Below are 288,358 nucleotides of genomic sequence, written 5' to 3' on the forward strand. Positions count from 1 at the left end.
CTATCTCACTCGTGTCAAGCAGTGTTGCTTAACTTGCTATTCAAGACATCACAAAACGGAAACCTTCCACCAGCAGATTGAGGAGCAGGGCATTTCCATGAACTAGAATCTTTATTAAGTTTCTACAGATAAGTAAATCCATGAACAACAAGGAAGCTGTGCAGCAGAGATTATTACGGACTCACTCTTACATACTTGTTGTTGAGTCAGTTTCTGGGAACCGATAACAACCAAAATGTAAGCCTCATGAACTACGTGCCGTGTCTTTCAAAACTATAAAAGAAATTGATGTTGAAAACAAGACGCACTATGCTGGCCTGGACACTTTACTATCACCCCGAGTAACAAAACGCTATATAAGGATAAGCATCTGCCATTTGACTGAGATTTTTGGAAATTTCACTACACTGAAAATCACATGTTTACAAAATGTATCTTATATTGAAATGAAATAAAAGTTATTCCATTTGTATATTATTTTCTATAGGAATAAGAATACTTCAAATAAAGATGTATTTTCTATGTTTTTTGAATAAGGATAGTTAATTAATAGGAATACATAATTGTTAGTATTTCTCTCGTTGTGCCCTCTCTGGGAGTTGAGTTTCAATATGTGCCAATGCTGTAAGTCCGTATCTCACCGCTGACCCGTCAAGGAAATATGTAGAAGAAACACGAATATTAGCTAATAACTGGGTAATTCATACAGTAGATCTAATAATATATCACAAGTTAATAACACAGATATCTCTACCATAATCTGTTATTTATATTGGGTGAGACATAGTCTTATTTTACGAAGAAAAATGTTAAATTTTATCTATCTGTAGTTTTAACCAATATATTTTTCACAATAAATAAAAAGTAACATTATTTCCTTTTCTAAGAAAGGAAAATGCTTATGGCACTAAAACAATGTGAGTGTGATTTTACACCCAGGACGTTCTTCACACTCAACAGTAAAGTTTTAACTAACGTGTTTATAGTAGATGCGAAGACTTCATAATATAAATAATATATGGGTTCTAGATACCTGCAATATAACATGTGTAATAACTTCGTTAGAAAAAAACAGTTAATAAGATGTTGGAAGTTTCCCTACAAAAGTAGCCTATAATCAACGGGAAGTCTTCCTACAAAAACAGCTAATACTCAGTTGAAAGTCTTTGTATAAAACGAATTAATGAGGTGCTGGAAGTCCTGATATTAAAACAACTAATAAACAACAATAGTGGAATTTCACCATCAATCTTATACACATTTGCGGCAACGAATCGAGACCATGTATTCTCGGGTTCACAGTCCGGACATGCCAACCACAGGACACATCTGGTCACCTATTTCTTTATATCTATACAAAGGCACTGATGTTGAATCAAATTACAACAATAAGATTGTAAAATTCCAAGCAAGTATCATTAGACTATGGAAGCAATATTTCATTAAGTTTATCTAGCTTAATGTTAGAAATCATTTAGTAGAAGTCAAATTATAACTAAAGTATACAAACGGTTTAATCATTTTAGTCATTATAAAGCTGCGACATTTCTAATTCCTATTTATTTTTTATCCAGAAATATCCAGAAAAGCGTTTCCGGATGCAGATAGATTCCACGCTAACAAAATTATTTTAACTTCACCAGTGGCTACCTTGTAAACTACACTAATTCAGATATTCATCAAACTTTATATGTGTTCAAATAAACACCGGTCTTATCAGTTTTTTGATACATCTGCAGAATAGTATTGAAGTAGTAACGCTGAACAACCAAGTCGTTCCATGGATCTCCCGCTATACCTAGAATTTCACTGGGACGATTGCTAAGCGAAAAACACACTGACAGACCCTAAACACTCCAACATTACTGTCGTCTTACCAGCGGTATCGACTTCTACGAGCAACCAACCGCGACCATGCCCGGAATTGTAGGCGACGTTTTGCCGGGACTTAGGCGCCAGCTTGCCCGACTTTGGCGAAAGTCCGAAGTCGACCCTCTGGCATGTGAAAAAAGAATGCATCACAACTAAAGGTTTTATTATTTTTTTGTACCGATGCGTCTCGTTGACTCTGGAGACAAGCGTACATCCTTACTAAAGAAAACACGTAACATAGGGTGTGCAGGGAATAGATTGAGCCTGTCGTTTTCTGTGACGATAGTCGCTTACCTGAAACCCGACTCTAACCAGCTAAAACCTCTTGGACGCCGACTGTCGGTCTTTCGTTAATCTATATCTTAATAAGGGGAGAGAAAACGTTTCCGTTGGAACATAGGGAGGAGGACGTATAAGACGTTCTTAGAAAAGCAGAGGGAGAAACGTAGATCAATGTTAAAAAATAATTATCTTGGAATACAACTAAACAAAAATATCAGAAACCGCCTTTTTCCATCTACTGTGTAGTTAGGAATGTTGTTAAAATTTAAATGTATAGGGTGTCTGTAGTCACTACACATTTATATGTATAGAGTGTTTGTAGTCACTACACATTTATATGTATAGAGTGCATCTAGTCATTAAGCATCTATATTACACAGTGTCTATAATCATTACACATATATATGTATAGAGTGCATCTAGTCATTAAGCATCTATATTACACAGTGTTTCTAATCATTACACATCTATAAGTACGAAGTGTCTCTAATCACTATACAACTATAAGTACAGGGGGTCTCTAGTCATTACACATCTATATGTACAGAGTATCTGTAGTCACCACACATCAATATGTACAGACTGTCTGTAGTCACTACACATTTATATTACACAGTATCTACAATCATTACACATCTATATGTTCAGAGAGTCTCTAATCATTACACATTTATATTACATATCACTAATTATTACACATTCATATGTGCAGAAAGTATTTAATCATTACAGATCAATATGTACACAGTGCCTCTAATCACTGTACACCTATGTGTACATAGTGTCTGTTATCATTATATATCTATATCACGCAGTGTCTCTAGTCATTACACAACTTTATATACAGATAATCTCTAGTTATTACACATCGATATGTACAGAGTGACTCTAATCACTAAACATCTATATATACAGTGTTTCTAATCATTAAACATCTGTATGTACAGCGTCATTAATCATTACACATCTGTAGTCACTACACATCAATATGTACAGAGTGTCTGTAGTCATTACACATCTATATGTAGAGAGTGTCTCTAACCATTACACATTTATAGGCAAAGAGTATCTCTAATCCTCATACACTTATATGTACAGAGTGTCTGTAATAATTAAACATCGACATCACAGAGTGTCTTTAGACACTATACTTCTATATCTACAGAGTTTCTCTAATCATTACACAACTGTATTTACAGAGTGTGTCCAATCATTACACAACTATATTATAAGGGTTCTCTAATCATTACACATTTATATGTACAGAGTGTCACAAGTCGTTAAACATCTATATTACAAATTGTCTCTAACCACCATAGATCTATGAGTGCCTCTAATCATTACACATCTATATGTACAGAGTTTCTCAATTCATTACACACCTGCATGTACAGAGTGTCTTTTATCATTACACATCTATATGTAGAGAGGGTGTCTAATTATTACACATTTATACGTACAGAGTGTCTTTAATCACAATACATCTATATATACAAAGTATCTCTAACCAATACACATCGATGTAAACAGAATGTCTCTAATTACTATACATCTATAGGTACAGAGTGTTTCTCGTAATTATGGATCTGTGTGTACAGAGTGTCGCTAATCATTACACATATATATTATAGTATGTCTAATCGCTATACATCTAGGTATGTATGTACAGAGTGTCGCTAATCATTACACATATATATTATAGTGTGTCTAATCGCTATACATCTAGGTATGTATGTACAGAGTGTCGCTAATCATTACACATATATATTATAGTGTGTCTAATCGCTATACATCTAGGTTTCCAGAGTGTCTCTAATCATTACACATCTCCTCTTCTGGCCAAAATCTTAAGGCCAATGAATATAAAAAAATATATGCATTTTGCGTTGTAAGACTCAACCACTTATTTGAGTAGAGCTTCGAAAGATGAAAATAATAAAAGAGAAATAAAAATAAAAAACTTTTTTAGCATTTGATAGGGAAAATGTGAACACTATGAAATTAGCTTGGATACCAGCTGGTCAAAAGTTTAAGACCATATTGAAACCATATTTTTTCTTTCTGTTCATTGGCTTTAAGATTTTGGCCAGAAGTGTATATGTACAGAGTGTCTCTAGTCATTACACATCCATATGTACAGAGTGTCTCTAATCACTACACATCTACATGTACAGAGTGTCTTTAATCATTACTCATTTATATGTACAAAGTGTCTTTAATCACTATACTTCTATGTGTATAGAGTGTCTAGAATTATTACATCTCTAAATTACAGAGTGTCTCTAATCACAATACATCTATATATACAGAGTGTCTCTAATCATTACACACCTATACCTTCGGAGTGTCTCTAATCATTATATACCTATACCTGCGGAGTGTCTCTAATCATTACCCATATATATGCATAGTGTGTCTCTAATCACTATACATTTATAATTACAAAGAGTCTCTAATCATTACACATCTATATATACAGAGTGTCTCTAGTCATTACACATATATATATGTACAGAGTGTCTCTAGTCATTACACATATATATGTACAGAGTGTCTCTCGTTATTATACATCTATAATGTGCAGAATGTGTCTAGGCATTACACATCTATACTACAGAGTGTATCTAATCGCTAACATTTATGTGTACAGTGTCTCTACGCATTACACGTCTATATGTACAGAGTGTCTATAATCATTATACATCTATGTGTAAAGTGTCTGGAATCATTACATTCCTATATTACAGTGCTCTAATATCTATATATTATTGTGTACAGAGTGTATCAAATAATTACACATCTATATGTTCAGAGTGTCTCTAATCATTACAAATATATATGTACGGGGTGTCTTTAATCAATAAACACCTATATGTGCAGTATCTCTAGTCATTACACATTTCAATGTGCAGAGTGTCTCTAATCATTTCACATCCATATGTTTAGAGTGTCTCTAATCATTACACATCTGTATTACAGATCATCTCTAATCATTACACATCTGTATTACAGATCATCTCTAATCATTGTACATCTGGGTGTACAGTGTGTCTGTAATCATTACACATTTATACGTACAAAGTGTCTCTAATTATTATAGATCTATATAAACAGAGTGTCTCTAATTATTACCTATCTATACATACAGAGTGTTTCTAGTCATTATATCTCCATTTGAACAGAGAGTCTCTAATCGTGTCATATCTATGTGTGCAGGATGTCTCTAATTATTACACATCTATATTACAGAGTGTCTTTAATCACTATACTTCTATATGTACAGAGTGTGTCTAATCATAACACATTTATATATGCGGAGTGTTTCTAATCACAATATCTCTCTAGGTACATAGATGTGTAATGATTAGAAACACTCTGCGCATATAGATTTATAATACATCTATATGTGCAGAGTGTTTTTAATCATTACACATCTATATGTACACAGTGTTTCCGATCATTATACAGTTCTATGTAAAGAGAAATTTGTCTCTTGTCATTACACATCTATATGTACAGAGTGTCTCCAGTCATTACACATCTATATTACATATTGTCTCTAATAACTCTACATTTGTATGTACAGAGTATCTCTAATTATTAAACATTTATATTACAGAGTGTCTCTAATCATTACACGTCTATATTAGAGTTCGTCTGTAATCACTCTACAACTATGTGTACGTTTTGTCTCTAATCATTTTATCATTATACATCAATATGTCCAGAGTGTCTCTAATCATTACATATATATATGTACAGAGTGTCTTTAGTCATTACACATCTACATTTGCTGAGTGTCTCTGATCATTACACATTTATATGTATAGTCTATCATCATTACACATCTTTATATGTAGAGTGTCTCTAATCATTACACATTTATATGTACAGTCTCTCATCATTACACATCTATATGTACAGAATGTTCCAAATATCGGTTAACTTTGAAATACTGAGAAAGTTTGTACTGCTTTTTACTTGTTTTCTCTCTGTGTGTTTGTTAGATAACGTTACTGAGTATTTAACTTGTATTAACTTGTACTGTAAAATTTGTATTGTGAAGTTCCCGCCTAGTTATTGCCAGTATTGTTACCAACTGAAATTTCGAGAAAGTCTCCAAATGATTATAAAAAATAACCATCGCAACATGTTAGTTTGCTATAATTGATATAGTATAAACCTTTATAATTCTAGCTGTCACAACCGCTTATTAATTGGAAAAAACTACAGATAATTGACCTGAAACGTTTATAGACTTAAACGTCACAAACCTTTTAACTTCCTTCAATTAGCTTCGGATGATAGCATTTCTATGAAGACATCGCATAAGTTCGGCTTTCAAAAACCCTCGTACAATCAGCGAGAGCTAGTTAGTGAGCTTTTATTGAACTGTACTAATATTATCTCGAAATTTAGTCACTTATCGTTAACCGTGGATAAAATATTCAGTTCCATACCAAATAGAAGACACAGTATTGTTTATAAGTTTGTAAAACTTTTTAATATAAATTGTTATTTGTAATATATATTTGTATGAACCGTTATTTTAAATTGTATTGTTGTTTGTACGTTAAAACATATTTGTATTAAGAAAGAAAACTGTTTGTATCAATCTTGTTGGCAAATATAATAAATTTAATACATATTAACATTTAATTAACTTTTAAATTTAAATTTAACTGGTTTTGTCCCGACATGCCCAGTTGGTTAGGGTGGCAGATTCGAATCCTTGTCACATCAAACATGCTTGCTCTTGCACCCGTCGGGGCATTATAATGCGACGATAAATCCCACTATTCGTTGGTAAAAGAGTAGCTCAAGAGTTGGTGTAGGGTGGTGATGACTAGGTGCCTTCCCTCTAGTCTTACACTGCTAAATTAAGGACGGCTAGCGCAGATAGCCCTCGAGTAGCTTTGCGCGAAAACTCGGTTTCAGGCTATTTCAAGTAGTATTATGTAGCATAATAAATCGAATACTCGTCCGACATAAATTATAGCACGTAACATATTGTTATAGTTTATCCACCAGTCAGCTTGAAACTGATAAATATTTACATGATAGTAACGGAAATGAATAGGTAAAATTGTTGCTTTGTATAAGGTTCAAGCGTGTGTATCTGGTAGTTATAGTTCGAAACAAGTAAAATTGTTGCACCGTGTCAGATTTAAATGTATGTGACAGTTATAAGAAGGAACAAGTAATACTATTTTGGTGGTGTCAGGTTCAAATATTTGTAACAGCTATGAAAAGGAAAGGTAAAACTGTTGCACCGTGTTCTCTAAGGAATAAAGAGGTTTGAGTTAAAAGTTAAGGTCAGTTAAAGGCGTTGCATTGTGTTCCCTAAAGAAGACACAGGTTTAAATTTTAAGATGCAACAGCCATGGTAAAGGAAATGTTAAAATGTTGCACCGTGTCAAGTTCAACTGTTTGAATACAACATCTACGGAAAGCAAAAGGCAAAAATATTACATGATGTCACTTAAAGAAGACAGGGTTATAAATTATTGTGTGAAACCGATATGGAAAGTAGCAGATGAAAATGTTGCACCATGTTTCCCTGAGAACGATACACCTTTTAATTATTGTCTGTAACAGTTAGGAAAAAAACATGTTAAATTGTTCCACGATTTCAGTTCTGGAAAGCTACAAGTTAAAACTATTGTATCGAAGTAGTTATAAAGGTAATGTTGCACAATAATTGTTATAGACGGTATGTACAAGTAAAAAAATATTACACCGAGTCGGTCAGCTAGTGGAAGTTGAAATTCTTTAGTGTTTTACAAAGCTCATAACACCCGAATGGACTATGTCAGTCATAATTTGAATAATGTACATTTTATTTAATACTAAACAAGAATACGTCTAACTACAGTGTATAATATATCGGAAAAAAACTATTTCCTTCCTTCTGATATAACTTGAAACTAATATCAACGCAGATCATTAAGTCTCCACATTTCATGTATTTGGTAAAAGTCATGAATACGTTTATAGGGTTACGATGTTTCCTGTTTTTACACAACACAAGTTCACAAAAGTTCATTTTGAAGTATTCCTATATGTTTATCCTCTTTGTTTGTCTTGTGGTTGGAAGTAAAGAGGAATGTATAACACTATATCAGCTATATCCACTGCTGAAGAGGCTTTTCCTGTAATACCGTCGTTGATTAGGTCGGTTGGAATGTGGCAGAAACAATAATATTGTTGTTTTCCTTACTGTGTAATTTCGTTCCAGCTTAGACAGCTGAGAGGCTGTTCCTTCTCTTCGGCAGAAAAAGATAGAAATGAACTAGTGTTTGAGATCCTATTCACCTTATGGAACTGCACGAACAACGGCTATTACAATGTGGATTAGTGGTAGTTGATGAAGTGTAATTTATACCAGTTTTATTTAAGCTTTTCATAAATCAGAATTAAAGTAAGCATTATAAACACAATAGAACTTATTTATTTACAACAAGGAAATTCTGATGTGACAATTTTAAGCTATTTTTCGTAATTATTAAATCTAAGTTAATGATTGGCCAAAAGATTATTTCGAGTTTAATTTCTTGGAGTCTAAGTTCCTTATTAATTACGGAAAACATTTTCCATACCACATGAAACCTTTATTTCTATCTTCCATTTTTCTATTTCGTGATTTTTCTTATTTCTGTGTTGTACTTTTCAACATTTATTGTTATTGAAACTCCAATCAAGTATCACTAATTAAGTATAATTTATAATTGCACTTTTACAACACGTGGTAATACAGTATTATCCCTACAGATATATCATGATATTGTGCTTATCCTATATCTTGCTGATGAACTTTTGTGAATTTCTAACTACTTTTCTCTCTTTTTTTTTTAAGCGATTCCAAGCCTGCGCAGTGCGGCCAACATTGAACTTATCTCCTGTTTCTTTGTTTTAAGGTTAACTGCTTTAAGTCAGTAATGATCGTTTGGTTTTAGCGTAATACTCAATTGAAATACTAATTAGTACACAATTGAAAAATTGTTTGAGTGAATAGAGGTTGATCGAAATCTTCGAACCTTTAATTAAAGTCGTTTGCACCGTTCTCAGTAGCGTCAATGATTGTAGGTTTCTGCTCAGCGCTAAAAAAGAAAATATAATTAATCAAGCTACTGAAGAGATTAAAGAAACAATATTACGATAAAATAGCCGATAATTAAGGGAAAATGGTAACAAAACTGTTTCCACTTTATTAAACAACAGTTTATTGTGTGTAACAAGTTCTCTTGTAACATGAGAGATTTATTGAATACACCATGTAACTCGCGGATTTTTTTTTTTTTTAGAAAATGCTTCGATGAGTTAAGTTCAAATTTAACCAGTTTAAATACGAAAAGTATTATTTCTGTGGTAAGGAAAATAATGTTGACAAAATTGAGAAAATACGTATTGATCTTTTAAACCTGGATGGTATCGGCTGAGAGGTTAAGTCAGAGACCCCTTGGATTCAAGTATTTCAGTTCCTAATACTTAGCTACTAACCAATGGAAAGAGCCAATTAGCGGTAAGCTCCACCACTCAATATGTTGGTCGTGTCGTGAACTTTGGACTTCATTCAACGCAGCTCGACACAATAACCACTAGACCACTCTCAGCCTAAAATATAGAAAATCTCTTGTTGCTTCATTACACTTAATTGTAAGCTTAACTTATCTCTTTTTCCTTGTAATTTAGTTCATTAATGTCACTGCTTACAATGTTTAAAACAGTCTTCAATATATTCATAAAAAAACAGTTCTGGCTTTGGATGTGGTCAAGACAACCTATGTCTTCTAATACGACCGAATGACCTTAAAACTTACTGGGATTACGTTAAAAAATGTTATTAATAACAAAGGTAACCAAACAAAGATTTAATGCAAGTCTAACCATTATAAGTTAAACATTGTTTTCCGAGTCACTGATTTACAACAGTCAGTATTATATGCAAAATTGTTGTTACGTATATATTATTTAATACTACCTTGGTTCTGATCGGTATAGTTCATTTACATGTATAATTAGTTAGCAGTCAGAATTTCTTCGATATAGACAATAAGCGTATAAGAAACAGCTTCTGTGTTTTGCAATTCTTTGTGCATAAAAAAAAGCGACTAATCTTTAATCTATGGTTTATTCTGTATGATTATTAACTATACAGTCAGGAATATATTTATATTCTTAATCTATGGTTTATTCTGTATAATTATTAACTATACAGTTAGGAATATATTTATATTCCTAATCTATGGTTTATTCTGTATAATTATTAACTATACAGTCAGGAATATATTTATATTCTTAATCTATGGTTTATTCTGTATAATTATTAACTTTACAGTCAGGAATATATTTATATTCTTAATCTATGGTTTATTCTGTATAATTATTAACTTTACAGTCAGGAATATATTTATATTCTTAATCTATGGTTTATTCTGTATGATTATTAACTATATAGTCAGGAATATATTTATATTCTTAATCTATGGTTTATTATGTATGATTATTAACTATATAGTCAGGAATATATTTATATTCTTAATCTATGGTTTATTATGTATGATTATTAACTATATAGTCAGGAATATATTTATATTTTTAAATAGTTTTCAAAACCATAGAGTTAAATAACATTAAGTCATACACTGAATACAATATACTCGAAACAGAAAACATCATAATTAAACGAAAGTGTCCGTTTGTCTTTAGCAAGTTTAGGATAGTATTCCCAATTCCAGAAGTCCCTTTGTCGTATACCGAACGAGGTTATCATCAGCGTGAATTCAATTGTAAAAGTATCATGTAGGCACTGTTTAAAGGATGATAATCAGTATCCTTAAATTTCAAGTGTTTAACTTTCCAGACTTGCATTATTATCCATTCTAATAATTTATACCATATATTAGTTTTCGGTCAAATAACCATTCGTTGTCCGTTCTTTATACGTATCAAAATGTTGTTTCATCGTAAGGCTGGATCAAAGAAATTCTGAAACAATTAACATAAAATCCCAGTTGTGCTCTATTTAAACTGTCGTAGTTGGTTAGCTGTGTATAAGTTAAGAAGCACGATTTGACAAAGGACACTGAATATTCTTAATCGTAAGTTATTCATTGCATCGAAAATGTACATTGCAAAACCTGTGCTGGTTTTTCAACCTTAACTGCACCTCATGTCATCCATGGGATAACAGGTCGAGTCAGAGGCTCCTAGTTTCACTTATAACTAGCCTCCGCTTTAACTTGTGACCAAAAGACAGGCAGCCAGTCACCAGCATCTACTGCTTCAAGGGCAAATTATGGCTCTGAGCCAAATAACGAGATTGATTATCCCTCTTATAATGTACCGACAGTTAAGAATACAGAGCATGTTCATAGCCACACAAATCTTAGACCTGCTAATCCACAGCTCGGTATGTTGACTAATATTCACGGACCAGCCTGAAATGCGCGTAAAAATCATAAGACCTTTTATGATCCCACATTGTAGTTTGTACCCTGGGATCTTTTCAGTTTATGCAGAGTTTTTGTTTGATTTGTTTTTGTTTCGGCTTGTTTCTGAAGTAAAATAACAAATTATATATAATATATATATATCTATACTGGTGGACATAAATATATATATATATATCCCTGTAAATATTTCTTTTCTGCATTACTCACCAGAATTGCTGAATAATCACTTGTGCAATAATAAATGTATCATAAAACACTTTTATTTCAAGAGAAAATTAAATTACTAGTGGTTGAACTAATTTTAGCTAAAGTGCTTAAAATCATGTAAATTGAAGCTTTAAATATTTATACCATATGGTTTCTGTGTAGTATTACTGGCATAACGATAATTTCATAAATGTTATAACTTGTTAGTCTATTAGTATTGATTACACAAGGAGTAGGCGATACAGATTAAATTGCATTGCTGTTGTAATTAAATGCGTGATACAAAGGCAGACAATGTAGTGAATGGGCTGAAAATGTGGTAAGTTTTTTAAAAAACTTATAAATCACTGTGGAAATCCGAATTATGTTCGTCTCCATCCGACCATCTTATTTAGTTAACAGGTTTTCAGTTAAAAATATAATATTCCAAAATTATCATATGATTTAAATGCTAATTTAAAAGTGTGTTTATTACAATAAGAAAACTATAAATGGATGTCAGTTACGTTACTACAATGTTCAAATGCTTGAACAATTAGAAAGATACAAGTGATTTCGAACTACAGAGGGTTAAGCCTAATGCACTGGTTTATGCTTGACGCCACACGTCTTGCTTAGTGCATGGTATCTCGAACATAGAGAATTCATAACCATTTTGCAGTGCATTCTCGTCAAGGATAATCTTATGGCTGGATTTTGTATGTCATAGACATCTTCAAGGAAGGACATTCGAATAACGATATTGTTAAATTGTGTAGAATACAACGACAGTTTTTTAACAAAGGAAACCTTCAGTAGTCTTCGTGGAAAAGTAAACTTTGCTCGGTTTGATATTTAGAACAACAAGAAGAGTCGGACCTCTTCTAAGGGAATCGAAGCTACACCAAAAGCAGAGTGAAAAACTATGCTGAAAAAATCAAATAATTTTCCTATGGTGAAGCGATGAAAATATCTTTTCGCCGGTAACATGACCTGGAAAAACACAAAATGAAAAGAACTAAGTTTTATAAGCGAAACGTTTGCAAGCTTCAAGACACGAGTCGTAATGAACGACTGTTTTAATGAAAAGCGGTAGAGACGATCGAAAAAAACTGGATTCACAGGAATATCACTCGACTAAACACCCATCAAGGCCTTCGACGTAGCTTCAGTGGGATTGTTTGCTTTAAGTCCGCTTAAAGTCCATGTTCATGTACAGTGGCGGAGCTGAAGAACATTTATCAAGATATATGGATAAGACTAGCCTCAATATTCTTCTCATTAGCATGTTACGATGGAAATTGCGTTACTGGGCAATAGTGGGTGACCATGTCCATCTGAATGACGATGAAAGACTTAGTTCCACGAACCTACAACACCTCTATAATAAAGTGAAACCAGCTTCAGTAAAAAATTATTCTAATAACATTTTTATGAATATTTCTTAAAACAATATTCAATACATTGAGAAGTTATGATAATTAGCATACAACATGAAGGGCAGAAAATATATAATAGATTAAGTTGAGTTTCTATTACAGTTAGATACACGACACACGGATCATACAATATAATTTAAATAAAGTTTTATTATAGTTAGATACTCGATAGGCCCGTGGGGGCGTTATAATGTGACGCTCAATCCCACTATTCGTTGGTAAAAGAATAGCCTAAGAGTTGGCGGTGGGTGGTGATGACTAGCTGCCTTCCCTCTAGTCTTACACTGCTGAATTAGGGACGTCTAGCGCAGATAGCCCTCGTGTAGCTTTGCGCGAAATTCAAAAACAAACATAGATACTCGACACAAGGGGCAGACAATATAAATTAAACTGATTTGTTGTTGTAGTTAGTATGCGACACAAGAAGTGGACAACACAGGTTTAATTATGTTGTTATAGCTGCGCTTTTTATCTAAAATGAATAAACAGCTATAAAGCAAGTTACGAAGATATATATCAAAATCACATATAAGCCTGTCTATCTAAACAGTTATTATTTATAGATGAACACTTGAATTAGACAAAAAAATGTTAAATTTACAAATACTGTTTAAACGTTATCAAAACAAATGCTTAGTGTGGATGGAAATCCGATTAACCACCATGCGAGCTAGTCGCATGCAGTACAAAAGTCACTCGCTCAAAGAATAAATTGAGAAATCGCCACACAATGTGTGAATTGTCAATAAATCCACTTTCCTTCCCACGGAGTTTTTGAATGGTCCATTGAAATGGAAAATTAATCTTGGGGATGTATTCATTGTTCGGAAATATTTTCTTTTTAAAAATCTCCATTTACTCCATTCACGCGCTTACAATAAGCGATAAAAAATACCTAAAGCTTAAAGTAAACATGAGTTTTAACGAAAGAGTTGTTATCACAGAAAACAGTGGGATTAGAAATTTGTGAAGCCTTTCTAAGGAATGAGGTAGACAGCAAAACAAATCAAAATGATGGAAACAGTAGGTACTGGTCAGAAATCAAACAAAATATATACGAGTTCAAAAATGTCCAGTTTTATTAAATAAAGGTGGGTAAAACTTAAATCGTACTTTTCTTTATGAACCTTTCATATTATCTTAGTTCTAGGGTATTACTACTACGTTAGGGTATGTAATTACTGAGGCTCACGTGTTCGAACTACTAATGTTTTTTACTTTTCATGGGAGGTTAAAGATTACCCTAAATTCCAGGATCTTCAAATCAACTATAATAACTATTTTTTAATAAAGAACGCCTGCATATATAAATGTCATTAGATTGTCAGTTCGAAAATCGAATAAGGTTATTTTAGTGATTCTGAGATGTAAATAACACAGTTTAACTAATTGTATCCATACAGCGATGTGAAGTTTATTCTCGTTGTTAGCAAAATAAATATTGTATTTTGTGTCGTAAAAAAGTGGATTTTTAACTTGAAGCAGTTTATTATTTTATGTAAATTTTAGAATCACGACATCAGTCTTAAGTTTCTTCAGAGTAAGTTTGATAATTTTACCTGGACGTGAGAACCACGTCACTGGTTTTACATTTTTTGGTTTCGTAATTTTGCGTAGACTTCGAAACCACGTAATCGATCTTATTTTTTTTAGTTAAAGAAACTGGCTTCACTATTCTATGTGGCTTTAAGGCCATGTCCATAGTTTCCAGTTTCTCCAGTTAAAAGAAAGGTTTCAACTTACTTAAGATTCTAATTAAAAGGTTACAATTTTCTGAGGTATGAACACGCGTAGAGTTATAATATTTTTACAAATAATATGTAAATGATGCACTATCTTATTTATTTTATTATATAACATCAGATAGGTAAACATGAAATATTGATGTGCATTCACCACGTTCAATAGCCAGAGACTCGACATGGCATGGTGGTTAAGGCCCTCGACTCGCAATCTGAGGGCTGTGAGTTCTGATCTCCGTCACACCAAACATGCGCGCTCTTTTAGCCGTGGGGGCGTTATAAAGCTACGTCAATCCCACTTTTCGTTGGTAAAACAGTAGCTCAAGAGTTGGCAGTGGGTAGTGATGACTAACTGCCTTCCCTCTAGCTATACACTGCTAAATTAGTGGCAGATAGTTCAAATAGACCTTGAATAGCTTTGCGCGTAATTCAAAACAAGCCAATAGAAGGCCAAGAAAGTGATTAATTCAAAATATTTTGCGTGTACGTTGATCAACTTTATGTTATTTATTGTACATTCAAACTAACTTATAGGATTAGTTTGTAATCATATCAATCAATCGAAAAGAGTCACGATAAAAAGTATGTTGAAATATATGTATTTGTGTGTTTTCTTATAGCAAAGTCACATCAGGGTTTCTACTGAGTCCACCGAGGGGAATCGAACCCCTGATTTAAGCGTTGCAAGTCAGTATACTTTAAATTGATACTGTAGTGTGTGAAAGTTTTGTTTATAGTTTGTTTTCAGTTACAAGTTTCCTGTGTTTTTTATTTACTAGTCAAACACTGTAAAACTCGTGACTAAAAAGTGATTTTGACTAGTGAATGACAAACAGAGAGAAAAATCTGTTGATCTGAAGATAACCTAAGAAGGTCGAAACGTTTGTTTGGTTCTTTATTTTAATTAAAGTGTTAATACCTACACCAACCGTCTGTAGAATATACACTGCTAGCCAAAATCTTGAGGCCAGTGAACATGAAGAAAAAAATATGCATTTTTCGTTGTTAGACTCGACTACTTATTTGAGTAGAGCTTCAAAAGATGAATATTTAATAGGGAAAATGTGAACACTATGAAATTAGCCTCAATATTAGCTGGTCAAAAGTTTAAGACCATACTGAAACGAAGTATTAGTCGGTAAACACGTAACGAAATTTAGTCATTTGTGTTTAAGCATTAGTGTTGTCAACATCTCCCACTGACATCTCCAATGTTACATCAGGTAAAAACATGGCAAAGGCTAAAAAGTTGACAGAGTTTGAGCGTGGCGGAATTGTCGAGCTGCAAAAGCAAGGCCTCTCTCAGTGTGCCATCGCTGGTGAGATTGGGCGTAGTAAAACTGCTGTTGTAAATTTGTCAAAAGACCCTGAGGGATATGGAACGAGATTTTTAAGTGGTCGGTCCAAAAAAATTTCACCGGCGTTGAGCAGGAGAATTCGAGGGGTTGTCCGGCAAGACACCAGTTGATCGTCGAACCAGTTTAAGGCACTTACGAACGCAGAATGCAGCTAAAAAACAATAAGACGGCATCTACGAGAGAAAGGGTTTAAAAACCGTAAACGTCTTCAAATGCCACGCCTCCTTCCACACCACGAAACAGCTCGGTTAAACTTTGCTGAGAAGCACCAAACATGAAATGTAGAAAAGTGGAAGAAGGTTTTGTTCTGTGATGAGAAAAAAATTAACCAGAATGGTCCAGATGGCTACCAACATTACTGGCACAATAAGTATATCCCACCGGAGACATTTTCTGCACGGCACAGTGGAGGAGGTTCCATCATGATCTGGGGTGCTTTCTCCTTCCATGGAACAATGGAGCTTCAATTTATACAGGGGCGTCAAACAGCAGCTGGCTGCATTGGCATGTTGGAGAGAGCATCCTTATTGACTGAAAGCTCTTGCTTGTGGGGAAATGATTGGATCTTCCAGCAGGACAACACTGCAATCCACAATGCCCGCAGGACAAAGGACTTTTTCATGGCGAATAACGTGATTATTTTGGACTATCCAGCGTGTTCGTCCAAACTGAACCCCATTGAAAATGTTTGGGGATGGATGGCAAGGGAAGTCTATAGAAATGGACGTCAATTCCAAACAGTGTATGATCTTTGTGAAGCCATCTTCACCACTTGGAATAACATTCCAGCCAGCCTTCTGCAAACGCTTATATCGACCATGCCAAAGCGAATGTTTGCAGTTATTCACAATAACGGCCGTGCAACTCACTACTGAGACCTCTTGTCTGGTATTTCCTACCTTGTTTAGGACTTCTTTTTGGTATTGTCTTAATTTATGACCAGCTAGTATTTAGGTTAATTTCATAATGTTCACATTTTCCCTATTAAATGCTAAAAAGTTTTTATTTTTATTTTTCCTTTTCTTATTTTCATCTTTCGAAGCTCTACTCAAGTAAGTGGTTGAGCCTAACAACTCAAAATGCATATTTTTCTTTATTGTCATTGGCCGTAAGATTTTGGCTAGCAGTGTATTTGCACTTCAAGTAGGATTTTCACCATCATGAATATATTAGAATGTTAGTATGATTGGTTTTTAAAATATTAGCTCAAGCAACAAATTCTGCAAATATGAAATAAGTGAAGTGTTAAACATTTGTATGCTATTTTTGTTTTGACTGGATGTTTTCATAGTTTTAAACTACTCCTATTAGAGGTGTCACTGTCTCAGTATATCTGAAGCAAACAGTGTATCTACTAATTGAGTGTTGTGTACTTTGATTCGTTGTCAACAAAATTTCATTTATCGGTTATTATTATAGTAATGATCTACTTCAGAAAACTCCACAAAAAGAGGTACAGCGGGTTAAATAAACTGTGAAATTATAACCAGTTTATTAATCTGTAGTGTGATAAATGTTATTCGAGAACTATGTGAACGAACCTGCGTCTATACTTAACTATTTGAATTAAGTATGTTTTCAAGGATGTTGAATTGTCCAACGTTTTACTTTGATAAACTGGTGAATAGTTGTCTTGGAATGGCTAAATTATCAACTTACTATTTACTAGCCTTTTAACAAAAGGGTTGAATTGTTCATTGTTTCACTTAGTTTAATTAGTTACGATATTAAATAACTTGATTTTTTCACTATTGTATTTAGTCAAGCTGATGAAGAAGTAGCTGGACTGTTCACTTGTTTTGCTTAGCTAGCCTGGTTAGGCTTGGATTGTATACTAATTTATTTCAGCTATACTTATGAAATCGTATGTAAAAATGATTGGATTGTTCACTTGTTTTATTAAATTATCCTGATTAGTTATTATGTAAAACAAGATGGATTTTTCAGTATTTTGTAAGCCTTGAATGTCCTCAGTAGAAGAGAAACACTTGTTTAGCAGAATATTTAGGACAATAAGGGATCTAGTCTTGAAACCACAACTAACGTAATTAATCAGGAGAAACAATTTCATCCGTTAAATGTATTGTGTGGTTAAAGAAGAAAACGTAGCACTGATCACAACATAATAAGAATTGGAAATTAATTAATGTTACAGATTCCAGGTGTCTGTTTTCATGTGAATTAGGGCTACAGTAACTGGAAACACACCAATTCTATTCGACCATATACCTGTCAAGTCACACATGCTACAATTGATTTTACGTTATGGAACGTTTCTTAAGATGGTGGTTTAAGATTGACCTTCCTTCTTTCACAGTAACTTATTATAACGGAAAATATAGCTATTGTGAATATTAGTTTGAGCATAATCAACAACTGAGGAAGTAACTTCAAGGACTGCAGAGACCGGAAACATCTTTCTTATAAAATGTGATTAAACTAATCATAAACACATGGAAACTGAAACTGTTGACTCTTTGCATTCACTAATAAAACCTAACAATTATACAAAATATGAATGTGTGTGTTTTCTTATAGCAAAGCCATATCGGGCTATCTCCTGAGTTCCCCGAGTGGAATCGAACCCCTGATTTTAGAGTTGTAAATCCATAGATTTACCGCTGTACCAGCGAGATACTACAAAATATGTTGCACCATGTAACCACGTGAAAAAAATATTAGAATCTGATAGAAAATAGTATCACGTATAAAATTGTCAAATTATATAACTAACTGATTTTTCGCCACTAAAATAAAATATCTTCAGAGTTATAAGAACACCATGGGCAAGACTTCACCCAAATGAAATGTAGACCAACAAAAGAATCCCTAAAGAAAGAACAAAACATCTCGGACAGGACTTTCACCCAAATGAAATGTAGACTAACAAAAGAATCCCTAAAGAAAGAACAAAACATCTCGGACAGGACTTTCACCCACATGAGATGTAAATTAAAAAGACAGTTTCTAGAAAGAGAAACTGCTTAGCAAGGATTTCAGATGAAATTGAGATGTACCTTAGTAACAGTATCAAAATTTGTAATGTGTGTTTTTATATTACCGCGTGTATAAATAAACCGGAATTCAATGTTTGAACCATCAAGCCGACATCTCCACTCGTTTACTGTTTGTATTATCTGCTTCTATTTTATATTATTTTAATATGTCTCAGCTGATGTTTTTAATGCTTTTACTCTTACCTCCGTTTTTATCTCCCTTTGTTTAACCTTCTATAATGCTTCGTTTTTGCCCTATAATTATTTTACATAGGTTACCCAAACATCACTACTTGGATAAGGTTATCGAAAATAAGCATTCCACTATATTTAAATTTCAAACCTTTAACGTTTATTAATCTGTCATTGTTCGTGTTGTTAAGTCAATCTTTCTTCTTACCTCTAATATTCACTTCAGACATGATGCGTCAAATTCATTATATTCATTGTCAGATCCTGCTCTCACCATAACTACCATTGCTGTATTGGCTTTTAGTTGTTGACATCTTTCGTTACCTCATATTTTTCTATGAGTTTTTCTAAGGCTAACAAAACTAACATAAGCATTAATTACAGAATGTTTTTGAATATTTCTTCCACGTAACTCAATCAACCAGTTTATTGTGTTAATCAACTTTCAAATTTACTTACAGATTAGGCCCGGCATGGCCAAGCGTGTTAAGGCGTTCGACTCGTAATCCGAAGGTTGCGGATTCGAATCCCGATCGCAACAAACATGCTTGCCCTTTCAGCCGTGGGGGCGTTATAACGTTACTGTCAATCCCACTATTCGTTGGTAAATGAGTAGCCCAAGAGTTGGCGGCGGGTGGTGATGACTAACTGCCTTCCCTCTAGTCTTACACTGCTAAATTAGGGACGGCTAGCGCAGATAACCCTCGAGTAGCTTTGCGCGAAATTCAAAACAAACAAACAAACAAAACTTACAGTTTATCATTATCCTGTTTTATAAACAGTAAGGCTCATCATGGCCAGGTGGGTTAAGGCGTTCGATTCGTAATCTGAGGGTCGTGGGTTCGAATCCCAGCCGCACCGAACATGCTCACCCTTTCAGCCGTGGGGGCGTTATAACGTGACGGTCAATCCCACTATTCTCGTCATCATTGATAAACGTTGCTCCTTCTGTTAAGAGACTTAACAATCGCAATATTAAATAAATGTATTCATTGCCGTTATATGATCTTACACACAGTGTATGACGTGTGTTAGTGTTATAAGATTTTACATATAATGGAGATTGACTTAAACTATATTTATTCTTCTGAGTTTTGAGTAATAGTCAATCGTCTATTCTTAAATATAAGATGTTGAACTACTAGCGCGTACTATCTGTGTGACTGAAACGTGTGTGTATGTGTTACAAATTAGCAAACAATACGTTCACATATAAATAGTGTTATAACTTGGAATGGAACGAACGTGCTATCACTGTTGAATGCTACGGCTCATAATAAACCAATTTGTTTTTAACTTCCAGGTTATTACTACACAGCATTTACTGTAAGAGCTAACATTTTTCACATGCATTTTCTGTTCCGAGCTATTTTTTATTGCTGTTGATAATTCTATGAGATAGCTCACATAAGTATCGGTGCAATGTGTTTCTTCGCGACATGTTATTTCTACGGTTTAGAGATGATACTTGAACATTACGTAGTGCTCACAGACCGAAACGTTTTCTCAAGCCGATACTTACTAAATAAACCTTTTCAGCATAAACGTCACTAGCATTTTTATTGAAAAAACAAAACTTTGGGCCACTTGCTTAGCTACCCATATTTAAAACGTGTAATTGTTACTGTTATAAGATCTTTCATATAGTGTAAAACGTGTATTTATTGCTGCTATATGATCTCAGATACAGTGCATATCGTGTATTTGTTACTGTTATAAGACCTCATACACGTTGTATAACGTATTTATTAGTGTTATAAGATATCATATATAGTGTATAACGTGTATTTGTTACTATTATAAGTCTCAGGTGTAGTGTGTATAAAGTGTATTTCTTACTATTATATGATATCAAACATTTGGTATAACCTCAAATAGTCATTATTTCTTGTCATTTCCTTCTTTCAGAAAATATTAAGGGAAATTGGTCCCTTAAGAAATGTATATAGAAAACCAAACAAATCATAAATATATAACAGCAACAACTCACGTGTTTTTAAAGAAATCGGAAGCTGACATGTGATTCCTACCCATCTAGGTGTACTCTGTGGATAAAGTAGATTTACAGCAGTCATAAAATAACATATTTTAATATTTCACAACTTTTAGCAGTTTATCAGCTGATACTTAGCAAAACATCCATCCGTAGATCAGTTAAAGGGAAATAAACCTCACACATATTTATTAAAGAACAAAAATCGAATAATAATGAAATAATCCTACATGTCAAGAACTTTAAATATAACATTCTGATTTAATGCATAAGAAGTATATACAAAAGCATCAATGGATACGTCGGGTATCACTAATCACGGTAGTACTTAGTAGGTAGTGATGAACCGATTAGAAAAATGTCTACAGTATTCAATTTATTATTCTATCATGGTTACAAATAACTGCTAAAGTGCTTGTTAAGCACCTTATTGCCATTATCGAGTGATTCGAACTTTGTGATACTTCCAATATTATTGAAAATTGTTGCTAAAGTGCAGAACTGAGAAATGATTACAGAACAAGAGTGTTCTTTGTTTTTTCTTTCATGCACTGGCTTCAGTTTAATAGAAAATCATAATTCTAGTGTAAACGATGGTGTAATTACCCCTTAAAGTTAGCTTTCTATAAGAAATCTGGTATTCCTTTAAAAAGCTGATGTACAGGGTGAAACAACAATTACCAGCTAGTTATAGATGAATATTATATTATTACAACATGTAGACACCCAGTGATTTATACAATTTATAATCGGTGTCTTTAATGTTTCAGTCCCTATAAAATGTAAGTGTAAAGGGGTTAAAGAGAATCAATACATATAACATTAAGTTTTATTATATAAATTCATTACCTCATAGTCAGGGGGGAAAACGTCATAGTACAAGTAATAAAAACATTTTGTAAATGTAAAATGATGTAGAGATGGCAGTGCCAAAATCAGTGCAAACAGTAAATATAAGGATGATATAGTTTTACATTTTTCACATGTTCTTTCTTACTGTAAGTTCGCCAGCTTTAAGTCCCACAAAGTCAAGATTATGACTAGTGATTACTGATAACACTATGTAACACAAATTTTGTTCATAGTATGTGTTATTTTTTAATTGTTTATGATGTAAGAGTACAGAAAATGACCATTATTCCCTTCAAACTTTGCTTTTGTGACCTGGATAATGAAATTTAGAAATTAACTTATTTTCTATGTAAAAACAGGCCAATTTGCACATTTTCATTTTCATAAGGTCTGAATAAAACAACATATGAATCAAGACTTACATGTATTTATACTAAAGTTATACAAAAATGTTTAGAAGTGAATAGTTTTTCGAAATTTGCAACTGTAATGTAAATCACTTTCAGGTATCAGCCCCTAAATATAGTATCCCATCATCTCAAACAAAAGCAAAGTCTGAAAAGAAAAATAGGTCTTTTCCATTTACTTTAGGCATAAGCAACTGGGAAATAACACTTTCTGCCCAGGAACAAGAAAAAGGGAGAATTGTGTTACATAGTGTAATCAATTGTAGCCACAGGTATAATATTATGGTATCTCTGGTCATTGTACAAGTGAAATGAAGAAACTGACAAAACAGATGTGATATTAACAATGTATTCATACAATCAAAGAATTATAAAAAATAAAAAAATGCTCACCCTTCGACTTACTTCAATTAAATTGTTTTTAAAAAAGATGAAAAACAAGTGATAAAAACGTTTTGCTAAAATTAACTATAATGTATGGAAAGCAATGTCAAAAAAAATACACATAATCATACAAAAACCACCACATAAGTAGCCACATTTTTTTAAGGATGACTTTCATCTACAACTAAACGTTGAATTTCTTTCAGCTGCGTGAATTCAGGTTTGAATAAAAGTATTTAAATGGAATTATGCTGTACATTGTTACCATGGCTAATTGTTTGTTTGTTTTGGAATTTCGCGCAAAGCTACTCGAGGTCTATCTGCGCTAGCCGTCCCTACTTTAGCAGTGTAAGACTAGAGGGAAGACAGCTAGTCATCCCCACACACCGCCAACTCTTGGGCTACTCATTTACCAACGAATAGTAGGATTAACCGTCACATTATAACGCCCCCGCGGCTGAAAGGGCGAGCATGTTTGGTAACCCACTACCCTCAGATTACGAGTCGAGCGTCTTAACCACCTAGCCATGCCGGGCTACAATGGCTAATAACCGTAAACTTTTAAGATTGACTCAGTGTTTAATGGCTACTTATCTAAGGACCTTGGTATTGACTTGTGTATTGAAACCTACTTTGTTTCTGTACGTTTTAACATTGCTATAAGTACATAATATTTAATTTTTGACACTTTATTACATGTTTTAACTATAATAGCAACAAACCCATACATTCTGGAGTAAAAACTAATTATTTATCTAAATATAAGTAGATTGTTTTATAAAACATGTAAAATTTATCAAAGAATCACATACATAAAGGTCATCAGTCGAAACCGTCTTCTTTAACTGATTTGCTAGAATTTTGAATTCGACTGTGAAAATACTCCACTTCCTTTCCACCTTATATGCGCTAGTTAGTTTCTTATAAAATAACAAAAGATAGGAACACTTATAACTTTTCTTAGAAAAAAACAACAGAAGTATTATTTACACAGTACACTATAAACAAAAGTTGAACAGAATTCATAATATCGTAATATCAGAAGAATTATATCAAAAATCGTAGCAGGTGACCTATGATAGCTGATAATTTAAATCCACAGTTAAGCCTACTTAATCCACTTCGGTGTTGTACACAGTTTTCAAGGAAGTTGCTCGTTGCCTTATAATTTTATTTCTTGCACTAGTAAAAAGGTCGAATAATGGTAGAATCTTGCCAGACATATAGTAGGTCACGAGCTGTCCAGCGTCAAGAAATGTTAGTTCCATTTTATAGCTACAGGTATAAACAGGTTAGCGCTTTTACACAGCTTGCCATTAAGCACCAGGGGTGGGACGGCCACGCCGTCATCTTGTTTTGTTAGTGACGTAAGCTGGGGTGCTTGATGATTGGACCAACGCTGCTCATGTACCGCCTGCTAATATACGGTCGTGACATCTGATCATGCGCACTCACTGATGTCTGAAGCCTCATTATTGGCAAGATGCAAGGTTGTGATATGACTGTCCGGTCGATCATGCTTTTAAAATATACTGATAAACATATTATATTTGCCTGTGGCGTATAAAACGTTGAGTCCGTATCTCACCCGCCCATTCTATTGGCAAGATTTACAGCTGCTTTCCCGACGGCTGCTTGAGTCAGGAGAAAACTGATAAGGAAAAGCAGCCCTGCTATCGAGGTAAGATTAGACTCTCTCTATCTCGCTAGATTTATTACGAATGCAACTTCTCCTATCTATCTTAGAGCACTTGCTGAGCCGTCTTGTGGGTTTCTTGTTTGGGAATGGAAGCTGCCAAACACTGATTAGCACCCCCGGCCTGGGGAGAAACTTGGTGGCTTTGATTAGCGCTTCCTCATTAGAAATTACTTCAAGCACGACAAATAAACAGCTTATCACTCCTGGGTAGGAGGGCTTTGCTCTCCTGACGGCTCAGTCAGCCAAGAAAAATATTTCTTTTCCTTTCACGCCTGATAACACGCGAAATTCACTTCTCGCTGTTGATATCGCGCAGTAATTTAACGACCAAATTTCATTTTATTCTTTTTTTTTTCGTCCATTCGAAACGCTTGACTTTGAAGGTGATTTCTTGGTTTCTTCAGTAGCAGCTCGGAATTCCAGTTGGTTTAAGTCTGCTTGGATCTCTTTACTAATAGATTTGTGCCACGACCTCCATTTCTTAGTAAATTCTATACTGAAATATTAGGTGAGGGCGAAACGAACAAGGCGTGTTCTCTTAATCTTTAGTCTCGAGTGACTGCTACCGGTAATAGTTTATTCTGTGCGCTGAGTCGAGCTTGTAAAACATCTTGCAGTAACTGTACAGTTAGAACGGTACACTTTAGGTGCAGCCCTCACAATAGTTTGGATGTTTTCTTTCTTGTTTTGCTGATCATATTGAAAATGTACTCAACACCACTTACTTGTATGCCCCTCTTTGGCCAGGTTTTAGCCCGTAAGGCGGCATCTTCGCGCGGAATGACTACTTGGCTTGCTGTATGCGGACTTCCTGCAGGCAAGCAAGGTTACACCTCAAGGTAAGTGACGGAAGGTAATCGTAACAGGCTGTACCTAAGGAAGGCGTAGCTGCTTTGTTCATACTGAATATGGCCTGAGCTTATACTACAACGGTGCACTTAGAATATATTCAATCTATACTTAAAGCGCAACCGTAAATATAAAATCGCGTGTGTTGATCTCAAACAGTGAAACAACAAACTAGGATAATATTAGTCTGTGATTACAACTGACAGTTTGCCTGTGAAAAGCACTTTGGTTATAAGGTGTGATATCTTGGCGTGAAGTTGATTTCTTTAAGCTACGACTTTTTCAAGATCGTGAATTGACAATGAAATAATACGCTTAGGATAATGTGTGTCCCTAGTACGATACTGAAGCGGTGAACGCTTCAGGGTAATCGGTGTTTATAACACGATCCGGGAGTGGACCGCTTGACATGACGCGTGTTTATATTTTCACACTCCAAATCAACAACGTTCATCTACTACAATTTTTCGAACCGTACATCACAGTTGTAAATAACCAAAACTAACGTTCTGGCGTTCGAATGTTCATTAAACCACAATCACTAAATGAATATAAATGAACATTATAAACAAAGACAGATCCGGTAATAGGGTAAATTGCTAGTACTTGAATATACAATATTATATCTTATAACAGGTTGAGATAGAAGGTCGTAACAAATGGAAAATATGAAAGGCAATGTTTAAAAAAATACGGAAGTATGTACGTGTAGCATGAGAAGCTTAGATAACTTGAACGTTGCGGGTGTTACTTGTTACATGATTAGTTAAGACTGGTAGAATTTACAGAGATATATTTGTAACAGGATAAATTTAGATTACTGGATTAAACGGGTATATAATTAAGACATGATTAATTTAGATTCATAGAATATACGGAGATATACTTGTGACATGACTAGTTAAAATTCCTTGAAAATACAGATAAATATATATATATATGTGCATTTTTCTGTCCTTTCACACAGAAGGTTGTATTAATAGATGGTTTAAATAATTACATTTCATTCTTAAAAATTACATTCCACTGTTAACTAAGAAGCTTTGAAATTCAAAAGGCTTATTACAGCTATCTTGAACACGGTCAACAACGCAATGACATTAGCCTAATATATGTATATATTCACTCTTTGGCAAATAAACATAATAAATAACCTTAAAGCGGTTTAGAACTCGCTTTTGCTCTGCCCAAGACAAATAACAACATCAAATTTTTCGCTTTTTCTAACCTATAGAGAGAATACTATATTATAATATTAAAACTTTGTGTGATTTATACGAACATAATAAGATAATAGAATTTAACTGATTTTGAGGCTTTCTACTCTAAAGTCTGAATCATTTTGTTGTTTTCAATGTAAAAAAAAATGCATCCTGGTTCTGACATGACTAATGCTAAGATACACATTCAGGACGTTTAAGGATATTTTTTTATATTCAGAGATTGAATACATTATTTCAAAACGATTTTTGAGCCTCCCCACGTCGCCATGTCGTTTTATTTCACGACCGTGCATCTTGACTATAGCCCTGAAGCATAATTTCTATTGCAAAAAAACTCCATCATAAGACATTTATGCCCAAAGCACACCCCTTCTTTCTGAAAGTATTTCATAATCCATCTAGTGTACCAGGATGAAGATTTTTCCAATGCCCGTTTCAACAGTTCAATTGCACAAAAACCATTTACGTTGTGTCTGACAACTTCATTGCTGTGTCTTCGTACGAAATAAATAGCATGAATAACCATTTCATTGTCCAGCTGCTTGACGTATACGACACTCGATCGGGAAATATAAATGAAAACCTTATATCTTTGAACTCATAACCTTCTGACCTCGTTTCTAAATAGAGATCCTTGATTCTTTTGAGTTCTGTTGCCTGGAACACGTGAATGGTTATCGTACTTACCACTGTATTCATAGATACACCTGTTATTATTGGTTGTTTTTAATATAACGTATTCAATACCGTATAATACTAGTACAATTTCGGTAATACTTCTCTTTCTATACACATAATTTCACATATTATCTCACAAAAAAAGATTATTTCACTTTTGTTCTTCTTACCTCTGTACATATTATTTTCTAGACGTTGTTAATGCTGATATATAAATTCTAGTTCATATCTCACAACTGAACCTGAAAGCTTTCTCATGGCACGAAAGTATTTTACAATTAAAACTAAATAGTTTACTTCCTTACACTGCTAATATGTAGTATTTTAACAGTGTACCACTTGGATGTCAGTATCTCTGTCTTCATCACATTCTAGATATTGTTTATCTATCAGTAGTATGTCGGTATCTCTATGTGTGGTATTACAGTATTCTATTCTTTGTTGATCTACAAGTAGTAGATCAGTATCTTTATTTCTATCATTACTATATATTCTCGACACTGTTAACCTACGATCTTTACTAGATTTCAGTCAACTGATCTATGGTCATAGTAGATCATAAGAACTTACTAGTGAAAATAAGGAAAAATGTAATAATACGTCAATAACTCTATGTGTGTTATCAGTGGTCTTGTTGGGCGTGTCTATACTATTATACCAGGCCTATATTTCAGATATTATTCAAGTACAATTTGTGGGTTAATATATCTGTGACTGGATGACTGTTACCCTTCAGTAAGACGCGTTGTGTATCTTTGCATAAAATCATTTTACCAGATTACAGGACGAATATAGAGTAAAGTAAGAGCACGCACTAACCTTAAATTCTTAAGAGTGAATGAATGGTTGAGTGAGATTAAACTTTCAGACAGTGGTAACGTTCTTAAGAGATTCCACCATTTTGTACTGGCACACGAGAATTGTTGTACATTATTATTTCTAACAGCAACGTATTCTTTGGATGTGCATGAAGTATTTTTACGTTATTTGATAGTTGCAGAAACTCGATATTATATTCAGACTTTAAACTCGACCAGAAAGCTGGTCTTTAAGTATTCTGAATAATATTTGATTTTTACCATAATTTTACCTGTAAACTGTTATGCCTTATCTGAATTTAACAAGCTATTTTATGCATGTTTTTAACCAAAAGGGGACGTAGTGTGATACATGGGTTGTGTGACCAGATTAAAAACCACAAGGTTATGACATAACTGTCCTTGAATTTGAACTACTGACCCGAGAGAGATAGCTTTTTGTCAACTGCATTTACCACCTACATACCCACTATTAACTGAATAGCGTGGTTGAATGTCACTTTTGTAACGCGAGTGCTGTTGAAAGTGCAAAGCATGTCAATGGCATATACCAGGCTTGAATCTTGAATATTTCAATCTGCAACGCGACACGAAACGTTAACCATGCACTGTAATCCACAACCGACCTGTTCTGTCATACAAGGTAGCCAGAAGTATGGGTTGTTCATTGGAGTCTTTGATTAATGAATTAATCTATTTGTAACATACTCGACTCCTTGTAACCTCTATCTATGAGTTAAACACCTCAGAATTCTAAACAGTTGGTGGAAAAGTACAATTTACCCGAATCTGTACGGTGATCAAAAAGTTTTAAGACTTCACTCATATTCTGAAGAGGCCCGGCATGGCCAAGCGTGTTAAGGCATGCGAATCATAATCTGAGGGTCGCGGGTTCGCATCTCCGTTGCGCCAAACATGCTCGCCCTTTCAGCCATGGGGACATTATAATGTGACGGTCAATCCTACTATTTGTTGGTAAAAGAGTAGCCCAAGAGTTGGCGGTGGGTGGTGATGACTAGCTGCCTTCCCTCTGGTCTTACACTGCTAAATCAGAGACGACTAGCACAGATAGCCCTCGAGTAGCTTTGTGCGAAAGTCAAAAAACAAACAAACAATATTCCGAAGAATAATGTACATACATCAGTATTATATGTTATCCCCTTTAAAGAAATATCCTCCAGCTGATACACATTTGTTCCAACGTTTTTTCCATTTACGGAAGCAATGCTGGAAGTCTTCAACTGTTTCCACATTATTATGGATGGTTGGAATGTTATCAACTCTCTTTTCTTTTTATAAATTTCGATTCTGGGGAACATATACGAAGCAAAATCGGGGGAATACGGGGTGTGTGTATTTTTTTCTGTCAAATATTCTTAAACAGACACAGCAATGTACGAATGCGCGTTGTCATGATGAAGAAACCAGTGACCATTCTCCCACACAGCTTGCGGCGATTTCTTCTATACTATTATACCAGGCCTATATTTCAGATATTATTCAAGTACAATTTGTGGGTTAATATATCTGTGACTGGATGACTGTTACCCTTCAGTAAGACGCGTTGTATATCTTTGCATAAAATCATTTTGACAGATTACATTTGATCGAGAATGTCGCGCATTTTCCGGACATGGTAATGATGGAGACTTTCACTGGGATGTCCGGCATGTCCAAGTGGGTTAAGGCCTTCGACTCGTAGTCTGAGGGTCGTGAGTTCGAATCCCCATCGCACCAAACATGTTCGTCATTTCAGCCGTGGGGGCGTTATAATGTGACGGTATATCTCACTATTCGTTGGAAAAAGAGTAGCCCAAGAGTTGGTGGTGGATGGTGCTGACTAGCTGCCTTTCCTCTCGTCTTACACTGCTAAATGAGGTACGACTAGCGCAGATAGCTTTCGTGTAGCTTTGCGCGAAATTCAAAAAACAAACAAAACAATTCATTGGGTAACTGAAGTTTCGTATCTGGGTCATAACCGTATACCCATGACTCATCACCAGTAATAATGACGTTCATGAAATTTGGATCAATTTCTAATCTTCTCTTCAAATCCTCACACATTTGTCAACGGTGAGACTTATGATCATCCGTCAACAGCCTTAGAATAAATTTTGCAGACACTCGACACGTGCAGAGTTTTTTAGTTAAACTCACCTGACATGATCCGCAGTAAATATCCAGTTCATCAGCAATTTCGCGGATAGTTAATCGTCAATCACTTCGAATGTTTTCTTTAACCTTAGCGACCATATCATCAGTGGACGATGTCGACGGTCGCCCAGAACGTGGGTCATCTTTGACCGATTCCTGGCCATCTTGGATGCGTGTTATCCACTGATAAACGACAGCTTTACTAAAGCAGTCATCACCAAAGACAGTTCTTAACATTTCGATGATTTCTGTTCCTTCTTTACCATTTTTCACACAAAACTTGATGCAAACAAGTTGCTCTTCTTTTCTGTCCATTTTTATTACGACAGGACCAAGAAATACGTCTGTCTTTGAACAAGTTTTTTGGAACATGGGTATAAGATCTAGAGAAATGGCTTGTTCGTGGGATAGCTCACTATTTGTACTTTGTACAAACCTCAGTGAAGCTCACTGTCTCTGTACTGGCACCTGTAACAGAAGAAGTCTTAGAACTTTTTGATCAGACTTCGTATATGTATTATATTCCAATGCTGTTGGAACCTTACCCAAAGTTATCTATATAACAGTTATCTCACTATAACAAGAAAAGACTCCCAGATGGCCACTTAGTGGAGACGACACGCGAACTATAGAGCGGGTTCAGGAATAGGTGACAGAGATGAGCCTGTGGATGCGACTAGTGTAAGACTTCCATCTGTCAGAGTGATGGCCATGTTTCTTCGGTTCAACGCCCGTCTGACAGTCTACACAGACGGAAACACGCGTGTTAAAAGTTATAACTGAAGTTTCCATGGTGATGAAGTAGCCATCGTGCTAGGTGCTATTTGGGCTAATAATACTACATGCTGAGCTTACATAATATTAACGACCACAAATAAAATTTCGCATTTAGCAGCACTAACTTTTCAAAACTTACCAAACAACACAGTTCATATAATTTTAAGAAAGATGACACAAAATACACCTCCTGTGTTAGACCACTTGCGTAGGTGCACATGATTAACCGCAGTTTATGGACGCTACTCTGTTTGTTTGTTTTTTGGATTTCACGCAAAGCTACTCGAGAGCTATCTGCGCTAGCCGTCCCTAATTTAGCAGTGTAAGACTAGAGGGACGGCAGGTAGTCATCATCACCCACGGTCAACTCTCGGGCTACTCTTTTACCAACGAATAGGGGGGATTGACCGTAACATTATAACGCCCCCACGGCTGAAAAGGTGAGCATGTTTGGTGCGACGGGGATGCGAACCCGCGACCCTCAGATTACGAGTCGACGCCTTAACCCACCTGGCCATGCCGGGCCTAGGACGCCCTCTACCTAAATCACTAAAGTATTTAATGTATTGACTGTCGAATGTAAGCTATGTTTCATTAACATATACTTGTGAATTTTGTCACCGAAGTCCTTAGTTTGTTATTTGGGAGACGCAAACATATTTGTATTAAATATATTATGTATATTTTCGGAGTTTCCGAATTGAAACTAACAAATTATTCTTCCATTTTGTTCAAGTATAAAACAGATGAAACGTTAGCTTCCATAATGCATAAACTACGGGAAATTTGATGTTGATCTTTTATCATATGCGCGTTCAGTTAAAGTTGTTGTTGATCATCTTGATTTAAATATTATTCCAACAGATGTTTTCGTATAACTTTTCAATTCAATTCTACGAATCAAAGTAATTAAATGCTCTAATTACCATGGGAAACAAACCTTGGTGATAACATTTAAACGAACAAAGGAAAGAGTAAACCGACAGATGTTAGTGTTAATATGTATGTACTTAGGTCACGTGCCACTCCACCAAAAGTCATCTTTGTTCTCAAATACTTGAACTCTATAACTTATCCTTCTGTTTCCTGAAGCTTTAAGATTTAAAGGCGGTTACCATTTCCAGGTATCTCTCAGGCTTTTCAGACAAGTCGTAAGAGACAATCTTTAGAACTAATTTCAAAATTTGGAAAAACAAAATGATTCATTTGATACCTAAATATAACATAATTTCTCCAAAAATCGTTTTGTAAAGAGTCGCAAAGTATGTCTCAAAGAAATCTTGTAACCTCTTTTGCAAAATAAGCAAAAGTAGGCTTGTGTTAAAAGTAGCGTGCAGTACATATATTAGTGGCACAAACGTAGAGGTTTGTAATTCTGTTTGAAAAATAAACAAAAGTAGGCTTGTGTTAGAATCAGCAAGCAGCACATGTTTTAACCACACAATTAAATGTACAGGTTTGTAACTACATCTGAAAAATAAGTAAAACAAGGCTTGTCAGAAACCCCAGCAGTACTATCTCAGTCACATAGTTACACGTACGGGTCTGTAACTGCTTTTGACAAATAAGCAAAACCAGATATTACATTAAAATCAACATTAGTACATAACTTAATCGCAGTTAGACGTGCAAGTTTGTAGCTGCTTTTGAAAAATAATCAAAACTGGACTTTACGTTAGATGCTGTATCAGTACATATCTTTATTACACAGTTACATAAATAAACATGAGTGACACTATTAGGCCACAGTTGGGGATCAGGACACGATGTTTGGTTTGAAGATGTAATGTTATACTAAAACCGTTAAGTGGTCTTTAACAAGTACAAGTGTCTCTCTGTGATCCTTCTTCTTAGTGGGTCATCTGCTGGTCATAAACAAGTCACCCTAACCCATCCTATTCCTGGCAATTTGCTAAATATCATCATATTTCAAACGTGCATAGAGACATAAGCCTTTTCCATCATTGTAAACGTTATATATGTAGAAACATGCTTGACAAACAGTAATTCGTGCGTGGGAATAGTAATCGAGGATTGAGGCTGTGAGTCAAAAATGGTGCACTTTCGTCTCATGGGGAATACCGATGTCACTCATACAAATGATTCAGGATAAAATATTCACGGGGATTACTATTGTATATTGTACTATTTGTTGATTGTTTCAGTTCTTATTTTGACGTTCTCGTCTGGATATGAAAAGGATTGTCCCACCATGGGACAGCAGTAAGTCTATGGACTTACAACTCTAAATTCAGAGGTTTGATTCCTCTCGGTGGACAAAAGAGATAACCCACTGTGGCATTTAAAGCCGTTAACGACTTTCGTTTAAAAACACTACACATTACACGTTTTGACGCACTTCGTCTTCACGATTGTCTTGTAAATCACTCCTGAAGACTATTTAGAAGTGCGTCGAAACGTGTAATAAGTAGAAGTCGTTGGGGGCTTCCATCAACAATTAATAATGCGAGTATAAAACGTTACATTTTTATTATTTATTCTACAACTATTCGTCTTTTCAACATATATTATTATCAATCTAAAATCAAATCGTTAGCTTCACTCACACACACACACATACGTATATAATTTGTAAGGATGTTACACTGTCTAGTGAAGTTAAAATATTACCATTTTGAAGAAACGACGTTGATATTTCAAGAGATAGGTACCGATTTACAAGAGGGTTTTTTATCCAATTAAGCTGCAAAATTTTGCTATTAATAATTAAATTTAGTACCTTTCTTAAGCTATGCAAAGTTATGGGTTTGAATCCTACTTTCCATTTTCCTCTTCTTAAAAAGATGGTTACATACATTTGAGGTCTTTGCGACAGCTCAAACCAATGTGTATTTCTCAATAATTTCTAATTAGAAGGTTAGTTAGTCTCTTATAAAAGTTATTTGGGCCTCATTTGAAGTTCTAAAATATGAAATGAATTTGCAGCTGATTCGTTTTTTAGATTACAATATCTTTCTTCTATTGTATCCGTTTAAAATTCACTTACATGAAAGTTTATCAGTATATAAATATATGTGCGTTATACATGAACGAAGAATATAATTTAAACTGATATTAAAATAGATGTGTGGATCACTTTATTAATTTTTGAAAATAGAATCCAAACACCACAGAACAGCAAAATCGGTGCGAATACTTAAAAACTTGAATGTACATTTAGTAATGATAATCAGCAGCACATTTCTCTTAAACTGGATATCACAGATTATTTTTGAACTTTCTGAATACAAGCTCCAATATTACAGATAAATGATTAACCAAATTTCAATTAATTTATGTGGCTATTTGCTTGAATAAGTGGTATAGTAGTGGACTTTCTCCCTGTTGTATGATTTACATGTTGTTAAAGCCTCCAAAATCTTTAATACGTTAATAATTAACCAAATATAACGCACACTTTTTCCACTCCATATACCTTCTGAAAAATTGACTGTGCACGTTCGATTTTGTTAGGCAGTTTTCTAGAAGTTACCACCGAAAATTATCAAAGCACCTTTAAAGATTTCTAAAAAAAAAAGTTTCATGTCCAAGACAACGAGTGGGACGGATGATGGCATGTTGAAAGAATGAAAATAGGATGAAGCAGAAATTCAAGGAAGCAAATCCTATAAATGTGGTGAATCTGATGATAGCGAAAATTCTAGTTGTGACGAAGATTTATATAAAGATGAATGATTAGCTTAGTGTGCTATCACGTATGAACTTATTCAATAATTAGAAAAAAACATTCACAGGCAAAAACATTCAATGAAAGAATTCCAAAAAAATAATTAATAAATCGATAGATGATTTCTGTATTTAGAAACAGTTCAATACATTGGATATAACTGAAGAGTAAAAAAAATTTCTTCAACTGACCTTTCAAAATGGGTGCGTGTTATACTCGGGAGCACATTATATTAGGGCAAATACAGTGAGTTGTAAAATCGAGTATTTGGTACTTTAGAAGCCAATATTCAAGTTCTAAAGAAACATTATTAGCCAATTGGCTAAAAAAAATTAATAAATATTTGCATATTTTGATACAGGATTGAAACAAATATCTTCAAAACCTCGCTTTCCCTGTTGTACAAATATAATATGAAAATAGTACACAATAGGGGTATAGTTCACATAAAGGACAGTAGATGGCAGCACTGTACCAAATGTGTTTGGGATTGATGAAAACAACAACTAAATTATCAGGTGGTAAGCTGAGCATTGAAAGCAGAAACAAAAATCCTAGTTCCAGAGATACTGTTTTAGTTCAAAAATAAAATTGTCAAAGTGAAGTGGAAAACATATTTATTTAAAAAAATCCAAATCTCACTTTTTCTGTCATCAGTACTCTGTAAAGAAACAAAAAGCATTTGCTCTGTAACTGATGCTGTACTTATGCTTTTGTTTTCTTATAGGATGGTGTTCACGAAATGTGTGGTAATTCCGAAACTATTAAAACTATTTTTCATCAAATATTAATTTTTATCTCTATTTTATTTCAAGTTTATGCTCACAAAGAGATTGCACTTATTTTCTTTTGGTTACCGTTTTTTTCATTTGAAGTATTATTTTTGGGGAGAAGTTGAAAAATTGCAATTTGCTTAGGTGTTTTAACCCTACAATTAAGAGCCTATCGCACTGAAACTAGTGCCTGAATTGGTCATCAGAGTATCAATCAAACAATAAAAAACACTAAAATTAGACCTTCGCCTCTGTGGTTCAGCTTGCAACTCTAAAACTTGGGTTTCGATATTCGAAGTGAACAGAACACAGATATCCAGTTATGTAGCTTTGTGCTTAATAGCAAACAAACTAATAAAGCGCTAAAATTCCCATTCAACGTTGATTTAGTATCAGAGCTTTCGAATAATGCAACTCATTGCTCGTCGGTTTTCTTACAATAGACTCATCAGATAGCCCGATGTGGCTTTGCTGTAAGAAAAACACACACACATCTCTTACGAAGAAAATCTTTATTCAAAAATGAATTAGTCTCTCCGTTTTTGTCAAGATTTTGGTAAGAGATCATTGTTCTTTTGCAAAGTAATCTCAGCCAAGGAAATTCTTAAGAAATAATCGAATAACATTTATTGTTCTTTCTACCCAATGCACTGTGTATCCTAGATGTCACGAACGTGATGTTGAAAAACCAATCTTATAGTACAAATCGAAACCTTATGAACAAAAGAATCCTTTTCATGGAATACTTTCCATTAACGCAAAAATAAAACTTTGGAACTTTCATTGCATTTTTACAAACAAGAGCATGAACCCTAAATCTATGTATGAGAAACTAGTGTAGTGGACATTCTGATGGCCAAAGCTGTTACCAAAACATGGTAATTTCTGCACCAACCACTTATAATTTTAAGATTTAAAATAAAAGAAATTCCATTTAAGAATACGAATTATACATAAATATAACATGACCGACAAATAGAAAAGAATCAAGTGATAAACCTCAAGCGTGTTTTGGCTGTCAAAGTCTTTTGACACCACCTATTTTTATTTGCTTGTGTGAGAATCGAATATATTGACTTATATTTCGCACTTGGTAAATATTTTTTCCCAGCATATCTCATAAAGACACTTCCCTATAGACACTAAATGTATTAAGGGCGATACAAATGTTTTTCTAAATTGGAAATTATATCTTGTATTTAAATAGTGAAGGCTATTTCTTTGTAGAATGGAGTCTTTAAATCTTCCACCTTTAACAAAAGAACTGCGATGTTTGTAGGTGTATTGTCAGTTTTAAGTACCCCCACCCCGTGGCACTGTGGTGTGTCTGCAGACTCACACCCATAGAAGCTGGGTTTCAATACCCGTGGTGGACAGAGCACAGATTGCCTATTGGGTAGCTTTGTGCTTGATTCCAAATACTCCCTTTCATTTGAAAGTAAATCTTGCACATCTGACTTCATAGTTTTAAGAAATTGTGAAAAGTCATCAGTGTTCATGTTAATTGTGCAAAGTTCTTGAAACAGCTGTTTGTGAGAATATTATATTTTATATGTACAACATTTCGTATCTATATAAAAGTTAGGATGATCAGCTATACTAAAGATGTCGTAACTTTACCAGTAGAGCTGTTAAATGTGTACCAAAATAATAAAAATTCGTAATAAATAGTCTCAATTATCAGTAACAGACAAACTACAAAAATCTTCTCTGACCGCACTGTTCTTGGCTATCAGTTTGGTATCCTCAAATTATGTAAATATCCAATCACGTTAAGTAATCAAGTTTTTTTGTTGTTTTTTTTACTGTCATGAATTTCTGTTTGTTTGTCATTGTTTTTTTAATTTCGCGCAAAGCTACACGAGGGCAATCTGCACTAGCCGTACCTAATTTAGCAGTGTAATACTACCGGGAAGGAAAATAGTCATCGCCACCTAAGGCCAACTCTTGGACTACTCTTTTATCACTGAATAGTGGGATTGACGGTCACATTATAACGCCCCCACAACTGAAAAGGGCGAGCATGTTTGCATGAATTTCTGAAAGAGAATAGTTTATTTCGAATGATTGTGAATAGTCATACACCTGACAAGTGTTCATGTAATATTTAAATTATTACTTGAGAAAACTGTTGGACCGATTATCACCGATCCTAGAACGTGCTCTTAGACCCCCTATGAGAGTTGATGTTTGTATCTGGTACCCTTGTGTCACTCTTAAGGGATTCTATATCTTCCTTATTCGTTGAACGGGTACGTCAGCTAGTTTGTAATACCAACAGAGAGGAAATAAAAATATCTCTCCTTAACAGCAGTTCGGGCACCGGTTGGCTCCGTGAAGAAAGTTTAGATTTTGGAGGGCGAGCAGGGCTAGAATCCGTGCGATACAATGCAACGTTCCCTTCAAGCTCTGGTGTATTATAAGACTGACGGTTAATTCCCTAGCACGGATGGTGGATGGTAGAGTGTTGCCGACTGGCTGGCTTCCCTCGTACCAGTTGTTTAAAAATAAGGGACGGTTCGATATTATGTTAAAAGTGTTGCCTTTAATACCAATACTAAGAGCGGAACATGTAATATAGGCTTAAATTAAATTTTAAAACCGATATATAAAGTATTTTCTTAACCAAAAATTTGAAAGGATTTAGAAACGATTTTCTAATGAGAAGGAAAAACAAACAAACTACATTAACCTGTTTTTACAACCGGTTATCTCTTTAAAATGACAATTATTCAAGCCCGAGGGGAATCCCCGATAAGTAAATGCCTAAACTAAACTCATTTGATTAAACACTGGATAGTACGTATCCTCTTTCCTTCATTTTCGTTTTCCATGATTTATATTTATTCTGGAAAACTGAAAGTAGCATCAGTCTTCATTTATTGTTTGCACAGAACCTGATTTGAAAAGCACATTAACGTTCTGAAATAAGGGGGGGTAATTTTCTGATTATTATTGTTTTTCTTATCTTTGTGCTTTAATTGAAGATGGGATCGAAACAGGTTCTTGACTTGGCTTTTCTCAAGTTGTGGGAGTCGCCGTTTGTCAAAGAAATCAATTAAAGCTCTCTAGAAGAAGCAAGTATAAGAAATTTTAAAATGTTGTTTGTACAATCATGAATTTTGTAACAAACATCTTCAGTGTTTGTTTGTTTGTTGTTTTCCTGAGACATGCTTAAGGTATGTTGTATCTGTTATCATGTTTATTACTCTATTCTAAATTACCTTAAACAATAAATATGATTTCGTTTAATAAATCGAGTGTTTATTTGTTTGTTATTTAGCGTAAAGCTACATAGCAGGCTATCTTTGCTGTGCCCAGCGTGAGTGTCAAAACCTAAAGTTTAGCATTAGAAACTATCAGAATTGCCGCTGAGCCACTGAAGGGGGGGGCATAAACCAAATGAACAATAGACAATGATTTTGATATGATGTTCAATTAACTTAGAGAATTAGCGAAGTGTAAGTAACCTATGTGATTGGATTATTGTTATAGATACGTGTCAGCTGTCAAGAGCTTACTGGTTCCAGGGAACAGTAAACAATTTAAAATTAAGAGTAGACACCTAGAATTCTTGGAGCTCCAAAAAACAATACGGGTGAATTAACTCTGCTAATTTACCACATCAAAGCCAATCTAGCCTTTAGCCATACAATAATTATTTGTGTCATACCAGACGAAGTAAAATTATATACATGAATGTGGCACAGATCAAACGTATATACTCCAGAACAACTTAATATTTAATTTGTAGATGCTATATCTTACTGGTTTCAATAACTGGACGGCTCGGTAGCTTTTCAACTCTCACATCCATAAACTTCATTCCATGTAGAGTTTATTATTTGGCGGGCCAACAGCTATGGCTGAATAATCCAATGGGAATCAGCCGGAACGCTCTTGATGTGTGTGTGTGTTTGCTCGTACATGAACCAACATGTTTTATTTATCTTTAGAAACATCCCTGCAGGTTTAATTGTGATAGAAAATATTAAGTTTGTTTGTAAAAAAAGGAAATAATGCTATACTCACTGCAGTTGTATACCAAGGTATATCTCAACAGTTTGTATCTTCAGTGATGACGAGAAAACCCACTTGTAGAGAAAAAAACATATGCAAAAACGGCTGGTTTGGGTTGAGAATTTTTTTTTATGTAGAGAAGCGAACAACGTTTCGACCTTCTTCGGTCATCGTCAGGTTCACCTGAAGAAGGTCGAAACGTTGTTCGCTCCTCTACATAAAACATTTTCTCAACCCAAACCAGCAGTTTGTATCTTGAATAATTGGAAAAGCTTCAGTCGAACCATTTCTGAAGCTTACTTTTTAGTACTGTGGTTTAAGTTATTTTTAAGGAACTTAATAAATATAACTGACACAGCTGAAAAAGTAAGCCTTGTTAAGAAAAAGTTAAATGGTAAATCCGAATCCAAAATGTCGTCATACTTCTAAAGACTTGGCTTTGAAGTAAGATAGATAAATCTTTTGTTTAAGTTTTCATATTGTTGAACACAGCATATTTTTATCTTTATACATTTGTCATTTAAGCAACAGAAGATTCTAGAAATGTTGTCCACGAAAGCGTATGTAAGCGCGAGATATGTGAATTGTTCAACAACGTCACCAACGTAAATCCTTGGACGACTCACAAGGAACAGAGGCTTATTATTTTAGTGATTCTGTCAAAGCAGTCACACCTTACTCGTCAGAGATAACAAACAACCTGATGTGAAATTCTAAAAATATAAAAATCAAAGTGTAATTGTTATTTACAGAATAAAACAAATCAGCTAGAAAAATAGAAAAGGTTTCAAAGCTCGGGTACTGTCGGGATAATCGTGATTCTACGACCTGGTCAAGCCACGACCGTATTGTAGAGATTATATATCTGCATAGAACCGACACCGCCAATTCTGCGCCTCGCGGCACGGTCTGCCTCGGCTCTCTAATTGTCTACTCTACATCCACGCCAGCTACACTTTGGGGAGGAAGTGAGCGGGGCGATAAGCTTGCTACCGGAGCTGGATGCATTTTAAGATCACGGGTACTTCTACCCCTTTCTCACGTCAAGGCTCTTAAATGAAGCAACAAGTCTTCTTTACGACGAAGGAGAAACACCGATGATAGTCAGTTTACCATAAAAACCGTTTGTCTGATATTTTAATTGGAACCGGACAAAAAAAACAAAACTGTCTGTACAGGTAAGGTGTTTCAGAACTCAGTATGTAAAACTATGACGGACCAGACGATACCTTACAAACTGTTGTGTTACCTTTCCTGACTGGAGTGAAGTTATGATCCATCCACGAGGTCAAAACTCGGCACGAGTTGAAAAGCTAAATGCCTTAGAGCTACCGAACAATGGTACTGTTAAAATAAAACCTACTTAACACACACTAGCTAAATATTGTCTACAGTTACTGTACATGTGTTACGTACTGTGTATCAGAACTGTATATTTGTCAATAGACATTTATAATGTGATAAACGAACTGGTGTTATCTGCTCATATAGGCGTGCCTGCAGCTATTGTACATGTATTTCATACTGTATACCAGAATGTATATTTGTCAATAGGCGTTTATAATGTGATAAACGAACTGGTGGTATCTACGAACTATTGGAAACCAGAAACAAAGGCGGCTTTCAGATAAATAGATGGAAATATGAGAGAATGAAATGATATTTGAAATTAGGGAGAAAGATAAACAAAATTAGAAGTGAGGGTAGACAGGCAGAAAGAGAAAATGCAAAAAAAACGTATATGCACAGGTGCTCGTGTGGGGGTGGTAAACAGCCAAGGGGTGGCTCCTACAAAGGTTTGGAATCTTCTAACAAAGATTCTAAATTTATCTCTCTAACAAAATAAAGAAATCCAAGGAACAGTCATGGAACAATAAACTGGAAAGGTAACTAGGTGTATAACGTAAAATATGAAAATGAACAACTTGTGTATAAAATTAAGATAAGATACCAAAACCAGAGTTAATTATAGTTACGTATACGTAACGAACAGGCAAATAAGTTACTTCTCATAATTCAAAACATAGTGAAATATGTATAATAAATGTAAACGGAAAAACAGATGATCGCAACTGTGTTTAGTTCACTCCTTTCCGTAAAGCGGAGGTGAGAAAGAACTATTGTATTTGTGTGCTGCAAGAAAAGCGTCTACAAAGAAGTAGTTCTCTACTGAACTAGGATACATTGGTATCCTTACACCATCACTCATCTTTAAACGTTTATTTCGGCATATAAGAAGAAATAGTGTAACGCAACTAAAAACTATGGCTACTGTAATACATACTACAAGTATAAGGCTGGAGATAAAAGATACTTGAACACTACTCTCACCTGGCGGCCAGTTACGATTTCTGGTAGGCCTGACTTATAATTCACAAATTATTCAGTCAAATAGAGAAATGTTTATGTATAGATATATATATAAGTAGGACTAAAATTAAATTTTATTCAAACAGAAATATTAATAAGAAAATTAATTTACACTTAATGTATTGGCTCGGCATGGCCAGGTGGGTTAAGGCGTTCGACTCGTAATCTAAAGGTCGCAGGTTCGAATTCCCCTAGCACCCAACATGCTCGTCCTTTCAGCGGTGAGGGCGTTATAATGTTATGGACAATCCCACTATTCGTTGCTAAAAGAGTAATCCAAGAGTTAGCGGTGGGTGATGATGACTAGCTGCCTTCCTTCTAGTCTTACACCGCCAAATTAGGGACGGCTAGCGCAGATAGCCCTCGAGTAGCTTTGCGCGAAATTCAAAACAAACTTAATGTTCTGTGTTTTTATCACAACAAAGGTTTATTATTTGAAAAAACAGTATCCAAATTCATATTGTAAAAATTGTGTGTGTGTTTGGAAGGGGGTACTTTAAAGTTATTTGCCTGTCTTTTAAAATATCAGCTCGTATCATTCACTGATTGAAACAATCCTATTTAAGGCTGTTTAATTTATGATTACGTGACATAAGATTTAAATCCTTGATACATTGTTGTGAAGCTGAAACGTGCTTTCACATAAGAAATCTTGTGTAACGTGACTTTAAATGTTTTTGAAACATCAAAACTGTATAGTAAATAAAAGCAACTTTTAACTTAGTATTGAATTACTGAAATATACATGGATGTGTTGTAGTTTCAGAGCTCACAACAAAAGAATTCTGGATACTATATCTGCAGCAACACAACTTAAATAGTCCATTGTGTAGTTTTTGGCTAAAAAGAAACTACATTTATTCACAATTTCGTTTTGAGTTTACTTACTGATGATAAGTATTTTCTTTTACAACTTTTACCACGAAACGTCTTACTTGTAGTCAAATACAAATCACAGTTGTTTTCTCAGGAAATCGATAAAATGGAAAATAAAAGTTCTGGTATATATTCGAAAGCAAACACTCTCTTCGTTTGGACGGTTTCTATTACGAGTCGCTTGGATGCGTTGATCCGAAACAGTGCGGTCGCTTTCACCACTCTTTTGTGGCTATGCACCGAGATAAGTAAAATAATAACTGTAAATAAAAATATGTAGAAAAAGAAATTATTTCATTTGTTAACCACTTACTGTAAAATGTGGTTTTACTTTTTAGATTTTGTGTGTAATTTATTCAATAAAGCAAAGCCCAGCACAGTCTCGCTGTCCAGTATAGTAATGCCCAGCACAGTCCCGCAATTTTAAGATTTCTCTGTGATGGAGAGCATCGGGTCCTCTTTGTACGAAGCGATTCCTATCTTAGTTTTGCATCTTCTGTTCATGCAGTCGTTCATTAAATCACGTGGTTGTAATGTTCACTCATACTCTACTGAGCCGCGTGGGATGCCTTCAGGTCTACGTTCCGGAAAGACGTTTAAAACAGTAATCAAAAGAAAGTCCTCTAACAGAGGCCGAAGCGAGGCTCGAGGTTATTGTACTGCTCTGTGTTTGCGTGGTTGGTTTTCAGAAGAATATTTAAATAAGATAAGGAGGTTCAACTTTCATCTGTTTATATTTTTTCTCCACAGTTTTAAGCCCCATACTTTGTACAGTCTACACTGATAACAGCAAGAGAAACACAGAGTGCTCTTTGTAAAAGTCCCAAACTTGTATGATGTTATTATTAGATGGCTGTTTTTATTAGCAGTATAAAACATTTTAAATGTAGACGACCAAATATATCATACATCTAGGAGCATTCATTCAGAAATAACTTATGTATATAAATATATGTATATAAATGTATAATGTTTCTGGTACTGTTCTCCGATATGGTGAAAATATATCTTACTGAGAATTTTAACTTTTTACATTTTAAATATGTAATGACATAAAATGTTTACAATACATAGAATATACGTATGCATATTTACTATAAACCTAACAGCGAAGACATCTAATTGATGACCTGAAGCAGAGTGGAAGTAAAGACTTTTTGGGGTTTGTCTGTCATCCGTAATTAAGACTAATTATTATCAATTATACTTTTACTAAATATTTTTAACATCTTTCTCTGGCATAATTTATTAAATGATTGTATTAATATATATATATATATATTCACATTATTACATAAAAAAACCATTGACTTTGTGTGGCAATACGATTAACCACAGTATTTATACACTTGTGATAAAAAAAAAGGTTTTTGTCAGTTTGTTGAATCTCATCCACAATTACACAAGGACTACCTGGGTTAACTGTCATTAATTTTGAATTCATAAATTAGAAAAAAAACAGATACTCGACACCATCCACCGCCAACTTCTTGGCTACTCGTTACCAACAAATGGCATGATTGGCCATCATATTATAAAAATCCCCACGGCAAAGAGAGCGAGCATATTCAGTGATGGGGATTCTAACACGAGGCTCACAAATTGCAAAGTCGAGTGCCCTAACCACTAGGTCATGTCAGGCCCTGATTTTAAATGTATGCAATATAGTATGGTAAAAATAATATTGATACACAAAAATTGGTTCTATTAATATTCCTAAAAGCCATGGCATGGTCTGGTGGTTAGGGCACTAGACTCACAATTTTTGGGGCATGGGTAGGAAGCTTTTCACCAAGCATGCTCGCCCTTTTAGCTGTGGAAACGTTGTAACTTAACAGCCAACCCCACTATTAAAAAAAGAAGTAGCCCAAGAGTTGTCGTTAGGTGGTGGTGACTAGTTATTTTTCACTTAATATATACCAGTGTGAAATTCAACAGAAACGAATAAATTAATGACAAATTAAAACAACAACCTAACAATAATTTTGTACAGGTTTGAGATTTCACAAAAACTGCTTTGTGATTGTTCTATGAACGTGAGACCCCCTTATGATATAGAAATCTTATTCTAAAACCTAACCATGCAAATATATAGCATTATAATTTAGGAAGCTTTTGAATCATATTATTTACGTCACGTTAGTTGCAACAGAATACAACGCCAAGCACAGTGTTCGATTGATATTATTGATTTATGCTATTGATTTTACCGTCTTGACATAACAAATAGTTATTTTAACGTTTCTAGACTAAAATTCAGTGTATTTCTTGCTGTTATTTCGATAAAAGTGAAGTACAATGCATTTCATTGGAACCATTTGTTCTTCATATCGAAACGCCTTCAAACATTAAACTTCACTCAAATTCCATTTCTCAAGAGAAGGCGTCTGCGCAGATGCTGTATGAAAGCCAGACATCTTGGTAGCTTCGCTTGATACAATCACACACAAACACGAAGAAGGAACATATTTTAGTCTGGCATATTTAAAGATTCTCCTTACGTGCCTGTAAAACGTTGCGTGAAAATATTTTGATATGGTTTCAAATCTAAAATTATATATTAATGAGTATTAGCGGTTACATAACCCTAACAGTGGCCATTGATGATTGGCTAATTCTTACACTGATTGTTCCTTTTGTTCGCGACTTCTCATTGACGATTATAGAAGGCCACGAATGTTAGGGTAAACCACTTCTTGGATTTTCAAGACTTTCTTTGTCAATTGAAGGAAACTGCTTTAATGTTCGGGATAAATTATCAAAATTTTTACCCTAGCCAATTAATAAGTGAAGGTTGCCATCGAAAAACGACTCTTAGATGTCGACATTTGTTTTCGTATTCATCATTATATTAATGAAACTTTATTTTTAAGTAACTGATGAAGATTTGTATGGAAGCAAACTTTCAGGTTTTTGGTAAAAAATAGAAATTTGATGTTGAATTTTAATTTATTGATAAAAGAAAGTTTCGAACGTTTCTTAAGTTAAAATATGTGTTTTTGGCAAGCCTTTCGACTCATTTGCTAGGTTTTGTCTGATATGGCTGTTACAACCAATAACAGAGGTGTATTTTACAAACGTTTCATCAACGACAGATCAAACAACATATTTCACTTTGTCTGCTTTTTGTTAAACACAAGGCTATACGGTGGGATATCTGAACTGTGTCCACAACGAGTATCAACATTATAAGCCTTCACGTACTGGTGTTTTTGATCTATGATCATAATAATATCCCAGTCTATTTAGTAATCGTTTTTACGAAAGTATATAGTCAGTACTGAAGCCTATGTGGTATGATTGTTTATGTCTCTTTGATGATTTATCATGCGTAAATTAGAGACGCTTTAATTCCCCGAGAAGTTATTGGTTTTTTCTCAGTACTTATTGTCTAGTTTGCAAATAACTGTTAGTTAGATTTACCATAATGCTTTTAGAACTTCTCTCTCATGTCAGGGTTATAAGGAAATATTGTTTTGGTCTAAATGTTCCCATTTAACTTTGTATATTGAAGTATATAACCAACTCTCAAATGTTGAAGTTTCCGTCAGTTGAAGATTGATATTTCCGTTTTTAGTAATAGTTGAAAATTTATACTTAGTCAAGTGAAGACTGTTTTATTAGTTAGTTGTCAGTTGTTAAAGAGCAGAAGGTTTTTATCAGTGGAAGGGTTCGCTTTTCAATCTGAAATACTTGACAGTCTGCACTTAGCTGATAAAGAATGTCATCACAGTAACTTCCGTTGAAAGTCCAAATTTAAATAAAGGAAAACACTATCATACAGAAATTTGTTATTTCCACTGGAAGCACCATGCAAGTAACCGTAAGATCTGAGCGTTGGTTTCTTGAAAAGTTGTTTGAGATGCGACCTACGAACTGTCATGACGCTACATCTTTATCTGATAAATAAACTTTTCTGTTATATCTAGATCTTAGTTACGACTTTAAACGTTCGTGCCTTTCATTACCAGCACAGCCTAAGGTGCCTACTGTTAATGAGACAAACACTAGTTTCGGAGTGTTGACCCTGTCATCTGACCTTACCTGTGGAACTATCGCTAGAGGGCGACTCTGAAACTGTCAAGCTCGGCAACTTGCTGTCAGAACGTTTCCTTGAAATAATTGCTGTCTTTACTTTCTCTAACAAACTCACTAGTAATTTATACGTCAGGTCGTCTCATATTACCAAAGATAAGAAAAACTATAGACATAAGATAATAAAAAATAATGCAACTTTGCTTTTCTTTCTTTATATTACGTGTTGTTTTTTTTTTATAATTCACCACACATTACAGTCTCTAACAAGATGAACAACTGAGACCTTAATGTTAGCTCATATTCATAGACACATGAATTCATGTGGCATTATTTACACTTTATGTCATCCTATTTCAAGCTATTTTTCTCAAAATAATGTTTTTCGCTTCATGAACTCGATTTGAAATCATGACTATACCCATTTTTCAGTGAGACAAATGTTATTTCTATAACACCTAATTCTGCGTTACATTTCATTAACTCACCTTGGCTACACACACACACCGAAGTATGACACATGTTACTTCATGTAACACCTAGTTATGTGTTACATTTCATTAACTCACCGTGGCGTGGTAGCTACACACACACATACCGAAGTATGACACATGTTACTTCTGTAACACCTAGTTATGTGTTACATTTCATTAACTCACCGTGGCGTGGTAACTACACACACACATACCGAAGTAGGACACATGTTACATCTGTAACACTTAATTATGTGCTACATTTCATTAACTCACCGCGGCGTGATAGCTACACACACGCTGAAGTAAGACACATACTACATCTGTAACACCTAATTCTGTGTCTTTTCATTCACTCACTCTTCAGACGATCGTTGTAAGTAAATTATTCACTATCCTTTGCATCTTTAATTGTAAATAGAACTTGAATATCTCTATTATAATAGAGTTTAATGTAAAGATTAATATTACAGCACGAGCTTTGGGCAACTTCGCATTTTGATCCTTTAACCAACCACAATTCCAGTGACTTGAAAAATATTTCTTTCTGATTGTGAGTTCAATTATCGGCGCCATTTTCCTCATACGTTGATACTGAGCCATGAATTACCAACAAAGATGTCCAAGAAATGATACCGGGATTATAATTTATTTATTCTTACACTTTTTATGAAAAATATTTTTAAGTAAGAGAAAACCATCAAGGACGATAAAAATTCGATAAATACTAATTATAATGGCTGTTTTATTATTGTACAGGAGATTATGTTCTATGTAACGTACCATCGTTTCAATGGTTTCATTAAAAATTCCACGCTCACCAGTTAGCTCAGCGGTTTATAACGCTAAAAATCAAGTTCAGATACTCGCGATGGCCACAGTACAGGTAGTCCATTTTCCAAATTTTACTTAAAAATAAACAAGTAATTCAAAAAAATCTTCTTGCATGTATAGGCCAATATTGCCTGAATAATTCCTTCCTTTTCAGTTTGGCTTCTGATCAAAACATTTTAAACAATGGATTTATACCCTTTTCAATCTTTGTCGTCTGCAATACAACGAAATCGTCTGTTGCTGTTGTTTTTTTAGGCCTTCGTACTGTTTGCAGGATATACTGAGTGTCACGTTGTCCAAAGTAAAATAAACTAGTATCAGAATATTGATAAAATAGCCAAAAATGTATAATTTTAAAATAAGCAAAAATGTATTTTTTTAAAAAGAAAAACAAAATCTAAAATAATATTTGCAACTCAGTGAATGTCTTTTTTATTATTATAATTAAATCATTAACGATTTTGAAGATGTTTATGTATCGAAAATGGTTTTGGTAATCCTCTGTTCACGTCTTTTTTTAACGCAACTTTTGAAAACTATATTCTATCGAATGACGATTTTTTTGCAACCGTCTATGGATATTTATTGATATTTCAGTTACGTGACAGACTTTTTTAAAGTTACAATGTATCTAAAGGATATATTTTATTTACATGTGTATATACTATTTCGATACTTTAGTTAAGTCTTAAAAATATCCTCCAAAAAAGAATGATCTTATTTTGAAAGTAATTAACGTTTATTTATGTAGGGTAAAGAATTATTTTGCATAGTGTACAAATTGAAAAATCACATTAATATATATAAAACGTTTTAAATAAAAAGTTAGAGTACTGGTTAACAGATGGCAGGACACTCAAACTAAGATATCCAACTTATCGCTGTTCGTGATTTTCTAATAGACGAGTTTGATTTATTTATAAGCTATTACTGAAGTGAAGAAAAAGAAACAATTGTAAATGAAAACACTATCACAAAATATTTATAAAGTGTTTTTTATTTCTATGTACTTTGTCCTAGTTAGTATTAACGAAGGAAAATGGTCAGTAATTTTCTTGTCAAGATCACGGAACTTGTACCAATATTTGTATTCCGCCCACATCTTAAAGTTGGGTGGCCGAAAATACTGTGGTTTCCCTCCATTCTTGAGCTGTGAGGGTTTTAAAATTTACCCTATTAGCTCAGGTATGGATGAAGAATTCGTGTCGGTTTCTCCGCCCCAGTCCCCATAAATCAAAACAATGGGGGCGTAGGGCACACGTCTATAAAACTAGCACCTAAGGCGGGCACTGTAGCTGGTTCGCACGTTCGCAATTAATCCAGCTCACGCGGAAAGCTTCAGTATGATTAGTAATGTGATGAATGAATGGTAGGGTCACAGAAAGGCTCTCCCTACGGTATAGTTAGAGGTCTCACGAGGAGGCGTAAACGCCGATGTTAGGCTTTAAAATAATATTACAAAATTTTACACATACGAGCTGAAAGTTGTTAAGATGAGATACTCTATCAGAATCTTCATTACCGGTAAAAATTTCACCGGCATCTACGCCTAATAGTAAATAAACCAATGTGGTTTCGATTTCAACACTGATGTTTATATTCTCGTGCTACGAAAGTTCCAGTAGCCTGGGAAAAAAAAAAGGGAAAAACGTGAGATAAGCAGGTTTTGATACATATATTGTTTTTAATAGTTTGCTCTATTAACAAAAACAATGCTCACGAAACTACTAAATGTTAAAAGTCTCTAAAAAACCCAACAAAAATGTTTCATAGTTGCTGTTGTTTTCTACTTATTTATTAAGTGTGTGATGTGTTCCGCAAAGAACTTACCATAAAATCCCCATTTTGTTTTTAAGATTTGTTTTTCTAATCTTAAAACAGTTCGTTGTGTAAATGTATTGTGTGTATGTGTTTTCTTACAGCAAAGCCACATTGGGCTATCTGCTAAGCCCACCGAGAGAAATCGAACCGCTGATTTTAGCGTTGTAAATCCGAAGACATACCGCTATACTAGCGAGGGGCAAATGTTTTGTGTCATCTACGGCAATGTTCTGTACAGAGCTAACTGTTGCTAAGGTACAAGCTGTCACTGTAATACTTATTTGCGCTTTTATAAATCAGGAGCACTGCTTCCTGTAACTAATCGCAAAAATAGAACATAAGAAAACAACCAGTTCAAAGGGAAATTGGATGAAATCCCTAAAGGTAGTTAACGCTTTCTTGCAAACATAGCGTTTTCTTTTATATGTAGGTTTCGGGTATTATGTTATTTTATTTCACTTTCCGAAATAAGAAATGCCTTTTTCTTCATTTAAACTTTGTCACTAGACACAATAAACAGTTCTATCAGTAGTTGTTAGTAATATGTAACTAGAGGTGGAAGGATAGTTACTAGAACAATATGAAACCCCTTCATCCATTAATAACTATGATTTGTTTATACATATATATATACAAATATAAAAATATATGGGGTTTTAGTAGTGTTATTGATCGAACTTACCAGGAGTTGAAACTGCTTGTTTCTTGTATAAGTAAAGCCATCTATTGACAAAAAATATCAATAAAGTGCAGTTGTGGAAATTTTAAAGTCTCTTTTTCTTGATGAAAGGCGGTCATGATATTGAGCAGTGAGTCGCGATGAAATATTTTAAACCATTTGTTTCTAACGTAACTTATATCTTTATTATTCACAATATAAATTAAGGTGTATTACTATATTGATAAACACATAAAAATAAAGAATGGTTAAAGCAAAGAAAATATTAAAAGCACTGGTCTGACGAAAATAAGACATGTTGACCAATACTGCCTACAGTGACGTGTTGAAATGTTTAAACCACATGCAACTCATTAAATTCAGTTTCGGTCACTATACTGACCAGATTTAATAAGAAGTCTAAACGGCACGCTATTATAATGTCGTTAGTCTATACTGACCATTATACTGAGCAGTGCAAGTTATCTTCCAACTAAGAATTGTACCCTGCAGAGAAAAAATCAACTGAACAATATTTCTTTTAGAGTTACTACACATTGATATGGTTTTAGAGTTACTACACATTGATATGGTTTTAGAGTTACTACACATTGATATGGTTTTAGAGTTACTGCACATTGATATGGTTTTAGAGTTACTACACATTGACATGGTTTTATAAATTATTAAAAAAGTAAGTTAAACCGGTTCTTTGTGCTTTAAACTCCAAAGTAATGTGTTATATCATCTGACACAAATACAGCTAATTAACGTATAAGGTAATATCTTCTTTACCATCGCATCTATGTTTTATTTAGAGTTGAATACAGAACCCAGTTATTATTTGGTAATTTTATCTAAATTCACTTCAAAAACATTATTTTTACAAGGGTTCATGTTGTAAAGAGAGCTCGTACGATACGTTCGTTTTAAACTAATTTTTTGTATGTGCAATTCCGTCTGTACGTAGCCTTTATTTACTGTATATCAACTATAATTTTGTGAGTCATTTACAGGGTGATATTTTTAGTGTGAATATAGTCCTTCCGTATCTTTATGATACATCAAAACGTGAACACGATTTGATAAGGTAAGAGTTGCTTACGGAATATGTAAACATTGCAAATTAGTCTGTGTCGGCCGGTAAGTAAAAACTGCAGTTAAAAAGTGTAGGTTGGCTAACGTAAAAACCGAGAGCCATCATGCACAGAGGCCTATTGGTAGTGAGATAAGGTAAAATGTTGATCATAGCTAAAATGTTCGTAAAATATGGAGATCAGTAGAGAAGTCAAAGCGACCTCGTACTATAAAGATAATCCATTATGTACACACATTATGTTTTAGTATCCAATACGCAGAATTGGTTGGTTCGAGTACCGTAATATCTTATATGGCAACTGAAACTATATGACAATGTACAAGGGGCACTTTGTTTTAGGATTTTTTGTCCGAAAGGGGAGAAGATATTGAAAACGCCACATTTTTAGTTTGTTTTCCGCTTCTGGCTTTCATCATTTACAGATGGCTTGCTGAATTACCTTAATGTTTGTGATAACTGGAAACAGTCCAACAGTGTATGTGGACAAAATTGTTTTAAAATTTGTCCTCGAAAAGTGAAATGAAAGACCTAATTTTACTAGTTGGTTTTGTCTAAGCTTCTATAATAATGTACTAAAATATAAATACGTATGTATATTATAGGCTTTTTCTCTTTAAATCTTTATCTTATAATGGTATTATGGCCTATATTTTATCCGCTGCGAAAAGTGACACCCACTAGTTTTTGCCGGATTGTTTTCATTAATTACATTGGATTTAATGAAAATTGCAAAATAACAGTAGTAATAAGAATTTGAGATTTTTAAAATAAACGGCACCTTATACGACCATAAGCTAGAACTTAGGTATAACCGCCTCTAACTTTGTTTTAGAGGGACGGCAGTGAGCGGCACTCGCCACCAAAAGAGTTCTTTTCAGCAATTTGGTATCAAGTTTGTTTTTGAATTTCGCACAAAGCTACTCGAGATCTACCTGTGCTAGCCGTCCCTAATTTAGTAGTGTAAGACTAGAAGGAAGGCAGCTAGTCATCACTACCCACCGCCAACTCTTGGGATACTCTTTTACCAACGAACAGTGGGATTGATCGTCACCTTATAACATCCCCACGGCTGGGAGGACGAGCATGTTTGGTGCGACTGGGATTCGAACCCGCGACCCTCGGATTAGGAGTCGAACGCCTTAACACGCTTGGCCATGCCGGGCCATTTGGTATCAAATAATAGGATTTAATTTTATAATAAACACACAGCTGAAGGTGCGGAGGATGTTCATAGGCATTCCGTCTCGAACCACGCATCTAATAGGAGAAGCTTACTAAATAGGTCGGCCCATAAAAGATGCAGTGACAAAGTTCATGGAAGTTTTCTAATATTTCAGTGGTAAAGAGAAGTATGTGTATATGTGTTTGGGAGAAAGGTAGAAATATGTGTAACCTACCCTCATGGGAATCGGCAATGTCCTTGATGAAGTGAAAAGATTGCTCTGTCTTCCGAGTAGTTTTATTAACAAAGAACCTCAAAAACCAGAAGAAGAAGAAGAAAAAAAAAAGAACTTCCGGCACAAGTTCATGTGTAAGTACGTTCGTCTCTTTTTGATATTTTGCACTATTCTCTCAGCAGGAGAATCATAGTTCTTAAGATGTTATCTATGGTGAGGGTGACTACTCTTTCAGCATCGCGTACAGTTTCTCTTGGGGACGTATGGTCCACAAAGAGACTGTTTCTTTACAGTTCAACATATGGAATGATTGTTTTCGTAATTTTAATTCATTTGCTCTGAACGGTCGTGTGATTTGCCCTCGACTTACAAAATGTTGTTTCAACAGCTGCAGTTATTAACAACCAATCAGAATGAAGTGGACGACAGTCGCCCTTTGCCTCAGCGCCCCCAAACGGAAAGAATCATTTTAGCCGGAGCAACGGAAATATTTTAATGATGCGTATGTTAGGAATTTCTACTGCTGGTTGTCTCTCGTGATCACGCGCAAAAGCGTGGCTAATTGCTTCACGACGGGCACAGCTGTGAACAGGTTTAATTACCTGCAGCCAGGTCACATGTAACAAACTTGTTTGTACACAGTATTTGGTATAATACCCTATAAAGAAGAAGCTGGCTAAACGACACCATAGTTTTATCATGATTAAAACATGTTACAGAGAATAACTTACAATAGTTCATTATAGTTTGAAGTCTCTCTCCACTTTTTAATCCACACAAATGTATGTAGTTGTTTAAAAACTCAACTGTTTCTTTATGTAGTTGTTTAAAAACTCAACTGTTTCTTTCGTTAAGTAACCTCAAACTCTAACTTATACATCAACATATATTTTAAAAATATACTTCATATTTGTTAGTATGAAATAGATTAAACTTTCAGAAATCATGTTTTCCAGAGCAGTTGTCTTGTGCCAAAAATTTGTAGATGAAGATAAATGACAACAGACAGACCGAATGAGAAAAGATCTTGCTGCTAATGAAGATAAAACTGTTGTTATAAAGTGCAATTTTAAGTACTTTTCTATGTGCAATAAAATTAATAACTGTTTTATTAGAATACTGAACATAGTAGAGAATAAATTCCATGTTACAAAATATTTATTTGAGAATAGTTGTCTATGCCTAGGGGTTTTTAATCTTGAATTGACAGACGAAAATGAAGTCAGCTAGACATCACCACTTATCACGATCTCTTGAGTTACGTGTGTCTGAACTGAATAATAGAAATTCGTAAAGAAATAGAAAAACTAGAGCTCTGTCCAGAACCACCATCTCTTGACCAAAGTGTATTAATTTAGTAAATATTACAAGTGACAGGTACATACGTAGACTGAAATCAGATAGACGTGTTCTAGAAGCTAAGTATGTGTTAATTTTACACCTAAACTTGTAATGGACATACGCTAGTATGTAGTACGTCTTGAACTCACTGTATTTATGTGAAAGTCATTTTGTAGACCTATGTGATAACACATGTATTAATCTATCGTTTAATGATTTAAAAGTGTTAGCACCAAAGTCTCTTCACTATCTATCGTTCAGTTTCTACAAAATTTTGTGTTATTGTTCGTGGCCCACTGTTAAAAGGTTAATATTTCGAAATTCAATAACCTTGATATATTTTAACGTTTGAAAATTATTCTGCAACCCTAAATGCTATAAATTAACTATTTTCTTATATCTAAAATTAAATTTTCGTTGATAAAAAAAAGAAATCTTTTAAAGGTTAATGAACAAAACGGTTAACTTATTTTGTTTCTACAGAAATTCAAGTAACATTATTCTGTCCTTTCTTTTCAGTGTAACCTAACCTGACTTTAGAGACAACAAAAAGAAGAAGCAAAAGACGTAAAGGTACTCATTATATTATATGAAATAAAACTGTATTTAAAGTCCTATAACATTTTATTCTATCTATGTATATACGTATGTTTGTCCAGTTCATTGAACCTCAAACATAATGTTTTTAATAAAGCCTAAAAGCTGATGAGTTGCATAAGTGCACGTAGCACAGATGTAAACAGTTAAAAGCGCCCTTATTCCGAGTAAGTCTCCCTTGTTTACTCTCCAGTTAAATGTCTGGCCCGAGATGAACAGGGGATTAAGGCACTCGATTTGAAATCTGAGGGTTTTGGGTTCGAACCTCCTTAACACCAAATATGTTCGCCCTTTCAGCCGTGGGGGCGTTATAAAGTCACAATCAGTCCCACTATTCGTTGGTAAAAGAGTAGCTGAAGAGTTGGCGGTGGGTAGTGATGACTAGCTGCCTTCCCTCTAGTCTTACACTGCTAAATTAGGGACGGCGAGCGCAGATAGCCCTCGTGTAGCTTTGCGCGAAACCGACAAATAAACAAACTAAACGTCTAAGAGCTGGTAAGTTAGAGAAACGTAAACAACACACGTCACAGGCAAAGTAAGATGTAACCAACACAAACGTCCTTATTCAAAGTAACTCTCCCACATTTAGTTTCAACTAAGATATATTTACACAGAAGTGAAAATATTAAGTCTTTAAAAACAAGGCCTAAATAGATAAAAAACAGGATTAACTGATCGGTTGTTTATACTTACTCAGTTTTTAAGTATAACATATTTATCACTTATCTGTTTTTTTTAATTTCGCGTAAAGTACTCGATTGTTATCAGCGCTATCCATCTCTAATTTAGCAATGTAAGACAAGAGGGAAGGCAGCTAGTCATCACCACCCACCGCCAACTCTTGGGCTACTCTTTTTCCAACGAATAGTAGGATTGACCATCACATTATAATGCCCCCACGGCTGAAAGGGCGATCATGTTGGGTGCGACGGAGATTCGAAAATGCGACCCTCGGATTACGAGTGGAATGCCTTAGCCACCTGGTTATGCCAAGCCACTTATCATTTATTTACTGTTGAAGTCTAATTTATGTTTCATGTTTTTCTGTTCCTTTTTTATTACTTTCAAATAAAATACAGTAAATTTTACTCCGGGTAACACATATACAACCTGTGCCTTTACCTTTACACGTAACTTAAAAACAATCCATTTTATTAGAATTTATTCCACTACGAAAAGATGGTCTTTTGCTAAATTGGATACATTTTAGCCATAACATTAAAGAGAAATAACGTATCGTCCAAGCTGCTTTTTGTGACAGTATAAGTACATTTATATTGATATTTACACTACAACCTTCAAGCATAAAGCTTGAAAAGATAATATATCTTTGCATAAAAGCAAATCTATCACTAGATCGATGGTCCCCCAATGGTGCTTTCTTGAATAGATTACACACTCAATTATTATTTTAAAATCCGCTGTAAAGTTTACTTATTATTTCTGAACTATGAAGTTTAATCTCCACACAAATCTTTCCAGTATACACTTTGATGAATTACTGTTGTGAATTGTGAACACTATGGTAGTTGTCCAGTATTCTCAAACTAACTAAAATCTAATGTCCATCTTTTTCTCCCACTAAAATTGGGAACTTTTGATTTTCACGTGAAAATATATTCGGGTTTTCTTACAACTGATATTTAACCCATATTTTTTATTGTTATAAGCCATAGATCTTACTAAAACTGCGTAAGATCTAAAACGTAATAAACGTTATTTTGAGTGTTTAACTGGTTTTATGAGTTCAATCCTTATAAGATAATAGCATTAAGCCTTTTTAATGTTACTGTATATTTATAGATGAATATATATATATAGTACTTTTATTTCGATATTCAAATAGAAAATCGAATATAATCATTATACAATAGTTTATACAAGACTTACGTAAAGGAATATTTGACAGCCTATTTTATGTTGGAATTCTCCACGTTTACATATGATATGATCATATTGAAAGAATAGAATTCATCAGTGTTTTATAACATCATATGATACCAAACAGCAAGTGCTAAGCCGATGTTTAATCTACGTGTATGGTCTGTTTCTCTGCTGATTCTCATCTTGTTTATTGTTTACTTTACTTTTCTAATCTTCAAACAGTTTTTCCTTCCACTGGATATTCTAATTTTTATTTTAATTTTTCTATTTACCTAAATTCCTCTGCCATTTATGTAAATTAATAGGTCTTCCATTCTTTTGCCTTCACCTACGGCCACGATTCTTCCATTCACCCTTCTGTTACTTGTTATAGACGTTTTTAATTACCTACTCAGCCTTTTCTTTTCTATTTACACAAATTCCTATTCGGCCGTTACATTCTAGGTTTACACAGTTACTCTACTCCAATTAGCCCTGTGTTCCTTACATCAGTCCTCCACATTATCAACTCCTATGTTTGGACTAAGAAAAGAGTTATGTTCCGTCTACATTGTAATCTTGGGCTTCACATTTAATTTGTCAACTTAATTCTTTTTCTACATAAACCAGCTTTTCACTATAAATTCGATTATTTACCCCAACACTGACTGTTCCATGCAGATTTTCTAATTTTTGTTTTCACTCATCACAGTGTTGTTATTAAGAAACAATTTTCGCTCACATCAGACATCAATTAATTTATAATTTTGCTAATATTGCTTTCCGTATGCCTCAATCTTTCACTTTTCTTACTTAATAGTTTCTGTTATTTATAATTCAAACTTAGTTGTTTTCTTTTATCGATTTCTCTTTTTCTTACTTTGATCTTATCTTATTCTAAACAATCCTTCTTCGTACATCGACTTCATTTTTTTTATCTTTATCGTAATGTCTTCTAATTGTTGTTGTTTTGATTCAAGCACAAAGCTACACAATGCGCTATCTGTGCTCTGCCCACCACGGGTATCGAAACCCGGTTTTTAGCGTTGTACATCCGCAGACATACCGCTGAGCCACTGAGAGACGTGTTCTTATTACCTTCTATGATCTTTTGTTAATTTTACAGCTCTTCTTATTTTTATTCTTACCCTGATTTTATCTTCTTCTTACTTTAACCTTTATACTTTGGTACGACATTTTTTTTTAGTTCGATTTTACTTTATTATTTTTTCAGTTTTATTTTTCGGACATTGAAAATAAATTTTACTAACTTTATCCTTTATTTTCTCTCCACTTTGACATGATTTCATGTTTCGTTTCATATCGTTATTAATTGCACTAATGTTAATTATAATTTGATGATTTTCTATGACTAACTAGTTTTAACGTTAATGTCCTAATGCACTGTACATTCATTCAAACTATGCTTACACTAGTGGTTAGTACATATCTGCACATCTCTACGTGATGTTGATGTGTATTTTGATATTTCTCATCTATTACATTGCCTTATCTTATTGTAAGACTAATTTTATGAGTTTTGTATATATTTAGTTGCCACTTCCCTATGTCTGCCTTATGTTTATATTGCCTGTCTTATAAAGATGTGATACTTTCCCTTCAGTTAACTAGACGTCATGACAAAAGAACGTGTACAGTCTCAAATAAAACAAAATTTCAATAAATTTAATCATGTCTGTTCAACACGAAATATAACCAATTTAATCATGGTTATCTGCTCTAGCCGTCCCTAATTTAGCAGTGTAAGACTAGAGGGAAGGCAGCTAGTCATCACTACCCACCGCCAGCTCTTCAGCTACTCTTTTACCAACGAATAGTGGGATTGACCGTCACATTATAACGCCCCTACGGCTGAAAGGGGAGCATGTTTGGCGCGACCGGGATGCGAACCCGCGACCCTCAGATTACGAGTCGCACGCCTTAACACGCTTGGCCATGCCGGGCCTACTTTTGATATACCATATAAAGTTTAAAGATATGGATTCTATAATATATTATTAAGACATATCAAAGTGAAATTTTCTAAGATCTTCAACAATTAAAGGAAATAAACGTGTTTTTATATCTTTAGATCTGGATCACAGGATATTTATGACTTTCGGACACTGGGCAAAACGCAACTCAGTTGCTGAGCCACTAGTAACGTCACATAAATCTAAATCTGTATCGTTCAAATTAAACCTTTTAACCCCATGATAATTTGTTACCTGGAATAAACGTTTTCCGTAGTTTAAGTGTCACAACAAATCTAAAATAACTAATGCACGCCGTAGATTGAGTGCTCTGATTAACCCAAGATAAATAATTTTCGCATATAGGCTATTTCTTTGTAATTTGAATGCCACAATTCACCCAAGATATCCAAGATTTTCACGCATGGGCAGTTTGATGTACTTTGAATTCCCCAGTTAAATACACCGACCTCTGAAAAATCTTCTGTGATTTACATATCTGATCAGTTGATCCTAGCAGTATTATGATCCGTATTTTTAAATCATTAAGTTTTATAAATACGTATTTGTATTTTGAATGTCGTGAAAACAGACATAAAAGAAACGTAATCAACTAAACTTCCTCCTTTAGTAACAGGTTCTATAACTTCCATGTCATCTTAAGAGCCAACAAACATTCAATTTATGTTGCATTTTTACTATATTCTATCTAGTAGGCTTTCTTTCAGTTAACAATAAGTTTAGTATAATTTCCGATTCAAACGTAACACTTTATTCAAACTTTTACCGTAAAGAAAGAAAAAACGAAACAATATTTGAACATTTTCATCCAATCCTATATTTGTTTGACTGTCTGTGGTGTTTTTTGTTAAACTTAAAAAAACTGTGTTTACGATGCGACATAGTTGCGGCTTATCAACTTAACGAGGCCACGCCTTCGTGTCTATAGCTTTTCTTTGATTGACATGGTATAAAAAAGTACGAGATTTTAGAAGTAATTACAGCCGTCATGGGCATGACAGTTCCTGGCAGGCTTATCGTTGCCCGGAATTTACATCTTGAATATGTGTGTTTATATGTATATATATATGGCTTCTAGTATACATTCATTATTTATAAGAGACATCTATTTACTTTTTGCACAACATTCCAGCCATTCGCAGAGAACATTAAATACATTTTTTGTTCTAGTCTTGAAAGCATAATGACGCAAGTTCTTGTTTTCTTTATGTTCACGTGATCTGGTGGGCTATTTTTTTTATTACCATTATATTTACCTGGAAAAAATTCTGTAAATATTTCAAAAGGTAATCTGAGTCTTAACAATATTTCGAATCAAAAATATTTCAGATGGCGTTGAATTCGTACTGATAAACGTGCGTGATGAAGAACGGGCGTTCTTAAAAGGGAGTTATTAACAACGGAGTTAGCTGCTCCACAAAGACAGAATAACGTGATCTCATAACGGTTATTCATTATTTAAACTCGTGTAATTCATCCAAACAGTTTTCCTTTTTAGCTTCGTGAAATTATAAAACAAACCGGACCCTTTAAGACAGGTAAAAGTAGTCCTTGTAATCTTTAGAACAACGACCTCTTTAGTGTTCAAACCTCAGATCATGGATATCAGGGCGTGCTTACTCGCATGGATATTTGTGGGTGACCCCCCACCGTGAAATTTCCATTAAAAGTGTGTAGCGTGGGGGCATTCGGTGCCTCGAAACTCTTTCTTTTCCTGGACTTCAGAGTGCTTTTCGCTTTCCTCCATTAATTAGTACCATAAACATAAATAATGGAGCCGAATGTTATAAGTCTTTCTTCTTACAAGCCAGATATGAATTGCACGATTTTCAAGAGTGAAAATGAAACTTAAGCTCGAGAAGAGCACGTTACCCTGCCACAAGAATGATGTATATTTGTAAGCTGGTAACAGCATCAATTTCTTTTATTGTTGAAACGTTTGTTTTTTTTATGCTGACGCTGGCACTTTCCAAACTGGGTCGACAAATGTAAGGCGGAAAAAAAATTGTTTCATCCCGATTACTAATGTGTTTCTTGAAATTATTTCTCAGAAACATTAACCACATAAACTCCTTCTTTAAGACATTTTGACCCAAATACACAGTACTTTTTGGTGTTGGAAAGATACACATGCGTTGAATGTCAATTAACTACACTCAATCTTCTGCCTATGCCAAGCAAAATACATTTGAAAATCTCATAGAAGATTTAAAAAATAAACAAGAAACAAAAAATACAAAATGCATTTATAATCTACATTAAGACTTGGTCTACAGACATAAACCTAAAACAACAGATAAGAGACTTTTAGCACCAAACTATGTTTGTTTGTTTTGCTAGTTTGTTTTTGAATTTTGTGCAAAGCTACACCAGGGCTACCTGAGCTAACCGTCCATAATTTAGCATTCTAAGACTAGAGGGAAAATAGTTAGTCTTTACCTCTCACCGCTAGCTCTTGGGCTACTCTTTTAACAACGAATAGTTGGACTGACCATCACATTATAAAGCTCCACGACTGAAAGGGCGAGCATGTTTGATTCGAACCCTTAACCCTCAAATTGCGAGTAGAGCGTATTAACTACCTGGCTATGCCACGCCACTAAACTACGACTGGAACACTTGATCAAAGTGATTTCTTTGATCAGTGGAAGAACACATAAACTAGTATAGATCAATAAGTGAATCAAACTTCGCTGTTTTCCTCACACACTCATAGAATTTCCAGAGATCTTCTACTCTATATGTCCCCTCCTACTATATGAGTTTGTAACCCGTACATACTCCAGGCATTATATCTAATTTCCGCAGACCTGATTTGAGGCCCTCTCTTAATACTTGAATGTACAATTTGTACATCCTCCAGGTATTATAACTAGTTTACATAGGACCAATTCGAAGTCCTCTCCTAATACTTGAATGTATAATTTGTACGTCCTCCAGGTATTGTAGTTAGTTTTTGCACGTGGGATTTGAGTTGAGTTTTCGGTTATCTGTTGCACGGTCTTTACGTTAGAGTTAGAATACATTTTAACGAAAGGATTTCAATCTCTACAGATCTACTTACATATTACTTCGTATGCAGTGGATATGAATGATAAGAAAGCAAACAAAAAATGAATTCCAAATAAACAACGGTGCGATTGAATACAAAATAATATTTACAGAATATCATTTTAAAATCATTTTACTTCTACAGGGTGTTCGGAAAGTCACTCTGCAGTTTTGTATGTTAATAAATATGTAAGTGCACAGTGACTTTCCGAACACCCTGTATAATTATGATATTTTCCCCAAAGCTTTGTGTGCATTTTGAATAATTTGTTCAGACGATAGTTTATTTTTATACGCGGGAGTTTACTTCTATCTACGAAATTAATTAATATAATTATTTTATTTCCTGTACGAAGAAGTGTTAGCAAGATTGTATTATGTTGCTCAAAACTTGATCTGTAGAGTGTAGAAACACTTCCAGCCGGTAGGCTGCTGTAGCTGGTTTTATAATCTTACCTTCTTCATGACGTATTTGTTCTTTTTAGTAAAATAATAGCTTGAGTTGTTAAAAAATCCTTATAGTGATGTAATTATCAGTGTGAAATACGTTCCGTCATCTGAGAAATCCTATACTTCTAGCCTCAACTGTTGTCTCATAAACAACTTTATAAACAGCGTTTCAACACAGACTATGTTATAACCCAACCGGTCCAGAGACGTATGGTTCTTGTCACTAGCAATACAAGACAGAAAGGTACAGTTAAATGTTTATGAAAACACATATTAGGCATGTAAAGAATGATTGATACAATTTTTATATTTACTAAATGTCTTACTAGAAGTTACCTTAACTCTTTAGGTCAATCTCTTGGCGTAAGAGAGGCAAAAGTTTCGCGCTTGTTAAAAATTAGTAGGTTGTTATTTTTGAATTAAGCACAAAGCTACACAAAGGGCTACCTCTGCTCTGTCTACCACGGGTATCAAGGCCTGGTTTTTAGCGTTGTAAGTCCGCAGACATACCGTTGTGCTACTAGGAGCAAAAATTACTAACAAAAATGTGCACTGTTTAAAAAACAGTAGGTTTTTAAAGGTTATTCTTCCTCAAAAACATGACGTTCATGAAATATAAAATGATGCAATCTATTTCGTAATTATATATATCAAGACTTGTTGGATATTTTCGTTTAAGTTTTAATGCTTGACATATTTTGATAATTTTCGACAGAGCTCTATAGTTCTTCATTTTGCCAAAAAGCGACTAGTATTGGTGTTATTATAGTATCTAATTGTTACATAACTTACGACTAGTATTGGTGTTATTATGGTATCTAATTGTTGCATAACTTACGAAATTTTAGAAACAAGAAGAATCTCAAATATGTTGGCTTTCAATTTTAAAAACTTATTGAACAGTGACTTGTTGCTTTTCTTATTAAACCTATGAAACACAAAAAGGAACAGCTGTTTGATTGTTTCTTGATGACGTGAAACCCACTTGAAATAAAAATGTATCTCAGAATGGCTGGTATGGGTATTAAAATCTTTATTGATAAAGAGAGAAGAACGTTTCAACCTTCCTAGGTCAACTTCAGGTTTTAGTTGCTGAATAAGTAGGGCTTCTTTGATTTTGCGTTTGATTATATTTGTTTCCTTACTTAATATCTGGGTGCTTTCTTTCTTAACCTGAAGATAAGCTAGGAAGATAGAAACGTTGTTCTCTCATTATCAGTATAAGTGTTAATACCCACACCAGCCGTTCTGAGTTACATTTTTGTTCGTTTGGTTTTTTAATTTCGAGCAAAGCTACACGAGGACTATCTGAACTAGCCGTCCCTAATTTTACAGTGTAAGACTAGAGGGAAGACAGCTAGTCATCACCACCCACGGCCAACTCTTGGACTACTCATTTGCCACCAAATAGTGGGATTGACCGTCACATTATAACGTCTCCACGGGTGAAAGGGTGAACATATTTAGTGTGACGGGGATACAAACCCGCGACTTTCAGATTACGAGTGGAGTGTCCTAACTATTAGGCCATGCTGGGCCTGAAACAATTGAGTGATCGTCTTAATTTAACATATATATGTGTGTATGTGTCCGTGTGTGTTTGTCCCTCATCTTTACTTTTCTATTATTTATATTATTCAGAAGTAAATAAAATAAATAAATTAAATTCCATCATCTTTTTAAACGCTCGGTGTTGTCCATCATAAGGCACAGTTCACGTTGTTTTCATAGTCCGGTGGGACAAGGATAAGTTTACGGAATTACAATGCTGAAATCGGGTGTTCGTTTACCTCCAATAGATACAGCAGATAGCCCAATATGGGTTTCCTCTGAAAGAAAGCAACAGGCAACACGATGAGCTATCTTCACTCTATCCAACATGGGGAATCAAATCTTATAGTCTTAAAAAGTAAATCCTTAACATACAGTCATCCACCGGATGACGTGACGTAATAAAAAATACACTAAATCACTTTTAAAGAAGTTAAGGTTTATACCGTAACTTTATTATAATTAAAGAGGTATTAGTTATTTCAAATAATGTTACATAACCAAAAGTTAGTGTTTTAATAATATTATATCTATATATATTATTAAATGGTGTAATAACAATAAGCTTATTGGAAGATATCGTAATTCTGTTATAATTTATTGTCAGGTATAATTGTCCTGTTGTCTATTAGGTTCCGATGTATAGTTATCTTAACTTTTCTGTATTATTAGTGTAGTTATGATTATTAATATATCTATCACAGCCGTTCTCAAACTGTCGTCCGCAGGAAACAAGACATAGTACAAAACAAACATACTTTTACCTTAAAGTTGTTTACAGGTACTTATTCTAAAGTATCTCTAAAATAGATAAAGCAATAGCACAAAATATACAAACCGTATTAGAGTTTACGAAAATACGTTAGAATAGTATTCCTCCCTCTTCCATTTAAACACGTGTTCCAGAACTTTGGTTAATACTCAGGTGAGTAAATATTTAGGGAATGTCGGGTATGGTTATTTTCATAATCTGTAACTTTCCGATTTAACCGACTTCACAGTTAGCTATAACATAGATTGATTTAGACTTTTAGGTCCTGTTGATTTGTTATTGCTAATTGTAACTTTCCATTATTGTTTAATTTTGAACCAAAGAACGATATGACTGACAACTATGAAACTACAAAAATCATTCTTGTTTGAGTTTTAACCAAAAAACGGCTCGATTTACTGCCATCCAATTACATCCTGCAGTCTTGCTTGATTTTGAACAGGAATGATATGATTTACTGTCGGGCAGCTACTATCATTCTTGTTTGATGTTGAACTAAAGAATGGTTTGATTTACAGCCATGTAAATACAGCCTTCATTTCTGTTTGATTTAGATCCAATGTATTTCTGTGCTCATGTTGATGTTTTGAGTAATGTTAATATATTTTCTATATTGATGTTAATGTTCTGATTAGGCCTATTGTATATCTACTTTCTCTCATGACTTTGTTCGTTATTTTGAGTGCAGTTGTTTTTTGATGTTGATCGTTTGATTTCTGTTCATGTATTTGATTAATTCCCAAGTATTTCCTATGTTGATATTACGAATATTATAAGGGTATTTTTTAATCTTATCTTGCTAGTTTTTCGTTATTGGTGCTCTTTCTGTCTCTTTTCTCATCATCTGTATAATTATTCCAGTTATTCTGGATTGCTACAAGCGTATTTTAACACCTTTACTGTTGTTGTGAGTTTGAACTTACTTGCCCATTAAAAGCTTTGTTAAATATTACATTTATCAAAATACCTATACACATTTTTCAGGCAATGTATTATCCTGTATAGTATTTCTAAATGTTAACTTCTTGCTAGTAGACTCTTTCGATATTCACATTAGCATTTGTGTCTATATATTAATGTGAAAATTGTGAAGAACATAAGCTGGTGATGTTAAGTTTAAGTTGTGGTTTCTGCAACATGGAAAACAAGAGTACTGTACTGTACTGAATTGTTCGTTTGGTTTTGAATTTCGCGCAAAGCAACACGAGGGCCACCTGTGCTAGCCGTCCCTAATTTAACAGTATAAGGTTAAAGGGAAGGCAGCTAGTCATCACCAGCCACCGCCAACTCTTGGGCTACTCTTTTACCAACGAATAGTGGGATTGACCGTCACTTTATAAAGCCTCCACGGCTAAAAGGGCGAGTATGTTTGATGCGACGAAGATTCGAATCCGCTACCCTCGGATTACGAGTCGAACGCCTTAACCCACCTGGCCATGCAAGGCCTTACTGAACTGATAAAATAAAGTTTGACAGAGAAGTACCTATGTAGCATGATATGTTTAATAGATAAAGTTTGACAGAGAAGTACCTATGTAGCATGATATGTTTAATAGATAAAGTTTGACAGAGAAGTACCTATGTAGCATGATATGTTTAATAGATAAAGTTTGACAGAGAAGTACCTATGTAGCATGATATGTTTAATAGATAAAGTTTGACAGAGATGTACCTATGTAGCATGATATGTTTAATAGATAAAGTTTGACAGAGAAGTACCTATGTAGCATGATATGTTTAATAGATAAAGTTTGACAGAGAAGTACCTATGTAGCATGATATGTTTAATAGATAAAGTTTGACAGAGAAGTACCTATGTAGTATGATATGTTTAATAGATAAAGTTTGACAGAGAAGTACCTATGTAGCATGATATGTTTAATAGATAAAGTTTGACAGAGAAGTACCTATGTAGCATGATATGTTTAATAGATAAAGTTTGACAGAGAAGTACCTATGTAGTATGATATGTTTAATAGATAAAGTTTGACAGAGAAGTACCTATGTAGTATGATATGTTTAATAGATAAAGTTTGACAGAGAAGTACCTATGTAGCATGATATGTTTAATAGATAAAGTTTGACAGAGAAGTACCTATGTAGCATGATATGTTTAATAGATAAAGTTTGACAGAGAAGTACCTATGTAGCATGATATGTTTAATAGATAAAGTTTGACAGAGAAGTACCTATGTAGCATGATATGTTTAATAGATAAAGTTTGACAGAGAAGTACCTATGTAGCATGATATGTTTAATAGATAAAGTTTGACAGAGAAGTACCTATGTAGCATGATATGTTTAATAGATAAAGTTTGACAGAGAAGTACCTATGTAGTATGATATGTTTAATAGATAAAGTTTGACAGAGAAGCACCTATGTAGCATGATATGTTTAATAGATAAAGTTTGACAGAGATGTACCTATGTAGCATGATATGTTTAATAGATAAAGTTTGACAGAGAAGTACCTATGTAGCATGATATGTTTAATAGATAAAGTTTGACAGAGAAGTACCTATGTAGCATGATATGTTTAATAGATAAAGTTTGACAGAGAAGTACCTATGTAGCATGATATGTTTAATAGATAAAGTTTGACAGAGAAGTACCTATGTAGCATGATATGTTTAATGGATAAAGTTTGACAGAGAAGTACCTATGTAGCATGATATGTTTAATAGATAAAGTTTGACAGAGAAGTACCTATGTAGCATGATATGTTTAATAGATAAAGTTTGACAGAGAAGTACCTATGTAGCATGATATGTTTAATAGATAAAGTTTGACAGAGAAGTACCTATGTAGCATGATATGTTTAATAGATAAAGTTTGACAGAGAAGTACCTATGTAGTATGATATGTTTAATAGATAAAGTTTGACAGAGAAGTACCTATGTAGCATGATATGTTTAATAGATAAAGTTTGACAGAGATGTACCTATGTAGCATGATATGTTTAATAGATAAAGTTTGACAGAGAAGCACCTATGTAGCATGATATGTTTAATAGATAAAGTTTGACAGAGAAGTACCTATGTAGCATGATATGTTTAATAGATAAAGTTTGACAGAGAAGTACCTATGTAGCATGATATGTTTAATAGATAAAGTTTGACAGAGAAGTACCTATGTAGCATGATATGTTTAATGGATAAAGTTTGACAGAGAAGTACCTATGTAGCATGATATGTTTAATAGATAAAGTTTGACAGAGAAGCACCTATGTAGCATGATATGTTTAATAGATAAAGTTTGACAGAGAAGTACCTATGTAGCATGATATGTTTAATAGATAAAGTTTGACAGAGAAGTACCTATGTAGCATGATATGTTTAATAGATAAAGTTTGACAGAGAAGCACCTATGTAGCATGATATGTTTAATAGATAAAGTTTGACAGAGAAGTACCTATGTAGCATGATATGTTTAATAGATAAAGTTTGACAGAGAAGTACCTATGTAGCATGATATGTTTAATAGATAAAGTTTGACAGAGAAGTACCTATGTAGCATGATATGTTTAATAGATAAAGTTTGACAGAGAAGTACCTATGTAGCATGATATGTTTAATAGATAAAGTTTGACAGAGAAGTACCTATGTAGTATGATATGTTTAATAGATAAAGTTTGACAGAGAAGTACCTATGTAGCATGATATGTTTAATAGAAAAATATCTACTGAGGTAATAAAATTTGACAGAAAAACTATCTATGTGATGCGATACAGGTTGGCAAAAAATTCAATAAATTCTCATATTTCTCCGGAGTTGATCCAATGATGTCCTTCAGTCGTTATGACACGAACTATATAGCCGTTGGTTGTAGGTATGCCTGGAGTTTTGTAGGCTATTCTCAACTTCAAGGCCTTGTTTATAAGATTGTAACAGTTGTCAGAGATATAGTCATCTTCATCTCAACAGGCATTTATGTCAGTAGTTATTAGTGTTTCAACTTTGCGGAAAAAACAACAAACGTTTATCCGGATTAATATGCTGTGTCATTTGGTTTCGGAATCCCTTGAGATACAATGTGATTTGTTTCGAGGTCCATTTTTGTTCTAAGCATACTGCTGTAGGACAATTATTTTTCCTTGGAAAACGTTTAAGTTTCTTTTATTCAAAATATTGTATCCTTTAATTTTACGTCGTTAAATAATTTGACTGTTAAATCATGAAAAGGGATGTGAGACTTAACTATTCAGTCATAAGACATCGTGAACGATTGGAGATTCGCCGTGAACCAAATATATAGATGCTGGACATGTCGTGTTTGATACCATGACTTGCATTTTAACCAATATATATACCGTTCTTATAAGTGATTTCACCTGAAGAACTAGAAATTTGAGAAATTTGGTTCGTGGAATTGCATTCAGGAACAAGTGGTGAAGAGATACACAGGTATGCGAAAACAAAACGAACTTTTATGTTTTTTTAGCGCAAATATATTACTGAAAGATTAAGGTTAAAAACTGAAATAAACAATGAAACAAAACCAACACAAGTAAATAAAAAAACATTGAAAGAAACAATGAAACAAAACCAACACAAGTAAATAAAAAACGTTTTGAGATATATATTAATATTGTAAACGTAAAATAATATTAATTGGCATGTTCCAAGGGATATTAAAATAATATCAATTGCTGCTTCCAGGTCAATCTGTCTCTCTGTTCACAAAGCTGTAACTAATTAAAGTAAAACACTAAAACCGAAATCAAAACACCATTCCCCTTGCGAGCTGACCTAACACGTGCTGACACCTATAATTTACGAAAGCTTTATTTTCCAGAGCGACTGTCGGTTTAGCAGCCTCACGAGGCCAGCTTGATAGCTACTTGACCTAACATACTAATCAGATGGCAGAGATTGTCTAGACAGGCAATGACTGTAAGGGTGGCAAACACCAGTAGCCCTCTCCCCCCAGCGGCATGTCTGCGGACTTATAACGCTAAAAACCGAGTTTTGATACCCGTAGTGGGCAGAGCACAGATAGCCTTTTGTGTAGCTTTGTGGTTAATTACAAACACCACTGTCATGTTTACGAAGCATTGATAACAGACTTACTAGTTTGTCCAGAACCATAGGAACAGAACTGATTTTTTGAAATAAAATTGTAATGTAAACCACAAGAAGGTACAGGTACTAATATATCACTGATGTCATTTTCTCAAGATGACTGTAACTGTCAAAATTAAAAATTCTCTTTTACAACATTATTTTATTGTCTACAATTAAAAATTTATACGAAAGTATGTCTTTCTGGTATTAACTGTCAACGTTATGCTTTTGGACAATATTCCTATACGTTGTTGACTGCGAAAGTTAGTTTTCTATTACTCAGGCAAATAAGAAGTGTTTAAAAGTTGGATGATACATATCGGAACTATTTGAGTGATAAGAATTATGAAAAGGTTTTAGTTTCGTTTCGTGACAACAGTCTTTCTCCGTGACTCTTGGCTCCACTTTGATAAGTTCTTGGTGAGAAACACTATTTCTCTACAAGAAAGAGCCGTGTCTAATTCAATAATCCTTTTTGTATGATGACGGCGAAGGAACTTCTATCAAGACCGTAGTTAGAAATTCATCATCTATGTAATCCCATTTTGTACGGCTAAGAGTTAACAGCTGTTCCATCCAGGCTCCCCTCTCTCTAGCACGAATTTTCCCTCTTTTGTGCTTTCATGGTTTTTAGTGTGTTTTTTCTTTCTTCAGACAGAGATCTGGGTGTGATCCTGTGGTAAGACTATCGGTATAGCAGCAACATCTTTAAGTTATCTGATATGAAGATGTGCTCCTTCTATAAGCCTTGGTCGTGTTCAAAGCGTTCTTCTACTCACAGGGGCATGACTCACATTATCTCTTCGTTAGAACAGATAACACTGATTATTGGCCGGGATTCTGGATTGAAACTTTCAAGATGTACACAACTAGTCACGCACAGGAACTTATATACTGAGGTTCGTGTACTTCTGTCACAAATCGGACTCTCTTTAATTTGAGATCACGACCACAAGATGGCGCATAAAGCTTCAATAATGTGTGTAAGTGTGTTTCCTTACAGCAAAGCCTCGTGAAGCTATCTGCTGTGCTTATCGAGGGGAACCAAACCCCTGGTTTCACCGTTGTAAATCCGAAGACTTACCGCTCTCCCACTGAGGGACCTTAGGTAGTGAAGTCACCATTTATTTACATTTTTCTAAATGCCCTCCAACATATTTGTACCTTATGATAAATATACATTTAGTTCCGTTTTGCCCAACTCCTTGTCGCTGAACTGACTTTACAAGCCTCAGTTCAGTTTAATTTCCAAGAGATTTTTAATTTACAACGTCACTGCCAGCACAATATGTTGTGAGTTACTATATGTCCCTCATTCTACCACATGATCGTTATTTTGTTTTGTTTGTTTGTAGCTAAACACAAAGCTACACAGTGGACTATCAGTGCTCTGTCCACCACGGGTATCGAAACCTGATTCATAACATTGTACAATGTCCGCAAACATGCCACTGGAGTGGGCGTCATTTTCTCTGGTATAATCTAACTAAGCTTCACAATAACACATTTTGATCAAAGACCTAGAGTTACTAGCCTTCTTGTTTTTATTTCTAATTTTCTTCCTGTGCATGGTTTTAATTTGTTTTTCTAGAAAATTCGTTAGTTTGTTTGAGTTTCGGTGTATTGTAAAGCGAAATTTTCCTTAAGATAATACACAAAAAATCTGTTGAGCTAAAATAGAAGATTACCGTTTGAGTTGTGCTAAATACAGACAAATCTCTTAAGCAAATTATTTAATTAAAAAAACTGAACGTTGTTCATTTCAGCTGTTTTCCCAAAATCCATAAGGATATATTAACTAGAGTATTGACTTACAGCTCTAACTACGGTTTAAAAACAAACTTTCACAGCGATAATTTGGTTTGAATAAAGTATATAGGTATTAATAGAAATTACTTATCAAAGAAAACTACCGGTACGGTTATAATTTAAAATTTCTAATAAGTATATTTAATTGAGCATACTGTTCTTATTTATACGATTAGTATACATTGTTCCAACAGTTTAATACTTTCACTGTAATCTTAAAAATATTTCACTCGATTCGACCAGATTAATAGATTCAAGTTAGCATCCACACACTAAAGTGACAGTGCAAAATCCTTTCCACCGTAATCCTGGAAACATCTCACGCGATTCGGCGAGATTAATAGATTCTGATTAGCATCCACCCAAAAAACTGCAGTGCTAAACGTAACATGTAAACATAGTTTAAACATACTAACCAATACTGCTAATGAAAGTAATATCAAAGAATTATTTCTTACATAGAAAACATTCACACGTGTTCGTCTCTTGAAACATAAAACGTTTTTCTTTTAATTACGTTATGTTCATATCACGTGTGTGCGAGTTTCAATTACTCTAATGCTGATAAGATAAAGATAACATGATAAGGACATCATTCTACTGTATTATGGCTTTAGAACAGTGTATCTGTTCAGAGGCTTACTTTAGAAGTGATTGAATTAGATCTTACCAGCTGTGGATATCCTTTTTACTTGAGCGTGTGAATAGCGTGATCTCTATTTAAATTTTCTCTATCAGAACACAGCTTTAATATACAATGTGTCTGAAAATTATGTTAACAAAGTTTTTACTTGTGTTAATGAGCTTCTTTCTTAACATATTTTCGGGACACTTTGTTTCTAAACACATTACTCTATTCAACCTCTCAAAAACTGTAAAACTTTTATCTTCAGCCTTACAAACTGCACGTTTTCTAATGTATTTTTAGAGGACACTGCATAATGATCCAAGTACCTGTAATGAATTATTTTAGCATGATCATTTCAGTTCGGTAGTGGCTGAATACTCCACAGAACACCTCGTGGCGATCAATTCTTCGTCACGGGAGATGGCGCTGTAGTAAATTTTCTTTCGATTGTCTGGGCTACTCCAGTTTCAGAAAAAAAACAACACTTGTATGCCTGATTTGCAGTCACTTTAACTTATCGCGAAATACTCTTTGAAGATATAGATTGCGATTTATTTATTCAAGATGCAAGTACTATTTCTTTAATCATAAGTAAAAAAGTTATGTCCAAAATATTTCATAGTGCGTCTATTTATTATAACTTGGTTGTTGCACACTTTGTTTTTAAGAAATGTTACAAAATCAATGACAAAGGTAAGATAGCTAGTAGTGTGAAACTAAAAAAAAATCATAAATAAAGTAACATGTTTCACTCTTTGTTTTACACTCGACACATGCAGATCAATACACACATATACATGAAACATAAAGTCAGATATCTTACTGTTAGTTTGACATTTGACAAGTGCCGAACAATATATGTATACACATACGTGAAACGTGAAGCCAGGCATTTTACTTAACAGTAAGCTTGATATTTGTGAAGTGAAGAAGTGTATGAACTAAGCGTTGACGTGTAACTTCAAGTTTCGAAGTATGAAACACTAGCTCTGTGGTGTATCCTATTGATGTAAGTAGAATACATCATGTATATTTCACTCAGCTCCTCAGTTTACTTAAATGGACGAGTTCTGTTTCGATAATATAACAGAAAATCAATCATTTGAGACATTTTCTTTATAAACATTATTAAAGTTATGTAACCAGTTTTCGGTTTTAGCCTAACGGTTGTCAAATTGTATATTTGTTGATCACAAGGTTCATAATAACATGTGAGTCATGGAAAAAATATACCTCAAATATTTCATTTAATACCACTAATTTCTCTGGTATACCCCCTATATATTTGAAATAAAAAAATAAGTGATTCCACCCACTTTGTTTTTAGGACGAAACAAAATGAATAATTTACATTCGTTTTCACAGAATTGAAGGCCTAATCCACAGTTTTTGCTCTTTCATAAGTTTAGTAATTTTGAAAATTCTCCGGATATTACGTACTCCGGACTTACAAGGTTATGGTTAAATCTTGATTTTAGGTTTAGGTATTGTTATTAACATATATTTGAGTTTACATACGGTTTCGTCTTTGCAGAACTCGTTTGTTGTTAAAACTGTAACTAACAACAATGATTGTTACGCTGACACAATTTCGAACCATCGGAATTATACAATGTTTTATATTCTGGAAAGTAATATAAATAACAAACAAACGAAAGCCAAAACGTCCGGATTGGAAATAATGTATTTTATGGTAAGCGGAACAAATAACAAATAAACTCAGCTGTAGCATGATCAAATTATGAAAATGTGAGGAATTATTTAACTTCACTCTGATTGAAGTGAAATCTGTAACCTTCATCCATACGTTAAACGTCAATTGACCAAACGTTGTTGACCATAAAGAGGGTGAGCTATAAAAAAACCATGTGTTTAAAAGAGTTAAATCATAAAAACTGTTTGTTATATATAGAAATAAAACGTCACTTATTAAACACCATCAATCTTATCCATGGTGTTTAAACGTTATTGTACGGTATTACTTCTTCTTTTTTAAACAATACGAGATTGGTCATTTGAATTAAATGCGTGTCAGTGCATTTGATACTGCGAGGACCAAGGAATACTATCCAAAACAGATGATACTTTCAGAAGCTGCATTTAGAGCTCAGGGCCCACGTGGAAAAAATCTGACACTTACGTACCTTTTAGAGCACATGCGAAAAAATCTATAGTATTTTGAGTCCTCCGAATTATTCTATGATACAACAATATGGCGTAGAAACTGAAATGCAAGCAAATGGTATTTTATGTTTCTGTATTTTATATTTCAGTGAGAAAAATTATTGTTAATTAACCCAAAGATAACGAAAACTGAAAGAATTATATTAAATATTCACACCGTGGCTCCCTCTATCACCATTTATAGATTTTTTCTGTTAAAGGTTTTCGTAAGCGTATTCATAAAGAATGAATTCCAACCCTACACTTCTACTACCCTATCATCCTTTTTCTGACTTCCAAAGCAGACACTGGTGTAGACACCCAAACAGTGCTATCTCCTGGCGGCGACAGAACCTCTGTTGTTCGGACGACAGTCGCGGCGACGGCCGACGAGTGAACCTCGCCACTTGGCTGGTTACGAAGAAAAGGCCGTCATCTCAGTTCAGAAATATATACATCGTGGCAGCTTACGGAGCTAAGGTTTGGTCTCGCTCGGCCTATAGTTGGACCTAAGTTTTGGGTCTGGGGAGATGGATTGTAGATAGAAACAACCCTAAGCAGAGAAAGATTGGTGCGATAAGGCTGGTTGTACTTCGACCAGGCAACATCCACAGCGCTGACAGCACTAACAAGCATTCGAGAAAACAGGAACAATAAGCACAAGCCTTGCTGTCGCCAGGGTAACAGTACTGTGCCTCGACCTTTCCCGCCTGATTTTTCACACAATAGCTCCCCGCTGAGATCATGCTCCCAACCTACTGCATTTAGTTTGTTATTTTTTCTTCAGATTATTGTGTCGACGTCTTTTTGGACTTCAAACACCTCACATAGTGGTCAGATGATCCATCGAATCTGCGGGTGACCAATATCGAGTTACTTTCGAGGAAATAATGACGGTTTTAACTAAGACAAGGCTTTAAAAAATGGTCAATATTTTTAGTCTGTTCTCTAAATACTAACGAGAGCGTACCTATATAATGGTTCTCGTTGTTGGTGACGCAATCCTTGTTATTTTTATTCTCAGGTGTTATAATTTTTCTGTTATTAAGCTCGCTATACTAAAAAAAAAACCTTTTAAGTTAACGATTTAAAGTTTCTCGTAATTTATACAAAAATATTTTAGTATTTTTAATTTTGATGCTATAAAAACACCACTCGAAAGAGTTTTTTGTGCAAAATGATCGTTTTAAAACTGACCATCGATATAAAAGTGTCTAGATATTAATGCATTCTAAGTAAACCCTACAGTATAATTTTATTTCTCATATCTAACTTTTGAAACTTATTCGAACCTATTAATGTTATCATAATGTCTTTTCTTCAACTTCTTTCTCTCCTGTAAGAAGGCCCGGCATGGCCAAGTGTGTTAAGGCGTGCGACTCGTAATCAGAGGGTCGCGGGTTCGCCTCCCCATCGCGCCAAACATGCTCGCTCTTTCAGCCGTGGGGGCGTTATAATGTGACGGTCAATATCACTATTCGTTGGTAAAAGAGTAGTCCAAGAGTTCGCGGTGGGTGATGATGGCTAGCTAAATTAGGGACGGCTAGCACAGATAGCCCTCGAATAGCTTGGTGGGAAAAACAAACCGTTTCGATATTTGTAGTAGGGAGCTCTTTGTATAGCTTTGTACTAAACAGTAAGGAATAATACAATATTATTTTACTTCCTATACTTAGTTTTTCAAAATTAATCATAACCCTGCAGTATTATTTTACTTTCTACACAGTTTCTCAGAACGCGTAAGAACGTTGCACGTTGTATCTCAGGTCGGATGGTATGGAAATTAACACTTTTACTAATACAGCAGAGAACAGCGTTTCGACCTTCTTAGGTCATCTTCAGGTTAACCTGAGTTACATTTTTACTTTAACTGGGTTTCTCCTCATCAGGAACCTCGCAAGCTGTTTCTGTTCTTTAAAACTAGCTTACATCAGCTATTTGTGCAGGAGTTAAACAGTGATATATTTTTAATCATAGATTTGTTTTCCATAACATTAAATGAAAAACTTTTGTCGTTTATCTTTCGTAAAATTGTTTCTTGAGGCACAGACTTTGATACTTAGAAACTATTTTGAGAAAGTTCAGTGAGTAAAAACACCTTGTTGTTTGTTTGTACGCTAGTGTATGTGTAGCATTTTCGTTCAGAGACGTTCAATGGGTAAGTTAGCTTTAGAAATAATAATAATAACACGATAAACAATTTAACCGTTGAACAAGTGTAATTATTAAAAAATACAGGTAAAAGTCGTTACTGTGACTGGACAATGTTTAAGTGAAGAGAACTGTGTAAAAACAACGCAAAGATCGCCATTGTGACTGGACAATGTTTAAGTGAAGAGAACTGTGTAAAAACAATGCGAAGCTCGCCATTGTGACTGGACAATGTTGAAGTTAAGAGAACTGTGTAAAAACAACGCAAAGATCACCATTGTGACTGGACAACGTTGAAGAGAACTGTGTAATAATGAGTGAGCTTCAATTAAATCAGTCTTACAGATGTCGGACATAAAGGAAGCATCTTTTTTCTTAGATTCACCAATCAGATAAAAGATATTACAAAATGACCACTCTGTACTTCCATTAGAACGAGTGATGAATAACCAAAGAAGGTCAGTTTCTAGGATGTTTTGGCTCAAGAGACCAATGACTTACAGAGACAATCTTAATTTGGTGGCTAAGTAGGAAAACGTTGCACTTATAAAATGCTAATTTGAAGTTATCGTGTGTGAAGGCTTACAGAGGACTGAAGTATGGAAATACCAAAGAATTTTGATCAATTGGAAATAAAGTTGAGAGCCAATAGGCTTTATACATATTAAGAACATTACAGTGTGATATCAAGAACTTAAGTACCTCCAACCTTATCTCTTATTATTAGTAGCACAATAAATATTACCGAAGTTACATGTATTAAGTTTTTCTTGATATTCGACAAGCGATCAAGTGTTTCTATTCAAGTCTTCATAATTAATTTTACGAAATTTTTGTGCAGTTATGATTCTTAATGAATCATTGATTACACTTATTAAACCGCGAGTCCAAGTTAATGTAATTTAGAGTAAAAAGAAAAACAAATTCGACAGAATACAAGTTACTTGAAGGTTTATGGTACAAACATTTATCAAGAATTATAAACAGTTTTGTATAGTGGCTCTATATAATTTTCGTAATCAAGTTCTTTGTTGGCATACATTGTTGACAAATATAAGTAAATATTCAACTTTCTTCTCTTTAGTTTTATGACCATACCATACTATTGATACACCTGGTGGCACGTTTTTCAAATAATTGGGACTAAATTATTTTTATTTCTTCACATGTATAAGAATCTAATGTTCATTTTGTGTCTCTATGTTTAATCACATATATATGTGTATGTATGCATATACGAATAGGTATTTATATATATTTCTTTCGTGCCCCCAGTGGCTCAGCGTTAAATCTAAGGACTTATAACGCTAAAACTATGGCTTCGATACTTGCTGTGAGCAAATAACGCTCAACAATAGATATTTAGTCCACCTAATTCAAAACAAATCTAGCTTAACCTGCTTGTAATATCTCTTGATTTAATCAGCTTATCACTTACCCATTTTTCGGTTCGTCTATCTGTTCAGTTTTTCTGTCAGTGTGTGACATTTTTCTCAGTCTTTTTTCACATCTGTATGTCTGTTAAGCTGATCGGTAACACACTCATAAAGGTACTTCAGCAGCGACACATATGCTTCATAAAATAATGTAGATAAGACTACAGCGTTGTTCTTGTTATTTATTCATACATTGCAAATTTTGCAAGGCTATATTAAACACTTTCCAAATTTCAGGAGACAAAAGAAACGCATTAAAGAAAACCGAATTAAATTTAATTTGTGGTCATGGAAGAAATCAGCTCACCTGAGACTGATGGTCTTGATAACAAGAATTAAAAGAAATATTACTCTGTTTTTCCGTCCGACAGTGATGGCTCTGTAAAACTAGTTAGTTGTCTTTGTCGGTACAAGGACAGAAACTACGTGACCAGTGTTGCCCGAAGCAGAATCTGATCGGATGTAAACAAAAATTTATTCTCCACGATTTTGCAAAGCTTAGTTTGTAGGTTAAGAATGTTTCACACTTTTAATTCTGGAGGCACTAGTCGGCCTGTGTGGGCCAATTATATGAAACGAATGAATTAAAGCGGCGTTTAACTGGAACATAAGTTTGGGTTTAAGATGAAGCTTTGTTATGTAATCAGAAGTCGAATCTTGTATCGTATTGATCAAGGTTGATAAAATTGTCGAAGAGTTCTCGTTTAAAACAAACTTTAAGGCATTCGAGTAATTTTCTAGAATCATGGAAGGTGAGATTGTAATCTGGCAACCAGCAATAAACTGTGAAATGAAATCAAACACTGACCACTGGGTAATCTTTCATTGATCAACAAAGTTTCAGAGTTCACTTGAGCTTGTACTCAACATGACCAGGTGGTTAAGGCCGGTTGGTATTTTCGTGACACCAAACATGCTCATCCTTTGAGCTGTGAGAGCGTTATAACGATAGGTCAATCCCACTATTCGTTGGTAAAAGAGTAGCTTAAGAGTTGGCGATGGGTTGTGATGACTAGCTGCCTTCCCTCTAGTCTTACACCGCTAAATTAGGGACGGCTAGCGCAGATAGCCCTCGTGTAGCTTTGCGCGAAATTAAAAAACAAACACTTGAACTTTTTGGAAAAATTTACCACAAATATTGCTTTGTTTTTTTTAATTTTCGTACTAAAAACTTTTTTTGCTATTCAAAGCGAAACCACTACTGACGTATAAGCACTTACAGCAATTTTATATAAGCCCCACCTAGTATCACAGCGGTATGCCTGCGGATTTACAACACTAGAAACCGGGTTTCAATACGCGTGGTGGGTAGAGAACAGATAGCCCATTGTGTACCTTTGTGCGTAACTTCAAATAACAAAACACATTTGTACACTTTTAACTGATCGCCTAAATAAAAAAAAAGCCTCATATTTTCAATGTTTAAGTATCTTATCAGACAGAGAAAAATGTTTTGCTCTGAATAATAGTTACACTCAATGTAACTACAAAAATGGATTTGGAAGGTTATGTTCGAGCGACCTAAATTAGGTGTATTTGTGAAGTGGAGTATTTGACAATTCATATGTTTTCGTGTTAATAGCATTTTGACTTATACCTAGTATGATAAAACAAAGTATAAACCAGAAGTAGAAAGTAAGTTCCAATGATATCAAGTACAGTTGAACTCAGCTTAAAGTGATATCAAGTACTATTGAAGTCAGCTTAAAGTGATATCAAGTACTATTGAAGTCAGCTTAAAGTGATATCAAGCACTATTGAAGTCAGCTTAAAGTTATATCAAGTACTATTGAAGTCAGCTTAAAGTGATATCAAGTACTATTGAAGTCAGCTTAAAGTTATATCAAGTACGGTTGAACTCAGTTTAAAGTGATATCAAGTACAGTTGAACTCAGCTTAAAGTGATATCAAGTACTATTGAAGTCAGCTTAAAGTTATATCAAGTACGGTTGAACTCAGCTTAAAGTGATATCAAGTACAGTTGTACTAAACTTCAAGTGATATTAAAAACTGTTAAACTCAATTTAAAGAGATATCAAATGATTTTAAACTCTACGCAAAGTGACATCAAGAACTGTTAAACTCAACTTCAGATGATATCAAGTACAGTTGTACCTCAACATCAAGTGATATCAAGTACTACTGAACTCAAAGTGATACCAATGTATCTCAAGAGGGCTGTTAAGTAAAACTTTTATTAAAATAGAGAATAGCCATTCGACCTTCGTGGGTCATCTTCAGGTTAACCAAAAGTGATACCAAGTACAGTTGCACTCAACATAAAGTGATATCAAGTACTGCTGAACTCAGTTCAACCGAACGCATATCCAAAGACCTCCAAGTCTAACAAAACACTTGGTAATAGCATCTTAATGAGTAGTATCTAAGACTTTTCACACAAAAGTTGTATAAAGGATGTTTTCGTACAGTTGACCCTAATTTAAAATTACTAGACAAGAGGGAAGGCAGCTACTAAACAGCACTTATCGACAAAACTTTGATTTCGTTTGTCTGGCCGACTATTAGCATTTAGCGCTAACTCTTACAGCGCACCCACGAAAAGTTTTTTTTTTTACAGCAACGGGGCGCAAACCATGAACTTTCAGATTCACAGTACAGAATATTTAATTCACTCTGATCATTAAAAGATTCATACAAGTTTCAAAAAAATGTCGCTTTCTTTAATTCGATTTGGATATTAAAGGACGCATATTGACTTAGATTCAAGATAATAATAATTGGACTCACTTTTACTATTAAAAGACGCACATCATGAACAATGTTTGATTGAACTTATTATCTTTATATAAAGTATTATCGATTATGCTCAAGTGATTAAGTTACGGTTTAACTCAAAGTTGTAATATAAAAAACTCAAATTGATCAAATGCTGCGCGCGATCTTTTGGAAACTATTTCATGTTTTATGATAAGCGACGTGTAAAGCTGATACGAAAGAATCAAAATCAGCAGATATGTAAGATTTGATGAACATCGTTAGAATACATACGTATAATATTCGTCTTTCACCTCAATACAACAAATGTTACACATTTGTAATTTCTAACAGGTGTTCTAAGCCTACTAGTATAATAGCATATTGTGCTCTTATACACAATTAAAGGCCAGATGGTTAAGGCACTCGAATCGTAATCTGAGGGTCACGGATTCGAATCCCCTTCACACCAAACATGCTCACTCTTTCAGCTGCTAGACCGTTATAATACTACAATCAATCCCACTTTTCATTGATAAAAGCGTTGCCCAAGATTTGGCGGTGGGTGGCGATGACTAGCTGCCTTCCCTCTAGTCTTACGCTGCTAAATTGGGGACGGCTGGCGCAGATAGCCCTCTTGTCGCTTTGCGCGAAATTCCAAAAAAACAAACAAACAACCCCAAGTAAAGATAGTTCATGTTGTTTCTGCAGCTTACGGTGTAACATGTTTAACAAACTGCCAGGTGTTACATCAATTTAATCTTTGATCTTTTTAAACCATTTCATTAAAATAAAAGTTGTCTGGTTAATCATCATGGTTTTTGTAGATTGTCTTGACAGTCTCTAGTGTACAAGATTTTATTTGGTATTTACCCAAACATTTTGAGGATTTGATATGGTAGTTGCTATGGGTATTAAAATATTTGACTTTGCGTTTAAGAGGAATGTCATAGAATTTCACTTGTTATTACCAGGGTCTTTAAAATTGTACTTGGTAGTTTTTTAAAATATTAAGAGGGTTATTTATTCTTGGTAGTTTCTAATATGATTAGAAAGTTCTACTTTATGGTTTATTAAGACCTGTAGAGGGTTTTTATTTGAAAGTTTCTAAGATCACTAGAAAGATCTATTTTATATTATAAAGATTTGTAGAGGGATTTATTTGGTAGTTTCTAAGATCACTAGAAGTTTCCATTTATAGTTTTCAAGATTTGTAGAGGGTTTTACTTGGTAGTTTCTAAGTTATCTAGGAGGTTCTACTTGATAGTTTTTAAGGTCGTTAGAAGGTCCTACCTAGCAGTTTGAGAATCTTTAGAGGGCGCTACTAGTATTTTTAATTTCTCAGCAAAATTTAGATGATATTTACTGAAATCTTTAGAAAATTCTACTCAATAATTACTGGTGTATTTAGACTTTGGTGTCGTCATTATGGTCAGTAAAGAACTTTACTTTGTTGCTATAAGAGAATTTTATTTATCAAAAGGGTTTCATTAGTGGAGAAAGTGTTTACATTTATAAATTGATTTCAAACAAGAAAATTGCAGAAAATCACGTCCTGATTTGTTGTTTCGTAAAACTCTTTCTGATGGACAAACTAAAAATACATTAGATTTAACAACACAATTTTCTATGATAAAAGTAACATAGAAAACAAAAAAGCCACAAAACTCACGAAACAAATAAAAAACGAAGGTTAATATTTAATGATAGAATAGAATTCGAACATTGTAAAATAAACATGCAGCTTCTAAAAATAATTCAGTTGACAATTGTTTATTTTAATGTTTGGTGTTTTTCAATCAGAACGACATCTTTGCAACACATGGACTATGCGGTTAGTTCAAAGACCCCATAGGTCAGAATTGCTGTCTCTTAGTTAGAATTGCTGACTATAAAAGGAGATAGGAACCAGTAAGTAGCCCTCACCACATACTCGGTTAGTTTCAACCAAATAACATGGTTGGCTGTAACAATTACAATATCTCATAGTTCAGAGTGGAAAGTAATTTCAGCGGTAGATTAAAACTCGAACCTTGAATCTTACTCTCCACATCTTGACATGTCAATTACTGAGCCTGTCAAGGTATATCAGTTGTTTTTTAGTTACAAAAATCTTTTAAATACTCATCATTGCATGGAATTGTAAAATTATGCATTGTTATGCTTTCGTCTGTTAAAAAGTAAATTAGAATTATGCTACTGTTAGAATAGACTAATACATCACAGTGGATGGGATTACTATATGTAACGTAGTGTATTTTATTCGTGTAAGCCAAATGTGATCTAATGGTTAGTCTCCTCTGATTGTGAAATAAAAGGTTCATGGTTTGCATCTCGTTGCCTCACAAAATGCGCTCCGTACTATAAGAGCGACGGTCAAATCCTTCTTTTCGGTTAGTAAAAGTAGTTCAAGAGTTAGTGGCGAACGCTAATGACTAGCTTTCTTTTTTCTACATTTTATCAGTTCAAGATTAGGGACGGTTACGCTCACGTAACCCTTGGGTAGCTTTTACTTCAAACTTTTAAAAAAATAAATAACCTATTCATATGCGCGTGAGCGCGTAATTTCCTTACGAAAAGTTTCAATCTTGAAATAAAAAGCATTGGCTTATTTAGTTGTTTCGTTCAAAAATTAAACCATGATATATTTGTTTGCTTGCTTTTAGATGTTAACGTAAAGTTCCTTAAGAGCTATTTACGCTAGTCGTTCCTAATTTGAAACTTTTACACTAAAAGGAAAAAAAAAAACTTGTTAAAACCATCCAGAGCTGTCTTTTAGATTAATTTTGTGTGATCGTCACTTTTATAACGCATTCATGGCCTCCAAATGTAGAGCGCCATTTAGTTATTTATTTACGGTAACAGGATACGAACACAGGTCTACAGTTCAGCATGTTTATCATTGTTTTACTTGATTTGCTGAAAAATAACACGAAAACGTTCAAACTTGAAAAGGAATAGAGCTAAATTAATATACAAAAAGTATTGTAGTCTTTCAATATTTTTTCTCAGTGTTAAAATATTCGATCGTTTATTTAAATATGGAATTGTTTCTCAAAATGAGTAGATAATTGTTAATAAAAAGAAGGCGAACATTATAAAGTTAGTCTTATTTCTGAAGTGTGGAAATAGCCTGAGTATAGAATGATATACACTATTCAAGTGGAATTGTTGAGCTTGTGAGGGAATATTATATATAAATTCAAGCCTTTCAGAATCATAGGTGTGTAAATACGCAGTTTCATAGGGCGCATACCAGCAAAGACAAATAATAATAGGTAAATAAAACACTTCTCATGACACAAAAAACGTACAGTTGCAGCTAGTCACGGAAAATATTGACCTGTAGCCTGTCAGTAGTCACCCTTACTACCAGTAGAGGGCGCGTGAGAGCCTCATCTCCTTTTATAAATCTGGATTAACTGTACGGGCAATTCTGCTTTATAAATATAAGTAATCAGAGACGGACATAGGAAAATGTAAACAAGCATCTCTATTCAGCGCAACTTGTCAAACTTTACACGTAAACTGAGCCTGACTAACGCATAATAAAAACACGATTTCAGTCAAATGAAATAAAACAGTACCTTCAAGAAAGGCAATCAAATTATGTGACGCAGTCCTTGAAAATAAATGCCTAATTTCACTCGAATTGTAAGTACTATTAAACCAAACTTTTCCAGAGTGTTGGATTGGTGAGGGAGAACCTTACCAATTCCGCTCGATTTAACCCCTTTAGGTCTACCATAACAAACCAAAATATTTTGAAATACTGAAATATCAGATACATGATATTATCTCATCCATCCCTACTGCTGTGTTGGATTGTATCAACGAGAGACATCAGGAGCATTTAGAAAGAAATCTACAACAAGCCACACCATAACAAGGTGGGGTGTCTGGTAACATGAGGGGATTCCTAAACGCAAAGTGCCTATGAATTTCTGTATGAAAGGATGTTGAAACAGGCACTGGAAGCTTTCATCATTATACATTAGATAGGTTATGGAAGACTGTTTGAAGAGGAGTTGTGTTCTGAACAACCACATAGCCTTTTTCAATAAAAAACTACAATGTTGGATATCCTTAAGATACGCTGTCATCAGGTAGGTCATGACTGGACATAACAACAGAGGTTGTAACGACGTTGTAAGGCTCTGAAATAATTTCGTATCACATACTCGACCTCTGTATTTTTCAACAAAAGTACATACGTGAAAGTGAGCTGGCGAAAGAGCCACAAGAATCAACTTATGGTGTAGCTGTCCCGATCTGATTATTTTTAGAAAGTTTAAAAACGGGACAGGTAAAGATACTCAGCTGATTAAGGGCTCAAGAGGTCTTGTCATCATGTAAACTCTTATGACAAATATTATTGTAAATTTAGCTTTTGTTTTAATTTGACTTATTTTTAATTTTGCGCGAAACTTGCACTAGCTGTCCCTGAATAAGCGGTGAAAGAGTAGAAGGAAGGTAGTTAGTCGTCACCACCCACCGCTAAATCTTGGACTACTCTTTTACCAACGAATAGTGGGGCTGAGCGGCACATTATAACAGCTCCACGGTTGAAAGGACAAGCACGTTTGATGAGACGAGAAGTCGAACCTGAGACACGCAGACTGCGAGTCGAGCGACATAATCACCTAGTTCCTTAATTTGTTGTAAAAATTAATTTTATATGCTGTTTCTTTACAGATTTACTGGTTTTAGGCTAAAAATTATTTAGGAGTAAAATTATTCGATAAATAAAATAAATTTTATGTCTTGTTTTCAACATTAAACGAACTATGCATAAATTTACAAAACAAAAGGTTTTGCGTGAATTTCGCGCAAAGCTACACGAGGGCTATCTGCGATAGCAGTCCCTAATTTAGCAGTGTAAGACTAGAAAGAAGGCAGCTAGTCATCACCCCCCCACTGCCAACTCTTGGGCTACTCTTTTACCAACGAATAGTGGGATTGACCGTCACGTTATAACGTCCTCACGGCTGAAAGGGCGAGCATGTTTGGTGCGATGGGGATTCGAACTCGCGACCCTCGGATTACGAGTCGAACGTCTTAACCCACCTGGCCATGCCGGGCCTAAACAAAAGGAAGGGAACACATAAGAAAGTAATAAAAGTAACTTACCTTATCAGCTGATGAAGAATTATTTGGTATTTGTAATTATTACAGAATTGAAAAACCACTTTGATGAGATGATTCGACTAATTGGTGAAAAGGATGTTTTTTATAGTTTTTCTGCTGGTTCTCAACAAATCAGTTTGTTTTTAACAGCCATCATAGTCATTTTTCGTACATTATTTCTTGGCCTTTATATATTTTAGGGTACTACATAATAAGAGTGTCATTAGATTTATTATTGGAACCCATTTTCGCACCGAGCAATTTCAAGTCGACAGATATGTGCTAGTGTATACTGTTCGCTTTTATTGAAGTGTTCTGTCACATAAAAAAAAAAACTAAAAGTCTTTCCTCCCTCTCTTGGAACTACTGAACAAAAAGGTTTGTTACTCTGACATTTGCGTTGAAATAACACAGCACTTTTAGTAATGACCAACTTAGTGTAGAAACAACTTCTACAGAACGTTTAGAATTTTAGAGCAATTTTCTTTATTTACAAATATTTTTGTAATTTGTTGTTGTTATTAATATTATTGGCGTAGCTAACTCTGCATGTTTGATAATTTTACTACATTTGTGTTGAGTGTATCTCGAACTGTACCACAACTGATATCTTTACTGGACCAAACTGTTTTTTTTCTTTGATTTTATTTTGTTGTACGGATGGATGGTTTTATTATTCAGCATTTTATATTATTTTAGAAGCCAGAAGTTCTTCAGTGGGTAAAGGTAAGTTACGAACGTAAATAGCTGATGAATAATAAACAAATTGGGACTCCTTTGATAGATAAAATAAAGCTTTATAATCAATAATAAAAATAATTCATTTTCTTTCATATTACATAATAGTTACTTTTTATTGTATTTGAGATATATATGAAATAGTTAGTATCATGTAATGAGAACAAGTCAGAAACAAAAGTTAGTTCAATTAAAACATGTTTCATTAGATGCAATAAAAATATTGAAGACACAAAGTGCTTGTTTCTTTGTTGAATTTCGGACAAAGCTACTCGAGGGCTATCCCTACTAGCCGTTCCTAATGTATCAGTGTAAGACTAGAGGGAAGGCAGTTAGTCATCACCACCCACCGCCAACTCTTAGGCTGCTCTTTTACCAACGAATAGTGGGATTGATCGTGACATTATTATTACGCCCCACGGCTGAAAGGAAGAGGCGTTTGGCGTGACGAGTATTCGAACCCGGACCCTCAGGTTACGAGTCGAGCGCCCAAACCACCTGATCATGTCGGGCCTGAGGCGCAGAACGAAAGATAGAATGATGCCCTACCTGTCGTCAAAGGGTAAAGTTATGGGCGATTTTCATTGCACAAACGGAACATGTTATATATCATTGTATACCTTTGTAAGCATTTCATACTTAAGATGTTTTTAAGGAAATGCCATTAAGTGTATGTTTTTAAAAGGAATTGTTAAATTTCGATAAGAAATTCAACATTATATACGTTTGCAAGTATATCTTTAAGAATAATTGTTATACTTTGTTAAGAAATTCAACATTGTATACGTTTGCAAGTATTACGTACATACGCTGGAGACCAACAAACGTACACAATACCAGTATATTTATATAAGCTTATTGATGTGAAATGTGTGGCCTAATTATTATCACAGTGGAATTAACCTACTAAGACTAAGCCATGGCCTCACTGTTATCCGTAAGTATATAAAAGTAACACAAAATTGTTGTTCATTATTCCAGTACAGATTGAGTAATTCTAAGAACATATGATTGAAACCAAAGAGAATGTGCTATAACATGCCAATCACGCTACTTCTGCGATATTTCAACGCCTACGAGTCCTCTCGCTCAATACCAAAACGTATTAGGGCGACTTGAATGTAACAAACATATAAGGCCTAAGTGCCATTCAGATCGTCAGTTTTAATGAACAAGAGCTGCTGTGGTGTGAAATAGTTTAATTAATTGACTTTTATTACGAATTTGTATTTAAGTTATTTATTAGGTCGTCAAGAAATTAATAGGGACCGGCATAACCAAGCGTGTTAAGGCGTTCGACTCGTAATTCGAGTGTCGCGAGTTCGAATCCCGATCGCACCAAACATGCTCGCCTTTTCAGCCGTGGGGGCGTTATAATGTGACGGTCAATTCCACTATTCGTTGGTAAAAGAGTAACCCAAGAGTTGGCGGTGGGTGGTGATAACTAGCTGCCTTCCCTCTAGTCTTACACTACTAAATTAGGGACGGCTAGTGCAGATATCCCTCGTGTAGCTTTGCACGAAATTCAAAAGAAACAAACAAACAAAAGAAATTAATGTCGTGTTTTGGAGCACTTTAATTAGCCCTTCTCCTAAAAAAAAAAAACACATCAATTATGATAATTAAATGAACAGCGTAAAATTCACATCAGTGTAACCTTTATAATGTTTAAAGTTTAGGAAACTCTAATGTCTTAAACTGATGATATACTACAAGATACACATTCTGCTTGTAATGCTGTTTGAACACAAGAGAGGAAACAACGCCTCTGTAGCTACAAAAATATCAACCAAGTTCACGGAAATGTTTTGAACGTTTGTAAGTGTCAACAATGGTTCAGAACATTTCTTTCAGGTGACTTTACTCTTATAAACTGTGATAGGAGGGGCCGACATATTGGGATTGATAATAATGCTCTGAAGACGCTTGATGAGTCTAATCCAAGGCCACACACACTCGTGAAATGGCCCTGAAGTTGCATGTCACTCACAAAACAATATGTAAACATCTAAGGTATATGTGAAAACACCATAAAGAAAATGTTTAGGTGCCTTACGAACCCTGTAATGATAGTCGTTTCTAACGTGCGAACGTTGCTTTGTCTCTTCTGGCACGTAATGCGCGTGAACCATTTTTTCGACATAATTGTCACCGGTGATGAAAAATAGATTTTCTATTCCAATATCAAATTCCAAAAAAACGACTCAATTCCAGATAAAAACCGATTAAAGCCTGGACTTAATCCGCGGAAAGTGATGCTTTGCATTTGATGGGAGCTCGGCATGGCCAAGTGGGTTAAGGCGTTCGACTCGTAATTTGAGGATCGGAGGTTCGAATCCCCGTCACATCAAACATGCTCGTCCTTTCAGCCGTGGGGACGTTATGATGTGACGGTCAATCCCACTATTTGTTGGTTAAAGAGTATCCCAAGAGTTGGCGGTGGGTAGTGATGACTAGCTGCCTTCCCTCTGGTCTTATACTGTTAAATTAGGTACGGCTAGCGCAGATAGCCCTTGAGTAGCTTTGCTCAAAATTAAAAATAAAACAAACAAACATTTGATGGGACACGAAAGGGATGATTCATTTCAAACGCTTCAATCCACAGCGAGCTGTCAATACAGATATCTATAGTCAGCAACTGAAACGTGTAAATCAAGTTGCTTCGTCAGAAATGTCCTTCACTCGTCAAACTGAAAGGTGTTATATTTTTCTCCACGACAACGCACGTTCACATGTGACACGTTTGACGCAACAAAACATTATGGAGTTGAGGCGGGAAATTCTCCCCCACCCACCATATTCTCCAGATATGGCACCATCAAATTACCTTTTTTTTTCATATTGTGGTCTATCTTTTACTATCCAAGTAGCCTAACGATTATACTAGAATGAACCAAGTAATACTAAACTGTAGTCTAATTATTATTATATTAGCACGGACCGAATAAAATGTAATGTCTGTCATCTAGGCTGTAGGAAGCTGTAAGGCCTGTTAGATCACGGTTTGACCACTTTTTCCTGGCACGTATACCTGCAACTTATGTATTAAAACTTGCTTTGTTTGAATTCAATACATTATGTTGTTTTTGTATCCAGTATACATAGTTACAATGGCTCAATATTCAGTCTCATGGCACTTTATTTTCAAAACTTTTCTGATGTGGCATGCTCCCAGACTGCCCTAGAAATGGAAGTGTGACAGTAGCCTGACTCCTCCAAAACTGCTTCCTATGCCAGTGGTTGTCATCTAAATATTAACCAAGTAATAATGTACTAAGCTGTGAACATTTATAATAGTAATGTGTGTGAATTTTCATCTCTTATCAACATAGGATATGAACAATGAAAAGGCACCTTGTGTTTTACATAGAGTGTGGGAAGTTCTCTACATTCTTGGAAAACACGAGGAAATCAGAACGTATGAAGCTTATTTCAAAAGGCTCTCTTTAAAAATGAAATGTAAAAATTACATGGGATTCATACATTATGAGACCAGGTGATTAAGGCACTTGACTTGTAATTTGAGGGTCGTGGGTTCGAATCTCCGTCACACCAAATATGCTCGCCCTTTCAGCCGTGGGGGTGTTATAATGTCACGTCAATCCCACTGTTCTTTGGTAAAAGAGTAGCCCAAGAGTTGGTGGTAAGTGGTTATGACTAGCTGCCTCTCCTCCAGTCTTACACTGCTAAATTAGGGACGGTTAGTGCAGATAGTCCTCTTGTAGCTTCGCGCGAATTTCGAAAACAAAAAAAAATAACAACAAACGTATACAACGTTTTACTTTTTCTGGTAGTTAAAAACTGTCGGAAAAATCACTTTTCGTATAGTTATAGTTTTATTGGAACAACATGGTTAATTTATTTATTAATTAATTTATTTCAAAATGTCCACTTAAAATGTTACTATTGAAGCGATATTCACACCAATAGTAACAATAATATGGCGTAAAGTTTGTTTTATGATTGATTTTGATCACATTCTAAACACCAATAATTACGTATGGAATTTCAACTTATTGTTTAAATACGAGATTATTTGAAGAATCATTACTGGAATTTTTTTTTTTTTTCGAAAATATCTCATTTTTATTGTCTAACTTAAAATATTCAATTACTGAATATTTTGTGTCAGATTGTACCAGGATTCGAATTAAGAATATGTATGTATCAATCTATTTCATGATGGGAACTAAATTTAAAGTATTCCAAAACGGATACCAGTTCTTATTGCCTTCTGAACGAAGTTGTTTTGATGTATAGGTGAAAATCATCGTTCATCTTTAATATCATATTAAATAATTGAGAGTGCTCCTGAAAGAATGGTTGGCAAAAGTAGGTGTAAACCACGTGATTTGAAAGATTTAGGTTCTATGTGATTCACCAAATGATGAGAGATAAAGGTTCCTAAGAGTATTTATGAAGTATTTCTCGTTTCGTATCATTGTCGCTCCGGCACGGTCACCAGCTGGTACAGCGATAAGTCTGCTGATTTACAACCCTAAAATCATGGGTTAGATTCCCCACGGTGGGCTCAACAGATAACCCGACGTGGCTTTGGTATAAGAAAACACACACGCCAGTGACATTTTTTCATTACAAATCCTTACGAAACCATAAAACTTTATTGTCATGAAATGACCTGCTAATTTTCTGATCGCTACGTTAGAGTTTTATAGACAATTTTGACAGGTGAGACATTTGTAAATTTCTTTTCCAACGTTCAGGTATGTGCAATGTGTTGATTTTCTGGTTTTTGTCCCTTCCAGAACAGTTTCTTTTCGATGATATTAAAAACCAAAAGCCCAGAGTAAGCAAAAACAATGTGACAGGTACTGTACATTGGAAACAAAAAGCCCAGAGTAAGCAAAAACAGTGTGACAGGTACTGTACATAAAGCCACTGAATCTAGTGTATTGATTCAACATTCTGGCGGGAATTGTTTCTGCTGGTGCCGACGCCCGATGATCACGTAGAGTTTTTTCCCTGTGAAGGGACGTGCCGTCAACAATAGAACAGAATCTATCATAAACGGACACTACTGGTTTATGTACAATCGTTTTCTGCCAGAGTATCTTGGGCACGAACAGTTAAGTTCAACAAAACAACTGTCTCGTTAGCCAAAAGGCCAGCTACTGCCCTGTGATGTCCCGATATAATAAACACGCAAGCACTCACTAACGGCGTTAATCTCCGAGAACTCCAGACCAGCGGATATCTTGTGTTATGGTAAGCAATGTCTTATTAATAACTGAAGAACATAAGTGCTTCTTTAATAGAAAATTAACTTTTTCGCATAAATAGTAGAAACTACAGCATTAAAAGAAAGGACCACTTAGCTGTCTCAATTCCTCAGTGTTTTTATAACAACCGTTTTCATGATCATGTATGATAGTTATACGAATATTTTTATATATCTTTAGATAAAGTTAAGTCTTACTATTGCCCTTATATTAGCATAATAATACGATAGCTTTTTCACTGCATAACTTGCAATTACGTTATATTTGTGGTGTCCGCTGTAAGGGACAACATACAATAACATCAAGTTGAGAACTACGATTACAGTATTTGTTTTACCCATCAAAGCTGCGTGTAATAACTAGAGCTACGTTGATTGAGGCATCGCAGAATATCGGGCTTAAGTTAATGTGGTCCAAAGGAACGAAGTTGTTTTCTGGAATTTCGCGCAAGGCTACACGAGGGCTATCTGTGCTAGCCGTCCTTAATTTAGTAGTGCAAGACTAGAGGAAAGGCAGCTAGTCATCACCACCCACCGCCAATTCTTAGGTTACTCTTTTACCAAAAAAATAGTGGGATTGACTGTCACATTATAACGCCTCCACGGCTGAAAGGACGAGCATGTTTGGTGCGACGGGGATTCGAACCCGCGACCCTCATATTACGAGTGCAACGCCTTAACCCACCTGACCTGGCCATGCCGGGCCCGCATCCAATGAAAAGGATGTGATACGTTTGTTGTGAACTACCCACATAATGTAACTTTAGCTTTTAAACATGGCGAGTTAATATTTATGGTGGTATGAAATGATTTGACAAGGCCCGGCATGGTCAAGTGGGTTAAGGCGTTCAACTCGTAATCTGAGGGTCGCGTGTTCGAATCCCCGTCGCATCAAACATGCCTGTCCCTTTTAGTCGTGGGGACATTATAATATGACGGTCAATCCCACTATTCGTTGATAAAAGAGGAGCCCAAGAGTTGGCGGTGGGTGGTGATGGCTAGCTGCCTTCCCTCTAGTCTTACACTGCTAAATTAGGTACGGCTAACGCAGATAACCCTCGAGTAGTTTTGCGTGAAATTAAAAAAAAAGTAAACAAACAAAACAATGACTTGACAATTATTAGGTCTTGTATAATGAAAAACATTATTATATATTTTGTTATTTTGCATACTATTAACAGGAAGTATTCTTAAGTGTGTTATTATTGGAAAGTATTACAAGACCTTCTCTTGAATTGCTTATGAAACACAAACGCACATTTTGTTGAACATATTATTATTTTATATCTCATTCCTGGGCTGTCTCTAACAGTACGTTTGTTTAGACTACTTAATTAAAGACAAGTTGTTTTACTATGTTCTCGAGGATTGTACTGAGCTAATTGTTATGTTCGTGTTTCTCATTTAATCAAAACAGATACTGAACCGATTACACACATACTTTAATATCTTTATCAGGTAATTAATAAAGCATTTCTAAGATAATCAGTTATGTTTTATTTTAATAACACATTTATAGTTCTTATTAAGTCTGTCGAAAATATAAGATTAGTAAGAGAATCATAACTTGTAAGATAGATGATTCAAAACCTTTAAGGTTGATGCTATAAAACCCTAATCATTAATGTTAATAGGTTTTTGAATCATAACATTTAAGGCTAATGCTATAAAACCCTAACCATTAGGATTGATACGTTATCTGATCATAATATTTAAAGTTTATTAAGTTGTTTTCAGAACATACTTCTGGTCATCTGTAACGAATATCTTGTTCTATAACCATTTACAAAGTTGGGACAGTTAGTGCTGGTAAGATTTTCGTCTATTGCATGTGCGTCTGAGAAACTTTTTCTATAATCACTTATGGACATTGTTTTAAATGTGAACGTATTGAACTCAAAAACCCACTAATACTGGATACATTTCTGGATCAAAATTTGCGTTACGAACTCTGAATATAAAGAAAAGAGAAATGTGATTAACATCCAGCTTTCTTACACGCGCACACACACACACACACATTATATATATACAAACCAAAAACAACACAATATAATTGAAATTCAAAAACACACCTCTGCTACTATTCCTTGCCATTGCACTTAAGTCATAAAGGATAATATCTGTGCCCACAGCACCCAAATGCGTTGAGGATATTCAATCTATCAGACAAAATTAAAACGCTGACGATAAACTTGCCAGCAGCTAAGGAGAATCAGTTAAGGATAAAGAGTTGAACACAACGGCTCGACTTTCTGTGTATACACATGTACATGTTCATACACATACAATACACACACAAGATGTACATTACGGGAACTTCTTTCTTTGACCATCATTAAAATCAGTTTGCCACTGAAGAAGAAAGGTCCACCTTTCGAAAGTGCTCCTGTTATTGGATTTTTATTCATTTCTATTAAAATCGAAAAGTGATCGTACATTATCTTTTATAGTTGTAGCACTTTGATGTCAGCATCCATAATATGATGGTAGTTTAGCTGCTGTATTCATTCAAAAAAAGACCAAATCCCTAAACTATACAACATATGGACAAAGCGGGCAAAACCACAATGTTTGTAACTTTTAAAGCTGACCTTTGGTTGTAAAATATTACGACCTTCAAATAATCTCCGAGACTTCCAAAGTCTACTCAAAATGTATTTATATTTGTATTTGAATGTTTTAATAAGTTCCTTATCTAATATTTTTCAGATATTATGGTGTAACGTTAGCAGATAATAGATACGACACTGCTCTTCTTATTGTAACGAGGATCACGAACATAGTAAAAGGTGCAGAATGCAGAACAGTTCGATTATGTTCCCTAATGTGCAGTTAAAAAATAAGTACGAGTAATGGCGAATCTCATAGGTACCTTGATTTTCTTTTGATCTTCGAACACTGCAAGGTGTGCCTTTTCGGATGCGTGGAGTATGTAACATGTGGCAACCACAAACCACTAGAACGAACCCATAACAATCAAAGTAAGCATGCGCATACGCAGCGAGGATGCGACCGATGCGGTCGCCCCACTTAAATTGCTCACATGTGTGTATAAAACATTTTCAGGGTGTTAAATTAGTCTTAAATACAATCACTTTTAAGTGACAAATGTGTTACGAGAAAGCATGTCGTCGGACACCCAAGTGGGAGGTTCGTCACTCATTTCCTTTTTCGTCTAAAAGTAGCACTCTCGACTTCGTAGATTTTTACCTACGCCCCTTGTAACTGTGATAACTAGTAGCACTCTCGACTTCGTAGATTTTTGCCTACGCCCCTTGTAACTGTGATAACTAGTTGGATAGTTGGATTTGACCGTAATTCTTATACTGCTTGCCCACTTTCGAGTTTAATTTGTATGCCATAAAAATACATAAGCCGTATTAACAGTTTTTGCTTTTCTGAGACTGAACAGAACTTTATGTAATGCATAGTGTATAAAGGTCAGGTCAGAGACCCTTAGAGCTCAAGCACAGCCAGCCTTATATTTGGCCTAGTGACCAGTCAGTACGCAGCACTCATCATCATGAGAACTTTGTAGAAATTTGAACCGAATAATGGAATTGACTGCCACTATTATAATGTACCCACAGCTTAAAGTGCCAAGTGGACTTTTAAACACTGCATGCTGACCATAACTGACGTCCAATTTAAGCCATATTTAATAATAGCATTATAATTTCAGATCAAAAACTTTGTCAGTGTTCTATGTTCCTGTTAGTTCCAAACATAACAACAGCATCGTTTGATGTTGTGAGCTCTAAGCCATTGTAGGTTTCAAAGTAAGTGGGAGAGAGCATCGTAAACCTCCTCAAATTCCCCACTTCGTGAGAATATTCTAGATCACTGGAAGTTACAAACTTAGTGATCGTATCGTGTGTTTCTTTAAATTTCTCCTCTTGAATGATTGCACCAGTGATCGACACTATTTTTAAAGTATTTCTCCTTACTGTAGAAGCTATATAACTCGTAATAAAATAATACTTTCAATAACTAAGTAAACTTAAAACTTAATTCTATGCAAACGTAAACTGTAAACTTGGTGAGAATGTTGTATTCCGCGGCATAAATTATGCTTAGAACATAATGAAACTACGGAATCCCAATGTCGTTATTTCTTGTTTTCGTAATTAATTGCTATTATTGGAAGTGGGCTTACACTATTGAAGAATAGTGTATTAATGGGGAATACGTTTCAAAAGTATCAGTGGTATCTCTCAAAACCCTACATAAATACAACGAAATATTATTTTATAATAAATTGTTTCATCGGTTTCGCATATAATAATCTCTCGGAAATTACAGATACTTCTAACTAGTTATTATCGATCAAAATAACAATTGGTAAAAAATCCATATGGCCATAGATTCTAATTTTGTATTAAACTATTTTTATGTAGTTGTTACAAAATTTAAACTTCGTTTCTCAACAACATTTAACAAGGATGTTAATGCCCTAAGACTCTAACAGCATCGAACTTTCGTATTCTAGGCAAAAAGAGCTTTTTATTTGTATATCCTTTTCTCGTTCTGTTAACTTAAGTTTTGTTTTGCATAGTATTCTGAGATTTAAAAAAAAAAAGCAACTAGCGTCAGTTAAATAAACTAATCATAGATGGCGCCAGATAAATTGTTTTTGTTTTTGAATTTTTCGTAAAGGCTACTCGAAGGCTATCTGCTCTAGCTGTCCCTAATTTAGCAGTGTAAGACTAGAGGGAAAGCAGCTAATCATCACCACCCACCGCCAACTCTTGGACTACTCTTTTACTAACGAATAGTGGGATTGACCGTCACATTATAACGCCCCCACGGATGGGAGGGTGAGCATGTTTGGTGCGACTGGGATTCGAACCCGCGACTCTCAGATTACGAGTCGAACGCCTTAGCTCACCTGGCCATGCCGGTGCCTAAACGCCACATAAATAGAATACTTTCAAATTTTGTATTTTCAAGATGGTTAGTATAGGTATTAAGAAACTTTAAAATAAAGTACAAAATAACGTTTCAACCTTTTTAGGTTATCTGTTTGCAAACAGTTGCACACTCTCTTTGTTAACTTGAAGATAACTTAAAAAGGTCGAACATTGTTCTATACTTTATTTTAATTAAAGTTTTAATACCCATACCAGCCGCCTTGAGAATACATTTTTACTTCAAGTGGGTTTCTCGTCATCATTAGTTTCAAATTTTGTGTTTCAATCACTGGGCAGATCAGAGACAGACCATTGTGTAGCTTTATGTTTTATAATAAAACAAAAATATTTCATATCTTTACGATAGAGTACAGCATTCGATTTTAAACTCTGATCACAAAGTTTCTAAATATATGTTGTACGTAAAACGGGTACAAAAAATTTAACTCATATTCCAAATTAGGTGATAGTAATTGTAAACGACACACTTATAAATAGGATAATAAATTCCAACCCCTAAGAATGGAGTAAATACTCAAACCCTTGTGTTAAAATGTTCTTTCTTTAGAAACAGTAATCTTTTTAATTCTTTAATATGAAACCCTTGGAAAACGGTATATTTTTCAAATCTCTAACACGAAACCCTCTCACTTTTTAAGGTAAGGTAAATGTGTAATTCTTTGATATATAACATTTAAGTGTGAATGTTGAGCAAAAACGTGTAATACATCCCAAAAATAGAAAACATTTTCGAGTTATTATATATTCTAACACCATGTTTTTTTCGTATTGTTATGAGCATTGATTATTAAATTTCCAGTCACTCCGGATTAAGATTTTAATTGTATTATGGCATATGTTCATACTGTAGTAGCGAAATTCTCACAAACATTTCAGATCTTTTCCTGACCAATAAAACTGTGGTTTTGAAAGTCTGACAAAGTAAAAATGCGTTTTAGTCAAAAACATAGCAAAATTAAGAACGTTTTGAAATCATTTATCAGTTGCATTTCTAAGGTACATATTTTGTAAGAGCGTTTCATTATACATTTGTTTCCATTTTACGAAAATATGTGATTTTGGCGCAAAAAAATATGTTAAAGACGTGTTGCATGAAACATTAAATGCACGTTGAAAAATTATTGATTATAACACACATTTAAAATCGAATTTTCTTTGACAAGCAATTGCACATGTAAATTATACGTTTCTGTTTTAGTTTCACAGGTAATTCAGCATCAATTTTATATATTTTTTCCTCACTAAATACTATTTCTTCATCCTAAATTAATTGGTAATGTTGAAATTAGTATAATCGTGTCTCAATAACAAAGACCCGATATGGCCAGGTGATTAAGGCACTCGACTTGTAATCCCGGGGTTGCGGGTTCGAATCCCCGTCAAGCAAAACATGCTCGCTCTTTCAACCTTGGGGGCGTTATAATGTTACGATCAATCCCACTATTCGTTGGTAAAAGAGCAGCCCAAGAGTTAGCGGTGGCTGGTGATGACTAGCTGTCTTCCCTCTAATCTTACACTACTAAATTAGGGACGGCTAGCGCAAATAGCCTTTGAGTAGCTTTGCGAAAAATTCAAAACAAACCAAACCTCGTAACAAAATTACACAACTTTTATGCAAATTTAATAAACGTAAGACTACATATTTTCCAAACAACTGAAATACTTTTATCACCTGCAAGTTACGCCCTTGCATGTCGTTGCAACCCTTAAGTAAAAGATAAAGATGAACCTACCTTGAAAACAGCTTCCTTTAATTTTTCTCTTAAGATTAAAAAGGTATAATTGTTTCATGATTTAGTGATGTAAAACCTCATACGTTTATTATTGCTTATATACTTACAACTAAAAATCGTGTTATTTTACTGCGCATTTCGCAATTGTTAAAAATTGTTAAAAAAGATTATTAAAAATTAGATTCTGAGTATTAGTTAACCCAATAGAATTATGGACGTATTTTATTATGGTCAATAGTTCTAGTGGCTTGGTAAAGAGGGATGATGGAATTCTCAATACATTTTCTATGGTTTGATCTGTATGAAACTAATCATATATTTTTACAAATTGTGTTATTTTTCTGCTGACTGATGTGTTATCATTTTTGTTTGATCAGAGAGGGTTTTGTTACAATAAATATTTAAGTGATGACTTTAGCTATTAAGTATTTCACATGCTGTTAAAACAACCACGATACTTAAGGTTGTTAGTGATGACTAAATGACTCCCTATCAAAACATATAGGTCGACAGTGTTGTGCACGTACGTTACAGTTAAAACTGAGTTTTAAAAAGTTGGAGTAACTGTTTGCTAGAAAAAAAACCCTTCAATATCACTAAGATAACTTATCCTCCACTGACACAGCGGTATGTTTACGGGCTTAACCTACTAGAAAGCGATACTCATAGTAGGCGAAGCACAGGTGTAACTTTGTGCTTAATACCAAACAACAACTAAGACTATTTTTGAGGCCTGCAGATTGCGAGTCGAATGCCCTAGCTATCAGGCCATGCCAAATTGACCTGTAAATTAACAACCTCTTAAAACATCCATAAGGTGAAATGTACAAGCAAATAATATCTCTACATGCGCATCGCCTATCTTAGAAATTGTTTCAAATAAAAATTATCCAGAATTTACCAGAAATTCGGAAAATTGTTCAATTTGTTTGTTTTGAATTACGCACAAAGCTACATGACGGGAATCTGTGTTAGCCGTCCCTACTTTAGTAGTGTAAGAATAAAGGAAAGGCAACTAGTCATTACGACGCACCGCCAACTCTTAGGCTTCTCTTGTATCAGCGAATAGTGGGATTGACTATGTATATTATGACGCCTTCACGACTGAAAGAGCGAACATGTTTGGTGTGATGTGGATCCGAACCCGCGACTCTGTCTTCTCATGTAAATGGTGCCAGAGATACATGATAAATGATGTGGCAGATACATTTATTTTAATGGTGTTTAAGGGAAAGCTCGATGAATATTTCAACGATAAGAGCTAGCTTTGAATATTTTCAGTTTGGTTTAATATAGTGAATAGGAAAGCCTAGATAGACAAAAGTCTTTTGTTGTTGTTCAATGTTATGTTATCAATGATTAAAAATATTACAAAAGAGGCACTATTATCACCAAATACTATGTATCAGATATTTATACTAATGAACTGTACTATCCTTTGTATTATCATCAAATACTATGTATCAGATATTTATACAAATGAACTGTACTATCCTTTGTATTATCATCAAATACTATGTATCAGATATTTATACTAATGAACTGTACTATCCTTTGTATTATCATCAAATACTATGTATCAGATATTTATACTAATGAACTGTACTATCCTCTGTAGTTTGAAAACCTATTAGAAAAAAATTGCACCATTTATGTTCGTTTGTTTTCAAAATTCTTGTACTTCGAAATTATGATGAAATGGCTTAAGTATTTCAAAACAAATGAACAATACTTTATAGTGTTAGGTATAATAATAAAGATATTTGTCTGCAGATCTTGCTAGGGGTATTACATAATTATACTCACTTTGATGCTTTCATTTCTCAATGTGAACATCATTAATTTTAACCTTATTGTGTACATATGGGCAGTTCTTTAATTTACAGGATAAACTTAGAGAGAAACTACGATACTGTTATTCTAACAACTTGGTTTTTTATAGGCTTTATTACCTTAGATATGGACATTTGGATTATCTATATGGACTTTCCTGTAATATTTCCTCCATTTTTAAGCTCGATGCAATTTTGTTTTCCTACCTTTCTTTGTTTACTAATGGCTTATTTATCGGCCTTTAGATTTTTAAATTCGTGTGTTACAAATATAGAAATATTTTATACATGCACATCTCACATAGGGATACAATAATATAAGTCGAACGAAAGTCTATGTTTATATTTTACCAAATACAGAGAACGAAACTGGAACAAATATCTCCTCTTCGAACAATAGTATGTAGTAACTAGGTTAAGTATGCCTCCAAAGTAAACACAATGCTGGTTTTATACCATTTATATAATACGGTAGAAATTAATTCATTATCGAGATATACTGTCTGTCGAAAATAAGACAAGGATTCGTTCAGTTGTGGAACTGGAACAACAGAAGGGTTTTATTGCTGTTTAATTTTGTGTTGGTTTACTCTAGGACTATTTGAGCTACACCTGATTTTAACTTGATAGACTAGAGGTGAAGCAGCTAATCAACATCACTCACTCGTTCATCACTCTAATCGAATAGTCACTATTACAATGCTATAAACCGAGTTTCGTTATCAGTAATGAGCAGAAGAAAGATTGTCCATTGCGTAAGTTTGTGCTTAATCATTAACAGACAAGCAATATCCTTCTCGGAACCTCAGATCCACCGTTCGGCACGTTAACATCTGGGCCGCTGTTTGTTTCTCACTCTTATCAACCTAATAGCCTATTGAGAAGTATCAAGTCAAGTCATGGCGAATCAGACGTCAAAGACAAAGTGTTTGTTTGTTTTTGAATTTCGCGCAGAGCTGCAGGAGAACTATCTGCGCTAGCCGTCCCTAATTTAGCCGCGTAGGGCTAGAGGGAAGGCAACTAGTCATCCCCACCCACCACCAACTCTTGTGCTACACTTTTACCAACGAATAGCGAGATTGGCCGTAACATAATATGTCCCCACAGTTGAAAGGCCGAACATATTCGTTGTGACGTATATTCGAACCCGTGACCCTGAAATTACGAGTCGATCGCCGTAACCATGCTGGGCCTGGGCCACTGTAGCGGAGTTAAGTTACTGGCTATATTTTGTGTTCATTAGGATTTAATGAAATCACGTTTTCTCAGAGGTTTGTGTTTCCAAATTAATTTGTGGGTAGAGTATTGAATAACACATAATTATCGGTACTTAAGATTAGATAAAAAAATAGATTTACATCTATGTATATGCATATATATATATATATATATATAGAGAGAGAGAGAGAGAGAAAGGGTGTGTGTGTGTGTGTGTTATTGAGCACAAAGTTTCACAATAGATTACCTGCGCTCTGCTCAGCACGGGTATTGAAACCCAATTTTTAACGCTATAAGGCCTTACAACATACTGCTGTGTCACTTGGGGGTTATATAAAAATAAATCAAGGTTATGTTAATGTGCAAATACACCATCACAAGGAAATATCTTTTTCTACAACCTTTGTTATAGAGTTCACTCATTATTCAGTAAATTTATGAAATTCGGATTTTTGTATCATAACGTCGCTTGAAATTTATATTTTTCTTTACTGTTTCAGAATACGAAGAAATTAACGTACGAAGGACGTACTTCACTTTCATTCAGGTAGGACTGTTCGTTTGATTTCATTATGTCTGCGGTATCACAGCTGGCTTGATGAGTCATTGTATTAGCAAAAGGTCTCATCAGCACTGGGTACAACAGATAAGAATGTGATTTATATATTGTCACATTAGTTTTTATTTTCATTTTATAAAAAACATATATGTTCTTATAATTGGCACTAATACATTACACAGAACAATTAAACGGTTGTTGGAATTTATAATATTTTACGTATGACAAGACAAACCCTCTATTACAAAAAAACAACCTACACTAAGACACACTATATTTGATATACATTAACTCTTGTAGAGGTAAACTTAATTATTTGTTCTACGTTTCCAGGACAACGTGTAACTAAAATATATATTAATAATTAGATCAATTTCCAATAGCTTAATTCATTGTTGAAAATGAACAAGCTTTATCAAATTGTTGCTGAGCTTCTGATACTGAGTAGAATTCAATCCAACGTCCCCAATATTTGTGGAGGTTCTCTAAGTTCGTTGAGTATAATGGCTCTAAACAAAACGTTCATCTGCTTTTGAAAATCAGTGTATTGCCTTGAAAATTGTATTAGTTTTCGTACTAATAGTTTTATGAAATGAAAAGTAGAAAACTGAGCATTCAAGTTCCATATTGTTATATCATTTACACAACAAATAACAGTACGGATTATAATCCTGTTCTTCCCAATTTAGCAAAACTGAGGGTTCGAATCCTACTTATTTGTAATTTAGAGTCTATGTTTCGAATTATAGTCAGTCTATAACAGTTAGATCCAGATGTGGGGTTTAATAGAAATTAGTAAAATTAATGCAGATAGTGTAATATTAAATGCATGCTATCTAGAAAAGAGAATGGTTTAACATTTTTATGTCCAGGAGAGATGCATCTGAATGTAATCACTAAAAATAGGCGTTTTAGGATATAATTTATTTTATTTTTTACTTGTAAGAATATTAAATGTGGAATGATACTCCTCAAAGCATTTCTTTTATAGGATTGTTTCTTTGTTTCCTACCAAATGGGAAAAAGGAATAATGAGTGATACCATTCATCGCATTCTCAACTGTTGTTAATAATGATTGATGACAAGACAATTCCACGTTCGTTAGAAGTACTTTCCTGTTCACGAGACTTCTATATTCAAATTGAACTTGGCTGATGAATTTAGGCTAAATACAAGACCCAAGTACAAGCACGCTTAATTTTTTTACTCAAATACGGGATATTAATATACATATTAAAGGGAATAGACTACGGTTAAGGAGTTAACAAACGTCGACCGTCTAATTAAGAAGTAAAGATAGCTCTTAATATTAAAGTCACGTGTGTACCTGTAGCAATTCTAGTTGACAAGACACTGACTGTACTCGTCCCAATATTTTTGTCTTTTTGTTTCTCAGGGCTTGCAAGTCTAGAATATTAACAAGGCTGTTTTCTTGGCGTCTAAATAGCTGATAACCAGGTCAGACTTGACAATGCGTGGAGGCGCTGCTTGGACGCCTAGCGGAAATGACGGAATTAAGTAAAATTCGCATTCACGGCCATTTGTTAATTGTTTCTGACAGTGTGGAGCTGTCCTTGGTGGGAGACAATATTCCCATCTCATACCTAAAGAAATACATCACCTAGACGTGGAATTCAGTTCACGACTCCAGCGTCTCCAAGCGTCAAAAAAGCAAACACTGATAAAACATTGATAAAGTTTTCTACTTGATAAGACTAGTAATACATCCTGTGGGGGCTTGTATTAGAGTTAAAATGTTTCTTTAACAAACTGTAATTACTTAATGACGCTAGTCTAATTCTCTTCGAATTAAAAAAAAGCTAATAAAACAAACCATAATAAAATTTTTATCCTGTTCGTATAATATATATTATATAGAAATAGAAGGGGTAACAGTAGTTTGTTTGTTTGTTTTGGAATTTCGCACAAAGCTACTCGAGGGCTATCTGTGCTAGCCGTCCCTAATTTTGCAGTGTAAGACTAGAGGGAAGGCAGCTAGTCATCACCACCCACCGCCAACTCTTGGGCTACTCTTTTACCAACGAATAGTGGGATTGACCGTCACATTATACGCCCCCACGGCTGGGAGGGCGAGCATGTTTGGCGCGACGCGGGCGCGAACCCGCGCCCCTCGGATTACGAGTCGCGCGCCTTACGCGCTTGGCCATGCCGGGTCAGTAACAGTAGTAAAAATAAAGGTTAAAAAATAAACTGAAAAAACTTATAGGAACAAAACACATTTTCCAACTTCTGGTGTTCACCGCTGGTACAGAGGTAAGTCTACGAATTTACAATGCTAAGATCACGGGTTCGATTCCTTCTGTGGACTCGGCAGATAGCCCGCTGCGGCTTTGCTATGAGAAAAAAAAACACACACACACACCAACTTCTGGCACGTAAAGATAAAGTTGGTGAAGCCGCAACTAGCTTGTAGGCTTAGATGTCTTGCATGGCCTGGCATGGCCAAGCGTGTTAAGGCATGCGACTCGTAATCTGAGGGACGTGGATTCGCATCCCCGTCGCGCCAAATATGCTCGGCCTTTCAGCCATAGGGGCGTTATAATGTGACGGTCAATCCCACTATTCGTTGGTAAAAGAGTAGCCCAAGAGTTGGTGGTGGCTGGTGATGACTAGCTGCCTTCCCTCTAGTCTTACACTGCTAAATTAGGGACGGCTAGCACAGATAGCCCTCGAGTAGCTTCGTGCGAAATTCAAAAAACAAACAAGATGTCTTGCAAAGAATTGCAGAAAAATTGCTAATAATATCTTACACTTCATAACTAATTGGCCCAATATGTATTTCAAACTTGTTGTTTTAGGTCGGTGACAGCGTGGTCCTTCGCTCAATGTTAAAATTCATCGTTGTCACGTGAAGTGTATATAGAAAAGTATGATGTTTCTCATTCTCTTGTAGGCGCTGAAATGTGACGTTTTACTATTACGAATGTTTCTACAATTATATGACTAAAATGCCAAAGAAATTTTTAGCTTATTAATGACTTTAATTACTTAATTAGGTGGTTAGACACGACTCCAAACAACGCAATGATATCTAATATCTGGATCTAGCAAATATAGGTTCATGGCAAGTAACCAAAGAAATGTAACCACAATGCATAGGCCTTGTAGTAACGTTGGGAAATGTTTGATTTCCCACACCACTAACTTGAGAACAAATGGGTTTGTTTGTTTTTGGAATTACGTGCAAAACTACTCGAGGTCTATCTGCGCTAGCTGTCCCCAATTTAGCAGTGTAAGACTATAGGGAAGGCAGCTAGTCATCACCACCCTCCGCCAACTCTTGGGCTACTCTTTTTACCAACGAATAGTGGGAGTAACCGTCACATTAAAACTCCCATGCGGCAGAAAGGGCGAGCATGTTTGGTGCGACGGGGATTCGAATCCGCCACCCTCAGATTACGAGTCGAACACTTTAACCCACCTCTCCATGCTGGGCCAGAACAACTGGAAGTTGGTTATGAATTTCCAACTTTGTGGATGGGGACTATAGATAGAGAAATACTAAAGTATTAAGAAGAGGTAAAATAAATGTTTCTTAACTTCTACTTCTTTCAGATGAATGGGTTTATTTATGGGTTAACTTTTATGTTTCCTTCAATAAATAAAGACTTTATATTTTATATTATTAGTTTTAAGTTGATTGAGCAGAAAAAGAGGTAAAATATTTTATTTCAAAGTTAAAAACTGCGTACATTTTCAGATTACTGGCGCTATTCCGTTTTATCTTTAATTGTCGTTGTCATACGTAATACATAAAAAAATCACATATATGCTTTTTAATGTATTCATAAGATATGCATTTGCCAGATGTTTATTTTCATAAAGTTTAGGGCTTCTTACACTGCTTTTACAAAACATGCTAATTACGCTACTATTAGACGTAGTGAAAACTGTTCACTGTACACATTGCCTCAATGACATTAAAGTGGTCTTTTCATTAAGTATTTTACTCTGTGAATATCTCATTTTACGTCCCCAGCTGGAACAACGGTGAGTCTTCGGATTTACTACGCTAAAATCATGAGTTCGATTTCCCTCAGTGGACACAGCAGACAGCCCGATGTGTCTTTGCTATAAAAAAAACACACACTCTCATTTTACAGCCTTTAGCGTTTCTTGTAGGGCCTGGCATGGCCAAGTGTGTTAAGGCGTTCGACTCGTTATCCGAGGGTCGCGGGTTTGAATCCCGGTCACACCAAACATGCTCGCCCTTTCAGCCGTGGGGGCGTTATAATGTGACGGTCAATCCCACTATTCGTTGGTAAAAGAGTAGCCCAAGAGTTGGTGGTGGCTGGTGATGACTAGCTGCCTTCCCTCTAGTCTTACACTGCTAAATTAGGGACGGCTAGCGCAGATAGCCCTCGAGTAGCTTTGCGCAAAATTGAAAACAAACGTTTCTTGTAAAAGTTTGTTTATTTAAATCACAACCAATACATTTCCGTTGGTACAATAGTGAAAAATTCAGGATTAATTGTATCTCAATCATTTTAGCTAATCACAGCTTGCATTATCTCACTTATTATAATCATTTATCTAGCAGCAACCAAAAGGTATTGTTGCTTTTATCATGCAATCAAAAAAATTGAGAAATATATTTTATTCTCTATTGCCATTTAGGTTACGTTTTGGATGCAAGCACGTAAGTGAAAACGTGACCATTTCTTTGCACAATTAGAATCAGAAAATAAAACCTATTCGGGACACAAGATGTTTGATTGTTGGTGCTGGAAGACACATTGTTCTTTAGTTTATTTGTTATAAAATAGAGGTTTTTGTTCTACCATAAATCATTTCATACAAAAGACGGTTTCTACAATAGAATTAACATCTAAAACCAACCTGTTTTTCCTTGAAGATCTTTTGTATCTACTAAGCAGGTTTAAGCCTCGTCAAAGATACATGTATTGTACATTTCATGTGTTGTCTTTATTGTGGCTTGTTAATACCAGCCTGTGTTTGGTACTGTTGTTTTCCACTTAACCTACATTATATGGTTTGGAAGCCATCTTCACATTGGCTCTGGTACTTGGATGAGTTCCATGTCCCCTCTCCGATCTCCAGTCGATACGTGAAGAGGCACACTAATCAGCTTTATTGTTATTGTCATTTCTGAGAGATAATTAAATAGAACAAAGCAATTATTACAGTCACTGTTTGGTAAAATAAACCAATTTACACTGAGAAAAAGATCAATCTAGATTTCAATATAATTTATTTAGGTTTTTTAAACGTTTTTTTTCTTTTATCACACCAGTTGCAGTTAAGTTTTAGTTTTATAACTAACCAAGTACTTTACTGTAAAAAAAAAATTTAGTTTGTTATAATATCTGGACTGGCTTTACTTTGAGTTTTTAATAAACAATAATACAATACATTCCTTGAAAACCACAGATTTAACGATATAAAGAGTAACAGTGGCTTCAAAAATAAATTTATACGGCGAAGAATGATTTACAATTACATATACTACGTGGACAAGTGAACTAAGTGTTGGATGAAATTTAAGAACAGGATGATATCTTCTAGATAAGGAGGATCAGCTTGATAACTTTAGTTTGTGACAGAAGGATCAGTTCCCCCTCATTCCCGAAACTTTTATTTAAAAAAAATACTTGAATACGAAGAAAACCCTACAACTTAAATGTGAACATAATTTTGAATTAAGATATAATATGATAAAAGTTAACGTGGACGTATCCAACCAATAGGTGTTTCATTTGAATGCACTGTTTATTTTATAGCAAAACGAGAAATATTCGTGTATAATATATATATATATATATCATTAAGGATAAGCAATTGCGAAAAAATAGCCCTCCAGTATTTCAAACTTGTATATACCTTAATATTTAAGTTTAAAATGCACACGTTTATAGGGAGAATTTCTTTTCTTTTCTGTGGGAACTCAGTAACGAGCTGTTTCCTTGTGTGGTCGTCTGCTGTTATTGTTTCGATTGTCAGGATAGCACTAGTGAGGATTTACGGTTGGTTCTTCGTTACTGCTTGACAAACAAGACAATTTCCATAATGTCATGTGGTAAAGATGCTTCCAGCCCACTCTGTCACGAGAAAGACCAGGTTATTCATCATATGGCATCTTCTAAAGGTGGGGGATTCGACTGTAGTTTGTTGTTATAGTACCAAGCGTGGTGGTTAGGCTTAGCAAGCAAGTCAGGTGTCGCATTATTTCTTTCAAAGTACTTAAACGTCTTTCTCACGAACTAGCCAGCCGTTAGTTTCTTTTTAAGAATTGACTTTACCTGTCCTGAGGCTTGTTTTCTTCTTAGTTACGACTCATATATCTTAATGAAGTCCAATTTCGCACCCATCTATTCCAGCAATCATCTTAGCTTTTGCGGTTTTTATTGGCTTACCTAACACTGAAGTCATTAAATAGACTAAAGTATCTTGTGTCTGTGTGTATGTATGTGCCTTTAATATTTAATGAAGGTTAGCCATGCTAATATGGCGAAACGTGACGAGATTCTTAACGTTTCTACAATCAGATTTTACCAACCAGAAACAAAAAGTACAAACTAGATAATATGTAGGAATTTTGCATCAAGTATCAGAATAAACAACATTTTTGGATATTCCTTTTCAAGAGTATGTTTATTAATATATAAAATAAATTTTATTTGAAACCTTAGCTATTTACATAATATCTTAAATACAATTATCTTTATTTCTGAAGCTATATTTCTTTTTCGCAAAAGTGCAAGTTTCTAAAAGATATTCTGAGTTTGTATATTGAAAAGATTAACGTCACTTTAGTTTTGATTATATTATATGTTAAACACAAAGCTTCACAATGTCCACCTGCGCTTTACTCCCCGCCGGAATCGAACTCCAAATTTTATTATTAAAAGTATTCAAGCTTCTCGCTGAGCCATCGGGAAAGTCAATTCAGTTTTCCAAACACCACTTTTAAAGAGAACTCAAATTATGAAATGTCTGTATACCACAAGATGTTGCCTAGTATTAAGTATTTGTGCTCTGTCCAGCACAGGAATCAAAACCCGGTTTCTCGCTGTATAAGATCCTTAGACATATCGCTGTGACACTCTAAGCTGTGCCATAAGTTAAAATATTTAGTATTAAAATCAAAATAATGTTTCATTGTCACACCTGACCTAAAATGAAATTATGTTTATTACACGTTGAATATTCTATGTGGCAGTAGAAATGATATAGATATAGTTTATTTGAAGACGTTTTTGTGTCATATGACCATGATACTACTCTAGCAGTTTTTCTTCTTTGGTGAGCTCTTTTGGATTAGGGTCCGGCATGACCAAATGTGTAAAGGCGTTTGACTCGTAATCTGAAGGTCTCGGGTTCGATTCTCCGACACACCAAACATGCTCGCGCTTTCAGGCGTTATAATGTGACGGTCAATCCCACTATTCGTTAGTAAAAGATTATCCCAAGAGTTGGCGGTGGATGGTGATGACTAGCTGTCTTTCCTCTAGTCTTACACTGCTAAATTAGGGACGGCTAGCACAGATAGCCCTCGAGTAGCTTTGTGCGAAATTCAAAAACAAACAAACAAACATTAAGCTTCCCTGGTGTTCATTGATAGGGCTAATTTCACAATAAACGCAAATACAACAGCTTTCCTTAATTGCTATCTTCCCATGAATGTACGTCATTTTATCGCATCTATATTTATTCGTCAAGACACAAACTTAATATTCATGAAATTGAACCAACTTACTAAGTGGCTGACAATAGTGGACCAACTCGATAACTGCATAATAAATCATCATCCCTAACACTCTCACTAATTTATAATTATATACTCTAGAGTAATATTCATTTCAAACCGTTCAAATAATTTCCTAAACTTACAGGGAGATTCTAGTCATCTACACACGTGCTGATAATCATGTAATGTCAAATCTCCCTTTAATAAAACAACAATGCAAAAATAAAGTAACTGTTGGTTATTAACAACATTAATATTAATAACAAGCATTAAATCATTAATTAAATGCATGAAACAATGTACAATTAAATTTTTTATTAATAACACAAAATCTTCTTTCTTTAAGTTATTTACTGTCTATACGTTGTCTAGCCACCAAATATTTTTGGTGGTGTGATTTTCCATAACGTTTAGTTCAAATTTGGAATGACATCTTACCTTTTATAAACATTTGCTGTCTTATTACTGAAGGGGTTATCTTCAGGAAGATGATCGGAGAATCAGTCCACTGGTGGCTGCTCCATTTTGGTGATAATCTGGAAGTATTGACGACAGGAATATTTGTTTCCTCAGTAATTTGACATACTTTTATCGAGGTCTTCTCTAAACTAATCAGTTGCACTCTCTGACACTGACGTACTCTCAGAGACGATCATGTTCGACAACTTTTGGGTTGGATTATCCGACTTTCTGGATTTTGTTATATTACACTTTGGGTAGTTATATTCATTATATTGTGTTTCCATCTTTACTATAACTGGAAATTGCATCACTGATGATGTCATTGTTGTGTAGTACATAGGGATTTCCTGGTCACAAACAGAAAAACAAACACGTTTGGAGTAAGTCTAGCTTCACATACATTCATGTCACCACGTGAAGTATATTTCCACTATCCACTCTTCCTCGATATCAGTTATCCACACATCATGTAGTGAAGAGAAGCTTCAAGCAGTCAGAGTGGTTCCTATATTTTCACTTGCTGGAATGTTATGACTACTCGTTATTTTTGTCAGTCTTTCTTCTTCCTTCGTTTCTGTATGCAGTTTCCAACCTTAACTTACCTGATTAGGTTGAACAGTTGTAGCTGCAGAACCAGTATCGATAAACATATTACGGGGTTTCTTTACCATCAATGAATTCGCTAACTCTTGGACTAATTTCTTTATATAATGTACTCCATGGAGGAGATCAAATACTCTCATCTGTAGAACATCGTCTCCTTCGTTTAATATTATATAATGAACTCCATGGAGAAGATCAAATACTCTCATCTTTAGAACATCGTCTCCTTCGATTAATATTATATAATGTACTCCATGGAAGAGATCAAATACTCTCATCTTTAGAACATCGTCTCCTTCATTTAATATTATATAATGTACTCCATGGAGGAGATCAAATACTCTCATCTTTAGAACATCGTCTCCTTCATTTAATATTATATAATGTACTCCATGGAGGAGATGAAATACTCTCATCTTTAGAACATCGTCTCCTTCATTTAATATTAATGAGTGATTCTTCATACTTTCAGACTTAATGCTTTCTGTAGACTTCTGTCTATAATTTATAGCTATTTATACTTTCTAAAATTGTAGATGAAGTGCTTACTGTCCTGTGTTGTACATCATTCACTCCGTGTAAACATGCACCTGATTTATCCATTGGTTTCTTCTAGGCCTTTATCAGAAGGATTTGATATTTCCACTCTTGCTGATCTCACGAACCAATAATTTCTGCTTTTAGCTGTTATTCTGTAACCTTAACTGAACCGAGTTCCATTGGCAATGAACTGATTTCCTTAAAGAGATACACTTCTATAGACAGGTTTGTATTTGGCTTGAAAAAAAGAACGTTTGCTCGAAACGTCACGAACAATGAAAGTAACAATAAAACTACAGTTTTCAAAGTGATTTATTTCCAACAAACTAATTTCTTTATTTTGCTACTTTTCCATATTTTTCCTTCTTTATTTACTTACGTTACTTTACTATAATTCATTTTCATCCAATATGACACCTGTAAACTAGTCGTGTGCCAACAAATCCATCATTTCATGTGGTACATTTGAATAAGATAATTGGTTAAGCCTATTTACATCTTCAGCATGTTTAGCTAAGGTCTCCTCCTTCCTCCTTACGCTGGTCTTAAGCTTTGTTTTAAAACTTCCTTCTGTTATATCAAAGTATGTTTTCTGTAACGGCCACTTCTGATTGTAGTTGTTACGACTTTCAATTGGAAGATTGTTAAATGTTGCTAAAGCTTGTCCTATTAAATGTGTATCAAAATGAATAGCTTCGTGTTTACCACCCCATCCATTCACATTGGACATTATTTCGAATTACACGTGATATGCCTACCATAGTAATTTTCTTCACATTCTGTTTATTTATCATTTGGAAATGCTGTAGAAATTGCCCAAGAGATTTGTAACTTGAGAAAGTTACACAAAGTAACACAGAAAGTCATATGTGGAAAAACAGGGATGGTAACAGGTGTAGCCAATATGTGTTTTCTTATTACATATTTCTTAGTTAATGGTGATTGAGAATGAAAGTCTTAATGGACGCAGAGAAAGGTTTAACTGATTTTATCCTTGCAATTAACAATTCAGTTACCAGATGTTTTATAAAATAAGCCCACTCTTGATACCAGTATTGTAACGGTTTCAATTGTTAGGTTGTCTCTTTTAAATTTTTAAATCAAAAGAAGAATGGAAAGTTCTGTTCTCTTACTCATAAATAAAACGTTTTATTTGGCTACAAGTTCTGCAAGTTAGCTTAACTAATATTTACTTATAGCCCAAATTAATAGTATACACTAATACAGTTTACTTGCTAACTTAACATTTAAACACAACACTATCTTATCTATATTTCTTCGTTGAAACAAACTCAGTGTTCATAAAACTAAACTAATTCACAGTAACCGGAAAAATGACTAACGAACTCTATTATCTCAATAATAAAGCATAATTTACTCAGAAAAACTAGGCTTAATGTTGATTATATTTATTTATTGAAAAGCTACACATAAACTACTCTCAGAAACAGAAGGTTATCAGAGATTGTTGTTGCGTTTCCAAAGTTGCGCACTTATTGATGTTGAAAAAGAATTGAATTGTTTATGCTGGTCAAGAACAAGAAGGCTCATCAAAATAGGCTTTAGTGTCTCTAGTGTCAGTGTGCTCTACCTTTGTTCCAACAAACCATGTCACTGACCTAACCATTAAGTAAAACTCATAAAATCACACGCATGAAGTACCATAGTCGAACAACTATAAAAAGGAAAATGTAAATAACCAGAACTCAATATAAACTATTAATATAATAAGAAAGTGGGACATTTAAAACTGATTGGATAACATCTTTGCTTACTCATAAAATATCTGAATTTTTATATATTTAGAATATGATGTTTGAAACATTAATGTCACCTCATGGTCAGCAGTAAGTTTATCGACTTACAATGCAGATTCCAGGGTTAAGCTCCCCACGGTGAACACAGCCCAATGTGGCTTTGCGCTAAAACAAACATTGAAACGTTAATCACTCAAACCACAAAAAATGTGTTTCTAAGCGAATCTTGTTATTTAGTAAAGCACTTTCTTTCAAATACAGTTGTCTTAACTTCAGTTCATAGCATATAGACATGCAATTGTTTCTTGAATCATCAATTATTTTTGAGTCTGTAATTAGCAGCAGACTTGTCAAATTATAGTTCATTCATCCTTCCGAGTAAGTGGGGTAAAATAACCTCAACTTTAAACTTATCTCAATTTTTGTAGGTTGTCTCAGAAAACCTTTGTCTTATGAGATCTTTCCGGCAGTCGGTGCACGTGTATACCTCAATTGGCACCTCACGAGGTGGTCATTTCATTTATTTATGTCACGTTCAATGGAAATTATCGCTTGAAAAGTTCAAAAGAATGCTGCATAGGAGCTAACAGTTACTATCAACACACGCAGATCATTTTGTCGGTGAAATTCGTGATTTTATCAAAAAGGATCAAACATTATATTGAATTGCAACTAATCTGTATACTAAACATTCTGAAGAGAAAATGGTGAACAAGAAAGATGCCAGCATTCAATTCGTTCCTCATAATTCTGAAGATGTATTTTGATTCCTGATTCATTTGTTATTTTCATAGTAATGATACCGTTTGTGGATAAGACAGATGGCATATTTTCATAGTACATTTAAAACATCCATGATATACTTTTCTATGGCTATTCATAACAGTTCCTTTAAAGAGTACCAAATATTATTATGTGTCTAAGCTCGATGTGCATACTAAACACATATACAACGTATCAAGAACATACAGGTTACAACAGGAGATTGGGCAGTCGATCATATGATATCAATAAAATATTAATTGTAATTAGTTTAGTGATAAAACTAAAACTTGATAAGCTTTGTAACAATTATTATTCCAATGTATTTCATGTTCATGTTAAATTACCCAGAATATTTCAGCTTGTTGGTCAGGAAAGTGACATTCGATCTCTGAGTATTTACACAGCTTGGGACAGAGGGAAAAACTTCTGATAGATTCCTGCTACTACATTCACAATTACAGATGACTGTAATCGTTTTATTGCAACCTTTTTTTGTTTTGCTGTTTAAAAAAATCCAGAAACTTTGGCTATGACTACTGTTGTAAATTGTCTTGAATTTCGCGCAAAGCTACACCAGCGCTACCTGCGCTAGCCGTCCCTAATTTAGCAGTGTAAGACTAGAGGGAAGCAACTAGTCATCACCACCTACCGCCAATTCTTGGTCTACTCTTTTACCAACGAAAATTGATCATCACATTATAACGTCCCCACGGCTGAAAGGGCGAACATGTTTGGTGCGACAGGGATTCGAACCCGCGACCCTCAGATAACAAGTCGAGCGCCTTAACCCACCTGGCCATGCTGGGCCACTAGAATAAATATTAAAATGAATTACAGGAGCTGCTTCAAATTATTCATCACTAATCACCTAGTCTGAGTTTTCAGAAACATAGTAAATGTTACAGAATTATGATCACGTGGATAGATAGATTAGGTTTCATAGAAGCATATAAGCTCTGCATTGGTTTATAATAAAAAACATGAGGTTGCCAGGTTGCTAAGAAACTTTTAAATCCGTGGACACATGGTATACGCGTACTTTAATAAGTTATTTATTTGCAGAGGGTTCAGTGAGTTAGGTTAACACGATTTAGAACATGCATATCACAAGTCGTGTAACAACCACAGACCATATCACAGTCTCGGTGAAACGGCATGTATCAGAACTACATTTTGACATTGTTTAGCGTTTTGAAGGTATATTGATGCCACTGAAATTTGATCACGTTGAAGAAGGGTCAATAACAACCATTTCCGACGCAAGATATTCATACACTCAAATCATAAGGATATGATTAAAATAGTACACCGTCCTAAACACCACCTACACTTGCGTGTATTTTTATATCTTGTAACATCAATTGTATTAATCCATGTCTGTCAAGATTATCGTTTGTTTAGTTGATAACGCCGAACGCATTTTGCGAAGTAATATACGACTGTCATTGCAGTGAACTCATTTTGATTTGAGGTATATTTGTGAAGCTGGAATCAAGTTGACATACAATGAGTAACGTGATTCGAACTTTAAAATCACACCAAACTGATAATCCTTATAAATGGATCTAAGATGTGATGCATTATTTCTAAATAAGTTAGAGTATCTAATCAAATGGTGGAATAGCCATTATTGTTTATCTATGGTAATGCGACCGGTTTCTGTAGAACAAAGAATTTGAGTTTTATGGTTAATGTGTTTACTAGCGTAGCTATAAGATTGTCACAGCGGTACTTCTCTGTGTTTATACCAATAAAAACTGGGTTGCGATATACGTGGTGGGTAGAGCACAGATAGCCCATTGTATAACGTAGTGCTTAACTTCAAACAAACAAAGGATTTCACATAAATGATTTTTGTTTATTTTGGTTCATTTCGAGGAAATGGTTTGGAGAATGTGGCATAGATTCCTCAAAATGAAACTTTCGAAGTTCGTGGAATTTGCTCATCTTAATATAGGTACAAACAAAGGGTGTGCAATAAACGGTTTCTATTCCCTCTACTGTAGCTGCATAACGAAGTAATTGTAGTAAATGTTTTTGTTCGCCATGCTATAGCTACATAACAAAGGATTTCTAATAAACCGCTTTTTGTTTACCATATTACAGCTGCATAGTAAATAATTTGAGCTAAACTGTGTTTCTTCAGGCTAATATGGCTGCATAAAAAATAGTTTATGGTAAACAGTTTCTGTTTATCTTATTATAGTTACATAACAAAATATACGTGGTAAACAATTTCTATTTCATGCTGTAGCTGCATAACAAAAGAGTTAGGGTAAACGGTTTCTGTTCACCATGCTATCGATACCCAACAAAGGATTTCTGGTAAACGGTTTCTCTTCACCATGCTAAAGATACGTAACAAAGAGGTTGTGTTAAACGGTTTGAATTTACCATGCTACAGATACCTAAGAAAGGGTTTGTGGTAAACGGTTTCAATTTACCATGCTACGGATACCTAATAAAAGGTTTATGTTAAACGGTTTCAATTTACCATGCTACGGATACCTAATAAAAGGTTTATGTTAAACGGTTGCAATTCACGGTACTAGAGATACCTAACAAAGGGTTTGTGTTAAACGGTTTCTGTTCACCATCCTCTAAATACCTAACAAAGGTTTTGTGATTAATGGTTTTGATTTACAATGCTAAAAATACGTAACAATAATTTGGTGTTAAACAGTTCAATTCACCATGCTAAAGATACCTAACAAAGGTTTCTGTTCACCATGCTATAGATACCTACCAAAGGTTTCTGTTCACCATGCTATAGATACCTAACAAAGGTTTTGTGGTAAACGGTTTCTGTTCACCATGCTATAGATACGTGAAAAAGCGTTTGTGTTAAACGGTTTCAATGCATTATCTAATAGATACCTACCAAAGAGTTTTGTGTAAGCGGTTTCTGTTTACCAGGCTAGAGATACCTAACAAACGGTTTGTGTTAAACGGTCTCAATTCACCATGCTATAAATACATAAGAAAGGGCTTGTGGTAAATACTTTCTGTTTACCGTGCTGTATATACGTCACAAAAAGTTTGTGCAAATGGTTTAAATTTACCACACTATAGATATATAACAAAGGGTTTGTGTTGAACGGTTTCACTTCAACATGCTATAGGTATCTGACGAAGGGTTTCTGTTAAACTGTTTCTGTTCACCATGTTATTGATACCTAACAAAGAGTTTGTATTAATCGGTTTCTGTTCACCATGCGATAAATACCTACCAAAGGGCTTGTGGAAAACTGTTTCTGTTCACCATGCAATAAATACGTGACAAAGAGTTTGTGTTAAACGGTGACTGTTCACCATGCTCTAGATACCTCACGAAGGGTTTGTGATAAAGTTTCAATTCACCATACAAATGGTTTGTCGGAAACGGTTAAGGTTCACCATGCTATAGATGGGTAACAAAGGGTTTGTGTTAAACGGTTGCAATTCACCATGGTATAGATACCTAACAAACGGTTTGTGGTAAACGGTTTCTGTTCACCCTGCTATAGATACCTAACAAAGGGTTTGTGATAAACGGTCTCAATTCTCCATGCGATAGGTACTTAACAGAGGGTTTATGTTAAACTGTTGCAATTCACGATGCTATAGATGCGTAAAAAAGGTTTGTGGAAAATTGTTTTTGTTCACCATCGTAAAATACGTAACAAAGAGTTTGTGTTAAACGGTTTCAATTCACCATTCTATACATGCCTAACCAAGAGTTTGTGTTGAACAGTTTCAATACACCATCCTATAGACACCTACCAAGGGGTTTGTGGTAAACTTTTTCTGTTCTCCATGCTTTAGATAATGTAACAAAGGGTTTGTGGTAAAGGGTTTCAATTCATTATGCTATAGATACCTAACAAACGGTTTGTGATGAACGTTTTCAATGCACTCTGCTATAGATACCTAACAAAGGGTTTGTATTAAACGGTTTAAATACACCATGCTGTAAATACCTACTAACGGAATTGTGGTAAACGGTTTCTTTTCACCATGCTATATATACCTAACAAAGGATTTGTGTAAAGTGTATCTGTTCACCCTACTATAAATACATAACAAAGGATTTGTGCTAATCGGTTTCCGTTCACCATTCTATAGATATTTAGCAAAGGATTTGTCTTAGACGGTTTCAATACACCATCCTATAGATACCTTCCAAAGAGTTTGTTGCAAACGGTTTCTGTTCACCGTGCTATACATGTGTAACGAAGGGTTTGTGGTAAATGGTTTCAATTCACCTTGCTATAGATGTCTAACAAGGTGTTTTTGGTAAACAGTTTCTGTTCACCATGCTATCGACGTCTAGCCAAGACTTTGTATTAAACGGTTTCAATACACCATACTCTAGATACCTACCAAAGGGTTTGTGGTAAACAGTTTCTGTTCATCATGCTATCGACGCCTAGCCAAGACTTTGTATTAAACGGTTTCAATACACCATACTCTAGATACCTACCAAAGGGTTTGTGGTAAACAGTTTCTGTTCATCATGCTACAGATACGTAAGAAAAGATTTATGTTCAACTGTTTCAATTCTCCATGCTATAGATACCTAACAAAGGGGTTTGTGGTAAACGGTTTCTGTTCACCATGAGAAAGATACCTAACAAAGGGTTTGTGATAAACGGTTTCAGTTCACCATGCTCTAGATACCTAATAAAGGGTTTGTGGCAAACGGTTTCTGTTCATCATGTTATAGATACCTACCAAAGGGTTTGTGGTAAACAGTTTCTTTTCACCATGCTACAGATACGTAAGAAAAGATTTATGTTCAACTGTTTCAATTCTCCATGCTATAGATACCTAACAAAGGATTTGAAGTAAACGGCTTCTGTTCACCATGCTATAGATACGTAACAAAGCTTTTGTGTTAACCGGTTTCTGTTCACCTAGCTATCGATACCTAACAAAGGTTTATATTCAGCTTTCTGCTATTTCATAACAAAAGGTTTGTGTATTGAATGTCCATGGGTTTGAAGTATGCAGTTTACGCTTATCGTGACCTGGTTCCTAAGGATATGTGCATCTTATATATTGTCTTAACATTTCATTCCGTAGTAGGCATTAAGTATGGCCAGAATATCGAACATTTTTAGAGTCAAGTAATTCAATTTGTTTTACGATCAATATATTCAATCCATTTTTAAGAAACCAAGAACTTCGATTTTTCTTTTCAAGAATCAGTAAGTTGGTTAAACAATTGTCATCTTCAATTATTGTGATTACACTACAGTCACTAGCTGTAACGATGGTAAATGTGTTACAGAAACCACTCGGATTAAATATCTAATAAAGGTTTCATTTTTTAATGTGCCCAAAACAGTTGTTTTTTCCTTTTAATGTGATAACACAATGTGCTTAAATTATAAATTGATTGAACACCTTATTCACTTATGTAAGCCTAACATTGCAAAGTAACTGTGCCACTTTGTATTATATATACAATCGCTTAGTTTATTTAGTTATTTTACTGAACATTTCTTTAGAATTAAGCACAAACCTACACAATGAGCTGGCTGTCTGTGTTCTGTCTACCGCGGGTATCTAAATCCGGATTTTAGCGGATAAATCCGCAGATATTCCGCTGTGACACTGGAGGAGCTACTGATCATTAATCAAATATATTGTTAATCGTGCTTTTTTCTTATCATTTCGAGGATTTATTTGTTTATTGTAATCTAAAATTATGTAAGTGGGTATCTGCGCTGTGTTCACAGCGGGAAATCGAACCTCACTGAACCAATATGGGTAATAATTCAGAAGAAAACCCGAGTTAATTTCGGTTTAATATTATTTTTCATGATATAACCTTAAAATTTACTTCTAATCCTATGATTGGTTAGTTAAAAAACGGAGTGACCTTGTATGGGATTAATATTGTTAATTACGAGTTAGAATAATCAGATTCGACGACTGTCCTTGTTTGATTGTGACCTGATATGAACTGTTCGATAAGTTGTACTTCCGGTTTGGCTGCTACTTATTTCTAAACTGTGCAAAACCATAAAAACTCAAACTTACAATCGACAGTTTACTTTATTAAAATATCGTATTATATATGATATTTAATCATACTTCTATAACTGTTTGGGGTAAAGCTGTTGGAACTGGGCAACATCTGTTGTAATGGTTAGTAGTTTATGCCATAATCTAAGTCGAATTATTAATTAGTTATAAATTGTTAATTAGTTTGTTTTCAATGTTTCGTACCTCTCAGTGGCACAGCTGGTACATCTGCGGACTCACACCACTAAACACTGGGTTTCGATAACAGATAACCCATTGTGTAGCTTTGTATTTTAATTCCAAAGAATCCAATGTTCGTCTGCCACGGTGCTGCCATCTTCAGAAAAGTCGTAACAAGAACTGCATATGATAACTCTCACCGGGAGCTAAATTCTGTCCAGTGGTGAGCATGCCGGACAGTGAAGTTGGGATTCAATAATTCGCGTCCGAAATCCAAAATAAAGCAAACGAACTAACAAGCTTGGTCATTAAAAGCAAACCAATGTTCTTAAAATATTAGAAACTTTTTTTGTGTGTGCAAAAACACGCTAAGGCATGAAAGCTTCAAAATGTTGTTGTGGATCAGTTATCCAAGTCTGAGAAACAAAAACCATCAGCCCAGAGTTTATTAATCTGGGAAGTAATTTCATCAAGTAGAGGCGAAATTTTATATGTATATATATACTTCTGCGAAGACAACACTAAGATGGAAATACTTCGAAAGGAATTTATTTCTCGATTCCCAGGAGTAGCATTCTGATTTTATGTGAAATCTTAGCTAAGCAGAGTGTAGAAGATAACCATCTTTTCTCTTCTTTTTGTACAATTAACAATAAAAACAACAATAATTCAGGCATATCAACAAGTGCTTGTTAAAAAACTAAATCCATAAGAAAAATTTTAATTTGGTCACTTCAACCCGGTTTCTCCGTCAGACAGCTGTAAGTCCTCGTACTTACAACGCTAAAATCATGAGTTCGATTCACCTCGGCCCAGCAAGGCCAGGTGGGTTAAGGCGTTCGACTCATATTCCAAGGGTCGCGGGTTCGAGTCCCCGTCGTACCAAGCATGCTTGTCCTTTCAGCCCTGGAGGCGTTATAATGTGACGGTCAATCCTACAATTCGTTGGTAAAAGAGTAGCCCAAGAGTTGGCGGTGGGCGGTGATGAGTAGCTGCCTTCCCTCTAATCTTACACTGCTATATTAGGGACGGCTAAATTAGTATGTTAAAAGTTGCAATGGAAAATGTACAAAACTCTTACATTCAGAGATCTTTCACAACAACAGTGGTCCACTGTAACGCCGTACAGGGTAGAGTTTGTTCAGCACGTGCAACGTATTACTGAAAACACTGATTTTGACCTTGAACTCTTCTTCACACATTCCCACTAATATTTATCATAATTACTGATTTTCATCTTTTTTATATATAATTATTCTAAGATCTGTGGTAAACATAAATAACATGAAATTATGACAGCAGGTAGTATATAAATCTGTGCGCATCTGTATATATAGTTCGTTTTACACCGTAATATATTATCCACAACCATCAATAGAAATAGTATATATATACAGTCGAATTCCTCTAAAGCAGCCACCTGCGGGACTGAGACAAACTGGTCTGATTAGAGGGGTTCCACTGTACATAATTAGGGATTATGTAAACAAAAAAAGGGACTGTGATTAAATGACCGCTTTCAAGGGGTGACCGAATCTGAAGGGTGGCTGTTTAGAGGGGTTCCCATACATATATGTGTGTGTGTATGTATAACACACTTTTATAATGATAGGATTTGTGTTCTCTTGTTCACGTCACGCATCTTAACAGAATAATTCATGTCTTACAGCTAGTACAAATGTTCTGTGATCACATAAACTTATTTATGAAGCCATATAACATATTTTATCAAATGTACTATCATTTCAACATTCAAAACACTCTACGTTCATTTCCAGTTGAGCGTGGGAAAGGACACGATTTAAAATAATCTATTTCCTTTTCCTTGAGGTAGAGTACTTCCAGCATTGTTCCCTCCAACTGTATGTCTGCGGACTTACAACGCAAAATTCGGATTTCGATACCCGTGGTGAGCAGAGCACAAATCGCCCATTGCATACCTTTGAGCTTAACTTCAAACAACTTCCTACATTATATGGAAAAGAGAAACTTCCTTCCGTTGGTGGTGGACGATCTGTCGTTCGCTCCTTTAGGAGTCAAATAGTGCTTTGATTATTATATGAAACTTATACTAAGATGTAGTGCGTAACGTGTAGTGCGTTGATTAATATATGAAACTAAATCTAACGTATAATGCGTTGATAAGTACATAAAACGAAATCTAACGTATAGTGCATTGATTAATATATGAAACTTAATCTAACGTATAGAGCGTTGATTAATATATGAAACTAAATGTAGCGTGCAAACAGGACTGGAAAACCTCAATATGTTTGGTAGATGAACTGTGAGTCCTTGAAACAACTTATTTGGAGATATATGTGTGATATCAAGCCATAGAGCATAGAAAGATTCAGTTGGCGGAGAGGGGCATTTAGGAGTAAAACGTACTAAGTTATTCTAGTTTAGTTGCACATGCAATATGTTACAGAAATAAATAATACCAAAGATATCAGCATCTCGTTCAACTCTATAGGAAAGACCTCTCTCTCAGTGATGTCGAGAAACCCCTTGTTGAGAAATTTATATGCAAAAACGGCTCGTTTGGGTTGAGAAAATATTTTACATAGAAGAGCGAACAACGTTTCGACCTTCTTCGGTCATCGTCAGGTTCACAAAGAAAGAGGTAACTGACCGGAAGCTCTACATGTTTGGGGTTGTGTAACTGAGTGTCGGAATGTAGAGGGCGGTATTAAATGTTTGAATATATAATTTTATTTATTTTATTATATTAATATAGGTATAAAGGCGTTCCCTTATATTGGTTTATTTTGGGTTTAAGTTGTTGTATAAGTAAGGCTTCTTTAATTTTGCGTTTGTTTATGTTTGTTTATGTTTGTTTCTTTATTTAGTATTTGAGTGTTTTCTATAGTTATGTTGTGTTTATTTGACTTGCAGTGTTCGAAAACGTGTGAAGGTGACTTTTTTATGTTTTTGAATCTGGTTTCCATTTTTCTATTTGTTTCTCCAATATAGAAGTCGTGGCAGTTATCACATTGTATTTTGTAAATAATGTTGGTGTGGTGTTTGTCAATGTAGTTTTTACATAGTATAGACCTCAGTAGAAAATATTATACGCAGACACCTAGACAGAAAGCAAAATCAACCAACTAAAGTAAATATATCTCACGAATCAAAAAATCACGAAACCATATACTGCTGTATACCATATATTCCTGACATCAGCAAACAAATAACCAACATTTTGCAAAAATTAGTAACAAAATATGACATTCCAGTTAATACCAAATTTATTCAAAAACCAGGCACAAAACTGAGGTCTATACTATGTAAAAACTACACTGACAAACACCTAATACCGCCCTCTACATTCCGACACTCAGTTACACAACCCATTTCAAACATGTGGTCAGCTTCCGGTCAGTTACCTCTTTCTTTGTGAACCTGACGATGACCGAAGAAGGTCGAAATGTTGTTCGCTCTTCTATGTAAAATATTTTCTTACCGTGTGTTTTGTGTGTGTGTGTTTTTCTTTCAGCAAAGCCACAAAGGCTATCTGCTCAGCCCACCCAGGGGAATCGAACCCCTGATTTTAGCGTTGTAAATCCGGAGACATACCGCTGTACTAGCGGGGGGCATTTTCTTAACCCAAACGAGCCGTTTTTGCATATAAAAGACCTCTCTCTACCTTATATTATTTCATTTGTCAAAACACCAAGATAATGTATCGGTTTTTTAATGTCACGTGTAGATTGTTGCATCTCAGTTTGTAAGTTGTTAGAATGGACAGTCAGTATAATTAAAATAGTAATCACAGCTACCCATGGATATTGTCTTTTACATATAAAGACCCTTTGATAACCAAAGTCCGTTGATCTTGAAACTAAAATATTATACTGGACTGACTTGGATCAAAGAAATGAGTCTTTGTTTGAGAAGCTGCAATATGATGGTTAATACTTAACTCAGCTGTTTGCGACGTATTGTATAGTGTTTGTTTGAGTATCATGTAATACATAATACAGACATAATTATATGAATCGTGTCCAAATAACAGTTCCGATGAGTGTATTCGAATGCACTTCTCAAACTCCAGACAAGGTGTTTAATATGTCCGTAGATTAGGAATAAAACGACCAAGGTTTTTCGTAAACAGCTGTTTGTCTATATATAAATAACTTTGAGATAGTAGCACGTGAACTGAAGCAATAAACAGATCGTGCGTGTTTAAACGCAATTTTTTAATCAGTGTTTTTGCAAAATGCAGCACCTAACAAATCAGTGAGCGTACAGCTGTTGGCAAGTATGCTTTATCTTTCAATTCTATATTGATAAAAACAAAATTTAAAAAAGTAACTCTATACGAAAAGAGTGAGTATATAGATGTTTCTTATACAGGTTTTTATTCTGCTGATATTCAAGTAATTACCGCAGCACAAACGTTTGTTCAATAGAATATATTAATTTATTAGAACGAAGTTTGTAATGTAGCTCAAAAGATTTCTTGCTTGCTTCAATTACAACATAGCAATACTTTTAAATATAAGATGAAAATATAAAAGTGGTAGCTTAAGAAATTCAATAGATGGCGCTTCAAGATTAATACACGTGTAACAAAATATGGTTTACAATTTAAAAAATTCTAATTAATACGTGTTTTTTTTTCTGAAACTTATGATGAGTACCAAAAATGTGTATTTGTAAATCGTGCTAGATGCTTTGTGTGGCGTATGAAATTATCGTCGTATTCTAATTTTTAAGTATTATTAGGTCATTTTATTTATTGTACATTACATAAGCTTATTTTCGTTTGCAAACTAACTGATTACGAACGCAAATATTCATGGGTGAACATAAATTATGCATTGATAAACGGTTTAACTGCTGTTTTATTATGGCTCAACTTAGGTCAGATATCTTATGTAAACCTGAGTGAAGTCTCTGATTTAAATACATTTCTATAAAACATTTGTCATTAGATATAGAGTTGCCATTTAGTTTAACCATATGTAGATGGAAAACATAAAAAACTACATATATGAACTGTTGTTACTATATGCTGAAAACAGCTGGAGAATTTATACAAAAATTACTCTTTATAACTTGAACTACAGTACATTATATGTTTAAAATCTGGTTGATTACTTATAATATCCCGCCCCTTGGTGGCGCAGCAGAGATTCTTAGGGCTTATAACCTTAATAATTGGGCTTCGATACCTGCAGATGATTTAGTACAGACAGATAGCTCATTGTGTAGCTTTGTTCCTAACCAAAAACAAATAAATAATTTTCAATAAAAACTTTGTTTTATGTAGAGTTTGTTTGAACTTTTCAGACAAAGTTTTTACCCTAACATTATTTGGAAAATCCCAGAATTTATCAAATTATCATTAAAATGTTAATTATTACACTTTTCAGCACTGAAAAAAAAGTTTAATGTATCTGAATGATTTACAATTTAGAAACTACTTAACCTCCCCCCCCGGCCCAGCATGGCCAGGTGGTTAGGGCACTCGACTCGTAATCCGAAGGTTGCGAGTTCGAATCCCCGTCACACCAAACATTCTCCTCCTTTCAGCCGTGGAGGCGTTATAATGTTACGGTCGATCCAACCATTCGTTGGTAAAAGAGTAGTTCAAGAGTTGGCGGTGGGTGGTGATGACTAGCTGCCTTCCCTCTACTCTTACAGTGCTAAATTAGGGACGGCTAGCGCAGATGGCCCTCATGTAGCTTTACACGAAATTCACAAACAAGAAATAACCTCCTCCTCTTTATTTTTTAGTTGATTAAGACTAAATGTAATCACTTGTTTAGAATTTAATTAATAATTTTTGCCATAAAATCAGTATCATTTTCTATTATTATTGTCTCAGGAATTATATACTGTGTGAGACTTTTCACAATACCTCAAATTACTTCAAATAAAATCTATTCAATCCCAACTCTGGATTCAAAGGAATTGATCGAATATTTATTAATTCTTCACTTTACCGATGAATTCAAGTATTATTTACAAATATGAAGTTATACCCTAGAACGATACTTTAGAGGCATGAGGTAGTTAACCCTACTACGCTTTAAAAGTGAGACTCATTTTTACAGCGTTTTATTACAATTTTTATTTCTGTGATTAACACATCTGAAACGTTCATAAAGCTATCATCTGAGCTAATAAAGTATGTACAAAAGCATGAGAATTATCACTAATCTTAAGATACAAGGTACGAATTTCAATACATTAAGTCGGATTAATGTAGTCCTTGAACTCCTAATAACGTGTAAAACGACCTTCCACATTCTACTCTTAAGGTTAAAAGTATTAACAAAGTGGAAGGTTTAGAGATTTGTTTGTATATGATTTTTATTTTTTAACGTTGTCAAATATTTTTGCTTTTCCCTCAGTAACGTATGAATGCTCATACCTATTACACTTTAAAATCATTTTATTAATTTATCGTGTTTATTAGATTCAACTGGACGCTAAGAAAACTTTAAAAATGAAAAAGAAACATATATTCAGTGAATTTTATTTAATGAAACTGCTTCTTATGATCAGACACTAGTAGCTCAAGAGTTGGTGGTGGGTGTTATCGATTACTGTCTACCTTTCTCTAATCTCTTAACACAAAATAAGGGGAACTATTCGTAAATAGTCTTTGTATAGCTTTGAGCAAAAATTCTGGATCTAACAAAGAAGTTTATTCAGACAAGTAGTAGGTACACATGATCACATTAATAATGCCTTAAACTGGAAAACCAAGTCTAAACTGAGAAGATGAGTTGTTATACATCGAGAGAATATTCATATTTTATTGTTTGTTTGGGAATAGTTAACAAATCAAGACGTTATAATGCATGTTAAAAATATTAATTTGTATAATTCCTATAAGCTACTAATAACAAATAAGTTAAGGTCACAAAGTGCTTACGAGAATGTATATATATATATATTTGACTTCTAATAAAATACAAATATTTTTGGACACATCTGATGGACAACTCGTGTTTAGTCTGAAATCTTGAAATAAAATACACAGTAAATGCAAATGAACAGTTAGTTATGTTAGTGTGGAATTCTTGCTATAAAATACACCTTGTACACAAATGGGGACTTTGTGTTTAGTTCAATAAATGGGCAGTTCTTGTTTAACCATAAAATACACCACATAGATTAATGGACAGTTAGTATTAGCCTAGTTACAAAAGACCTTATATGTGCATGAATCGACAGTTCATGTTTAGGATAGCAGTAAAAGAAACCATACACACAAATAGCAGTTCTTGTTTTGGATAGCGATGAAAGACACTGTACACATAAATGAAAAGCTCGTGTTCAACCCAGCAGTAAGAAACACCGTATATATGGACTGTAAGTGTTTAAACTTGTAATAAAAGACACCGTATACATAAGCATACAATTCGTGTTCATACTATGTATAAAAAACACGGTATATTTACAAATAGACAGTTCGTGTTTAGCCTCGCAATAAATAACGTACAGTTATGATGTTACGAGAACATATACGTTCGAGTTATCTATTTAACAAGAAGATACGAAACCCTGTAACATATAAAAATGTACCGTATAAATAGACAATTAATGTTTAAGCTACTGTAAATGCATGACGTACAGATCATGTTCGGTATAACCAAATATTAATCCATTGTACATGTACGGTGTACAGTATACAACTATAATTTTTAAAATGGCTAAACATATGTTCGGTATATGTTTCTCTATTGATTCCTAGAAAAGGGGTTGAAAGCTGCGTGGAGGGGTTACCTGTTTTAACTACTCATACCATTATATAGTAGTGTGGTGTCTAGCAACCATTCAGTAAACATTAAAACGACGTCACACGAGGAATGGTTAACGTTGCAATTTGTAATGTCAGTAAAATGTGCGCATGTCATGAGTTACGAGAAATATGCACTCTGTAGGCTACAACACAACATAACATATGAGATTGAAAAGCAAGAAATAACAATATTTGTTACTCTTCAATTTGGTTTTTATTTACTCTTGAAACACAACACTCGGGGATCCTGAAGAAGTGCATCTAGTGTAATGTTTAATGATTAACCAATAATAGAATAATCTTACTGACAATGCGTTTTGTTTCTCATGTGTTTTCTGGGATGGCTATCAGAACCTTCCTAACACATAACATAGACTTGACTTTTGTAAAGTTTGCGCCCCTCACAGGTACAGCGGTAAGTCTACGGATTTACTACGCTAAAATTAGGGACTCGATTCCCCTCGGTGGACTCAGCAGATAGCCCAATGCGGCTTTGCTATAAGAAAACACACACATATATTGTAAAGTTTGCATTTTTGTTTCGAATATCCATGCAAATATACCTGTATTACCCGTCTCTAATTTTGAATTGGCTATAGTGAAGACAAGTAAATTAAACCCACCGTCAACTCTTGGGTTGTTTTAATCGAATAGTAGGGTATTGTCGTATACTCTATACCTCACCCTTCGCTCTAAAATGTAAAGTAGGATGTTGTGGAAACGACATTTGAGCCACGGTCCAAGACTGTGAAATAGGTTTGAACATAATAAGCTTTTTACATGCGAAGACTTGATTGACAAGATCAACGCAACTACGTACGGTCGTACTTTCGTTACGCTGTTGTTTTTCATAACAACGAAATTTTTCATTTACTTTGCTACTTAAACTCTTTGTTCAATGAGATTATTTCTTTTCCAAAACTAAAATTCTAGTCTATAAAATCTCATTTTGGGCTTGTTATGCTATAAAAGAAAGATTACAAACGTTAGAGCTGTGTACTGACTGACATTATTAGCACAGAGCCTCCACAAGTGGTCAGTGAATCGGACACATCCATCAAAGTAAAGTTTGGTAAAGGAAAGACAACATAAGTGTGGTAAGTGTGGCGCCAAGCAAGGCCCCCTCCTTCGGACCACTATGTCAAAGTAGCTCATGTTGCAAGACTGAAAAATTTAGTGTCCCAGTTCCATAGGAGGGGAAGTGGTCTCATTTCATGGGTTTATGGGACCCTCCACACACGCACTGATGTTTCTGGTGCAAATTTACAGTCGCGGCTCTCGGCGGCGCCAAGCTGGTGTGGGCCAGGCTGGGTGGGGCAGTGGGAGGGCATTTGTGTCCAGTTTGTAACCAAAGAAAATTTGTAACTATTGAAAACGCACTAAGCATCAATCACCTGCTTTTTCATGTGTCTAGATTTAGATATATACCGTTGTTACAGTGTCCTCTGCCAATTCAACTACAGATCATTTACTTCCTCACATTTAAACTGCATAAGAATACTTTCTTGCTAAGACAATTAATCCAAAATGCATGTCAATCTTAAGAGACATAGCCTGATACCTTTAGAACCATTTAATTGGAAAGTCGTTTTCTTTAACGAGTTCATTTTTGTTAATCTGTTTTTGTTTCCATTGACCTCTTCGTGTAAGTAGAACCAGAACTACGACCGAAAAAGTAAGTTGATTGAGAAACGACATGAATAACTTATTTTGAAAAGTACATGTTTTTGTGACAAATTTTTATCTTATTAATTATATTGGAAATATGTGTTTATTTTGTTCAAGATGCAAAGTATCCATTATTGTATGCTTTAGTTTCTACCCTGAATTTTTTTCCAATTCGTATTTCTCTTATCAATATAGTGAACACGAGATTTAATGGTAATGGAACGAAGACGACCGTTTTCACCCAAGTTTCCTAGAATTTTATGACGAAAACATTGATCGAAACCAGGATCTCATATCTTTGACAGGCGAGGTGGGTTTGGAGTGAGCTAGGGTGGTCTGACATCACCCTATGTTGGCACCTAGGTTAGTCTGATTGTCTTGGGAAAAAAAGGACAAATGCTGAAGGGCACCGCACTCAGGCCTGTCCTAGAAATTCTCAAACATTTGTCACGCTTGTCTGAAAGAAGGTAACTAGTGAAGGTGCTCTGAACTTCTCACTAAATCCTCGATACGACGTTCACTATATCGACTTGTTTTTGGCATCTACTGTACCGCAGGCTTATTTAGAGGAACTCCGTCTCGGGTAGATAGATAGGCAGCTTCGTCTGTATAAACTGTAAGCTGTCGACTTCCGTTCCAGTTGTCCTTTTAGACTCACCACTTTGTATTAGTTTATCTGGATCTTTGGTGAGGGCATGGTGCCAAAATCATTTAACACTAACTAGAAAGATTTGTTACTGTTGTAGCACATGGTTAGAATCTTGTTTCAGATATCGCTGGCATTGTAACAGTTGTAGAAGTTGCTTCGATTCATTCTGTTTTGTACTATCTTTTATTACATAACATTCCGATAATCTTAACATAGTGTATTACCCACCACACAACTTATCCATGTTCAAACATTCGGCCCTCTAGCGTGTAGCTTATGTTCCAAATAACACTAATTATCCACGTATGCGATATCGGATTAAATATTTAACCCTTTTGTGCTGATAATTGATTATCCATCTCGTAATGTGTGTGGAGAAAACAGAGTACACTGTCAGTAGCTAGACATGCTTTGTCGTTCAAACTTAGATCTCATATTGGCTACAAGTATGCCATCTTCTTTTAGGGCACTGAACAAAAACAAAACAAGAGGGAATCCTCAATAGCCATGGCACTTGAAACTCTTTTAGGCAGAATTAGAGTAAATTAATCCGTGAATTTCTTTCCTTTTGTATTAATTATACATTTGTGCATCAACAATACTAGGCTTTGGGCACGCATATACAATATTCGATTTCATTACTCATCAGAATCTCTACCATTGAAATTCTTTCACGCGGAATTAGAGTAAATTAATCTACGAGACCTTGAGCCTGGTCAAATATATCCATCGAAAGGGTTTGACCTCCCAACTCTAAAACTGTAATTGAATCTCATATCGGTCAAGAGATGATGGAGCTCTGGGATAAACGTTTGCACTTTTAAAAACAATAAAAACTCAGAGCCGCTATGATCACCAAACCATATTACAGATTCGTGAAGAAAAATTATTCCTTTAAGTTTACGCATACTTTCAAAATTAAATAACGTTCTATGAAACTGCAACCGGTGATTTCGTAAAATACGTAACACGTACTTATGTCCAGATAAACTTCAGAAGTACTGAAGGCTAAATATTCATTTAGAAAGAAGGCTACGCTTTAACTGGTAACAAAAACTTTGTCAAGAGTTGTTCCAAAAGTAAACTATTGTCATCTTTAAAAATAACTTAACGAGATTTCACTTCTCAATTGAAATAAAAACACAATAATTTCTTGTTTTAATAAATTGAATAACATTTTTATATAGAACAAAATTAATGTATTTAACACTAGGAAAACATGTAATATTAAAATACGTGTAATATCAGAAAAGCACCAGGAACTCCTATAACACCAGGAGTACGAATAACAACAATATCTTGTGTTACACCAATAAAAGTTGTTACATTCATCACATATCTCTAGGGTTTTAATTTTTCAGTCCGTTTTACTACACTGAATAGTAGCCTAAATTAACATAGGTTTGTGTATAACATTATACAGCGGATTAACTGTTTAATAATTATATATACGTATTAATTAAATTTTAACATTCATATATATTCATAACATATGTTCCAAACGCATGAAACTCTCGAGTTTAGGGATTGTTTACAGACGTCGTCAACGTGTATTTATGCAGTATTTATCCGTCAGATACCAGTAGATGAACACTTTGAGATCCAATACGCTTTAATTAATTAATTAATACGTTTGAAACAGAGCTCTGGGATTTGTGACTAATAAATGCATGACGAATTTCACAAATTATGTTCAAAGCTTTACAATTGCTTATCTGCTATATATGAACTTAAGCGTATTGCTTATTTCTGAAGAGAAACTACGAATCTTCAAAATAGTATCGGATATAGTTCTGTTAGGGCTTTTCAATGATATTTAATATCGCCCCGTGAATGAACAATTAGCTACAGAAGTGTTTTAAAGATAAGGATAAAAACTGTTCACCTTCAGTTAATGATGCGTATTCCAACTTTGAAGTTCAGTTAAGTACGTGAACTTCGTAAACAAATACAGGTACATAGGTTGACAGATTGATGAATAGACATATAAATGATAAAGTTGGGTGGATGAACAGGTAAATAGTTGGATAGATAAGGCAAATGGGATTATATATACATTTTATTTATTTCGATTTTTTGGTGCGGTGTCTTTAACTTCTTAGATAAATATCTAATACAGGAATGTCATTTAAATGTTTTATGCTTTTAACCACTTCGTAATAAAAGTAATACGTAAAAGCAACACAGAAAATAATTGTTCAGAATAAGGTTGTTTTTTGTTGTTTTGGATTAAGCACAAAGCTACTTAATGAGCTATCTGTGCTCTACCCACCACAGGTATTGAAACCCGATTTTTAACGTTGAAAGTCCGCTGAGCCACTGGGGGGCTTAGGAAAAGGAAACGTTCTAAAGAGAACAAGATTTGTTGAAACCTAACCTAAGATGCTCTCTGGCTATTTAGAGAAACGTTTCTCCTGACAATACTAAAACTGTGTAAAAAATACTCGTATGTGAATCCACCTCATTCTGCTGTGAAATACGTTATCGTCAACGGCGCGTCGCGGCTAAGCACGCATGGATATAAGCTTTAATAGGTTAAGGTTAAATGTTATGGCATTAACCCTGATCCTGAAATCAGTAATCACCGACTTTTAGGATATCTAACGAGGTAATTTAGTTCTTAATAGATCTTTAAATAGATGCAAAACTAACGGCGTACAGTACGTAAACACTTTAAGTGCATAGGCTTAAAATTTGTGACAAAAATAACGAAATTTGCAAGCGTTTTTTTTTCACATTTCTCTTCATCTGTCCACTTCAGAATCAAAAGGGTTAAAAATAGTCCATGAGTTTGAATCCAAAATGGACAAACTCAGAGTTACGTGAAATAAAAACGTCTGCAGTTTTCCTGATTTCTTTGTTTATTTGTTTGTTTTTTTTAATTTCGCGCAAAGCTACAAGAGAACTGTCTGCTCTAGCCGTTCATAATTTAGCAATGTAAGACAAGAAGGAAGGCAGCTAGTCATCACCACCTGCCACCAACTCTTGGGCTACTCTTTTACCAACGAATAGTGGGATTGACCATCACTTATAACGCACCTCGGTCGAAAGCACGAACATATGTTGTGTGATGGGAATTTGAACCCCCAAACCTCAGATTACGAGTCGAACTCCCTAACCACCTGGCCATGCTGGGCAACGTGAATTTATAACAAATTCTAGGTCTATTTGTTTCTGATGCTTTGTGGTCATTCAGAATGTAAATCAAAATCTGAACGCACGTGTGTATATATATATATATATATATTATAACCATAATTTTTTAAGCCATAAACCGAAACACATTAACATGATATAAAATACGCTGCATACATTTAATAAAAAAAGGATCCTAGGGCACAAGCTACAACGTGGGATTATAAAATGTATCCTAGGTTTTGGAGATGACATTAAACAATAACTGGGCCCGGCATGGCCAAGCGTGTTAAGACTCGTAATCTGAGGGTCGCGGGTTCGCATCCCTGTTGCGCCAAACATGCTCGACCTTTCAGCCGTGGGGGCGTTATAATGTGACAGTCAATTCCACTATTCGTTGGTAAAAGAGTAGCCCAACAGTTGGCGGTGGGTGGTGATGACTAGTCTTACACTACTAAATTAGGGACGGCTAGCAGAGATAGCCTTCGAATAGCTTTGTTCGAAATTCAAAAACAAACAAACAAATAAACTAAACAATAACTTGAATTATGATTATAACAATATTCTACGAAATACTAAAATATGCGTTGAATTTAATTTTTTTTTTAAATAACTTAACATCTGGAAGCAAATTCGCTCACGTAGTAACCCCTAAACGGAAACTAAATACTTCACTTTCTTTTCTGCGTAAGATGCTATTTACTAACGCCTTAAAACATACACTCTCCAGCTATAAATTGTGCCCTTTAAATGCGCATACTTTCATAATATTTATTGGTTTTAGTGGGTTTGTTCTCCAGTAGAGAATTTCAGTATATTAAGATATTAAACTTAATTAGAGCTGTGATTAATATATCTAGGTGAAAGTTATAAAATGTATCGTCTTGCAATATAAGAACACACAGGAAATATATTTACATTAAACTTAATATAGAATATTTTCAATAATAAGATTAATATTTCGCTGGAGGATGTGATCATAGTTTAAATCAGTCATACACTTGTTTCCAGTATAACTAAAAGTAGACTATTTTTTAGAACATTAGTTCCAACTTCACTCATTAAATATTTTGTTTCAACAGTCCTATAGCACAGAAATCCATAGGCCGACTTGGCTGATATATTTTGATATGGGATAGCATGAATTTTTTCCTCATTGTTTAGCTGCTTCAGATGTGCAACGTTTAAAGGGGTGGTATGACTGGAAGCCTTATCTTGGTGGATCCACACCAAGTTGGCGTGATTTCCAGATGGAGAGCTGTATTGATTATTTCATCTGGAATACAAGAACAATTTTCGTGACTGACCTCTGTGTTAATGTATTCATACCTGTTACAAAACGCCGCAATTTGTTTACCATGGCTAGGGTATGACTTGTTACAGGTCTCTTTCTGAATGGTCCTATACACAGTGTTGATCCATTAATATATGAGAGATATCGCTATCTTGGAAGCTGTAATTCTATTATTTGAATACGTTTTTTTTTTTTTTGTAATCTAAGTACATGAATATTAAGAGTCAGAAAGAGTTTTATATACATTTCCCATTAAGTAATAAATATTCCCTGGCATCACACCACCTACGAAACCCAAAAATAGTCAAAATGAAGCTCGGATACATTCCACATCGGCTGTAGTGTGAATTGCTGGTATGTGTATTAAATACCTTCTATTATAATATACTGGACCCTATATAAATTGGTAGAAAGTACTGAAAACAGCGAATAATAGTCTATAACACTTACATGCCCTGTTCATTTCCTGTTTTTCATGTTAATATAAATTGCTTTACGTTGATCCGTGTGTCTCACTCCATTGTGCACTGAAGACTAAAATCTTTATATTTAACACAGTGAATGTTGAATATTTTTGTACGTTCTTGTGACACATTCCTTCCAAATAAAACTCGAAATTAATTAATTACCTTCACAATAATCAGCATTATTTTAACAATAGAGTAGAATAAAAATGAAAGATCTAGACAAACAGCACAGCACAAACGTCTTCAAACAAATGAAAGATCTAGATAAACAGCACAGCACAAACGTCTTCAAACAAATGAAAGATCTAGATAAAGAGCACAGCACAAACGTATTATCCAGTTTTACATTTGATAGAAATATAAATATGAGGAGAAACTTGTATTCTCTTCAAACACCCTACTGATATTGTGCAATGTTGAACTGCTTTTAAAAATATCTGTCTTATAACTGGATGAAACAGAGTTGTGAACCGCCTCTGTGGAAAACTCCAAGCACCAGCATATATATAAAAGTGTGTATGCATTATCTTTCTGCTGACAGTAAACGTAAATTATATGTGCATATAAACATACCGCTTGGAAGACTTTTTACTGTCTTTTCATTATGATTGGAATGTGGATAAAAAATCTTAAAAACATTTAATTTTTTTATGACTCGACATCATATCAGTCTCTCGTATAAGGTGAAGTTGGCTGTCTACACATCAACAAGCTCTACGTATAGGTGATGTTGGCTGTCTACACATCAACGAGTTCTACGTATAGGTGAAGTTAGCTGTATACACATCAACAAGCTCTACGTATATGTGAAGTTAGCTGTCTACACATCAACAAGCTCTACGTATATGTGAAGTTAGCTGTCTACACATCGACAAGTTCTTCGTTTAGGTGAAGTTAGCTGTATACACATCGACAAGCTTTACGTATAGGTGAAGTTAGCTGTCTACACATCGACAAGCCCTATGTATAGGTGAAGTTAGCTGCCTACACATGAACAAGTTCTACGTATAGGTGAAGTTAGCTGTCTACACATCAACAAACTCTACGTATAGGTGAAGTTAGCTGTCTACACATCAACAAGCTCTTCGTATAGGTGAAGTTAGCTGTCTACACATCAACAAGCTCTATGTATATGTGAAGTTAGCTGTCTACACATGAACAAGTTCTTCGATTTGGTGAAGTGAACTGTATACACATCAACAAGCTTTACGTATAGGTGAAGTTAGCTGTCTACACATCAACAAACTCTACGTATAGGTGAAGTTAGCTGTCTACACATCAACAAGCTCTACGCATGAATTGAAGTTAGCTGTCTACACATCAACAAGCTCTTCGTATAGGTGAAGTTAGCTGTCTACACATCAACAAGCTCTACGTATATGTGAAGTTAGCTGTCTACACATCAACAAGCTCTTCGTATAGGTGAAGTTAGCTGTCTACACATCAACAAGCTCTACGTATATGTAGCTGTCTGAACACATTTGGTGAAGTTAGCTGTCTACACATCAACAAGCTTTCGTATAGATGAAGTTACGCATGAAGGTGAAGTTAGCTGTCTACACATCAACAAGCTCTACGCATGAATTGAAGTTAGCTGTATACACATCAACAAGCTCTTCGTATAGGTGAAGTTAGCTGTCTACACATCAACAAGCTCTACGCATGAATTGAAGTTAGCTGTATACACATCAACAAGCTCTACGCATGAATTGAAGTTAGCTGTATACACATCAACAGACTCTATGTATGTGAAGTTAGCTGTCTACACATCAACAAGCTCTACGCATGAATTGAAGTTAGCTGTCTACACATCAACAAACTCTTCGTATAGGTGAAGTTAGCTGTGTACACATCAACAAGCTCTACGTATAGGTGAAGTTAGCTGTGTACACATCAACAAGCTCTACGTATAGGTGAAGTTAGCTGTGTACACATCAACAAGCTCTACGTATAGGTGAAGTTAGCTGTGTACACATCAACAAGCTCTACGTATATGTGAAATTAGCTGTCTACACATGAACAAGTTCTACGTATAAAGCCAAACCTGGCATAAAATCATCACACCACGATTTAAATTATTTACAAAATTATTCACATTTTTTCAGCTTTAATACGAATTTACAGTTTTAGTTAGCTAAAAACATGAGCGTTCATTCGTTATAAGATTTCACAAGACCGGTTCCTCTTTCTGATAGTTGTTTTGGCAAAATCTTCAGGAAACTATAAAACGAGTTAAAACTGTATTTAAAGTCGCCATTTTGCGACATTAAGATGTATTCGGTAAAATAGTAAAACTGATGAAACAGTATTTCTCTCTTAATTAATAGCAAATATTATGAAACATTAGAAAAATGTAAAAGATAATCGAAATATTTCAACTCTATCGTGAAGATCCAATGTGGTAAAGTATTACTTTAAGTGTGAATAGTGATAACATACTGTATAAACAATATTTTCAGTGTAAGTAGCGATTACAGTATGAGAACATTTGTTTTTTTTTAAGTATGAAGAATAAATCCAACGCTTTGAATTCTTTCGTTAGTGTGAAAACTGATGACAATGTTAGAAATGTTGATAATATGCTATAAAAACAGCCTTAATCCTATAGTGTTAATAAATATAATATCGTTAATCGTATAGTATGAAAAGGAATAACAGTAATAGAAAGTACTGATTTGATAATGTGAAAAGTGGTGACAGTTTTAAAAAAAGATATTAAATTTCGAAGAAAATGATAAAAAAATGACAATGTTAGAAACCAGGTGGTGTTAATGTAAGAAGTGATAATCTAAACATGACTGTTAAGCCGATATTACTGATTAAACTATTATCAATGAACGTGTCTAAATTAAAGGCACATTTATAACTAATTAGTAGTAACTGAATTAATAAAGGGCTAAGTTGAAACGAAAGGACTTTAAATAATTAAATGATGGTTTGGTGCTTTGGCTCATTGTTCTGAAGTGAGTGTATTTCCGCTAGGCTTATAAAACGTCTGTCAGCTTGTGAGTGTTTTAAAATGAAGTCGTCACTTTTGAGGATATGATTTATTGAAAATGCTTAAATGACTTGTTTGTTTGTTTTTCTTGTTACATTTAAAGCTTGCTAGTCTTTATTACACGAACTATGTCACTATGGGGCGAAAGAGCACAACTTAAATAATCATAGAATCTAATTGTGGAACTTAAATTTCTTGTTAAAGAGCATTTACTATTGCAGTGTAACAAAAAATGACAGACCTTGAGTCTACAGACACCCAATATTTATTAAAACAAAAACTCACTTTGATAACAGAACAAAAAAAAATCTAATAAATTTTATTGTGTTTTATTCGAAACTTTCCGCAGACAATTTTGATGTACAAATGTTTATAGTCAAGGTAATGTTCGTTTGTGTTGACATTGACAATGTGGGCACGTGACTCACTGGCTTAACACTCTAAGCTTTCTCATGTCAGTAATTTTAATGAAAAAGAGTACCGTTTAGGAATAAAAACTGGTAAAAGAAGTTACATGTTACACGATGAGTCGTAATTTATTATTTAAAACTTCCCTCGTTATTGTGCTTGTCATCAGCGTGATATTTTAGCCTTCAAAAAATTGAGTAATACCATTAAATGGCACCACCACCGAACGTGAACAATGGGCAGTGATCTGGATGGCGAAAATCGTGGTGTGAAGGTTACCCTTCCCCAGCAAAAGCGTGATCATAAATGTGAGGAGAGGCGTGACCCTAAAATCTGAGGAGAGTGTACTCACAATGCGTGGTTTTCATAATGCTCCTCCTCCTGCCGCTACATTGATTCTAACTACGATAAACAAACCAGTTAACGACCTTAAGTGTAGCTCAAACAACGTCATCGTGGCCATTAACCAATAGTTTTAAGCGACAATTTTCTCCGCTTCGGGCCCCAGTTCAATGTCCACATGAGGTTAGTCCGTTTGAAAAACGCAAAGCGTCAGACATTTTGAATAAGGACTCATTGTATTATTGTTCTCTTAATTAGTCATTACAGAAAAGGGGCGGAAACTAAAAAATGACTGACAGCTTTAGAACTGCTTAGCCAGCAGGTCTAGAACATCTAGCCAGTCAAACACTATACTTCGTGTATGATCCAGCCTCATAGCTGAGTTGGAAAATAAAAGACGGTCGTCGATTGGATTGTTTAAAGTTAAGGGGCCAGACGTATCAAGCACATAGCTAGCACCCTGGCGCCAGGAATAGCCCGACCCTCCCAGCCACGTAGCTGGTCGTATCAGTTAGGCGAGCCTTGGCAAAAGGGCGAAACTAACCCGCGAGGTAACAGAACAGCAGAATTAGCTGTTTTCGAGTGAGTGAATTTCACGTAGCAGTTATCAAGCGTCGTACGACGCGTTGTACATGTGCCTCACACGCCGTACGTAGCGCGTTTGTTTACTTCGAGTCTCTACAACAATGGAGATAAAGTTCTCTGTTGGTTTTGCGAAGTTTTGAATTTTTGGATTTTTGGTTCAGGACAGCAAAATAATAAATATATATATAAAAGTGTGATATTTGAAACATATAATAACCAGGAATAATTAGTAGTTTTATAGAAAAAACAGTAAATGGAAACGTACCTTTCGCTACTTTCACGCCAGGTATAACTGTTATCGTTCTTCTCTGGTATAGAATACGAGAAGAAAAAAGGCCGACACGGTTGTTGAACCGCTTCAGTCTGGGAGCACTTCCTTCTTCCTCCATCGTGGATTTCCAACAAACCTACGGGCGGGCTGCTATGGATATGGCCTCAGCCGAACAGGGCCAGTCCGCAGCGCACCGCTGGGCTTACGATGGACCTCGTATGGGAACCGGACTAGATGGCTCTGGTAACTTACTCGCCCCAGACGATGTAGACGTCTTCTTTCATTCCCTGGACAGCAACGGGAACCCAGTAAACCCTGCAAGCTACTATGCCAGCCCCGCAGCCGCCAGGGCTGTTCACGGTTACAGGGGACCACACGGTTAGTGAAAATGACATATACGATTAGTTGTTTTTTTTTATAATTAATATACAGACTACACTGTTAAACTAAATTTAGAGCTTAAATTAACTTTACATAATTATAACTGTAATAGTTTTCACAGAACTAGATTACATTAACGAATATGTAGGCTGTGACTTGTAAACCAATTTTTTAAATAGTGTGTAACTCGACACACGTTATTGATTAAGATAATATTTCATGACTAGAGATAAGATGATGGGTTAGTTTTGACAGGTAAAGTACACAGTGATTAGTGACCGATGTATTATGGTGCACGTAATTTTTGTTTCACTAAGGACTTGAAGAATGTTTGCATATAGTTTCTGAATCACTTTTAGTGAACGTGCGATAACTTGCCAGTCACGTTACTTGTATATTGTGCGTCGTAACTGGAATCATGTTTGTTCAGTACAGCGGTATTCAACATGTGACAGTTAGTGTTTCATTCTTAATAACATTTCATGTCATTGGACACAAAATTGAAGATAATACATTTGTTCCTAGTTACAATCACTACTGTATTTAGGGGTAGATACCGGATTTATGGTAAGGATATTCTTCTGCCGCCAGATAATGAAACATGAAAACAATTTTGTTTGGAAAGGGAAAGGGGAGTTAATTAAAAGAAGTTTAATAAATCTTTGATTATATTAATGTCTAACTCAGAGACCAATAAATATGTATATTTAGATAGATTTGTCTCTTGTTAAAATTATTTATTTGCTAAATGTCTAAAATTAAGTAGTTCATCTTCTACATTCCTGGAGGACAAAAAATTTTCTCTATTGTTGCAGACTTTATTCAAATTTTCCAAGGAAAAAACAGATTCATATAATTAGAACAATGTTACAAGACGTTCTGAATAAGAGAACCAATGGACAATAGAATACTAATATTAGTCTGTATTGTGTAGTCTATATTGTATAGATATTAGCATTAAATATATATTTAACTTGTGTTATTACTTTTGTTTTTTTTACACACATAACGCTTGAAACGGAATCAGAGACAAAGTTATAAATCAGGAATGTATGAGAAACATATGATCCTTAGCGGTATGCTCTCATTGTGGTTTATGGCACACCATAGGCCATTGTGATCTTTTCATAAAATATCTTAACACTATAATATGTGTAGATTCAATACATCTTATAAATATTTTGAAATATTTCTATTTGGCTTTTTGTCAGGTTTAAAGTATGAAAGTAGATCACAACTTTCTATTAGTATCACTGGACTTCCTGCTTCGTAAGAGAAACTAAATGATATGTGGCTTCATCTGATGTAGTACAACAACCTTGTTAGAATGTACAATAATAAATCATATCACAAGTCTTGTTTATGTATTGGTGATAATTTAAGCAAAGAAAAGTCATGGTTCTTGTCTGGGCTATAGAACTAGATAATGTTTCTAATACAGAGGAGACTTAATCAAAAGCAAAATATTTTTACCAGCGTATTTATCAACGCTATGTTTAAAACATTTCAAAACTTTACATTTATTTTATACAAGGAAGACTGTAAATTGTATTTGTTTGTGTTTCACCCAAACAATACCTTATCAACACAGTATATAGACCAAAGTTAGAGATCCCTATGGTTCAGGTATAGCCGTACATAATCTCGAACCACGGATCAAAGGAAAGGCAAAAAGTCAGCACCACCCTCCGCCTGAATCAGTTACTCCTAGCCGATTAAGCTGAATTGACTGTCACACACATCTAAAAGTACAAAGTGTTTTATAACGCGGCATCTCGAACCCAAGACCCTCAGAATCCTTGCCTCATACGTTAACCCCTACACCATCCTTGAGTCCGATTAATATCGTCCCAGGGTTTGTGCATACGTTATACTATCAAATACGAAAGGTCATATAATAAACCTGTAACGTTGTTTCCATTCATTTCACGGGCCTGGCAATAAAAGTGGCGTAGATAAATTATTATCTAATAGCAGTACGTCTACTGGAGTTTATAAAATAAGCACTGAAATAATTCACAAGTTTGTGTGTTTTTGTTAAGCAATTGCAGCAGCATAGAACGTTGTTCAGATTATTTACTTCGTACAAACCAATGCATTAAACGAAACCATTTCTATAATTTAGAAGTTTCATTGTAATAATATAAATAACGACGAGAGAAAAAAAATGAATGATACAAAAACTAAATGGTCCACATTCCATCTTTTCTCTTCTAAATAACAGGGTTTGAGTTAAATTGTATGACAACACGTACCTACAAACAATATAGGGAAACTGGGTATAGAGCAGAAATTTCATTACATTGTGGTTGATTCTCAGATAGTATCAGATATCTTCTTTCCAAGTCTATTCTTTGTTCCTAATATTCATGCGGGTTCAACGCACGTTGTAGAGCCAGATATATAACTTCTTCACGCCAACCATTCGTCATCCTCAGATCTGCATAGCATTGTAATGACTTCAGCACAAATAATGTGCTGTTGTATTATGGCGTCACAGCAAACAATGTGGCTCCCTCAGAACGTAAATGGCTACATTAAAAAAAAATGTATTGATATTATGTAGACCACTGTCAACGAAATGTTTAATGTTTCTGTATTACAGTTATGTACGCTAACTACCCAGTTTAATTCACATCTTATAACCATAAGAGTATTTGTGTGATTTTTGCTTAAAATATTTCATAAGCTGAAACTTATCGGTCATTATAAAGGTAATCTTTGGATGGTACATGCTTTGTGCATGACACACTTGTTTCTATTCTGACAGTTGGTGGAAATGAAAATGAATAATAGTCAAATATTATTAATAGTACAGAATTCAACTGAATATGAACAGGAATATTTAGTGTTGTGCTCCTTGTGTGTTTAAAAATTAATGTACGCTCATTGACAACACACACAAAAAAGATAGCATATAAAGAGAAAACCATATGGTACATTATAAAATTCCATTAAAGATATATATGTAACACTTTGTGGGTTTTCGAAGATATTTTTTCTAAGGCCAAATTCAAGCTTTCTCCCGTAAATGTATCATAACATTAGAAAATCAGAGATTCCTTACAGTTTAAGGTTCTTAAAAATAAGACCAACCCCATTCCCCGTTAGCTAACTTGTAGAAGCATCTTCGATGAATCGTACATGGTTGAGAAACAGCTCCGAAATACTTAGATTAGCAGAAAAGGAGTATGCGTTGTTATTTTCCCAAAAAAAATTCATGTGAGAGGAAACTTGTAAGAAGAGGTTTTCAAAAATGAATCAGAACGAACAGAAGCTCTGTGTTAAAATGAAGTGACGTGTGACGTTAGTTTGGACTGACAAACGTCGTTAATGACGTGAAAGGCAAGAACAGAAAATGTGTTTTGTTTTAGGCTCAACCTAAACACGTGTTTCGTAGATCAAGCGCCAAGTTTTATTTTGCAAAACAGATATTGTTACGATTTTGCTTGTAGTTAGATAATTCTAATGGAAAAATTAACTGATGTTTGTACAAACAGGTAACGATACGTTACATACAGGTGTTGCATATAGTATACCAAACAACATTTTCGCCTTTAAAATTATTATGTTCTTAATTACCGTAAAACACGTAGTTCTTGTTACATATATATGTGTGCATTAGATATATATATATAACTTATAGTTACATTGTTTTATTGTATTGTGTTTTTGTCTATTGCTCTATTAGTATATATTGCGAGTCATAGCAGCGCTTGAGAACTATTGTGTTACATAGGATCTAGACGTGTACAATTCATATGTCTATTAACGTTCAGTATCCATTTATTAACGTAATGCAGTGTCTTTCTTGTCACAACATTCACAAATAAAGATGTCTTCAAATAACTTAATTTATTTGTGAATGGAATCACAGTATAGCTATAAAATATTTTATAGAAGGATGTTTTGTTAGTTTTTGAATTTTGCGCAAAGCTATACGAGATCTACCTGCGCTAGCCGTCCCTAATTTAGCAGTATAAGACTAGAGGAAGGCAGCTAGTAATCACCACCCACCGCCAACTCTTGGGTTTCTCTTTTACCAACGAAAAGTGTGATTGGCCGTCATATTATAACGCCTGAAAGCGCGAGCATGCTTGATGCGACGGGATTCGAACCCGCGACTCTCAGATTACGAGTCGAACGTCTTAACCCAACTGGCCTTGCCGCGCCTTTAGAGAAGGATATCTCAGTGCTGATCAAGAATATATCTCTTTCTTTTGATATTCATTTTGATATGGTAATTTAACTGTAATAAACACAATCTAGAGCTTATATAAATTATTTTCAACATTGACTTGAAAGTTTACGACAATAAAAACAACTTAGGAAGCACTGGCACGTGAAACAAAAGAATTACATGCGTCTGTTTTTTATCTTTACAGAGGATGTATATACACATTCGTTGTTAAAGAAAACACGCTAGATTGTTCCATTATGCACTGTTAAAGACAATTCAACAGTTAGAATTATCTACCTTATATTATTAAAAAAACAAAACACGACAGTAAAATTTCTTGAAGTGCATTGTTAAAGAAAACATAGCAGCAACATTACTCCAACATACATTGTTAATGAAATCAGAGCTATCGAAAATGTAGAGTATCTGGAGTCAACTATTACAAGAAACATTCTAAAAAGGAAGAAAAACAACAACAAAAGGATAGTGTTTTCCTCAATGAAGCTATGAATTTATAAATAAAACAACACAATTTTCAACATCTTATTATATATGTGTTTGTTATTTAAGTCAGTATTTGTGTTCCAACGATTTTTATATTTTTTTAAACAATGACAACAACATTTAGTTATACAATATATAATGAAATCATACGCATTTTTTTGTTTGTTATTTATTAAATAAAGTCATCCTCAACAGCTCTTCTTGAACGATCAGATTATTATTTTTCATTACTATGGTACTTTCAATTAATGGAAAAATTCTCTGAGTCAGGTAAGACATTATCCTAACTACACAGGCTGTTAAACTACTCTCCATTGCACCCACATGTAACCACAACCACATTTAAAGTAAACTTTCATATAACCAATCATCAAAAGTAATTGTAGAAATTCATCACGTGTGAAATTTTTTGTTCATCTCATTTCTACCACATAGAACAAATAGTCGTAACTTTCTGAATACAGTGTAAGCATTAGACAATATTTACTTTAACAACACTTAAAATATACACGGAGTTATTAGCAATAATTTATTATTGATACCGAAATTTATCGTACGTTACTGTATTTGTAGAAGTCGATAGTATTTCTTATCCTTTGCTTTAAGAGACGGGATAATTTCTAAGTTTATTAATAAAAGAATGCAGCATATATCTTCAGAAAAAAAAAAAAAAAGCCCAACATTTTTGCTTGTAGCCTTTTAAGGTAGTATTCAGTATATACAATCACAAATAAACATATAACTGAAATTTATTCAAAACTGCATTTCATATGTCTATCTCCGATTGCATATGCTGCATATTTCCGAAGTCTAGTATCTAAGAAGGTTCCGTAAAAGACACAAACACTATTCTGATGACAGAGACTGTATTTTTGTTTTAATATGTGTTCAGAGCGCCAGTCACAGTCCGACTTTAAGAAACAACCGAATATTTTAAATTTAGTTTATATTAAAAATTAGTTGGAACTGGCTATTTTATTTTGAACTTATGCAACATGGTCTAAACGGCTGGTGGGAGGCTCCTAGGATTTAGATACAGTCGTTCCAAATTATTTGTTACCGACTACTGCAATCAGCAACATCTGCTGTCACAAGGGGACTGCTTGAATTTTTAATCCGATTAACAGAATTAACTGTCACATTTATTATGCGCCCATTGCTGAAAGTATGGATCGTGTTCAGCAGCATCAGATCTCATACCCTTCCATCCGCAGCCCGACACGTTAAACACTAGAAGACGTCCTGTTCGTAAGGTAATTGATTTCATGTGTAACATAACATCTATGTTGGAAGGATTTAAAAATTATTAGCTTCTGACCTATGCACTCAAAAATAAATGCCAAACTATAATGACATTGAACTCAAATAAAATTACTATTCTTTACAATTGGTATTAGTTTTCAATAAAGCGTATGAATTTTGCGTAATAAATTTGTAGGTTTGAGACTGCTTTCAAATGCTGAGCGCAACAGCAAGGTCAAAACAGTTCATCTTTTTTACTGTTTTGATGTGTATTTTCCTGCTTATCTTGTAGTATTCTATGCTCTAGTTAATAACTCCCTAGACACTCTCTGTCAATTGGGTTCAAAATTGTAAAGACATCATTGGTTCAAGGTCACGTAAACTTCATCGCGTGCAGTTATAATTTGTATAAATAATTACAGTGAAGAAAGGGTGACCTGGTGATAAGTGATCCGCGTTGGACATTACTTCACATGGTGATTATTTTACGCTGTGTCAGCAATAAACCTGGTAGTGTTTGAAATATCAGTGCATTTTACTAAAAAAAACGTAGGTGCTCTATGAATCGATTAACAAAAGACCCTACATGATGAAGAGTCCCCCAGTGGCACAGTGACATATCTGTGGATTTACAACGCTAAAAACCGGGTTTTTATACTCGAGGTGGGCAGAGCGCATATAGTCCATTGTGTAGCTTTGTGCTCAATCTAAACGGGCAAACATAACGAAGTTAACCTATCAAAAATAATGAGACTTTGTGCTCAGCTATTACAGAAAATTTAAAACATTAGAAAGCATATATTATTACCTTGGTAGCATTTCAAATTTGTTCTCTGAATTGAGATAGTTTATTAACAACGTTATGGTGAAATGAACGAAGATATAAACAGAATTCCGACAACAAGATCGAAACATTCTTGGAACTAAATACTCGTTTAACTCATAGCTACAGCAGGCATGACTGTCCTGAGAATTTTCCTGTTTCGTCATGTCGCGTGCCCGAGTTCGGTAACTTTAGCCCACAGCGCAACACGATCAGAGCCAAGCTAAACGTTCATGGTAGCCGGTGCGCTAACAAACTACGTGATCAGTGACACAAGACTTAAGTGACACCTGCTTTTTTTTTTTTTCAACAGACTGTTTTGTCAAGTTCCAGAAGTTTCCACAAAGTACCGAACTTGATACGTATGTTACTAGGGAAAATTGCGTGAGCGCCCTCGTTTCTCAGTCAAACACCAATACATTCCAATACATACTTCATTTACACCCGGTTGTTGTGCCCCACGTCTTTTTTTCCTAACAAATAAGGTTTATCTGTCCGGAGAAAAAAAGGAATTTATTGATTTATTAATTTTGCTTTTGAAATTTGATCAAAGTAGTAGTATTCCAGTTTCATTTTTCCTAACTTGACTTCAAGACAAACACTGAAGTTCATGCTATCTTTTCTCGTAGTCTTGGCTTCCTAAGTAATATCATAATGTCTTAGGCTACACCATTTGTTTGTTTGGTGTTTGAATGAGTGTTAACTTTTCAATGTCAGATGTTTAGTTTTATATATATATATAACCTACGAAAAAACGTTAGTCTTTGTTAAGCGCCATCTTTAGTTAGTATCTGTAGTGACGGACTTTCCCACGCGTCGGCTATATATAAAATAGCACTCATAGAGCTGACAGGTTGCTTTTCGTTCAACATGAAAACCGAGTTTTAGTGGTTTGGGTTCAGAAAAGATGAAAATTTTAATAGTAAAATTTATATTTAATATTGTGTTTGAAAAATATTGTACTCTCAGTTTTGTATATCATCAAAACAAGAAGAAATTCACTCTACATTGTAGGTTTTTTTTTTTTTTTTATTTCGCGCAAAGCTACACGATAGCCTTCCTTAATTTAACAGTGTAAGACTAGATAAAGAGAAGGTAGCTAGTCATCATCACCCACCATCAACTCTTGGGCTACTCTTTTACCAACGAATAGTGAAATTGACTGTCGCATTATAACATCCCCATGGCTAAAAGGGCGAGCATGTTCTGTGCGACGGGGATTTGAACCCGCTACCCTCAGATTACGAGTCGAACGCCTTAACCCACCTGGCCATACCGGACTTTTACATTGTAGAATGGACTTTCTTGTTAAGTTTCCAAATTTCAAATTCTAAAACATCAGGTTAAAACGCTAAAACTAGACAAAAGCCCAAGTGAAACACGTTACTTTAAATTCCAATGGAATTGTGAAAATTACAATCACACAGTTTAAGAAGATAACAAAACTTGGTTGCGATTGATGCATATATATAAATATATAAAGGTAAAATGCAATGTCAAAACAATTCAGTTTGCAATAATAAACACAACTCATGCTATAACCAGCTGAGAGTTTGAGTGTAATCTCTGATAACCCTATTGTAACCAGCTAAGAGCTTGAATGCTAACTCTGACCATTATACTGTAACCGACTGAGAACTTGAGTATCAGTTCTGATCACTCTATTATAAGCGGCAAAGAGCTTGAATATTAGCTCTGGTCACTCTAACTGGTTCAATGGCAAAAAATTTCATTTAAGGAAATATCCCTATGGTTTACAATGAGAAAACGAAATATTCTACAGTTTTTATAGATGTCGACACATTTATATTCTCGTATAAACTACTTTAATAAATCGATAATGATTACAATTTATTAATTTGATTAACACCATAACAGTTGTTTTCCATGAAAATTCGTAATACATACATATATCATCTAGATCGCTACCATGTCTGTTAAATCTTCTGATGAGTTCTGGTTTGAGCAAAATGCTTCGTCGGCACCGAATGTAGAAGTTGTAGTGTGGTTGACATATTATAATATAGTTTACTTTGCTTTTACTCATGGGTTTCTAGAATTACAAAAGAGAGTCTGAGATTGTTCAATTTCTTTTTTTTTTTTTTTCTTACTCGCACCCATATAAAGCTCTAGAGGGTTACAATATTTATCATCAATCCAGCTGGATATTCTTAGAAGGTTAGGATGTTGTTTCGTTACAACTAATGCGAGCTTATAGGTTTTCGTATCACAATTCACCCCTACTCAGTTGTGAAGAAAACCTGAGTGATAAATACAGTTGTAAAGTTGGATAAACTGCATCTGTCTCTCGCAGAGCGAAATAGTATACAATTTATATGTGCGCCCTTGCGTGTATCTAAAAACTACGCCATGCTGAATGACTTGTTTGTTTATTTTGTTTAGTTTATTTCAGAGTTTTTTTTTGCCCTTTATATGTTGTGAAAGGTTTGATACTTTAATGGAGAACCTGAAACTTGCAATTACGTTATGTTTTTTTTTATTGTTTCCCATTTCTTAATGCATTCATTGGACTAAGCCTACAGTTAAAACTGATCTAAATGTAAATCCCCGTAAGTTATACTCTTCTGAATACAAAGCATGGTGGCTTTACGTTAGATTAACATGTGTCGATCTCCATGGCTTTGTAGAACCTCATGGAGAGTTAGTAAACAGGAACAGACATCTTGACAATGCCTTCCCACAGCAGTTTCTGGATAGAGCCAGCAATAAGCGACCACCCCTTGAACAATTCGAGGCGTTGCAAGTGCGCGAGGACAAGGACGAACCCCGCGGGGTTTCTCCCGCCAACTACAGCACCACATCCCCTTTTTCCCGCCTTTGGCAAGGGGCATAATTCTGTCTATTGTGGCTGTGACGGCTGAAGGCTCATAATTTGTGTGTTACTTTGGTAAAAGTGTCGTGTTTTAAATGCCTCTCCACAACTCACGGGCAAGAAGTGAAATTATTAAAAAAAACCAAAATGATAGAAACTCTTCCCATTTCTCTCATGTATTACAACAGCGCTCTGAGGTCGAGAGTTATTACCAGATCGGACTGACGCAAAAGTAAAAATCGCATTCAATAATTCCTTTTTATCCCTGCCATTTCCATTGGTATTCAGTAACTAAATAAAGTAAAAAAAAACACCTGAATTTAAATGACGATTTAGTGATCACATACACCACGTAAAATTGAAATGTTTTTTAAAAGTATGTATACGTTTTATATCAAATTATAAACAAGATAATAATAACTGTGATACCTTCCTTTCCAACTATAAATTTTACTTGGCATAAATAAAATCAATGCTTAGTATGCAACATCGAAATAATTTTGTTTTTCCCGAAACATGCCATTATTTGGTATCAGATTTCATCATTGTATAATTATAAAACTAATGGAAAACGCAATAGCATTTAATGTTATTTTGACTTCTAATTACACGGGCTGGAATGGCCAGGTGGGTAAAGGCGTTCGACTGGTAATCTGAGAGGCGCCTGTTCGAATCGAATCAAATATGATCGCCATTTCAAGCTTGGGGGCGTTATAATGTGCAATCAATCCCACTATTCGTTGGTAAAAGAGTAGCCCAAGAGTTGGCGGTGGGTGGTGATGACTAGCTGCCTTCCCTCTAGTCTTACACTCCTAAATTAGGAACGGCTAGCGCATGTAGCCATCATATATCTTTGCGCGAAATTAAAAAAAACAACAAACAAACAATTAAGCAATGGTTTTTGTTGTTTTGTTTTGGTTTATACGTGTAATAAAATGTAACTGAAAGCTACTGCATCTTAAATTACTGCCTGTTCTCAATTTGCGTTTCATAGATTACGAAACACCAACCCTGACAGAACTTTAAAACTTTGACAATTAGCTTGTAAAGTTAGAAATTCACTTTTTAGTTGTGAGGACCGATTTTAAGTATTCAAAACGTAGTAAGGTTAGGGTTCTTTTTGATAGAAGCAGGCTTTTCTGTTATGAAGATGTGAAACATTATCCATAAAAAAAGTTTTGTACCTTGAACATATTAAACTGATAGAATGATTGCCTTTTTATTTCTTCACAGATAAATGTTAACTTTTTTTTAAATTTTCTTTGCAGCCAGAGTCTCAGGAGGACAAGTCTGCCGACCCCACTTTCACGCTCCTTTACACCCATGGATCACGGAAACAGCTAAGCCCATGGTACCACATCCAGCACATGGGTCGGCTTGGTGTTCTCCTTTCTCAACCAAGCCCCCTCATCATCCCAGCCCATCAGGAGCTCCTTTGGGGATGCATCCCGCTACTCACCCAGTTCCCAGCTCTTCCAGCCTTCCTTCTCATTCTAGTCCGCACTTGTTCAGTTTTCCCCCAACACCCCCGAAGGATGCCACACCAGACAACGTGACTGGCGCCAGTTCTGGAAGCATGGACTTCAGCAGTGGGTTCGGGACATCGGATGACAAAGGCACAGTCGCCGGAATGATAACCACGTTAAGCTCTCTCACCAGCTGCTCTGGCAGCAAGCCTAGAGAAGGTAGTAATGGCTTCTCCACGTCTCTCAGTCCCATCCACCAAACTGCCCATCCCATGCCCACTTATCCTGCCTACATCCCAGGTCCTCATTCGGCTGGACCTCCACCTTCTGCTGACCTCTCCGGCGCGAGCTATGGCTTTCACACTACAAGCCCCTTTTTAGGCTCTAAGTCCTTACAAACATCCTTAGTTTCCACAAACACTACGTCCACAAGTTCTGGCAACAAACCAAGAACAAAAGGAAGGTCTAGCGCGGGTAAGAACAACACTTTTCAGGCAGTTGGGTGCAACCTTCAACTTTTTCAGCCTCATTTCCTTACCCTGTTTCTCCCACGTGCTTCTAGAGTCATCTGTTACGCTTTCTCTCAGACTAACAGCACATGAATTATCTGGGACCAGACCAGCAGCTAATAACACTTATGCCTTTAGCAATCTGCATTTTATACACCCATACTAATAACTTCTGCCCAATTTCTGTTAAAAGCTAAGTAACATAAGCAGGCAAATGTATACCTTTTTCGCTTATACTAACACCACATAAAAAGTATGTTGATAAAACCATGCCTTTCGTGTTTTTTCGCCCATTTAATCCAAGCCCAAAACTTAAAACTATCTATTGCTTTTATCACGCCTAAATAATATTAAGGTTTGCAGTACACTTGTGGTTGTTATAAAGTTGCTATTTTATTGTTTCATAGTTTGTAGAATTTACGTATTCACGTTAAGCGTATAAATTATGAATAATTTTCTTAACAATTTATACACGTCTTGTTAATTTATATATTTAGTCTTTTTGTAATTTCCGTTATGTGTTTTTTCAAATGATGAAGTAAAATATTGTTTATTACTTGTATTACAATAGATTTAGTACTTTCCAAGATACTTAGATGTTCATTGTAAACAACTTAAGCATTGTTTTTTTTCTGAATATATGTTTACATAAAAAACTGGGTTATATAAAATGTATGACACGACTTTCATTATTTATGTCAAACATTGAAGCTTTCTTTACAAAAACAGTTTAAACGTACTTAAGTTTGTTATTAATATCACTAGTCGAATTCTTATGGTGGTTTTAAATTTGTTGACCTGAGCGCTCCATAAAAGAAAATCGAATAACTAAAGCTACCTAGTGGAGTGTCTGGTCGCTTTGTTCTTCTAAAAAACGTAAATAATTGAAGTTTTCTACCAAAGTGCGCATTTCCTCAACTATCCATCAGAAAATTGAGTAACTGAAGTGTGAAATCTCTCCTTAAAAAGATAGCTAACTGGTGTTGGCTGGCTAGGTGTCAGGTCTATGAACAGAAGCTTCTAGTTTAAAACGAAAAGTAGTCAGAATGTTCTTATAATATTAAAAGCAGAAGTGGTCAGACTGTTCTTATAATATTAAAAGTAGCACAAGATCGTCATTGAGAAGTAAACGGAAGATAGTTAGGGATACAGATAAATAATTCTCAATATTACTTTTGTTGACAACTGATATCGTTGACTTTTCACTGTTACAACAAAAAATAAAAGGGCTGAGCATTGAAACCTCGTGAATGGAAGTTAGCAAAGCATGTGCATCACGTGCATATGAAAAAAGAAAGCGAGAATGTGTGGTTGATTCTGTTATCAGTATTTAATATCTCTGAAGATATTTTTCCAAAGGATGTTGAAATAATCAGTTTTAACTTATAATAGATAACGATATAATGAAATAGGTAATGATATATTCTGTTGCTCAACTCCATAAACTGGTGTTAGTGGTGGAAGTATGGAGGTTTAACTTGTTACAAAATGTCTTCTCAGCCAAAGCTAGTAAGTTAACCCTTAAATTCTTGGTAGATTGTTCGCCTGTCGTCCAAGAAAACTTCATTACAGATCATTATTGCAATATTGATAAACACTTGTAAATATAAATATTACCGGCTCATTTTAGAAATGAACCAAGAATCTTTGTGTCAGTCGCAACTTTCACTTGTGTTGTCAGTAAGAATTCACTCGATATCAGACACGCTTCAGCTCTCTGAAACTGGTCATATGTTTTGAAACCAGAGAGACGAAGTGACAAGGAATTTGAACAGTTCAACGGAAACAGTTTATCTATAAATCTTAAGTTTATCACTTGAAAATGCAACGAACCAACTGATTCGTTCATTTCCTCTCTATAATAATGTCCTAGCTGTATAGATCAATGATAATATTGTTGTAATCGACTTGATTGTGTCATTGTACTAGTTACTCTAATAATTTATGAGTGAAAGCAAAGAATAATATTAATAACTTGCCAACCACATTACGTCTGCCATATATAGATAGTTCTTAAGAGATCTTTTGCCCCGTGCCAGGACTCAACAGGCCATTTGGGATACGACAACAGTCAACGTTGTTATCTAGGCACTATATATATGTGTTATCAACTACATGAACATACTGTTATAATGTGATCTATTTATTTCTACCTCAGGCATGAAACTGTAAGAAAAGTATGATAATTTATGTACATACGTATATATATCCTAGTTAAAAAATTTAAACACATAATTATATGCAATTCTTATATTTTATTCGACTAATCCTAATCCGTCGTAGTTTGAGAGGCTCCTTTGAAAGCTATTACATAAAGGTTTTCATGCTTTTAAGAAAGCTTGTTCATGTTAATGGTGTACTTGTACCAGATTATTTAATACAGTGTTTTAACTTTAAAGTTTTATGGTGTTATAATCGTGAAAGCGGATCATGAATACGTTACAATTTAGTTTTTTAAACTCAGTTTGTTCTGTAACTTTACTATGATAGTATTAAGTTGTATAGTTTGGTCATGATAATACGTGCCTGAAAAACACATTCGGGCATAGAAAAAAGAAAATTATTTTAAAATACTTTATGACGAAAATAATAAATAAGTGGATTTGTACTATTATTTTTTAGCGTTGCAATTAGTACGATGTTACTTACAAGCAGAAAGATGTTATTAAATAACACGTTATTAGGCTTTGTAACGTTTTCCAAATAAATACTTCTAGTTCGTAGTCGATAGTACTGGATGAGAAGAGGATCATATAGTTTAGGCATATTATAAACATTTTGGTGCATAGTCGTATTCTAAACGTTTTGACTTGTATATTTGAAAATGTTCAGTATTTTGTTTTAGTTAAACTTGAACAGATTTGTTTCAATTATATGTAGAGGTATCTTCATCAGTGATGCATAGATGGACTGGATAAGTTTGTTTTGATTTAGCAGTTGGGCTGTATTCAGTGTTTTCAAATTAGACAGGATCAGTTTGTTTTGATTTAGAAGTTGGGCTGTATTCAGTGTTTCCGAATTAGACGGGATCAGTTTGTTTTGATTTAGCAGTTGGGCTGTATTCAGTGTTTCCGAATTAGACGGGATCAGTTTGTTTTGATTTAGCAGTTGGGCTGTATTCAGTGTTTTCGAATTAGACAGGATCAGTTTGTTTTGATTTAAAAGTTGGGTTGTATTCAGTGTTTCCGAATTAGACGGGATCAGTTTGTTTTGATTTAGCAGTTGGGCTGTATTCAGTGTTTTCGAATTAGACAGGATCAGTTTGTTTTGATTTAGAAGTTGGGCTGTATTTAGTGTTTCCTAATTAGACAGGATCAGTTTGTTTTGATTTAGAAGTTGGGCTGTATTCAGTGTTTCCGAATTAGACAGGATCAGTTTGTTTCATGTCCTTTGTTACAAAGTAACACTCATAGGAACAAGTAGGAATAATGTTTAAAAAAAATGTACAAATTCGATTAAGGGAAGTTCATAATACTTGTCAATTAAACCTTTTTTCTTGTAATACAAAGATCATCCCCCAAGACCTACGATTCACGTTTACTTAATAAGGCCACCAAGGAATTCTAATAATCAGGTAGAATTAAAAAGCACATCGAAAATAGACGCAACCTTATCTTGAAGATAACATCCTATGCCACGCCCTAAGGATGTCATGTGGCAAATAAGACGATGATATATCGCTGGAATGATTTGATATTGATTGATGTGTTTGTCATGCAATAGTCACTTGGATACTGATGACATTGCTTTTTTTGGTTAATATATTAACTTCATCTTGAGCACGTGCTTACATATATCTAAAGGATAACGAAGAATCTACAAGCCTCAGTGCTAGTTGTGGTTGCTGTATTACTGTCAATATATAGACAAATTGACTAAGAAACTTGTATCCTTTATCTATATGATTTTTAATATGTTGCATCACATGTCAACATGTTGTTCATTTGTTTAATAACTCCTACTTTTATCTTCAGTGTAATCGTAAAATCTTTCTTCTTTTATATTAAACAGGTGGAATTTAAGTTTACTTAAAAGAAACTAACAGGATTTGATAAGGTTTAGCTCCATTGTTCCGATATAATGTAGAGTGGTGAACAGTAATAATTTTGCCAGTTCAGTGCCTCCTGGTGTCAGGGAAAACATTTCGTAGACATGAATACATAATTTTCAGTAGCTACTTAGAATCGTTAGTAAAGACACTTTTTTTTTAAATTTTCGTCGTGTTTCATTAAAAAAAAAACGTATTTTCAAAGAAAGACAATAACATCATGACAGAAGTTACCAACAAATCGACTGTGGTGTCGTACAGGTCGTGATTTGCAGTATTGTGGTTGTCGCTCACTCAATAACTTGATGAGAAAAATAATTTCATGTAAGATACAAAGCTACCTGGTGTGTGAGTACAGCTATTTCAAAAGTTTATCTGCTGGGTCTCCACACACTATTGCTTCTCATGCAGAGAGGGTTGCTGGCAATCTGTAGAAGAATTAGGGAGCGGTCGTCAAAGTAGATTTTTGATAACCCAGTTACGACAAGGGGATGAAAGCCTGATAATTTCCATAACCTGCCCGATTTATGCCTGAACATTACTTAAAAGAAGAACAAAATGTGCCATAAGAAACAATTTGGCAAAATTCCACATGTTGGTCTGACACTTCTATTTCAGTTACTTGGTTTAGATAAGAACAATTGTGTTTTTGTCTCGTTGAATACGCAGCGAGCAAGTGCTGAGCACATCTATCCACCATTGCACTCTGAGAAGTTATTTGAAATTTTAATTGCTAAGAAGTCTCGAAACAATTAATCTTATACTGAATATTATATATTAAAAGAATTTAATGTGTGAAAAATTGCAATTGTTCTACAAACCTTTCATTTACCGTTGACCAACTGGTTAAGAACAGTTTCGGTTTTTTTAGATAAGGTTTCACAATTTGTGGACATTGTAGAAGTGTTTAAATATCGCTGCACCAGTCTTTGAGTTTAAGTTACGGTGACCATGGAAGCTCTGAATTATTGACTAGGTAGAAGTCACGAAAGTCTATAGAGCTCTGCTCGAGTGACTATAGGAAAGTTCGGAATTCCTCAGAACTGTTGTAGTAACTATGTGAAAGTTAGGGAGGTCCTTAGGTCTTTGCCCTAGTGACTATGTGAAAGTTAGGGACGTCCTTAGATCTTTGCCCCAGTGACTATGTGAAATTTACGGAAATCCTTCAATGTTTGCTCATGTGATTGTGTAGAAGTAACGGAAGTTCTTTGAGTTCATCCTGTTCATCGTATTGTGTACCACACCCAAACAAGTTTCGAAGAGGTTATTTAGTCCTCGTTACTTTTGCGTAGAGAATTTAAATAAAGTTTTCTATGACTGTCTAATTAACCTATCAAGTTGATTTAATTTCAGTCCATTCAGATCCACTGAGAATATCAATAATAACCTTCTGACAGAGAGTTAAGACTCCAGTCCTTCCATCTATAATCTCATCACAATTACACACACACACATATATATATCACGTTTCACTATCTTTTTTAAAAATAAACAATGTTCCCGCAACTATTTTATGATGAGTGTCATGGAATCCAGACCCTACATTTCAGCTCTATCGGAGGCATCTAAATGAAAGACTTACAAACCGTTTAGAATATCAATGCTGAAGTAATTATACCGTTTCAACCACGACCAGCAGTGAACAGGTAACTAGGATTAAACAGCCCTCATCAGTCGTAACCCCAAGCTAAACAACCACTATTGCAAAAGCTTGAACCTCTGCGACCATTTCAATGTTGTTCCTACTCTTTCAGTGTATTCTGTGTGGCTGAAAGCACGCATAAATAATTCTGTTGCAAAGGTATTATTTCATTGTTTAAACGAAGACGACCTGTCTGCACCTTTGTATTAATGCACTAAATAAAAGCAGTCGTAAATGAACAGCTCTCTTATTTCCTTCCATGAGAACTTTTCATGTTATCTTACTTAATTTTCAAACGAACCATACGAGCCGCTTGAAGAAATTAGTTGTACGAAAGCAATAAATAATGCTTACACGACAGTGTTTTACCTCCTGCGGGTAAATATTATATATATATCAATCGTGTGGTAGTCAACGAAAGGCAGTTCTTTAATATTTGTCAATGTGTATTAAGTGTTAATGTTTTCTATTCTTAACTGTATTTATCCTAAAAAGTTCTGAATGTTGACTGTTGTAATTTAAAATTATATAAAAATGAATCGCTTATATACTGAAGCGTTTTTTTAAAGTCAAAGGTGTCTCTCTCAATAGAGCCGCTGGGAAACTTAGAAAGTGGATATATTTTCTACATAAAACTGAAATCGTTTCATTTTTTATAGTTATGTGTTCCAGTCCTAACTTGCTTATCTTTACAAGATATTGTTGCGTATTAATACTGTTCACTGTTGTTATACACAGTACATTGACGAAAATTATAGTGCATAATGGGTGGTGCTCTTGACACTCAATGGAACTGTATTATCTAGTATTTTACTCTGTGATATTGTAAATTTTCTAATAGAAAAACGTTCTATTATAATTGTGTTAATCTTATTTAATCGTATTTTTGTAATTGGCTCAAAACTTCGGCATTTCATAACACTGATAATTTAGCTATTGACTAAAAACAAATAAGAAATAACTCAAAATATTTTTAACAGATGCTGTTTATGCGCATATCTGAATTTTACCTATTCTGATTTGTCAATCCTGGTGTTTCAATTTCAGAGAATAATAAAGAATAGAACTTCCACCTGTTCTTTTACAGTTGACGGTTTAAAAAATGCTATTTTCGAGTAATTTTTCCAGGTGTTTTTTTTCTCCTTTTCTCAGATATTTTCAATAAATTCACGGTTCCGTATTAAAATGTGTCGTATCAGCCATTAGTAGTCGATCATTCAGTTATTATATGTTATCTATTACTGGCAGGTACTTGCTACCGATGGAAGTTAGGACTCAGCCCTGTCTGCCAGTATGCAGGTTAGCTATCTTACATGTCTATACATACTTTTAAGCCGTGCAAGTTGTCTTTTTCTGACGTATAACACCTTGAGCACTTGTTAACGGTTAAATAATGGTTAGGAGTTTTGAGCGATCGTTTCTTATAACTAACATTTCCTAATGCCTTACGCATTCTGTCATAACTAACACTAGACAAAGCCATGTAAGTTCTATTGTAGCTAATACCATCAAATGCCCCACACATTTTAATGTTGTTAGTTACAAACTATTTAATGTCCTGTGCGTTCTATTGTAAATAATACTGTCTAATGGCTGTATACATTTAATTATACCTAACATTATTTGATACCCTGTACGTTTTATTGTAATTAACATAACCTAATGTAATGCTTTGTATTGTAGTTAACGTAAGTTAATGGCCTTTGCGTTCTGTAGCAGCTAATACCGTCTAATGCTTTTTGCTTTCTGTCATAGTTAACACTATCAAATACTCATCTCTTATATTTTAACTAATGCCAAATGCGTTCTATTCTAATAACAGTATTTAATGCCCTATGAATTCGAACAAGAAGTGGAGTAAGACAATAAGAGTTTTAAAGCTACACATATCAAGTTATTATAACCACTTTAGTAGAAAAGTTACAACTGACTGTCACGTGCACAGGTTTAAAGTACAAAGTAGGAGCTAACGTGAAGGTTGAAAATACTTGTGAAGAGTTCCAGTTATTCTCAGCTAAACTAATTTACTTTCACCAATACGACTGAATACTACGATACTGCTTAGTCACGTAATACATATCATGCAACGATTTTAATTGTACTGTACGAAAAACATTTGATTTTCTTCATTTGTCCATATTCAAGTTCACGATTTTTCCATTATAGGTTTGGTCTATTCAAATTATTAGGGAATGTGTGTTTCACCAGTAAATACATTTTCAAGTGCTAGAAAAGAGAGGGTCAGGTCTTTAATTTGGTTGTAAGTTTGGAATGTTTGCGAGCACGTGCCTGACGCGTCGTCATTCGCTCGTTGATTGGACATTGTTTATATAATAAAAATCTTGTTGCTAAGGTTTAAAAACGGATGATGCGAAACAGGTTGGAATTTGTATAATGTCTGTGTATAAAGGCCGCTCGGGCAACCAGAACAGCGATCGACCCATAGTAACACTGAAGGCTAGTGGCTACAATCTTTAAAATAGAACGTTTGTAAGGAGCGAAGTTCTAACATCACTTCCTCCCTTTGCTCCCCTACGACGACTAATGTATCAAACTAACTATTGAGATTATTGATATGGGAAACAAAATGATTGTTTCAGTCATTTTTATCTAACATCATTTTATGTATACAAAACGTGATCTTTTTACTATCACTGATGAGTGACCTATTTATTTTTATGGCAGTTGAATCTTAGATACATGAGTGAATTGTCCTTAGTGTCCTGTAATTCTTAAGAAGTAGTTTTATTTGAAACTCTTCACATAAAGAATGCACTAGCAGTTTTATTGATACTTGAGAAATGCATGAAAACACTTTATTAATCGATTGTGATAAATAATTATGTAATGTCCTGTATCTGTAATATAGATCTTTGGGTAGTTTGTTCAGAAAGTATGCTCTTAAACGATAGGTGGTCTTCGATACTTAAAATTTCTACTAGATTATGATTTATAGAAAATAATATAAATTAATAAAATGTTCTTAATATGAAAGTACTTTTGCAAAACTTTATTAAACATTCTGTTTATTATTTTTCTTTAATTCTGCCAGAGGGTCGAGAGTGCGTCAACTGTGGAGCGACCTCTACACCTTTGTGGCGTCGGGATGGCACTGGCCACTACCTATGTAACGCCTGCGGTCTCTACCATAAAATGAATGGACAGAACAGGCCTCTTATTAAGCCTAAACGACGTTTGGTGAGTACCATTATAATAAAAAACTAGATTTAAAAACACTACCTATATAGTGAATTAAACTGAATTTACAGAGGTAGTGGACTACCGATGTGGATATGTGTGTGTATATAGGGTGTAACAAGAACTGCTTATTTGTAACACAGTTTAACGTCTTACTAGTAAACAAACAATAAGTAAGTTTGTTTCAATTGTTTTTATATAGTACCAATCGTATAGTGCTAACTATATAATAACTTTTGCCACATCCTGTACATGACAATTCCTAAAGACTAACCTCATAACATTTTAAGCTTGCATGTCCAATAGATTTTCATGTCTCTGACTAAGATCTACACACAAAATTACCAAAGCTAACAAATGCAGAATATTACCAAGAACACTGCTGCTGAATGCCTTACCCTTTTACAATATTATTTGCTAGCAAATGTATTATCTCTAGCAATATTATTTGTTAATAATACCTTATCTTTAGTGGCAGGTTGTGTAATGAATAATCTATCTTAAGCAGTAACAATTTACAGTGGGTGCCTTATTTTTATCAACAACATTTGCTAATGAATGTTTACCTTTGCTAGAACCATTTCCCAGAGGATGAATCTCAATAGGATACTCTTCTTTTAATGGTATAATTTACGAGTAATTGATTATCTTTAGCAGCTGCACTTGCTTGTGAATATCTTATTCTTAGCAGCAGAATTAGCTCGTTAATATTTTATTTTTAGCATCAACATTAAGTTTTTAAACATTTTTATCGCTATTAATAAGTATACATCATTTATTGTTTAAAATTTCCAGTAAAGTTTTGCTTTCAAGATACAGCAGGCATGAAATATATATTTAGTTGGTTTGGACACAAAAAATATTCATTTATATTTTCACCTAAGTATTAGATGGTTGTTGTGGTTTGCCTAATTAGTGCAAAACTACATTATGCACCATATGCATTATACCCACACGGTGGATTGTTTGTTGTTGTTTTTTTTTAATTTCGCGCAAAGCTACACGAGGGCTATCTGCGCTAGCTATCTCTAATTTAGCAATGTAAAATTAGAGGGAATGCAACTAGTCATCATCACCCACTGCTAACTCTTGGGCTACTCTTTTACCAACGAACATTGGGATTGACTAACGTTATAACGCCCCCACAGTTGAAAGGGCGAGCATGTTTGTGGCGACGGAGATTCGAACCCGCGACTTTCAGATTACGAGTCTAGTGCCTTAGCCACCTGGCCGTGTCAGGCTCACAGGGTGGAATCGGATATCTGATTTTAGCGTTGTAACTTCGCAAAAGTATCTGAGATCCATCGAGCAATACTGAATTTTGTTAATGTATCCAAACAAAAACATTTTTATTGAATGTTTTAATTTTCGTGTATAATTTGGAATACATATGTATTGTTTACTGTAATAGCGTCTTATCTTTTAAATGCTTACAAACAATAAACGTTTGTAGTTATACACAAAGCTGCACAATGGGCTATATGTGTTGTGCCAACCAGGAGTGTCGAAACTCGATTTCTAGCGTTATAATTCCGCAGACTTTCGTCTGTGCTACTGAAAGGGGATGGTGGACGATAAAAAATGAAATTCAATACCGTGATTTGGGTTTGTTTTTTGCGAAACATGCGAGGTTGTTTTCATTTCGAGTTATACGCCGTTTGTTTACTAGACCAGGTTGGATATCAATCGGACTTATCCTTACATATCTAGCATGCGAGTTATTTCAAACAGACAGTTTATAATATATACGATTTTTGTATGCACTTACCAACTTAACCTTGCTTTATTCAGTATCTGTGTTGTGTCAAGCGCTGCTATCGAATCTCGAATTTTAATTACAAGCTCACACACATGTTTACCACTGAGCCATCGTAGGCGCGGTTCATTTGGGCTTTATTAATTTGTTTATTTAGATTACAGTTGTCTTTCGGTTGTAAAATATACCATAAGAAAGTATACTAACGCCTTTTCAGTCTATTAGTTTATGTTTAACATAACCTCGTTTAAAATTATTCAGAAAGTTTGTTTGCTTTTTGAATTGATACTTTTTAATTATTAATATGTGCACTGAGAGGGATCTGTTGTTTGTTTGTTACTGAATATCTCGCAAAGCTACATGACTAATTTAGCAGTGTAAAACTGAGGGAAGGTAGCTAGTCATCACCATCCACCACCAACTCTTGGGCTTCTCTTTTACCAACGAACAGTGGGATTGACCGTTACTTATAACGCCCCCACGGCTAAAAGGATGAAGATGTTTGGTGCGACGGGAATTCGAACCCTTAACCCTCAGATTACGAGTCGAGTGCCCTAACCAGCTGGCCATGCCGGGCCAGTTATTCGGAAAGATGTTGCGCTAACTTCCTTTCATTCCGTTACTTTTAGGCAGTGTTCGAACTTGTGTAATTTGTATTGTTCTCTGTGGTGCTATTTTAACATCTCATGAGGACTCTAGCAGAACAGAATATTCAGTACCTCTACTGAAACAGTTAACTCCTGAAATAGTTTACTATGCGGTAGGAAATGTCTTCAGTAAGGAAAAAAATAAGTTTGTGCTCTCCAAATTGATGACTATTTGACTTCTGCTACAACAGATGATTCGCTTTACTGTAGATTTTGAAAAAAAATGTTCAGTTCATTACATTGTTGGTACCTCTTACCTTACGGCAATAAACGTTTTCGAGTTAACTGTTAACCAGTTCCTTGTATTATGCTTATAGTTTGTTTAATTCTGAAACCTTATGAATGAAAACCCAATCGACATTTTCATTATAGAAAACGAATAACGTCATGATGTCAACTGAAACAAATGTTGAAATTATTCTTTGACGCGATATCTTGTTGACCAAACTTACTATGTCCTTGCAGAAGAGCTGTGGATCGTTCTTTTGTGTAAATTTGGGCCGTCGAACAATCAAGACAGGTCAGCCAGGCTTGTTCAAGAAAGTTGTTTTTGTTGTTTTTTTTCGGTGGTGTTCCCCAGCTTCTCGATCTGTTATCAGGTAACCCGTAATTAGAAACAACGGTTTTTAAGATACAGGCAGGAGGTGTCCGCTAATACGTATGTCATGAAAATAGATCATTTTAACGCAACTTGTTAACCAAAATTGAGATCCTCTTCCTGTTTTACTTATCGGTGCTGAACGATAGATAGCCCGCATTAACTCGGAAAATTTTGTTTAACACCTTGCTGTTGAACTTTTTATTCAACAGATCTGTCTTCACTGTTGTAGTGAAGGGAAACAAGATACACTGGGAAAATTGGAGCTCATTTTTATCATAAAATGTATCCAAGGCATAAATTGAAACTTTTCATCGAAATGAATTGGAGAAGCATTTCATTGAAAATAATGTTGATCATGAAATCGGTTTTGGTTGGGTTATTTTTACACCTTAATAATTAAACTGTGAACTTCATAACCTATTTGAACTCTTTGCTTGTTGTCTTTTTATAATAGCCGCTTGTAGCATTACATATACGTGATAACATCGAGTTTAGAGAAAAGGTTTGGGTAACTTTGAAACCTTCATACGGGACCTGTTGGTTGTCGAGCTGCAGCTGTTTATTTCACTATATCATTACACCTGTGTTCTACGTTACACAGATGAGTTTCAAAACCTTACAGTCAGTTAACGTAAACAAGAGTAATCCCTATTGTGTTAGCTTTGGAATTAACAACAAAATAATTTCTACATGTTATTATTATTTTGTTTAAAACTCGCTTTTGCATGAAACTGTTAGAACTGTTTTGGTAAAATATTTTTTTCTCTATTTACATTTCATTTATCAAACCAATCCAAGCCACTGATATAACCATTCATTTAACAAGTCACTAATATAACCATTCATTTTACAAGTCACTAATATAATCATTCGTTTTAGTGACACCAGTTTTCGTTGTTTTCTATTTAAAAGAAAAAAAAGTTTTTTGGAAGATATTTATTAGAAAGTATGGAATTTAGTTAGAAACATAGTCTAAAAAAAGAAGTATAAGAAAAAGAGGCCTCTTATATCTCACATGTTTGTGTAATTTTTCAACTGTCGAAAGCAGTCAATGTTGATAACAGCACCTATACTTACTTAAGTATGGTAAATGTGGGTTGGCACCTGTTTTGTTTGTCTAAGCAATACAAAGAAGAGTCGTCTAAGATCCCCTTGCTGCCCGGAGGGTAACGAGGCTTTATTCTCTGTTGATCGAAGGTTGGGGTTAAGTGGGAGCACGCGCGTCTAAAAAGGCAGTCTGTGCAACAAACTGACTGACCCATAGACGCTCGCACGGACAATAAACAACAGTTATGACAGATGTAAATCTCTAAGTGATCACGTAAAAAACATCAATGTAGCAGAATTTGCCACCATGTCAAAGAAAACAATTAGAACTCCATTTTACCTGGAAAACACGACGGGAAACGTATTACTGTGACCCGCCCTCCACAAGCTTTTAAAATAAAACTGCCTACCTATCATTTTAATTTTTATAAACGTTATAGGGCAGCGTTGGATCGTGTCAGTTTCTTTCATGTATATGAGGTAACAAGCATTCCAGTGGGTGGCCGTTTGAAACATCTAAGTTGCTGTTAAAGTGTTTCAGAATGCATCCGGTATTTATGTACCGATGCGACAAGTAACAAGTGGAAGTTCGCAACTGACTGAACGACATACGGACAAACTGATCGACAAATATATATACTTTTTAGTATATATATACAGTATTTAGTATTTAGTTTCTTTTTAGAAACATAATTTTAAGGACTACATAGTCCTTATATGTCATTATATCATAATGTCTCAGGTTAGTTTTTAATATTCTGTTTCATTGTTATTTCCTATGAGAATAATTTAGACTTTATTAATATGTGCACTGAGAGGGATCTGCTTTGTTTTTTTTTAATTTCGCGCAAAGCTACACGAAACTTATCTGCTCTAACCGTACTTAATTTAGCAGTGTAAGTCTAGAGGGAAGGCATCACCACCCACCGCCAATTCTTGAGCTACTCTTTTACCAACGAATAGCGGGATTGTTCTTTACATAATAACGCCCCTACAGCTGACAGGACGAGCATGTTTGGTGTGACGGAGATTCGATACCGCGATCCTCAGACTGCGATCGCTCAAACCACCTGGTCATGCCAGGAGAGAAGGATCTGAGCGCGACACAAACTTCTATAATATATATGTAAATTGCTTGTTTTATTTCGCACAATATTGCACGAAGGCCACCTGCACTACTCATCCGTAATTTTGAAGCGATAGAATACAAGTAAGACAGCTGGTTAGTCAATAATACCTAGCACCAATTATTCGACATCTTTTGTCACACCGTTTGTTGGATTTGACTGTATTTCTTGTAAGACACCTACCACCTCAAAACATGAAGCGCAATTTTTTTTCTTTGGGAATGATACGCAAAACATGTAGCCTCAGCGCCACCACTGTTAAGTGCTCTAACCCCTGGGCCAATTGGGTTCGTTAATGAAAATTACTGTTCCGCTTTTAGCGCATTTAACAAGTTAATAGATCAAGGACGACTTGCTGACACGTTATTAAGTTTTTAATTCGTCACGTACGTCCAAAGATAGCTCAGTGGTAAAATTGATGGCTCATAACGTTATATTTGGGGGCTCAATCTTTGCATTGAGCACAACGCAGATAGCACATTGTGCCGTTTTGCGAGTAAACGAAAATAAATGAATAAAATGTAAAGTATCTTAAGGCTTTTTGTTATTTCTGTATTACTGTTACATCAGCGGAAATTACTTGCTAATGCTGTTCACCACATGTTTCAAACAGTTCACTGAAGAGTTATTGTAGAGGGTTAAGTGTTGATGATGAATATCCAATTATCAAAAATCATAAGCTCTCGACAGTCCAAGATGTATGAGTTTCTGTGAGTGTTTGATTTTTTTTAAGTTGATTATAGTGAAACCACGTAATAATCTGAACTTATAATATATACTACTCTCATAATTTAGCTATGTGTATCTGATACAACTTCACTTAAACCGAAATGCCCCACAGCTCTAGCATGCTAGAGTAGTCTTACTGAACCACAATCAAGGTACTTCTTCTTTCAATAGCTCACAGCTTAGTGACAAGCTTGCTTTTCTTCAAATTATCGCTTTTTATTTATTAAACCTTATCCGCATAGGATTAGGTTCCCGAGGTCACTGTCAGATGAAACTTGTGATTACATCGGTTCATTGGCACGCGAAGATTCTTTCTCGGTGAAAACAGGAGATAAAAATCGAACCTTTTCTCTTCTCCTTTCCGGTTCAGTTGATGATCAGGAATATCCCTTGGCTGTTATCCTTTTATGCAAAATCTAACATATTCAGAGGCACAGAAGTCACCTAAATATTCTAAAAAGTAAATTATCTTTTGATTTTTAAAGGTAAACATTTGACTTTCATCTAAACTACAGAAATGCTTGTTTAGAAGAGAAGGTTCGATTTAGTACTAATAAAAGATTCTTAGCCCCAAATTTTGTATTTTTGGGTACGCTCCTTTTCCAGACTGAGATTGTAGAGGCATTGTAAACTATTTACATAAATACATACAATTTAAAGAAACAATAGACCTATTTGTCCATCTATGCCATCCCATCTATTAGACTAAACTATAAAACAAAAATATATCACTCAAAACCTGCATTTATCATTAGATAGTTATCAAGCCTTCTCGTAAACTTCATTAAATTAACTGCACTACCGCATCTGAAGGCAACCCATATCAAAGGCCAACCACCATTTTAGAAAAACAAAGCTTTCAGCTGAACATGACATTGCTCTACCAGAGTTTGTATATGTTAGTGTTACTATTCTCACTAAGATTTACAGAAACATAGCGTGCTGAAATATAAAAGGTAGAGCTTTATATATACAGACACTAGAATTTAGAATAGATTTTCAGTGAACGTTTTTGTACCTAAGAAAGACTTGTTTATTTTTGATATTTGTTACGTGTAACAAGTTAGAAATATTTCTATTCTAAAAATTCACGTAACTGACCACCTACCATTTTTTTGCATTGTCTGATAATTTTAATAATTTTTTATAAAGAGTAAAGTTCCAGCACTCTTTCCACCACATAACCACGTGATTAAGGCACTTGACTCGTAATCTTAGGGTCGCCGGTTCGAATCCCTATCATACCAAAAATGCTCTTCCTTTCGGCCGTGGGGGCGTTATAATGTGCGATCAATTCCACTATTTGTTGGTAAAAGAGTAGCCCAAGAGTTGGCGATGAGTGGTAATGACTAGCTGACTTCCCTCTAGTCTTCTACTGCAAAATTATGGACGGCTAGGGTAGATAGCCCTCGTGTAGTTTTGTGCGACATTCAAAACAAACAAATTTTTCACCCCCTTGTATTACTTACAGAAAGTAAGTTTGAATAATTTTGATACTTTTTCCGTAAATATTTAAATTTTTGATGAAATTATTTGTTAACCTAACCTGTTTCCTTCAACGTTGTTTCATATTTGATTCAGTGACAACAATTTTTATGCTGTAATGCAAAATTTCACATTCTGAAAACATTATAATTAGAATGTTTACATAATTAATAAGTAGTATGGCAATAATTTAGATTAGTTTGAATTTTGACCTATGACATTTATTCCAAAGTCACTAATAGTAGCAAGGCTGCTATGCTGTGTCAAAGTTTGTAGTTCATACCCGTTTATTCTATTACAATACTTGCATATACATTATATCTTCCTATATAAATAAGTATTAATATCTATATAAATATTAAGCTTGCGTTTCTCTTTCCGAAACTTTTCTCTCAAATCTCTCATTCAAACGGTACAAATTTCATATCTCTATTGAAGTCTTTCTGCAAAGAGAGAGGATTTCATAGTGACTTTTCAATTCAAAATTATCTTATCTGTTTTTTGCTAAGTCAAACAATCCAGTGCAACGAGTATATTATACAATGGCACAATGTTGTTGTCAACACGCGGCGACTGACTTTGACTGGCATCGAGTTCAACTTTAGTTTTTATTTGCAAAGTATTTCATACAAACAACACGTAACCAACGTGTACTTTATTTGGGAAGTATTTCTTATAAAGAACATATAACCAGTGTGTAATCTCCTAAAAAAACAAACATTACAGAAAATACAGTTTCTGTAGGCTTTTTCCACTTCCCCTCGGTGGGCTCAGCAGATAGCCCTATGTGGCTTTGCAATAAGAAAACGCACAAACCCTTTTTCCACTTATTTAGGTATAAAATACGCATGCGAAGCTCATTCAAAAGCAGGCCCGGCATGGCCTAGCGCGTAAGGCGTGCGACTCGTAATCCGAGGGTCGCGGGTTCGCGACCGCGTCGCGCTAAACATGCTCGTCCTTCCAGGCGTGAGGGGTGTATAATGTGACGGTCAATCCCACTATTCGTTGGTAAAGAGTAGCCCAAGAGTTGGCGGTGGGTGGTGATGACTAGCTGCCTTCCCTCTAGTCTTACACTGCTAAATTAGGGACGGCTAGCACAGATAGCCCTCGAGTAGCTTTGTGCGAAATTTCCAAACAAACAAACATTCAAAACCGTATGCTTATCATTTTGCGAATACGTATTTAGACGTTTCTACATATTCAGCTAAGTTTGTCTTCATTAAAACTTTACATTCATTTTGCTTTGCAATAATTTACCTTCATTTCATATCACACACTGTTATAATTACTTTTTAGTTACTTTTCCCTTACTACGGGTTTAATTTTTCGTTTTTGTGAGTTTCTTTGCGTTAAATCATAAAACTGTGTCATACGGCCCGGCATGACCGGAGGGTTAAGGCACTCGACTCATAATCCGAGGGTCGCGAGTTCTAATCCCCATCACACTAAACATGCTCGCCCTTTCAATCTGCGGGCGTTATAAGTTACGGTCAATCCCAATATTTGTTGGTAAAACAGTAGCCCAAGAGTTGGCGGTGGGTGGTGATGACTAGCTGCCTTCCCTCTAGTCTTACACTGCTAAATTAGGGACGGCTAGCGCAGATAACCCTCGTGTGGCTTTGCGCGAAATTCAAAATCAAACAAACAAACCTCTCTGCAGATTCGTGATTGACGGATTCCCATTTAAACTGAAACGTTTCCCCTACCAAAATCATTAACTTAAGAATAAAGTAACTTGAATGCAGTATACTAAAGGCTGCTGTGTGGATAACAATATTTATTCATCTGAACTATAAATACAATAGTAGAACTTTTTCAGATTTGCTTTTTTATTCCATGTGCAAGCAATCAGAACGTCTTTGAGACTGGATATTAGATAGTCGCCATCTTGGTTATATGACACGTAATACTTAAGTCTCCACACGTTAAAGGTTTTGGCTTCAAGCATAGCCATTGGCTTGCGTGCGCCTCAAATGTTCCAGTTAATGGTTCTACAAGACACAGTTATTTTGATTTTCCATCACTAACGATTTGCGTGCTTATGTTTTTTTTTGTTGTTGTTTGTTTTAAGTCCAGTCTTGAAAGACTTTTATTTCTTCGCCTACTGTTTATTTTACCAAAATCTCAAAACTCACACTAGCTCAGTATGACTAATTACCTGTAAGTTTTCGAAGAATTATCCAGATAAGACTTTCCTTCTTTTGTTAGAATATCTCGTAAACAATCTCTGTCAGATAATGAGTTTTTTCAAAACTCCATTTTGTCTTGGGCGACTTGAATCATCCTTTATTCTGCGTCGTTGTTCGCAAACCAACAGGAAAGAGTAACAGGTGGATTTTTAGTGAAAAGATGTTGTTCACATGTGATCAGATTTGGCCAAAAAACAAACAAACAAGTAGACAAAAAAAAATCAATTTTTGAAATGCCACACTATATCCTCTTTATTACAATAGGTATATCGAACTTGAGATAGAAGAATATCTTAAATAGGAAAGATTCCCCTCTCACAGATAATTACAAGCCTTATGTAATATTAAAAAGAACTAAATTTCTTAAAACTTACGGTACCAGACGCTAAAGAACGAAATACAATTTTTTTCTTCCGACAACCTACCTGGTTAAAAATTGGGATATCAAACTATATTCTTTCTGTTTTAAGAGAAATTACGTCAAAAAATTATATTATTGTGAATGACAACGTGATATTTTTACTTTTCTTTTAAATGCAACTGACGTTTCGTTCTGAAATAAACTTTGTAATGCCACCTTTTTTTCTCTTCTTTGCCTCCTCAACTGAATTGCACTGAAACACCCAACAAGTCCCGTTGCTTCTCTCTTCTGACGTTACACTGTCGTTTTGTTGGATATACGTAACTTTTGAGTCACAAGGGAGTATTTTGGCACATTATATTTCCCTTTCCGAAATACCTTCTGCCTGAGCCCCACTTTAAAAATATTTCGTAATACAAATTAGAAACCTACTAGAATCGGATTGACTATTACAGACATTCCAACTTTTAGATGGTAGTTTCTCACATTGTATCATTTTCTCAAAGCTTTGTGAGAAAGTAGAGATAAACCTATACTACTATAAGTTGCTTATTAAGAAAGGAAGATAAAGCTTACGTGGTATAGAATGCATTACAAGCTATTTTATATGCTTCAAATTCAGTACATGCAACGTCGCGTTTGCCTTTGCAAAGGTTTATAGAGGAATTCTGGAAGACATTCTTTTTATATACTAGATATATAATTGTGTTCAATAGACACGCATAAAATGCGCACGCATAAAAGGGTGTATTTTTTTAAAGCATGCACGGGCTAATGGAGCTTCGAAGAAAATCGTTTAACTCTTTTTGAGGAGATCGTTTTACATTTATCTGCAATGTTTGTGTTTTGCATAAGGCAAATAAGAAAGTACTTTTCATTTAAGATCCACTATCTCGCCTATATTTCAGTCCCCTTGGTGTCCTTTACACTCATTTCTGTTGATCTTATTACTTCTTACGACACTGTTTATTTCACATCAGTTGTGGTGTTAGTATAATTGGGGTCAGGTCAAATTGCAGACTAGAAAAAAAAGGTCAGTACAAATTTCGATTGCGTTGCATTTCATTAAGTTGTAATGACACCAAGATCGAGACACTGGAGATGAAAAGTCGGATGGCTACGAATTAGACGATGCTACGTCGGTCTTCATGACTGAGACTGCTCAATTACGCTCCAGTAAAATAACACATAAATTGCAACATCACTGAGTGTTGCTTGAGCCAGAATTTTTAGAGCTATATTCTGTTTTTAATATTCTTTGTAATGCATTTTATAAGGAAATAAAGCTTCCTCTGTTGTTATTCTTCAGGAAGTCGATGGCTATTGATGACAGTACGTACAATAGATGGAGCTGTGCAAAATGTACCACTGCGTACAAAGGATGGGGTTTGAAAGAATCAAATGTTTGCATACCTACTTTATGGCTGCTCCCTTAGAGTAAAGCGACCATACAACTTTAGTTCCACAATGTTGACACTAGATGGCGTATAAATTGGGCTAAACTACTCATTCTACGTGTTTTTATTAGTACTGTAATAAATTCTTTAGACAAAAAGAACTTCTTTCCTTAAGGAATTCTTAATCTTTATCCGAATTCTTCCTGAACTACAGCGTATGCTCGTTTTTGTTCGGTTTGATGGTAAAGAATTTTGCCTTCTGTCATCTGAGCCTTTTGTTCTTGTCTTAAAAGTTTGTAATTGCCACTCCAGACAATAATGTTGATAGTAATTGATTGTGGTATTATAAGTACTAACATTTATCAAAAAAGTATTCTACTAACGATCTGTTTCTTGTTTCTCTTATTTTGTACATTCTTCAGGAGACTACGTTAGAGAGGAACCTTGTTCCGACGTAATACCTTGAGAATGGCACTGTCAGACGTAAACGAAATTCTTATCTTTAAATCTGGAGTTTCGTGAAAAACAAGTCTACAACATAAATATTGTTTTAAACGAACGTAGGAATGTAAGATTTTCTATGGCAGAATCGTAAGGTATAAATATCAATGAACATGTATCTGGAATAAAACAATGGAATTGTTTTATTAGATGAGGTTTTCTATCAATCACAAAATTTCAATTTACTTTTGTCCAACAAAATAAGTAAATTATGTAAGACACAGTGATATAATTGGCTGAAAGTTGTAAGCTAATGGGCCCAGCATGGCCAGGTGGTTAAGGCGCTCGACTCGTAATCGGAGGGTGGCGGGTTCGAATCCCACTTTCAATCGTAAAGGTGTTATAATGTGACGGTCAACCCTACTATTCGTTGGTAAAAGAGTAGCCCAAGAGTTAGCAGTGGATGGTGATGACCAGCTGCCTTCCCTCTGATTTTACACTGCTAAACAAGAGACAGCTAGAACAGATAGCCCTCGCGTAAATTTGTGCGATGGCCCGCATGGCCAGGTGGGTTAAGGTGTTTGACTCGTAATCTGAGAGTCGCGGGTTCGAATACTCGTCACGCCAAACGCCTCTTCCTTTCAGCCGTGGGGCGTAATAATAATGTTACGGTCAATCCCACTATTCGTTGGTAAAAGAGTAGCCCCCTAGAGTTGGCGGTTGGTGGTGAGGACTAGCTGCCTTCCCTCTAGTCTTACACTGCTAAATTAGGAACGGTTAGCACAGATAACCCTCGAGTGGCTTTGTGCAAAATTCAAAAACAAACAAACAAGCTTTGTGCGAAATTCAAATAAATAAGTAATCTAATGAAGATTAAGTTGTACCACATTCTCTCATACAAATAAAATGCTTATAACAGCAGAATCACGTGTAACCTTATGAATGAAATTGTGGAGATAGCACTGAAGTTACTGCTACCATTTAATTATAAAAATTAATTAAAAAATATGACATCTAATTATTTTAAAGATTTTCCTAACGATTTATTGTAGTATAGGTGTGCATAAAATACCCTACTTTTTCACCAGGTTTTATTATAAACCTTTAATCACTGTTTCTTCTTATGCCATGAGGTTGTTGTGCTGAATTTGGAAGTAAATGATCACCACAACCACTTCTCCTCAATGCAAAATCAGCGTGCTATTAAGATGTGTTGTGTGTTTAATAATTATTCAAAACATTGATCATTGCTTAACGTATATTATTGTAAAGCAGTAGTAGTATTTGTGAGGCCAGAGAGTTTTCTACTAATTTTTATTTTAAAAATTCCATATTAGAGACATGATTACAATTCCATTGATCCATATTTGAAATAATTAAAAGAAAGCTTCAAGGAAAATGATTTGAACTTGACAATATTGTGCCAACGTCACTGTTATAAAAATGTTGTCCCCTCGCGACTAGGTGGTTAGAGCGCTGAACTCGCAAGCTGAGGGTCGCAGGTACGAATACCCATGACACCAAACATACTAGCCCTTTCTGTTTTGTGGGCGTTATAATGTCACAATCAGTCCCACTATTCATTGGTAAAAAGAGTAGCCGAAGAGTTGGCGGTGGGTGTTAATAACCAGCTGGCTTTCCTCTAGTTTTACACTGCTAAATTCGGGACGGCTAGCGCAGATAGCCTTCGTGTAGCTTTGCGCAAAATTCAGAACAAACCAAACCAGTTACCACTCCCGTTTAGAGTGGTGGTTGCGCATCCAAGTGTTGAAATACGACCTTACCCAAGTCGCATGCTTAGGTGTCTACTTTGAGTGCTTCAGAGACAATCGGTAATGAAATATTACATACTTTTTGAAATCTATCTTGTGATAAAATATTCCACATTGTCACTACCTTTGATTAAAACGTGAACGAATTTTCAAATAAGTTGGGTTAAGTTTGGATTGAATATATGGGAGCTGAAATAATGAAAAATAGTAAAATAATACTTATTTGGAGAAATCGAAGCGGTGCTCTCCTTTCACATGAAGTAAGGGGTCGTTGCTCTCTTGTGACCCTGCAGTTTCACACTACTGTATATGCTTCGAAAATATTTTATATAACCGACACATATAGTGCACGTGTGTAGGCAAAAACTTTGAAATTTGTACACTGAAACATGAACGTAGGACTGTCATGCCAGAAAAAGTAATTCTGGGCTTAGAGAACATTGAATTGCAGACTGCCTAAGGTTGAAACGTGTAGACTGTACGCATGATATTCGTATGATACTCACCATTTTCTGTAATCTCTTGCACATGCGTGTGTACTTATTGCATTACACTGAGAAAAACTGAATAATATAATGTTCGTGCCAGAACTAGAATCGTTCATAATTCACGTAAATTTACGTTTTTGTTTATAACGTATGGAGACTAACTAAAGAGGTCACGTAAATATTACAAAATGATGTAAACATAGAATATCTTTAGCTTCATCAAAATGACTTTATTGACTCTAAGCATGTTTATATACGTTGCTTTCGAATTAAGCATAAGAGTTGTCCCAATCTAAGTGCAAAAAAAAATATATATAATTTTTTTCTTTATTATTTGGTGTTAATGATTTTATTGTTAATGATTTATAGTATAAAATATGTGTGTTTTGAAGGTTGTTTGGTAAAAAACAAAAAAATATTAAATATCAGTCCCACTTCTTTTTCTTCTTAATATTTTACCTGACCCTCTAACGTGCAGTTCAATAACAACATCTGATGTTGTTTTGTAAAACCTTATATAGAATATTTTTCTAACCAACATAATACGTTCTTAATGTGAGTGTTCTTATGATAACGAGAGTGAACGTCACTAGTTCTTATCAGTTCAATCTTGTGCAACTCGCGAAAATGTTATGTTTAGACTAGTCTATTTTTTCTATAATACATTAAAAGAAAAGGTTTATAACATTCATGATGTTGTGTTGCAGTCGGCAGCCAGAAGAGCAGGCACAAGCTGTTCCAACTGTAAGACGACAACGACGACACTGTGGCGACGGAACCAGAATGGAGAACCAGTGTGCAACGCTTGTGGACTTTATTTCAAACTCCACAACGTAAGTCTACATTATTTTGATTTAAAAACTAAAAAAATATAAAAAAAATCTAACTTTCTTTTCTACTTCATTACTTGAAAGTGGGTACAAAACATTCTGAGGCGTTTTCCTTCTCGATAGTAACGAAGTGACGGTAATCATTCGTGTCTTTTAGACTGTTGTATGTGGCTAATTTCGTTTGATGATGCAAGTCAGTAAATCAGATGTCTGAACGACATGAGCACTGCCTTCCATAATTGTGTAATTATGCTGTTATTTCAAACTATATAAGTAAATACAGAGTTGGCAATCTACTGCATAAGATATATTTGACAGATTGAAGTGCCTTTTTACAGTAAATTAGCGTATATTTTTTAAAACAAGAACGTATAACCTGACTTTTATCGCCAGCAGCTTTAACTTCTGTAGAAGTTTTTTTTGACCTACAAACTAGCGCGACCATCTCTATCAACTAGCGGCGCTGCGTGCCTTAAATGCCGTAACTGTTTCCAACTGAACAAACAACGTTACGCAGGCGCTATCTGTCTTAGCTGTCCCTAATGTTGAAATGATAGGTTATAGGGAAGACAGTTAGTCCACCACCAAATCTGAGGCTACTGTAATCGAAGAATGGGATTTGACTGCCATTCCTATAACGTACCCACGACCAGAAAGTTCGGAACGCAATTTTTTGGTATCGGGAAGTAAAGCATGAGCCTCGAATCCATCTTCCGCCACGCTGACCACTATGCGGCTCAAGTTGTTCATTGATTAAATAAAGAAAATTCACTAAATATTTAGGGTAGGGATATAAAGGTAACAGAAGATGTAGACGTTGCTGTTCTACTCATTAAGCCTTTTTAGTTCGCGTTTGTTGACGTGAAGGTGCCTAAAGATGGCGGACTGTTGTTTTATTTTAACAAAAACGTTAATAATTATCATAAAATGATATGTTTACTTCCAGTAAAACCGGAAAGAGTGAAAAGTTTATCGAGTGTAAAGATGTCTCATTTTGATTATCGGTTACACAGTTTATTCACACTCACAACATATACCATCTATTTTATTTTATATTCCCTAAAATTATACTGTATATTTTGATGATCCGCTTTATTAAAGCACAGTTTTATTTATCATTATCCAGGAGTTCATAACACATTTTTATATATTAATCTCTCAGCTGTCTTATCTATGCAACTTATTCATTATAGATTACACGTTTCAACTGTTAGATTGGGGGATAAACAGCGTGGTCTTGATGGGGGTTGGGGGACCATCCTAGTGAAGGTTATAGCGTGAAAATATATTCTAATAGTTGTGCATCGCCTTTCTAGAGTGTTAATTAAGTAGCTCGTTGTTTAAATAACAGGTTTCATGTAATTACTAGTCAACTGAATCAAACGTGTTACGTGTTACAAATGATAGCTCTGCACCGGAAGAAAGATATTTGAAACAAAGGCAGGCCTATTGATGAGGGCTTAAAGCTATAGTTGACAAATGTTAAGTTAATTTATATAACGAACAGAAACGGCCCTTTCGACCAAACAGAAACATACAATACATCATTTTAAAGGTGAAGCTGGTTGGCTGAGGAAATTTCTCCACAGGTGCAATAGCAGTAAATCAACTCCAGGTGGCGTAGAGGTAAGAGTCAGGGGAATGCGGTTGTTCACAGGGAATCATTCCTCTGGCCAATCTGTTTGCTATTTCAAAAAGGTCATTTGAATAACCCTAGTAGACGAAATATTTCTTTTGAAAAGATGGAGATTTGAAATTTTCTACGGGTCGTGTAGATACCTAACATTTCCATTTCTACTCATTCACAAAATTATTTATATTTTGAATGTTTCTAGTTATATTTCTGTTCGTTTTTATTCTTTGCGCTAACCATCCCTAATTTAGCAGTGTAAGACTAGAGGGAAGGCAGCTAGTCATCACTACCCATCGCCAACTCTTGAGCTACTCTTTTACCAACGAATAGAGGGATTGAACGTCACATTATAACGCCCCCACGGCTGAAAGGATGAGCATGTTTGGTGTGACGGGGATTCGAACGCCTTAACCCACCTGGCCATGCCAGGGGTCTTTTGTAGTTTTTGTAATAACTACGTGAAAGGTATATTAGTTCTTTTCCTGTTTCGTAGATTCTTCATTTAAATAGAAAAAAGATTATAATAATAAATCTAGTTAAGGTTTGTGTTAAAAGTGGGGAGAATATTTACTTTTACTACACAATGATCTGCTTAAGAATACAGCGATCTATAACTAAAAACTAACAATGAATTTACCTGAGACGAACTTTAAAAGTTAAGAAAATATTTCACAATTTCTCAGCTGTTTGATTCATTCCAGGTTGGTTAGTTTGGCGTGTTTTGGCGCAAAGCAACCAGGAAGTGATTTCATGTAAGTTAAAGGTTAAATACTGTAGCAAAGATGTTTCAAACATTGTGATAATTTTTTCTTTTTTTTTCATTTCTCTCAACCCTTTCGTTTATTTATATATTGTTAAGCACAAGACTCTACGATGGGGTACCTGTGCTGTGCCCACCACAAATATCAAAACCTGATGTTTAGTGTTTATAAGCTCCAGACTTTCCGCTTTCGTTTGGGCTCTTAAAAATGTAGAAAACATTTTGTTTAAGTTTTCCATATTTATAATTAGTGTTGTTAAAGAAAAATAAGTGACCAGTCCTTTTTGTGATGGTAAATTACGCTACAATATATTTTGATAATCGAAAACAAAATGTGAGTTTATTTCTGGGTGTTTAAGATAAAATCATAATTTTAAGCAGTTGATGTTTGTAGTTTAACGTGAAGTAATTCGTGCTAAGATACCAAACTTCAATTAAACATGAACTGTAGATTTAATTAAAGGATTTGCTCTCATCAAAGGTTACAGAGCTAGAGATAATAAGCATTCTGAATGTCTGTAGTTTCATGTATAACAGGAGTTAACTTGAGTCAAAAGATAGTTATCGTATTTGAATGATTTATATTAGCTAATAAGATATATTGCTACAAATATATACGTCGCCTGAATCGTCATATCTAGCACCTGTATAGAATTCCATACTATTCGGGCCTGGCATGGCTAGGTGGGTTAAGACATTCGACTCGTAATCTGAGGATCGCAGGTTCGAATCCCCGTCACACCAAACATGCTCGCCCTTTCATCGGTGGGGGCGTTATAAATGCGGCGGTCAATCCCATTACTCGTTAGTAAAATTGTAGCCCAAGAGTTGGTGATGACTAGCTGCCTTCCCTCTAGTCTTACACTGCTAAATTAGGGACGACTAGCACATATAGTCCTCGTGTAGCTTTGCGCGAAATTAAAAACAAACAAACCTCTTCTATTCCACAGTTCAGATTTATATCTGAAGAGATATTAAGACGTTTCTGAAGAGAAATATTTGTGGAGCCAGATTCTTTAATGATGTAGAGCATATAGACACAGCATTTCGAAGAAGTGAGTATTTGATGTTGTCCATGGAAGTGGAAAAACGTGCACTGCAGAATGTTTATGATAGCAACAGGCTCCAAAATTACACTAAGTGATTTTGAAGTAGCGCCCTCATTCGCGAAATGAAGGCAATGATTATAGAAAGAGAGAAAAAAACTTTCTTGCTGAAAGAGCAGGAGCAATACAACTGGACATATTTTCTGGTCACATCAACAAAATAATAAATAATAGTTTTAGTTGACGCAGGAGATCCGTAGGTCAAATATCCATAAGGTTCCAGTCAAGTCTCTAAATTTCAGAAGAAATCTACTTAAAAAAAGTGAATTTACAGCATGTCTAGTTGATCACCTAGCTTTCAAGTATTGCAATGTAGCCACAGTGGATGTTTATATCTTTTATGTATTTTAAACGTCATCTTGCAAGCCATTGTTTGGGGCCCGGCATGGCCAAGCATGTTAAGGCGTGCGACTCGTAATCTGAGGGTTGTGGGTTCGCATCCCCATCGCGCCAAACATGCTCGCTCTTTCAGCCGTGGGGGCGTTATAATGTGACAGTCAATCCCAGTATTCGTTGGTAAAAGAGTAGCCCAAGAGTTGGTGGTGGGTGGTGATGACTAGTTGCCTTCTCTCTAGTCTTACACTACTAAATTAGGGACGGCTAGCACAGATAGCCCTCGAGTAGCTTTGTGCGAAATTCAAAAACAAAACAAACAAGCCATTGTCCAGGTGCAGTGAAAACTCGGTGTGAAGTTGGAAAAGAAACGTAGTGTAAGGCTGGTCTCGGTTTCGTTTACATAAGTTTGTTACAATGGGAATTGCGGTGTCGAGCAGTGTGGGTAATTAGGATAAGCAGAATAAGCAGGGTCCGCGATGGTAAAAGTTCCAAGGGCATCACGGGATACTGAACATTGCTTTTATAAAATACAGTTAATCTCAGTAGGAAAGATTATATTACATTGGTTATATATCGAGCTAGTTCTAGTATTAGCAGGAAGGGTTGATTTCTGTATCTGCGTTTACAAAATACATTCGCTATAATTTAAAACTAATAAGTGAAAGATATTAGTACCTATAATTACTTAAGTGTAAAATACGTTACAGATTGAATTTAGTGTTAGTTTAAACATTTGAAACGCTAGTTTTGTTTCCCAAAGGCAGGTTTCGAATGTATTTTAATATACGTTTTTCTCGTACAGTTCTAACGAAGTTTTTATGACTAAACTTTAATAAGTTATCAACAAAATAGAAATAAGTTATTAGTAAGTTATATAAATGTCTAACGGAAGAGGCCTTTTTAGTGGTTTATATCTGTACGGAAGATAATAGCATTTTTGTTCTTGAGGTTCAGACATTTATTTAAATTCCTGTATCGAATTCGATGTGCATAATATTAAATAAACTAGGTTTGTTTAATCACAGAAACATTTGTGTGTTGTTGTAATCACATAACTTCACTATTCTGTTACTGTTACAAGTCAAACCAATACAGCAGACAAATTTCATTACCAGGACTTTGACTGTAAGAACTTGAGTTCCAAAAGCTTCGATTAAACTGCTCTTTGGATTACGGAGGAACATGGCCTAGTAACTTAAATAAATAATTGTTCTATAGCCATATTTCTGAAATGATATACGGGTTCTTGCTGCTATGTGGTTTTATTAACACACACTGAATCTTATAGTTCATCAAAAAGTAATAGAAGATAAATTAATTTTTAGGTATTTTAGAAACTCAATATGGGTTGTCTTGGTTCTCAAACGTACTTGTGTAATATACAATGTATTCGTAACTATGTCAACTTTAATTGTTTGTTGTTGAGCGCAAAGCTGCACGTTGCCCACCGCGTCTATCGAAACCCGATTTTTAGCGTTATAAGCCATCAGACTTATCGCTTAGCCACCAGAGGAAAAAAACAACAACGAAGATAAGAGAAACTAAAATGTTCTGTTAAGAAACTACAATATTTGAAGCCCTCAGATTTACAAATAAGCCGCTGTGAGGCATTTATGTGTACTAAAAACAATTGTTTATTGCGTTCTAAAGGAAGCAAATATTGTGAAACTTGACTTTTTATGATAAGATCACGAAATCACGTGCTTTTACAAATCAATAAATTCGTGAATGAAAATTAAGCGTGTTGCCGCTTAATGTTTGTGAGCATCTCAGGCTCAGAGTGTTGAACGGTGAGTCCGAGAGTATGAAGTCTGTGTTACTTTATCACAGAATCGCAGCTAACACTCTCGGGTATTGGATACATTATAAAAGTTATGGTTAACTCCCAATATTTAATCAGAGTAGTAAAAGAGTTGGCGGTTGGTCATGTTGACTAGCTGCCTGCCGCATAGTCTGTCAGTTCAAACTTAAAACAACTATCGCAGATAGTCTTGTCTTCTTTTGCGCGAATATTCAAAATAAACAGACAAAACAAACATTTGTATGGTGTAAAGCGTGCTGTAATATCATAAACCTTTGGAAATATGACACAAGAGGGCCACGTGTACTTTGGTAATGTCTCGTTTTCATCGGATCACAGGCACATCATCCATATTTCAAGGTTGCACTTGGAGATGACCCCTAACCTATTAGCACAAGTACACGGACCAAGCCAATTTGTCACGTGTAACTGAGTCTGACCGGCGTCGTATGTCTACAAGACCCTTGAGAGTCGGGGTCGAACAGACCATCTGAGCCAGAAAACTGCTTTATGCAGAATACATTTTAGTGTTTACTGGTATGTTTTACCCTCGAAGTCAGACAAATGAGCTTATTTTCGAAACATAAACGATCCCATGTGGTTTTTACCCCTTGCTAATGTTTAACGACTGCCTTTTTTTTTTTTAAGTTAGTAATTTTAACGATACTACCAGTTGGCTAGCTACATTGTGAGATAAAGCTAAATCTAGCACTTAGCAATGTAAAATAGCAAAGTTATTGAAGCAAAGACAAAAAGAAATTTAATCAATCGTTTGAAAAATGTGTGACAACTGACAAGGATCTTATCGTGACGAGTGGAACGTTACTGTGCGTAAATTTGTTTGTTTGGTTTGGAATTTCGCACAAAGCTACTCGAGGGCTATCTGTGCTAGTCGTCCCTAATTTTGCAGTGTAAGACTAGAGGGAAGGCAGCTAGTCGTTACCACCCACCGCCAACTCTTGGGCTATTCTTTTACCAACGAATAGTGGGATTGACCGTCACATTATAACGACCCCACGGCTGGGAGAGCGAGCATGTTTGGCGCGACTCGGGCGCGAACCCGCGACCCTCAGATTACGAGCGCACGCCTTAACGCGCTAGGCCATGCCAGGCCCCCTGTGCGTCAATACTGGGTGAACTTGTTTGTTTATCAATTTCGTGTAAAGCTACGCGAGGACTATCTGCGCGAGCTGTCCCTAATTTAGCAGTGTAAGAATAGAGGGAAGGCAATTAGTCATCACCACCCACCACCAACTCTTGGGCTACTCTTTTACCAACGAATAGTGGGATTGACCGTCATATTATAACGCCCCCACGGCTGAAAGGGCGAGCATGTTTGGTGCGACGGGGATTCGAATCCGCGACCCTCAGATTACGTAGATTGTATTACAAATGTTAAACTACATAAACCACAAATTTTAAATGTTTGTGAGGTGAAATATGTGTAAGTACATCTTATGTTCGCGATACCCAATATCCAAAGTACACTTCAGTGTAGCTTTTAACAATCTGTTAAAAACTAAGAGATGTTCTACATAACCTGAGTTTAAAGATTACGTTAAAGATAATTTCGTCTCACAAACTTTAAGAATTCCTAATTGCTCTGACTACGTGAATATAATTCATCCATTTATGACCTGTGTTGCTCAGGTTTAGGTGTCTCTAAGTTAACGCTTTTACTGATACTCAACTCTCTCTGATGTTAGATACGTAGCATATTTACATAAAGCCTGCGTACCATCGTCTGTAACATTAACAATGGATATCAGACTAAACTTCAATTCGTTAATACTGAATGACCAGTTGATGCGTGGATCATCTGACATTAAGTATACTAAAAATGTCGGTGTTTTACTGATTATTTGTGTTTCCAAATATCTCTTCGGTAACATAAACTTTTAAAAATTCATAAAAACACTTAAATATGCGCCTGCAATATAACAATTCCACTCGAAAGAAACACATTGTCAAGTTTAAACACACATTGGCAAGGGCTTAATCATAGTTGTTGATGTACTTGTCGGGTATCATGTCTTGGGTGTGTGTGTGGCATTTCAGAAAAACCTTGGGCTAGATAGTAAAGTTTAACATATATTCAACGTTTATGTGATTTTCGGTGCAAACAAACTGTACTTTTCCCAGAAATTTGTAAAATCGAATGTTATTATGTGATAGAAGAAAAATACAATAAATCCGTTAAGACTCCTGTAAATCACGCAGTCTTTATTTAGGCCAACTTAAATTTGTGTCATGTTTTATTAGGTTGACCTGTATATCTCCGTATGATTATTTTGATAAACTTTGGCCACCAATCAGGACAGCTAAGTAACATTCTTATATAAATTGTTCGTTTTTACCGCCATCGTCCAATTGAAGCGTATATGTCATCATTATTTGAATGCGCTTATTAAAAGCTGTTAGTATAATCTTTAACAGGTCAGTGGTTTTGGTGACACTGCATAGTGTACCCAAACATACTAATTCTCAGCAGCTGTTAGTGTCGCCAGCATGTCGCAGGTCGCAGGTCATGTTACGGTCTTTACTTGGTGTACTACCGTGGAGAGGACTGTCATCGAAGTACAGCTTGGCGTCATCGAGATTCTGTCGACATACTTTCAGCTAGACCCTCCTGGTTTAGGAGGTTGCGAGACGGAATAGGGACGTCATGACCTTAGTAGACAGCCTCCAACTGTGCCCAGTCTTGTACAAGTTCTTGGTGTTGTGCATCGACGGACGCTGGGGTGCGTGGTTCTTCTAACCGTGCTAGGGCCGCTGGCGCCCCTTCGCTGAAATCCTAAACTCTGGAAGTTATGCATCCTAGAGCCGTTGATCCGAGTGAATAGGTTCCGAAATGGCCATTATTTCCTCTATGCTCTTGTTAATGCTAATCTTTAAAGACCGAGAGGGTTTGACAAACAGACGCAAAGTAAATGTACACTCATCTCCGTCATCTTTTAACCACTCAGTTCATCGGTGGGAAGATATTAAGAATTAGAGACTGTAAACCGTTCATGAAAAGTGTTTTTAGAAAATCATGTGAATTTAATTTTTGCTTTATATGTACAGAACTATATATAAATATATGAGAAGAAAAATATAATGTGCTCACAATGGAATTATTACATGCAAAACTCGCCTCTTCTAACACTTTAAACAACGTGCGAAAAAACATCAACTAAAATGAAAACGTGTAAATTTTTTGATAAAAGTGCATGAACTTGGTTTTATACACCTATAAACACTTGAAACACTTTACTTGATACATATAGGAAAATATTTAATTCATTCAACGAAATTCGAAACACTAGTGTTTTCTAGCGGTAGGTCTTTAAATTCGATAATTCGAGGGCTTTGGAAATTTGAGTCTTTTAAAAATAGAAGTATCGATAGTTTTCGGAAGAGAAGCGTTGTTTAAATTTATTAACCAGCGTCATATTGAAGGATAGACCTGCCGTCAATATGTTGGTCTAGGTATCTTCGGAAGACAAAAATTTAATCCGACGACCCGAACAACTTCCGAAGATAGGTCTTCCTTATATATTTTAGCTTCAGAAAATATATATTTTTTTGTCTATCCGAGAGGTTGCCAGGAATGTTTCAATGTGAATATATATAGTCATATTAATTGACTAAGTCAGTAACAAGGACAGTGTATGCTTTCAAACTTCAAGATAACAGTGCATAGTAGGATTAACATTTCTTGTTCATGCAAAACTATGTAGAAAATTTACCAGTGAGAGTTCAATTAGATAGAGCCGAACGTCCTAGGGGAATGAATAGCTCAGGTTACACTGGCTAGACGCCACCGAATCTTTTGTGCAATCTTAAAGGGACCGTTACAAGCTTAGTATAATACACTATTAGTCACGTTTGACATTGTACTGAGTTTTTGTGGGCACCAACACCTTTTCCCAAACATAATATTAGACAACATTTTATAGAAAACATTTAGTGTGTGGTGTAAAAAAAAACGGAAATTTGATGTGAAAAAGAATGAAAGTACATCTTTGGAAGTGTAGGTATACCCTTTCTTACGGTAATTATTCAAAATGACATCAGTTGCACTCATGCCTATAGAATGTCGTTTCCCAGCAATAAAGTTTTAATTTATAACGTTAGGAAGTTACCAGTTTCCAAATAGAAACACGTGCACTTTGACAAAACCTTACTGTACTATTTATATTTTTAGTCACCAATTACAAATTATTTTATATAACTGAATGTATCAGAAAACAAATTGTATAGAAAATAAATACACTGGTGTAAAATCCTCAGACAACTGTTCAACTGTATAAGATAACCTTCATTTTAAATCCCTAAGTTAAATAACATTGATTTTAAGTCCTGAGACGCCTCTGCAGCTTAAAGAACATACTGATTAAAAAAGCCCAGTTGTCGATACAATTAAGAACCCGGTGATTTTAACTCCGGTACAACTAAAAAAAAACACAATGATTTTCCTTTACATCCGTCTGAAAAGTTAAGAAAACACATTGATTTTACCTCTCCTTTACATCCGTCTGAAAAGTTAAGAAAACACATTGATTTTACCTCCCCCCCCCCTCAACGTCTGTACAATTAATAAAGCATTGAATTAAAACCATCAGACCTCTGTACAGCTAAGGAAACTGATTTTTACCCATCACCTCCCAGATGTCTATATAATTAAGAAAACATCAATTTTTAACTTCCAGACGACTGTACACTAGACCAGTGTTTCTCCAAGTGGGAGCCATGGCTCCCCTGGAGTCCAAGAAGCTTTTTCTGGGGTCGAAAACAAAGAATATGAATTACGTTTAGCTCTAAATAAGCAATAAACCAATAAAATTATTTTTAATTAATTAAATGATACAGTATGTCGAAAGGAGATGTTATCGTTTTTACTACAGCACAGTTTTTCAATCACCATGATAAAGTACGGGGGAACAATTTAAAATCATATTTTAAGGCATTTTTATAGGTTGGGAGAGGAGCTCGAAGTTTTTTATTTACATCAAAGGAGCCTCAGAATGAAAAGAGTTCGTGAGCCACTGGTCAAGACATGTAAACATGTCAGTGTACAGTTTTGTCTTATCTTGTCTGTTTACATGTTTGTTGAGTTGGCAGTGCTAGCGGAAAACGCTCAATGAACTCACTATAAATGAACAATATCAATATAGCTAGTAGATAGTTTATTTACAATATATCGTCCTTCTTCAATCACGTCCCTCAACTAGTTTCGGCATGGGCCAGTTCTAGTACCTTCTATTTAATAACAGCTTATAATCTTCATTAATTATCATATATACTAACGGTTAACTTGTTTTAAGCGATTCTATCAACTGTGTCTTTCATGTTTTGTGAAAATAAACTGCGAGTACCCAGTGAAAATTCTTCAATTCTTTAACGTTTCACCTTCGGCTGTATGAAGAGGTAGACACTCTTATAGAACATAAACCCAATCTACCCAATCTCCACAAACCCTTGAGATGAAGCATTGAGAAATTAAATAATTTAACCTGGGTACCGCCTGTTTTTTTTATGAAATAAATATACACTTAAATGTGCACTACGATACTCGAATTGTGTATTCCACCAAATGGCCAATTGAGAATCTGAAACCTAAACTCTTTATTTTTGCTAATTATGTGATAATATGTTCATACATTTGACAACAAAAATCCAGTGTTTAAAATAATCCATCTTTACATCTGTGTATAATGTGTTGATTAGTCGTACAAACATTTTGTAATGTGAAGCATGCTTTGCTTATGTATAGACGTACATGTTTGTCAAAAATTTCAGATTTTGCTAGGGTCATTTACTTATTTGTTTAATAGAAAGTTAAGCCTATTTGTATTATGATTATGTCTTTAAACCTCGTCACTGTTACAAGCGTGGACTATGTAATTGTTAACTTGGGTTATTATGCTTTAACTTCAATGTTTTACTAAATCTGTCTGCCTTTGGGTCAGCAGTAAGTTTACGGACGTATGACGTTAAAGTGCAGGGTTTAGTTCCTTTTTGTGGACTGAGAGCAGATAGCCCATTGTGGAGCTTCGCACTAAGAAAATAACAGCAACAAACCTTTTTTTTTTTTAAGAATAGAAAAACAATCTACTTGGCTTGTGAAAGTCTAAGTTCGAAACTAGTGTCTTATCACATCTGCATGATGAGTCACGATGATAGTTCGGTTTCCGCCGGGTTTCATATCTTCGTTTATTTCGCCAACGTGTTTTTTAATTCTTTTAACGCATACGATAAATCATAAAAGTACGAAAGTGTAAGCAAGAACTGTGAGTGTTCAATGAAAACTAATAATATTTGAACACATACGCTTTTCTGATGCACTTAAAATATTTTGAAAAGTTTCCCATAATTACTATTACTTTAACATTTTCTTTAGTCAAACCCTACGGAGTAAGAAATACTTAATAAATACAGTCTTTTTCGGATTTTATAAACAGCGAGGAATGATAGCTATCCCCATCTAAAAACCACGAGTTCTATAGGTTAATAATAGGGAATTCTGTTTCAGGCAACACTTACCACAGGTAGGGCGTACACATCAATTGAACTAGTTTAATATCCTTATTCTGGTTTGGTGCCGACGAAAGGACACTCGCTCCATAGCTGCTAGGTGGCCAGGAGCACATGCCTACGATAGCATGTCGTGTTTATTTAGCAGTTGTGCCTGTAGCACTTTGCGTGCTTAATATAATGGTGTAAATATTAAGCTTAGCATAATTCAGGAGTCGCCAAACGACAAGCTTTTCATATCTAGTCCTTGGTTACTGTGTAGCTAGTTTAATAGGAGACAAACGGTTTATCCCTCTGGCTAAATATAACTGAGGAGTTTGTCTGCAACGCCCTCAAGACGAAAATCTTTACAATGAGGTTAACCTTCAATTACATTTTAATGGACATTTCCTTGGAACAGGAGCGTTCTTCCGCCAAACTACATCACAAAAACTTTAGCGTATGTACCGTACCCTTTTGTTCGATGTCTGTCACACAGAAAATAGAACCATGTAGTTTTTATTTTTAGCTCATTACGTACTTCTTACTCCCCTAATTTACGTCCAAAACTTTCATGTAAAACCAATAATTGATCACAAACTTTTGGTAACAAATATTTAAAGGTTTCAAGTCACGATTTCTCGCAGAACCCAGAATCCTGGTTGCCATAAAAAAGATCCCTGAATACTTGTCATTCTTGTGGAGCTCTTACAATGTGATAGGCCTTGTCGCTTCAAAGCCACGATTTCACGGCTTCAAAAGTATCAGTTTTTTATCTCTAGGACACAGAGAGAAAGCGATGAACTCAGTCAGTAAATGTTTTTATGTTTTCACCAACAAAAGATGAAAAGATTTGTTTGCTTGTTATTAAATACAAAAACTACACAATAGCCCATCTGTCTTTCGCGTGTATTGTAACCCGATTTTTAGCGTTATAAGCTCCCAGACTTATCACTGAGCCACGAGAGTCAGAGGTGAACATATTTGTGTAATATGCTATCTGTGAAAAACACAAAACAAATAATACTCTAAACTATGAGAAACAAAGAATAATGGTCTGAAAATATCCACAAAATACTTTGTCTAGATTGCCTTCTTGGGGGAGGAGTTGTAGTTTCAAAAATGTAGTCGTAGTAATAATCATACATCAAATCGTTTCAGATTTTTCATCCGGATTTTATTTTATATGAAAACAACATGTGAAATGACTTGGACTTTTCATCTGTAAAATATTTAAAACAGGGTTGCACGAAAAAGTCAAGGGAAAATACCTTAACGACCTTATAAACAAGATTAAGAAACAATCTCGATAGATACCTCAATACTCAAATTGATACATTAAAAATATTTAAATGTAGGCCCTCATGAGTAGTGATTTATTTCCATGTTCTGTAGTAGATTTCATCAACGTAAAGTTAGGCAGCAAAATTCTTCCTTCCACGCCAAATCTCTCAGTACTTTCTGAAAAAAAAAGTTAAGATGTTGTATTATTTCTGTACATGTTTTTCATGGTTGTTATACCTTTAAGTTACTATATCATGAAATATTTCCTTATATACCTTATAAAAACTGCTTTACTTAACGAAACAAAAACCTTCATTACGTTGTTTTTTCTCTGGACTATTACTCAAAGCTACAGACCTTAACTTCTCACGGTATGGATTATGTTACCAGATGCGATACAAAATGGATCATATTTCAGAGGACCGGAAATTTCTTTCAAAATTAATTTATTAATGTTGTTTCAAGATATATTTGATTAACTTTACGTATATGACAAAGGACAACCACAGACTTAATGTCCAGCATGCGTGGTAAATTCATAAAGCTCTTTGAAGTCCTCGGGGAACTCTTGTAGCTTTTGGTTTTCATATCAATAGACTGAGATGTTGGCGTGTGCTCGTAGTGTAGAGTGTAGTGTCCCTTGTATTATGGTAGTCAGATAGTTAAAATACGAAAACACACTCTCTCTAGCATTAACTGGGACTTAATGCCTGATGTGTGAGAAATATTAGGTTTGACACTGACCACGTATGGTGGACAAAAGTGTTGGTCACTTCCACACCAGTGGGTCATTTATCATTTCAATGTCTGTAGTTACACATATTAATGATGCAGCTGGCACGTGTCTTATAAATGTGGTTGCTTATGAATATAACATTTCTTTGAAATGTTAAGCTTTAATTAAAATTATCCATTGAGACACAGTCACTACCAAGATTATTTTAGAATAAAAACTTACTATTTATTTCACTTCTAATTATCTTAGTCTACACTCTTTCAACTTACAGAAAAATATTTGTTAGTCGAAGTCAAACTTTCGAAGAATAGTTGCATTTTACAGAGTCATATGATTGAAAACCTAGTTACTTTAAACTATGTTTATATATGTATATATATACCGCACTTTTCTGAGATATTGTTATTTTATCAGACATACAGCTTCATAGAATAATTTCAAGGCAGAAATTTTGTTTTCATTCAGTGAGCTTTGTAACAGCAATGTAGGTGGTTCACTTTTGTTTACTTTTTTTTTTTTCTATTTCATGAACCTACGTTCATTTTTCCACTACGTTCATAATTCCACTAACTGGTTGACAATTTTTTTAATCCTTGATCACTAGAGGCTTATTTTAAACGCGTAAATAAACATAAAGCATCACTTTTATACACTCTGACTGTCTGAAACGCACTGTTTAACATTTTAATATTGGTATAACCTCATTACAGATATCAACTGTAATAGTCTAGAAACTTAAGCCTGTAGTCAATTTCCTCTGTCGACCAACCAGTGGTTAACGCCCTTTCAGCTTTCTGCGGGTGGTACAGATAAAAATTAGTAATAACAATTAATTGTATGTTGCATTGAGTTAATAACTATGTAGGTAGCGTATTAGGTGTTTTGGTTTTTACTTAGAAGATTAATACCCATGCGCAACAATGATACTTGCTGAAAATTGTATAATGAATTAATAAATTTACCTACAAATTTTCACTTAACGCAACAGGAACTACTAAATGATAGAACTAGTATTTTAAAGCGTGTGATGAGAGATAAATAAATTCTAGTACCTACGTAAACGTTCAAAATCAATTATATGTGCAACTTAGACACGTGAATAAAGATGTACATGAAAACGACACAATCGCATAGAGAGATAAGTTACAATGTAGTGTGTACAGTGGCAGTACCACCTGAACACTGTATGTACGTGTAGTACTCACGTGGGCAATACCGTGTGTACGTATAGCGTGTGGTAGCTTTATACTTTGGGTGGATCCTTCATATTATTATAAAGGACTCCATTTAATTTATAGCCTAAACCATGACGAATTCTGAGCGATGGCTCCGTGTGACACGATCAGCCCATAGCTAAGAATTTTTTGTAGCACTTAGAAACAGCCTACTGAAAGGTGTAGAACCAATTTTTAACACACTTGATAAGGTTGTATTCACACATATTCCAAGGTTCTTATAGTAATAACAACACATGTCGAAGAGTTTGTGCATATAAGATTAAAAATGTAGCGTACCTTCATTTTACTAAAACAGAGTAACGTAATGTAGGACGGGTATTGCTGTGAAGAACGATTTGTGTAGACATATATGTTAATAGAGAAGTAAGCCATGCAGGAGAAGCCTTGGTGTCACAGTCGTAAGTTTAGCATATGTGTATGCTTAGTTCACTGCAATTTTCTGTTCATTCGCCAGTGCAATGTCGACAGGGTGTACTTATGAATGTATGTTATGCCGCAGCCTTTACCGAGGAAGCATCTTCCTACAGTAAAGTATTGGAGTCATGAAAACCTGATGTACGAAAGTTTCTCCAGTAGATATGATAATCTTTATTCTAATAAGTTTCATTGTTATGGAAATATCAGCATATCCACATGAGGATGTAAAACAACATCCCACCATGGGTAGGACTGACAGTATTATTGTCAATATTTGTACACACGTCACATATAGGAAGGGATTAAGCTGCTAAGATCTCAATCTATTCTGCACAAGGTAATTCGTAAATATCTCATTTTATTAGCAAACATGAAATTCGATAACATATTTGTCCCCAAGCAGAATGACGAAAGAGAAAGAAATTGCTGAGAAGGTGGGCGAAGAATGCTTTGTACGAGAGAGTTACGTTTATTGCAACGTGGAACGGGACTTGTTTGTTTGTCTGTTTTTCAATTTCGCGCAAAGCTACACGAGGGATATCTGCGCTAGCCGTCCCTAATTTAGCAGTGTAAGACTAGATGGAAGGCAGCTAGTCATCACCACCCACCGCCAACTCTTGGGCTACTCTTTTACCAATGAATAGTGGGATTCATCGTAAATTATCACGCCCTCACGGCTGAAAGGGCGAGCATGTTTGGTGCCACGGGGATTCGAACCCGTGATCCTCAGATTACGAGTCGAACGCCATAACCCACCTGGTCATGCCGGGCCGGAACGGGGCTCAGTCGCACTTGGACAATTATGATAAAAAACCGGCAACAAACTATTAAGTGACAAAAAGTACAACCTTAGTACAGATTATGTAATGAAAGGTTTTTATCTGACATTATTATTGACACAGGTTTATTGTGTAAGAGGAAATTTAACATTTACGATGTGCGCTGTGAAGCAAATTATATAAACTTATGTGACAAGTATAGAAGAATGTAATGTCAGCCACACCATATCTGCTACATTCTGTGCTAACGAGGATTTTCGTCCAGCATAGGTGAAATTCTTTTACTATCAGAACAATTTATTGCACTAATTATACGAGATGAAATTTCTTCACCATAGACTAGAATATCAATCTTCAAGTTACTTTTCGAAATCCATGAAGATAAAACTTGCGTTCATCCTCCCTCTTCAGTGTTCCTGTGGAGTCATCTAATTTTGTAATAATTGGCGTCTGCGCATTTACAAGTAATATTGGAAATTGCAGAATCTTATTACAACAGAAATTGCAGATGAAGCGATGGAGGAAATAGTTCTAAGTGCATAACGGAATTGGAACATTGTTGTTATGAATTACGATTTACTACACAACTGACCAAAATCTTAAGGCCAATAAACATAAAGAAAAAATATGCATTTTGCGTTGTTAGACTCAACCACTTATTTGAGTAGAGCTTCGAAAGATAAAAATAAGAAAAGGAAAAATAAAAATAAAAAACTTTTCTAGCATTTAATAGGGAAAATGTCAACACTATGGGGTTTAGTTCGAGCAAACACGTTGGATGGTCCAAAAGAATCATGTCATTCGCAATGTCTTTATCCTGCGGGCATTGTGGATTGCCCACAATGTTTTTTATTTTTATTTTCCTTTTTCTTATTGTCATCTTTCAAAGTTCTACTCAAATAAATGGTTGAGTTTAACAGCGCAAAATGCATATTTTTTCTTTATGTTTATTGGCCTTAAGATTTTGGCCAGTTGTGTAGTAAATCGTAATTCATAATAACAATGTTCCAGTTCCGTTATGCACTTAGAACTATTTCCTCCATCGCTTCATCTGCAATTTCTGTTGTAATAAGATTCTGCAATTTCCAAACTTACTTGTAAATGCGCAGACGCCAATGATTACAAAATTAGATGACTCCACAGGAACACTGAAGAGGGAGGATGAACGCAAGTTTTATCTTCATGGATTTCGAAAAGTAACTTGAAGATTGATATTCTAGTCTATGGTGAAGAAATTTCATCTCGTATAATTAGTGCAATAAGTTGTTCTGATTGTAAAATAATTTCACCTATGCTGGACGAAAATCCTCGTTAGCACAGAATGTAGCAGATATGGTGTGGCTGACATTACATTCTTCTCTACTTGTCTCATAAGTTTATATAATTTGCTTCACAGCGCACTTCGTAAATGTTAAATTTCCTCTTACACAATAAACCTGTGTCAATAATAATGTCAGATAAAAACATTTCATTGCATAATCTGTACCAAGATTGTACTTTTTGTCACTTAATAGTTTGTTGCCAGTTTTTTATCACAATTGACGAAGTCCGACTGAACCCCGTTCCGGCCCAACATGACCAGGTGGGTTATGGCGTTCGACTCGTAATTTGAGGGTCACGGGTTCGAATCCCCGTCGCACCAAACATGCTTGCCCTTTCAGCCGTGATGGCGTGATAATTTACGATCAATCCCACTATTCGTTGGTAAAAGAGTAGCCCAAGAGTTGGCGATGGGTGGTGATGACTAGTTGCCTTTCCTTTAGTCTTACATTACTAAATTAGGGACGGCTAGCGCAGATATCCCTCGTGTAACTTTGGGCAAAATTAAAAAAATAAACAAACCAAGCAAACAAATCAGAGTTGTTGTGCATAAAGTTTTTTTTTTTTTGGTAGTAAAACTGTTACCAGGAAAAATGCCTGCTCAGGAGTTAAGATTTAGAAATATATTTATTGATGATATACTTAATTTCTGAAATCTGAGGAGCGCCACATACTCTTCTTTAGGTTTTTCAGCACACAGAAATATATATGTGAAAATTTAGACCCACAGCCTAAGTCTGAAGTAAATAAACAATATAAAAACTTTGTCTACATCCCCAGTGTTTCCCTGCATGTGACGACTACTCTATGTTAAAGTCCAAAACTCCAAAAGAGTTCATGAAACTGTAAAGATGCATCCTAGGTGGCTCCCCCGTTGCTCAGCGGTATGTCTGCCCACTTACAACGTTAAAAACCGGGTTTCGATACCCGTGGTGGGCATAGCACAGGTAGCCCAATGTGTAGCTTTGTGATTAATTCAAAACAACAACAGCTTCCTAAGTGAATTTCCTTAAAAACATAAAAAATTATTTGTCCCACCTTTACAAATATTTATTAATTAATTTATTTCATTTAGTTATCTTTCAAGGCCAAAATGTTTGGGCGAACTTCTGTAGAATGTGGGTGAATTATATAACCAATAACTGATCGAGAACACCCATGCTATCCCACTTAAGTGCTTAAATACGTTGGTGAAACTAAGAGTTCGTTCTGTTCATTAACTTCTGAAAAGTGTTTTAATCCTCAAGTTGAGGTGGACTTTAATAGTTTCAAAATCCAATAAGGTCTGCGCTTCTTTAACAAAAAGGTCTCAATTCTTCATTACATAAATGATGCTTATTTTATCAGTTAGTTTGCACTTAGTCATAACGGTTTGACTCTAATAAAACCAGGCATCACTAACAGTTAGTTTTCTAGTGAATCATATATACAGTTCCAGAAGATGTTCCAGAAGAATTTACTTACATAAGTTAGCAACTCAAACATCGTATTCTGCATAAAAATACAAACATGAAAAAGGGGAAAATATTTATTTATTTAATGTATTTTAGGCACAAATACTCCCATAATATGACTGAACAGCGAGTGATGTGCGACGGTTCTATTGTTAGCGTGGTTGTTTCTTTGAAGTTAAGCACAAAGCTACACAATGGGCTCACTGTGCTCTGTCCACTAAGGATATCGAAACCTTGTTTCCAGTGTTAAGTCCACAAACATGCAGCTGCTAACGTATTCCGGAAAGGTTAAGGTATTACGTAATCGCAGTTACTGGATTTTCAACCTGTTAGTGTTCGTTTCGTTCGTATTACACTTATTGATATTTTCAGTAGATATTTCTGGGTAGTTCAATATCCACGAAAAAAAATAATTTGAAAATTTCACTTTATAAAAGAAGTTAACGTTATTTTTTGAAAACTGCGCCCTGAATTCTGTTATCGAACGTAATTCTGTTGATTTCAAAACCTATATAAAAAACATATATAAAAAAATTGTGATACAATAAATGCCGTGTGAGTCATACATGAAATCCCATGTATGAAATAAAAAAATTGTATAGAATTTTTAAAACAGTCGTACATGTAATGCTTCTATTAAACACATTACGTAATAAAATATAAAAATGTAGGTCAAAAGTCTCGCAAGCTGGTGTTGAATTGACAGAAGTATCAACTCATTGGTCCCTTATAGTGCCCGTAGCACTACATTGCGTGACTCTGTAAAACTAACGGTTTTTGTTTTTCATGTTTCAAAAACTCTGGTTTATTACTAAGACTTTTCCAATAGAAATAACCATGACGTCCATTTCACTCTCTCTCAAAACTCGACTTTACCCGGGGGCGGGACTGTTGTGCAATAACTAAACGCTTCAACGGCCGTTAGGTGTTCTTGTCCCAATCGTGATTATCCTCTTTTCCGTAGCCTGTTGCGAGAACGACTGTCGTTTCTAGAGATCGCACGCAAACAGTCAGCGAAGTTCGTCAGTCTCTAGGCTGAAATATTCTGAAGTTTGCACTCCTTCAAACACTTCCAATATATCTATAGCTTTCTCGGTATACGTTTTAATAGAAAATGTTAAATGGACATTACATCCACGATGTGGCGCTGAGCGTCAAATAATGCTCTTCTATTTCCTAATGTGTTATAATGTGTTTGAAAAGAGTTATGTAACGAAAAATAAACACGTGCTTATCTTACTCGTCATGCACTTTAAATATAAGCAGTTTTAACAATGCGACGTCTGGATAAATTCCACTTAAATGAATAAAAATAAAATGTCGCTTAACATCAAGGAAAACTTAATATATAGTAACGAATAGTTTAGCTAATCGAAAGCCCGAAAATTTAAGAAGTGTTAATTTTTTTTTTCATTTTACAAACATATCAATATGAATAGGGTGAAAAAGATAGAGCAGTATGAAACAACGATTACCCATAACTTTAGTAAATCCACCTAAAATAAAATTAAATATTTGAGTGAAATACAAATTCAGAAATCATCCCATCATTTTAAGAAATGTCAACCTCACAAAACGACAGCAAGGCATTTCGTGCTTATGTAAGTGTACGTCACGTAAAGAAGACCCATTGAATGTAATATTATTTCTTGAGAAAGAATAAAAAGCTTTCCAAAGTGCGTCATTAATTCGAAATAAGAGAGAGACAGTACGGTAACATACTTTCGGATGTCGAAGTCGTCCCAGTTCGTTGAGTATATGTAGTAATAACGAAAAGCAACTGAGCGTTGCAAAATAGCGTACTTATAAAACAAGATGGGAAAGCTATTAATCTAATTTTTTTAATAGTCGCAAACATCCTATAAAAATGTTAGGTTTAGTGTCACACCACAACTTGGGTTTTAATCTATCTAAATGACATTCACATTATGTTAGATATTTTATATTAATTTATGATAGACATGTTAGGTCTAGTGTCAGACTATAACATGGGTTTTAATCTTCCTGAATGACACTCGCATTATGTCATATATTATTTTATACTAATTTATAATATACATTTTAGATCTAGTGTTAATTTACAGTCTTGATTTTAATCTTTCTAGATGGCGCTTACGTTGTGCTATATATTATTTCATACAAATTTATGACATTTTTATAACCCCAATTGTCTACCCGTTAAAGTTACTAATTTTACTTTTTGTGTTAGATATTTGGACAGTGGTTTTAAAGTATGTATAAAATCTCCTATGTACGTTTCTCACAGTTTATTTTTCTCCCATAAATCGCAACTCTAAAAATGTCATTAAAATAATATATACATTATGTGCATTATAAAAATCCGCTTGCACATTTGTCACATGGAGATAGTAGCATTTTAAACCTACTTGGATTCATTAAGTGACTATTAATACCCCGTAATAATAATAATAATATGTAAAATCTTATCTTGAGAAGCGGCTTTCTATGTTAAAGTTACCTACCAAAGTGAAAAGTCGCTCCTGAAGAAAATATGAAATCGAAACGTCGGGTGAATATAAATATTTTATCTGGATTTGATAACCGTGTAATGCAATCAGGAGAGAGCCTATATGCTTAATGTATGTTACTAAAGTTGTAACAAACTTTGAAATGCTACTCTGATTGTAAGTACTGCACATGCTCAGATATCAGACTATTTGTTGGCTGAATATAAGCTAGAATTTAGAAAACTGCTGCTGCTAACTATTAAAATATGAATTCGCTAAGCCTTTTTACCTTGTTGATCTAACACGACCTTGTGGTTTAAGGATCAAAGACACTGAACATGCCCATCCTTTTAGCCGTTGGGGCATTATAATTTAATGGTCAATCCCACTATTCGTTGGTAAGAGAGTAAGTAGTTCAAGAGTCGTCGGTGAGGTGTTTTCAAACAAATTTTAAATTTCTCGCTGTGTGTGTGTGTGCGTGTTTTCTTATAACAAAGCCACATCGGGCTATTTGCTGAGTCCACCGAAAATCTCTCCCTCTCTCTATATATATACACACAACACACACTTACTAAATAGGCTGTTTATACAATCAACAAACGTTGCAACACTTTCAATCGATTTTTCTTCATCTATGGTTTAGTGAAAACTTGTTGATTTGTAGCATAGTTACACGTATATGTTTTATTAGATATAACCAATACTAACTGTCAATGATTTGTCTATCGCATGGATCGAACCATGTATTTTATCGTTACAAGCTTACCTCTATGCCACTGGGGTCAGTACTGATTGAAGGAGCCGGAGTCTACGTGTCTTGTGTTAGAACAAGAGAGCTCGTGAAATGTTCAAAGCCAGAAAATAAAGTATACTGGGTATTCTTGTTATATAAGGATTTGCTCTATATTAAATTGAAACGTTTCTCTCAGATGTGTTAGTATTGCTACGTAAAAGCTCCACAAGTTCTCTTTGAAGTTAACCTTTTCTATATATAGTTCGACCTCTGTCACGGTTATAACTAATTCTCAGAAGCCTATAGTTTCTCTCCTGTTCGCTCTCTTGGCTCTCTCTCTGTGTGTTGGCTAATTAAGACGTAGTTGTTGTATAATGAAAACCGTCAGTAAACGACGGAAGAGTGTAAAACCTTTGGCGCAACATTTAACAGTCTCCGGACACGTTTATTAGTTGCATATCATCCATCGTTTATCAGCACCTGGATGCTAACCTATAAGGCAGCGTAAGTGTTTAAGAATGCAGGTCTGTATCTGCATTTTAAATCTCGTCGTATATCTTCATTGATACTCGTACAAAAACAAGTAATTTGCAATTACACCAAGCGGCGATTTTGTATCAACATATTAAATGTTTCGTCAGAGAACAGACAATACTTTTTTCTGCTTTAAAATATAGTCACAGAATATTACATAGAATCTACAGACTGTGATCACTTGCCTATGGTAAGGAGAATTTAATATTTAGGACAAAAATCGCCACGTTTTATCAGATAAAAAATCTGAAGTTAAATATTTCTGAGTTAGAAATGTATTTTTGTTTATTCTTAAGAGGGTACTTTCAAATTATGTTTTTTTACATATTTTGCTGTAGACCCCTGGTGGCTTGAAGATAAGCTTGAGGCCTTATTTGTTACCCGTGTCGAACAACTCATTGAATCACTTTGCTCCAATACAAATCTCTTACATTAAATAGCAGCATAATGAAAAGTATTATTTTATTATTAAGGTATAAATTGAGGGTATAACCTGACAAGCGCACATGCATAAATGGTGCACTCGGACAGTTAAAGGAAAAAAAAAAAATTCTAAGTTTATTCTAGAAAGTATTTCTAAAAACATTCAGACCAAATCGGATATAAATACATATTTTGGTTATTGCCAGTTATCGTCATCCTGTAGTTAGTCCAAGATTATATTATAAATTATGTAATACAAACTGAAATATTGTGTGCATTAAAGTGCTTAGAACAGTGTCGATTGTTATCGTTAAAGTTTCTTCCGATGTTTTAGAACATATAATGTGACGGTCAATCCCATTATTCGTTGATAAAAGAGTAGCCCAAGAGTTGGCGGTGGGTGGTGATGACTAGCTGCCTTCCCTCTAGTCTTACACTACTAAATTAAGGGACGGCTAGCACAGATAGCCCTCGAGTAGCTTTGTGCGAAATTCTAAAACAAACAAACAAACAAACAAACAAACAAACTTAGAACAAAACTGCTATAAAAGTATTTCCTTACCATTACATGTAAAATCAGCGCTAAACAAAATTGAACAAGCCTGAGACCAGAACCTTGGTATTTCGCTTGAATATGTAACACTTGCTTCGGGAAGGATATTATAGTAACTTTTACACTGCGAATATAGGTAATACTTGTGAATAGACATAATAAGCTTGTTTTAACGAGGGGGCGAGGCAGCATGGCCTACTAATTAGAAGACAAGACTATATATCTGAGTTTTCGCGCTTCGTTACCGCGCGCAAAAAAGAATCGCGCTATATGCTGTGGGTTGTTACAAATGTGACGACGAATTTGTAGTGGATGGTGTTGACTAGTTGTGTTCTCTCTAACCTATCACTTCAAAATAAGGAACGGCTAGATAAGACAGCTCTTGAGATTCATTAGAAAATATGGATATAACGTTTGCTCACAACTATTCTGTAGTTTTTTTAACAGTATAGATATAACGTTTGTGAACAGTACTTGTTTATTTTTGAATTTTGTGCATCTACACAAAGTTAGCCGTTACCTAGAGTGAAGACAGCTTGTTATCACCACCCACTGCCAACTCTTGGGCTACTCTTTTACCAATGTATAGTGAGATTGATCGTAACTTTATAACGTCCCCATGTCTGAAAGGGCGAGCATGTTGGTGTGACGGGGATTCGAACCCGCGATCCTTGGATTACGAGTCGAGTGTCTTAATTACCTGGCCATACCGGGCCGTGAATAGTAATACTGCAGTAATTTTATCAATATGGATATAATGTTTGTGAACAGTAATACTGCAGTAATTTTATCAATATGGATATAATGTTTGTGAACAGTAATACTGCAGTAATTTTATCAATATGGATATAACGTTTGTGAACAGTAATACTGCAGTAATTTTATCAATATGGATATAATGTTTGTGAACAGTAATACTGCAGTAATTTTATGAATATGTGTATAACGTTTGTGAACAGTAATACTGCAGTAATTTTATCTATATGGATATAACGTTTGTGAACAGGAGTAATGTTGTTACTTAAGTTTAAAAATAAAAATTATTTTTTTTAGCAGGAATACTTCAGTAACTTCGTTTTAAGTGTAGTATATACATTTGAATTCACTTTTAAAACATGGTAACTTAGAGGGTTGAATGGCACGGCTTCAACATCTTAATTACAAATAGTATATAAACAAACAAGTTATTTCAATAACTGATTGCTCTAGACATCATCAAGAAACTACTAGGAAACTTACTTAAATCCTTAGACACAGATACTTACTAAGCTAACGAGATGTTCGAAAATTCTGTGTGAGTATATGACAGGAAGCCAAAGGCAATACTTGAATGATCAATGAACAACGTTTTCGAGCACGTTTAGTGGTATAAATCACTTTAGTTTCCTGTCTTGAGGTGCTAAGAAACGAGTAAAATACCCGGGAAACAGCGAGCAATCAAACAACTTTGCACACCTTGTTTAAAACAACCGTTTACGTGATGTTTTCAATTATGGAAGTAAATCCGTGAAGTCAACCAGGAAAGCATCCATTGAAACCCCCTTCCCCACTACACCTTTTGTGGGTAAGAATGAAATTGAAATACTGCTAAGATATGAAAAGCAAGTTCATGTTTGGAGCGATATTTGACCTTCCTGTGACAACTTCATTCAAATGTTTGTGTCCAGTCCTGACTGTCCCCAAACCTCCGTGACCCTTCACTTGGTAGGCTGGGTATTAAAATTTCGAACATTTAAACATGAGTAATTATTTTGAATTGCATGTTTCATGTACAAGTTAGTTTTCATGTAATTATGTAGAGCTAGTTCTGAGAATTCCTCCCAACCCCTTTTACACCGGGTTCTTTTAGAATTATTTCGATACATTTTTCTTTGTTTATATTATGCCAGGGTCAAGAGCCTCCTTTGAGAAGTTCAAATCTTTCAGTCAACATATGAGTAAACATAGATACCTGGATAAAACTAAGTTAGCCGTTGTATTTATTTTTTTCTATATAGCAGGAAATAAAACCAGTCTAGGTTAATTAGTTATCGTTGTGTTCCCATTATTTATCTATTTATTTTCATGGCACTTTTCCAAACACGCACGTTTGACGTTTGGTAAGAATTTTCTTGTGGTTTTGCAGCCTTAAAGACTCCCGATTATTTATGAATACCCGCGTAAAAGTGTGTGATCAGTGATGTATGAAACGTATTATGAATGTCTACAACTAATACGAGGTTTTGCAGGTCTAACATCATAACCGTAAATTTTCGAATAATCATTTTTTTGTATGTATTTAATTCGGAACTAATCACACCCACTGTTTTAAACAAGCATGTTTTTTTGAGAGAAAAATTTTACACCATGGAAGAAACATCCTTATCTTGGGAAACAATCATAGTCAATTACACTGACTATTTGGATGGATATTCTTCAAGGATATTCTAACAGCTTGTACAACTACAACGTATTTAATATTCAAACAGATATCTAGCACGTGGGAGTATAGGGGAAAAAAAAAGATAAAAGTAAAAATAAACTTTAAGCGTGTCCAGTCAACCGTGAGCTTGTTTTAGAGAGCCCTAATTGACGTTTTTAATTGGCATATGTGATAGAATCTGGTGAGATTCAGCAGGAAGTTTGTACTGTCGTTTAGCCTACAGGTGTGGCAAGCAGTTCCCACGAGCACCTAACAAGTTATTCATTCAAACTGTGTATTTTTCAACCATCACACTGTTTTTATTATTGGGATCTAACTGGCGGTTGAACGTTACTTATTCAGTGCCATAAATATTCTGATTTGCCATAATATATTATTGATTCTAAGGAATACCTGTGCCAGAAGGGGACACACATTAAAATAATTATTAGTTATAACATGTCGAGTAGCTGTCGGTTGTTTCACGAACTAATTTTCGCGACCTAGTTAGTGAGTTTTTCTTTTTACTGTCTGTTAGGTTTCACTAACTCTAGTGGTGTTTGAATTCACACAATGTCACAAGGGTGTGAAAATTAGATCTGTGAATGATTTCAATTTTCGAACCATGTAGCATCGTTTCAACTTGGTTCAAGGTGTCCTACTATGCTGTCTGTATTCGGAACCCAAGATAGTAAATTAAATATAACTCAAGTGGGATACTATATCAAAGACCCCTTAATAACATCCATTCCTACAAATTAGCCATCGCCCTTTTAAGGTATGGCGATATAGCAAGAGATAAGCAGAACGCCTTAGTCATCAGTTATAACATTGTAGTAGACTTAAGTTATTGAATAATGAACTCGTATTATACAGAAAAAAATCGTGCTTCCTGTTTGCAACTATAATATTTCAAATAGTCTAACATGAAGCATTGTGTTAGATCATTATAATTATGAAAGTATTCACATTAAAATGTTAAAACTAACTTCAAAAACCAAAACAAAATAGCCTGATAAAAACTACCATAATTTCAACGTGCTTTAAAAGTTAATATAGTGGCTCAAAAGATGTGTTAAAATTTGTCATAAAAATACGACTGAATGTTCACTTTTCAGTACGTTACAACGCGATGTAAAACAGTTGTTTATTTGTTACCAAATTAAGTGTGAAGAAAACCGCGAACAATTTAGCAAATATAGTCACAAGGATAAGAAAATAAACAATATTATTTTTTTAAATAAAAAAGATAACATACATAGAATAACTGAGAAACCCAGTCTTCTTATGGTAATGACAGTTATTAGTATATGTACAACGTTTTATGAGTAAAAACATGTGAATGATGCACAGTTTAGTAGTTTCTGTTTAAGAGCAATGTGGCACAAAGGACAATCTGAGTTAACACTTATTACAGGAATTGAACCTCTAATTTTAGAGTTATAAGCCTTCAAACATACAACTGGACTGTTTGAGGATCTTAATAACCAAAATGATTAATTTCATAATGACTAACGACATTTTACCTTACGGAAATGTAGCTATTAAACCATAAAATACAAGAGATTTACAGCTGAACACTTCATTTCTTTACTTTTTTGTAAGAGGGAAGGACGAAACAGTCGACATTATTTGAAAAGTTATGTCTGAGAAGTGAACACAGTTCGTATGATTTCAGTGGGTTTAGTTAGAAAAAGCATACTCAAACCTAGCATTGTACCAGAATTCTGACAAAAGATATTCATTGTGGTTATATATTTTTGTGGCATCAAAGAGAAACCAATAATCAGTTTTTGTTGATTTATTCATCATAATTTTGACATTATTAAATGTGTTTCATTAAAAACTTATTTGTCTTCTTTAGGTGAATCGGCCACTGACTATGAAGAAAGAAGGAATCCAGACACGGAATCGGAAATTGTCCGCTAAGAGTAAGAAGAAGTGTGCTTTTGGTTTACACGACCGCCTCAAACCAGTGGACAAGTCATTCTCTAGTTTTACCCCAACCGGCCATTTAGGGGCTACCATGTCCTCCATGCCTATGGCTGTCAACCATTACATGCAACAAACCAATATACCAATCTCAATGGCCGGCTACGTTACAACTCCACCTATGCACATGAGCTCAGCACCCGGGTTTTCTGGGCTATCCCTGCCCTCTAGTGGCCCCCTACCCTTAGGCACAGGGACTTTAGGCCTACCTACTTCAAACAGTATGGTTGGTGCCATGGCTTGAACATTTTTGGTGAAGACCTGTAGTGATTATTGATGCACAGTGTGACTTGGTCAGAAAAAAAAGAGAAATATAATGGTGAATCGCGTATCTGTAACAGAGATGTAAGAACTGTGCTGCCTTCTGCTGGACAACAAGTGCTTCATTAATACTCCAACCACATCCTAAAGTATTATTGCTATAGTTGTTCCTGATCAGAGAGTGAAAGATTAGTGGGTGTCTGGTCGATCTAAATTCACTGGTAGCAAGCTGAGAAATAGTGCATATAAATTTAAAAAAAGGTTCAACATACAATAACTCCATATAACAGCCTTCCTTGGGAGGCTTAGTGTACAAACCAGGTCTTCCTAAAATAATATGAGTGTCTAAGTTAGTGTGCATTTCTTCACTAACTCCCCTTGTTATGAAAGTGTAGTAACATTCAATGTCACTAACCGAAGAACCCGATTGTATGACGAGAAATAAGTTATGTTCTTCAAGAAGGAAAGAGTGATCACGTTGTACAAACAACGTTAATGTAGATACATTTCCTAAACTGTCAACTTGTGTGGCAACTGCTAATGTTAGAAGGTGTTTTTACGTAGGTACTGTCAACATGTGTGGCACTTGCTAATATTAGAAGGTGTTTTACGTAGGTACTGTACTACTCATGGAACAACAACTCTTCATCTGTATATACAACTCTACAGCTAGCTAATATTAGTGTGTTTTGGTTTAATAGAAACACAAATAGCGCAGGTTCTCGTGCTGTTTAAACGTTTGTGTCCAAGCTTTATTTAGGGGCGTTTAGGGCTTTGTACTGTTTGTATCTCCAGTCAAAGCTGGCCGTCGTTGTCAGCTTTCCTCCATCTTGGTACAAGTAATATATATTATAGAAAGTTCCTTAAGCTCTGTGTGTAATATAAGTATTTTCTGTTTTATGTGAAAACAAATAAAAGTTCAGATTAGAGCCGACTTTTTAACGTTTTATTTTGTATTTGATTAAAATGATTTCTAATGTCACACATTTATCATGGTAAAGGGCATAAAAATTAATGAAAGCATTATGGATTTTTTTTATATTTCCGTTGGAAATATTTGAATATAAACAACATGTTTGACAATATTTTTCTTCTAACATCGTTTTCCAGACACGTTAAATAGATAAGTAATTTATTGAGAAGACACTTACATGAAGTATGTTTAATGCATTTTGCAAGCAAGCTTTATTGTAATGTTTAATGCATTTTGCAAGCAAGCTTTATTGTAATACGTAAAACAATACAAATGTTTCTCATATTTATCATTTACATAGCGACCTCTACTCCAAAAATAAACTAACATTCAAATCTTTATTCAGTTGTACCGATAGAATGCTATTTCACAAGATCGAATACTTAAAATAATAATGATGACAAGCTTGCAGAATTCTCATACAAAACCTTTCTCTGTCTTTTATAGTCTACCTTGAGGTATAACCTATTACACACAGCATACTCTTTCCCGTAAGTAAATACACTGTAGATAAGTGTACTTATTTTACCATCTAAGACTGATCTTTATGGTATCATACAACCCTAAAATCCGTAGTTTAATTCCCCGCGAGGGCATATAGCCTATTTTTAAGCTCTATGCTGAAACAAACAGACATAATGAGCTTGATTTTAGAAACGTCACCTAGTGGAATATAAGGCTGGTTCTACGTGAGAATAGGTCTCCTCTGTTATTTTGTGGTGAAACGATTCTTAACGCATGTCAATAACAGTATGCCCTCAGCATCGAATAAATCAATTACATTGTTCACCTCAGTTCTTCTGCCAACAATAACAAATTGAAAGAAATCAAGTATCTAGATCATCTCCCTTATTATGTAAACAGTAAAACTGGCAAGTTATGAGTACAATTAACAGATTTAAATGAAAGTTTTAATAAGTTATTCAAATAATTTAAACATAAAAATGCGGAAAAATATATTATTTGTCTGATAAACAAAACTGTGTATTATATTAACTTGCTATTTGAATCCAGTCATTAGGACGGTTGCGTATATACTGTTAAGCTTGACACACTGATAGCTAAAAATACAGCTTCAATACCAAATTGTTACATTCTATCGGATCTTTGAACCCTAATAATAAATGATTTAAACACAAGTGACTTACTATTCAAGCTATCAACATTGTTAGAACTTTCAAGTTGTTCACTGTGTCACATACAGCTAATAAATTTTTAAATTCTGATTTATGCACGCAGCAAGCCATCATTTAAAGGTTTAGTGTAATACGACAAGTTCATATATGTATGTCTAACTGTAAACAATAAATCTTTTATTTTTAAAAGTGTTAAATGTACAGACTTATTGAGTTATTATGTAAAGAAATTATTGTCTAAGTTAGTTACAGCTAAAAGGTAATAACGACACCTATGTATATGTCGATAGAACTACAAGAAAACAATATTTAACAATGGGGATTTTAATAGTGGCATTAAAAATATTAGAATTATTCTTTTATCTGACGCTTACATGTTTTATTCATAATTTCTAGAAGGCTAGGTTTATCTTATGACACTTCCTTATCTAACGTTCCTTTGTAGTAAAACATTAAACATTTTATCGGTTTTTCATAAAACTTCTTAAAATATTTATTATTGTGATTATTGTGGTTATAGAAATACATAAAAGAATAAGAAAGTTAAAATAATAAGTGGATATTAATTGAAACTGAGAAGGTTTGGCTTGTTTTGAATTTCGCGCAAAGCTATACGAGGGCTATCTACACTAGCCGTCCCTAATTTAGCAGTGCTAGACTAGAGGGAAGGCAGCTAGCCATAACCACTCACCGTCAACTCTTGGGCTACTCTTTTATCAACGAACAGTGGGATTGACCGTCACATTATAACACTTTCACGGCTAAAAGGGCGAACATTTTTGGTGTGACAGGAATTCGAACACGCGACCCTCAGATAACGAATCGAGTGCCTTAACCACCTTGCCATGCCAGGCCAAAGTGAGAAGAAGGACATCTGTATCGTTTTAAATTGCTAAGAGGCAACAATGACTTAAAATTTACTTTTCAGATTATTTCGGATAAAATTTTCTATATTTCACTACTGAAATGAAATTCAAAGCTTATCTAACAATACATCTAATACATCAATCAAAAGGGGAATAAAACGCTATGTCCAAGGATGTATCATTATATTTCTCAAATCAATATATTTTTCAGCCTTACTTTTCTTAATGTTAGCTACAAATATAAATTTTATTACGAAACACAAGTTACTGTATGACTCATTACAATTTCTTTGAGACATTATTAAATCATTTCAAAATATAAATTACGTTGTTTATATTTACTTGAAATGTATGTAACAACGGGTATTTTGATTACAGCAAAAATTACAAATTTATGTTGTTGTCGAATTTTAGATAAAAAAAAAACATTGAAAATATAAATTAATAGACATGTTTAGTTACTTTACCTGTGGTAATGGACACAAAATGAAAGTTAATTAGTAAACTTAATTGTTAAGGAATTTGTGATTTAGTGTTCCTTGTAAACAAACATTAGTACATTTGCGGTAATCAAGGAATGTAAATATCTTAAAAATGCCTTCTAATAATAAAAGAAAGCGTATTCGTTTGCTATATGATATTTTCAACCCGAACAATACTTTATGCTAAGATAGATATGAAATGCTATTTTAACTTGCTTCTAATTTTGAATCCGGGATAGGCGAATTAAGAGAAATTTCTCGATATCAAAAAAGCTATCGATACAGCGTACCAAACTGGTTTAAGATTCCATACAGCAGAAATAGAACTATTTCCTGGGACTATTTTTTGGCTATCCAACTTCCTGGAAAGGAGAAGTTGTAAAATAAATGTCGGGGAAACCTTCTCTCATTCATTTATTCCAGAAGCAGGCGTCCCCCAATGAGGGGTAGTTAGCCCTATTCTATTCATCATGTGAGTAATATGCCCTTAAGAGACCCAAACTTTGGGTGTGCATCACAATTCGAGGAAGGTGCTAATGTCGGGAATAGTGTCCTCACCCCACCCATAGCAGCGACATATCTACAGCCAGTATTAAATAATATAGAATAATACTGCTAGTAACATCGTATACAAATAAGCAATTAGTAATGTTCACAAAATAAGCAAACCATTAAAAAGATTCTCCTAAATTATACATGAATAGAACATGTTTTACAACTACAACTTTGTCAAAATTTCTATATATAACCTTCGACACGAAGCTAAAGTGGGTAAAACGTAAAAATAATATATTATCAAAAATTAGGAAATGCACAAATTACTGCAAAAACCAAGGAACCTCACCAGACAATATAAATATCTACAAGACATATATACCACCTATCATCGAATATGCATGCTCAGTATGATAAAACATAAGGTGTGTGTTTTCTCTTATAGCAAAGTCACATCGGGTTATCTACTGAGCCCACCGAGGTGAATAGAACCCCTGATTTTAACGTTTAAACTCCTTAGACTTACCGCTGTACTAGCGAAGGACGTAAAATATGGTACCCAAAGATATAAATAAATTACAACCAATACAAAACTCATTAATAACTGCAGCATACAAAGCCCCTCAACACGTCGTCAAAATTTATACACAAATACGCAAATATACAAACTACAGCCAATTGACTTTTGCATAATTCTCTAAATTACATTTATAAAAAAATGGCAAAAACCGATCTACTATGTAAACTTGATTGCTACTATATACACGATGAAAGTAGGCCTAAGTACCTTTCTCCTGTTAATATATATTTTAGAAATGAAAATTTAATAACGCCGCCTGTTACTAGACATTAAAACCCACACAAGTTTTGGACTAATATGATGACATTTTAAAAAGGGTTTTATATTGGTCCGGCATGGCCTGGTGGGTTAAGGCGATCGATTCGTAATCTAAGTGTCGCAAGTTCGAATTCCCGTCACATGCTCGCCCTTGCAGCCGTGGAGGCGTTATAATGTGACGGTCAATCCCACTATTTGTTGGTAAAAGAGTAGCCCAAGAGTTGGCGGTGGGTGGTGATGATTAGCTACCTTCCCTCTAGTCTTACACTGCTAAGTTAGGGACGGTTAGCGCTGATAGATCTGGAGTAGCTTTGCTCGAAATTGAAAACAAACAAATAAATAAAAAGGGTTTTTATATGTAAAACGTTTTTTGTGTTAGTCGAGAACAAGTGAAATGTGTTGTGTGTATATACCGAAATGTTCGTTTAAGTATAAGACGTTATACTCAGCAAAAGAATATTGATGAGGATACCTACATGGACATTTGTCCTGGAAGTATCATCATGAACATTCACCAGTGAGCAAAACAAAAGTACGGACAGAAGAAAGAGGTCCAAGTGAACCTGACCTTCCCTGGTATATAAGACCGAAATCCCAACATTGAGAAGAAGAAGAAAAAACGTGAAGAAAAAATCTGCTGTTAACATGATTTTATCTCAGATTTTAAGCTTATTGAACCATAATTTAGGATCACTGATCAGAAAGATGGCACCTTGTCACCCGCATGGCCAGTAGAAACCTGAAAACAAGGTTATTTAAATAACATAGTACTCTTTTGATATTATTTCAAAAAGCACATTCTATTAAGCGTCATCTCCCCCCTCATCTAAATTATTCAATTTTTTAATTGATAAATTAATGCACGGAAGAAACATATACTCAAAATTAACTTTTATACTTGTTGTCAGTATTGTTTTTTTTCCTTCACTGTCATAGCATATCCTTGAAATTCTTTATCAATGCACTCTTGGAATTATTTTTTAATACATCCTTTGGATTCTTTGTCACTGTACGTTTTTACTTATTTATTCGTACGTTTTCTATTTAGATTGTACTGCTTTAATTCCTTATCAATGTGTTTAATTCGAATTATTTATCAGTACATTGTTTGAATTCCTTATCAGTGTATTGTTTGAATTATTTATTAGTACATTGTTTGAATTCCTTATCAGGACATTGTTTGCATTATTTATCTGTGTATATTTCGAATCATTGATGAACATATCTTGCGGATTCTTCATAATTTTATCGTTTGAATTCTTTATCGCCCTACCTCCAAATTTTCATCAGTGTTTCCGTTGTTATATTTATTATTATACCTTCTGTATTTTTTATCAATGTGTTCTTTCGACTCTGTCAGTATATGCTTTAATGACTTTGTTTATATTTATCATCATTTAGTTACTTTGGAAACAATACTATGCAATTAACAATATAAAAAAATGCATTAAACTTTGAAAATTAACTTAATTTAAAATACTGGGTGGATCAACACTTTACTGCTTTTGCAGTCCATAAAAGTCAAATTCAGAATTTTTAACAATTTATTTTTGTTTCTGAAGCTAAGTTTTCAAAACTAAGGTTTTCAACTATTTTTGTTTGCTTTTTTAATTTTGCGCAAAGCTACACGAGGTCCATTTGCGCTAGCCGTCTCTAATTTGGCAATGTAAAACTAGAGGAAAGGCAGCTAATCATCACCACCAACCGCCAACTCTTGGGCTACTCTTTTTACCAACGAATAGTGGGATTGACCGTAACATTATAACGGACCCACGATTAAAAAGGCGAACATGTTTGGTGGGACGGAGATTCGAACCCGCGACCCTCAGATTACGAGTCGAGCGCCTTAATCACCTGGCCATGCCTGGCAGTTTTCAAATAAAAATTCACTTTTGTTTTGCAAGACCTGTGGAAAACAATAAGTATTTTTAACAGATAATATATAAAAGCGAACCCTATTTATTTCTCACCAATCATTTAGTATAATCGCACACATGAAATTAAAATAACAAGACCTTCTAGACTTCCATAAGAATAAATACACGTTCAATCATTTTATCTAAACCACCTAATATTCATCGGGCCCGGCATGGCCAAGAGGTGGTTAGGGTGCTTAACTTGTACCTTGAGGTTGTTTAGAATTAGAAATTCCTCTCCCATCAAACATGCCCATTGCTTTAGCCGTGGGGGTGCCATAAGGTGACGGTCTATCCTACTATTTGTTTGTAAAGAGTAGCTTGAGAGTAGGCGGTGAGGGTTAATGACTAGTTGCTTTCTCTCTGGTCTTTCACTACTTTATGGACGACTAGCACAGATAGGCCTTGTGTAGTTCAAACCATAATATTAATCACCTTTCAGTAATCAGCCCAAACGAACATACTAAGACTGATAGGGCAAAAACTTCCTTATTTACCACATTTAATTTTTTTTTTGAATACTTACTACTGAACATTTTATTGTCTGAAAATAAGTGCATAAGTAGTAACCGACGAACATTTTATTTACGTGTGTGCTTGAAAATTACAACCACCAGAAACAAAATGTTTATCACCTAGAAATAATTTCTTTCTTCAGTTGGAAGTTTCGAATGTATGTTGTAAAATATCAGTAAAAAACAGTAAATTCAGTAGACATTTTCTTCCAACTTCTGAACAAAACTGAAACCAGTTGCTGTGTTAAAAAGAGACTAACTATCGAGTCTTGAAGCGTTTCTCTTAATTTAAGTAGGATTAAACTGGCCAAAATCGGAAATACATTTAACGTAAAAGTTAACGTGTTTTGAAATCATCTCGGATAATTAACAGATACTGGTTCTGTTAATTTAAGAAAAACTGACTTTTGTCATAACCGGTAATACCTTTAAGATGTGAATGAATGGGGCTAAAACTAGTAATGTACTTAAATAGCATCGATTAGTAGCGAAACCAATTATATCTTAAAGATAGGATAGAGTAGTGAACTAAGTACCTGTACGAAGACTAACTAGTGTTAAAATCTGTTGATGTGTCTAAACGTTTAGTGGGTTTCACAGACTTATTTGTATCTCCAACTTATAACGTTGCCATAGACCTAAAGTGCGGAAAGCGATTCTGCGGCAGCGAGTCACGAACAGTTAATAGTCGGATTCACAGTCTAGGTACAATAATCGCTTCGGTTTATCTCTAAAAATGATAAAGAGTTACTTAGGGCAATTGATAGGCTGAAAGCTATACATTACTTGAGGCAAAGTAAAAAAGACAAGTGTTTGGAATGCGCGCATTTCAGAAGATTTTTCTCTTTTCTTGTGTTACATGTTTGTAATTCTATAAGCTGTAAGGTAAACTAACAGTTTGCCTCTTGCAGGAATTCAGTGACTCATTATTTTTCACTAAAATGTATTCTTATGCCACGATTATGTTACAAGAAATATATAAAATAATGAATGTGGTGTTGAAATCACATGGTCAGTTTCTAAAATTGTATAGTTATGTTGTTTGAATAAATAAAAAGTGCTTTGTTAATAACACTAGGTAAAGAGTTAGCCCTATAGTTTGGACAGCAAATCTCTCTTTTATCGAGATTAAGACAAATCAGATTCTCAAACCCAAAAAGTATGATCGTGATGCCGTTACTACTATGCTCTAATTTTATGTTGAAATTTCTTTAAATAAACTTTATACTTCGAGAATAATATTTTATCGCTACCGGTAGAATCATGATCATTTAACTAATGGTTGCATCGCGCTTTTAATTAATCTTTTAAATTACATCATTGTATCATTTTCAGGTTATGTCTATATTGTAACTTTGAATATTAACTTAGGCCTAAATATAAAATAATAATTATGTAACTCATATCTCGAGCATGTTAAGAAAAATGTACACCCTAGACACGTCTTTATCTTTTCTTTTCTTTTTTTTGTCTAAGATACAGAAAACGCTGTAAATACGACGTTGCAGTAAAAAGTTTGTCCTTGGCTTACGATTTTTTGAAGTTGTGTTTTGTAATCCATTTAAAAAGTAACAGCAACAGAAAACATTTTTTATCGCGTCTATTCCATCAGAGCATACACAAAAACGACTGTTATTAATTCAGTAGAAGAAAAGTAAAATTGTGATCAGTGAAGTAGAAAAAAGAATACATTAATACTTAAAAGAGCCAAGGAGATATTGACGATTTAATCTTTATAAAAATCGTTCTTCACTCATTTTATAAAAGCTTATTTGGGAATGTAAATTACATTTTCGTGACTGGAAAACAAACAAGATGCCAGGCTAGTTATCTGTGAGCGCAACTTTATTGTTGGTTTGTTGTTTTTTTCCTCTGTCCGCTTGTCGAAGTTTTGAGTCGTAAGCTGTCACTCCAATTGCTACCTAGTTCAACTTTCATTGACGGAGGCATTGAACCTAGCATTTGCAAGGGTCACTTGAAATTAAAATGAAAAACAAAGTGGCGACGACAGGCCATAGCGCCACCTTCTTTTCTATACAGGAATATTTTAAATAATAACGCTCAACCAGTCTACCATGTACCTGACGTTACCTTTAAAACTCCGTAACTGCTGCATATAAACGCCACGACTCCGTCGTGATATTAACTGTTTACATGTTTTATATTTTTTTATCTCTTTTATTCATGGTTATGTCTCAGTATTTAGCCCTTGTTCTGATATAATTTAATGACTGCAGAATGAAAATTGATAAAGCTGTTATACAGTACTTCAAAACTTAATGCTAGTCTACTGTAAAGAACGTCTGAATGGGGGTTGGAAAGGGAGGGGGGAAGCAAAAGCGTAAAAATAGAAATTAAATAGGCTGTAGAACTATAAACTTGTTGAATCGCTCAATAGACACTATAAGATGCTTGACACTCCAAAAAAGTAAACAACGCGGACACGTGACGGCTCGCTCAATTAGCACGTAACAACCACACAACTGTGACGCGAAAGTTCTATTTAGTCGAATGTAAGTTTTACGCTCAATATTATTAAAAGCATCAATACATATATATACAAAATAAGGTATGCATATCATGTAATTTACATTCAAACGCTTTAAATTATCTAGGAAACTCATCTAAACTATCTGTTTCTGATATATAAAGGAGCAAAACGTCAAACACATAAACGACATTGAAAATTTTAATGAAGTAGCCTCACACAACAATCCATTACAAAGCCCAAATTGATTAAAACTAATGTCTTATTTGTACGTGATGATTCAGGTGTGCTTGCTTATCAATACGTTTCTTTATATTTACCGTTTCCACTTAAACAAATATAGAGAAAACGTTAAACGGATAACAGCTGTTGCAAAAATTAGCCCCAGTTGTGACCTTAGAGTGTGTTTGTCTTAATTAAGTCTGAAGCGCCATCTGTCAACGTTCCTGATGAAAAAGTAAACGGAATACAAATGTATTATAAAAAGTGCATGTTGTATATATAATAATATACAAATATATCCTTGTATATACATTGAGGTAAATAATTTTGAAGCTACTCCAACAAGGTAGACCATATATAATCAAAAGAAAATGTCCGAGTTTGTAAAAAACCTTTTCATTGGCACTGTTTGGCATCTGGTTTCGTCACTTAAAGTGTCATTCGTCGGGTATACACGTGAAGAAAGAACAGATTTAAAAACTGTTAGAATGAGACGTCCAAATGAAACAATTTCGTTACTTTAAATTGAAAACAAAAACTTTAATAATTATAAACTAGTTACATGAATAACCTTGGTGAACTCTTAACTACATTTAAAATACAATTGACATTTTAGAGGAACCATATAGTAAAATATTAAGTAAGAAGAAGAAAATTAAAGACTAAAGTCACATGCTTAAAAGTAAAGATATTGTTTGTTTTTGAATTTCGCGCAAAGCTACACGAGGGCTATCTTCGCTAGCCGTCTCTAATTTAGCAGTGTAAGACAAGAGGGAAGGCAGCTAGTCATCACCATCCACCGCCAACTCTTGGGCTAATCTTTTACTAACGAATAGTGGGATTGACCGTAACATTATAACGCCTGAAAGCGCGAGCATGTTTGGTGTGTCGGAGAATAGAACCCGAGATTCTTCAAATAAACTATATCTATATCATTTCTACTGTCACATAGAATATTCAACGTGTAATAAACATAATTTCATTTTAGGTCAGGTGTGACAATGAAACATTATTTTGATTTTAATACTAAATATTTTAACTTATGGCACAGCTTAGAGTGTCACAGCGATATGTCTAAGGATCTTATACAGCGAGAAACCGGGTTTTGATTCCTGTGCTGGACAGAGCACAAATACTTAATACTAGGCAACATCTTGTGGTATACAGACATTTCCTAATTTGAGTTCTCTTTAAAAGTGGTGTTTGGAAAACTGAATTGACTTTCCCGATGGCTCAGCGAGAAGCTTGAATACTTTTAATAATAAAATTTGGAGTTCGATTCCGGCGGGGAGTAAAGCGCAGGTGGACATTGCGAAGCTTTGTGTTTAACATATAATATAATCAAAACTAAAGTGACGTTAATCTTTTCAATATACAAACTCAGAATATCTTTTAGAAACTTGCACTTTTGCGAAAAAGAAATATAGCTTCAGAAATAAAGATAATTGTATTTAAGATATTATGTAAATAGCTAAGGTTTCAAATAAAATTTATTTGGTGTGACGGGGATTCGAACCAGCGATCTTCGGATTACGAGTCAACTGCCTTGACCCAGCTGGCCATGCTGGGCCCCGTAAAGACATTAAAATGATGACAATAAGTATTGTATTTTCAAATATTTTTCTTGTACTTGATCCCACATATTCTTAAGTTTGTTTTTTATTTTTAAGTTATACAATGCTTAAACCAAAAATTCTACGTAACTAATTCACCAAATTCGTATTTTAAAAGCAGTGTTTTGAATCTGTGACAAAGATATTAAGACAATCTGGTGCTGTGTTTAATTTTGAACAACTGACCAGAGGAAAGACGCCCATACCACCCGCCATCCACACTAAGTGAATAACTGTTAATTCTACAACTTACTCTCAGATTATAGAGAAACGCAAATTTTGTGTAATTGCAAGGATTTTAACTCAACTTACAGAGTTTCCCAGTGGTTCAGTCGGAGCTTCGAGGACTTATAACGTTAACTCCGAGTTTCAATATCCGTGACGGGCACACAACATAGATGTGTAGATTTGTGCTTAACATTGAACCAATTACCGAAGAATTAACCCGTGCTCTATTCTAAAATATCTTAAAACATAAAATTAAATTATACTTTTCCTTGCATATTTAAAGCAATAGAACATTGAAAAAAAAGTTCTCTTAAATTACACTGTTTTTTTTTTTTTTTACAAGAAAATGCTTGTACCTTGCTTCAGAAAGTTAATAGTAAAAGTATCTGTAGATTTTAGTTAGGTAGGTTCACTCATAAAATAACATTTTCATAAATTTCAAGACAAAACACGTATTTAAAACTTCAGAAAATATCTTTTCAATTATTATTCTGTCAAGCATTAATATAAAAAATGTTCTCCAGTAAAATCGAGGATACATTTTTACTTCCTTAATGTAACATTTTGTACACAAGTTATAATTGTTTCACTCGCATTAACCAATTTGTTCATGCATTCTTAAAACACGTTTTTGTATCGAGTAGCCTATAAAAAAGTATTGGCTGTTTACAGGATATGAGATATAACAGAACTGAGTTAGAATTTTCTTTAAGTTGCTGCTCAAGAAAGTTCGATTGATATCCGAGAAAATATTTCTTTTTTTATTACTTCTGGATTTTTAAAGTATATTTTTTCACTATCTTGAAACCTCTAGTAATTTCGTGTAGTGCTAATTCCCTTACTGCGAAGTAATGAGGATTTTTTAAAGTAATATGTCAAGTCATTTAATCTTATTTCTCTTACTGCATAATAATGACATATCTCCAATAATACTGTTACCACAAAGTAATGACCTTTATTTGGTGATTGTATTAAATCTTACAACCAGCTCTCTCTTAATTGAGGGCCTGGCATGGCCTAGCGCGTTCAGGCGTGCGCTTCGTAATCTGAGGGTCGCGGGTTCGCGCCCGAGTCGCGCCAAACATGCTCGCCCTCCCAGCCGTGGGGGCGTTGTAATGTGATGGTCAATCCCACTATTCTTTGGTAAAAGAGTAGCCCAAGAGTTGGCGGTGGGTGGTGATGACTAGCTGCCTTCCCTCTAGTCTTACACTGCTAAATTAGGGACGGCTAGCACAGATAGCCCTTGAGTAGCTTTGTGCGAAATTCCAAAACAAACAAACAAACTCTTAACTGAACAATAATGATATTTTTAACCAATAGAATGCGCAACTTTTTAATATTCTTTCGCATTTCTTTAGGTGTATTATAACTTACCTAACATTCCTTCTCTTACTGAAATATAATAACATTTTAAAGTAATATTTTAACTTTTAAAACAATTTTTTATTTGCCGCCAAGTGATTGATATTTTACGTAAATATTTTGTTTCTTCTTATCCTCTTAGCTCTTTTAATATACTTTCACTAATGGTATAGTCTCCCCAGTGGCATAGCGGTATGTCTGCTGATTCATACCACAAGAAACCGGGTTTTGATACTTGTGGTGCGCAGAGCACATATAGCTCTTTGTGCTTAATTCCAAACAAACAAAGTGATGGTAAAGTAATATATTGTTTCTTATAATTTTCTCTGTATTACCACAAAATAATGAACTTTCGGTAAATAATATCTTGATTCTAATAGTTTTTTATTCTATTTTATCGCTAAGTAACTACATCTCTTAAAGTAATGTTTCAACTTTTGGAACCTTCTTTCTCTTACTACGTGGCCCGGCATGGTCAAAGGTTAAAGCACTCGAATCGTAATCCGATGGTCGCGCGATCGGATCCCTGTCACACTAAACATGCTCGCCCTTTCAGCCGTGCGGGTGTTATAAAGTTACTGTCAATCCCACTTTTCGTTAGTATAAGAGTAGCCCAAGAGTTGGCGGGGTGGCGATGACTAGCTGCCTTCCTTTTATCTTACACTGTTAAATTAGGGACAGCTAGCGCAGAGACCCTCGTGTAGCTTTGCGCAAAATTCAAAACAAACCAAAAACAATTCTCTTACTACAAATTAATGGTAATTTTATGTAATATAGCCCCATTTAATCAATCTCTTTCTGCTTAAAGTAATGATCTAACTTCTCAAATTTTTTCCTTGTCTTTTTGTAAAGCAGTTGATAATTTAAAGTAATATATTATTTTTAATCTCCTTTCTCTCACCGTAAAATAGTTACATTTATTAAAGAAATATCGTATTTTTTTCTTATCTTCCTTTTCTTATTACAAAAATAAAGCATTTGTCAAAGTAATATGATAAATGTTTAATTTTCTTTGTCTAATTGCAATATAATGGCATTTCTTTAAGTAATATATCTTAATTCTTGTGTCCTCCGCTAGGAGAGCGGTAAGTCTAGGGATTTTTAACACTAAAATCAGGGGTCCGATTTCCCTGATGGACACAGCAGCCAACCTGATGTAGCTTTGCTATAAGAAAACACACACACACATAATTCTTCTAATCTTCCTTTTCATATTACAATGTAACTAGTTTCTTAAAGTAATATGATAATTCTTCCAATTTTTCTCCTCAAATTACAATGTAATTAGTTTCTTAAAGTAATATGAAAATTCTTCCAATCTTCCTCCTCATGGCCCGGCACGGCTAAGCGCGTAAGGCGTGCGACTCGTAATCCGAGGGTCGCGGGTTCGCGCCCGCGTCGCGCTAAACATGCTCGCCCTCCCAGCCGTGGGTGCGTATAATGTGACGGTCAATCCCACTTTTCGTTGGTAAAAGAGTAGCCCAAGAGTTGGCGGTGGGTGGTGATGACTAGCTGCCTTCCCTCTAGTCTTACACTGCTAAATTAGGGACGGCTAGCACAGATAGCCCTCGAGTAGCTTTGTGCGAAATTCCAAACAAACAAACAAAACAAACAAACAAATCCTCCTCAAATTACAATGTAATTAGTTTCTTAAAGTAACATGATAATTCTTCCAATCTTCCTTCTCATATTACAATGTAATTAGTTTCTTAAAGTGATATGATAATTCTTCCAATCTTCCTTCTCATATTACAATGTAATTAGTTTTTTAAAGTAACATGATGATTCTTCTAATCTTCCTTCTCATATTACAATGTAATTATTTTCTTAAAGTAATATGATAATTCTTCCAATCTTCCTTCTCATATTATAATGTAATTAGTTTCTTAAAGTAATATGACAATTCTTCAAATATTCCTTTTTTTCAGCAACACAATTTATTTCTTAAAGTGGCCTTTAAACTTTTTTAAATCTTTTTTCCATAAGTAAAATTTTCATTTTTTATATTCCTTCCCTTGGAGCAAAGTAATGACATTTCTTTAATATCTTAAATATTCTAATCTTGCCTCTCTTACTATAAAATAACGATATTTTAAAGGAATATCACAAATCTTAAAACAAAGTAATTGAGTTCCTTAAATTATGTCATCAAATAATCTTACCCACGTAAGTGCTAAAAAGCCATTTGTTTATAATACGAACCGTCAGAAACAATGCTTCATTCCCTTTTATTTACAAGAGCTTTAAGTTCTTCTTCAAACGATATTTTTACACATTAAAAAAGAGTCCTATGCACTTCCGTAAAAGGCCTGGCATGGCCAGGTGGTTAAAGCACTCGACTCGTAATCTGAGGGTCGCGAGTTCGAATCCCCGTCACACCAAATATGCTCGCCCTTTCTCCTTGTAGGCGTTATAAAATGACTGTCACTCCCATTATTCGTTGGTAAAAGAGTAGCCCAAGAGTTGGCGGAGGTTATTGATGACTAGCTGCCTTCTCTCTAATCTTACCCTGCTAAATTAGGGAAGGTTAGCTCAGATAGCCCTCGTGTAGCTTTGCGCGAAATTAAAACAAACAAACAAACCTTCCCGATAATATTTTCATTCTCTTTTAAAGGTATAAAGTTAAGTTTTTGTTGTAGTATAGGAAGGTCAGCGTTAAGTTTACGGTGCTTTAAACGCAAAAATAAGAAATTCGATTTACCTGTGGTGGACAGAATGCGGTATTCTGTTGTGTACACTTGCACTCAGATAATAACAATATATGTTAGCGATGTCCACACAAATGTTTTTTTTTGGGGGGTAGGGGAAGAGAATTTTAATTATTCTCCTAATATCATACCCTCTCTCTGTGTTAGTTTAAAACAGCTTTATCTGTACTTTCGTAGTATAAGGCTTTTGGTGGTATTCTTTCGTGACGTATCAGTAATCTAGTGTCGAAGGAATAGATTATTTTGTTATATTATTACGTAATTGAATTGAGTCCTTCCAAATTTTGTAATACAAGTATTTTTTGTTTATTCATGACGGCTCTTTAGCAACTGTTCACTAACTGTATATTCTTAAAACTTTCCGCAATTGTTTAATACTCGACTTATTTATGTACCCACTAAGGCTTTCATTTCTGTTCCTAAGTTTTCGACTTCAAGCATTTTCCTTATTTATTTTTTTTAATTTCGCGCAAATCTACACGAAAACTATCAGCGCTAGCTGTCCCTAATTTAGCAGTGTAAGACTAGAGGGAAGGCGGCTAGTCATCACTACCCACCGCCAACTCTAGTACTACTTTTTTATTAACGAATAGCGGGATTCAAAGTCACATTATAATTACCCCATAAATAAAAGGGCGAGCATGTTTGATGTGACGGGGATTCAAAACCGCGACCCTCAGATTACGAGTCGAGTGCCTTAACCACCAGGCCATGCCGAGCCATTTCTTTGATTGAATTTATGTTTACTTTCCTCATTATAAAATTTTAAAATTTCATTATCTGTGTGTCCAGGCATTGCTTATTGGTTATACTACCAGTCTATATATCTGGAGTTTTAGTGTTTGAAACCTGATATTTTGCTAACCAGACTGCACACTTTTAGCTATAGAAGCGTAATAACTGTGACAGTCAACTCCCTTACTCGATTAAATGTAGCCATGCAAGCGACAGGCGCTACTTACTAATTGCTATTTCTCTTTTCAAACGTTATATTAGGGACTGCTTATCCTGGAAGTCTCTGATCTGGCCTTTTGGCCTTGTGTTGGGTATGGTGCTGTTTAGATAAAAATACCAGCACTGATATCTTTGTCATTTTCTTTTCCACTTATTTGTTTATAGAATCTGCAGATTCAGATCTCACCTTATAACATTAAATTCAGAATTCGATACTTGTGGCGTATATTGTGCACATAGACTAATGTGTAGTTTTGCGCTAAACAAACAAATAAAATTTATCTCATTAATTCTTGTTTTTATTTTCACACAAAATCTCAAAAAAATTTTCCATTGTTTTATCAGAGGATTAATAATTAATTGTTCTCTCTTTTCGTCAAAGGTTCCTAATTTGATTTTAGTTGAATAGAAAAAAATATTTAAACATCTTGTGATGTTGTTACAAATTCCATCTGTTCTTCGTTGGCACTGTTCTGTTTCTACAAGGCTCGACAGTTTGAACTTAAAACTCATTTCAAGTGCACACATTTACTATAAATTCCACTTTGTTTGTTTGTTTTTCGTATAGCAAAGCCACAAAGGGCTATCTGCTTAGCCCACCGAGGGGAATCGAACCCCTGATTTTAGCGTTGTAAATCCGGAGACATACCGCTGTACCAGCGAGGATCGAATTCCACTTAGAGTGATTTAAGTACAACCATGATAACTTTAATAATCAACCAAGAGTTTAATGGATTTTAAAACACTTCTAATAACTTTTATGCTTCCCCCTCTCCAGCAACACAGCGGTTTATTTGCGGACTTACAACGCGAGAAACGGGGTTTCGATATCCGTAGTGGGTAGATTAAAGATAGCCCTTTGTGTAACTTTGTACTTAATTATAAACCTACAAACAATGTTTATTATCAGTTTCATACATTCTTTGTAAGTATAAATGTTTTTTGTAAATAAATATGTATCTTAATTATTTATTTGACGAAATTCTGTTTGGGCGTACGTCTGAATATAATTGGAGAGCCGGTGGACCGACTGTTTACACCAAACGTGGTATGCACCCTTAAGGTCCCTCCCTAATTAACATTCGTACCTAATTCTATTATATTACTCACCTCCTGCGATCCTCTATGTTTTCCTTGTGTATTGAATGGGTACGTTAACTATTATATATATATATAGATATATAGAAGATTAATGTTGTTATTAATTTTAAGTCTATAAATTTATCTGTATTCCTTCAAAACTATAAATAAATTCTAATTGCTATCCGCAATCTCTACAGATTCAAGCAGGTACAATTTACTGTATCCTGATGTAAAATAATGTCGAAGAATTTGTTTGCAAACACTAATGAAAAGGAGAGATCCCAGTGCCGACCCCTCGTATGTCACTCTTTTGGGGTGCCTATGAAGGTGCATACCAAGTTAGGTGATGTGATTTCTCAAAAAATGAAGTCGCGTACGTTTGACATACAAAGATCCACCCCACCCCACCGCGATCTAATATCGCCTTTCAGAGTGGCCTAGAGGTACCTTCGGAGTTTTGATATATGAATCATCAATGCAATACACAGGGAGACACGAGAATAACATATGAACTCCACCCCATGCAGTATTCTTCTGGGAAAGGGCCTAAAAGTATATGCCAACTTTGTTTAATATCGGTCGTAAACTATGGAGTTGAAAGATAAACGCACAGACGGATAGTGGATTCCAGGGAGGGAACAAACAATAGTCAGATGGTAACCCCAACTCTCTCATATCGTTCTTTTGACAACTGTTGTAATGTCGTCACAGGATGAAGGTGAACAACCCTTAAATCATCGAGAAATACAAATAATGATTACTTTATTATTATTCTAGTGATAAAACTGGCTAATGTTTGTTTACTTTGGTGCAGTTAGTCACTGTTTATTAATTTACGGATGTAGTTTCCTTATTAGAGATTAATTAACACCAAGGTATGTTAATTTAAAAGGATTTTACTAATGGATTTGACCCCCGCTTGTACAGCGGTAAGTTTACGGATTTGCAACGCTAAAATCAGGGGTTCGTTTCCCTCGATGAGCTCAGCATATGTGGCTTTGTTATAAGAAAAACACACATACACACACCCACTAATGGATTTTTATTTGGAAGAAGAAAAGCAGTGACTATGTCTACTCTGACACAAATTAACGTTTATTGTGATCCTAAACATGATTTTTCTGAGAGACAACGGAACCTTAGACATGATATACAAAACAAAAAGGTAGGCGAGAAGAGTCGTAACTAAAACAATATTCCTGTTCCAGATCGAATTGTTGTGAGATCAGTCTTGATGATTCGAAAACCACAAAAGAAAACAAAAACACCACCCTTTTTTTTTCACCTGAGATTGAACTGTTATAAGATCTGTCTTCGCATTTTTGAAAACACATTAGAATTTTATAAAAGACAAGTTAATTAAACTCTACCCTTTTTCCATTTCAGATCAAACTGTTATGAGATCAATCTTGGTACTTAGAAAAACCACACCAGAGCTAGAGAGAAGAAAACGAAAAACAAAACAAAACATTACTAAAATTATATGAAAACAATGTCACCTCTGTGTTAGAGTATTCACGTGCATGCAAGCATACTTCCAATTTAACTGCTGGGTCGACAGCATTAAACGAAGATCTTAAGTGGTCAACAAACCCATCAGGTCAATCTCAAGATGGTAGATGCATAAGTCCTCACCAACTTTGGAGGAGTTTTTTTGTTGCGAAAAATGAATAACGTGATTAGAAGCTGGTACATTAACTACGAAATAAGAAGAAAATGTGGACAAAAATTATAATATACAATTATATTAAGATAAAAGTTATTGAACTAAGCAAAATAATCTAATTTAATAGTGAGCTACTTGGTGATGATGCAGTAAACCAGCAGGTCCAGCGTAAAATGATAACATCTAAGGGAGATTATAAAAAATTGCTCGGTTAAGAATGACAGATGGAATCATCCAAATTTTACTTTAGTTAAAATACAACTTAATAGAAAGCCAAAAAAAAATAGCACATTTACATAAATACACGAACAATTAATATAGATATATTTATACACAACATTAGGTTTGTCTAAAACTCTCTGTTTGTTGGACTCAACCATTCTCTTTTACAATTAGAACGAAACTATAGTTCTTACGTATGGTGTTTGATTTGTGCTACTACTTTTGTCATTTTCATTAAGAAAGGAGAGAGTGCTTGCCTTCCTTAACAAAACACACAAGAGTTAATGTAATAATTTGGTCCTTTAAAAATAAACAATATATTTTTAGTGTTTGAAATACAGTTAATTGTACTGTTATAATACTGTATGTAAGCAATTAACATATATTTAATACGGCACATTTCTTAGTTACATTGCACAAAGTTACACATCACTGTTAAATAAAGCAGAATTCACGAATGATAACAGACAATTTTGTTGTTTAATAAAACAGATATGCAGATATCTAACACAAACATGCCTTTGTTTTAATAGTATGTTTTATTATCTTAGTAATGGTTTTGTTATTAGAGTTATTATTTTATAAAAGACCCGCCATGGCCAGGTGGGTTAAGGCGTTCGACTCCTAATCTGAGGGTCTCAGGTTCGAATCTCCGTCGTACCAAACATGCTCATCCTTTCAGCCGTGGGAGCGTTATAATGTGACGGTCAATCCCACTATTCGTTGGTAAAAGAGTAGCCCAAGAGTTGGCGGTGGGTGGTGATGACTAGCTGCCTTCCCTCTAGTCTTACACTGCTAAACCACCTGTCCATGCGGGGCCTTTAATAACTTAGTTTTCATTTGTTAAATGTTTTATAGTAACCGTTATATAAAGAATCAGGGTTTAAATCAAGAACATTAAAAACATTCAAGTAACGAACTACATAACACGTTAAACACAATATGGAACATATAAATAAACACATTTTAGTTTTATCGCTCTTTGGTGTATATTTAGGTAAACCAAACAACGACATATTTAAATTATTTCTGATTCCTAATTTACATAACTCATCATACAAATACAGGTTTATTTTGTTGCCCAGACTATATGTGCCACGACAAAGTATCTGCCAATTCTGATTGGTAATGATCTGAAATACATTAAATTCTCTCAGGCCATGTATTTTTTATTTAATAATAAATTAGTGCAATTTTGCCAACATATCTACCAATAAATAAGGGAATTCCAATGGGAAATAAGTTAAGCGTACCAAATGTAGATTTGTATTTATTTGAACAAGCATTTTTGAAGATTAAACCTTATTAAAAAAGACTACAGCGAAGTTTTGCATATCGGTCGTGCTTGTAGATATATAAACAATATCATTATACCGGATTTTGAAGGTTTTATAGATTCAGCCGAAAAAATTTATCTAACAGAACTCACTCTATCAAAAAAAAAAAAAAACCTCTCCTAAAACACAATAACTAGATTTAAATATCAGTATCTTTAATCTAACATTAAAGTTTTATGTTTACAACGAAACGGATACTTTTAATCTTGATGCTATAAAATTTTCATTTTCAAATACGAATACTCCAAACAAGGCATGTTACAATATTAACTACTTACAACTTATTAACTACAATATAAAATATTCAACTATACAAATCTTTGATAACAGAACTTGTAAATTCACTCTCATTTTCTAGAAACGAGGGGCCGGCATGACCAGGTCGTTAAGGTGCTCTTCCTGCAATCTGAGGGTCACGAGTTTGAATCCCCGTCACATCAAACATGCTTGTCCTCTCAGCCGTGGGGGTGTTATATAGTACGGTCAGTCCCACTATTCTTTGTTAAAAGAGTAGTTCAAGAGTTGGCGGTGGGTAGTGATGACCAGTTCCCTTCCCTCTAGTCTTACACTGCTAAATTAGGGACGGCTAACGCAGATAGCCCTCGTGTAGATTTGCGTGAAATTCAAAAACAAATAATTCCAGAAACGAAATTTCTCGTTGTGCATTTTAAACAAGCCATCATATAGAATTGGATAAGGGTCTGTGTAAATAATACACTTGCTTTTGTCTTTGTGGAACTTTTCTTGCAATTTTCTCTGTCGAAGTCTACAAATATTATACCGTTAGAAAGGCCTTTGTGCGAAGAGTCCGAATTTCATGTTGGATTTTTAATCCAGAACTATATAGAACAGTGTAATGGGTATGGTACATTATGGTACAATGTAGTTGTCATCACGTGATGACTGGTTTCAATTTCAAGTTTAGTTTTTTTTATTTGGAAAGTATTTCACACAAAAAAACACTAACTAATGTGTAATTTCCGAAAACAAATTGTTATTGCACTAAATACAATTTCTATGGGTTTTCTCGACTTATTTAAGTCTTAAAAAACCACATGCTCAGTTCTTTCAAAAAGCACGTGCTTTGCACTTTGTGGACACAAATTCAGACGTTTCTGAATTATCAGTTAAGTTTGTTTTCTTTACATTTTTACATTAACTTTACTTTGCAATAATTTAACTTTTATTTGTTTCAAATAGTGCTATAAAGACTTTCTAGCTACTTCTTTGTTTACTACGGGTTTTATTCTTCGATATGCGAGTTTATTTGTTTCAGTTCGTAAAACCGTGTCGTATGCAAAACATTCATAACTGTTTCATACTCTATACCTGATTATAAATACCATTCGTTTACTCTATTGGTTAGTTTATGTGTACTTTTGCCCCCCGCTGGTACAGCGGAAAATCTACGGATTTCCAACGATAAAATCAGGTGTTCGATTCCTGTCGATGGACTCAGCAAATAGCCCGATATGGCTTTGCTATAATAAAACTACACGCATGTGTGTGTTTTCTTAAGTAAAACTTACATAAAGTTATGTACATGTAGTTTTTATTAAATAAAATTACCCCTACGTTAGTTTGTTTGTCTCACGCATACATTTTTTTTTTCAAATAGACCAGAATTGATCGATATAACGCATAATGCCTGTGAGAAAGCGTAGCTTAAACGGAGTGCATTAAAATGATAGAATTAGGAAAATTCAAGCGAAGGACATGAAAACTACCTCTAATATTTAGCGAATCGCGGCTAGTTCAACGATATTCTTCCTAGTGATTAGGAATTGCACGTTTAACAGAGTATAACAAACAACCTTTCTAAAAATCGTCACAACTACGCTTTAATTCCTTGGAGTATTGGTTAAGGTAATACTGAGCCGTTTTACTCACTTTAGTGTATTGACAAACACAGTTTTTAACAAGTACTTTTAAACTTTTTTATGTAGAGAGTTATGTAACAGTTATGATACAGCATAATATTAAATAATTTGTTCAGTTGCATTAGTTTTGATAGTTACTTTGTTAATATTGTTAACACAAAGGGCACCCAACTGATGAAACAATGCGTTTTAATCCTCGTAAGTATAAACACAAGAAAAGTTGATTTCTGGTTTCGCTCTAAATACATAATTTATTCGTTTCGAAGTTAATAATAATTAGTGTTGTTCGTTTCGTCAATCATATTGAACACTTTACTTTCATACTGTTGTTAATTTTATTATAATATGTTGTTTACCAGTATTGTTGGTGTTACGTGTTTATTTTTCGCTATGCCGTTGATCTTATATACTCTTGTTTGTAGTGTATTCTTTGCCTTAACGTTGTTGTTGGTGTTGTATTTAATTTGTTACGTATAGTTTATTTTCGTACTTCTGTTGATAGCATCTGTCATTTGTTATGCATATTTTACTTTTGTACTTTATTGGTTTTACCCATTATTTGTTATGTAGGTTATTCTTTAGCATGTTATTGGTGTTATGATGAATGTATATTTTACGTTTACTCTGACAAGACCTTTTTAGGACACTCGTATATCAGCATTAAACTCTTACAAATAATGTCCTACGACTCCGATCTTCAAGTGATATCATATTTTTATCCTGGTATCAAGTGCATCACGAAGCGAGTAGCAGTTTGTACCCAAGTAATATATGCTTGTGGCAAAATATACAGTCAACTTTGGAGTGAGCATCACTGACACTTAGGACCTGTTACCATGGATTCTCTGGACGTTTGGTCCCACTGTGATGATGTACTCTGACATTCCACTCAGTGGGGACCCTAACCATCATCCCAGCAGGATTCACTATCTGCATCAAAAAGAACGAATAACAGGGGAACCGCCGATCTTCTGTTAGTCTTACAGATTCTGTGTATTTTATGGTAAGTAGGCAAGCTTTAACAAGAAATATTCTTTATTACACCAACGTTCTTTTATATTAAATTTGAAAAAGAGTGTACTATTTTCCACACACTTTCGTAAATTTCAAGGCTTTTAAGAACTTAAATTGTCTCTTCACTACATAAATTTTCGTACAGAACCATATTCTAAAGAACTACTCTACCAAAGATTCAATTTGTAGTAAATATATATCTTGCACAGCTGAAGCAACCTACTGGCATTGTATGAATAATGTTTTTTAAGTGTTTATATTAGGTAACTATTTTGTTATTTAAAAAACATACATGTAACTGGTATGCAACCAATTCCATTCAGACGATAAAACAAAACTGAAACCAAGTTTTAAGTAAAACGTCCGAACTTAACACAAGTAAAATAACAAACAACATTTAGGTACTTTATTAATGCTAGGAAAACCGAGTGAACATTACTGAAGAACAAATAGCGTTAGAAATACAAACAATAATGAATGTTTAACAATTTATTCAAAGTTTTAATCATGGAAAATTAATAACATTTACTCGTAGAATCAACTCTTGTGTAGAACTGACACAAAAAGTTGATAGGCATAATAAATCTTGGGCAGATAGAATAAAGTATACATTGAGAGATAGATGGATAAATAAATATACAGATAGTACTCCCAACTTTGAAAAAAATGTTAAATCTCCTTAAAACAGTAAATTTTAGGGGATATATGTGTAAATTAAAACGGTTTGCTTTCAGTTATTTAAATACACATAGAGAAAGAGATAACATCTGTCGATCTGTGGTTGTGATCAAAATTTTTTTTATTTTCAACATGTGTTTATAACAAGACAGGGCGCATTTAAAACTGTAATATTTACATTAACTTATAATTTTAAAGTATTTCATTTGCCCTGTAGGATTGGCAAGTCAGAGTTGAAGTTGAAAACTATACATTAAAATATTGACGTTTTATAACCAAATACAGGGATTAAAAACTGGATATTGAATAACACGAAGAAGAAAAGGTTCAGTCTTCACTTTAAAAAATGTTTAAAACGCGTTGAAACCAATTGAATAATAAAACAAAGTTTGTCTTTGACCTTTGTAAAGCCTCAAATGCAGGCTTATCACCAGCTACGAAATTTTTTCACCTTGTGCAATCTGTATTTATGATTTGATTGGGAGTTCGAAGTAAGTAAGAAACAAACTTTATGTAGGAACAATTTTCTAGTTTTGTGTTTGCATTGAAGTTTTTTTTCCTATTTCCAAAATACGGACATACCGTTCCTTCAGAAAATTAAGGAATTATATGCATCATACACCCACAAGAAAAGAACAGAAAAAGGCATAAATGCACCACCTCCTTGCATATGGAGTTGTGCCATAGAACAGCGAAATCTGACCATAACAAAATCTGTTACGCAAACCTGGATTGGGTGTGCAAGGTCAGAATTTTGAATAAACAAGAAACCGCACGTTTGAAGAACCCACAAGGTTTCTTTGTTTGTTTGTTTTTGAATTTCGCGCAAAACTACTTAAGGGCTATCTGCGCTAGCCGTCCCTAATTTAGCAGCGTAAGACTAGAGGAAAGGCAGCTAGTTATCACCACTTACCGCTAACTGTTAGACTACTCTTTTACTAATGTACAGTGAGATTGACCGTCACATTATAACGTCCCCACGGCTGAAAGGGCGAGCATATTTGGTGCGACGGGGATTCGAACCCACGACCCTCAGATTACAAGTCAAACGCCTTAACCCACCTGGCCATGCCGGGCCTCCCACAAGGCTAAAACGTACTAAAACAAAACTGAAGAATAGTTTTGTAAGGTCCGACTCTGTGAAGAGCTCCACACAAATGGAAGAGTTGTAATATATGGCAAACGAATCCTAGATGAATGTCATCCCTTACATCATATGGTATCAACTGTGTGCTAGAGGCTGCGTACTACAAGTTCATTTATGCGTAGACTCCGTGCTGGCCCCAAGGCGCCATATTGGCATTTGTAAAATTTGGCTAGCATTTTGAACACAGCAAATGAGTGATTGTCAACATTTCGTACTGCTAATACAACGTTCAGCTCATTTGTATTTATTTCTATAAACGTTTTTGGTAACTGATATTTTTAATGTGTCAAACATATTAATAAAATTTTCAGAGGATATTAGCTTGCCACTAATAACTATTTTTCTATACCTCTTGATTTCTGAGCTATTTGACCGTCCATAGATTATTGAATCACCCCGTATATAAACACGAGTGGGTTAACTCATTCACTAGTATAGGTAATTCAACAGTAGAGGGCAAGCTAAAAGAAAGGTGTGGTATATATCAATCGCAGTATAGATTAGAAATACATCCTCGATACATTGGTTGGGTTTCATACTTTTTAGTTTATTTCAAGATTTTCTCTTCGACAAGTGCTCATTTTTCAGAGAAGTTAATCCTATTATTAAATTCAATATTTCTGCTTAATCTAGGTTTATATAAAAACCAGGTTAAGTTAATTTATATAGCTTACAATTGAAAAAGAAATTAGTGTGTTGCGGCATTCTCGACATGCTTTACTCTTGGTATTAACTCTATTTGTTTTATTTTGAAATTTAATTTAGAGGGGAATTTGAACTGGGTTTTAGCTTTCCTTGTTTTATAAAACGTCATTACTAGCGTGGTACCATTTGTACTAGTCAGACTCGGGCCTTAAACCAAACCGAGTTTAGAGGAAGACCGATGAACGTAGGGGCGCACGTGTCTCGACTCAGCCACTCAGACGAAAGAATAAGCTGGGAACGAGATTAAACAACATCAATCATTGTTGCATTTCACAAATTACAATGATGCAGCTGATCTGATAAGCCCCACATGGCTTAATCACAGAGTGTTCCAACCCTGGCCACCTCATTACAGAACATAGCTGTTTATTATCAAACATAAAAAACTCAAACAATACAACGAGAATATAGAGAAACACTTTTCCGCTATGTAGGAACTGTCATTTGCCGAAAAAAGAACACCAACAAAATAAAAATAATTTATATCTCTTCAATTAGACTTTTAGGAGGATGAAGTACTCAGCTAAATATCGCCTTGGTTGGAAGATCTGCTTTTGAATATCAAACATAACGTATACAAAGCCAAATATATCACGATGTATTTACTTTCTCATTATGACATCATTAGACTAGAATAATGCGATGTAATCTGAGAAATACTATATTTTACCGTCTGACTTTTAACTAACGCAGAGTCCGCGCTGTTGATGATTTTGGTGGACCACCAACGAAACTGCGTCGTGAAATGAAGACGTGAGCGCAACATTGCTTCATCTGAAAGAAGAACAGACTCAAATTAAAACTAAAGAGTCAGTTGATAGATGAAAAAACTGAGACGCAACGCGTATCACCTTTAACATGCAACAATTATGTTAAAGAAGCACAGAAAGGCTTAAGGACTATTAACGTACGCAAATGTTAGTCTTTTCATTCCATAGCAACATTGACTGTACAGATATTTGTAAATATACATCTAACGAGCATTGTGTTATTAGAAGATGAATATTTTTTTGAAAGTCTTACATGAAGTTCCCTGTTACAACACCCTCCTCCCAATGTTTCAGCGGTACGTCTGAGGGCTCACACTGCTAAAATCCTGGTTTCGTATGATGCTTGTGTATCGGATAGCCTCTTCTGTAGCTTTGCACTTAGCAACAAGCAAATAAACAAAGTCCTTGTTACAAATAATGTTCAGGTTTCTAACGCAGAAACTAAGTTTTTCTCGCCAAGAAGTGGGCGTTATATAACAACGGGCTTTTTCTTGAGCATAACATTTTCCGTCATGTTCCTTAAATATTATTTTTGAAACTCGAATGTTCCTGAAATAAAAATAGTCGCTCTCAACGAAACGTTTTACGGTTTACAATATGAAAAAGGAGTTTCGATAATATTTTGTTTGGCAGCCGTTAATCCGAAGACAATTGTAACTACATACTACTTATTTTACTGTTAAGCTGAAAATAAGAAAATCGTTAAACATATATGACAATTGTATCCTCAATTTTATCTGAAATATATCTTAAACACAGAAATACAAATGAAACAATTTTTTGAATCTCTTTTATTAAATATAAATAAACATTACAACGTGTTTGTGTGTGTGTGTTTTTCTTATAGCAAAGCCACATTGGGTTATTTGCTGAGCCAACTGAGGGGAATCGAACCCCTGATTTTAGTGTTGTAAATCTGTGGATATATCGCTGTATTAGCGGGGAGCAAACATTAGAAACCCACAGAAAATAAATATCTTATTTTAGATGTTGAATAATAAATCTGCAATCTGAAAATCTGAGCAAAAATGTGAATACTGCACATTGGTTTTCCTGTAACTTAGAATGATGAGTTATGAATGTGTCAGAAGTTCGCACATGGTTATATAAAGGCTATTTGAGAATAGTCGTTTCTAATTTTGTACTGATAGACTACGTGGATGGCATCTAGCTGATCAAAAGTAACCACCACCATCTCTTGGGTTACTTTGAATAAATGGATTTACTCGTCATCCTTATAATGTACCACGACCTCTAAGTGCGAAGGGCCTTTACACGTTAACGGGACGAGAGCCATGAATCCTTAGATTCACCATCGTTGCCTGCTAATCATTAACCTATGCTCGTCCAAAGAACAAATTAAGAGACATAAATACTGAAACTAATTCCTAGTGTAACAAGTAAATGTATTCAAGACACATGTTTTTAGGATATGTCATTGTTGTAATGACCTTAAAATATCTTGCCTATTTTATATGCTTAATATCACTTGGTATTAAAAGATTTAGTCAAATTAGTTTTAATTGGATCTCAAGCTTTAATACGTTGCATTTTTCTGAAGTGCAGGAATTAAAGCTCACAACACATAACAAGTTGTGAGTTCACAATCAACAACGTAAAATACAGCCAAATTTACGAAATTAGTCATCGATATTTATGTGGCTGAAAACTATTAATTCAGTAGATTTCTATCATTTGAGGCACATAAAACAAAGACTGAAGACGAACATTCCGAGAAATTTCATACACATGTTGAATGTGAAGTTCAAAATTCGGCCGACAAGGTTAGCTTTGCAATTAATAGTAATAGCAACTTTAAATAAGCCGTGTAATCTGAATAGTTCTGTCGTCTCCAATTATCCTCAGATGAGATAACTTTTTTCGTGTTCGATATTTTAGAATGACAAATGTAAAGTAATAGTACGCTTTATTTTGAACCTAATTTATATTTTACTTTTAGGATGTCCAATCTTATGATGAAATTTTTAGCATACGGAAATACTATATGGTTAATTGTATACTCAGATATCTACAAATTAACAGATAGTGAATTTTACAGACATCAGCCTATCACCAGTTACTTATCAGGTTGCTCCTGATGAAGAAAGGTCCACCTTTCGAAAGAGCTTGGGTTATAGGTTTTACTACCGTTGGTTATCCTCAGTAATAATGGTCAGGTCAGGATTCGTATTAAGTTTGTGTTTTTTTGTAGCAAAGCCACATCAGGCTATCTGCTGACTCCACAGAGGGGAATCGAACCCCTGATTTTAACGTTGTAAATCCATAGACTTACCGCTGTACTAGCGGAAGGCAGGATTCGTATGATAAGCTTCTAAATGTTCCGAGGAGTTTATATTGAACATATGATTTCATAGTCCATTTTTACCTAAAAGAGAAAAACATGAACATACATATCATGATCTTAAAAGTTTTCATAAAAATTAATTACTTGAAATATCCTTAGATAAGAGAAAACGTAAATGATCGGTTTTAAAGAGCTAACAAAAAATTTTTTAAATTCATTGTTCATTTCAAAATTTTCGATAAAAACGTATTTTTGTTGAGGTTTTATACAACGTTAAGTAAAAAAAATACATAAGTTGACAAAATGTATGTATTGATACTGTAATAATTGTCTAGAAAGTTATTACGTCCAAATTTACATATGCATCTGTAGTTGATCAATACGTGATATTGTCAGCGTAAGACAGACAGACAAACAACAGACAGAACTTCTTCTGATCGAATTTTTAGAAGTATCCTCCTTCTTTAAAATAAATGTTTTCTACACACAAACGGAGATCATCTGAAACATATTTAATGTATCAATTTGTTTATGTATTTTTTTATTTTACTTTACTTAACAATAAATTTATAAGCTTATTACGTTTAATAAAATGCAATCGATAGATCAGAAAAGATCAGCTATTCGTTGAATGACATTACTTAGCCACATAAAAGAAATCGACAGGACTGTCGTTGAATATTTGATTTAAAACATCAGCAGAAAAGAAAATGTTGGGCGTATTTTATTTCATTTATTTACGCATTGGAAATGTTTTTATCTTTAAAGTTCAGCCAGATTAATCGAATTTTTAGTGTTTTAATAGTAACCTCTGGATCACATTCTTTTGGAACCGCTGTTTGCTTTTGAATAAGACAGATTATTTTAAGTTGTTTCCTTGTTTGAAATTCAAGTATCTTTGCGAATTAAGCTTATTTTGTTTCTTGTTATTCATTAGCCTATTTGTATGTCCTGTAGCAATATATTAATTCAGTAGATAACGTCTATGTTTTGAATACCTGATGTATTTCTACTATTCTCGCCATCAAAACTGAAAGTCGCTAATCTGCGTATCTAATCTACTATTTTGTTTTCCATATCTACTTTTTCTTTCTACCTATCGATAAGCTCTCTAAAGTGTTCTTTTCGTGCGTCGCTCGTATTTTATCTTTTATACAATTTGTTTGAATTCTACAAGTTAACGATGCTTGCAGTTCTAGGCTGAAGTTTCTTTGCATCTTTTTTATTTTTACTTGTTCTTAAAGCTTTAGTTTTTATTGTTGTAACTGGTCACATTATTACACTTTTATCTATGGTGAATTTTCAGTCTTGCCTTAAAGCTGATCGATCTAACACTTGGTGACCATAAATTACCAGATCAACATAAAAGGTAAACGAATAATTATTATATGAGTAGTAAGAATATTTGAAAAACAAAATGCTTATATACTTCTGTAAATTATCTAAACAGTTAAACAAAACGAAAGTAAAAGCAAAATACGATGGTCATATCATTTTAGAAAGTTTTGTTTGGTTAGGATTTTCACTCAAATCATCCTAAACTGTCTCTAATTTTGAAACGGTGGCTTAGATGGCACATGTCACTACGTCTTGTCAGTGAAATCTGATTGACATTATTTTAACGTACCTATAGCCGTCCCTAATTTAGCAGTGTAAGACTAGAAGGAAGGCAGCTAGTCATCACCACCCACCGCAAACTCTTGGGCTACTCTTTTACCAACGAATAGTGGGATTGACCGTAACATAACGCCCCCACGTCTGAAAGGGGCGAGTATGGTTGGTGCGACCGGAATTCGAACCCACGACCCTCGGATTACGAGTCGAACGCCTTAACACGCTTGGTCATGCCGGGTACCATAACGTTTGAGAAGAATGTCTTATGGAGGCCTGGCATGGCCTAGCGCGTTAAGGCGTGCGCTTCGTAATCTGAGGGTTGCGGGTTCGCGCCCGAGTCGCGCCAAACATGCTCGCCCTCCCAGCCGTGGGAGCGTTATAATGTTATGGTCAATCCCACTATTCGTTGGTAAAAGAGTAGCCCAAGAGTTGGCGGTGGGTGGTGATGACTAGCTGCCTTCCCTCTAGTCTTACACTGCTAAATTAGGGACGGCTAGCACAGATAGCCCTTGAGTTGCTTTGTGCGAAATTCCAAAACAAACTGTACTTTAAAATGTTAAACAAAGCTAATTATTTATTTATACTTGGTATGTAGGCGGAATTCTGGTAATAAAGGGAGAATTAGAAACTCAGGAATGTTTTGAAGAATAAAAAAGGACATTTGGATCAATGAAGTGAAAAAGGAAATAAAACTGTTTAAATATTTATAAAACAAATAAACAACAGGGTGGATTCTGCACTTCAAGAGCGAACTGAAAGTCAAGTGGATGACAAAGATGTTATACTGAAATTAAAATGAACAAACAATTTAGAAATTTTAACGTTTGTTGACTGACTACTCAAGCACGACTACACAAGGTGGAAGGTGAAACAAGACTATAGTGGTCTTGGAGGTCAGACTGAAGAAAAATGCACACGTATTCTGTGAGTAAAACTGTAAATCTAATTTTGTGTCAAACCAGATTCATGGGCGTTAATCTAAGGTACTATTTCTCTACCTGCCTATTGTAGTTGTATGTATTAACATTGACCAATGCTCGTTGCCCTAAATAAATGACCTAGGAGATTTTGAGATAGCAACCAATATAACTTGCAATAAAGCTACAGCCCTGAGAAATCATAGTCCCACGACTGGAACAGGAATCTGGAAGCATAAGAAAGTTTATGTGAATATATTAACATTAGTTACGATAAGATAAAGTTGTTCAGGTAGCCTTCCACAGCTTCTGCTTCTCAGGTTTGTTTGGACTCAGGTTGACCTTGACTTAAAAGTTAAAACAAATTCAGAATTTTAACATGCGAGCCTATTATTTTCATATGCACACTGATCTCAAGTGAATAACACTATTGCAACATTTCACAGTTCAACTATGACAAATGACACCATGCGTAATAGTCGGACAATACGGACACGCTTCACAAGATAACGACACTCGGATTTGTTATCAGTGACTATAAAAGAACGACAATAAACATAAATAAATAAATCATTAAACAACATTAAGGTACTTTTTCCATAAAGCTTCAAAATGTCGCAATGTACAATGTTAATACAATGACATATCACTGTCAACCATATTCACTTAAAAATATCAAAATAATCGCGAAATGTACAACATAAATACCACACATTACAACCTCCTAGTATACAGTAGTTCCCACCAATGCAATGCTCAAAGAACAGACGCAATAAGTTGATACAATATCTTATAACCTGTGGCAAAGTTATAGCACACAACTTAATTGCCATTTCAAACTCGTATGGTAATATACAATAAAAATTAATGCATTATTGTTTCAATGACAAAGCTGAGTTTTTCTTCAATTCGAAGACGTGTCCCGCTCTTAAAACGGATAGTTCATTATTACCGAAACCTAGCTTGTACATTATCAAAAAATTTAATACATACGAAATAAAAATATGCTACACGATAGCTAACTGCATCAGCCGTTCCTAATTTGGTAGTGTGAAACTAGAAGGAAAGCAGTAAGGCATCACCACCCATCGCCAACTTTTGGGCTAAGCCTTTATCAACGAATATAGGGAATGACCTTTATATTATAACTACTCTACGACTTAAAGAGCAAGCATTTTTGGTGGGACTGGAAGATTCGAACCCGCGACCCTCTGAGTGCGAGTCACCTGGCTATGCTGGGCCATAAAAATAAGAATTACAATAAATAGGACTGTAAGAACTGTTTTGAAATTTAAATCACAATAGCAAGGTTAATTACGTTATAATGATAGTAATACAAATAATAATACTAATTTATTATTTATAACAAGTTCCATCTTTTACAGAGGTAAGATTTATTTTCAGAACACGTACGATGTTTCAATCACTGGAGCGATCGTTTTCAAGTACAGAGACACACACAACAACAAAAAAAGCCAGTGAAAAACTTGGGAACTTGAGAATGATCTTACCAGTGATCAAAACATCATACGTGTTTTGCAATCCAATCTTACGTATGTAAAAACTGTAACTTGTAATATATATACTTAGTCAGTACGTAAACTCAAAACGAAACTAACGTATGTAGGCAGCTTGGTTTACTTAGGGGTTATTGATCATATAATATAAGACATATAATTCACCATGAAACATAACTTGTGTGTTTTATAGTGTTATTATCAACTTTCTAAATGTATCACTATGCAGCTACAACTGACGTGTTCAGATATTTTAGCCAAGGTTTAGTACGTCTTATTTCTTTTCACGCATAAAATAGCATTAATTGTAATCTGTAGTTGACCTTAACCACTCACTTCTTGCTTACCTCGTTTAATGACAGCGAAGTAAGTATTTTTAATGACTTGAGTGGAAGTTTTAATGGAAGCATCTGAAACACTGTATGATGGAGCATAGTCCTGGCAGCCCAAGCATTAACAAAGAATTCAGCCTTATATCTATGTATGACTACAAAAACATGGCAAACTGGGCTTGAGCGAGCTCGTGGTTGAGTGGCCTGCATATCATCTAACACATAATGGGATATCCTGATGGTTAGCTATCCATCTGGTAGCTGTTTCACATGTGAGAATGTGGCACCTTCTACAGGTGTAACTGCGTTCACCTTTACATATCTCAATTACAATCTAGATAGTAATTAAACGGTCTCTCTTTCACCTTATCCAGAGATAGGTAGTGAAATACTAAAGGCTGGTAAAACAAGAAACACTATAAAAACTTTCTCAATGGCGTCAGTCAAGTTAATACAATATAATGAGATGTCTCACCCCTATGATGTTCCCTCCACATCAGATGGTCAGAAGTAGCTGAAATAACTAATGATTCAGGATATTGTCTCAACCCTCACGATGTTTCCTCCACACCAGAAGGCCTGGGGTAACCGAGATAATTATTAATTCAGAACATTGCTTCACCCCTCATGATGCCTCCTTCACAGTCTGTAGTAGCTGAGATAACTAGCGATTTTGAATGCTATTTTGCCACACCAAAGTATCTGAGGTAGCTAAGAAAACTAATGATTGAGGATGATGTCTCACCATTTATGATGTTTTCTTCACACAGAAGGATACAAATCATCGTTTGGAAAGCACTTATCAGAGCATAGGAATGGATCTCTTATTCAAAATTAAACTCCCTTATGCATCTCGTGTATTCCTTGTTGTTTGTCTGGCTGGTATCAGTGAGGTAGGTGTCTTTTCTTTGTAGCTTTAGCTTTTTCTCGTGTGAGTCAAATACATGACAAAAAAGAAAGAAAGAAAAGGGATTTGAGGTGTGTTTGAAATTCCCTACTTGATATACACTGAATTCTGGTCATGACACCAAAATGCTTTGATTAATACTATGGTAACCCTTATTTTTTTTTATTGATACGCTAACAGTAATAAGAATCCTACAAAATAACCGAATTGTTGAGAATTTAGTAAAGAAAGGTGGAAGAACAAAAATATATTTGAGTCAGAAAGACAAAAACAAGACATAAATATAAAATAAAAAACACGAAATCTTTATTGAACAGTCAACAAAACAAATAAACAAAACAATAAGCTTCGATACACGTAATTGAAGAATGAAATAAATTGAAATAGGTGATGGAAATATTAAGACAAAATTACATCGAACTTAAAATACAGGCTCAATTTGAAACTTTTAATTTTGGGAAAATGACCAATTACAAGTAGAAGCTACTCTCAAACTGTGGTTTAGTAAGTGGAAGTAAAAGAAGGTAGAATTAAATCCTATTCATCCACAAGCAAGAAAATGTAGGTTTATTACTTGTCTGAACAGTTTCCCAGGACACGAACCCTAAATGCGCCATCTCGTCAACAATCTTTAGGAGAGTAGTAACATTAACCACTACTCGCTGACCCACTAAAACGTATTTATTCACATGTTTATAACAGGAGTGCACGTCACTATGACTAACAAAACACAGTGTAATTACTTTAAAACAAAAGTGTATTATTTACAACATACTTTTGTTCTCGAAGTACTCTCTCTCAGAAGAATTATGTGTCAACATATACATCCATAGTGAAGTTGGTTCTACCCGAATTGCAAAGCGCGGTCCAGAGGTTTGCGTGCCAAACTGTGGACATGAGGTATCGTGTTTCACTTAGCACTTTGAAACCATGAGTGCATGATAAGAGTGACAGTCAAATCCAGTTATTTGATTAGCATACCCCAAGAGTTGATCGTGGACGATTTTGTCTAGCTGGCTTTCTTCTTGTCTGTGATTTCAAAATTAGGAACAACTAGAGCAGGTAACCCTCGAGTAATTTTAGGTGAAATTCAATAAAGCAAGTTTACTTCCATAGTTTTTCGAATCTACAAAAATAAGTTAGTCTGAAAATATTGCGATAAATATTAACTACAATTTTACTCGATAATTTTCCTTTTAGACACATTTTTATCTTCCACCTTTAATTTTCTTCTATAATTACAATCTTCTTTCGAATGTAATATAGTCTCCTGTTTAGCATAACAGCCTTTTTTTCCAGTACTATTGTCTCCCTTCTTGCATTTAGAATTACCGCTTCCACAAGCATTACAGACTTTCTTTCATTCTACGATCTTGCTTAAAGTTTTGGTTTTGTTTTGAATTTTGCGCAAAGCTACACGAGGGTAATCTGCGCTAGGTGTCCCTAATTTAACAGTGTAAGACTAAAGGGAAGGCAGCTAGTTATCACCACCCATCACCAACTCTTGGGCTACTCTTTTACAAACGAATGGTGGGATTGACCCTCACATTATAACGCCCCCATGGCTAAAAGGGCGAGCATGTTTGGTGCGACGAGGATTTGAACCCGCTACCCTCAGATTACGAGTCGAACGCCTTAACCCACCTGACCATACCGGGCTTCTACATTGTAGAATAAACTTTTTTGTTAAGTTCCAAATTTCAAATTCTAAAACATCAGGTTGAAACGCTAAAACTAGACAAAAGCCCAAGTTAAACACGTTACTTTAAATTCCAATGGAATTGTGAAAAGTACAATCACACAGTTTAGGAAGATAACAAGTGCAACTAGTGTAAGACTAGAGGAAAGGTAGCTAGTCATCACCACCCACCACCAACTCTTGGGCTTCTCTCACCAACGAATAGTGGGATTGACCGTCACGTTATAACGTCCTCACGGCTGAAAGGGAGAGCATGTTTAATGTGATGTAGATTCGAACCCTCGACCCTCAGATAACCATTCGAGCGCCCGAACCACCCGGCCATGTCAGGCCTTGCTTAGAATTAACGTCAAAGTTTAATCTAACTTTGATATATAGGGTTTATGCATCGGACCAATACTTCCACATGATGTAAGACAATATGTCTGTGTAGAAATGAAGTTCTGTACTACAATTGTAAGACTGTAACGTTTTCTTTACCTGTGCTGCTAATAAATTAATACAATATTCAAAATATCAAATATAACTTGTTTTGGAATTTCGCACAAAGCTACTCGAGGGCTATCTGTGCTAGCCGTCCCTAATTTAGCAGTGTAAGACTGGAGAGAAGGCAGCTAGTCATCACCACCCACCGCAAACTCTTGTGCTAGTATTTTACCAACAGTTAGTGGGATTGATCGTAACGTTATAACGCCCCCAACGCTGAAAGGGCGAGCATGTTTGGTGCAACGGTGATTCGAACCCATGACTCTGAGATTACGAGTCGAACGCCTTTACCCACCTGGTCATGCCAGGCCTATTTGTTATATCTTCCATAAGTCCCTTCCGGTGGTTCAGCAGCAATCTTTATGGCCTATAACATTACAACTGAACACACCATAATATCTTAGTTAATATATTAAATTCTTGATAAAGATAACTTGTTATTGAATATTAGGTATATTTGTCTCTACAATAATATTTTACCTCTTATATAAAACGCTATCAAACAACATTTATGTATCAACAAAGAAGGGTATCACAACATTTATACCATAAATATTGGTTTTATTAATAATAGTATTCTCAAAAATTTATGATAAAATATCGCATTAATCTTGATTAAAAATAAAACCGAATAACAAAGTATTGAATAATTGTTTTGGATAAAATATAGCTATAACTGTATAACAAATACACTATTATTTATATTTGCAGATATACAAATTTTATGACAAATTTTCGTGTTCAAAATTTTTTAACAAAATAATCGTTGCTTTCATAATATTCCGATAACGTAATTTCTATACATGGAAATACAACAACTTTAAATTAAATCATTAATTGCTGCGTCCCTCTTCCGGCAGCAAAATGAATCAGAATTAATTTATTACTGTAGTCACATGTTAGCAGTCAAATGACCGATAGTGAAACGTTGAAAATGTCTTAGAATCATGAAGTATGTTAATAACACTGTAACTTACATTTGTTATGTCAGTAAGTATTGACTTGTAAAGAATCTGAAATTATAAAGGATTAATTACGCTTTATAAGAACGATCTGTATTCTCAACCATTCGATAGGACAATGCTGCATGGGGTATATTTATAACAAGAAAGTTATATAAATCAGGTCCTTTCTCAGAAAGAATTTTCTCAAACTTACAAACCAATTTCAAATAATATTGTGAAAATCATCGGTGAAAGAGATCCCTATGTGGATGTATCGCATCCCACCCAATGCATGACTACATACGTCATAGTTTGTGTTCGCAGACTGGTTGTCCAACCATATAAATTACAGTTGTCATTGTCATCCTATCCATTGTAGGGTGGCAATTGCCATTTCTATTGTTTAAAGACTGGATGTTTATCCACATGGTAAGACTGCAGATCTCTTTGCTATTGTGTACATTTTCAGCATTCTATTACACCATTAAGTGTAAAGGTATTTTCCCGAATACGTTGGTAAGAAAAAGACGTGTTGCAAAATATGTACCACAAACGTGTTTGTTTTTTGTCTTTGAATCTCGCGCAAAGCTACACGAGGACTATCTGCGAAAGCCGTCCTTAATTTAGTAGTGTAAGACTAGAGGAAAGGTAAGCTAGTCATGATCACCCACTGCCAACTCTTGGACTACTCTTTTACAACGAAAAGTGGGATTGACCGTCACAGTATAACGCCCCCACGGCTGAAAGGGTGAGCATGTTTGGTGTTACGGGGATTCGAACCCGCGCCCATCAGATTACGAGTCGAGAGCCCTAGCCACAAATGTGAGAGGTAAGTTTGTTGCAACATTGGACAAATATTTCGTATAACAGCCCAGTAAAACCAAGGTGAACTTTACTTACTGTCAGGACAGTATATTGACACTAATTAAGCAAAATGGAGTTCTTCCACTTTATGGCTGGTCTGGCTATAGATCAGAATAAAGCTTCAAAGCCAATTGAGGCAGTTCTATGAATCGTGAGTTAATGAAATCCATCAATTTGTAAGTTGATATAGGCATTAAGTAAGATTTACATAACGTGTAATTTGTGAAAATACAAGACGTTCACGTTACCACGCCAGACGAGTTTTCAAACGATTAGTTAATAGAAGACCCATTCAGTTTATCAACAGATATTTGTATCAGTTGATCTGTTTGTAACGATATTTAACATAAAACAATATTTTGTTAAGAACATTAGTCAGAAGTCTAAAAGTAAAAATCTTAATGGTGCGCTAAAGTTAAAGTTATCCTTCCAGATCAGGATAATTATAGCCACAGGCATGATGGAAATCTTGGATGACACAGCGTATGACGAAGGAGCGACAGCAAATGTACAACGGACGTCACAGTGAGTTGACTGCTGGCCCGCGGGCGCCGAACGAAGGAATATCGGGCCAGTGCGTGAGGACGAACCGAGACACCTGTCACATGCCAGGACGGTTGTCGTTTGTCATAGGCAGGGGCTGGATAATTATCCGATCTAACCGCCGGGGTCGTAGCACGCCTCTAACTACAGGTTCTCGACTAGACTCTGCTCCTGCACGTACAAGGGGGCATTAAAAGACAGTTGACATGGTTTGAAGCCCCTAAAGGCTGTTCACTAAGTTTACCTCCAACAACCTGCTCCTTTATGATTCGCTTGTAAAAAGGAAGCGTAAAAATATTCCGAAGGAGTCTTACACGCAGAGAGAAATGAAATGCTGCGTCGGACCGTAATCCTGGCCCAGGGGTGTTTCTAAGTCCCATCGGAGACCGAGGCAGGTGTAGACCGCAACCGTCACATTTCATTGAGGTCCTGCTTCTCGTTTCGTTCTTGAAACAGCCCATCCACTGGCGGGAAAACAAGCTGCACTTAAAATATTAGAAACAATGAAAGTAACGTTGACACATACGTAGCAAACTACCATCAATTCTCAATAAAACTAAGCTGTTAGGGATACAGCTAACTGTTACAGGATCACGTTGCATATCCGAATAACCCTAAATCACTAAGTCCTCATGGCTCTCTTTAGGAATACTCCACTACGTATGATAAATAAGCTGTCGTTAATCATGTGTGTAAACAGTTTATATATCGTTAAATATGCAATTACTTTGTAAATTATCTATTTATTCTGTCGCTTGTTTTGTTTTCGTTTGACCACAAAAGTGTAAAGTACCTTAAAACTAACTGTTTTATGGAGAAAATTACTGAGAAAAGAAAACGTATGTCGACTTAACTGTAATTTTTCATAATAAACATTAACTTACAACGTTTACTGATTTCAATAAAATATCAAATTAATGGTTTTATGTTTACTGTTTCCATGAATATCTTTTGAAATCCAATCCACATAGGGGAAATGTAATGAATAATTATAATAATAAAAATAGGATTTTCTAGTACTGTACTCTTAACATATTCCATACAGTGTACTAAGATCACAACACTAGAAAATATCAGTTGTTTATCGTGAAATCACTCATTTACTATATAATGTTTATTTGTAATTAAGCACAAAGCTACAGAGTGGGTTATTCCTGCTCTGCCCACCACTGGTATCGAACCCTGGTTTCTAGCGTTTTAAGTCCGCTAAAATACTACTGTACCAAACTGCTTTCTTCTATTTACCTCTGTAAGTCACTAAAGAATGGATTTCCATTTTAAGTTAGCAAAAACCTAACGTACAGCAATCTGGTATATTTTTGTCATTATTTAAGATTTCCCAGATGACGCACATAAGTACATTATTGAATGTTTCACCAACAACAGTGTTTTTCTTCTTATTTTGGTTTTAGAACATTTTAGTATCAATTTTAATTTGTATAATATATGTAAAGTGTAACTTTTACAAATTGTTCCTTCTAAGTATAAGCTACTCTATCGAAATGTCCACAGCGCTTGGTTCCTAAGGTTATATATGTTCACAGGACGTTTCCACACAGTACTGGTGTACATCTAATTTGGTTGCTGAACATTGTTGTATCTAAATAATATTTTCATCATTCCATCTTAATGGTCATAAAATTTAACTTGAGTTATACCGAACAATTTTTCGGAATTTATTTCCATCTCTTACTCGTTGAAATTATTGTAGTATTACATAATAACAATGTATAAACTATCAAAAATAATTTTCTTACATTATTTTCTCAATAAACTGACTTAAGGAATTGTTCTCATTGTTATCAGCGTGTATGATCACCTAAGTCTAACTGTTAATTGTTTACTCTTACTGTTATTATGTTTTCTAACATGAAGATTCAAGATCGAATCTTTAACCTCTACAAACTGTACTTTTCGAGACTTAGCCTGAAGACGGCAACAAATTAAGAGTCGAAACGTAAATAAACTTATTACTAACTACTATCTAGTAATAAAAGAACAATAAGTAGTTAATAATTAACCATGACGTATTATGTCGGATATGAATCATAACTGGCATCTGATCAAGGCTATAGTTATAATTTTGTTTGTTTGTAGTTAAGCAGAAAGCAACACAATGGGCTATCTGTGCTGTGCCCACCGTGGGGTATCGAAACCCAGTTTTTAACGTTGTAAGTCCACAGACATACTGCTGTGCCACTGGGAGGGGTAAAGTTATAATAGTTTACTCGTTGAAACAAGAAGTTTTGCGTCGTTTTCAGAATATAAAATGTTATAACACTAAAAACTGTAAACTGTACTGTTCAATATTTATAAAACATTAGGTGTGACAAAAACTTTTCAGCAGTACTTTAAATGTGATTGTAGCACTATTTAGCTGTAGAAAAAGTAAAACACTTATGTCTTGAATGGTCAATGCGCTGAATTTTAAGTGTTACCATAATACTGTTCCAAAATATATTCTAGTTTTGAAAATATAACGAGAGATAATTCAAATAAAATTAGATTGTGTATTAAAGACTAGACTGTAACCGTTCACATGGCGAAATATTATTCTAATCTGACTGTTATAACGTATGATTGTTTTGCATTTATAAACTAAGTTCGTGTGTTTTTGTCTCTTTGTGTGTGTCGACATTATTGTATATATTATGCTCAACATGTTACAATGAGTCAGAGTGAGATATCTCCATCGTGTTAATGAAACATAGGTGAAAATGAAAAAAGTTGTGTATGTTGCATACTGTCCTACGAAAATACAGAAACATCTGTGTAGAATGTGCGCAATTAAATATGCGATGAAGTACGTATACAACCCTTAGAAACAATGCCTGCTTTTATAAAACACGTGTAATGCAACTAAATATAGCTGAGAACAAAAACGTAAGTTGTGATCTAATTCAAATCCTACAAACAGTCAGACTGTCGTTTAAATAATTCTTTTAACATCATTAAATCTAGAATTGATGACGTTATCAAATATGGAAGTAGAGTTCCACCATTGTAAAACTGGTTTAAGATAAAATTATAAAGAATCGTGTAAAATGAAATATTTTGTCAAGTTATATGGATAACGTAAAGTCAAACTTGTGCAACAGTAAATATTAATTTATTGCACAGCATTTAAAACATTTAAATATACATTTTTTGCTTGGAATATTTATGTATAAATGCCAGCAGTATGTCTGCGGACTTACAATGCTAAAACCGGGTTTCAATACCCGTGGTGAGCAGAACAAAGATAGCCCATTGTGTAGCTTTGTGCTTAATTCAAAACAACAACAACAATATATAAATATATTCTCAAGAAGTGTAACTGAATACAGAACAAATGAATTAGTGTTTTAAAATTAGACGTTTTGTTTCATGTGTGCTTTATTGTCTGTCATGGCGGCCTAGCAATGCGTCTCTAACTACGCAACCTTTGTGATGACACCTATTACCTGAGATCGACACACGTGTAGCGCTCCCTGGCGTGTTGTGCGAGTGTGAGATAATTACTCCCATTTGTATTTAACAATATTAAATCATATTACCTATCATGACTTCTTTACACAGACTTATTGTAAAATAAAAATTCAAGCTAGATTCTTTATATGACACATTGTGAAAGGTGCTGAATCCAACCTGATTATGAAATATTACGGTATTACAAGTATAAGATCAAGGATCAAATGTGAATATATGGTGTGATATTGTATATCAAAAATAGATATTATAATTCATTTCATAATTTTGATTAAACAATAATAAACGAAAGCTGCAATTATGATCTTGATGGTCATTTATCATTAGAAGATAATGTAGTTGTAGCTCAGAAAAACATAAATATGGAAATAACTTAGTATTCTTTAACATAAAATTAATCATTATATCTTCATTACTACTGAGCTTAATTAAAAAAAGTTGCAAAACGACGATAGGAAAAAATGTTATACGCCTTTTTACTACTTCCACCTCTATGGAATTTCACATAACATTTCAAACAGTTAGGCCAAACCCAACAGTTCAGGCACTACAGTCCCTGGTTTAGAAGTATTGTCATGGGATAGGCAAGATAATTAGTCGGCAGTAGTCGCCAGTTAAAGTAATAGTTTTAATTGTAAACAAGATTAACTGTCACGGTTATAACTCATCCTGAACTAAAAGATCGGACTGAATTTAATAGTATATCTTAGCTCGAGCCTTGGATTTTCCAAAATGCAGTCTAACACTCTGTCGACTAGATAGCCTATGGGTCACTACTTAAAACTATTTATAAATATAAACTGCAGTAACTAATATCGTAAAGTCTATATTTCGTCTGAGTTTCCTAGTCATTTGTGTCAGGGTAAACCCAGTGTGAAATCTCTATTCATTTTTATCAGACTAAACACGGTCTTATATCTCTTGCATTTTTCATTAGGCCAAACATTGTGTAATATTCCTAGTCGTTTTTCTTTTTTTCTAAGACTAAACTCGGTCTAGTATCCTAGTCTATTTTATCAGGCAAAACCAGGTTTAACTTCCTAGTCTAATTCAATATGTGTTAAATGTGAAAAGGTTAAATCTTAACTTTTAACAGCAGTATGGTCTACCATAAATAAAATCTGAAATATTACCTTAAGTTTAGAACGATTTTATTTGTCCAAATACAGGCATTGAAAACTAAATCTAAAATTAGCTTTCGGTGTAAAAAAAAAAACAATAAGATTTAAAAATTACAAGTTAATAATTCTCCTTATTCAAATTTAATTCACTTTCTAAATGTTTGTGCACAAAACTAATCCAAGAAAAGTTCCCGGATGCTGAAAGCAGAAATATACTATTGTCATGTTTGGAACATTCCCATATTTTCCTTCTCTTTTAATTAAGAAAGGTAAACTATTTACTGAAAATCTACGGAGAGTCCTTATAGAATTTCATATACAGGAAATCTGCCATGTGCGGTACTGGTGTAATTTGTGAGCGAGTTATACAGTGAGAGCATGTGCCCCACTTGGATATTTTTGGGCTTTCTCACATACGTTGTTGGACAGTTAGTTTTGCTTTTGTATCTAATGTTTTTAGTGAAGTTACCGTGTCTATATTTAGAAATGTCTAGAGACTGTTCCTTCCTTACTGTCATCTATGAGATGACCAGTGATGTGGTTAGTGCTCACGCACTGAGAGAATGACATAACTGAACCTTGCAGATAATGCTATGTTCCATCTGTTCGGAACAAACAAAGTTTACAAACAAGTGAGACCTCCAGTGTAAAGATGAATCACTGTTTACTTTAAGTTTAAATATTTTTGAACAAGTAGAACAATCTATGACCAAGTAAAAGGGTTCGTTACTGCCTTGTTATAGCTCGAGACTCTGGAGCATCCAGAGGTTTTGGTTAGGTTCTTTTCGTGAGGGTAAATATTGCTGCACAAAAGACATAAACGATTGAGGAGCATGTGGTGAACTGCTGTATGAAGAGTCTCAGACTGAATTTGGTAGCCTCTTTAAGACTCTCAGGCATTTGCTGACAATGGATGCATGATCAGAGTTCTGGTCAATGCCACCTTGAAATGTTTCGAGTAGGTAACTGCTTGGAAAATTTGGATTCAAAGTTCATCCAATGGATTGCCTAATGTTGAGGTGAGATGGACTGACACATGACTCAGTTGAGAATCTCAGTGAGAAGCAGCTTGATAACTGCAATACAGTCAAGGTTGAGTTATACTGACATTTTGACACCACAGGGGTCAGCAATATCCCATTCAGTCTACCTAAATAAACAATCTGCATCATTTGTATGGGAAAATGTATCCCAATATGACATTAACAGATCATGTAAATATCATTATTGACAAGTTGTTGAGGAACTATTAAGAAAGCTAACATGAGATCATCTGGGTATGAAAGACATTCTCATGTTAATGGAGGTAGTATATGTGTTGTCGCATTTTACGATGATGTATGGAAAGCAAGAGCCGAAACATATGATTCTATTGTAAGCTTATGTGCCACTTTAGAGTGAACTTTTCATATCTTGCTCTTAAAAAGGTGGGTGAAACTTTTCATTTCATCCAACTGTTTAGGAGATATGGGAGGATTGCCGGTAAGCCAGAGCCACTAGAAAATTAATGTAGCCTGATTTGGTGGCCAAACCTGACTTGGAGTAGCATAACAGTCACCTTGCATGAGAAGGTTTAATAGTCAGCCCAGCTCTTTCAGATCTGGCTGGTGCTTGATAGATGTCATTAAGACACAGGTGGAGTTGCCCGTTAATATCAGAGATTCCAGGATACACTCCGACTTTGTCTACGTAAAGCAGCAGTTTAGCCAGTTAATAAATACTGACTTAGTTCTGGTGATAGAACTGGGAGTGAAAGGTACATCTCCATCTACATCTAGGTAAAACCAAATACAGGACAAAGATCTTTTATCTTGTTTCTCAAATTACTATTTTTTATGGACATTTTAAGAAATTGTCAGCTAGTTTTGCTGGTGCAAGAAAGTTTTGTGCTTCCACTGATTGTACTTTGCAGTATCGAACAAAGCTGGGGCGGCCAGGCATGACCAGGTGATTAAGGCACTCAACTCGTAAACTGAGGGTCGCTGGTTCGAATCCCCGTCGCACCAAACATGCTCATTTTTTCAGCCGTGGAGGCGTTATAATGTGACGGTCAATTCCACTATTCGTTAGTAAAAGAGTAGCCCAATAGTTGGTGATGGGTGGTGATGACTAACTACCTTCCCTCTAGTCTTACACTGTTAAATTAGGGTCGGCTAGCGCAGATAGCCCTTGAGATTGGACTAATAGTTATTTGTACATAGATAAAACTTATATGGGGCTGATGAAGTTGCTTAGAATGTTAGGAATTACATGATAAACTATGTTACTGCAGTGAAGCAGTGTTTACTTGAGTATATTAATCAAAGTTTGAAATGTTGCGTAACAAGTAACATTCATAAACATTTTACGAAAGTTTTTGTTTATTAATGTGTAGCTATTTTTATATCTCACAGCCGTCGTTTTAAATCTACTACAGGCTATTTTATTATCATTATAACTCTTTTTGAGTTAAAGTGTAACGTAACATAAGTTAAATTTGACATGTTCTAAGTTTAAGGACCTTCGTAATTACCGAGAACCTAAAGCATATCATTCAATACGTTATTCGATGTTATGTAATGAGATTGTGCCAATATGCAGAGGGAATGATAGCACTTCTAACTCAACTGATATGTAACGAAACAAGCCTTTTAATAGGATCCAGGGTATAATATAGAGTTTAGCACTTCTTAACTCGAACCTTCTTATTTGATGCTATGGAGAATCCTGGAATGTTATTTTGTAAAAAGTTGATGATGGAGGTGATTGCCTGGATAAAATCAGTTGAAGTCACGTCTAACGATATGGAAACTTTCCCTAACTAATCATCGTGAATGTGTCCACGACCCGAAGGTTCTGCCATTTGAGGCGCTAGTAACTCCTCCCAGTAAATTTTGCTCTTTTCTCCTGAACCCGCTTCACCCGTGACTAGTCCCACCCAAACCATGTACAGTCCCTGATTATCTCCATACTCGCAATGAGAATCGAAATGTGTGCTTTCTATTAATCATACGTGTGGAAGGTGTTAATCTATGTAGTGTTTGGACTTTTAGCGCACAATTCTCAAATTCACCATTGCTTAGAGCATTTGACTTTGTTTGGAAAAGCAGGCTCTTGATATGGTTAGGTCGAAAGGGCAGAAAACATTACTTACCATGCATGTCAGCTTCCACCGCCTTCGCAGACTTCCTCTTATATTTAATCGAGGCTGCATTCTCTGAGTGATATAATCAAACTCGCTTCCAATAATTTACCATGGTATTATAAAACGCGCTAATAATACTTGACTCTGATATGATTAAACTCACTTCCAACATCAATATTGGTCATAAAAAACTCAGGTTAAAGATAGTGTATTGTTTTTTGCTTTCTTCTTTACAGTTTTAATTCCAATCCTTTAACTTATTCAACAAGAAATTCTTACCAAAATGGCATGAGTTTCTTTCCATGGTTTCTATCTTTCAATGACATGAGTTCTATAATCTTTTACGTAGCTTGTTTGTTTTCGGAATTTCTCGCAAAGCTACATGACGGCTATCTGCGCTAGCCGTCCCTAATTTAATAGTTTAAGACTAGAGGGAAGGCAGCTAGTCATCACCACCCACCGCTAACTCTTGAGCTACTCTTTTACCAACGAATAGTGGGATTGACCGTCATATTATAACGCCCTCAAGGCTGAAAGGGCGAGCATGTTTGGTGCGACGGGGATTCGAACCCGCGACCCTCAGATTACGAGTCGAACGCCTTAACTTACCTGGCCATGCCGGGTCAAATTACATCATTAGTTATCGGAACAAATTCTTACTTTGAAGCTGCACTCTTTGGATTTCGCAGACAAAGAAAGCTAAGCCCTAAAGATAACAAAAAAAAACAAAACTCATTGACTTTATTCATTAACGAGAGTTTTGATATACATTTACCGATCTGTCTGATATTACCTTACTGTGGGAGAAACAGACTGCAGATATCCTAAAACAAAACAGAACGACAACAATAAAACACATTTATGATTTTGGAAGGAGAAGGGAGGTATTTTGATATAGAATGTTAGACAATATTTTTTTCTTCTCAGTTTGTTAAAAAATAGAATTCAAACAGTATTGTTGTTTGCTTTACCAACGTTATTCTATTATGTTGCCAAAACCTGGTAAAGCTAGCTGTTCAGAGTTAAATTTCGTGCACGTATTTTGTGATGTCAGTCCAGCCGATAATCTTGTTATAGTGTGGTACTTTTAAGATGTAATCGCTAGAGGAAATGTACCAGGAAGTTTAACTAAATTGCTTTAACTCTGGCTACTTTAAATCAAGAAATAGATTATTCAGAGTTTAAGCCGAGTGAAACGTTATTTTCACTGTTACCAACAACAATCAGGAGTAAATATGAGCAGTGACCAATGGGCAGCAGTTTTACTGAAGGTCGCTTTTGTCTGTAAACTTGAGTTGTTGCAGACGTATCATTATTTACAAGATTTTATATGTCATACTAATGAAGGCACTACACAAGACACTGCTCATTCCATTGGACCAAGTGAAATGGACATATCTGTTAGACGTATTGATGATACTAAGATCAAAATTAGAACTGAAGTAGAATCATCTGTGAGGAAGCCCAAAATATTCAGGTGAGATAGACACGTGCCGTCATACTGTATATATATATAGCTAGAACACGAAACACGTTCAGTACTGCACAAGGTATGAAATTCCGCAAATGCCCTCAATGTATGTATTCCTCAAAACGTTCGTTACACTAAACATATAACCATTCTTAACTAAGAGGTAAAATGATAGAAGTGTTGATACTTTGAAAAAGGAGCCGGCTGATGTTACATATTTAGAAACTGTCCACGAGATTGTAGTTAAATTATTCGTAGGTCAACATTATGGATCGTAGTGGACAACCAGGTTTGTGAGATAAAGGCAATGCTATAGTATTTTGGTTTTTCTCAAATACTCTTTTAACTTTAAATCTATTCTTAATCAACTAAATCATAAAGCCTTAATGACCAGTTTTGATGTAATCTCCCTCTTCACAGAAGTTCCAACGACTAAAGTGTGCAAAATAGTTTTAGAACTATATATCCAAGACCTCAACCCATTAATACACATCCTCAGCAACCAATTAGCAACCCTTATAGAATTCACTGTCATCAAAACTAACTTTATGTTCAATGACCAAAGCTACCTACAAATAAATGGCCTAAGTATGGGGAGTCACATGTCACCAGTTCTAGCCAACATTTTTATGACACAGATTGAATCACAAGTGATCAATTCAGCCTTATACCAACCACTATACTGGTACAGGTATGTTGATGATACAATTGCTGGATTCACATTTACAGAATACACACTTAGTTTTTGTCAATCACGTTAACACTATACACCCCAACATTAAGTTCACCTGTGAACAGGAAAAAACTAACCAAATAGCATTTCTTAACCTCATGATCGCTAGAACCGATACACAATTCAAGCAGAAATCCTTGGAAAAATCACACATACTGGACTATGCATTCCCTGGGATTCAGCACATGAAACAAAAACTCAACATATTACAAAACCATATAAACACAGCCACAAAACTATGCTCACATATTAAAATTAACGATGAAATCAACAAAATAAAACAACACTTTCAACAAATCTCCCCAAAAATCGTGGAAAAAATTATACGCACACACCTAAACCAACAGCAATAAATCCCAAGATATAACAACCTGCAAAACCTTATATTGCTGCATCAGCGAAAAAATAACCAACATTTGGAAAAAAAACTTATAACAAAATACAACATTCCAGTAAATACCAAATTTACTATATAAAAACTACACTGACAAACACAACACAAACATTATTTATAAAATACAATGCAACAACTTCAACAACTCTTTTTTGAGAAACAAGCAGAAAAATGGAAACTAGACTCAAAGAACACAAAAAAACACCTTCACAAGTTTTGAACACTGTAAATCAAATAAACACAATACAACCATAGAAAACACCCATATATTAAATAGGGAAACAAACGTAAACAAACGCAAAATCAAAGAAGCCCTACTTGTACAGCAACTAAAACCAAAATGAAACCAATATAAAGGAACATCTTTATACCTATACTAATTGATAACCTGACATCCAACTACAACGCCCCCTGCAATCCCGTACCCATTTATACTCTCTTTCCTAAGACATGTGTCCGTCAACAGTAACATTCAAACTCTCTCTTGATTAACCTGAAGATGACCCAGGAGAAACATTGTTCTCTCCTAATCAGTTAAAGTGTTAATACCCATACCAGCCGTTCTGCGATACAATTTTATTTTAAGTGAGTTTCTCGTCATCAAGAAATGATGATAATTTTCCAAGTACCACATCCCAAGCTTTCTGTCGATTTCAAGCCGTCTTCGGCGAGCCTAACCTTAAATCTTAAGTCCAGTAGGTTATTGGAATATCAGTTATATTAGCCGTGTTCTTGCAGCCTCATGTTTTGCACTTACACAGCACGACTTGCACACATGACAGAAATAGGAAACAAAAAACCCTTCAACAAAATAATTAAATCTACAATAATAAAATCAAAGTTGCAGTTTTAAACCAGAGTTACAGTTAAATACAAAACCGAGCCTCTTAACAAAGAACAATTAAGAAATATCTTTTATGTAAAAATATAAAACTCCTTTGTTTGTCTTGATGGTTGTCTATATTAGTCATCTCTAGTTTAGCAGTGATAGTCTAAAGAGAAGGCATTTAGTGATCACCATCAACCGCAAACTCTTCTATTACATTTATATCAACAAATAGTGAGATTGACAGTCACATCATAATGCCATCACTGCCACAAAGGCGAGCAAGATATATTTGATTTGATTTGTTTTGAATTTCACGCGAAACTACAAGAGAATTATTTGCGCTAGCCGTCCCTAATTTAGTTGTGTAAGACTAGAGGGAAGGCAGCTAGTCATCACCACCCATCGCCAACTCTTGGGTTGGGCTACTCTTTTACCGGCGAATAGTGGGATTGAACGTCATATTATGACGCCTCCACGGTGGAAAGAGCGAGCATGTTTAGTGTGACGGGGATTTAAGCCCATGAAGTCGCAGATTGCGAGTCGAGAGCTCGAACCACCAGGGTATGTTAAATACAGAAATAATAATAATTCCTTCAACACACAACAAAACAACAGAAAAAGCTCATAAACCTTTATAGAATAAGCCACAAACTTTCAACGTAACTAGATAGTACAGTATTACATCAAACAGAAATAATAATTTTATATGAAGCACATTAAAGAAATATCACCCTTTAACAATCACAGAAATCTAATTGTAGCCTATGTACATTGCAACATTCTTACACCTATCAAATATTTTTGTAAAATCAGCAAAGGCTACCCTTTCTCAAAAAATACTGATACGCAAATATTTACTGAACAATGCAAAATGTAGTGCAAAGTAAATACCATTTAATACTGATGATGCACCATCAATTAACTGCAAGATACTGAGCTACAATATAATAATACCCCTAAGAAATATAAAATATAAATACGTTTCATAATAAAAATATAATTGTATAAAACAACGCGACATGCTGTTCAACTTTCATTGATTCACATACAATATGTATTGCAAAACGAAATCCTTTAAACATAAATGACGTATAAATGTTCGTATCAACACACGAACAAATGAAAACACTATCGTGAACCAATTACGCACACATGAAAAGACAATAAAATACGTAAGAAAGACCCTTTTAGGTTTAATATTTCTTTTTTCATACTAGGAATAATCTCTTTATAATTAATAAAAATAGTTATTTACAAAATGGGACATCACACACACACGCGCGATATAACGTCACTGTTCTCATCTGGTTTCTCTCTCTGCACTATCCAATGAGCAGGCTCATAAGACAATACAGACAAATGGTGTTTCTCTTATTAATTAATTAATAGTCCAATAACAAAATGATATTAATTGTTACAGTTACTATATCTTTAGACTCTAGGATAAGACTCTCAACAACAATGAATGGAGTTAGCTTGTTGGAGAATCATTTTAAGAGTATATTCTCCTTCATAGTGTTAGTGTTAGCTGCAATCAGTCCACAAATTCTTAAAGTTTACAGTACTAAAGTTATTTTTGTAGCCATAAATGTAAAAATAACGATTTTTAAGCAACCGTAATGAATATATGAAGAACATTTAGGAAGTCTAACTGAAAGCAAGATAGCCAGAGGAGTCAAGGCTTTGAACATAATTAACAAACAGTCAGAATTAAGAGATACATGATAATATGGGCTCTGATTGGCCAGAAGATCAACAAGAGATGTAAATTTGAATGTTCCAACGGTTCAGTCATAATTATTAGTTACAGACAAAAGCGTATTCAGGTATATATTGTGAATAATATACATATATCCATCAATTTCTATTACAATCCTTCACTGGACTAACATATGACTGTGCCATCCACTGTTATCATAACATGAGCTAATGAGCTAACACTGTTACTTGTGACTTGCTCACGTTATTTCCATTTCTGTCTGGTCATTATATGAACAGAGTCTAATTTCAATGCAAAATGAAAATGGATAAAGCTATAAGGACTGGTTTCTATATAAATAATAAATGTGCTAAAGGCTGGTCAACTTTCAACTTCTAACTTCTGGCCATAGAAATCTATAAACACGAATTCCAAATCCACAAAACATATTTCAGATACAAGTTAGTTACAGGCTGGAGCAGCTTCAAAGCATTGCTACGCAGGTATTACTTTCTGTCTCAGATTATACATTCACAATACACACTATCATACCCCTAAGTTGTGGTGAAACATATTAAGAAAATATACTTACAAAGTGTTTCAACATCTGTGGTTCACAATATTAAATGAAAACCAAATAAATCACTTAGTGAACAGAATTTACCTTTGGCATACGACAGAAACAACTCTCTACAGATAAGTAAGTACATTTACTCATGAATATTTCGATTCAATCCAATTAAAACTATCTTTAACAATCAAAAACATTATATAAAACTGGGAAAACGGAATTTACGTTTCTCGCAACAATCAAGAAAATATTACAAGTCCTGAGTCTTTCAATAACGTTTCACAGACATGTAATCCATGTTTCTTGTATATCCTAATACCTTGACATTCGGATCAAATCATTTATCTTCAGCCATGCATTGTGTCAAAATTGTATTCTCTGTGTAATAACTGATTCATTCATGTCATACAGAAGTCATGAATTAATTTATTCATTATTTGTATATGTGTGCGGAACATAATTCAATCAAATTAAAACTTTCATGCCAAATTTCCTTCATTTAGGACTAATATTTGTGTTGTCCACCACAGGATATACCAAAACAGGCTAAGTACAATATTGTAAGACAATAGATACCGACAAACAATAAGAGGTGACTAACTATCACAATACTACACCTTGTGAGTCGATACACTGCTATGATTGGCAACACAGTAAAACGTAAAGGTAAAATCCACTGAAATTTATTATTAGCTTATTTACATTGTGTACTAAGATTGTAACTCACTTTCTGTACCTATGAAAGTTACAAATAGCTGACCTAGAAGCTACACAAAGTTTTCATTCAAATTCAATGTTTTTGAATCAAAATATTTAACAAATGCTCACTATTAAAACTAAAAATTGAGTGCTGGTGAGAAGGGATTGTAACATTCCTTTAGCCTTCACATATATTGAAATTTCCAGAAATCCCACCATGCGTTAATGTTCTAGGCATTACAGATAATAACCTCAGGTGTCCTATCGACGAGTCCAACGAATATCATAGTAACGCATTTAGCCATTTTAATAACATTTTTTCTGCTATATGGCAGTTTTTCTTAGCTGTTGATAGACAATCTTATGTGTGTTAGACTATAAAACACATCTACAGAAGCTGTAACTCTCAACCAAGTATGAATATGTTCAGTAAACTGACACTTTAGTTGGGCAATATGTTGCCCTAGTTGGTTGTTTTTTAGATTAACAAACTTTGCAGTCATCTGCTTAATTTTTTGTATTACTTATTCTGCTAAACCATCAGACTGGAAGTGACAAAGTTTGTTTGTTTTGAATTTCGCGCAAAGCTACTCGAGGGCTATTTGCGCTAAGTGACAAGGTAAAGTGAACGTCTTCACTATGCCAAACACTTTACACAACTCAAGAAATAACTGAATGTTGTAATTAGCTACTTGGTTTATGTGAATATGTTCAAATGAAGCGAATTGAACTATTTACAGCTCTATTAAGACTAAGAATTAGCCCACGTCGTAAAGTAATCAGTTCCATCCATCATATACCTTGGTAATTTTGTAGAATAAGACTAATGATGTTTGTCAAGGAAAACTAAAAACTTTACAGAATTTACACCACAATAATTACACCACAAACCAACTTGTCAACGTGTATGTGGTAATGAAACTACTGTCTTATGTTAAACACAGGTATAGGTAACATCTTGGTAATCTTCCGTTTTTAATTATACAAAGCCTAAGACCTCTGTAGGCCACTAGCTATAACATAGGATTAGAACTGCATCTCAATGGCTTCTAACAATAGCATAGCATACCTTTCTATAGCTGTAACTATTTCTGTAAGTATGACAGGTTACATACAACTATCCTACATTTGTTGATCTGCGCTGTCTATACTATATCTTGTTGGATAACAACGAACATTCACACTATATTGGGACTGATAGTTTGTCGTCATGAAGATCCTGGAGGGTTAATTATGATATAAATCTAGTAGTGGAATTTTTTACTGTATGGTTCGATGCATGAGAATGTCTATAAGTCATAAAGAGGGATCACGATATTCAATAAACAAATAGATTTTAAGACACGCAGACCTATTTAACCTAATTCCTTGTAACAGAATGAAGGTTATACTAACAGTCTTTGTAAATTGGTTTTCATCACATTTTTAGTTATTTTTTGATGTAAAATTATGTATCTGAAAGCTTGAAGAATAACAATTTAAATCGTATCAAATGTTAATACCTACAATACTAGTACGTAATTTTAATTATTTTTGGCTGTAAATATTACTTTTCCCAGAATTCAAGCTTTTGTGTAATTGATAAGACTGGAATATCTTACCCAAACATGGATATTATTTAAAACATAGAGATGTGTGAATTTGAAACATATGTGTTGTGTACTTAATATACAATGACATTTTCATATGTTTCTACTGTCAACTAATTTTTAATTTTTTTGTTGATCAAGCTATAAACCAAAATTAAATAGAAGAGAACAGTGTATATGTTATTTTTATATAGTTCGTATTTAGACTTCAATTTGGTCAACATTTGTTACTAGCATATTACACAAATTTTGGTAAATTTTTATGTAGCTGATGTATTAAACAAGCTTCAGTCCATACATATTACTAGCTGTATAACATAAGCTTCAGTCGACACATGTGTTGTGGATTCAGACAATGGTGTAATCCAACATTTCATCATATTTTAAAGCTTTCAAGGCTTATGAACTACATCAGCAATGCATAGTTCACATGGTTGATGAACTTCTTACCATACTAGTCATGATAGTAATACTTGATGAATATTACAACTGCGAACAGTTTTTTCCTCATCATGTGAATATTAGACAAGGATAAAAAACAGCATGCTTGCCGTCTTCTGTAACCATGACAATAAAGTCGTGTCATGCTTCAACTAAACACATTTTAGCGACTAAAATATTTTTTCACGGTATCCATCCCAGCTAAAACGTAAATTATTCTAAGTGGGACGAATAATAATGTAGCAGTAATGAAAAATTAGCCACAAAACATCAGTTATATGACGCAAAATCAAGGAAATTGGAAATCTACAACCTGGTCACAGGTTGAAGCCAATCTCAAACTGCTGCAGCATTTATTATCAGGATCCACAGAGTTTTGGTCTCCACCCACAATATCATTAAGGAGCCTCACTCTCATAGGAGTAAACACAGATTACTGTGGTTATAATTCCAAGTCTTGCTTTCGTATCTGCTGAAGCACAATGCTCTGACTCTCAGCAGCAGTCTCAAACATGCAGTCAAACATTGAGACATTAATGACATTGATTAGACAACTTCAACTCTTTCAGTTCGAGTTCCATTCACGTTTTGAAAGAGGCAGGCATATTATACAGGTCAAAAGGCATGAAGCAGAATTACTACAAGTCGTCTTAATTAGTGAAAGGAGTTTTAGATCCAATTTAATCATGCAGTTGTATTTATTAATACCTGGAAACCAAGTCTAAAGTGTTGATTTAATGGGTGTCTTCCAATGCAATAATATTTTCATCTTTTTGTGGTATTGTAGAAATATTAATGCAAGTTGTTATGTTTTCATGCCTAAACTCAGCATAAAACTTGGTCTGCCTCCTTACTCCTAATAACTGTTACCAAAAATGACCATGCACTTCCAAGCAGCTATGTTATTTCATCAATTAACTTCCACTGTATTTCAGTGCTGGCTATATTTTTAGTGCTTCAGGGAAGCCAATGCATTGACTGTTTCACTTGATAAATCTTGCCTGTATAAAGGTTACGACAAATTGCTATTTTCGAACTCAGTCAACCATGTATTCCCACAGATACATTAACATATTTCGCCGACAATTAACTTAGCTATGGCTGCTGCTTCAAATATGAACTACTTGCACATTCATCAACTGGTACTTATTAGCTCCAATTACTTCATTTCACTTATACCTTACCTATGACCAGAGCAGCAGGAAGTAGAATAACCAAATAACAGATATCTTTAGAACTGTTTTAACTCTCCGATAGAAAAGTGTTTGAGCTAATGCTGACTACCACCACCACATCAAATGGCAACAATTCATTTGACTTTATTTCTAGTTCACGATGGGACATACTTGTGTAGTTGGAAGTAATGTGATACACATGAAGTATACTGCTTTTGAACCCAGCTTTGTTGTTTGTTTTTGTTTTTGGAATTTTGCACAAAGTTACTCGAGGGCTACCTGTGCTAGCTGACAAACATCACACTAACATTATTTATAAAATACAATGTGATAACTGCCACGACTTCTATATTGGAGAAACAAGTAGAAAAATGGAAACCAGATTTAAAGAACATAAAAAGTCACCTTCACACGTTTTCAAACACTGCAAGACAAATAAACACAACATAACCATAGAAAACACTCAAATACTAAATAAAGAAACAAACATAAACAAACGCAAAATTAAAGAAGCCTTACTTATACAACAACTTAAGCCCAAAATAAACCAATACAAAGGAACACCTTTATACGTATATTAAAAATAATAAATAATATAAAATTATATATTCAAACATCTAACACCGCTCTCTACACTCCGACACTCAGTTACACAACCCCTTTCAAACATGTGGTCAGCTTCCGGTCAGTTATCTCTTTCTTTCTTTGTGAACCTGACGATGACCGAAGAAGGTCGAAACGTTGTTCACTCCTCTACGTAAAAGATTTTCTCAGCCCAAACGAGCCGTTTTTACATATAAATGTTAGGATGTTTCAATATTTGCGCGAAGCTACAGATAATTAGCATTATTTACCACAATTCTTGAGATCATCTTGAGACTTTGGGTGTCTCTTTATAAAGCACTAAAGTGCTGAGGGTAAATTTACAACAACGTGACTTTAACCTTGGATCCTGGGGCTCATACTCTGGGTATATTATCTATGAGGCTACGTCCGACCGAACTAAATAAAGAGTTACGTCAGGTAGGCTAATCAAACAGAAGAGTTGCAGACTCACTTGGTAGAGAAAAACTCCATATGGTAGATATATAATTATTTTATACGGATCTGTTTGGTAGAAGTAGACGATTAACGTTAGGATGACCCATCCAGTATAAAAAGTGTTAATTCAAGTCTATTTGGTAGAAAAACATTATTTTAGGGGTTCGGCATGGCCAGATGGGTTAAGGCATTTGACTCATAATCTGATGATAGCACCAAACATGCACGTCCTTTCAGCCGTTGGGGCGTAATAATGTGAGAGTCAGTCCCACTATTCGTTGATAAAAGAGTAGCCCAAGAGTTGGCGGTGGGTCGTGATGACTAGCTACCTTCTCTCTAGCCTTACACTACTAAATTAGGGGCGGCTAGCACAGATAGCCCTCATGTAGCTTTGCGCAAAAAACAAAACAACAACATTATTTTAGGTAGCCCACCCAGTAGAGAAAAGTTGCTTTAGAGTTTAAAAAAATTCACAAGTGTTTGAAGAGTGTGAACCATTTTCTATTAACACTTATCCTCGATAGTGGTAAGTTTACGGACTTAAAATGCTAAAATCCTAGATTAGATTCTTCGCAGTAGACATATCTGATAGCCCATTGTAGCTTTGCTCTAAAGTATATAAACAAACACACTATTATCACCTATTTAGTGTTAATTAAGTGCACAAAAAGACTAAGAATTATTGCCTTATCAGTATTTACAATACTTTTGGTTATTTTTAATTGAACACAAAGTTATACAACAAATAGCTGTACAGTGCCAACCAGAGGTATCAAAACCCGAATTTTACCAATACAAGCCTTCAGACTTACCGCCGACTCACTGTAGACAATAAAAGTTATTTATATCAGTTTATTGTATGTTTATTCTGTAATTTCGATATTTAGACCACTGTCTTATATCATTTATGTTTCCCAGTGGGTCAGCGGTAAATCTATGGACTTACATCGCTAAAATTCGGAGTTTGATTCCTCGTAGCGAACAGAGCGCAGATAACCTATTGCGTAGCTTTACGCTAAAACAAGCAAATATATTATTCATACTTTTTGCACGGCGTCATTGAGCAAGTGTAATGAAGATATTTGTCATTAACTTTATTTACACATATTTTCTACTAATAAATTTGGGCCCAGTATGGCCAGGTGGGTTAAGGCGTTCGACTCGTAAACTTTGGGTCGCGGGTTCGAATCCCAATCGCACCGAACATGCTCGCACTTTCAGCCGTGGGGGGCTTTGTAATATTACGGTCAATCCCACTATTCGTTGGTAAAAAAAGTAGCCCAAGAATTGGCGGTGGGTGGTAAAGACTAGCTGCCTTTCGTCTAGTCTTACACTGCAAAAGTAGAGACGGCTAGCGCAGACAGCCCTCAAGTAGCTTTGCGCGACATTCAAACAAAAATAAATTTTGTATGCACCGCTATCTCAACGACTCGAAGCTAACCATTATGCACTTCCTAGCTTAACATTTCCAAAGTGGTAATAAAGTACGGTAGCGATAACCACTACCTGATATATTTTTGTTTTTTTTTAGTCATTATAATATTGACATTCCTAATTGTATTCCAGAATGATGAACCATGTTATAAACATCTCTTGTTTTGAGATAATAGACTATAGGGAAGACACCCAGTCAGCAGAGTCTACCGCTATCATCAACTATTATCTGACATAATAATGGGATTTGACCTTCACTCTTGTAACGCGCCCTGTCCCTCGCTGGTACAACGGTAAGTATACGGATTTACAACACTAAAATCAGGGGTTTGATTCCCCTCGGTGGACGAAGCAGATAGCCCGATATGGCTTTGCTATTAGAAAACATACTCATACATGTAACGCACCCATGGTTCCAAAGTGTAGCAACACGAACCACATCTCTTGGATTCACAGTACGCTTACGTTAAATATTACTGGCAACACCCGGTCTAAGTTTATAACAAACTCCATTTCATCTGTTTACGAGGTTAGTGAGTGGTTTCATGTTAATAATGTAAACTTAAAAGATAACCAAACCACCTGTTTCTAACCCTAAGTATTTTATTTGATTCATCAAAATATAATGTGACTTTTGTTTGTTTGGAATTGAACACAAAACTATATAATGGGCTATCTGTGCTCTGCCCACCACGGGTATTGGAACCCAGTTTCTAGCGCTGTGAGGAACAATGTTCCACTGGTGGAAACAGTACACATAAGAAAATAATGACTACAAATTAAATATATTAATTAATAAACAAACTATTGTTTCAAATAGCTCTTTCTTAAATCAGTATTTCGTAAGCAAATAATAACAACAACAGAAAAATACTTTTTTTTTAATTTGTAATAAACATTCATCTTCAACACCATATTTTGGTAAGGATATGCTTAGAACATATTTGTTTTTATTTAACTTAAATGTTCGCCTTCGTTTGATTAATAAAGTGCGTATTCCCGCGAATAAAAATGGCGTTGGTTTCTTCTCTTTCTCTGAATATAATCTTACTGACACACGGCTTTACTTTTCTCTTTCCTTTCCATCATAAGTCACAGAATTGTTAATGTAGTCTTTCATTTTAATGCTAGGGGTGCTTGGCTTGCTCCGGGAACAATGATGCTTAAAGTTATATCACGTAGAATAAATAATAATATAATTGGTGCTAAATGAATAGAAAATATTGTATCGTTATTCTTATCCTAATTGTTTTTCATAGGTGATTCACGCAATGCTATAAAAAATTACACTTCACAAACTTAGTGTAGTTCATTACAGTTACTGTTCGTGCAATTTTATAATATAAGTAACGTCTTAATCGCTATTTGCCCAGCCCCCTTTTGGTATGGAGTGTAATGACTTTGTTTGAAATTAAGGATATCTGTGATCTGCTCACCGATAGTATTTAAACCCGATTTCTAGCGTTGTAAGTCCGCGAACATCTGCTGTTCCACTTGAGAGCAATGCAGAGATAGTTCGAAAAACACGAAACTATTATCTCTGTCATATTCCAAACAGCCTGATGAGATCTGGTATTAGCGAAAAGCCGCGTCGGCCGTGTATACAACAAATACAGTAGTTGACGCATTTATTATACTTTTTTTTTTTTTACTTTCAGTTAGGGAAATCTACAGGACTACGGAGATGTTAAAAAACAGCCTCCTGAACAAGACAGAATGCGGTAAATGTAATCACACACAGTTTCAGCACATCTAAGTAACAGCTAAAATAACACCCTGATGTAGAAGGTTTTTAATTTTTTGTACGTGTTTGGATGAAAATTATCTCGAAACAATTCTCAGCTTAACATGTTTCAAACTAACCAAATGCGTTGTTCGTCTTAATAGGTTTCATATAATAAGAGTCTTATTCAACAATGACAAATTATAAAAGTTCTTAATCTTTCAGTAAGAATTTCAACTACTTCTGTCCAGAAATCAACCGCTTTTATTTGACAGTTAATAACTTATTGATAAAGCTTTTTATGGTGAAATAACGAACTCCAAACTTTGGCGATTACACTTGTTGGTATTAAATCTGTCTGAGTGATTGGTGAGCATATTTAATGACTTTGAAAGGTAAAAGGATTAATTAAAATTGGGAATCAGTAATTAAAGAAGATATTCTGAAACCAAGATAATTTATGCTGTTTAAAAATTTCAAAATTCAAACTACAGGGTGTTCGGAAAGTCACTGTGCAATTTTGAAAGCAGCGATAACAGCATTCATTCAGTCTATTTCAAGCCAGCAACTGATAGCGGTGTTTAGCTATTCGTTGGTAGAAGAGTAGCCCAAGAGTTGGCGGTGGGCGGTGATGACTAGCTGCCTTCCCTCTAGTCTTACACTGCTAAATTAGGGACGGCTAGCACAGATAGCCCTCGAGTAGCTTTGTGCGAAATTAAAAAAAAAACGATAGCGGTGTTTAGAAACAAAATAAGAAGAATACAGGCCTGTATTGATGCCAACGGGGGTCACTTTCAACAATGTTTATAATTGTCATTCATATTTACCTCCTGTATTCTATACTGAAACATGTCCGTTAATAAATGTATAAGTGCACAGTGACTTTCCGAACACTCTGTATAACCGCATGATTACTATATGCCAATTAGGACGTAAAAGACATTTTAATGAATGATAGAAAATAAGCGTTATTACCGTTGATACCGAGAACCTTCTTTGTATATCTGTAAGCCCAGTTTTCATCATTAAAGCCTAAAGTCACGAAACATATGTTATCCCTTGGTTTTGATTTGAGAATTATATATTTAACGCATATTCTCCTTCTGCTTTGCTTAAAGCATGACCTCACGTAGTCCATGTTACCCCTTAGTTTTACTTAGAGCATGCCCCACGAATACATTTCTTAATTCAGGATTCCTTGGACTTCTTTAAACAGTACCGTCACATAGCACATGCTACCCCTTGCTTTACTTAGAGCATCAAATCGTGTGGTGAATCCTTGGTAATCTCGTAATTTTTACTTATAACTCATAATCGCGGAGTTCAAGCTAACTCAATAAACAGACACATGTTTGTACAACACTGTAACGGATAGTTAATCTTCGATATACGTTGCTCAGAACATTCAAGAGACAACCAGAATTTGTAATTTTACACCTTCGAATAATCAACTTTTAACCATGAAGATCTACCGTCAGATCTTTGAGTAAATCGGTTGGCTGAAAAGTTAAACCATAATCGTAGTGTCGTGATATCTTGGCTACTTTTAAGTAAACTTAACTGCTAGCCATGAAAATATGTTACCAATCCTTGGTAGAATCTGTTAATATAAGATTAACCTTTAATCTTGGAGTCAGAATACGTTGGGTGCTTGTCGGTATATCTAATTGTTAACTATGAGGACTTTTCACCAATCCTTGATGTGAATGTCTTATCACAATAACTACAAGTGTATATTAACAAACTTGTAAGCATGAACCTTTCCAAAAAAACTGTTAAGTTTGCTTGTTTTCTATCAATTTCAATCATTAATATTACCAAAGCTAACAAGTGTTTTCATCAACCATTTCTTCCTGATTTCATTGTTATTGTTTATGACAAAACGTAGCAATTCCTGAAGTAAATTAGAAACACGTGTTATATTATCCAAGCCTCTGGTTTTGTACAGTAGTTATAACCCTTCAGTACTACTAAAATATGAAATTATTATAGTAATACCAGAAACAGAACATTTTAAAAGTAACGTAGAGTTTTTTCTTACTGCTAAAACATGATACTGTTACTGTGAGAATGGAAATATAACACAACGGGAGTAACGTTAAACCTTTTAGCTCTGCTTAACATTCATTATTGTTTACCGTGAGATGGAAAAATGGCACTTCAGGAGAATTATCAAACCCTTTAGCACTCCTAACATGTGATATTGTTACAGTGATAATGTTAAGACGACACTTCAAAAGTAGGTGTTCGAAGGTTTGGTGTACAAAACTAATTTTTCACTGCATTAACACATGACAAATCGTTGCGCTGTTTATACGGCAACACCTAGTTTTATTCGGTCATCAAGAAGCAATCAACCATTGTTTGCGTTTGTCATTAATCGTACATGCAGTCATGTGTATGGTTTCTACGAATACAATGGTAAAGGTATCTTCTCTCTCTCTGCTTAAACGAGTTTTTTGATATTCACCACAAAGCATAGAATCTCTTTACATGTCAGATGACTAGCGTAGAGAAAAGATTACGTAAAAGAAAGAAACACAATTTGAAAGTAAAATTGCATCATTTCAAGGGATGACCGTAACAAATGAATAGGAGTTTTCATATTAACATAAAATAGATATAAAAAGAATGTAGTCCTATAAAAGCAGTGTGAGGTAGAGGGAGAAAAAGAGGTCCGTAAACCTACTGTTATGTGATAATTTGGTGTGTCTAATAGGTAGAGAATGCGTGGTTTGATCGCTCTGTCGGTTCTGCGTAAGGCGACAGTGTACAGCAACAGCAAATGTTTGTTAAGCGGATATATTCATGTATTTCAGTGTGCATTTTCTTCATATATTCATGTATTTCAGTGTGCATTTTCTTCATATATTCATGTATTTCAGTGTGCATTTTCTTCACTTTCAATTTGAGAGCTTAAGAGGATCGCAAATGCTCACAGTGTGTTCAAAGATAATATTTGTGGCTTGTACTGAATATAGAAAACTAAAACAGTTTATTGTTCATCAACGTACATATGACGCTTGTTTGTTTGTTTGTTTGTTTTGAAATTTCGCACAAAGCTACTCGAGGGCTATCTGTGCTAGCCGTCCCTAACTTAGCAGTGTAAGACTAGAGGGAAGGCAGCTAATCATCACCACCCACCGCCAACTCTTGGGCTACTCTTGTACCAACGAATAGTGGGATTGACCGTCACATTATAACACGCTTGGCCATGCCGGGCCACATATGACGCTCAGACAAAACTGTCGGTATTTCTAATAATACAAACTGATTTCAGAATCAGCACTTTTCCATGTATACTAGGTACAGTGGAGTTTACTAATTATAACTACTTGTTTGTTTTGTAACTTTACAAAAAATTACATAAAGGGATACTTGCGCATAATTCTCTCTAATTTTGAATTTAGGGAAAAGGCAGCTAATGAAAAACCCACCGCCACACCTTAAGCGACGCTGGTATAACAAAAGAATGGGATTTCTCTGTCACTTTCTTGGTGTACTAAGTGTGTTTGTTTGTTTGTTTCTTTTGAATATCGCGCAAAGCTGCATGAGGGCTATCTGCGCTAGCCGTCCCTAGTTTAGCAGTGGTACACAAGAGAGAAGGCAGCTAGTCGTCACCACCCATCACCAACTCTCGGGCTACTCTTTTACCAACGAATAGTGGAATTCACCGTCACATTATAACGCTCCCAGAATTGAAATGGTGGGCAGTTTGGTGCGACGGGGATTCGAAACTGCAACCCTCGGATTACGAGTCGAACGTCTTAACTCACATGACCATGCCGGGCCCCCAAAGTGTGAAAAGCGAGCCATGAACCACTGACGCCACATAACGTCTGTACTGATAATGCAACCCTTTGTCAGATAAATCATACCTCATAGATATCTCGTGTAAATAATAATCAAAATCTCCGTTTCATTACAAATTTGCATTTAAAATATGTGAAGTTCCTTATAAATGACTATTTTTCTTTTTGTGGGAGATCTCTCAAACATACAATTTTAAGAGTTAAGAAAAAGGTACAGTTAATCTTGATTTCTAACCAATAATCTTTCATTTGCATTTTTGTATTAATTATGAGAACTAAACAGCAACATCGAGACAAATTGTTTGATTTTTACCCACAAAGGACAGCTGGCAAAAAAAAAAAAAACAACTGTATTATCCTTAAGTCTTCTTTTATAATTTAAGCATTACAATAGTTGCACACATTAAAAATTTATAAAAATGAATTTTATGTTCTTAAAGGTTCGCAGCTACAGCGCCAAAATTACAACAATTAAAATATTCAAGTTTTCATACATTTCTTATTTTTAAAAGCTCGCAGTCACGCCGCTAAGTACACTAATTAAGGCACACTAAAACTGAAAAAATCCTTCTTTCCTTAAAGGTTAGAAGTCACAACGCTAATAATTACATTAGCTGAAACATATAACAATTGTGAAAAACCTAAACCTTCTATTCTTAAACTTTGGTAATTACAATACAGAAATTACAGCAGCTAAAACATATTAAAACTGTAAAAAAAAATTCTATTTTTAAAAATCGGTAGCTAAAACACAAAAACTAAGCCAATATAGCCCCCCTCCCCTCGCTAGTACAGCGGTATGTTTCCGGATTTACAACGCTAAAATCAGGGGTCCCATTCCCCTCGATGTGGCTTTGCTATAAAAAACACACACAAACCAATATAACCTTTAAAAAAATACGACTCTTAACGTTTGCAACTACAATGTTGAAATTATACTAACCAAAATATTTATTTAAAAAAGAAAGAACCTGTTCTTAAAGATTTACTATTACACTAACTAACAAATATTGAAAATTTCCGTACCGTATCAATAACATCAAACAATAAAACATGAATCGTGAAAAATCTCTCAAGGTTACAGAAAACCAGTAAATGATTATACCAATTCTTATTGTTCTGTTTCGTGTTCTTTCAAAAAGTCACCCTTATTGCAACGTGTCAAAAGGTTGTCTTCGTATATTGTTACTCTACTTTGTCTCAGCAAAAGGTTATGCTTGTTATTGTTGTCAGTTTACGTCGTGCCAGTTCAAAAGTTTGTCATTATTGTTTGTTACTGTAGTTTGTGCCAGCAAAAGGTTATACTTGTTGTTATCATTCCTCTGTTTCGTGCCAGTTCAAAAAGCTAGACTCGTAATCTGATGGTCCCTGGTTCGAATCCCAGTCGCACCAAACATACTCGCCCTTTCAGCCATGGGGCGTTAGAATGTGACGGTCAACCCCACTATTCGTTGGTAAAAGAGTAGCCCAAGAGTTGGCGGTGGATGGTGACGACTAGCTAGCTGCCTTCGTTCTAGCTTTACGCTACCACATTATGGATGGTTAACGTAGATATCTGTCGTGTAGTTTTGCGTGGAATTCAAAACAAACAAATCTGACCTGAAGTATCTTCAAAAAAACGTTATCGGTTGCTTATCTGTCTTAAAACATAAATACTTATTTTATCATGGAATGAATGAATTATATGTCGTGAGTTGAAACGATTGGTTGTAAAACTAGATCTTTCTCGAACATGAGAGGTTCTGTTCCGTCTTCGCACAAGAACAAGGAAACCATTTTTTTTTATTTATTGTTGTTAGTTCACTGACAACGCCCGTAAGTCTTGGTTAATATTCGATGTCATGTGATATCGCAATATCTACATATTACAGTTACATCGTATTATGACACTTTGCCTAAGGGGCTGGCTTTGTGCATGGTATACAGTTAAGAATATTTTCTACTAATCTAACCAAAAGGAATTAAAAAAAAATCAATTTTTTTTCGTTAGCAGAACATTATATAACGAAATGTTATCATATTTCTCACCAGATGGGGTAGTAAAAAAATATTTTAAAGTGGTATAGACGTATCGTAGGATTAATGATTGTACAGTGTTTTTCCTTTTTTTTTTAATGGCTTGATAGTTTAAACTTTTAATGTATGGGTTAACATTTTGGGAGACAAATAAACGACACTATAATTTTGTTTTTTGTGAATTCGACCACAAATAATTAGTTTAGTCCGTTTATGATTGCGTTGTTTTAGCCAGATGTAAACTCTGCGGTAACTCACGAAAACTGGCGGGATGAACGTTTAAGAAAATGTATTCGATTCATCAACAAACTTGACGTTTGTAAATGAAGTCATCCTTGTAAATAATTTGATGAATGCCATTGAGAAACATTATCTTTACTTTGTTTTATCAAGCTTCACTTGCATCTAAACAAACGCTCATAAATTTGAGAACACACTTTGAATTCGAACACAGCAATATTTGTTTCAGGTAAAGAACATCTGATGTTATCACAATGTAATTATACAAGAGAAAAGCACAAAATAATACAGTTGTGTAATTATACGAGGATCTGCTATACTCGGTACTTTTAACTGTTCTCGTTAAACATGATTTTACTTTTTACTGGAACTGGTAATTCTATATCAGCGGCAGGTCTCTGTTATTGCTAGAGGCCTCAAATCGCTTATATTCATTTGTGGTGTTATCTGATGATAGGGCCCTGTAATTGTTTCTACAGTAATTACAACTGTGGCTTAGATGAAATAAACGAGTCGTAAGCTGACATACAGAGGCTTTCCTTCGAGTTTCATGCCCCTTTGTATGTTTACTAGACATGATAGTAACTGCTGTTATGGCTGATGAGGCTTTGTGTTTATAAAACGGACTAAAGAAACGATTTACACTCTGTCATCATCACATCAAATTCTAATCCAGATCGTGTATGCGCAGTGAAAATACTTCTTTTTTTCGATGTAGTGAGTAGTTAATTCTTTGGGGAAAGCCATGTATAAAGTACAGTTACGACAGATCTTTAAAATATCAAAGGTTAGTTAACCACACGTTCCATATTTCTTAATGAACCTCACATATATACTTCTTTATCAGTGACCCAGCAGTCCTGATCATTAGAATTAAAGTTAAAGGGTAGGGAGGGAATCAGAAAACACGCTATGACCGTGACATAGCGTTGGCTTTAGGTATAGCTCGGGATTTTAGTTTCTGTGTGGTAAATTACAGCTTAGTTACGAACCTACTCTGACCGCGCTGGCAAGCAAGGGAAAGAAAGAAAAAAAAATGTGAAGATTTATTAGCTAACTGATCAAGCGAAGTTAAACACTCTGACCTTCCCTTTTATTCTAAGTCCTCTATATCCCTCTGATCCATAGGGTTAGCAAAACAAGCAGCTTGCGGGGTCAACGTTTTGTGACATCATTGTGATCAGAACTATAATAACTGTTTTTATGAGAGCTGGAGAACACTAGCCCCTACGCGAACACTATCTCCAGCCGGAAGAAAAATCCTCTTCTGATGCGTTTTAAAGCAAATGAAATCCGGAATTTGATCGGCAACCGATATGGTGACCGATGGACCGAGACCTTATTGCGGCAGTAGCAGCTGGACATTCATCTCCTTGTCTCTCGTAGAGAGACAAATGTCGAAACTTAGGGATGAAAAGTTGACAAGGCAGCAAAAGAACAGCAGGGAGGTCATGAAACCGTCTGAAGAACTAGCTTTATAAAATAAAACGTAAACTATAAAATTCACACAGCCACAAATTTATTAACCAGCTGAGATTCGTAATAAATGAACACAAACAAAGCTCACAACACTCCTGCTTTGTTAGACCGTTTAGTGTCTACACGTATCACAATAGTTTTCTCTCGAGTTTCTTCCAACCAGAAAATGTCATTTAGATTTATTTTACCACACGGATGAGCAGATGACAAAGGACTATATTATGAAATACTACAAGATGTGTTGTGATATAAACAACACATTTTGTGTGACGTCTGTGCAAGAATATTAAAGGTACTGATGCGTTCCTATATATCACTTACATCGGCCTACTCACATGTACTTACATACAAATAGTAAGCACATTTCACAAAACATTCGTGAATACAAGCCAATAATACTTTGTACCACTTCTTCAAATGCAAAGCTCATACAACAAATTTTCTCAAAAAACGTCAGTATGTTTCACTTTATACTGTCGAAGATAACTTAATCTGGTATTCCAACAGACTTAATTTTTATTATAAATTCAGATTGTAAGTTTCTATGTAGATAGTTAAGCAGAAAGCTTCACAAATGGCTATCCGTGTTCTGCCTGCTACAGTATCGAAATCCGGTTTCTAGCGGTATACGTCTACAGACATATCAGCCTGGTTGGAAGTCACTGTGCATCTCGATTAATGATGTTTGTTCTTATTAAAATGTCCTTTGAGTGACTCAGCGGTAAGTCTGTGCTTTTAACGCTAAAAATTGTGTTTCAATACCTTAAGTGGAGAGAATGTACAAAGCTCACTGTGCAGATTTGTGCATAACAATAGAATTTTATTGAAAATTTTACAATAATTAGTTTCTCCATTGTCACTTCAATTTTATTTGTAATTCAGTATAAAAGTACGAGAATATGCAATATAATACGATATTAGTCTGTTTTTAAATATAATACGATATTAGTCTGTTTTTTGAATATAATACGATATCAATCTGTTTTTTGAATATAATACGATATCAATCTGTTTTTGAATGCTCGCATCCACGTGTAAACTAATAATTACTATATCTATAGGTTTCCTAATCTTGTAACCAGACGCTAGAATTCTGTGAAGAGACCCTATCGACCAAATCTAGTTTCCTTCATACATATTTATAAGAAAGCTTAGAAGCAGTTCGACAAATCCAGAAAGCGTGAGATTCAAACACTTCGTTCAAAACGAAGCCCTATTGATAGAAAATATTCCCTTATCTTCTACTATCATTTAAAATCATACCACCTGATATAAGATCGTGCTAGTGATATTGAAGGGCTTTACCATTATAGTTAACACTATGTAATGATTTCCGAAAGGTTCGAATTCATGAGCACGTGCATTCAAAGAGAGGAAGTTTTAGTATTTACAAATTACAATATTTAAAGCTTTGTCGAACAAGCATGACAAAAACTTTTCGCTAATAAAGTTAATTTGGTATTTTTATTATTATTATTCAAAAGGTTAACGATTTGATAATTATTTCCTTTATGATTAATACTAAAATACGTTTGATCCGTTGGATTTTTGTAAGAAAAAAAAATAAGCTGTTGATTATCTTTTCTAATAAAGCACGTAATATTATGTTTGCTATGTTTAGATACTTATTATAGAAATAAATATTTTAGACTTTGTAGGAAGCATTGAACGAGATTACAAAACAAAAAACTAAAATAAGACTGAATTTTAAGGTAACTGTTGTTTATTTTACTCAGTTGGATATTTTCATTTTTTTTGTTAAATATAAATACATGTAGTTTGATATTGTCGTGGTTTTTGAGAATGCAAAACAAACACAGCTGTATTTAACAATATCTTCTTTATTGGTATAGAAACATATACTAAGAAAGAGACATATGAAACAGCGTGGGAAACTATGAACGCGTTATTATCACTACATGGCTCACAAAAATAAAAATTATAAAGTAGAAGAAATAAAACTATTCCAATTTAATAATCTAAGAGTTTGTACTGTAACACAATCTAAACGCGATAACACAGTCTGAAGAATTTCGGGTAATAAAACAGTCTGAAGAATTTCAGGTAATAAAACAGTCTGAAGGACTCGAAGTGATAACACAGGAAGCTACATTCCACGTAAGAATACAATGTCAAGGACTCTAGGTGATAACAGTCTGAAAGACTTCAAGTGAAAATATAGTCTGAAGGACTCTAAATGATAACACATTTTGAAGAGCACGAGGTGTTAACACAATTTGAAGAACCCAGGTAAAAACACAGTCGGAAGAACTCCAGGGAATAATACAGTATGAAAGACCCCAGGTAAAAACACAGGCTGAAGAGCTCTAGGTAATAATGCAATCTGTAGGACGCATCAGTAAATTACATTACCATCAGAATAGAGATAATAAATATGATTTTTTCATGTGGTGAAGTCAATATGTTTTATTCTGTTTTATATATTCTTTAAACATCAGAATAATATAATTTGGGAAAACTTATCTCTGTCAGTCTACTAAGGTTGCACTTAGGTAAGACAGTTTGTTTTCTCACGGTGAACTCTACATAGTTCTATTCATATTTGATTGGTTAAGAACTTTTGTCTTTGAAAACGCAATTATTGAAAACGTTGCTTAACAGTAAGTTTTGTAAACAACTTTTCCAACGTGAATCCGGTAGTTCTTAGTTATAGACTGTAGCTGGAAATACCACAGCTCTATGTAATGTTAAGAATCGGTAAGAATATGTAAAAATGTCATGTTTTGTTTTTTAAATATATGACTTAAATTACTATAAATATTAAAGAATAATAAAAGCTCTTTAAACATTCAAATCGTTGGTTCTCTGAGTTATTGAGATAAAAACTTGTCCAAAACATTTAAGATACTAAAACCTAGAGCTTTGCGTCGTTTTTCGGTACTGTAACCGGCTAGTGTACCGGGTTGTCGGAGTAGTAGAGGTCTCAATCATTTATTAGCAACGATAGAATGAATTTTGGCAGAAATCGTGAACGATATTCCACTCAGAGGTCAAACTCAAACTTTTGTTTTTTTGTTTGTTTTCTTTAGGCTTCACAAGATTTATCTTAGGACTTTAATAACGTATAAAATTAGCACACCGTTTTATATTATACTTTTCTTGGAGAACTAAAAATTGAGACAGAAAGAAATAAGGAGAGAGATCTAGTGTCTCTACTTTCTTCAGTGTTATAGGTTCGAATCCCGCTTATCCACAGTTTTACTTATTAAAAATAACTGACCGTAGCCTAGTATTTAACGTGCCAGGACTATAAATGCGTGATTCGCGTCGCTTTAAATAAAAACATCCTCCGTGATTTAAAATCGTTAGTACACTATAAGAATAATGATAATATTTAATACAGTTACAATTGTTCGGTCAGATAAAAGCAGTACAGAACTGCCAGTGCGTGTTGTTGGTTATATATTTTCCCTCTAGTTCACTAAACAAGTAGATATGGATATGCTAAAATAGCTTTTTGTATAGTTTTGCACCAATTTGTAAAACAATGTTATTGAAAAACAAAAGTCGGTCGTAACAAGAACGTGTGCAACTTAAATATTTCCACACGTATACATGAATTTCTTATAATGGTTACTTAAATATTTCCACACGTATACATGAATTTCTTATAATGGTTACTTAAATATTTCCACACGTATACATTAATTTCTTATAATGGTTACTTAAATATTTCCACACGTATACATGAATTTTTTTATAAGATTAGCTTTGTTTGTTCGGTATTTTTAGATTCTGATTTCAAATCTGTGTTCTTATTTCGACAAATAACAAATTGTCAGGGTCTAAATTTCATCGGCTTTCATGGATGTTGTAATCCTCTACGGAAGTTGTCGTCCTATAGAAAGTTGCCGTTTTTTCACTCAGTACGCTGAAGGCAGTGTTCCTGTTTTGTCCCAACCGAAAATTTTCAGCTGCCTCGATAGTACGGATGTTGGTTAATGACGACATCTTCCGTAAGATGGTTCCCAGAATATAAAGTTTTATTAACACACGTGACTTTGATTAAATAAAAGCTGTTTCCCTATAGAACAGGCAACGATTATTTTTGTTTGCAAAACAACAGAGCTATAGTCAAAACATTGAAGATAAAATAATGAAGATAAAACATTAACGAACATTAACTTGAACATTTTATTTCGTTCTTAACACTTTCTTAGGTGATTAACGCACTCGACTCGTAATTAGAGGGTCGCGGGTTCTAATCCCCATTACACCAAATATGCGCGATCATTCAGCCGTGAGAGCGTTATAATATGAAGGCCAATACCACTACTCGTTGGTAAAAGAGTAGCCCAAAAGTTGGCAGTGTGTGGTAATGACTAACTGTCTTCCCTCAAGTCTTACACTGCTAAATTAGGGAAGGCTAGCGTAGATGGCCTTCGTGTAGCTTTGCGTGAATTTTACAACAAACACTTTCTTATACCAATTTTGCTTACAATGAAAGAGAACATTATCACAAGCATTTTCAATCCCGTATGAGGAAAAAAAGACACATTGCAAAAGTCTATACAATGATAGACTAGAGGGAAGACAGATACTTAACAGGATTCACCAGTAATTGTTAGACTATTCTAATCGAACCATATCGTGGGATTTAACCATTATAGTGTATATATCTTCCCGAAATGTGTAGTACTTTCTTTTTTCAGCGGAGCTTGACTCTTCGATCCATAGGTTCAAAGTCTAGGGATGCTAATTATTAGGCCTCACCTGGTCTGACGTCCATACATTGTCCATATGTATCTAAAGTTTCATATACACATATTGAAGTCAAATTAGAATATTTTCAACATTTTTGCCCTCCCTGCTAGTACAGCAGTAAGTTTATGGATTTACAACGCTAAAATCAGTGGTTCGATTCCCCTCGGTGGGCTCAGCAGATAGCCCACTATGGCTTTGCTATAAGAAAAACACGTTTGTTTGTTTGTCTTGAAATTTCGCACAAAGCTACTCGAAGGCTATCTATGCTAGCCGTCCCTAATTTAGCAGTGTAAGACTAGAGGGAAGGCATCTAGTCATCACCACCCACCGCCAACTCTTGGGCTACTCTTTTACTAACGAAAAGTGGGAATGACCGTCACTTATAACGCCCCCACGGCTGGGAGGGCGAGTATGTTTGGCGCGACTCGGGCACGAACCCGCGACCCTCAGATTACGAAGCGCACACTTTGACGCGCTAGGCTATGCCAGGCCTAAGAAAAACATACTCAACAGCTTTGCAAAACTGTGTAAAATCTAATTATATTAAATATGCTATTCATAACATTGATCTATTATACACTAAACAAAGGTGACAACTATAATTAATAACACCACATGAAAACCTTGGAATTATACTTTAAGCTTTGCGGTCTCCCGGTGGGACAACAGTAATTTTACAACGCTAAAATTCACTGTTTGATACACTGAGGTGGGCACAACAGATGGCCTATTATGGCTTTTCTGTAAAAAAAAAAAAAAAAAGACAGGCAAACAAACTTCGTAAAATATCACTTAATTTCCGCTTTGACTTACACATTTGTATTTCGCAAATAGATACAGGTAAATAAATATTTTATTATCTGAACTTATTTGAAAAAAAAAATTAAAATAATTGAGTTTAGTTATGCATTCTGTAGAGAATATAATGATAACAATGTTATGAATATTCATGAGATTTATTAGGTTTCTCTCTCTCTCTCTTGTTAAACCAAAGTTTCATCAGCAGGTGAGCGATTGAAGTTTCCGGCCTGAAGCTGCAGTCAGTACAAAGGAAGTGTTAGCTAAAGCAAATCTACTCTACTTATCTGTGTTAACGGTACATTATAACTGTAAGCGCGTTTTGTGTTTATTTTTTATCGGTATATATCACTAAATATTTTTTTGAGAGGAGAGGAAGGGGCCTTCTAACACGTTGTTAGTAGTAGAAAGTCGTAACTTCTATATTAATCGTTTACAATATCTTTCGTTGAGAGAACCTACTCTAGATGCGATTATTCGTTACTGCACATAACTTATTTTTCTGATTTATCTTCCATATATACCGACATTTTCAAGAAGAAAAGTGAAGTAATTATAAATATAAACTAGATCTAGGAGAGTGGTAACGTCTCACTGAGTTGGAAGGATCAGTTCTGGAAGCTTAGACTGATCATTGTGCTCTCTCATTTATTGACCCTCCATCTGACTAAACTTCGAGAATATTGTGCATACGCTAGATGGCCAGAAGTTAATAAAACGTGACTGAAACAAAGTTACCACATCACTATAGGAAACTGACTGGAGAACGCCACACGAAGTCTCGAGCGAGCTGTAGCGCCCTGCCGTGGCGGAGAAGAGCATTAAAATATCTCTTTACGCGGTAGAGTCGCACATAGCTGACCATAAACGGTACAAAGAGACCCATTCCAATCTAATAAACATATGTACGTAGGATTTAGTTCCGACAGAAGAGTAGCTATGCTGTTTAAACACAACTATACAAACCAGTAAAATAAAATTATAACCATACTGAGTGACCGAGTTGTTTTTATAAAAGAAAATGTTTTAGCTGAAGAGAAAACACCGTGTTAAACATACAATCAACAGTATTATACAATAACATTTTGAACAGTTCAATAAAACGCGAATTTTTAAAACATTAATTTATAAAGTAAAAGATGTATCTTATCTGATACCAAGTTTTGCATAACTTTCACAACATACTAAAACTATGAAAACTGGATATTTACTTCTCTTTGTATATTTATCGTACCAAACTTCACAATGAACAAAAGTAGTTTAGCTTTACTTATGTTAATCGATTACGTTACTGGTAAGAATAGTTTAAAACCAACCAAGGAACAAGCCTTAATGATAGCTTCTCCAGAACAAAAAATATACTGATATACATATTACCAAAATATGAATTTAATTATGTTTACTTATAAATACTTACATTCTGTAATGTAATAAGTTAATCCAAATGAGCCAAAACTTAATCCAAACGGAATTCGAAATTGCCTATCCCAAATTTTGTTTTATACTTGAGTTAATTTCTCTCTTATATATACAGGATGGGGAAAATGTTACTGTACAATTGATAACATATGGTTGGAGCTAAAGATGCTATTACGAACGTAAGTGGAACCAATTTAACTGTTATATGCTTCACGGTAACAATTAGAAAATAATCTGCTCTGTAATCGAAACAACTGTATAGTTACTGTTCAATGTGTTTATAAATTTTTACATCAACGTTTGCCTGTTAAAGCCACGATATGTTAACACTTACACATTTGCTCCACCGTTTAGATAACTACTAGATTAACACACAATTCGTTTTGTATAAAAATATCTCCCTAATGACACCTGTTTTTACATAAGTTAAAGTAGCATTTTGTATATGGCTGGAACAGAATCATTGGTACAGACGGAGCTTAGTTTAATGACATGATATTTTATTGCTCTCTGTCGTTAAAGACAGATTAAAAAAGGCCAGCATCAAAACACGACTGTCATCTACTTTCCGTATTCCATAAGCCAAAAATGTTTCAAAGCTTGGATTAGCTAGGAATTACATCTACATTAATGGCCGACTTCTTCCCTTTCTGGCTGGTTTAAACATGATTAGCGCACACATATAAATGCCTCTGTCATTCAAATAGAAATATTAATGGAACGATATTTTTTTACAAATTCGGATATATTAGTGATGACGCATTAAACGCGAGTAAAATGCAATCACGTGACTCGAGCAGATGCTTTAACCAAGTTATACCACGTGTCTTTACTCATTACATTTTGACAAATTCCACGCTTAAAATCAATGAAGTCAAAAACGAGACTTTGAGCGTTCTACACGTGCATAGTAACCCGGTTCATCGAGACATCCGTATGGAAAGCAGAGTTGCGGAATCCAATAGTGTCTGAGTTCAGTTTATACTTTTCAAATAATTCTAGTTACACAGGATACAGTGTGTGAAAGAACAAGTAGTTACAGTTTCTAATTTCTTTACGATGAATTTTTAGGCCGTCGGGATCACTTTGCAGAAATACATTTAGAAGTAACTTATTTTCTCTTAATCATTTCTTAAGTCTAGAAGAAAAAAAAAGGGGAGATGTTTTACAACAACAACTCCGATAACATCTTTTTCAATGCCACAAATATTTTTACTCTAAACACCAGCCAAACTATTCAGCCATCTCAGAATAGTTAATATTTATGACTTCGAGTCTTATTATATCAGCAATATTTACATATTTATATGATTATTATTATTATTATACGCATTATTTCCCCAAGATTAGAAAAGTTAATCAAGCAGTAACGTAACTACTTTCACATTAGCAACTATTAACTAAATTAGGATTTTATGTCATAATCATGTTTACCCTTTCAGCCATCATCCTTTTCAGATCTTGCATGTTGTAGCTTCCCCTGACAATTTGTCTCGAAATGTGTGGCACATCTAGGTTTAAACAGCTTCAAAGACAGACAGACAGAATAAGTAATAGCAAAAACAATGCTGGAACTTACCAACAACTTCTTAATAGATAAGACGTTCTTGTTTGTGATTAATTAGCCAAGAGGATCGTAGAAGCTACAGATAATGTAACAATCACGGATATAGTTGGTACGAAAGAAGTCATGATTTAAAGGGCCAAAACCAGAGAAAAATACAAGACTTCATTATAACTAAAGCATGAAGTTAACATCAACTCATATCAAATTAATAATTGTATAATAAACTGAATGAAATATATTTCCATTATTTAAACTTATAATAAATGTACTGTTATACGTTTGTTTGAGTTTAATGGTGTAACGTATGTTGTTAAGTGTCTATTGCGCAATTCTTGCCTGTTCTCTAAATTTGTAGAAAATTTTCGATGTAAAAATCAACAACATATGTTTTATGAAAACACTAGCGCATCTTCGAATATTGTTGAATTCTCGAAAATCTCGACTGATGAGTATAACAGCTCGCTATTGCAAGACGCGAAGAGACAGTTATAGAATACTGTTGGTCTGCTACAGTTAGTGTACTTTTACCCTCGGAAGTTATAATTGTGATAAGTGTATATATTAGTCGGAAAATTACACATATTTAACCAAGAACGTTTACAGATTTCGAACATTGCAAACCGTTTAACTTCAGTAAATTAACTTCGGACGTTAGTATTTCAACGAGGAGATTAAATATCTTCGTCGGTAAAAAAGTAAGCTCGTAAGCGGCGTTAGGCCAGCCAAGAATAGACAGCTAGCTAGCTAGTTTAAGCAAGGTGTAAGAATATCAACTTAGAATTAATTTGCTCGTCATGGACCTGGATAGTAGATATAATATTTAGTTCCAGACCAAATACAATATTATTTATGAGTTTTTTGCATATAAAACATTATTTATAATAACTATTTGTATTAACTGTTATTATAAATTGCATTGTAGTTTGTATATTAAAATATTTTCGTGTTCAGAAAGAAAATTGTTTGTATCAATCTTTTTGGCAAATATCATAAAATTGAAACATATCGACATTCAGTTAAATTTAAAATTTAAATTTACGGTTATTTGAAATCGCAATACGTAATGTACGCAACATAATAAATCGGAGACTCATCCGAAACAAATTATAATACGTAACAAATTAAACTCAAAGAAAACGGAAACACTAAAGTAAGTTTGAGAAAGAAGATACTGTCCGACTAGCTTAGAGGAATTGATTTATAAAGAAATTCTCACCACTGGAGATCAAAACTGGAAGTGAGGAGAAAGTGAACAACACAATCCTGACAACCAATCCGTCTCTGTGCTTACATGCAAAAGCAGTGAACGTCCAAGGATCGGCACGATCTAATGAAACCGATCCAAGGATTATTAAAATAATGGTTACTTAGAACCTACATTAAAACCGATAACTCTAAACGAGTTTTCGTATGTTTATAACGGGTGCCCAAATTCCCAAAATACAAACAAAAACTCGGAAAAGTTAATATGAATACATCTATTTAGTTTAATTATGCGGTTTTGAAGTAAATATATCCCACTAATATTGAAATTACATTACTTCAAAATTAAATAATTCCATTAATTTTTGAAACTTTACAAATACGTTGTTGTTCGTTCTAGAAAAAAATTAAACTTTGTCATGTTATAGTATGACCATGAACTTATTATTTTTACTTCATAATATTCCAAATACGTTGTTGTTCGTTCTAACCATGAACTTATTATTTTAAAAATAAACTTTTTTCATGTTACAGTATAACAATGAACTTATTATTTTTACTTCATAATATTCCAAATACGTTATTGTTCGTTCTAGAAAAAATTAAACTTTGTCATGTTATAGTATAACCATGAACTTATTATTTTTACTTCATAATATTCCAAATACGTTGTTGTTCGTTCTAGAAAAAAATAAACTTTTTCATGTTACAGTATAACAATGAACTTATTATTTTACTTCATAATATTCCAAATACGTTGTTGTTCGTTCTAGAAAAATTAAACTTTGTCATGTTATAGTAAAAAAAAAAACTTTGTCATGTTAACCATGAACTTATTATTTTACTTCATAATATTCAAATACGTTGTTGTTCGTTCTAGAAAAATTAAACAGTATAACCATGAACTTATTATTTTTACTTCATAATATTCCAAATACGTTGTTGTTCGTTCTAGAAAAAATTAAACTTTGTCATGTTATAGTATAACCATGAACTTATTATTTTTACTTCATAATATTCCAAATACGTTGTTGTTCGTTCTAGAAAAAAAAAAACTTTGTCATGTTACAGTATAACCATGAACTTATTATTTTTACTTCATAATATTCCAAATACGTTGTTGTTCGTTCTAGAAAAAATTAAACTTTGTCATGTTACAGTATAACCATGAACTTATTATTTTTACTTCATAATACTTATTTTTAATAGTTACTACTTTAAAGAACTGAAATACGTGTATTTTTCTGTAGAGTGACAATGGGATTATGTAAGTTATGAAGCCTTCTACTACAACTAAGTCAATCATAGAAGTTGAGATTTAAAGAGAGTAAGTCAGGTGTATGAAGTCAAACAAAACAAGTCTTTATTATGCACAATATTAAAGTTAAAATATTCATTTATTACGTACAGACAGTACATTAAAAGAACTAAGGGTAGATCTGAGGTTGATTGCAGAACACAGAACTCACACGGATACCGTTACAGATGAAAACACATCGCAAGAGGATCTTAATTGGTGGGAGAAAAGGATATAATTCATCTCTCAGACAAAGAAAAGACTCCAACTATAAGAGTTATGATACCCTCTAGCCAAGAAACAAAACTATAAAGTATAGCGAATTTGTAAGATGAATTAACCTTTAACCAAACCATCCACCCTCCTGGAGAGATTACACTAAATGCATGCTGCTTTAAACGACAAAACAAAGGGTTGGCAAAGATACCAAAGATCATTACAACGTACAGTTTTGCCAGTAGCTCAAATAGATGAACATCGATCGCAGGTTTATGTTCCTGACACACATAAGAACCACTAATGTGAACATTAAACACACACACATGTATATATGTACTATAAATTTTAAAAGTGCTGGTTTATAATTATATAGTTCTCCCTAGCCTACTATTTTAGGAATCTTCTGAGACCAACTTAATCCTAAACAGAACCTAACTAATTAATTAAATAACGCAACAGTTCTAAATAATAAGTGACTAATACAGTACAATAAAGTAGCTACAATGCAGTTAACAAAGTAGTCACATCAGTTGAGTAAGAAATGAAAACCAAGGAGAGAAACTTAAATAATAATAAAAGTTTTTTTTTAAATCAAAATCATCAAAGCAGTGTCTATGAACCTATCCTTTGTTTTCTTTTCTCTCCAGTAGAGTGTTCTGTTAAAATATGTTGTTTAAAAATAATTACTTGAAAGTAGCTTACTTTGATCACGTTTTTCACTTATTACTTCATTTATATTTTTATTTTCTGTTATCCCTCTAAGATTAAAGGACATAGTTGGAAATGTCTCTTTGGTGACATAATTCATGTTCTTTACCTGACCTTCAGTAGCACATCGTGACACAGGATTCATCAGTAACTCTTAATTACACAAGTTACACATCTCATCAGGCTTTAACACAAACTTTTTATTTACCGCTAAAGAACAATACAGAAGCTACAAATTGACCAATGAAATAACCGAAGATGAAATGAATTTATGTTCTAATCTCAAACAAGATAAGAATCAACGTCTGGTATTTGTAATGAATTAAGAGCTTAGAGTTAGTTTAGCAGTGATTTAGAGGAAAAATAAGCCTGTTGATGAACGGCTAACTATGAAAGATGTAACAAATCTATCCAGGTCTATAAACTCAAAAACAAAATAAACCATTATATGCCTGCTATTCACAAACTACAGAAGATAAGATTGTAGCTGCTGTGAAAATCAGTACTGCGTTCATTGTAAAGAGTATGGTATATTGAGGGCTGGTTTAACTAAAGGTCTGTGCTGAACCCACATTAGCCATCCGACAAAGTTAACATACGGCATACATCTTGAAACGTGTAATCAATCCTATATGTAGCCTTTAAAAAATCCGTAACTTCATAAATATCTATTTCCTTCTCTCTCAATCCATGTATCAAACAAAGTTATTATCCTTCAGCTAAACTGCTCGTATTAAAATTATTTACAATACCAGCAATACAAGAGAGAGAGAGTTTGCCACATTGATTTATCTTACTATTCTGCAACGGTGCTTTATCTTATCACGAATATACCTATGATATAACTTGTTCCTAATTAAACAAATATATCCATGACATAAGGCCTTCTAGTGATGTAATTAAGCAACTTAGCGCTTTTTTTTTCTATAGAGCAGTGGTGATTGACATAGCCATGGTCTAATGATTAGGAGAACAAACTCTAAGAACTCCAGCCTAATGCAAGACTCACTATGGCTGACCCGTGATGTTTGTTAGGATATGAGGTCAAGAAACGTTTAAATTATTTAAAACTGAATGCTTCACAAAGTCTATACTTGGCAGAGTCCCTGTATTAAAGACTTCGGGGTTTCTCTACTTGTAAAACTTACTTAAAGTTGTTGTTGTAAAGATACTAGCTCTATAAGGATTAAAGTGTTCCTATGTTACGTGTATAGTTACTCATTGATTTATTTGACATACTTTACGTCTGCATCATAAGACTTTAATGTTCTTATGATGGCATATGTATTATATATTTAAGGCTAATCAATATGCTCGATACCAACGGTTATAATGAATTCATACATGTAACTTCGTGACTTATGACTTTTACGACTCTACAAACATGAGATTCTGATTCAAGCTCAGACTTCAGCGCGTTATTTGAAATCAAGTATGAAGATGCTTGAGGCAACTCACTTAACATCTTTCTCATATTTTATATGTTTGTTTGCTCCACCTAGTGGTGAAATAATACAATAAAATGTGTCTCGTCTACAATTATAGCTTCAGTTATATCGTAAATGCACTCATTTCATGGGTAATAGGTAGTAAATTTATTAACGGTACACATAAAATACAAATTAAATCAAATAAATTATTAAATGAATTTTTTTTTATTTGAATCATTACACGTTATTTGCATGCTGCTTTATAGTTTACCAACGATTAATTATCTTTCTGACTTTATCGGTATTACATAAGTCCATTCCACACAGATCATATTTGAGCTTTGTAATGGCCAAGTCATCACTATGTGATGTATGCTTAGGATCATTGTCTTATTATAATATGAGATCCTGCCTGTAGAAATGGCTTGATGATTCAGAATCTGAGCGTACCCTTCAGCATTCAGGATACCATCAATTTTAAGTTTGCCCATGAAGAAGAAATGTCCGCCTTTCGAAAATTCTTGGGATATAGGAATTTTATTAATTTATATCAATTTTAAGCAAATCAACGTCACCTATTGGCACCGCACTTGTACTGATACCTTACTACGTTTACTATAAATACTGTTTCTTGGCTATTATACTGTTCTATTTACTGTCACAACATTTGTCGTCGATTACCACCAAACACTTCAAATTTCGGTTCATCAGTAAACAGTACACATTTTTAACTTTGCTCATTCTTCTATTTTTGGTCTGATATAAATTTCAACCTCTTTGCTTGGTTAACTCTTCTCAGTAGTGATTTTCTGAGAAGTTATGCGCCTATTGTGTTTCTAATTTTACTGTTCTCCAAATAACATTTACGTTTGTATTTACAGGAGAATCTGTATTTGATTATTATTTATGTTTTAAAAAATGTGTTTGATCTGAGAGTAGTCCAATGTGATTACTCTAACAGTGAAATATCACAACATATTTGTAGTGTATCCATTAGTTTTTGGCAAATAAAAAAAAACATCTGGGAAGAATAAATAAATTTTGAAAACATATTTTGTATTACTTAGGAAAGTAAATAGAAACGATGTTCTATAACATAACTTTTAGATAATTCTGTCTTTTAGATCTGATTTTATTTAAAGAATGTAAGTTTGTTTTAGAATGATTCTGCAAAGCTATTAGGTTATAGTTGTCCCTAATTTCGAAATGATAGACTAGAGGGAAGACAGATACTTAACAGGATTCACCAGTAATTGTTAAACTACTCTAATCGAACCATATCGTGGGATTTAACCATTATAGTGTATATATCTTCCCGAAATGTGTGGTACTTTCTTTTTTCAGCGGAGCTTGACTCTTCGATCCATAGGTACAAAGTTTAGGGATGCTAATTATTAGGCCTCACCTGGTCTGACGTCTATAAAACGATACTCCAGTTTATCTTGCATTGTTCTTCTATTTTGTAATGTTTTTGTTTGCCGGTTTTTATATTCATTTAGTTTTCTAAGCTCATCTGAGTCTTATCACATTTAAGTCTAGGGACTGCTGAGGACGGGCTGAAGACAAAGGAGGTGGGATGAAATACCTGTAAAAATACCAATCTTCTATTTCTCTCCTAACTTAGAAAAGTAACACATTTAGTTTACCAATATTTTCATAATGTTTCAGGTACGCATACCTTTTACAGTATGACAGACTTTCGCATATTGGAAGTCTTCATTTCACGTGTTAGTTACATGGGCATAGAATGGTCTAGCGGTTAGCATGCGAGACTATGGTACTGTTGACCTAACAATTACAGATCCTTACACCCCCCCCCCAAAAAAAAAGGTGTTTCGCACTTTGGAGCCATGAGTGAACTATAAGGGTGACAGTCAAAATCCAATTATTCAGTCAGACAAGAGTAGATCAAGAGTTGGTATCAGGAGTCAGTTCAAAGTTATGGATATCTTAGTGCAGTTGACCTTTAAGAAATTTTACACAAATATCCAGACAAGCTAGTTTCACATACTTAAGGTGTGTTCCAAACAGTTCTCACGGATAATGTTCGTAGTGGTTTATTGTTGGATCTTGTAACTCTATGTCTTCTAA

General features: G+C 34.7%; 1 protein-coding gene and 1 long non-coding RNA gene across 7 annotated transcripts; one reads left to right on the forward strand and one right to left on the reverse strand.

The window, feature by feature from the left end:
* Positions 1 to 73,218: 73,218 nt before the first annotated feature.
* Positions 73,219 to 140,127, reverse strand: LOC143240604 (uncharacterized). 3 transcript variants are annotated; one of them, XR_013021853.1, is made up of 3 exons: positions 139,988 to 140,127; positions 107,227 to 107,496; positions 73,219 to 75,535 (listed from the first exon to the last, which is right to left on the reverse strand). It is a non-coding gene; the product is annotated as an uncharacterized LOC143240604 (long non-coding RNA). The 3 variants fall into 3 exon arrangements; XR_013021852.1 differs by lacking the exon at positions 73,219 to 75,535 and adding an exon at positions 93,580 to 94,040 and having other exon boundaries at positions 139,988 to 140,121; XR_013021851.1 differs by lacking the exon at positions 73,219 to 75,535 and having other exon boundaries at positions 106,832 to 107,496; positions 139,988 to 140,121.
* An 18-nt stretch (positions 140,128 to 140,145) lies between these two features.
* LOC143240602 (GATA-binding factor 2-like) lies at positions 140,146 to 205,350 on the forward strand. 4 transcript variants are annotated; one of them, XM_076483312.1, is made up of 6 exons: positions 140,146 to 140,371; positions 151,225 to 151,896; positions 158,870 to 158,920; positions 160,674 to 160,819; positions 175,567 to 175,692; positions 204,028 to 205,350. In XM_076483312.1, the coding sequence occupies exons 1-6, from the start codon at positions 140,146 to 140,148 to the stop codon at positions 204,397 to 204,399; spliced, it is 1,593 nt and encodes a 530-aa protein (XP_076339427.1). In that variant the 3' UTR covers positions 204,400 to 205,350. The 4 variants fall into 4 exon arrangements, with proteins under 4 accessions (XP_076339427.1, XP_076339429.1, XP_076339428.1 ...); XM_076483314.1 differs by having other exon boundaries at positions 151,225 to 151,641; XM_076483313.1 differs by lacking the exon at positions 158,870 to 158,920.
* Positions 205,351 to 288,358: the final 83,008 nt, after the last annotated feature.

Source organism: Tachypleus tridentatus, chromosome 13 (genome assembly GCF_004210375.1).
Source record: "Tachypleus tridentatus isolate NWPU-2018 chromosome 13, ASM421037v1, whole genome shotgun sequence".
Taxonomy (NCBI): domain Eukaryota; kingdom Metazoa; phylum Arthropoda; class Merostomata; order Xiphosura; family Limulidae; genus Tachypleus; species Tachypleus tridentatus.

Bases quoted from the DNA above. Each gene is read 5' to 3' on its own strand.
- LOC143240602 (XM_076483312.1), top strand. From the start codon at position 140,146: ATGGATATGGCCTCAGCCGAACAGGGCCAGTCCGCAGCGCACCGCTGG. The intron at 140,372-151,224 runs GTTAGTGAAAAT...TTTTCTTTGCAG, and splicing joins CGGTTACAGGGGACCACACG to CCAGAGTCTCAGGAGGACAA. The intron at 151,897-158,869 runs GTAAGAACAACA...TATTACTGGCAG, and splicing joins AAAAGGAAGGTCTAGCGCGG to GTACTTGCTACCGATGGAAG.